The sequence below is a fragment of the Chanodichthys erythropterus genome, chromosome 16 (genome assembly GCF_024489055.1).
Source record: "Chanodichthys erythropterus isolate Z2021 chromosome 16, ASM2448905v1, whole genome shotgun sequence".
Classification (NCBI taxonomy): domain Eukaryota; kingdom Metazoa; phylum Chordata; class Actinopteri; order Cypriniformes; family Xenocyprididae; genus Chanodichthys; species Chanodichthys erythropterus.
The window spans coordinates 9,712,501-9,922,500 of record NC_090236.1 but is presented as its reverse complement, the minus strand read 5'-3'; the positions used below and the strand labels follow the sequence as shown (position 1 = coordinate 9,922,500).

Below are 210,000 nucleotides of genomic sequence, written 5' to 3'. Positions count from 1 at the left end.
AAAGAGAGGTGAAAGGATTTCATATGTTCTGCCGCAGGGCAAATATCATGTTAACAAGAGCATGTTCAAAAGAATCGGAATAACAGCAGAAGTATGGCATTAGTGTTGGAGGTGAAACATCTGCTTCTTACATTTTTACATAACTTCATACATTTCTACAAAATGTTTCATTCATTAACATGAAAGATGTTTATTGCATGGCAGATATATCACTGAAATGATAGATTTTACCAGTAGATGTTCATTTTTGTGTTTACAAATATGTAAAGGTCATGTGATAACTGATTGTGTTCAGTTTAAGAGCTCTCAATGAAATTTAATCAAATTGCTACTTATGTTTTTTTTTTCAATTTGTTTTAAAAATAAAAAAGAAACATTAAGAAATATTTGACATATGGTATTAATTTTTATGTATGCATTTATTTTCATTTGTTCTATTTTTTGAAAATAATAACTGAGCAATTTTTTTTTTAATTTTGCTTATATTAACTAAATGAAATATTTAATTTTTATATTTTAATTTTATATTAAATAATATTACAAAATTATGTATTTACAATTTGATTTAAATAAACAATAAAATAAAGGCATGCATTAAGCATTTGACATGGTTTTTAATTTCCTTAATTTTATGTATGTATTAATGTATTTATTTATTTTCTTCTAGTTTTTAAAACAAAAACAATCAGCAATATAACAATATTGCTTATTATTATTTTTTAAATAGTTTAACAAAATCATGCATAATACATTTGATTTAAAATAAAAAATAAAGGTATGCATGCATTGATTTCTTCTAGCTTTTAAAATAATACAGATAAGCAATGCAATATTATAATATTGATTATAATTCAAATAAAATACATGAAATATAAAACTTTTATATTAAATATGTAATCATGTTCTCATTATGTATTATATATTTTAAATACGTGTCATTTGTCATCATAAAAAAAATGTATATATATATTTTATTCATTATTATTTTAAAATATCATTATTTAATATCCACATTTTATGAGTATTTCCATCTTCTTAGGATGAAGCGGGTGTGATAACTGTACAGAGTGACAGTGATGACTGTATAATGTGTTTCAGGGTTAAATGTTCCGGTCTCCCCGTGCTGAGAACTCTGGGCTGCTCTCAGCAGCTCAATAATCCACCCCTTCTTATCAGGTCGTGTGTATTGGCATACTCTGCCTCTCTCTCAGCTTCTCTCTCTGACTCACTGCCAGTAAATTATGGCACTCATGTACTTGTAGTCGCTCCAGTGCTGGTTTGGAACAGGAAATGCTGTTTCATCATTGGTTGGGTTGGATCCAGCCGCTGACATCAGCTGTCAGTCATACGAGAATGTTTGTATGAGAGTATTTCTGTTTGCTGATTCCAGTCAAAATGTGTATGGATCTCTTGAGGATGTGCTTCATTTGACAGGAATGTGAGTGAGTGAGTGAGTGAGTAAGTGAGTGAGTGAGTGACAGAGTGAAATGAGTGAGTTAGTTGAATGAGTGAGTTAGGTGAGTTGAGTGAGGTGAGTGTGCTGAGTGAATGAGTGTGTGTGTGTGTGTGTGTGTGTGTGTGTGTGTGTGTGTGTGTGTGTGTGTGTGTGTGTGTGTGTGTGTGTGTGTGTGTGTGTGTGTGTGTGTGAGTGAGTGAGTGAGTTGAATGAGTGAGGTGAGTTGAATGACGAGTGAGTTAATTGAGCTGAGTGAGTTGAGTGAGTGAGTGAGTTAAGTGAGTTGAATGAGTGAGTGAATTGAATGAGTGAGTTAAGTGAGTTGAGCAAGTGAGGTGAGTGAGTTGAATGAGTGAGTTAGGTGAGTTGAGTGAGGTGAGTGTGCTGAGTGAATGAGTGTGTGTGTGTGTGTGTGTGTGTGTGTGTGTGTGTGTGTGTGTGTGTGTGTGTGTGTGTGTGTGTGTGTGTGAGTGAGTGAGTTGAATGAGTGAGGTGAGTTGAATGACGAGTGAGTTAATTGAGCTGAGTGAGTTGAGTGAGTGAGTGAGTTAAGTGAGTTGAATGAGTGAGTGAATTGAATGAGTGAGTTAAGTGAGTTGAGCAAGTGAGGTGAGTGAGTTGAATGAGTGAGTGAGTTGAATGACGAGTGAGTTAAGTGAGTTGAGCGAGTGAGTGAGTGAGTTAAGTGAGTTGAGCGAGTGAGGTGAGTGAGTGAGTGAGTGAGTGAGTGAGTGAGTGAGTGAGTGAGTGAGTGAGTGAGTTGAGTGAGTGAGTGAGTGAGTGAGTGAGTGAGTGAGTGAGTGAGTGAGTTGAGCGAGTGAGTGAGTGAGTGAGTGAGTGAGTGAGTGAGTGAGTGAGTGAGTGAGTGAGTGAGTGAGTGAGTTAAGTGAGTTGAGCGAGTGAGGTGAGTGAGTGAGTGAGTGAGTGAGTGAGTTGAGTGAGTGAGTGAGTGAGTGAGTGAGTGAGTGAGTTAAGTGAGTTGAGCGAGTGAGGTGAGTGAGTGAGTGAGTGAGTGAGTGAGTGAGTGAGTGAGTGAGTGAGTGAGTGAGTGAGTTGAGCGAGTGAGTGAGTGAGTTAAGTGAGTTGAGCGAGTGAGGTGAGTGAGTGAGTGAGTGAGTGAGTGAGTGAGTGAGTGAGTGAGTTGAGTGAGTTGAATGACGAGTGAGTTAAAGTTGCCCTAGAACTTTTTTTAAAAAGATGTAATATAAGTCTAAGGTGTCCCCTGAATGTGTCTGTGAAGTTTCAGCTCAAAATACCCCATAGATTTTTTTAAATAAATTTTTTTAACTGCCTATTTTGGGGCATAATTAGAAACGAGCCGATTTCAGGTTGTGGCCCCTTTAAATTGCGCGCTCTCCGCCCCCAGAGCTCGCACTTGCCTTAAACAGTGCATAAACAAAGTTTACACAGCAAATATAACCCTCAAAATGGATCTTTACAAAGTGTTCATCATGCATACTGCATGCATGCGTCGGATTATGTGAGTATTGTATTTATTTGGATGTTTACATTTGATTCTGAATGAGTTTGAGGCTGTGATCCGTGGCTAACGGCTAATGCTACACTGCTGGAGAGATTTATAAAGAATGAAGTTGTGTTTATGAATTATACAGACTGCAAGTGTTTAATAATGAAAATAACGACAGTCTTGTCTCCGTGAATACAGTAAGAAACGATGGTAACTTTAACCGCATTTAACAGTACATTAACAACATGCTAACCAAACATTTAGAAAGACAATTTAAAAATATCACTAAAAATATCATGTTATCATGGATCATGTCAGTTATTATTGCTCCATCTGCCATTTTTCGCTATTGTTCTTGCTTGCTTACCTAGTCTGATTATTCTAGCCTGACGTGGTCATACTCAATTCTAGTTCGAATATGAGTCTGATACTGCTCCATTGGGCTTTGATTATGGGGAGGTATTTCAACCGATCCAGGAAAAACCTCAATTGGATAGACCTACAACCAATCAGAGCTACAGAGTAAGTGATGTATGTTGAGCGACGCATAGTTGTCAACAGAACTCAACTGCACACATGTTGGAACTAGTAGAAGATGAGCGTAAACAATCTTTGCCGGTGTTGTAAAAAGAATAAGTATACACAGAGTACTTGCAAATTAATGCGCTGTCGATATCTTCTATAACGGACGCGATGGCGGAATCTACACATCTCAGTTCTTCAACAACAGCCATCATTGTTGTAAACTAATTCAACCCAAGCGCTCTTTGATGACGTGGCTGATTACGTTTTTGGTGATAATCTGTCAATCATCGCCCTGACAAATGTGATTGGTCCGAACAGTTTCTGTTCGGGCATAATAACTCCTCTATGGATCGAGTCCAGACCGAACTAAATTCGGCTGGCATCCAGGCTATGATTATTCAGCAGTGCACATCCAGACGTTCTGCCCTTGTGTAATGCCTCGATCATGGGCTGGCATCTGCAAATATTGGGGGCGTACACCCCAACAGTTACGTAACAGTCGGTGTTATGTTGAGATTCGCCTGTTCTTCGGAGGTCTTTTAAACAAATGAGATTTATATAAGAAGGAGGAAACAATGGAGTTTGAAACTCAGCATATGTCTTTTCCATGTACTGAACTCTTGTTATTTAACTATGCCAATATAAATTAAATTTTTAATTCTAGGGCACCTTTAAGTGAGTTGAGTTATTTGAATGAGTGAGTGAGTTAAATGAGTTGAATGAGTGAGTTAAGTGAGTTGAGCGAGTGAGGTGAGTGAGGTGAATGAATGAGTGAATTAAGTGAGCTGAATGAGTGAGTGAATTGAATGAGTGTAAAGGTGTAAAATGTAAAGGTGATCAGGCGTTTTCTGTTGCAGCTCCTAGGCTTTGGAATGACCTTCCTTTGTCTCTAAAAACTTGTCCTTGTGTTTTTCAGAGTGCGCTTAAAACTTATTTGTTTTCTTTAGCTTTTGACAATGCTTTGTAAGTGTGTATGTCATATGTCTTTTTTTGTTTTTTATGTTTCTCTTTTATACCTTCTGTACAGCACTTTGGTTCCACTTGTGGTGTTGAAAGTGCTTTATAAATAAAGTTGAGTTGAGTGAGTGAGGTGAGGGAGTGAGTAAAGTGAGTTGAATGAGGGAGTGAATTGAATGAGTGAGTCAAGTGAGTTGAGCGAGTGAGGTGAGTGAGTTGAGCGAGTGAGTTAAGTGAGTTGAGTGAGTGAGGTGAGTTGAATGAGTGAGTGAATTAAGTGAGCTGAATGAGTGAGTGAGTGAATTGAATGAGTGAGTTAAGTGAGTTGAGTGAGTGAGGTAAGGGAGTGGGTAAAGTGAGTTAAATGAGTGAGTGAATTGAATGAGTGAGTCAAGTGAGTTGAGCAAGTGAGGTGAGTGAGTTGAGCGAGTGAGGTGAGTGAGTTGAATGAGTGAGTGAGTTAAGTGAGTTGAATGAGTGAGTGAGTGAATTGAATGAATGCGTTAAGTGAGTTGAGCGAGTGAGTGAAGTGAACGAGTGAGTTAAGTGAGTTGAGCGAGTGAGGTGAGTGAGTTGAATGAGCGAGTTAAGTGAGTTGAACGAGTGAAGTGAGTAAGTTGAATGAGTGAGTTAAGTGAGTTGAACGAGTGAGTGAAATGAGTTGAGCGAGTGAAGTGAGTAAGTTGAATGAGTGAGTGAAGTGAATGAGTGAGTTAAGTGAGTTGAGCGAGTGAGTGGAGCGAGTTGAATGACTGAGTGAGTGAGGTGAGTGAGTTGAATGATTAAGTTAAGTGAGTTGAGCGAGTGAGGTGAGTGAATTAGGTGAGTTGAATGAGTGAGGAGAGTGAGTGAGATGAGTGAGTGATGCTCTTTGTGTTTGCATACTCAACTCACTCACTGTCTGCCTGTGTACAAATTATGTTTGTAACTGTAGTAAATGTTAAATGCTAACGACAAATCAATTTATTTAAAGGAATGTGTGGATTCAATACAAGTATTGGAAGTCTGCGGAGCAAGACATTGGAATAGGATAAAGGTTACACTTTATTTCGATACTCCACTTTAGACCTTCTACTAACTGTTTCCACCTGGTATTAAGATGCATTTGGTCGATCAGATCACAAGTGGACGAGGGAGACACATTTCTGTTTACACCTTGTGTTTTAATCTGTCTCTTTTGTCCACTTTCAACCACTTCCGTCCTGATTTCTTCCAGGGGAGGGTCTATGGGTTGGCGATTGTATGGTTTTTTTTTTTCAGATCTTTTGATCTAATGGACAAAATAAGCTTGTGTGATTTACACATGACAATTTACATTTACACTGAGATGATGGAAAAATATATGGAGAGCATCAGCTTTCATTTCTGAACTGACAGCCTGCTTCCCATAATGTTTACACGTAGGAGGAGAGTATCCAAAGTCACTTTGGATAAAAGCGTCTGCTAAATGCATGAATGTAAATGCAAATATTACTATAAATTAAAAAAAAAAAAAAAAAAAAAAAAAGAAAGTTGTCATCTGTGGTAACTGATAGCAGTCCACAGATGCAGCTGTTCTGAACCCCAAAAAGTTGTTTTTTGAATTAATGCGCAAGTAAGATTTTTTCAATCTCACAACAAAATATTTGCATTTATTATTCATTTAATTGATAAATGCGATTTAATGCAAGAAAAAAAAAATAACACACATCACTCGAACCTTCCGGGCAACACTTACTCCGACACCCTCCCTTACTGCAATATTCTTCAGATAACACAGCATATGGCCTGTTGCTACGGCGACTCCATCTTAATTATAATATTCCTCTTTGAAAAGTCGCTTTCGATGCACTGACCTTTAGGAAACAAGAGAGACTGTGAAACACCGAAGGTCTAAACTAAGATCCCACTTTCAGCTCACAATATGCTCAGCAAAAGCTGTTAATTCTTAATTAAGAGAGAATAGTTGTGCTAATCTGCATATGTGTATAGTGTAGGATACAAATATACATAACTGTAACATATATGAAATAAATATGGTAAACACAAGACTTACACCATGTATGTCATGTACATCACTTACCATAAAAACTATATATATTCATAATACAGAGGTGGATGGGGACCCTTCAACACAGATGTATGCGCACACATGAGCATCTGCTTTGATGCCCTGATGATCACTTTCACTTCAACATGTTTGCTGTGTGAAAATTGAATATGGTGTAAGCGAGGTGTTATGCTGCTGTGTTTTTTTCTGTCAGGCCCAGGGATGCTACAAAACCACTCTCATAAACTCAATATTTTTGATGGGCTATAGTCTTACTAAAGAACTTGATAAGTGCATAAGAAGCACTTGTACACTTATGTGAGGACATTATGTCTCATATTTCTGGTGACAGATGCTGTATAATGAGGACAGGAGTGCAGCGCAGGGAAGGAAACAGTTAAACACTGTGACCCCAAAATACTCAGATCACACTTATGGAAATATTTGACTTCAAATAAACATAAAATGAAGCCAAATATTAAGTACTTGACATGTTGTTTTAGTTTCTTTCATTTTATTTATTTAGTTAACTTAAATGTTTAAAATAATAATTAAAGAGCGATATAATACCATTGCTCATTATTATTAAAGGTGCAATATGCAAGAATTTGGCAGTAAAATATCCAGAAACCACTAGGCCAGTGTTATATATTTTGTTCACTTGAGTACCTACAATATACCAAATGTTTCCAACTAAATCTTGAGAAAATTACAATTTTGACCAAGGCTCCTGGACGAGTGAGGAGTCGCCTGTCAAATGTGTCATACCCGCGTTACCCTCGGTTTCCGGTTTTATTTTGTAGAAACCATGGAAACACCAAAGATGCTTTAATATTTACATGTTTTAAGAGACAAGGAAACAACTGTTTTGATATATTTATAGACAGAAAACTAATTATTGTTATATAGCTCAACATGTTTAGTCTTATTGTTTAAATCTAATTTTCCATGCTTTGGAAATGCCTCAGAGATGCCTCAGAGAAAAAAGTAGCTAACATAGCATAATCAGATGTAGCTTTATTTTTAGTAACAATAATACAGAATTTTCCCCATCATACAATATGTTTTAAAATGAATTGCATGCCATTTATCAACACAAGCCATCCAGCATTTAATATGATATTCTAAAATCGATCTATCTTACTGCAGTGTGTAACAATGTCTCACAACAGCCGCCGAGCGAACGCACAGAGTAACGTTATAACATCATTTTAAACACACTCAAATGTATCTAATATGTTAAACAGAGCTGCGTTACCTCATACACGACCGGAAAAGCGGAAGCGGCGCCGGCGACTGTGGCATAATAATAGTTTCGCAATCGCTCCAGCGGCCTCGTTCAGCTCCCACAACACTCACTCCTGCTCTGCTTCATACTACAATAACGTTAATAATCGTATCAATGAACATTATTTCTTCCCGAGTCCTATCCTGATCCTTTTCAACCGGCTGTGAGGTGAAGACCACATGTTCCAAGATTCTGCGCTCAAACTTGGCGTCATCAAGCTACGCCTTTGTTTTGAATAGGCCTCTAGCGACCTCTAGCGGACAGAAAATTCTACGCATTGCACCTTTAATTAGATATTTTACAATGAATATAAAATAAATGAACTTCAATTTATATTTTGGGGTAATTTTTCACTATTATTGTGTGATATATATAATTTCTTCTAGTTTTTTAAATAATAATTAATACATATTAAAGTATTTCCATCTTCCTATGAAGCAGTTGTGATGACTGTAGAGTAAAGCAGCACTCATATCCCTGTCACTGCATTAAATAATAATAGTGGCATTTTATTTGAAAGATGGAATAAATGCATTTGACAAAAAAAGGTTTTTGGTTTCAAACGATTAATCAATAGATACTGTTCAAAATGAACAAAACATCAATGCTGATGACACTTGATTTTACTATCCATCTAATGCAAAGAAATGTCTAAGTGTCTGAATGCTCACAGTGTTTGGGATTGTATATTAGTGAGAAAGGTGCTTCTGCGCAGGTTTGTGCACTACATGCAAACACTTTCCACTTTTTCAGTAAAGCACAGTCAGTGCTAGTGACATGCAAATGGTTTTGGATATTGTCCACAGTATAGTATGCAGTACTTTTTAATATGCAGCACAGAAAATCAGTTCCCTCATAATAACAGTGACACCTAGTGGTAGAATTTGTTGCAATCATCACTTACAGACACACTAGTTACACTGTAAAAGGAATAGCTCGCCCCGAAATTTAAACGTGTTATCTTATGACTTTGCTCCCTCAGTTTAACACAAACAGAGGAAATTTAGCATAAGGTACAAGCTTCTCTTGTCTATACAATACAAGCATCTAGTGACAATGACTGTCAAGATCCAAAAATGACAAAAACAAACCATAGGTAGCCTATTTTAAAGGGGCTATAAGCAGTGGTGTGGTCTACGTGATACGCATGACATATACCCACTATGAAAGGTCAAGGATTTCCATATACCCACTTAAAAAAGCCTGAGGATAACAATCCAATAAATCTCAATAAGCTTTATGCTCTGTTGCTTTTGACATGAAACAAATTCTGCCCATTTTACTACAAAATAAATAAACATAACGTTTTGGCGCTCTTTATGTGGTGTAGCTGTAGCCTAAAAGTAAGAATCTGCATGCATTAGGCTAATTGCTTTTTGTATTGCCAATGTGTGAACAGCTTGTGAAGAAACTTAAACAAGATTAAACTAGGTTGTCTATGAAAGATTTATGTTTATGTGAAGGACTCAAGGATGTGACGTTTACCCGTGCTCCCGATAACCTCTCTTCCGTTCTACGCCACATGAAATGAATACAATATAATAGAATGCTATTCTGTAGCCTACAATGTAATCATGTACACTTCACTGTCAATGTCATGCAAAGAAAACGGATTAAAGGTGCAATATGTAAGATTTTCTGTCCACTAGAGGTTGCTAGAGGCCTATTCAAAACAAAGGCGTAGCTTGATGACGCCAAGTTTGAGCAAGGAATCTTGGGACATGTGGTCTTCACCTCAACGGACGGTGCAAAAGAATAGGGATAGGACTCGGGAAGAAGTCATGTTAATGGATGCGATTATTAACGTTACTGTAGTATGAAGCAGAGCAGGACTGAGTGTTGCGGGAGCTGAACGAGGCCGCTGGAGCGACTGCTCAACACACGCCTCACGAGCAGCGGGACTTTTATTATGACACAGTCACCGGCGCCGCTTCCGCTTTCCCGGTCGTGAGTATGAGGTAACGCAGCTCTGTTTAACATATTAGATACATCTGAGAGTGTTGAAAATTATGTTATAACGTTACTCTGTGCGTTCGCTCGGTGGCTGCTGTGAGACACTTGTAAGCTAGATTGATTTTAGAATATCATATTAAATGCTGGATGGCTTGTGTTGATAAATGGCATGCAATTCATTTTAAAACGTATTGTATGATGGAGAAAATTCTGCATTACTGTTACTAAAAATAAAGCTGCATCTGATTATGCTATCTTAGCTACTTCACAAAATAGTGTTTTTCTCTGAGGCTTGGTAAAGCATGGAAAATTAGATGTAAACAATAAGACTAAACATGTTGAGCTATATAACAATAATTTGTTTTAAACAGTTGTTCCCTTGTGTATTAAAACATGTAAATATTAAAGCATCTTTGGTGTTTCCATGGTTTCTACAAAATAAAACCGGAAACCGAGGGTAACGCGGGTATGATGCAATCTCACACGTCCCGGAACCTTGGTTAAAATTGCAATTTTCTCATGATTTACAAATGGTTCGAAACATTTGGGATATTGTAAGTACTCAAGTGAACAAAATATATAACACTGGCCTAGTGGTTTTTGGATATTTTACTGCAAAAATATTACATTGCACCTTTAATTAAAATTATAGTCTGACACAGCCAGATCTATATAGTGTCTAGTCTAAAATAGCCTACTTTATAATCAAAGTCTCATAACGGTGTAATTTTAATTACCTCATCATCTGTCGACATGTTGCCGATGAATTGCAAAGAATTGTTTTCACCGCTGTCTTTTTTGTTGTGTGTTTATTTTGCTATTGAGAGAAAAGCGCGCAGCACATTTACATATTTATCTAAACGTAAGCAAAGGTAGGCTATTTCCAAAGTTTTACATAAGGTGAAGTTCTTTTTAGTTTTTCCTTTTCGGAGTACCCTATATTGGGGCATTGAATCACGTTCAGTCTCTTGTACGTTAAGTGTGCACAAGTGCGAGTTGCTGGCTGCAGTTCACTTAACAGCCACCAGTGTCGCTAATAACAAGGGTTTCTGAAATCTACATCGGTGGATCTCAAACTTTTTGACTTCAAACGATTGCCCATAACCATATTTGAAGCCCCAAAATAAAGTTGTTGTTCACTGAATATCTTGCATTTTGTAAAACACAATAGAAAGTCATATGGGTTTGGAAATTAAATGAGGGTGAATAAATGATAATTTTATTTATGGGTGGACTATACCTCCTCAATCACAGACACACACACACACACACACACACACACACACACACACTTCAGTTCCAAAAACAGCAGCACGTTTGTTCTGAGCCCTTTAAGTTGATGTTTATTGTGAATCACGCGTGTGCAGACACAGATGTTTTTTTTTTCTCTTTCTCTGCGTCCTGCTCAAAAACAGACATCATGAAGACAGCTAGACACTAAAGATCACAGTGTCAACTTTTACAAATTGAACATGATCAGCTCACACACACAGTCTCTTACTCACACACACACACACATGCTGTAGCATAATTTCAGCACATGCCATCACATTCATCTGCCCGATGATCTGAAACCAACACTAGTAATAGTCTGAATCTACAGGAAGCTTTACAGTAAACCACAAGAAGGCAAACTGAATCATGTGACCCATGTAATAAAGTGACAATCTGCTTCATTTCAGGAGAAATGCATATCCATTATCTGATCTCATTTTGTCAGGGCAGATAACAATGCTATTCATTTTGCTCTGTAAAAATATTGGGGAGAGAGAGAAGACTTGTACACTAATAACTCTGGTAAATAATGTACATAAATTAGATACAGTGAGGAAGAATAATTTTACAGGTTTTGTATAAATAAAAAAAAATAATTCAAAGATTAACTTTACTCACGTCACATGCCAGAATCGCTTCAAACACATGAGTTTATCCTGTCTCACTCACTCATTCAAAGAAACAGCTCAGTGAAACCATATTTACAACAACAGATGAAACAAGTAGAAGAAAAGAACAGAGTTAAATGTTTCAATTAACAGAGCACTTCCTGAATGCTGAACTTAATAATGGATGAACTTCACAAAACCAAGAACATGTCCATGTCACATTTAACCCTGAAATCCAAAGGAAAATAAATGATATTTAATTCAATAAAATATATTAAGTTATAATTTGCATAATAAAAATGCATATTTTATGTTTATATAATTTTATCATTTATGGTAAGCACATTTCCCCCTAATTCATACTGCCGTTAAGCAAAAATAAAATAAAAACACCAAATATCATTAGTACTGGAATGTAAAAAAAAAACAGAAAAAAAAAAAAAACAATATATAATTTAAAATGCAAATTTTTGTGTGTGTGTGTGTGTGTGTATATATATATATATATATATATATATATATATATACATACACACACACACAAAAACATTAATGATAGTACACTACAGTTTAAAAGTTTTAAAATAAATGAATACTTTTATTTACTTTTTATAATGTTATAAAAAGTTATTTTTTTATTTTAAATAAAAGCTGTTCTTTTCAACTTTCTATTTATCAAAGAATCCTGAAAAATAGTTGTATCATGCTTCCCACATTTTTTTTTTTTTTTTTTTACTGTATTTTTGATCAAATAAGTGGAGTGTTGACATAAGATTTCTTTCAAAACGTCAAAAAAATCTTACGGACCACAAACGTTCCCATGGTAATGTATTTGTTAGAGCGCCTTTAAAGGGTTAGTTCACCCAAAAATTACTCATCCTCATATCGTTCCACACCCGTAAGACCTTCGTTCATCTTCAGAACACAAATTAAGATGTTTTTGATAAAATTCGATGGCTCAGTGAGGCCTCCATTGACAGAATACTTTTTGTGCAACAAAAAAAAAACTAAATAAAGGCGATTTCAAAACACTGCTTCATGAAGCTTCGAAGCTTTACAAATCTTTTGTTTCAAATCAGTGGTTCGTTGCGTGTATCAAACTGCCAAATTCACGTGATTTCAGTAAACGACGCTTCGTTACATCATAAGTGCTTTGAAATTTCAATGGTTTACGTGACTCTGGCAGTTTGATACACACTCCGAACCACTGATTTGAAACAAAAAGCTTGAAAGCTTGAAAGCTTCATGAAGCAGTGTTATGAAATCGCCCATCACTAGATATTGTTGAATAAAGTCGTTATTTTTTTTTTTTGGTGCACAAAAAGTATTCTCTATCACTATCACTTCATAACATTATGGTTGTAGTCACATGAACTGTTTTAAATATGTCTTTAGTAGCTTTCTGGGCATCTGAAAGTGTTAATTATCTCACTGAGCCATTGGATTTTATCAAAAATATCTTAATTTGTGTTCCAAAGATGATTGAAGGTGTGGAACAACCTGAGGGTGAGTAATTAATGACAGAATTTTCATTTTTGGGTGAACTAACCCTTTCATTTATGCTGATTTATATATTGTGATCATTATATCTCAGTCACTGTTGACCATCTAATGAGGATCAGATCCACACATCTTCCACAGAATCTAATAGGAATCACCTTGAAGACTAAACATGGGTGAAATGTGACGGACATGTTCTCCACGGGTTTTATGAGAATACCTGCTCAAAAAAACAGAGAAACGCTTGTCACAAAACCCCCAGGACATCAGTAAAAATGACGTACGGCAAATATCTAGGTATTGCAGAGCGAGCACAGTGATATGGTTATGACTTACACACTACTACGTTCAGTTATAAGACTTACATCGTCTATGGTGACTGCTAGTTTGTGCGTGAGCGTTTCCTGTAGAAGATGTTTCAGTTCGGTTCGCTTTCAGAAAGACTACATGAAGAAAGGCATCTGAAGGTAAGCGAGAGAGGGAAAAATCTTAGGTTGAATCAGGCGTTTTCTACTCCACAGCTGCACACAGACGTGCTCGAATAAGAAATACTGCCACTTCGTACGGCTTTTCTCAATTATAAAAGCTCTGATCTAAATGCTGACAGTCATTTACAATAATAATACATATAGACATTCAAGGTTTCATATACGCGACCTCTATTAGCTGATGAGGCATTGCGAACAAATGCGAGTCGGAGGCAGACGTTGCATCAGAGCACGTTTGCTGAAACGAATCAGTCCATTTTGAGTAAAGCGTGTTTAAAATAACTGAACACAATGTCATTTTGCCGCAAAAGCAGATCTGGGCGAATATTGATCACGGGTGCAACTGCTAAGATTAGTTATTTACAGTTTAACGCAGGCCGCATATTATATATATAGATATAAATCACAGACACATGGCAAGTCATCCGACTGCAAGGCTGTTCGAATGCATAAAGACATAAAAAGCATTTGTGTGTGTGTGTAATTACAAATGAAGCAGGTTTTAATAAGAATTCTTATGTACTATAGTTTCAGCTGTTGCATGCTTTTCTTAGCAGGTGCACCCATCGCACTCTAAAGGTTTGGGAGGGAAATGAGATCTGCCAGACAAAAGCAGCTGTTGTCCCGTCGTCCTTCATCATTCAGAGAGATCAGTCTTATGAAAGTCTGGAGATAATCGCAACAAAGGCTTTGGAGGGGATAGAGGCCACACAAAATGTGATGTAAGCATTAGCCGTGTCCTCTAGAGGGCGCCGTTGACCTTCAGAACCGATGGCAAGTTCACCGCTCTGTGTCTGACACTGAACCGCATGACGCCACTGGAAATCACTCTAGGCATTCGCAGTTTCTGTTCAAATCAGAGTGAGGAAATTGATATCAGAAAAGACAGCCTCAGACGTGAGAACAGCAAAAAAGTGTTTACGTTCATAGACACAAGAGCATACCAGCTGTTGTCAGACTCCTTGTGCATACAAAAATCTCACTGGATTACAATTAATGGCAAAAGGAATGTGTGGAAATCTAAACTGATATTTACTACTGACAAACTACAGCAAAAGATATAAATAACTGGATTAAAACCATTTTTCTTTGGTGAAAATACTAAAGTGCCTAAGACTTTATTTCTTATTTTCCACTTTAGACATTCTATTAGTAACTTTGCATCTACATGTCAACAAACTCTCAAGCTTAATTTTGTGAAAGGTTTTGCTTTCTTTCTTTTAAACAATTCGTCTTGGTATTTTATTATATGATGCAATAACATTCAAACACTAGAGCTGCAGTCCGTAAGTTTCGCCTCTTTGTCGCCATCTCTGTTTGAAACCTGCAATTGCAGTTATTTGCGGAATTATCATCTTTACGTGGGTTGTGCATGGCTCTTCAGCGCGGATGAATCTAATATTTGCTGTCAGTCACCACATCGGTGTGAATACTGTACTTCGGAAACACAAATTCTACGTCTTGGAAGTATGACCAAAATAAGGGAAAATGTCATATGAACAAGTATCTGCCACTTATGTTCTGACCAACTGAGAAAATATAATTTACAATAAATTGCACTGCTAATAGGTGCGTTTACATAGAGCATTGTATTGTTTACAAGTCCAATCCGAATGAAAATGCTCCATATAAACACCCCAGTTGGAATAAAAATGCCCATACCAAATGAAATTGTAATCGTTTTGAGAGGGGTGTGGACTATTTACATGAGACGTTATCTTATCTGAAATGGCGTTTACATGTGCCGGCACTTTCAATCAGAATGACTTCGTGACATTAGCCTATGTCCTATGGCAAGCCGTTTTGACTTTTATTCACATCTCAGGATATGAATTCTTGATATCAACAATTCAATTGTTGATATCAACAAATCAGTTATTGATATCAGGAATTACATTTCCACTAGTAACAATGTTAATTCTTGATATCAACATTTGAATTTCCACTAGTAAAAACTAGCATTCTTGATATCTGTAATTGTATTTTCACTAGTGAAATGTCACCATAGGCTGCCATTTAAATTCAATTGTTGATATCAAGAATTGATTTCTTACTAGTTGAAATTCCAATTTCACATATCAGAAATACAATTCTTACTATTAAAAATCATAATTTTTGATATCAATAATTCAGTTGTCATAAGTTGAAATGTATGGCAAGCCGTTTTGACTTTTATGCACATCTCAGGATATGAATTCTTAATATCAACAATTCAATTGTTGATATCAAGAATTACATTTCCATTAGTAACAATGTTAATTCTTGATATCAACATTTGAATTTCCACTAGTAAAAACTAGCATTCTTGATATCTGTAATTGTATTTTCACTAGTGAAATGTCACCATAGGCTGCCATTCAAATTCAATTGTTGATATCAAGAACTGATTTCTTACTAGTTGAAATTGCAATTTCACATATCAGAAATACAATTCTTACTAGTAAAAATCGTAATTTTTGATATCAAGAATTCAATTGTCACTAGTTGAAATGTCAGTTCTTGATATCAACAATTGAATTGCTAGTAAAAATGCTCATTTTTGATATCTGAAAATGTATTTCTGATATCAATATAATTTTTAGATATCTAAAATGGCTTTCTTACTAGTAACAATCACATTCATGATATCAGAAACTAACATTGTCACTAGTGAAAATCAAATTATTGATATCAAAAATGATCATTTTTACTAGTACCAATTCAATTTTTGATATCAAGAACTAACATTTCAACTAGTGACAACTGAATTATTGATATCAAAAATATGATTTTTAATAGTAAGAATTGTATTTCTGATATGTGAAATTGGAATTTCAACTAGTAAGAAATCAATTCTTGATATCAACAATTGAATTTGAATGGCAGCCTATGGTGACATTTCACTAGTGAAAATACAATTACAGATATCAAGAATGCTAGTTTTTACTAGTGGAAATTCAAATGTTGATATCAAGAATTAACATTGTTACTAGTGGAAATGTAATTCCTGATATCAATAACTGATTTGTTGATATCAATAATTGAATTGTTGATATCAAGAATTCATAACCTGAGATGTGAATAAAAGTCAAAACGGCTTGCCATAGGACATAGGCTAATGTCATGAAGTCATTCTGATTGAAAGTGCCGGCACATGTAAACGCCATTTCAGATAAGATAACGTCTCATGTAAATAGTCCACCAAATCTTTCAATCGGAATGATTTTATTCGGAATGACAAAAAAAAGTGTACATGTAAACGTGGCTAATGCTGATTAAATCTAACGATCGCTTAGCTCAGATCACGTAAAAACTATAATGCAAATTATTATTATTGTTATACTTTGTTCTCAAATTGTTAATGTTAACAACATCAGCGTTGCGTGTTTATGTCTATTTTGTGTGTATTAGCGTTACCTGTAGATTTCAATTTCTGTAGCCACTCCACAGTCCGAAGTCTTTTGCTTTTGACTACGGGTGAATCTCCAGTTGTCACTGATGATTGTCATTTTGACCTTTCGGGATTACAATCCGTCATCAAAATGATAAGTTTAATTATTATTAATTATTATAAATGATTTGTCACCTGCAGCATCCTCAGATACCATATAGCCTACTAGCTGTGACTCCTTCTTTATGTAAACAGATGTGACATAATGACGCATAATGACAAATGACTGCATGCTTGAATTTCCTGCAGAAACCTACCAGTTCGCTCTTATTAGAAAACATTATTACTAGCTTACTGTTGTGAATCGGGCTAAGGTAAGGGGATAGTTCTGAACATTCTGGTTATGCACTTGATTTTGATTGATTTAAAGGAAAAAAAAGTTACGGACTGCAGCTTTAAGTGTACAAATATGTTTTTGGTGTCACTATAGGTAGTTACAGAATGTATTAAAGCAACACAAGTCTCTGTTACAGAATAAACATGCATGTTTACCACTGAGCGTTCTCGTATCTTCATCTGCTGGTGATTCTGCCTCTTCAGACACTTCTCCTGTTTACAGACATCAGATAATCATAGATTCAGCAGAACAGACAAAGACAAAAATTCGGTCAGCAAAAGTAGATAGATATAAATAGATTATGACTTATTACTTAGATTATATTTATAGACTATGGTTTTAAATAGCATGCTGTATCATGTATATAATGCACAGTATGCAGTAACAAGGTATTATTTCATTTTACACAGTGTTAGTTACTCTTCTGATTATCCACCAGAGGGCAGTCATTGATAAATCTTGAAATTGAGCAACATAAACAGAGCTGACAGTAACAGTCATATCATTTGATCACAATACCGTTCTGTAATTTACGATGTTCCCCTTCTTTTTTTGATCTGTCATGAGGACTTTCTTCAGGGGGTCCATTTACCCCCCCAGGCTCCGGGTTGTCTTCTCCCTCCCTGTCTTTCTTTGGTCCCGACAGCTCTGGGTCTTTTTTTTGCTCCTGATTTTCTGCCGTTGCCTCATGCTGTTCCTCCAGCTCTCGTCTGGCCTTCTCCTCCGTCTCTGGTATGAGACACAGCGGGAGGCGCATTATTTACTATTCTCTTACTCAGAATGCATCAAATGTGAAAAATGCTATAAAAATTTGGATGTACCAATTCAGTACTAATTTTCCCATTTTTAAAGTGATAGTTCACCCAAAAATGAAAATTCTGTCATCATTTACTCACCCTCAAGTTGTTCCAAACCTGTACGAGTTTCTTTCTTCTGTTGAACACAAAAGAAGATATTTTGAAAAATGTTGGTAACCAGACAGTTGACGAATACTATGGAAGTCAATGGCTACCGTCAACTGTCTGGTTAAAAACATTCTTCAAAATATCTTCTTTTGTGTTCAACAGAAGAAAGAAACTCATACAGGTTTGGAGCAACATAAGGGTGATTTAATGATGACAGAATTTTCATTTTTGGGTGAACTATCAAACTTTGACACATACAGTATATATAAACTTGACCCCAAACTTTTGAACTGTATAATATATTTAGTGTATATTTAGATACATTTTACCAAAGTAATCGCTTTGTTTTTCTCCAAAATAAAGCATAAAAATATCTTAATTTGACACTAAATTTGTGCAGCTGCTGAGTTCCAGTGTTATTTTGCATGACGCCACATGACAATATAGTTCTCGAACATATGCATTCTCACAGGGATCGATCTGCTCACACCTTTATCTGCCTGCGTCTTCCACCGCTCTCGGTTCAGAAAAACCTCCTCATTCCAGATGGCCTTGAAGTTGTTCAGGTCCACAGTGAGCAGTGAGCAGTTATGGGATGCGCTGCCATCAGAACCAGAGCTGTTCACGCTGCCCCTCTTCACATCTCCGGCAGTAATACTGCTTGAGATGATGGGGATAGGACTCATCATATATCACAATATTGCAGAGACATCGGCAGCAATCACGTCCACTAAGCTTCTGTAACATCTCCATATCTACCTAAATTTCCTGCTCTGTTGATCATTAATATGCTGCTACTGCTTTATGTCCTTTCTGTGAACCTTCAGGCTGTTTTAGTTTACCATTTATTCTAGGGGAAGGGATATAATTCAGTCCTTTATATGCAGAAGATGTAATTTGTTACAAAAAGAATGTGCTCTTAAGCTTAGTCAGCAGTGGCAATTCAACTCCTACTTAGAAAATCCTAAGAAACTTTCAAACTAAAGTACAGTGACTGCTGATGGAACGCTTTAAACTGAATTACAAGAGTCAGAAGCTTCAGTGGATTTATTCACATTTGCTGTTTTTCTAAATTATCCAACTGAGGTATCTGAATTGGATTTGCAGTAATGAGCGCAATAGAACCAGCGGGGTTTGATACTAAGGAAAGCTATGCCACGAGGCACTATTATTGCGGCCTCAGCACTAATTTGTCTGTTTGTCTTAATGACCATTTGTTATCTCTATTCCTGTACTGCACAAGCAAAAGACGGAAGTCAGACTTCCAGACTCTGACCTGCGAAATCCAGCCAGGCCTGAACTCGTGGCCTCTTCAATGAGCGGCGTGACAATCTTTTCAGTCATGTCCGTCAGAACCGTAAACGTTGGAACAACGATAAAGTCAATGAAACCTACAGGAAATGACAAAGAAATGGTTTATTTTTGTGCACAATATTTAAAGAAAATATTTAAATTAGGGCTGTCAAAAATAGCGCGTTAACGACATTAATTAGTTGTTTGTTGTTAATTACGTCAATTTTTTAACGCATTTCACGCATGCGCAGTGTGACAAATTATTCAGGTCAGGAAAGTCAGGGAAGTGGTTGGGAGCTACAGGCCAGATGGAGCAAGGTGAGCAAAGTAGGCCTATTGACGGATTCAAATTTAAAAAGAATGATGATGGTACAGTTAACAAGTACAAGGTTAAACCAAGTCAAATATCAATAACATGTATGCATGTATGTAGTGTTAATTTCGTCAGACAAGACGAAATATGTTCGTCAACGACCTTTTTTTTCATGACTAAAACGAGACGATGGCAAGACTGCACCACTGTCCAAAAACGCTCACTAAGACTAATTTAACATGAATTTGACGAAAAAAGACGAGACGAAAATGTTTTGCATAAAATAAAAACTAAGATAAAATCTCTCTTAATTTTCATCTACAATCGTCTCTGCTTTTTCATCAGCTGTTAAACCTTTAAAATATTCAGAACGAGTTCGGATCCCGCTTATTACATTACTACCTACCAAATAAATCAATAATTTGACACAAAATTATGATTTAAAAAGGAGTTTATTGATTTAAAAACGATTGTATTGCTTCCGCTAAAGAAAATAGTGCGCTCCGTCTCTACGGTTAGAATCCTGTGTGTTCATGGCAACGCTCTGTTTTTCATGGCGACGGTGTGTTATAGTTAGCAGCGGTCAAGAAACTAACAAAAAAAGATATGTGAATGACTAAATATGACTAAAACTAACAAGGACATTTGGCACAAGACTAAGACTTAAGACTAAATTAAAAATAGGTGGCGAAATTAACACTATATGTATGTAAAAAAAAAATAAAAATAATAATAATAATGATAATAATAATAGTGATTAATCCTGATTAATCCACTGAAAATTCTGATTAATTTGATTAAAAATTTTAATCATTTGACAGCCCTAATTTAAATAAATTATCCTCATATGCATGTTCTTCAAAAATAGCCACGTGTTTCGGCTAGTTCAGAGTTTATGTTTCTGTCCATGTTTAGTTTCTGAATTTTAATTGAACCAATCTTTTATTTCAGAGAGAGATTTTATCAGTTTGGGTAGATAGAGCAGGTGTACAGATAGTGTATATTTGGATGTCATCAGTGTAGAAGTGATAATTGAAACCATGACGATGTAAGATCTGACCCAGAGGTAGTATGTAAATTATGAATAATAGTGGCCCAAGAATGAAACCCTTGACTTCAGGGGGACAGTAATCCTGTACTGTAATGTAAAATTGTCTGTCAAAGTAAAGAGCTTAGGTCAAGTAGCAGAAGCATAGACAGAGAACCAGAGTCACCAGAAAGTAGTAAATCATTCACTACCTTTGTGAAAATGCAGTTTCAGTACTATGAAATGGGTAAAAAAACTAGATTGAAATGAATCAAAGAGATTATCAACTAGAAAAGGCTGAAGCTGGGAGGCAACAGTACAGTACTTTCCAGTAATTTAGCAACGAAGGGTAAATTTGAAATAGGATGAAAATTAGATAGAACTGAGGGCTCAAGGTTGGGTTTCTTGAGATTTTTCATTTGCAATATTGCAATATTGAAATTTTATCGCAAGCATTTGTGCCAATGTATGATAAAGTCAATGAAGCCTACAGGAAATGAAAAATAAATGGTTTGTGCATTGAGTTCAATTTAAAAAAAAAAAAGCTACTTGAATACATTATCCTCATATGCATGATTTTCAAAAGTAGCCATGTGTTTCAGATGTTAAGTTTAAAGCTGAAATGTCTAAGTTTTTCCCCTTTTCCAGCTTAATATGAGTATTGCAATTTAGCATAGTTCATAAATTTGCAATTGCAGCATTGAAATTTAATTGCAAGCATGTGTCTGCATACTTTGTGTGTGTTTGTGTCACTCACCGATCTGGGATTGGGCCACCATCGTGGACTTGCGGTCACACAGAGGTGAGAAAGGTAGACCAAGCTCTGCCTCCTTATCACCCTGCCAACACAAACACTTCATTTAACTGCATTGCAATAATAATACATAACAGTATTGCATCAGGGAAAATTTTTCAAATAGCACAATTAATAACCACCGCAGGTACAAAATATGTGGCACTTTTCACAAACTGTAAAAATAGGGCGTCAAACTGACTATTATTTTTTTTGTCAACAAATAGTTAAAGGTGCTGTATGTAATTTTTTTGACTATATACTAAAGCATCAAAAATACCATGTTTCAGATATTTAGGAAACATGCTAAGTTCACATGAATGTTTCTCCAAAAAACAAAGCTAAAGCCTGTTATTCCACTTTGAAAAGTTGCATTACATGTCAGATTGTCTGTTTTTTCCCAGTATTCGACACCCTGGGTTGCCATTTGGCACAGATTCTACCTGACCCAAAAAGCCTTGGCATCCATCTAAAAAGCTCTATGACCAGAGGCATAATGAAATACGGATAAATCAGCTCATCAACATAGAGCATCAGGCTCGATGTCTTCTATTGGTAATTGCGCTGGTTTCTGTTGCATGTCCTTAATCTGGCAACCCGTGTGAACATAGACTGTATTTTGAAGTTGAACTGCAGTACCCATTTCAACCACTAGCTGTCAATATTACATACTGCACCTTTAAAAGAAGTGTTTAACTTTCATAAAATGATGATTAAAAAGCACAAAAGGGAAAAATTAAATAGTTTATGAGCGGTTTTATTGTCTATTGATTATTGCAGGGTTTGTTACTAAAATGTAAGACATAAATATAGTTCAAAACCCTGATCTATTTGATCTAGATTTAACTAGCAAAATATATTTTGTTAACTAGTAATTTATTAACATCAATCATTCTACTAATAAAGAACCTGTTATTTGAGCCTCTGATGCTTATAAAGCAGTGCCAAAGTGTAGAATATTTATGGAAAGGGACACGTGAAGCACTACAGCCTCTTACATCTTGAAACCAGAGTTAAATTAAATGTTTCTGCACTGCTATGCCAAGAGTCTGAGCCAACTTAACCGTACTCAATATAAGCAATGTCAGCAGTTTGTGGCCTGATACTAGCCTGTCTGAAAGTTAAATGCTTATGAAATGACACTATGGACAGTTGCAGCACTGGGTCTGGTTCAGAAAGAATTTCATATATGAAATATTTGTAAACATTTCTTTATGGCAGACTAAAATAAACTGTCAAGCTGTTATGTTCAGCCTGTCACGATTGATCTGCCTCCTGGTGTGTACAGCTGCTGGAACAATACTAAACACACACACACACACACACACACACACACACACATGAATAGCTCCCATCCTCTGATCTGTCAATCAATCAAAGCATATTTATGAAGCCCACTCTATGGAGAATAGAGCTGTGAATGTGCTTTATAACAGTCCCTTTAGTAGCAGATAAACAGACACATGACGGGTAAGATCAGGAGGTAATACAGAGAAAGCAATTCACTTATATTGTTCACTTTACAAAGCAACAGAGACATACGGAGTACATTCGTGCGTTGGGCCTATTTTGACAGTCAATTATATATAATTATATAATATGATAATTAATATATATGTGACCCTGGACCACAAAACCAAAATTGAGATTTATATATAATCTGAAAGCTGAATAAATAAGCTTTCCATTGTTTATTGTTTATTGTTTGTTAGGATAGGACAATATTTGGCCGAGATACAACTATTTGAAAATCTGAAATCTGAGGGTGCAATCCAAATCAAAATATTGAGAAAATCGCCTTTAAAGTTGTCCATATAAAGTCTTCAGCAATGCATATGCACTCACTTAAGTACATTTTTGACATATTTACAATAGGAAATTTACAAAATATCTTCATGGAACATGATCTTTACTTAATATCCTAATGATTTTTGGCATAAAAGAAAAATCGATAATTTTGACCCATACAAAGTACTTAGTTATTATTAGTTATTGCTACAAATATACCCATGGGACTTATGACTGCTTTTGTGGTCCAGGGTCACATATCATGGATAAAATACATATAATTTTTTTTTTTTTGTAATATTTATATAAAATTGTTATTATTAAATGTATTTGTAATTTGTTTAAGAAATATCTAAAAGTCTAAATTAAATTAAAATTTCTACATGTTTGATAAAATGCAATTTAAGACACAAAGACATTTTTTAATGCTATATATAAAAAATACTTTATGACCAATTTTGTACCAAAACATATTTAGTGATCAAATAGTATGGTAACATCAATAATTAGTTTCTTAAGAATTGTGATTAGGCCTGAGAAATAAAAACAAATCCTGATATTTTTAAACTTTTGAATATTCTAAGATGGTTTAAAGGGTGATTTTTTTTCCTGCTGGCATATACAGTGTCCTCCCCAAATATTGGCACTCTTAGTAAATATGAGCAAAGGCGGCTGTGAAAATAAATTGCATTGTTTATCTTTTTGATCTTTCATTCAACAAATTCACAAAATTCTAACCTTTCATTGAAGGAAAAGAATTGAAAATGGGTGGAAAAGCTCATTATGAAATAAATGTTTTTTCTCTAGTTCATGTTGGCCACAATGCCATGTATCTGAACAAGATGTCCAGGACCTCCAGCAGAAAAATAGGCTCACAGCATTAAAGATCCAGCAGCATATTTAACCGTGGACATGTGGTACTTTTTATCCATGTGTGCACCAAACCCATCTGGTGGGTTTGCTGCCAGAAAGCGCTTTTTTTAGTTTCATCTTACCACAGAAGCCGGTCCCATTTGAAATTCAAGTCTTGTCTGACAACTGAATATGCTGGAGTTTGTTTTTGGATGAGCAAAGGATTTTTCTTGAAACCCTCCCAAACAACTTGTGGGGATGTAGGTGCTGTTTGATATATATATATATATTTTTTTTTTTTTTCGCTTTCTGAGACTCAAGACTCAACTAATTTCTGCAAATCTCCAGCTGTGATCCTTGAAGAGTCTTTGTCCACTCAGACTTTCTTCCAGGCAGATTTGTAACATCTTTAGTTGATTGAAACTTCTTAATTAATTCCCTGATGGTGGAAATGGGGATTTTCAAGCATTAGCTTTTTTCTTATACCCATTTTCTATTTTGTGAAGCTGAACGATCTTTTGCTGCACATCAGAACTATATTCTTTGTTTTTCTCATTGTGATGAATGATTACGGGAATTTGGCAATTGTGTTTCCTCATGTTTATATTCCTGTGGAACAGGAAGTCATGGCTGCACTTCGGAGATATTTTACTAAGAAGAATTTCTAGGGATGCCAATAATTGTGGCAAACATGTATTGGAGAAAAACATTTATTTCATAATGAGCTTTTTCCACCCATTTTCAATTCTTTTCCTTCAATGAAAGGTTAGAATTTTGTGAATTTCTTGAATGAAAGATCAAAAAGATAAACAATGCAGATTTTTTTTTCACAGCCACCTTTGCTCATATTTACTGAGGGTGCCATATTTGTGGAGGGCACTGTAACTACACAAGACATTTCTGATCTACCAAAGATACATAAAGACTGTTTTATGGCCTTATATTTTAAAAAGTGTATTTACATTTCGGCAGTTCAGAACCAATTCTTTCTTTTAGGAGACAATTACTTTATTTGTTGTGCACTTTGATCTTTCAGACCTTTTACATTCACAAACAGCTATATTACACACTGTATGAAAGGTAATATTCGAAAAAGCATAATAGGTACACTTTATGCATATATCAGACAAAATTTGAGTAGTATTACAGAATACATGTATATGACATTGCTGTGATGTTTAAAAGATGAGCCAAGCGCTGTTCACATGATTGTGCCAAAGTTTAATTTGGGGACCTGGATTCGATATGGCCATGAAAGCCAGTTATTTTCAGAGGTTTATGTTCAGGTGTAAACAATCTCAAATGACACACTTCTCCAAATGCTCTCGTTTCTGCAGCCTATGATAATCCTCACGCAGGCTTATGTGTGATTGGATGAAAGGGCAATCAGAAGAGAACAGGAAGCAAACCGAGAGAGGATTAAAATACATAGAACAAGATGAGATTTTTCTTGCTGTGGTTTGCTCTTCTCACACATACGTATACCCGCAAACAACCATGAACACATCTTAAGAACAAACATAAGTCAAACCTGTCTGAAAAACTCCTCCAGCAGTGACGTAGTCCAGCGATGGTGTAGATCCCAGTTCTTGGCTGGATGACTGATGTCAGCCGTGTGTAACAGCAAAGACAGAGCCTTGGGTTTGTCAATTCTGGGTGAAGAAAACACACCGATCCGAATGGTAAATATGAGTTTGAGACAATGCGATTAAATGGAGAGTAAAATTTTGCTTTTCAGATGTTTCTCCTGAGAAAAAGTCCCTGGTAAATCTCTAGTTTCAGAAGATACCTCAAAAACACAGCTAACTGCTCAGATATGCCAAAATTAATCAATCTCAATAAGAACTCAAACATTTTACATCAAATTCCCCCAAAACCAAATGATCTGATCTAAGTTGCATTCATTTTAAAGCTCTATATTTTACTCGATGTACCATTTGTCTATTTTTATTTCTCCTATGGAATAGTAGGAGAAACATCTTGAGAAACATCAATGTTATTGAAGTCTCTTCTGCTATGAAAAAGCAAACTCTATCCAATAACATCTTGCTCTGGGGAGACACAGACAAAGCAAAAGGTGACAGACAACAGTGAAGCATGTCAGATGTCTGTTTGTAAAGGTTTCTCACCCCTCAGGCTGCTGGAGGAAATTCTTCATGGCTTTGACCTGCTGGAAGTGGCAGGACATGTCAGTGGCCAGAACCATCTCGACCACGAGCGCCCTGAGCTCTCTAAAAACACAAACACACAAAACAACTGCACTGAATCTCCTCACCGAAGAAAGTAATTGAGTTCCACTTCAAAGTGTGAAGATAACAGTGTTCTTTCTGAATGAGAAATAAATCACTTCACAGAACTTCATCAGATTTTCTTTCTCTGTTGTGTTTAGTTTAAAATAGTGACAGTGAGAATGTAAAAAACACTTCCAGCACTTTTTGTTGGGTGTTTCTTCAATTATGAGAAAATATGTAATATTTTCACAAATATTTCAAAATATTCTGTTGTGATATTTTTTCTTACAACTGAGGGACAGTTGTGATTTGCATAAGAAATTTATATATATATATTTAAATATATTTATATATATTATATAAATTGATTGGTATAATTAATTAAATAATTAATAATTAAATTATAAATCATTTTTAAATATATATATTTTTTATATAATTTATATATATACAGTATAACATTGGCCAGATCTGTGCCTTGCCACAATTCTGTCTCTGAGCTCTTCAGGCAGTTCCTTTGACCTCATGAATCTCATTTGCTCTGACATGCACTGTGAGCTGTAAGGTCTTATATAGACAGGCGTGTGGCTTTCCTAATCAAGTCCAATCTGTATAATCAAACACAGCTGGACTCAAATGAAGGTGTAGAACCATCTCAAGGATGATCAGAAGAAATGGACAGCACCTGAGTTAAATATATGAGTGTCACAGCAAAGGGTCTGAATACTGAATACTTATGTGATATTTCAGTTTTTCTTTTTAAATAAATCTGCAAAAATGTCAACAATTCTGTGTTTTTCTGTCAATATGGGGTGCTTTATGTACATTAATGAGGAACAAAAAATAACTTAAATGATTTTAGCAAATGGCTGCAATATAACAAAGAGTGAAAAATTTAAGGGGGTCTGAATACTTTCCGTACCCACTGTATATATTATATAATATATATATATATATATATATATATTTTATATATTAGTATATATTTTGAAAGTCTGGCTTTGGCACATGAATGAATTAATGTTCAAATATTTTCAATGTGACCTTTATTTAACAAAAAAAACAAAAAACAAATACTGAAATCTGTTAGTTTTAATAAAAATCAACCCCATATACAATACAGAAATGTCATAGTTGAAGAAACACCCAATCATATCATGATATTGCAGTTACAGAGGTGATTTTGTCAGTTTGTCTGTTCTTGGAGACAAAAAGAAGTGAGATGATGAAAATGAAAAGAATGATGGATGTGAAATCCTGCTGTACCTCCAGTCATCTTTGGAGAGGTTGTAGAGGATGTTCATCTCGTCGTCGTCCTGAAGTAGTCTATACGCCGCGCTGACATGATGACTCTCCAGCACAGAGCGGTCGTTGTACAGGATGGCTGTGTCTGACCTGTAGGAAAAAGTGTAAACTCACTACACACAGTTTTACTTTTTCTATTTAAAAAAAAAAAAAAAAAAAAACTAAAAAAATGTATTATGGTTTCATCAAAAATATGAAGCAGCACAACTTTTATCAACATTGATAATAATAAGAAATGTTTCTTGAGCATCAAATCAGCATATTAGAATGATTTCTGAAGGATCATGTGAGACTGAAGACTGGAGTAATAATGCTGAAAATTCTAAATATATTTACATAGATAACAGTTATTTTAAATATGAATAATATTTTACAATATTACTGTTTTACTTTATGCCGCCTTGGTGAGCACAAGAGACTTTCATAGTCTTACCAACCCCAAACTTTTTACAACAGTAGTGCATACAAATAGATTCACAAACCAATTCATTGACACAAATATTTATACGTAATTACGTATATAAAAAAAGGGGAAAAACACTCCTTATCAAAACTGTGCTTTTGCTTTATTCCTATTTCCTTCGTTCTTCTAATTTGTCCCAGGTCAGGTTTTGGTCAGAAAGGCCATCTTTCTCCATCTTTTATGCTAGTTTCATTTAGCCAGCTCATGCTGAGGTATTGTGACTGCAGGCTGTGTGTATGTCAGCGTAGGAGTCTGATGGATGACTCACCAGCGGCCCTCAGCGCTCTCATGCGTTACCTGGTCTGGATGTGGAAGTTGTTTGTGGTCCCGGTGTGTTCGTAGTCGTGGACAGCAGCAGCGAAAAGCATCGCAAAAATCTCCAACTCAGTCAGCCAGTGCTGGAGAGCAAAGAAACATCACGCATGAGAACTCTTCAACATCTCATTTATTTATGGGAATGAGGTTAAATAAAGAGCAAATTGAGACCTCTGCTATAATTACCACCTCCGAAGATGTTTTTCCTGACAAAAATGCCTAGTAATCACAGAAAAGATCTCAAAAATGCCTCAAACTATGCTTAGATTTGAAAGGACTATCTTGGGCATTTCTTTGTCCCTACATACAAATATTTAAACTTTTTATATTTGCATTTATTTAACATTTATATTTGCTATTTCAGAAAACCAAAACCATCCAACCAATTCCCGATGGGTAAAATCAATTCTTGACCTATATTTTTTCTTGTTTGAGAAGCCATTTCACTTGGATATACATCACAATAGGGAAGACTATCGCAGCATCTGTTTCATGCCAAATTTAAATAATCCACAACTAAGAATTCCATTGGTTGACCAATCACAACAAACTGGCCAGCAGACCAATCAGAGCAGCAAACTGGGCTTTTCGGAAAGGCGGGTTTTAAAGAGACAGGAAAAGAAAAGAGGTGCTGCAGCAATGTACAGTATGAGAATTTTTTTTTTAATTTAAAGGTGCCGTATAACATCTTTTTAAAAGATGTAATATAAGTTTAAGGTGTCCCCTGAATGTGTCTGTGAAGTTTCAGCTCAAAATACCCCATAGATTTTTTTTTTTATTAATTTTTTTAACTGCCTATTTTGGGGCATCATTAAATATGAGCCGATTCAGGCTGCGGCCCCTTTAAATGCTCACGCTCCCCGCCCACGGAGCTCGCGCTTGCCTTAAACAGTGCATAAACAAAGTTTACACAGCTAATATAACCCTCAAAATGGATCTTTACAAAGTGTTCGTCATGCAAAATGTCTAATCGCGTAAGTATAGTATTTATTTGGATGTTTACATTTGATTCTGAATGAGTTTGATAGTGCTCCGTGGCTAAAGCTAACATTACACAGTGTTGGAGAGATTTATAAAGAATGAAGTTGTGTTTATGAATTATACAGACTGCAAGTGTTTAAAAAATTAAAATAACGACAGTCTTGTCTATGTGAATACAGTAAGAAACGATGGTAACTTTAACCACACTTAACAGTACATTAGCAACATGCTAACGAAATATTTAGAATGACAGTTTACAAATATCACTAAAAAAATATCATGATATCATGGATCATGTCAGTTATTATTGCTCCATCTGCCATTTTTCGCTATTGTTCTTGCTTGCTTACCTAGTCTGATGATTCAGCTGTGCACAGATCCAGACATTAATACTGGCTGCCCTTGTCTAATGCTTGAACATGGGCTGGCATATGCAAATATTGGGGCGTACACCCCGACTGTTACGTAACAGTAGGTGTATGTTGAGATTCGCCTGTTCGTCGGAGGTCTTTTAAACAAATGAGATTTATATAAGAAGGAGAAAACAATGGAGTTTGACTCACTGTATGTCATTTCCATGTACTGAACTCTTGTTATTTAACTATGCCAAGATAAATTCAATTTTTAATTCTAGGGCACCTTTAAATCATGCAAATGTATTCGAGCAGACCCCCAAAATAAATGACTATAATATGGACACTTAAAAATTAAAACCAAAAGCAGAGTCAATAGCTGTAAAATAATGGCCATGTGATGTTGAAACACCGATCAATCTTGAATATAAAGCTCTGAAGGACCTTGAGCTCTCAGCTGCATGCTGCTTCCCACAGGACTTCATCTTAATATTTAATCATTTAATAGAGAGACTCAAGTTCACAGTGCAAAATGAAACCATCACACCGCATTTGTATTGCAGAAGTGCATTCTGATGAGAGACGGGCCTCTTTGTGAGCAAGCAATTTGTGTCAATGACATGTTAAGACCCTCATATGAGTAAACAGCATGAGTATTTGTTTCTCTTCAGGAACTGCTGCTTTATGACTGGCCTGATGATAGTTCATTAAAAAGCTTAAGGCGTGTGTATGTGTGTTTGCCAGCACAAACGTGTCAGCAGAATTAATGATTATGCCACTGGGTTTCTGCGCAGTTACTCTTGAGTTCGTGCCCACAGACTTTGACATGTTGTCACGGTAACATTATCAAGATGATTAACACCGTATCTGAATTGAGAGCGAGTGGAACAACGCAACATTAGATCATTATAATCAACAAACCAGTCTATGCTGCAAGAGCGTGCCGTGCAGTGTTGATAATGAAGGGTACAGGGATGTCATTGCATTTCGCAGCTGTAAACACGAGGTAAGAGATTCGACAAGCCTGAAGCAGTTTTTGTTATTGTTAATGAAAAATACAACTATTAAAAATAGTTTTTGGTCATTTAAAGTGTAACTTCACTAATTTTCAACCTGCTTCGTGTTGTTACAATACTGAGAAATATATGTTTATTTGTCAGCAAAAGTTTGCTGGAGGACGTAAAATGCGTGAGACCAGGCTTTTCAAACCTGCAATAAATCATTCAAATTGTCAGCTAAATGTTGATTCTCCACAGTGCTGGGGTCTTGTAGCTGGTGATGGCTTTCATGCAGGGTCATTGATCGAAACATTTTTTTCAGCTTCTTAGAATAGCTCCTCTTATCGCCCAATTCAGTAGGCTATGTTTTTGGCCTGTTTGTACAAGGCCATGTCTTTGTCCCCACTCATGTAGGCATCCTCTTTGGCCTGGCGAAGCTGTTTGAGTTTTACAGTGAACCAAGATTTGTCATTGTTACAGTATATGTTAAATAAGTTCTGGTGGGAACACACATGTCCTCACAGAAACTGATGTGAGATGTCACAGTGTCAGTGAGCTGATCCATATCAGTGGCTGTAGCCTCAAAAACACTCCAATCAGTGCAGTCGATATACTGTGGGTACGGAAAGTATTCAGACCCCCTTAAATTTTTCACTCTTTGTTATATTGCAGCCATTTGCTAAAATCATTTAAGTTCATTTTTTCCCCTCGTTAATGTACACACAGCACCCCATATTGACAGAAAAACACAGAATTGTTGACGTTTTTGCAGATTTATTAAAAAAGAAAAACTGAAATATCACATGGTCCTAAGTATTCAGACCCTTTGCTGTGACACTCATATATTTAACTCAGGTGCTGCCCATTTCTTTTAATCATCCTTGAGATGGTTCTACACCTTCATTTGAGTCCAGCTGTGTTTGATTATACTGATTGGACTTGATTAGGAAAGCCACACACCTGTCTATGTAAGACCTCACAGCTCACAGTGCATGTCAGAGCAAATGAGAATCATGAGGTCAAAGGAACTGCCTGAAGAGCTCAGAGACAGAATTGTGGCAAGGCACAGATCTGGCCAAGGTTACAAAAAAAAAGAGCCTTGGTGAGAGAGGTAAAGAAGAACCCAAAGATCACTGTGGCTGAGCTCCAGAGATGCAGTCGGGAGATGGGAGAAAGTTGTAGAAAATCAACCATCACTGCAGCCCTCCACCAATCAGGGTTTTATGGCAGAGTGGCCCGACGGAAGCCTCTCCTCAGTGACACATGAAAGCCCGCATGGAGTTTTCTAAAAAACACCTGAAGGACTCCAAGATGGTGAGAAATAAGATTCTCTGGTCTGATGAGACCAAGATAGAACTTTTTGGCCTTAATTCTAAGCGGTATGTGTGGAGAAAACCAGGCACTGCTCATCACCTGTCCAATACAGTCCCAACAGTGAAGCGTGGTGGTGGCAGCATCATGCTGTGGGGGTGTTTTCCAGCTGCAGGGACAGGACGACTGGTTGCAGGGAAAGATGAGGGAAAGATGAATGCGGCCAAGTACAGGGATATCCTGGATGAAAACTGGCCAAAGGTTTTCCTTCCAACAAGACAATGACCCTAAGCACACAGCTAAAATAATGAAGGAGTGGCTTCACAACAACTCCGTGACTGTTCTTGAATGGCCCAGCCAGAGCCCTGACTTAAACCCAACTGAGCATCTCTGGAGAGACCTAAACATGGCCGTCCACCAACATTTACCATCCAACCTGACAGAACTGGAGAGGATCTGCAAGGAGGAATGGCAGAGGATCCCCAAATCCAGGTGTGAAAAACTTGTTGCATCTTTCCCAAAAAGACTCATGGCTGTATTAGATCAGAAGGGTGCTTCTACTAAATACTGAGCAAAGGGTCTGAATACTTAGGACCATGTGAAATAAAAAAATGTCAACAATTCTGTGTTTTTCTGCCAATATGGGGTGCTGTGTACACATTAATGAGGAAAAAAAATGATTATATTAATATAACATTTCTCTAATTTCATCTGCCATCTTGATGGATTATTTCAATGAGCTTGAGTCTCTTCCATCAAGGGAGCACAATCATTATTATAATAGATCTGTCCTGACCTCTTGACCTAATGACCTAATTCATTACAGTCATAGACCTCTGATGTGATCTTTCTGTGTGTGTATTTCAGCTTACCACCATCCCCGTCTTCAGAAGCAGGTAGTGTACCGTCTGTGTGACGTCAGCTGCGTGTATCAGGTTATGGTAGGGGTTTTTATGTTTGCTGTAACCCACTTCCAGAGCCTCCACAAATGAGACCAGCGCTGAGACAGGGATCTGTCAGAAATATGGTGTTAATAACTCTAAAAAAAGAGCATTACACCCCTCTACTCTCACTTCTTTAAGAGTTGTTTTCACCTTGAAGCGACTGATGAGGTCATAGCGGGTGAGAAGGTCATAGAAGATGAATTTGAGTGCGTGGTCACCGCTCGACTCGTTCAGAGCAAATACATCAAAAGACCACTTATCCACATTCTGGGAAGAAAAAACAGAGAAACAAACTCAGCTCACAGATATTCTTCCGCTCTGCTGCAACTCTCTAATCTCCTGTCCACATGTGCATATTCAAACTTAGCATTGTCATGCCAGGTTTGATGCTTAACACTATTGGTTCTCATGTGTAAATAAATGCAATGCACCAAGTTTGAGTACATGCACGTGCAAACAAGATTTGAGTGAAATATTCCTTGAAGAGAAAAGAATATTTTGTGCATTTTTATGTCCCTACATTTCTTTTTTTATTGCATTAAAGCTGCCTTGCATATGCTTGCAATTAATATTTGCTACTTTTCAAGTGCCTTTTAGAAAGAAAAAGAAAATCCACCATAAAACATTTATCAATTTTACACAAATTATGACCATCTCTCAGAGCTGGTGTGAAAGCATAATTTTGCTACTAATAAGGTTTTATGAAAGTTTGATATGAAATGAGATGTGTGAAAAATGGTATAATAAATAAATAAATAAAAATTAATATTAATATGATAAAATTATATAAAATTATTAAAATACAAAATGAAATCAAACTAAGAACATAATAAAAAAAAAAAAAAAAAAAAAAAAAAAAAAAACATATTATTGAAAAATTATACATAAATTATATATACAGTAGTGGCCAAAAGGGATGTCAGGCCTAACACCTTCACTCTTTATTTAAAGATTTTGTAATCATATCTTGTAGTTGTGTTTGTAGTCAATTTTTAAATTTGTGATTACACAATGAAACCTGCCAAATTGTGCAGACATAATTTTTGGTCAAGTCAAAACAAGAGAGAACCAATGAAATATTAGCAACTGATTATGGTGTAGTCGATATATGCTTTTTCCTTTGATCTTGTGATCTTTTTTTTTTTTTTTTTTTTTTGCATAGTAAAATAAAACCTGTAGCTGTAGTTTGCCTTTTTTACCAAAATACTTTAACCAAGTTTAATGTTTTGTTTTTTCTTCATATTTATATATTTAAAAAAATATAAAACATTTTCCTCATATTTTGATATGATATCATTTAAGTTGTAGGTTCATAAAAAGTTGTAGGGTCATGCCCTCTGGACATCACTGAATGACCAAATTCTACTGTGATGCATGTATATCTCCTGTTCGGAATTTTAATTGTGGACAAATTAAAAAGTGAAAAGGTACAATCGAAAACGTATGTTTTAAAAGTTTATTTATAAGTCCACAGGGCCAGTGGTGTCCAGAGTTTATGAAAAACGCATTTTTTGTATAATAATTGGAGAGCAAAACAAAGAGAAAGAAGCTAAGAGATAAAACAATGGCTGTTCATAAGAATGGAAGAGTGTGTGAGTGTTTTACCTTAAGCACTGCTATGACAGAGGGAGGGTAACTCAGTCCCACCATGTTAGAGGTTCGACGGTACATTCTGTTAGAACGAGATAAACACATCAAGTGAAAGCGCAGCACAGACCGCAGGCACTCCACACACAATGCCATAATCTTCACCTTCAAAATGACAAAACATAAAATGTAAAGGACAACCTGCGCTTTCTTTAAGTAAATGCTTTGTCACAGCAATTTATTTGTGCAGTGTTGCCTGAAGTGCATTAGAATTTAATGAAAGGATGCTAACGGATGAGAGAGAGGCAGAGTGACTGTAGTTATTCAGACTTGTCAAGAAGATGATATATATGCATACGCTGATTCACAATGAGCTCAATGCATGGATTTATAATCATTTCAAAGAAGACTTTAATGATGCCTGGAGAGGAAAAAAAATGTCTTGAAGAGGATGCAGACTGATTTATGAGCACTGAAAAAAAAAAACACTAAAAAGTGTTTATGTTCCAGTATCAATATTATTAACTTAAACTATTAAAATAAAGCTGAAAAGAGTATTAAAAAATCTTACAAATTTTGCCTTGGCAACTAAATAAAGTACTATAATGACTAAAACTGAAATAAAAATAAAACTCAATTAAACCTAAATATAAATAAAAACTACTAAAAACAACAAAAGCACATAACAAAACTATGGAAGCTTATTTCCACCATGAAATAAAAAATAAAAAAGGTAATTGCAACATTTTATCTCACAATTCTGACTGTTTTTCTAACAATTGTGAGTAATAAAGTCAAAATTGCGTGATATAAAGTCAGAATTTTGTGATATAAAGTCAGAATTTCGTGATATAAAGTCAGAATTGTGTGATATAAAATCAGAATTTTGTGATATAAAGTCAGAATTGCGTGATATAAAGTCAGAATTGCATGATATAAAGTCAGAATTTTGTGATATAAAGTCAGAATTGCGTGATATAAAGTCAGAATTGCGAGATTTAAAGTCAGAATTGAGAGATCTAAAGTCAGAATTGCGAGATTTAAAGTCAGAATTGTGTGATATAAAGTCAGAATTGCGAGATTTAAAGTCAGAATTGAGAGATCTAAAGTCAGAATTGCGAGATTTAAAGTCAGAATTGTGTGATATAAAGTCAGAATTGCGAGATTTAAAGTCAGAATTGAGAGATCTAAAGTCAGAATTGCGAGATTTAAAGTCAGAATTGTGTGATATAAAGTCAGAATTGCGAGATTTAAAGTCAGAATTGCGTGATATAAAGTCAGAATTGCAAGATTTAAAGTCAGAATTGCCTGATATAAAGTCAGAATTGTGTGATATAAAATCAGAATTTGCGAGTTATAAAGGCAGAATTGCATTATATATAGTCAGAATTTCCTGATATAAAGTCAGAATTTCGTGATATAAAGTCAGAATTGCGAGATTTAAAGTCAGAATTGTGTGATATACAGTCCGAATTGCATGATATAAAGTCAGAATTTCATGATATAAAGTCAGAATTTCGTGATATAAAGTCAGAATGTTGTGATATAAAATCAGAATTTGCAAGTTATAAAGGCAGAATTGCATTATATATAGTCAGAATTGTGTGATATAAAGTCAGAATTGCGTGATATAAAGTCAGAATTGCGAGATTTAAAGTCAGAATTGTGTGATATACAGTCAGAATTTCATGATATAAAGTCAGAATTTCGTGATATAAAGTCAGAATTTCGTGATTTAAAGTCAGAATTTCATGATATAAAGTCAGAATTTCGTGATATAAAGTCAGAATTGCGTGATATAAAATCAGAATTTTGTGATATAAAGTCAGAATTGCGTGATATAAAATCAGAATTTTGTGATATAAAGTCAGAATTGTGTGATATAAAGTCAGAATTTCGTGATATAAAGTCAGAATTGTGTATTATAAAGTCAGAATTGCGTGATATAAAATCAGAATTTCGTGATATAAAGTCAGAATTGCGTGATATAAAGTCAGAATTTCGTGATATAAAGTCAGAATTGCGTGATATAAAGTCAGAATTGCGTGATATAAAGTCAGAATTTTGTGATATAAAGTCAGAATTGCGTGATATAAAGTCAGAATTGTGTGATATAAAGTCAGAATTGTGAGTTATAAAGTCAGAATTGTGAGATTTAAAGTCAGAATTGCGAGATTTAAAGTCAGAATTTTGTGATATAAAGTCAGAATTGCGAGATTTAAAGTCAGAATTGCGTGATATAAAGTCAGAATTGCGAGATTTAAAGTCAGAATTGTGAGATATAAAGTCAGAATTGTGTGATATAAAATCAGAATTTGCAAGTTATAAAGGCAGAATTGCATTATATATAGTCAGAATTGCGTGATATAAAGTCAGAATTGCGTGATATAAAGTCAGAATTGCATGATATAAAGTCAGAATCTCGTGATATAAAGTCAGAATTGCGTGATATAAAGTCAGAATTGCATGATATAAAGTCAGAATCTCGTGATATAAAGTCAGAATTGCGAGATTTAAAGTCAGAATTGTGTGATATACAGTTCGAATTGCATGATATAAAGTCCGAATTTCATGATATAAAGTCAGAATTTCGTGATATAAAGTCAGAATTTTGTGATATAAAGTCAGAATTGCGTGATATAAAGTCAGAATTTCATGATATAAAGTCAGAATTTCGTGATATAAAGTCAGAATTGCGAGTTATAAAATGAATTGCATGATATAAAGTCAGAATTGTAAGATATAAAGTCAAAATTTTGTGATATAAAGTCAGTATTGTGAGATATAAAGTCAGAATTGTGAGATATAAAGTCACAATTGTGAGATAAAAAGTCAAAATTTTGTGATATAAAGTGAGAATTGCAAAGTCAGAATTGTGAGACAATTGTGTGTTATAATGTCCAATTGTGGGGCGAAAAAGACTGCTGTTTTTTCTCAGAATTGCGAGTTTACATCTGACAATTCTGACTTTAACTTGTAAGTTTATATATTGCAAATGTGAGAAAAAAAGAATTGTGAGAGAAAAAGTTGCAATTACCCTTTTAATTTTTTATGCCCGGAAACAAGCTTCCATACAAAACTAATAAAATTAAAATTAAAATAAAGACTAAAATATAAAATTAAAAATCTAATTGTAAATTTAAAAAGCTAATTAAAAAAATATTAATAAATAGCATAATTGTATGTAATTTGATCATTAGAAATGAAAGAGACATTCAAAATAAGAGTTCAAAATGTGACATTACAACACTCATGTATGCTGTTTACATAGAAGTTTTAAAGGTAGAATTGTAAATTAAACTGCAAAGGTCAAAGAAAAAGAAAACTAAAGTAGATTTTTTCATTTAAAAATATGTGCTTCCACAATCCTAGGATATTTTTTAGCACACTGCTTTGTGGTTAACCCCACCTCTCCACAAATATCCCAGCCTGCACTGCGTGTACGATGCTGCGGAATCGCGGCTTCTCCTCCGTCCGTCGCAGCATCAGCCCCATCTGTCGCGTGAAGGTGGAGGCCAGCCAATCACGCACTTCTGATGGCACAGAATCTGATTGGATATCGCTGAGCTCATCCTCGGTATCGACCAATCGCCTTAGAAAAAGAGGGCGAGAGACAGGGAGGAAGGAAGGAAAAGATACTTTAAATGTCATCACCACTCACACTTAAAATATCAGCTGTGACAGGTAATTGTTGCGCATATAAGAAGGATGAACGACTATTTATACTTAATCTAAACTGTGAGTGAAGCCCGAGCCAACACCCACTGCTTTAAGACTAATCCATCACTCATCCGCATAATTATGGTAACACCACAGTATGTTCCATATATGCAGCAGAACAACGCATCTTGTAATTAAGGAAGGTTTAAGGTATAAATATTTGCATTGGAATGGCACTGGATTGACATTTAACGTCTGATTTTACAGCACTAAAAACATCTTCTCAGTAACTGTGCCATTAACATCTGTGTATCCAGACATAAGCTCCTATGATGGATTTAAAGTCCACAACGGTCATAAATCACACAGCAAATATGAATCTGATCAGACCGGACTGGTGGTCTCTGTGGCTTGGCAAGCGAGAGGGTGTGTCGTAATCCCGGGCCGCAATGACGTCCCAGTTACATAATTCTATAAGCTTTTATTATGTCTTTTCTGGCATCTAGATGTTCGCAGCTGTTATTCTTCACTCTGCTCATCAAAATAAAAAGATAGCAGTGGTACTTCAGTGGCGTGATGAAGCGCCGCATCTCCCCGCAGAGACAATAAATACGATCACTGAGTGGGAATGAAATGGCATTGATAAGGATGGAGTTTTTCAGCTCGTTTCAAACGGCAGGTGTTCAGTTATGTGCTCTCAATAAAGCTATCAGCATGTTCTCATATCCACACATCATGATGAAAACATATCTGGGTGCCATTTCAACCCAAAAGAAAGAAATGATATTTTCTGTAATGTGCCTTGTGGCATTATTTTGATTAAAACACTCTTTCCTGCCAAAATCTCTTGGAATGCTTTTGTTTTTTTCAGATGGTTTTTGTAATTCCATTATTCCTAATGTGACTCATTACTGGAAAATGTTTTTACGTACTAAAAGTGTTAAATTAAAGCCAGCATAAATGAAAAGCAGTACAACAAAAGCAGTATATATTACCATTTTAATAATGTTAAAAATAGTTAAATAATTGTCCAAGCAAGTTTTTACACATTTTTTTTTTTTAAAGGTCTTGCTAAAGGACAAAGCTGTAGTGTTGACCCCTGTGACCCCTTCAAATGACCACTCACTCAATCTAAGAATCTTGGGACTGAAGCACACAGATCTTTAACTGCTAATAGAATTGACTTCTATCAGCATGAGTGAATTGCTTTAGGCTCCATTAGATTGATCCTAGACCAATTTTAATATCTTCCCTTTACAATGATTCCACTTAGGGATTGTGTGGAAAAGCTGGATCAGCATCTGACATGGAAGGACTGAATAATGTGTTATTACGGCTTTGTGAGCAATGCAGTGGAGTCAAATTTTTTTGACGAGAATAGAACATAGCCTGGAGATGATTATTCATTATAAATGGACCATGTAATCCAGGCAGTTAGTTTGCAACTGATGATGGATTTTATGAAACGGCATGAGAATAGGAATGTTATTTTTCCATTCCTAGCTAATTTTAAATATTTGAGTTTCAACTAAAATTTGTGGTTAACTGACAGTGGTTATATTTCAAATTTTGCCAACAGAGAATGGTGGAGTAAAATAACAGTGTAAACTCCATACTTTACCTTGTTTCCTCAATATAGACTGATTCTAAAACAGTCGCAGCATATTCCAGGTTTTTCTTTAGGTCTACGAGAGACGCCTCTCCCCTCTCCAACTGTTTTATCAAACATCGTAATCTGGAAAACAAGAACATGCACATACATTAATTCTAAAAACACAACTGAACGGCTGTGTATTTTGCAAAGCAAAATATTTTAGTTTTTCAAAGAAAGTGTTTTGTTTGTTTTATTTCTCCATATATTTTTAGATAACTGGTATCAATCTCAGACAGGTTTGATCAATAGTTTGCCAGGTCTTCTTAGGTAAATGAACGTATAAGAGTTTAAAAAATAAATAAATAAATAAATAAATAAATACTTTGATTCAGCAAGGATGCAGCAAATTGATCAAAAGTGACAGTAAAGACATTTATAATATATAATTTTTATAAGTATTTTTATTTAAAAATGTTATTCAAAGAATCCTGATTTATACATTATAAAAAATATTAAGCAGCACAACTGTTATATAATAATTATAATAAAGTATAATAATCATAAATGTTTCTTGAGCAGCAATTCAGCATATTAAAATAATTTTAAAAAAGATTATGTGACACTGAAGACTGGAGTAATTGATTCTGAAAAATTCAGCTTTGATCACAAGTATAAATTACATTTTAAAATATATTCACATAGAAAACAGTTATTTTGAATTATAATAATATTTTGCAATATTACTGTTTTTACTGTATTTTGATCAAATAAATGCAGCCATAGTGAGCAAAAGAGACTTCTCTCAAAAATATTATAAAAATCTTCCCGACCCCAAACTTTTGAATAGTGGTGTATACACAAACTCTAGATTATGGTATAATGACTGAATTCTTTATCTGTTAGATATTCAAAAGTATCTTCAGAAGCTTGTCTTTGTAAGTCTAAGCTTGATTAATTGAGCTTTTAAGGACGATTGATTAACTGAAGCTGTTAGTCTTATCAAATCCATCTTCAATATCCCTCTTCCAGGAAAGACTTTCAAACCAAACCACTCAAATGCTCTCCGATCCTTGATGTATCTGTTAAAACAATTAGACTGTCTGAGGAAATTATTTTAATTGGGGGAAATCATTAAATAATGGTGAAATTATTGGTAACACTTTATTTTGATGGTCCTCTTTAGACATTCTGTTGACTATAAGTAACATTACACCTAACTAACTCTCATTAAAGTATTAGAAGCGCATTAGTGGACTGTCTGCTTAATATCTGCTAACACTTTATTTTGATGTCCCCCAACAGACATTCTACTGACTATAAGAAACTTTTCAAATACATGTCAACTTATTCTACTAAACCTATACCTACCCCTAACAATCTGTACTGAGAGTTAGTTGAGGTAGGTGAAACGTTACTCATAGTCAACAGAATGTCTAAAGGGGACCATCAAAATAAAGTGTTACCAATAATGAGAGTTAGTTGACATGTAGTTGACCAATAATGAGAGTTAGCTGACATATAGTTGACCAAAAATGAGACTTACAGTAGTTGACATGTAGGTGCAATGCAACTTATAGTCAACAGAATGTTTAAAGGAGACCATCAAAATAAAGCGTTACCAATAATGAGGGTTAGTTGACATGCAGTTGACCAATAATGAGAGTTAGTTGACATGTAGGTGCAACGTTATAGTCAACAGAATGTCTAAAGGGGACCATCAAAATAAAGTGTTACCAATAAGGAGAGTTAGTTAATATGTAGTTGACCAATAATGAGTTACAGTAGTTGACATACAGTAGGTGCAACGCTACTTATAGTCAACAGAATGTCTAAAGAGGCCATCAAAATAAAGCGTTACCAATAATGAGAGTTAGCTGACATGCAGTTGTCCAATAATGAGTTAGTTGACATGTAGTTAACCAATAATGAGAGTTAGCTGACATGTAGTTGACCAATAATGAGAGTTAGCTGACATGTAGTTAACCAATAATGAGAGTTAGCTGACATGTAGTTAACCAATAATGAGAGTTAGCTGACATGTAGTTGACCAATAATGAGAGTTAGCTGACATGTAGTTAACCAATAATGAGAGTTAGTTGACATGTAGTTAACCAATAATGAGAGTTAGCTGACATGTAGTTGACCAATAATGAGAGTTAGTTGACATGTAGTTGACCAATAATGAGTTAGTTGACATGTAATTAACCAATAATGAGAGTTAGCTGACATGTAGTTGACCAATAATGAGAGTTAGCTGACATGTAGTTGACCAATAATGAGAGTTAGTTGACATGTAGTTGACCAATAATGAGAGTTAGTTGACATGTAGTTGACCAATAATGAGAGTTAGTTGACATGTAGTTGACCAATAATGAGTTAGTTGACATGTAGTTGACCAATAATGAGAGTTAGCTGACATGTAGTTAACCAATAATGAGAGTTAGCTGACATGTAGTTAACCAATAATGAGAGTTAGCTGACATGTAGTTGACCAATAATGAGAGTTAGTTGACATGTAGTTGACCAATAATGAGTTAGTTGACATGTAGTTGACCAATAATGAGAGTTAGCTGACATGTAGTTGACCAATAATGAGAGTTAGCTGACATGTAGTTAACCAATAATGAGAGTTAGCTGACATGTAGTTAACCAATAATGAGAGTTAGTTGACATGTAGTTAACCAATAATGAGAGTTAGCTGACATGTAGTTGACCAATAATGAGAGTTAGTTGACATGTAGTTGACCAATAATGAGTTAGTTGACATGTAATTAACCAATAATGAGAGTTAGCTGACATGTAGTTGACCAATAATGAGTTAGCTGACATGTAGTTGACCAATAATGAGAGTTAGTTGACATGTAGTTGACCAATAATGAGAGTTAGTTGACATGTAGTTGACCAATAATGAGAGTTAGTTGACATGTAGTTGACCAATAATGAGTTAGTTGACATGTAGTTGACCAATAATGAGAGTTAGCTGACATGTAGTTAACCAATAATGAGAGTTAGCTGACATGTAGTTAACCAATAATGAGAGTTAGCTGACATGTAGTTGACCAATAATGAGAGTTAGTTGACATGTAGTTGACCAATAATGAGTTAGTTGACATGTAGTTGACCAATAATGAGAGTTAGCTGACATGTAGTTGACCAATAATGAGAGTTAGCTGACATGTAGTTAACCAATAATGAGAGTTAGCTGACATGTAGTTGACCAATAATGAGAGTTAGTTGACATGTAGTTAACCAATAATGAGAGTTAGTTGACATGTAGTTGACCAATAATGAGAGTTAGCTGACATGTAGTTGACCAATAATGAGAGTTAGCTGACATGTAGTTAACCAATAATGAGAGTTAGCTGACATGTAGTTAACCAATAATGAGAGTTAGCTGACATGTAGTTGACCAATAATGAGAGTTAGTTGACATGTAGTTGACCAATAATGAGTTAGTTAACATGTAGTTGACCAATAATAAGAGTTAGCTGACATGTAGTTGACCAATAATGAGAGTTAGCTGACATGTAGTTGACCAATAATGAGAGTTAGCTGACATGTAGTTAACCAATAATGAGAGTTAGCTGACATGTAGTTGACCAATAATGAGAGTTAGTTGACATGTAGTTAACCAATAATGAGAGTTAGCTGACATGTAGTTGACCAATAATGAGAGTTAGCTGACATGTAGTTGACCAATAATGAGAGTTAGTTGACATGTAGTTGACCAATAATGAGTTAGTTAACATGTAGTTGACCAATAATGAGAGTTAGCTGACATGTAGTTGACCAATAATGAGAGTTAGCTGACATGTAGTTGACCAATAATGAGTTAGTTAACATGTAGTTGACCAATAATAAGAGTTAGCTGACATGTAGTTGACCAATAATGAGAGTTAGCTGACATGTAGTTGACCAATAATGAGAGTTAGCTGACATGTAGTTAACCAATAATGAGAGTTAGCTGACATGTAGTTGACCAATAATGAGAGTTAGTTGACATGTAGTTAACCAATAATGAGAGTTAGCTGACATGTAGTTGACCAATAATGAGAGTTAGCTGACATGTAGTTGACCAATAATGAGAGTTAGCTGACATGTAGTTGACCAATAATTAGTTAGCTGACATGTAGTTGACCAATAATGAGAGTTACAGTAGTTGACATGTAGGTGCAATGCTATTTATAGTCAACAGAATGTTTAAAGAGGACCATCAAAATAAAGCGTTACCAATAATGAGGGTTAGTTGACATGCAGGTGCAATGTTATAGTCAACAGAATGTCTAAAGGTGACCATCAAAATAAAGTGTTACTAATAAGGAGAGTTAGTTGACTAATAATGAGTTAGTTGACATGTAGTTGACTAGTAATGAGAGTTACAGTAGTTGACGTAGTTGACCAATAATGAGAGTTAGTTGACATGTAATTAATGAAACAAATGGATATCTTTTTAATAACAGTTCTTGAGTCACAACGTGACAGATCAGATTATTGAAATGACACAATGCTATTTTTTAATGGGTGCTAAAAGGTTACAGATTCAATCAATTCAATGGTTTCAGATTTGTGCACATTGCTCACAGATATCTAGCTGACTTGCCACTATGCAGTTGAAACATTACCTCAGTGATTTGGTCCATCATTGGTCCTATATAGGGACTGCTAGGTAAACATCATGCTTACTAGTAATTTCCCACACAATAACTGCCAGATATTTGCATGCATTTATCTGATATTCATTTGTTAAATTTGTCTTAATGTGACAGTTGTGGACATTACAGCAGCACAAAATCCAGCTGGGTCCCAACCGTGTCCAAGGACACAGGTAGTGTTTTTTATCAGGAAAGCGATTTCACACCAGTAAGGGGGTGGGCGGCTGTCACCATGACAATCACACAGTGTTGGTGTGCCATTGATGCTTTGGGGTCAATGCAATCACACAGGAAGATTAACATTTTCCACTCAACATTTTGACAGCTGCCTGCAGATAAAAAGGAAACCCAAACCCCAACAGCCCTGTTCATCCCAGCACCTGATCTCAAATCACACTCATAAGTCTCAATCAAACACAAGACGACACTAGTTTAGTATGTAATGCAAAAAAACCCCACTAACATTTCCACTTGTGTCAAACCAGAAGACAACTTTATTGCTCAGCGGTTCCTTGAATGAGGTCCTTTTCTGCGAAGTCTCTTTATTTAATTTGATTGTGACCTATGAAATACAGTTGCAATATTAAATAAATTTAATTTAGTTTATTTTATACAGTCAGTTACTTGCATGCATGCAAACTGTTTTAGAAAGATTTAAGATGAACGTAACAGGCTTGTGTTCGAGATCCAGAGATAATGCTGTCCATCAGAAGCACGGCAACAATAGCCGTCTTTAACGCTCCCCACACAAAGCTCGTTTCTGCCGGGATTGACAGATGTCTCAAGACGTGTGGGTGGAACATGACGTTTGATTGGATGAACACAGCTGTCCATGTCAGCGGCTGCCAATCAAGTTCAGCAAAGCAAAATCATTTCATGAAAGATGTCAGCTGATTATTTTTGCCATGGGAGAATAACTGCAGCTTCACCTCAGATACACGCTGCAGGACGTGCCAAAAAACTGTACAGATAAAATCCATTTCATTCCTATCCATTTAATGATTCGTTTATTCAACCTTACAAAGTCAGTCCTGCTGGAACAAAAGTCTGAGATTCAGGCATCAAATTTTATTCAGGCTTCTCTTGCACCACAAAAAAATGTTTTGTCAGGGAAACAATAATGTGGAAACATCTAAATGAAAAGATTTTGTTAAAATCAAAAACATTACAGAATACACTGACTACAGAATACATTTCTACAAATAAGAAACAGTCGAAGACACGCTCCTTCTGCAAGGTACTACATAAATCAAAGAAAAGTAAATTCAATAAAACGAAATTTAGCATTAGAACTTCCCTGAATTGAACTTGCTGAGATAACTCAAATATCCAAGTTAGTTAATAAAACTTCCCATTTCAAGTATTAAAATAACTTTCCCAGAATTATCTTGAGAACTCAAATATTTAACTTTGTCACCTACTACAACTTCACATTTCAAGTTGACTAAACTTAAATTAAGGCAGCATGAACAACTTTTAAATTGAAACAACTTTTTTTTTTTTTTTTTTACATCATAGAGGCTACTAACAAAGCTATTTACATTTATTTAGCAGATGCTGTAATCGAAAACAATTTACAGCACAAATGAGGCAATTTGTCATTTGAGCGAACAATTTTCAAAGTGCACAATGCCAAAATGATTTAAAGGTGCCCTAGAATTAAAAATTGAATTTATCTTGGCATAGTTAAATAACAAGAGTTTATGACATACAGCGAGTCTCAAACGCCAACTGTTTTTCTAAATGTTTCATTAGCATGTTGCTAATGTACTGTTAAATGTGGTTAAAGTTACCATCGTTTCTTACTGTATTCACGGAGACAAGAGTCGTTGTTATTTTCATTATTAAACACTTGCAGTCTGTATAATTCATAAACACAACTTCATTCTTTATAAATCTCTCCAACAGCGTAGCATTAGCCGTTAGCCACGGAGCACTATCAAACTCATTCAGAATCAAATGTAAACATCCAAATAAATACAATACTCACATAATCCGACGTATGCATGACGATCCATTTTGAGGGTTATATTAGTTGTGTTAACTTTGTTTATGCAATGATAGAGTCGAGAGCTCGGGAGGGGGCGGAGAGCACGAGCAATTAAAGGGGCCGCAGCCTGAATTGGCGCATTTCTAATTATGCCCCAAAATTTTAAAAAAATAATAATAATAATAATAATTTAAAAAAATCTTTGGGGTATTTTGAGCTGAAACTTCACAGACACATTCAGGGGACACCTTAGACTTATATTACATCTTTTAAAAAAACGTTCGATGGCACAATTAAAGTATAGGAGAGAAAAGGTAAAATGTTCAAAAAATGTTCTTTTAAATGTTTAAATGTTCTTTTAAATGTTCTTTTAAATGTGAATAGCTTAAAATATCAGGCTCAGCTTAAATTTGACCAAATTTAATTTTAACAGATAAGTTTACACTAAATAAGTCTAGAAGAGTTCACCGCATCACTGCCTAAAACATCAGTTGTAGACATGCGCAATACAATGTGACATAAAAACAAGCAATGTTGAGTTTCATACTTAGACAATTCTTGTTAGACAGAAAGTATAGTTTGTGTCTGGAAAAGCTAGTCACCCTAGTGAAAAGTCTCACTCCTAACTAAAACACATTGTGTTGCAAAATGTGTTATACCAACAAAACAATTTTTAATGGTCAAATCATGTAGTTGTGTAAGGTCACAATAGCACTTTTTTGTAAAGACATGTTGATAAAAACAGATATTCGGATGCTAAAGTCCGCTGGGATGCTCAACATGGCTAAAGTTCACTGGCTAGAGCTAACAGTCAGCATGAGAATTATTATTTTAAACATTCATCCCCATTCATCCATCATACAAGCTTTTATGGCTGTGGAAAAGAGGTTTCTGCCAGAGAGAGGTTAGTCCATAATGTGGCTTCCATTTTGAACATGGAATGATTCAGCAGGCTATAAATTCAGTCTCCCAATGCATAGCCACCATTCACACTGTCTGCTTGTTAGATATTCATGCAGAAGTGCTCAAGTGCTTTGAGGCAGGCAATGTTTTCTGGCTAATGAATCTCCAATTGAATTTGCATCAATGGGAAAGAGAAATTCACAGATGCTTCAGGTTTAGGCTGTTGTGAATACTGAGTGTTTTTCAGAAATTTCTGAAGATATTGTCAATGGTTTGTTCATGTGAATAGCTCACCTGTTAGATATTGCATGTGCACGCATAACCGTCTATGTTCAACCTGTGAACTGTCACCTCCCTTTTTGAGCATCAATCTGAACTTAAATGGTCCTAATTCATGAATCTTTTAGAATAAAGATCAAGGTTGGTCTCTTTTTAAAGATACTCAGCAGATTATTGCAGAAGTCAGAGTTAGAGAAGTTTAAGTTTATAAAGCAAATGTACTGAACTAAACATTTTGTATTTGACATAACATAGTTTACAAAATAATATGCACTCTGTTTCAGAAACTGCTGATCTACTGGGATTTTCACACATATCCGTCTCTAGGGTTTACATAGAATGGTCTGAAAAAGAGAAAACATCCAGTGAGCGGCAGTTCTGTGGCCAAAAATGGCTTGTTGATGCCAGAGGTGAGAGGAGAATAGCCAGAGTGGTTAGAACTGATAGAAAGGCAACAGAAACTCAAATAACCACTTGTTACATCCAAGGTCTGCAGAAGAGCATCTCTGAACACACAACACAACTTAAAGCAGATGAGCTACAGCATCAGAAGACACACCGGTGCCAACTCAGGCTACAATTCACACAGGCTCACCAAAACTGGACAATATATTGATGAGTCTCGATTTCTGCAGCTCCATTCAGCTGGTAGGGTCAGAATTTGGCATAAACGACATGAAAGCATGGATCCATGCTGCCTTGTATCAGCAGTTCAGCGGATTTGCATCACTGATGTTCAGCCAAAAAATCTGCAGAAACTGCGTGATGCTATATGTCAATATGGACCAAAATCTGTGAGGAATGTTTCCAGCACATTGTTGAATCTATGCCATGAAGAATTAAGGCAGTTCTGAAGGCAAAAGGGGGTCAAACCCAGCACTAGTAAGATGTACCTAAAAAATGGTATATGTGATAGGGAAAAGGGCAATAAAAAAAAGCATGCCAAGCATCAGGCTACCGGGATACTGAAGGTGATGATACATGGGGTAACTTTTTGAGCAATGTTGCCAGGCGAGGCAATGTTGCCAAGCGATGTTGCTTAGGCAATTTCCCTTTGAGAATGGGCAACAAATTTCAATCTAAAGTATCCAGATAGAAATCTGTTGCTCATTCTCAGTGGGAAAGTGCCCATGCAACATCGCCCAGCAACATTGCTCAAAAAGTTGCTCCGTGTCTCATCACCTTGAGAATTAACAAGCTAGGAAACCCATTTAACTACATTTTTATCAACTGTTAGGTAAAAATCATGAGTCTGACCGCTTAGAAAAGTAGTATCACACCATTACCACAACCGTATCATTCAATGGTGCAAATCAAGTCACATGCTAAAGTTGAATATTTACTGCTATGGGTTTGTTCAAATGCCCACGCCTAAATACTGTATAAGCAATACTAATAGCAAGCTGCGCGAACAACTAAACTGAGATTTCGGTTTGATTCAAACCCCAGGCATTATAAGACCCCTTTCAAGCTTTGTTTAATCCTTGGCCCGTTATTTTTCTTCCTGGAAACAGTTTGAAATGCAGAGAAAATGTGCTGGCCAAACAGTCCAACAGCTTATTAGAGCGTCCCTGATCTCTGAGCGGGGCATCAGAGGGCAGAGCGACAGACACTACGCAGAGATTAAAAACACGCAGACGCACGGAGATATACCGCTCACGCTAATGCTCATTTCTAGGCAGATGTGCGCGCTGCGCTCGATCCATGAAATCACATGTGGCATTATCGCAGTTTATAATCATGCATGATTTAAAGCATCAATCTATGATGAGTGATACAAACATGGCAAAAAAAAAAAAAAAAACACTAACAACATAGATGCATTTGGTTACTTCTTTTAGATTACACAACAGGGAAAAAAAAAAAAAAAAAATATATATATATATATATATATATATATATATATATATATATATATATATATATATATATATAATAAATGTAATGTAAAAAAATAAAATGTATTTATTTGTTACAAAACAAAATATATAATAAATATTTAGTCAATATTTGAATTTTAAGGATGTAAACACTGAAAAAGAAAACATTTAAAGTATTGTTTAATAAGTTTCCTGAGTATGTATAATGTATAATAAAATGGCTGTATAATGTGTTCAATGTCTGTGGCATTCAAAATAAATGAGGAATATGAATATGAATGTTTGAAGAGATTAAACAAATTGCGAGGAATTGCAAAAGTATTAGAGTGTAACCCCCTAACCCTAACTACTAAAAATTTTTAAGTTGAGATTCCATGATAATTTTGAATTAAATGTACGAGTTAGCTTACTCAGATACTTTATGTTAAGAGCAATTAACATGTATAGCCTACAAAATAAAAATCTGCTAGTTCTGTACTTAAATTTTGAATTTCTTAACTTAATTATTTTTTTTTTTTTTGAGTTTTGCCAACTTATTCAGGTTTACAGTGAAGAGTGAACAAACCACTAAATTATGTGTTAAATATTAATTATGGTAACACCTTACACAATAACACTATGGCATTTGTTTTGCAACACTCTGGTGTCCCAACATATTAGTTACTTCACAAAACTGTACCATATAACCAAACAATGATCAAATCATTAAAGCTCTGAAATTTATTGAAGAATAATGGCAAAGTGCTGCCAAATGTTGTACAAATTGAACCCACATCTCAATATCTAAATGTATCTTTCCTTGTACGTATTAAGACTTTTTACAACTCACAGGTTTATGAGTGGCTCAAGAAGAGTTCATAAACACATTACTGAAACAACGCGCTTTTAATTTACTTTCTCTATCTCAGCGGCAGCCAATCAGTGCGTTATGGGTCAGACTGGGCAGGAAATCAATTAATGACGAACGATCTGAAATAATGATGGAACACTGTGTTGCTGGGGTCTGTAGAAATGTCAGTGCATTGTTTTACTGTGTAATTAGACAGTTAATGAGAGCCTTAATGAACAACATGCTCTCCATCTCCATGGGTAAAAGTATTGAAGAACGAAGCCACACTGTGGGGTAAATACTTCACTTTCATAATCAGTAAAAATGCGGGTGCCTTGTAGCTAAAAAACATAATTTCTGATCAAATGTGTTCCCGTTAGAATAAGAAGAGTTGTGATGTAGCAGCTGATTTTAAATGAATTTTCCGATTAGCTCTGTACTCTCTCTAACTAAAACAGAGTTGTTCAAAGAAAGCATTCAATTAGAATCTTAATGGGTGACTGTGGCACTATTCCAATCCTTAGTGGACCTAAATAGGTTGCTACCTAGAGAGCATACTAACTAAAATAAAACACATACTGTAAGTGACTGATTTAAAGTGCTCTATGGAGGCAGCAAAATGCATAGCACACAAACAAAACGTTTTTTTTTTTTTTTTTTTTTTTTTAAAAACAACTGTTTATTTTAATTATCTGTAATAACTATCTGTATCAATACTGTAATACAGGATTAAATATTTATAATCAACATTTTTCTCGACTAGACCGAATTGACCAGAGATGGATAGCTATTTATATTTCACTTCCGAAAGCACAACACTTTTTCTTAGACATGCCTACAGCAAATAAATAAGCACAGTCCCTTATTCTCAAACACACAGGCACAAAATGAAAGGAAAAAGAAGATATTAGGGCATCTGCACACTTCCTCCCTTGAGTACCTGCACAAGTTTGAAGTAAATGACACAAGCACATCATATAAACAAACACCGTAGGAAATCAGCAGATGCTGATAGGTTGTGCTGACATGTGCATTAAAAGAAAAACAGAGGAGTAATCTGGATTAAATAGATGAGGACGGTTACTGAGGGATCCAGATGGTACGCAGGAGACGTTAGGGAAGGAAAAATGGCAGAAGACACTTGAGTGTAACTTGACTATATCTTGCTGGCACTGTCACTATCTATACCTATTGGGTAAAAAAAAAATCACAAAAGACATTTTATATCTCAGTTCTTTTTCCTAGACAGCAGTGAGATTACTTGAGAGCAAATGGAGACTTTAAGTCTCCTGCTTCTTAGATGCTTCTGAGAAAAAACACTGCAGTAAATGTCACATGACTGTGTTTACATGGACAAATCGATTTTGATATGAATCAAAATATTGTCATACAAGTAAAAAACGGTCATGTATTAACCAGACTTGTAATACACTCTAAAAAATGCTGGGATAAAAAATGTCTGTGATTGGCTACACTCTAAAAAATGATGGGTTAAAAACAACCCAAGTTGGGTTGAAAATGGACAAACCCAGCAATTGGGTTGTTTTAATTTAAACAATTTAATACATTTAATAATATTTAATACATGTTTATTATTTAATTATTATTAAGTAAACATATTAATAAATGTTAATTTCCAACCTATTTTGGGTTCATTTTAAAAGGTACAATTTGTGATATTTTTTTTCCGCTAGAGGTCGCTAGAAGCCTATTCAAAACAAAGGCGTAGTTTGATGACGCCAAGTTTTAGAGCGGAAACTTGGGACATGTGGTCTCCATTTCAACGGACGGTGCAAAAGAATAGGGATTGGAGTCTGGAAGAACTCATGTTCGTGGATGCGATTATTAACGTTACTGTAGTATGAAGTAGAGCAGGACCGAGTGTTGCGGGAGCTGAACGAGGAGCTGGAGCGATTGATCAACACACGCCTCACGAGCAGCGGGACTTTTATTATGACACAGTCGTCGGCGCCGCTTCCGCTTTTCCGGTCATGAGTTTACGGGAGCTGTCCTTGTCGACAGAACCAGCGGCAGATGGCAAACAGTAATTATGTTCCATAAATAAGTAACAATCCACCATAAAACGTGCAAGAAGTAAATGAGGAACTGCTTGAAGCAAGCTAGTGGCTTGCTGGACGCTAGACACTACTTCCGCATTTGTCCACGGCACTGTTGTCATGTGGTTTCTACGTCAGTAAAGGCGGTATCAAAGGGTAACTGACGTCATTGACAGGCGACTGCACTGCCCCGTGTCACTGTTTAGAATGGGAATTTTCTCATGATTTACAAGTAGTTGAAAACGTTAGAGATATTGTTTGTAATCAGCTGGACAAAATATATAACACTAGCCTAGTGGTTTTTGGATATTTTACTGCAAAAATTTTACATATTGTACCTTTAAGTGATCAATAAAGTAATTTTTAAACATTAGTTGAGTTAAATAAATCTACCCAGCAGGTTGGGTTTAAGATTCAACCCAACAGCTGGGTCAAAACAACCCAATCACTGGGTTTGTCCATTTTTAACTCAACTTGGGTTGTTTTTAACCAAGCATTATTTAGAGTGTATGTGACCATTATTAATCAACATCAGAGAAACATGAACACACAACTGCATTATTAAATTGCTGAAATTAACGTAAAATCTCAGGGGGTTCTTCAAGTAAAAATTTTAGGTCAAAAGGGTTCGAAAATCAAAAAAGTTTTAAAATCCCTGATATAGAATAAAACAACTTTTTCTAAAAGTCTAGAGTTTCTCTTATTAATTACTGTATACTTCTCGTGTACTGTTCATGTCACTGTGTACAAATTTAATTGGCAAAAACACAAACGTGCAAAAAAAAAAAAGTGCATCTTTAAATAAGAGATCAATTAAATGAAAGCAAAAACAATTTCCTTTGGATACTGCAAAAATCATTTTTAATCTTGTGGAGCTCATTTTGTACAGGTCTAGAGTTGTATTATAAAGTATAAAACGCATCATCAATAGATATTACGCATATGTAATTTGAGGTTACAAAACATACTTGGATTTATGCAAATCCATAATAATTAAACTGCATTTTTGAGTGTCTTATAGCTTGGTGATAGCTGCAGACCAGCACTCAGGCTATAAAGATTTCTGTCCTTATTTTCAGAACAAAAGGTCAGTTAGTCACACTGTTGCCCGCTGTAATTCAATAAAAGCAATCCAATTTCTGAAAGGTCACTAAATCTACATATTACTCTATCAGATAAAAACATCATGAGTTTCTTTGGCAGATTGACCTGGTACACACACACACACACACACACACACACACACACACAACCAACAGCTAGTGTTTATGGACACAATGGCTCTGTTCCAAAACCTAGTGAGCTGCTTATACACAGAAATACAAATAAAGGCTTTATTGGCATCAATAATTCCATGAAGAACTTTTAAATCTTTCCATTGCACAAAAGTTTCTTTATAGTGGAAAAAGGTTATTTAGATTTTTAATATGCTCTTCACACTAAGAAAAAAACTATTCTTTTAAGAACTGTTAACTGAAATGGTTTTTCTATTGCACCACTGTGAAAACCCCCTTTTGGAACCTGTGTAGGCATTTCAAGGATGCCATGTTGAATCTAAACACATGCATTTATACATATTGTTCTTATATTGTAATAAGTATGAGCACAAATTATAATTGCTGTGTTACATTAGACCGAGTGCTAAAGGTAATCACAACCATGCTGATATAGAGCCATATCGCACAACTACGAGTGTGATATTGTGTTTATACAACAGTTAGACGGCACAAGCATGTAAATAAATAAGGAACAACAACAGTGTGTCTTACAAACTACTTCCTTCCGCCGCAGATTCAAATCTCAAGTTGACAGTTTAACAGTTGAGCCCAAGTCCAAATTCTAAAACTCCCTTTTAAAGGTAAAAGTTTGCTGAGCAAAGCGATATATATAAGCGATATATTTGTCATAGTATCTTTTCAATGGTTATGGGGATTTCCAATTACAACGCTGGTCAATTTGGTTGCATCTTACAAGGTGTTGTTGAAAGTAGGCTAAAAATAATGTGCTTATTTACAAATTTGTTTCAGTCCCTTACAATATAAAAGTCTTTGCTACTGACTGACCCAGCAGACAGTCTCTTGTTGCCATCTAATGGTGAAACAATGTTACTTTTACAGAAGTCAAAATCACTAACACATTGGGCCCTATAATACACCCGGCGCAATGCGACGCAAGGCACAGCGCAAATGTGTTTGCTAGTTTGCGTCCGGCGCCGTTCGTGTTTTCCCGTTCAGCACCACGTCCTTAAATTAGTAAATGCATTTGCGCCAGTTAGTGCGCCCATGGGTGTGCTGGTCTAAAAAAGAGGTGTGTTCAGGCGCATTGCCGGCGCATTGCTATTTTAAGGAACTGAAAATAGACTGCTCCATAGATCAACTCAAACCTGGTCTAAAGTCTAAAGTCAATGGCGCAATATTTTTTTGTTAGAGCGCGTTGGTAGAAACTGCGCCTCTGGGTGCGTCCACAGTGCGCGCTGACTTTGCTTATTACACACAATGCGCATCACACAAACATGCCTAATATTAAAAACAAAAGGATTACAGTGTAAAAGAATATTATTGTGTAGGCTACATAAATATAAAAATGTAACTTCGTTTAACTTCTAACTAAACGTTTAACTTAACGTGCACGAGCAGATCGGTTCAGCTTTTCCGCCAACAAATTCCGGCATGTAAATAGCAATCCGCCATGGCGCGAGCGCATCTCGCTCTTAAAGGGAATGGCAGGAGACACTCTGATTGGTTTATTGAACATTACGCCCATTACTCATTAAGAGAATAGGGACAACCCAATTCAAAAATGCGCCCCGGCGCACGGACCGTTTTTCCGTCGTTAAAATAGCAAAAGTGGATTTGGACACGCCCTGAGTGCACATGCGCCGTGCGCTTTTCACTTTGCGTTTAGATCATTAAAATAGGGCCCATAGACAGTTTCTCAATACCAAATACTACACAACTATTATCTATATAAAATATTGTACCTTTAGCACTAATACCAATAAGTATTGGTATTAGTTTTTAAGTCGCTGAATGGGTTAGCACCACCTTACCTTTCAAATTTGCTGATAATCCATCAGCCTACACGTGCTCTCAGGTCTGCCAACCTGAGGCTTTTAGTGGTTCCTAGATCGCGGCTCAAGACCAGGGGAGATCGAGCCTTTTCAATAGCAGCACCAAAACTCTGGAACAGTTTGCCCACGGATATTAGAACTGCCTCAACTCTGTCCATTTTAAGTTAAAAAATGTTTTATTCGATCTGTCCTATTCTATATGATGGGTGATGTTGATGTCCTGTTTCGATGTTCTGTCGTTTATTTTGTGATTCAGTCGTTTTTTATTTTGTACAGCACATTGGTCAACAGCAGTTGTGTTTAATTGTGCTTTATAAATAAATTAAAAAAATATATATATTATTGAACAATAATATTTTAAAAAAACAACAACAATAGCCTTTATAAAAGTTACTAAGCAAGGCAGTGCTCTGATACAGCATTACATTCATATAAATATAAAGTTATGAAATTTTGCTTTCAGCCAAAACTATTTGCTCTGGAACAAATAAATGAATGAGACTAAAAATTGCCCGTTATATATACCCAAATAAATTATATCTCATGTTTAACCACTATAGAGACATCACAGCCAGCAGCAAATACCAGAAGAACTGGCCGAGGTAAGGCTGTTATCTTTATAAATTTAAACAACTACAATTTTGCCTTAAAAACTCTTAAAACTACATTCTGTGACACAATAACAGTACTATTTGTAAAATCATGGTGATTGCATGTCCTCCATCGCTCTGAGAAATGCTGCAAGCGGAGTGATACTGAAGGTGAAACGGTTTCTGTGTTGATACTGGTAGAATATCGCATGGCTGGAAAGACCTTTCAGCCAATCAGATTTAAGGACCAGAAGTAACTGTTGTATTTACACTACCGTTCAAAAGTTTGGGATCGGTAAGATTTTTAATATTTTTAAAATAAGTTTTGTCTGCTCACCAAGATTGCATTTATTTAATTGAAAATACAGTAAAAACAGTAATATTGTGAAATATTATTACAATTGGAATATAATATAAAATTTAATTTATTTCTGTGTTGGAAAAGCTGCATTTTCATCATCATTTCTCCAGTCTTCAATGTCACATGATCCTTCAGAAATCATTTTAATATGATGAAGAAACATTTATTATTATTATTATCAATGTTAAAAACAGTTGTATACTTTTTTTCAGGATTCCTTGATGAATACAAAAAGTTCAAAAGAGCAACATTTATCTGAAATACAAAGCTTTTGTAGCATTATACACTACCGTTCAAAAGAATTTTTATTTTTAGAAGAATTTAAAGAAATAATTTTTTTTTTCAGCAAGGATGCATTAAATCGATCAAAAGTGACAGTAAAGACATTTAAAATGTAACAAAAGATTATATTTCAAATAAATGCTGTTCTTTTGAACTTTCTATTTCATCAAAGAATCCTGTACACAAATATTTTGTACATCTCAACACAATAAATGTTTCTTGAGCAGCAAATCAGCATATTAGAATGATTTCTGAAGGATCATGTGACACTGAAGACTGGAGTAATGAAAAAATTCAGCTTTGCCAACACAAGAATAAATTACATTTTCAAATAGAAAACAGTTCTTTTAAATTGTAATAATATTTCACAATATTACTGATTTTACTGTATTTTTAATTAAATAAATGCACCCTTGGTGAGCAGACGAAACTTCTTTTAAAGACATTAAAAATCTTACCGATCCCAAACTTTTGAACGGTAGTGTATATATAATTTATATTGTTATTGTAGTGCTTGCTTTTCAATTTACATTTATCTTATAAAGATCTAGGTTTCTCAAAGAGTTTCTGATTTGTGTAGTTTACTTCACACCTCTGTGTCATACTGATAAAATCTCTATTGTAGCTGCATGACATCTGATTCTGTCAAGGGAAGCAAAACTGACCTGTGGCCTGTAAGGTGACTCAATCTTAATAGAGTTTCTGTGTTTTTGACCCAAGAGTGGAAGGACCGAATCACTCAACCGAAGCAATGAACACAGATGACAGGTGAGTGTAAAACACTAGAAAAATATCAGTTGCTTGTGTTGTTCTCCTCACATTTCACCTTCTAGTTGCTATTCATCTTCATCAAATGTGAGTGGTGCTTGTCTGTGCCAAACACGCCACCACAGTGCTGGGGTGATGTGGGTGGTTGCCAGGGTTTTGCTATGTGGTTGTTTACTTGCCCAAGTCAAAAGCCCACCCCCAAGTCTCTATTCTGGTCTTCTCAATGCACGTCCAAGAAGAAAAGAAACAGCACACCTCTCTTCAACATGCCGCATGATTTGACTTATCATTCATATCTGTAGAACAAATTTTGGGGTATGAATTACATGCAAAAATGTAATATTTAAGCATGCACGGGCAATTGAAATAGAGATGGCAACTGCCTCAGCATGCACCATTAATCACTTATTGTTGAAGATAAATAGACAATTATGTTTGTCATATTTCGCTCGAGAACAAACATCATGTATTAGAGCATAAAATATTCATAAGCCAAAGTAAACAATCAAGCTGTGCAGAGACCATGCATGAGAAGCTACAGACCATACAAATAACTCTTCTTTTTTGATAAACATGTACTTTTGCTCTTCTACCAAATTAAAGTCCACTATTTGTCCTATGCTTAAGAAAAACAAAGTTGAGTCCTCAGTTCACTTTACCATTAAGAGCAGTTCTGCTCTAACCAGACTCTAATATGCATACTAATGTCTTAAGGACAGACGAGATTTGCTACTTTAACGTTCACTTCCAATTTAATACTCCAATTAATTGCATGAAGGTCTGTTCTGAGCATTTTAAAGATTGGTTTCTCTGTGAAACACAGGCTGTCCAGCACTGATTAATATTCCATTAACAGCTCAATTAAGCCTGATTCATTAGGTGAAGAATAGCAGACCCTGCACTAATGCAGAAGTCCAGCAGTGACGGTAAAATGTGGAGGACTTTAAAGTGTCCTACACAGGTTACAATGTCAAAAACCTCATTAAAGACATGTATTTTCATTTGTCAGTTTAATTCTTTGCTTGCTAAACACTGACCTTTTTCAGTATAGCCTAAATGTTCTGAAAAAAATGAATAGGAAATAATGACATATTTTGATCTTGTCCTCATAAAGATGTGGACCCTTTTCAGTTTTCACATTTTAAGCATTTCCATGACTTTCCAAGAGAGGGAAAAATCTAGAGAGATTGATTACAGCAGTCAGAAGACAGACAGATGTCAAATTTGCCACCAATCCCTCAACCTTTGTGCAAACACCCTCACAGAATTTTTTTAATTTACTGCCAGTGTAATACAACACAAAGTACAGCATTAAAAATGTATATTAATTTAAAAAAATAAAATAAAATATGAAAAACTTTACTACATTTACAATGCTGATTACTGTGGAAATGCATCATCACAGTCTGTAAAAAGAGTCCATATGACTTATGAAGACTTTATACAGCATTATACTGTATGGACTGTATGGTAGGCTATTTATGTTTATCAAAATATGCAATGTAAATTAGCGTGAGCATCGCATACAGTAGCGAAAACTACCTTTACAGTCAAAAAAAATTGTAAAATGGTGGCGGTCTGAGTGAAAAGCTATATAGGTATACAAAAGAATATAGGTTAACCTGTCAAGTGTGTGTGTATTGTTTCAATGTGCGTGAGAAGTGTTTTTTTCCCAGCGTACATTTGACGTATATTTTTTCAGATGCAGCCTTCAGATTTCCTAAATAAGAGCGCACGCATGCGCATCAAACAGATGCCGCAATAGAGAAAGAATATTAAATAAAACATTTATTCATAAAAATATTTATTATTATTAGTGCTGTCAAACAATTAATCGCATCCAAAATAAGTTTGTGTTTACATAATATGTATGTACTGTGTATATGTATTATTTATAAAAATAATATTTATTATTTTTATGTGACATATTTTACCCAAAAATTCTTCATACAGTGGACTACCAGTAAAATTTATAAAAAATTTGGGACCAAAAACACTTTGACCTGACCATGTTTTGCTGACATAATTAAGATTATTTTTTTTCTGACACAGTTTAACTCTGAGATCTTGTCATATTTTATTACCATTTTTTTTAACTATAGTGAATAAACTGTAATAATGAATGAAATGTTCAAGGTGTCTGAATAAATTTTGGTTTGACTGTATAAATACACACACATACATGTATATATATTTATATAATTTTTATTATATATATAAATATTTTATTATTTGTATTATTTTGTTAAATATAAACATGCATGTGTGTGTATTTATATATACACATAATAAATATACACAGTAGACACATATATTATGTAAACAAACTTTTATTTTGGATGCGATTACTCAAGATTAATGGTTTGACAGCGCTAATTGTTATTAAATATTTGTTGTTGGGCATTACATTTAGCTTTGAAATTACCATATTCAATTGAAATTCTACATGTAACACAATGATAATGATGAGAATAGTAACTTGGGATTAATGGAATATAAAATAAGAAAAATGTTACTTACTATGATCAGAGTAAATTTTTGTGTTCTACTTTAGCTGGTCACACTGAGTTTGTGCTTTTGTATTTTAATCATCATTTATAGACCTAATTGTGACCTTATTTTTTATTTTATAATCTTTTTTTCCATACAAAACGTATACAATAACCTACATTCATTCGTTTATATTCCGTACATCAATTCACAATAAATAAGTGGAATAACATTTTTTAATGTGTAGGCCTATTGAAAATAAAATTTGAATTTTTTTTATCAGATTAATCATAAAATACTCAACAGGCTTATTAGAGTGTTAGTAAATGATGACAGAATGTTTATTTCAGGGCAACTATTATTCCTTTATAAATGTTCTGCCACTAGCCACACACACACACACACACACACACACACACACACACACACACACACACACACACACACACACCCAAAGACAAACATCAGCCAGAGTAAATAATTAATAGTTCTCCACAGTCGGTTCGATATCAATCCTGTTAGGCCGGGCCAGCCGTGCCCAGGCAGCTGATGGATTGGCAATGCCTGGCACCTTGTCGCAGGAGGGCAGAGGTAATAAAGTGGCATGAGTGGTTCATTAAACTCAGGAGAGATATTCAGCAGTGAATTAAGTAAACATCTGTGTAAATCTGAGTGCTGACAGGATAAAAAGTCTGCTGCAAACTTGATATGAGTGAAGAGTTTACGACTTTGTTGGTGTTTGATCAACAGTGCCAATGTGCCGCTGCAGATGATATGGAGCTTTGAAATTACTAGTGCGAGGAACAGCCTGGACTGCTTTTAATTTTGTTTACAGAGAGGAAAAAATCCATTTACAGCTGCCAAAACAAAATAACATGAAAGTCAGGGGACCATGGAAAAAAGGAGCAGTCTTGTTCCTCTGAAAAGTTCAAAATACTAAAACACAAATGTTCACAACTCACAAAAAACACCCTGCTCTTTCTAAAAACCATTCAGTGAGCCTAGTTTCACACTGAGTGTTGTGCAAAACTCATCATCGTAATGACAAGGTGTTTTCTATGTGTATGTGGTTGTTTACTGGTCAAATGAGCGAGCCCATACCCAAAGTGATATTCTGGTCCCTATGTGGCTCAGGTCAGCTATGTCATTTTCATGCTACACCATTAATAAAGCTGCAAAAAATCTGTGATGAAGTCACATGAGTATATTAGCACTTGACCATCCATATTTACCTATCAATGAAGTTTACACTCTAAAAAATGCTGGGTTGTTTCAACCCAAATTTGGGTCAAATATGGACAAACCCAACCATTGGGTTACATTTTTAAATGCATTTTTTAACCCAACGGTTGGGTTTGTCCATATTTGACCCAAATTTGGGTTGAAACAACCCAGCATTTTTTAGAGTGTAATCTGTTCAGAAACTTGCTCCATCCAGTCACAGTGAAGTAGGATAGAAACATTATTCCTATACACCAGGATAGGATTCATATACACCGTCTGCTGGAAGCTAGTTATTTTAAAGTTTTAAACTTTTTTCTTTAAATTTTTTCTTATGAAAAAACCCATTGCTTCACAGAAGGCCTTATAGATTATTTTTATGATGGATGGATGCATATTTTGGAGGGGCAGGAGCTTCAAAATCTCGCCCCCTATTCAATACCATTATTTTAAGCTTGGAAGAGTCAGGATATTTTTAAATGGGTCATTGACGAATAAAAACATAATGGAGATATAATTAATTCTGAAGTTTTTTTTTTTTTTTTTTCTTCCCTTTTTTCCAAGTTGGTCACCAAAAAAGTCATTCGATTTAACCAAAATTTTGGTTTTACAGAATGACACTTTTGGTTATACCGAATGATGACCTTTTCAAACAATGCTAATAGGCTGATACCTAGCTAGCTAGCTTGGTAGCTAGCTAACAAAAGTATAATCAAACATTTTATACTTAGTACAAGTTTTAAAAAATATTACAACATTTTCCACGTTTTACAGCGGTTGTACCAAATGACCTCATGTTTCGGCACATGCATATGAGCGAGTGACAACATGAACTTTTCAAATAGTTAAAAGAGAGTGTTACTTTGCTTCATGACCATGTGGACCTTAATGATGTCACAACCTGTCAAATGATATTGAGCGCATCTAAAATATTGGTTACACCTTTATATTGGTTACACCGAATGACATCAATGAAATTCATTTTTCCGGACATTCTTTCTCATAACAAAGCAATGACTTCTACACATAATTTTAATACCATTTTGCACTATGTTGATATATAATGTTATAAAATCATGCCAGAATAAAAAATATAAATAAAATAAAATTATTTATTTTTTTTTAAAGATATTTCAAACACAAATGAAATGGTTGTATTGGCCTTTGGACAGTTAAACCGAATGACCTTTTGACACATCAAAATTTTTAAAATACCTTTATATGTATCAAAATATAATTAAAAACTTTTGGATTCAATACATAATTTGGATGTCATATCTTTGTTTTTTATTATTATTATAAAAAAAAAAAAAAAGGCCCGTCATGTCATTGACCTAAATATATCTCCGATTATGTTCGTCTGAAAGAAGATAGTCATATACACCTGGATTGAGGGTCAGTAAATCATGAGATATTTTTCATTTTTGGGTGAACTATCCCTTTATACTGTTAAAAAAATTTTGTCAATTAGATACTTTTATTTTTTATCGTAGTAAAAATGGAACTGTTACTACATGTAAAGAACCTTTACAGAACCATCTTTTTTTTCAAGTGTATTATTATTACTGCAGTTGGTATCTAGAGGCGAAGTTTGGTAAAGTTTACTGAATAAATTTGTGACTTACATAGTATAGTAGACATATTTTCTAGTCAATAAAATGCTGAAAATAATCCCTAAAAGGGGTCGTTTTCTTTAGCATTTTTGCATATTTTTAAAAATGCAATGAGCTTTATAACCAAATGCACATGTATGTTTTTCACAATGTCAGTGTCCTGTCTGTAGGTGGCGCTCTGAAGTAGATGGCCAGAGAGAAGAAGTTCATTTTTGAGGGGGTGGTCTTGCACCTGCTCCCACAAAGCAACCATGACAATTACACAGAGCCAGCCCCAGAGGACACACAAATCTACTTTAAAAAAGCACATGACAGGCCAAACAGAAACAGGGAGAGAGACAGAGAGGTGTACACATGTAGAGAAAAAAGCTCATACCACTTTTTTGTGTACAGAAAACCCAGATGATCTACTATATTAGTCAAAATGTGCAGTACACAACCAGATTACTCTTCACGGGACAGTGTATTCCACAATGCAATGCGCTCAACTTGATGAAATGAACTGAAAGCTATATCAGACCCCAAAAAATCTGAATTGGAGTTTTGTAGCTGTTCATTTTAAGGCCATCTTCAAATTGATCTTTAGCATACACACTGAAAATAAACAATCTTTCTCTTTCAGGAAAAATGGACAAACAATACTGATGCCACATCTTATCCTCAACATTTCGTCGAATAAAATTCTCTCTAGCACTAGAATGTCCAAAGACTGCTGTAGCATTCATTTAGCAGGAAATCATGGTTTTGTTCAGGGTCATAACCACTATAGACATTGAGGGGGACAAGTCCCCGCTAATAATGAATATTTCATATTCGTAATGCTGCTCTGCTGAACTCCATTACACTCCAATAAATGTGAAATTTTTAGCCACAGTGGTCTAACAGCACTTGTCAATATAAAAATAACTGAGATGGCCAATCAAATCAAAGAAGGCGGGGCTTACTGTTCACAGAAGATGAGTGCGAATTGCTTTAGGGAATGTTTATATGACAATAATGTACTAAAAACAGAAAAGTTTTTCCTTTGGGGTTTTCACATACAGACGACAACATTGTCAAAATGATCTCTGTTTACACAGATCCACAAAAACTACTAAAAACATTGTATTCTGCTGCCAGGCCAGTAGTTGGCGATGTAAAGAACACTATACATGCCTATAGACTGAACACGTAATACACATGTGCTTGCTTGACATCATCGTTTTCACAAATTCACGTTTTTGTTGTTTAAACAGAGATAATAACAGTATAATTTTCAAAAACTTGCACTTTGAAACCCATTTTCAAAAGTTTGCATTTTCAGGCCCCCAAAATGCCATTTTTGCGTAAATGAACAGTTAAAATGCATAAATTGTTTTCCATTTTTAGTTGAAAATGGTGTAGTGTAAATGGCCCTTCAGTTGTTAACAGTGAAAGAGTTCATGGTAAAATGTAAGTAGCTAAACAATGAATATTTGATGTTTTATGATGTTCAACAACCAACAACAAATGTAAACTACTCAACTTTTTTATTAAATTTTGCCGTTATAAATTGAAAATATACTATAATTTACGATTAATGTAATTCATAACTGAATGTTTTGAAACGTTTTGCGTTTGTCACAAACAAATAAGAGTGAATATGTGCATATTTTAAAATAAAATAGTATTTGAAAATTAAAGTTTAAATTGATTACTTTATAACTCTAATTAGACATATTTTACTATTCTCATTTTTATTCCCTTAAAGGTGCAATATGTAATATTTTCTGTCCGCTAGAGGTCAGTAGAGGCCTATTCAAAAGGCGTAGCTTTACGCCAAGTTTGAGCGCGGAATCTTGGGACATGTGGTCTTCACCTCACAGCCGGTGGAAAATAATCGGGATAGGACTCGAGAAGAAATCATGGATGCGATTATTAACGTTACTGTAGTATGAAGCACAGCAGGACCGAGTGTTGTGGAAGCTGAACGAGGCCGCTGGAGCGACTACACAACACAAGCAGCGGGACTTTTATTATTCAGCAGTCGCCGGTGCTGCTCTTGCTCTTCCGGTCATGAGTATGAGGTAACGCAGCTCTGTTTATCATATTAGATACATTTGAGAGTGTTGAAAATGATGTTATAACGTTACTCTGTGCGTTCACTCGCCGGCTGCTGTGAGACACTTGTTTGAGACAAGTGAAGAGAAAATAGTGCTATGTGACAAAATAGTGTTTTTCTCTGAGGCATGGTAAAGCATAATACTCGCAAAAAATAGATTTAAGCAATAAGTCTAAACGTGTTGAGCTATATAACAATACTTAGTTTTCTGTCTATAAATATATCAAAACAGTTGTTCTCTTGTCTATTAAAACATGTAAATATTAAAGCGTCTTTGGCGTTTCCATAGTTTCTACAAAATAAAACCGGAAACCGAGGGTAACGCGGGTATGACGCAATTGACAGTCGACTCCTCACACGTCCCGGAGCCTTGGTTAAAATTGCAATTTTCTCATGATTTACAAATAGTTGGAAACATTTGGGATATTGTAAGTACTCAAGTGAACAAAATATATGGCCTAGTGGTTTTTGGATATTTTACTGAAAAATTCTTACATATTGCACCTTTAGTTGCCTTCTAATGATTTAATTCCTTTAAATTAAAAGACAATTTACTGTAATTAACTGTATTTCTTTCTGAAATAATACTAACTGGGTGCCACTTTCTAAATGAAACAAGCAATATGAGCTCATGTGACGTGATTTACCATTGTATTGTATACCTTTTTATTATTATACAGTGTACATTACAGTATCCTATCAATTCACTTCACAACACAACAGTATTTTAATTACAGATAAATTGCATATCAATATATTTTAAAAGATATCTGCCCGTTTGTCTCTCTCTCTCTCTCACACACACACACACACACAGACAGTCAACATTCAAAACTCACTCTTATCATCAATGGGGATGTCGAGTGGTTTTTTAAGAGCTCATGTGAAGTGTGTGTGATTGCTAGTGTCATTTACATGCAGGTGTTTCAGTACCGAATTAGCCCAACGCTCTTCTCTTTACCTTCTATGAGTGTTTGCAGCCACCACTCCAACATTCTGCAGCAATTATTCCTGCATTTATTATCATCCTGTATTTACAGCCTACTTACTCAAGGGAGCGATCTCCAGGTGCAAGAGCTCTTAGACCTTCTGCCACTGAAGGTCTAAAAAAAGTAAATTCTGTCAATTTATTCACCCTCATGTTGTTCCTTGGAACACAAAAGTTGTTTCAGGAAATATTCAAACTGCTCTTTCCCAGTCAACAAAAGCATACAGTGACCAAGCTCCAAACAGGCACCATAAAATGACCATTTTATCATCTCGTTTATCATTTCAGCTAGTTACAAAGAGTATATATATGTGTGATTATTTATTTATTTGATCAAAAATACAGTAATATCGTGAAATATTATTACAATTTAAAATAAAAGGGGTGGAGCAAAACAAAATCCAGGGATCTGAACTGTCCTTGGCTAGATGTGAACTTTGAATTGCAACAGTACTTGGGCAGCCACTGATCACAAGTCCACAAGAACACAAATACAGAAAAGAATGCATATTAAGAAACGGCTAAAAATTAGTAATCTAATAATTCAGTATAGAAATCTATATAGGAAATTGACTAAATAATAATAAAAGTGTAGTAAATAATAATAAATGTTAAAGATAGCAAAAGTCACATTGAGAATAACTGCTCAGCTCATTTAATATGAAAACTGAGGAAAGATCTTCATGTGTTTGTGTGTCCATGCACATAATGCTCTCACACACGTGTGTTTGTAACTGTCCTGTTGCTTCTGTAATGACAGAGTCCCAGAATGCTCTGCAGCCAATTAGCCTGCCATAATTACCCAGACTCCCATTGAGCTGTCAATCAGAGAGGAGCTGCACAGGAAGTCATCCCTCCCTCTGTTAGCGGAGGAAAGTCTCTGCTGAGCCCTCCCCAATTAAACCCACTCTCGCTCTAATATTAGACCTGACTTAACCATCTCTCTGTGTGTGTGTGTTTCTCTCATTCGGTCACTTTTACGTTATGTTTCAGCATTGGCTTTCCTGACATCTTTCTTTCTCTGTTATTGTCTCTCCACCTCTTCTCACTCATAATTGCAGAGTGCCGAAGCGCATTTGTTTCAACAGATGTTTTCGGTGATGCAAAAGAGCCACATTCATACAAACGCAGCACGCTGTCATCGCCTTTCTTTGTGGATTGTGTTGCCATGTAATTCTGATAAATGCACGAGGTAACTCTACTCCATTGCAAGCTTACTCCACAATCAGGTCCCAGCATTTCTAATGGGATTTATCAGGAATTCTGAGAAATCTTTTATATCAGCGCCTGCTGGACAATCCAGCTTAAACTCTCTCAAAACTCAACAGAAATTCAAAAATGACCTCGCAAATCGTTACTTGTTCTTTCAAAAAAAAAAAATAAAATAAAAAAAAAAATTTATAATCTAGCTGGTCCGAGTTGGTTGATGTGGTCTGCTGGTCTACTAATTGATCTAGTCTGGTACACTAAATATAAAGGTTCCAAAACAGGAGTTTCACAGCAATGCCAAAGAAGAACCATTTGGTCTTAGGGGTGTGATCTAAAAGTGTAAAAGTACAGAAAAGTCACAGTTCGGTACGTACCTCCGTTTTGGGGTCACGGTTCAATACGAGTTTGGTACGACAGGAAAAAGCAACAAATCCCCAATGCTGGGTTTCTGTTCATTCATTTTGAACAGACAGTAGTGCAAATTCCAGTTGTTGGTATTGTACAGCTTCTTTAGTGTATTAAAGGAAAAGTTCACCCAAAAAATAAATAAATAAATAAATATATATATATATATATATTTTATATATATATATATATATATATATATATATATATATATATATATATATATATTTTTTTTTTTTTTTTTTTTTTATTTAATAAAAATTGTATAACATTTTTATTATAACTCTGACTGTGTTTGGCTGAAAGAAAAAAAGTCATAAACACCATATACATATGGCTTGAGGGTGAGTAAATTATGGGGTAATTTTCATTTTGGGGTGAACTTTAAGCACTAAGCAGTAAACAGAATGCACTCTTGCATATGTCATTTTTTTTTTGTAGGGCTGATAAGCGCGCGGCCCCTTTAAAACTCCCGCTCCCCGCCCACGTGAGCTCTTGACAGCCTTAAACAGCAAACACAAAGTTCACACAGCTAATATAACCCTCAAAATGGATCTTTACAAAGTGTTCGTCATGCATACATCGATTCCTGTGAGTATAGTATTTATTTGGATGTTTACATTTGATTCTGAATGAGTTTAATAGTGCTAAAACTAACATTACACACTGTTGGAGAGATTTATAAAGAATGAAGTTGTGTTTATGAATTATACAGATTGCAAGTGTTTAAAAATGAAAATAACGACGGCTCTTGTCTCCGTGAATACAGTAAGAAATGATGGTAACTTTAACCACATTTAACAGTACATTAGCAACATGATAACGAAACATTTAGAAAGATAATTTACAAATATCACTAAAAAATATCATGATATCATGGATCATGTCAGTTATTATTGCTCCATCTGCCATTTTTTGCTATTGTTCTTGCTTGCTTACCTAGTCTGATGATTCAGCTGTGCACAGATCCAAACATTCTGCCCTTGTCTAATGCCTTTCATAATGTTGGGAACATGGGCTGGCATATGCAAATATTGGGGGCGTACATATTAATGATCTTGACTGTTACGTAACAGTCGGTGTTATGTTGAGATTCGTCTGTTCTTCTGAGGTCTTTTAAACAAATGGGATTTACATAAGAAGGAGGAAACAATGGTGTTCGAGACTCACTGTATGTCATTTCCATGTACTGAACTCTTGTTATTCATCTATGCCAAGGTAAACTAAATTTTTCATTCAATGGCACCTTTAACATGCGGTGAAAATGGTGAATGCACAAAGTTCAATATGATGCTTTTTCAAGAAATCACAGAAAGATAAGTGAGAAGGAGAAAAAGTGCAATCTACATCTGAGCCTACTTCACCTTCCAACAAGACAGCAAGAGAAACCGCACCTGCTTCCCTTTTCCAGGACAGACATACTTCATCACTGGACTGTAGTAGTGAGACTTCCACGAGTCACGACACAAATCGGCACAATGCCAAATGATTTTGTCTCATTATAATAGCAGAAACAACTTAAAATACTCTGTCATTTATGGTCATGCAGATAAGAATAAGATATTATTCGGTCTAATTTTATTTGTGTACACTAACAGTAATAAACAAAACATTGTGCTTTGTAAAATAAAGAAAACTAACAGGATGCTGCTTTCTGCCGTCTCGGTTTTCTTTCCGTGAAGTTAGTGGAGCGCGTCACAAAAATTGATTGAAAACTCAGCGTATAGGCTACTAGCAAGCACTTGCGTGACATCTGAACTCTAGTTTTGAGTTGGCGCATAGATCGTCTCTTCTTCTTCTGCTCTTTTTCCTGTTGTGGCAGTTAGCAAACAGCGATGCATTACTGTGAACGCACCCTTCTGGATTGGAGCCTGGATCGTCTGTGACTGACTGTATTCGTCGTCTGACTGTATGCGCCGAACCGTGATGTCCATATTGTGATGGTTCGGGAAGAATACATGTACCATTACACCCCTAGTGTATTCACACTTGTAGTTCAGTTCTCTTGGTTCTTTTGATCCGGACCAAAAAAAGAAAACAATGCATTTATTCCTGGTTCATCTGGCTCAGTTTTAACACCAAACCAAAAAAAAAAAAAAAAGGCTTTTATGATGATTATTCCAAAACAATGCTTTGTGCAGGGATAAATGTGCTTGCTGTATACATATGATGGTATATGATGTCAACTCGTGAAGTGTGCAAAGGAGTCAAAACAGCAGCAGGAATTCCTCCGTCACACACACAAACGAAGATCTGCTGCGAGGAGACGCGGTTCTGATGTATGTACCGAGCTATGATGGGCAACACTGCGACTATGACGAAAAAAAATCATTCTCTCCTTTTTATGTGCCATCACGTCCTGTTTTAGTTCATTTAGATGTCTTTGGTCCGCGCTGTGCTCTTTTCATTCGAACTGCACCAGAGTTTGTGTGGAAGCGAACCGAGACCCATCTTTTCAGCTGTCTCTGTCCGCTTGATTGGTTCGGATTGTAGTGTTCACACTTATTCCAATGAACTGTACTAAAAGAGCAATCACACCAGGGTTCGTTTTAATTGAACCAAACATGCCAAGTGTGACCACACCCTAAATAATTTTTTTTTTCTTCTTAGTGTGATAAATATTTAAATAATCTAAAGAACCTTTTATGGAATGTAAAATGTCCATGGATGTTAAAGGTTCTTCATAGATGCCAGTTAAGAACCTATAATTTTAAAGAGTGTAGACCACTTTAGAACAGCAAAAAACAAAACAAAAAAAACAGCATTAACATTTTAAAAAAGCTATGAGAGATTTTTCTACCAATTTTCCATCAGGTAAAGGTTTCCATGCTTGAGTGAATGTAATTGAATCTGGCTTATGCATACAGTACATGAAGCACAAATATTGGAGAAATCACATTTATTGCTGAAAGTGTTTGTTCACAGTGGACAGTGATGAGTTCAGCACACCTCAGATCTTCACTGCCTTACCTCTGTGATGTTTTCTTGTACTTTCTCCTGAAACAAAACAAACACAATGTTAAAAACCTGCATTTGGCTACTATTCACATTAATATTTTAATAATTTCTTTATTAATAAACATACTCTCACAGTCTACATTTAAACCCTGCTGTTTCCCCAATTAACAGGGAACGTTCTCAGAACTTTAGCTAACGTTCTCTCAAAGTTATAAACAAATGTTCTTCCAGTAACAGAATGTTTGTTCAATGTTATTTGGTCTTTAATAAAGCTATCATATTAGCACGAAAAAGTTATTTATACATTGTTCATGGAGCGTTTTATCTGAAATTTTTTAGTTGAATGTTCGTCTAACATTTTAAAAATGTTTTTTTAATTTGTTCCAGAAAGTTCAGAGAACATTCAAAAGTAACTGTTATAATGTTTAAGAATGCTAAAAATGGAACGTTACCTTAACGCAAAACATTTTACAACTGGACGTTTTGAATGTTCAGATAACATTCAGAAATAATGTTTTCTTAATGGAAACTTAATGGGAACGTTAGCAAAAAGTTCTTAGAACATATTTTTGAGATTAAGATCACGTTTTAATAGTACGGAGACCCTAAAGGGACATGGTGATGGGCGGGGATAATAATTCAAAGCTTTTGTGTTCTCTCGCAAATGTTTTGCATTCTCCTGCTAATGTTTTGCATTCCCTGAGAAACTTTACGTTCTCTCGCATATGTTTTGTGTTCCCCCACGACACTTTGCATTTGCTTGCAAAACTTTTTGAGCTCTTTGCGAGCGAACGCAAAGTTTCTCGGGGGAACACAAAAGCATTGACATATAATTTTTCCTTCATGTCATATTTTTTCCCTTCACCATGTCCCTCTAGGGGCTCCGAATAATAGTGGTCTAATGTATTTATAAATGTATTACATTCCATAAAGAGCAAACCTTGTTATATTATATTTTTCAAATTACATAAAATGAAAAAGTTATATTATATTTTTCAAATTACATAAAATGAAAAAGTCTCCACATATAATACATGCAAACTCATGCCCTTTCTGATTTACATGTATTGAAAAAATTCTCAATAACTAATTGATACAGTAAAATCAAATCTTTTCCATTTTTGAGACTACACAAATTTTGTTTCAAAACCCATTAAGCATCCTAGCATTAAGACTTTGAATGCAGGCTGTTTGTGTCGTTAACAGTCCAGATATGCGTTTTCATAAAGTCCATTAACAACACAAGGACGGTGAAGCAATTAGTCAGCGCACAGGAAAAATCTGAGCTGCCCAATCATTACTCATTCCTGTCATGAGCCACTATCACTGGTGCCTGAAATTGCACCGTAAAAGAAGGAAACTCCTTACTGTCTCCCTGTTCTTTCTGAAGTCACCAAACACAATTACGAGTATTGCTTCGCACCATTAAGAGGTTGTATGCATACAAGGGCACATGCATAGCCATGTCCACGTATACATGACAGCTGTGCATGTTTGAGGCTTTCTGTGAGATTAAATGCTGATGCAGTCAGATTTAGCCACTGCAGTAACCTTTAACATCCACATACACAGCTGCTTCTACATGCCCAACACACTGCAAAACAGCTTAACACCCCATGAACTGGCCTGACGTCCTGTGACGGGCAAAAATCCAAACCCAGTAAAGGGACTGACGCAATTTTGGCAAAAAGAGCACTTGTTTTGCCCTCCGTTACACAGAACAGCAAAAGTAGTTAAAACAAATTCACAATTTTATTTGTGCACATGCATATTCAAACTTCAAGACATGCTGCACCAGGTGTGATGTCAATTACCTTATATGCACTTTTATGGTGCTTTTTGATGTTTTTGAGCTTGACAGCCATAGGTTACTATCTGCTGTCATTGCAAAGAAAAGCTTGGATATTCAGCAAAATTCTCATTATTCGGCTTTTGTGTTACAGAAGACAGAAAACATGTTTGGATTGACTACACTGTAAACCCGAATAAGTTGGCAAAACTCAAAAAAATTGAGGCAATCAAATTTTTGACTCTCCGTGAAATCCCACATTAACAGAAACTCATTAACAAAACATTAATCACTACTAAATCTCCCACTTAACATTAATCTTGCACAAAAAACATAATATAACACTTAATTTTAGCATTTACTCTCCCTTTTTGAGGTTCATGGGCAAAGCATGCTGGGAAATACAAATCCCAGCCCAATTTCAGTTAAACTTATGTTCGTCTTAATTAAAAGAAATAAGTTCATAAAACTCAAAACAATGAAACAGTTCAGTTTACTTGAAATATACCAGTTCTGTGAACTTGAAAGAAAAAGAAAGAGCTATATACTCATAAAAGTTCATTCGACTGAACTAATTTCTTAAATTTAAGTTTGTCCTACTCAAACCAATTAATTATTTTAAGCGTTAGGGTTTGCAGTGTATTTGAATTGATAGTGTAGGCTATGACTGTTTAAATTTTTAGGCAAACTATTGCTCATATATAGCCTGTAATATGACTCTGATGTATGTTCAATGATATTTAATGAGAAAAAAATGATGGGAAGGACATGATTTTATCCATAAGGATTGATTGGATTATGAAAAGTGTCTCTGTATGACAGGTGGTTGGAGGGGAGGAGTTGAAATATACGTCAGCCGAAAAGGAAAGACATTTCAGAGATGGAACAAGTTAATGTGCTCAAATGAAAGATTATGAAGACAGAAATCTTTGGATTAACGCACATTTATATCAATAAGACATGTATTAAGAAACTAAACGGGGTCAATTTGATTTCATGTTGACTTTGACGGACCCAATACAGACAAACACACACAAAACTCTTCAAACATAACATTAACAGAGGAAACTTACTATTCTACTGCATGAAAGGTGAAAATATGAGAGGATACAACCAAGCCCTCTCCTCATTCATCCCCTTTCATTCGCTTTTTCTTTCTCCTTCTCTCATTCATTCTTCCTTCTTCACACATAGTGAGGAAATTGCATTTCATTCACTGAGTTCTGGGACAATAAGACTTTTTCTCCAGCTGCCCAATAACAGCCAGAGAGAAAAATTGACTTGATTGACATTGAAGAGATTAGTTTTTCTACAGATGATGGAGTTGTTTAATATATTTTTTGAGAAGTATCTGAAACATATTAATAAAAAGTCACCAACTCTCAGTGAAGTCTGAAATGACCTCATTGATGTCTGAATAAAATCACAATAAAACACCTTTATATGCTGTAATTTAAAGAATAATACTTGTGAATGCATATATTTTGCTCATTTAAAAAATATATATACATTTTTCTTCTTGGGTGAATCTGTCCAGAAACTGTACAAGTCATATTACAATGGGAGAAGAAGAAGAAGAAAAAGGAATTGGAACCATCAAGACATTTTGCATGGTGACAAGTTCATGACAATTAAGAAATAACTTAAAATATCCTTATTATTATAACGAAAAAACATTAATTATCTTTTAAAAATGTTAATATATTATTATTAGTTTTTTTTTTTTTTTTTTACAGTACCTGCCCATCCAAATCCAGCATGTCCAAGAATGCTTTTTGATTTTATTTATTTTATTAATCATTATTTTTATTGTTTAAAAATATTTGTCCATCATGAGAGTATTTGTTGTACTGCGTCTGCATTTCATTTATGCTGTTTTAAACAAAAAGTGTTTTCAGTAATGGGAATCAACAAAAAAATTGCTTAATTGTCGTTAAAAAAATAATGTCTCCATGCAAAAACAGTCCTAAGGCTTTATACAGATTATAATTTCTTATTTTTTTCCTTTTGATTTTGCAGTGCAAAGTGACCTGGGCATGTTTACATGAGATTCAGCCTCTTGGATAACCTCTTAGATAGACACACACAAAACACAAGAAAACCTGTTGAAAAACTCATACTCACAGTCCCCGCAGTCGGAGCCAGATTTTCTCAATCTGGTCGGGCTGTAGGTACTTGAGCGACGTGCTTTCAAACTCCTCGATCTCTCTGGTGGGAGACTCCATGATGTCAAGACAAGAAAAAAACTTAATCCCAGAGCTGGAGCAGAGGAGAGACAGATTCCCCTCTTCAGATGAGCTGTGGTCGGGACGCTGCAGTCATCAAACCCTGTTCTCGCCTCCTCCTCCTCTTCCTGTCCCTTGTGCTCAACTCCGGGTCTGAGCACAAGGAGTGTGTGACGGTACTGCAGTACGCTCACTCGCTCTCTCTCTCTCTCTCTCACACTCTCTCAAAAATACAGCGCAGTTCAGATTAACCCAGACTCCTGATTTCACGACACGAGTGTTGGTGGGAGGAGTTGAGCATGGCTGAAGCCTCCAGCGGTGATGACAGTATGATCAATAATGACAAACTAGGTCTCTTCCCATAGGACAAATCACAAATAACATCTCTTTAATATCTCAATTGTTTCTCCTAGGCAGCAATGAGATTAAACGGAAGCTTTTGTTTGAGTCTGTTGAGAGAAAAACACCTAGTGATCTTACATACGTCTCCAAAGTGTCAGAAGAGGTCTCAATGTGCTCAGATTCACCAAGATATCATTCAAATTCTTCCAAGACTTAATTAGCTGAAATAAACTAGTACACATAAATGTATACACTCTTAAGAAAATGTGTCATTTGTTTCTAGTTTTACTTTGAGATACTAAAAAAAAAAAAGACATGTTGCAATGGTCAAAGATGTTCATCTTGCATATTTACTTAAAAACTGTTTAAAAAATTCTCGTTTGTATCTAGTTTTGCTTAAAGGGGACCTATTATGCCCCTTTTAACAAAGTGTAACATAAATCTCTGGTGTGTCTAGAATGTGTCTGTGAAGTTTCAGCTCAAAATAGCCACAGATCATTTATTATAGCTTGTCAAATTTGCCTCTATTTGGGTGTGAGCAAAAACGTGCCATTTTTGTGTGTGTCCCTTTAAATGCAAATGAGCTGCTGCTCCCGGCCCCCTTTCAAGAAGAGGGTGGAGCTTTAACAGCTCGTGCTTTGGTTGCTCAACAACAACAAAGCTGGAGAATCTCACGCAGCCAAAATGACGATTGTTAAAAACCGGATTCGGACACTGATGGAGAGAATCAGGAAGAAGTTACAACTTTTAGAATGCATCTGGAAGTTCCTTAATGGTTATTGGATAAAGTTATGTTATGTTGTTATGTAAGTTGATTAAACTCATCGACTAGCATGTGCCGTCATGTTAATCTTTTGTGCAAATCCAGCGTTGAATTGACCCTTGTTTGTGAAGCAGTCCGGCGTAAAATGACAGCATGACAACAACACTCTACTACAACAACTCTTCCTCTTCTCTAAAGCAGCCCAACATGGCCTCCCCCCCTTTATTGTGTGTTCTCGGGGGCGGGGCTTATGTCACCAACTCGGGTTTGTGATGTCACCAACCCGGGAAGAAGCTTGTTGTAGTCACTACCAGATGTTTGTTGTAGTCCTTTCTGTAAAAGAAAATATCTCCCTTTGCATTGAACTTTGAGCATCATAACTTTGCAGATGTTGTTTAAAAAATATAGACGAAACGCAAAAGAATGGACATGCATGTGTCTGGAGAGGCATTTTTTTTAAACTAAATGTTTAAGGGTGTGAGATGCTAAAAAAACATCAAGACATGTTGCAATGGTCAAAGATGTTAGTCTAGCATGTTTCTTATATACGATATAAAAAAAAAAAAAAAACGATTGTCTCGTTTGTTTCTAGTTCTGTCTTGATAACTCTCGAAGAGTTTGACTTGGTAATGGATATGATAATACTGACATGTTTGGTCTTCGATAGATCTGCTACATTGCCACTGCTGTTGGTTAATGCTGCTGCTGCAGAGCAAGTATAGGACTTGCTACTGTTAATACATATATGACACGCTGCTGTGAGCAAGTTATTCAAGCTACCGATGTACAAAATATGAATTGCCCGTAGCAGATCTATACAGATGGAGTTGAGTAAGGTGGAGGGTTTCTGACAGCACACTGCAACTGCTACAGAAAATGCTGAACAATATTTAAAGTATTTAAAGGTTGAGTAACAAGCTCATTGGCTACTGATACAGCAGGAACCAATCAGCTGTGCCCTATAGAGAATGATGTGACACCAGGCAGGTTGAGTTAATGACCTATCAGCCTGTGCCATCTAGAGTTTCATGACAGAACTTTGTATTTTTAGGTTGTTTTTTTTTTAAACATCTGCTTAACGTTTTTTTGATGAAACATTGAGACAAAACAATTTAGACTTTTACACTACTACAAACCCGATTCCAAAAAAGTTGGGACACTGTACAAATTGTGAATAAAAACATAATGCAATGATGTGGAAGTTTCAAATTTCAATATTTTATTTAGAATACAACATAGATGACATATCAAATGTTTAAACTGAGAAAATGTATCATTTTAAGGGAACAATAAGTTGATTTTAAATTTCATGGCATCAAAAAAGTTGGGACAAGGCCATGTTTACCACTGTGTGGCATCCCCTCTTCTTTTTATAACAGTCTGCAAATGTCTGGGGACTGAGGAGACAAGTTGCTCAAGTTTAGGAATAGAAGCCTGTATTAGACAAGAATGGGACAACATTCCTATTTGCTCAGCTGTCTTAGGTCTTCTTTGTCGCATCTTCCTCTTTATGATGCGCCAAATGTTTTCTATGGGTGAAAGATCTGGACTGCAGGCTGGCCATTTCAGTACCCGGATCCTTCTTCTACGCAGCCATGATGTTGTAATTGATGCAGTATGTGGTCTGGCACTGTCATGTTGGAAAATGCAAGGTATTCCCTGTAAGAGACGACGTCTGGATGGGAGCATATGTTGTTCTAGAACTTGGATATACCTTTCAGCATTGATGGTGCCTTTCCAGATGTGTAAGCTGCCCATGCCACACGCACTCATGCAACCCCATACCATCAGAGATGCAGGCTTCTGAACTGAGCGCTGATAACAACTTGGGTTGTTCTTGTCCTCTTTAGTCCGGATGACATGACATCACAGTTTTCCAAAAAGAACTTCAAATTTTGATTCGTCTGACCACAGAACAGTTTTCCACTTTGCCACAGTCCATTTTAAATGAGGCTTGGCCCAGAGAAAATGCATGCGCTTCTGGATCATGTTTAGATATGGCTTCTTTTCTGACCTATAGAGTTTTAGCCGGCAACGGCGAATGGCACGGGCGATTGTGTTCTCCGTTTTCTGGAAGTATTCCTGAGCCCATGTTGTGATTTCCATTACAGTAGCATTCCTGTATGTGATGCAGTGCCGTCTAAGGGCCCGAAGATCACGGGCATCCAGTATGGTTTTCCGGCCTTGACCCTTGCGCACAGAGATATTTCCAAATTCTCTGAACCTTTGGATGATATTATGTACTGTAGATGATGATAACTCCAAACTCTTTGCAATTTGTCTCTGAGAAACTCCTTTCTGATATTGCTCCACTATTTTTGGCCGCAGCATTGGGGGAATTGGTGATCCTCTGCCCATCTTGACTTCTGAGAGACACTGCCACTCTGAGAGGCTCTTTTTATACCCAATCATGTTGCCAATTGATCTAATAAGTTGCAAATTGGTCCTCCAGCTGCTCCTTATATGTACATTTAACTTTTCCAGCCTCTTATTGCTACCTGTCCCAACTTTTTTGGAATGTGTAGCTCTCATGAAATCCAAAATGAGCCAATATTTGGCATGACATTTCAAAATGTCTCACTTTCAACATTTGATATGTTATCTATATTCTATTGTGAATAAAATATAAGTTTATGAGATTTGTAAATTATTGCATTCCTTTTTTATTCACAATTTGTACAGTGTCCCAACTTTTTTGGAATCAAGTTTGTACTTTTGGATTGTTTGCCATCAGAGTTTGGTTAATTTGACTGGTGTGAAAGTCATTGTTTTTGCATTAAAAGAATAGACCAAATGCAAAACAATGGACCACCATGAACTGTCTTTAACTTGAGAGAGCATCTTAAAAATGTGATGCTTATGGTGTGAGCTGCTGATAAGACATTCTGCAACAGTCAAAGATGTTCATCTAGCATGTTTACTTAAAATCAATTAAAAAACAATTAGTAAAACAATTAACAATAGAGCAAATGGATGCAAAAACACGCCCCTTGGCTATGAAATGGCAACGCAATAACGTTTAGGCATCTTATTATGCTGGAGAGAGACAGAGGAGGTGAGGAGGAAAAAGAGAAATAAAAAAAGCAGTTAATGACACAAACTGTGACTGGAGAGATGAAGAGGCCAATCAGCCTGCAGTTGAAGAGCGGCGCATCAGTGGAGTGAGATTATATGCCTGTTAGATGAATGTGCCGCCCCACTGTCAGATACACATTAACACAAACATTCACACACTCTGAAGCACTATTCACCCATTCCATTTACTAAATGACCCAATGATTGCTCAATTTTTCAGGAATTGTTTATAAGTCATCTTGACGATCAGGAGACTTCATAGCGAACAAATTCATAAATGTATAGAATAAAGGAGCATTATAAATTCATTCTATATTGGAGCTGATCTTTATGGAAGTTTAAGATCTCAACCGGCTCTCCAAGAGAGCAGTGATGGAGAACAAATGGAGAATCTCACTTCTTAGATTTAAATTACAGATATATACTATTGTTACATGACTGGATATACACTATTGTTCAAAAGTTTGGGGTCAGTCCAAATATTTATTTATTTTTATTTTATTTTTGAAAGAAATGAATAAATACTCAGCAAGGATGCATTCAATTGATCAAAAGTGACAGCAAAGACATTTATAATGTTACAAAAGTTTTCTATTTCAAATTCAAATTCAAATTTGTTCATCAAAAAATCCTAGAAAAATCTGTCATGGTTTCCACAAAAATAAAAAGCAGCACAGAGCTGTTTTCTAACACTGATAATAATAAGAAATCTCTTTCTTAAGCAGCAAATGAAGAATAATGTAACACTAAAGCCTGGAGTAATGATGCTGAAAATTCAGCTTTGCCATAATTTTAAAATGTAATAATTTTACATTACTGTATTTTTGATCAAATAAATGCCGCCTTGGTGAGTCTAAGGCTCAAAATCATTAAAAAATGTTAATGACTAGTGGTTCAACGTTACACTCACCCCCCTAAACCTCATTCCCATCCGGGTCACGGCACCAGTGTAACCCTTCGTGTTTGAACCGGACACTCTAAGCGGGACTCAAACCCGTGTCCGCCACCATGGGAGTCGGGTGCTCTAACAAGGAAGTTAAAGACCTCAGTCTCTAGTGTCAGTCGCAGGAGCATATCTTGAGACAGGGGAGTGAGGTTTACATGCAGAGCTCTTACCAGTCTACGTCCATTACACATAACGGCCTGTGTTTACGAGAACACTTGCCTAGACTGGTATTTTGACCTAATTTTGTGGAATCAATTCAGAGTTCGCTAAAATCAATTTCATCTCTTCTAACAATGGTTTAAAATCTATTGAATATGTAAACTAGCAAGACAAAATGAGCAAATTATAAACTTTCAGTCTATGGTGGTCAAACTTGAAATTAATCTGCGAATCACATGCGTGCTGAACCATGGGGCCTGTTCCATACGGATAATAGATCAACAACAATTTAGCCGTTTAGTCCCTATTAATGACCCAAACCTTTTGAGCTGTAGTGTACAAAAAAAATCTAAATCTGCATTTAAACGTCTTAATATGAAGTCAAATTTCTCAAATTCATTCAAAACGAATTCTTCTGAACTGCTAAGAACATAAAAATGATAATAATGTACTTAGGGTTGCTTTCCGACAGTTTAGCTTAAATGTTTCTTGCAAAAGCATCCAGTACTCTATACAGTAAATGTTGTTTTTATTGGGATATTCATCTGAATAAAAACATATTGAACTCCAATAGAGTCGTAAAACCACGATGTGGTTCACTTATGTTGTCTTACTCTGCTCTTTCAGGGTAAAAAAACAACAAAAACAATTGATTACGTTTTTCCCTCTTTTTGTTTCTTGTGCTTTTGTATTTTTCCATTTGCTTCACACAATGGGGCCATTATATAATGGAGTTTCCTGAACATCCCGAAAATCCAATAAGGCTGAGAGCAGGGCTGACCGGCCTGAGACTAATGCAGAGATCTAATTCCTCACGCTGGAAATGTTTTTTCTCCAGGGAGACATTCAGGGCCAGCTGTGATTGAAAGCCGAGACGCAGCAGCAGGTTAGTGCGGCAGATTTCTCAAAACATTCTGCTGTTTGTTGGTAATTTTCAGAACAAAATCAGTTATGCAATAATGAGAATAAGAATATAATTGTAATATTTAAGATGTCAATCTTAATACCAAAAGTGTATCTGTTTATTAAAAGTAGTAATTTTACAAATATTATATGAATTCACAGAGAGAGTTCTGTGCAAGGCGCTCTAAAACTATTAGCATTTCCATTAATTTCAAGGGCACATTTTAAACTCAATTTGAGCATTAAATGTCATGTGACTAATCATCGCAGAACGTCGTGACAACACTGATTGGCTGATGGCAAACCTTTCATTAGTGATGTGTACAGAAAGGGGAAAATAAGTCTATTACATACTTATTATGAGCCCTCAAAATAAGATCAGTGACTACAATATAATGAAATTATATTACCCCTTACCCCTAATCTGGGGGGAAATTGAGCCACAGGAACACTTTTTTTTATAAGAAACCATATATTTAGAGTCCTTTGTCATAGATCTATTCTGATCATGTAAAGGCCCAATCCCAATTCTACCCCTTCCCCTTTCCCCTTCCCCTTTGTTTCGCGCGTTCACGTGAAGGGGTAGGGGTGTCCCAATTCTCATTTGGTTGGAGGGGAAGGGGTAGGGGGAAGGGCCAGGTAGCCCTTCAAACGAAGATTTTTCGGGACCACACTTCAGACGAAGGGGTAAAAATAGAATTGGGATTGGGCCAAAATGACAGGAAACATCCTGAAATTGCTTTAGATACTTTCATTGTACTTCTGCCACATTTTCCCTATGTTTACTTTCTTAAATAAAAAATGTTCTTGGGGGAGCATGCCCCCAGATCCCCTAGCTCAAATTTGGGACCTCTGTGATTATAAAACCCTGCCTACGGCCATGCACACAACCACAAAACAGTAGGTAATTCACCATGGAATTTTATCTTGAGTGGAGGGAGAGAAACACTAATATTTCAGTTCAGCTGCAATAAAAATCACATTTAAATAATAAAATTAACTTAAATCTCTTTGTAAAACAATTAAAATAAGAACTGTCCTGTCCGTTTATCTCTCTCCCTGATATTCTCTCACTTTTTGTCTTTCGATGCACAGCTCTACCTGCGTCTCCCTCCCTGCCGTTCATTCTTGATGATGATTTCTCTTTCAGAGGCCTTTCAATTACTTGATGCAGGAGGCAGGAGATAATGCCAGGCCAAAGTCTCAAAGACACATCACCGCTGGCCTGCTTTCATCTATGGAGAAGCTCCCTGTGCTGCACATGCGAACGGTTCCCTCCGTCTACTCTGAGCTCTTCAAAGGTCTTGTTTGAAGGTGCTTTGCTCTTTCTGTGCCTCTACTCAGTTCTTTTCTTTTAAGTGAGGTTTATAGTGTGCATGTGTGTGCACCAGAAGGCTGAGAGCTTCTATCGTGAATGACGTCACCTACTGTGACATATCACATCATCACCAGACACACGAAACTTGACCAGGGGCATCTCACAACACTACAAATCTTGCTTGGCTCATGAATATTAATTAGCTGATGTCATGCTCACTCAGTAGTCCGCTTACAGTGTTCAAGTTCATTTGGGACACTGACTATTTTCAGTCAGCGTTTTTTGTGCAGCAGTCTAAAACCTTAAAATATCCACCTTTTTTCTATGTCCCATGACGCTTTGTGCAAATTATAGGAGTACCTTCTGTTAAACTGTAAATAATCAGTGAAAGATTCGCTCTATGAATGCGGTAAGCATTTTAAAAAACTGGGTACAGTGAGATAACATTATTCTACTCCCCCTTCAACCATCAAACATTGAAAGGACATTTAAAAGTGTAAATCATTAGCAAATTAATAACAGACCATGAATAACCCTCAGTTATTTCGGCAGCAATATTACGGACGTGTTAAATATCACTGTAGTAATACATGTGTGTATATGTAACACATTGCCTTAATCAAAAATGTTCATTAACTGAAAGATTGATTGATTATATTTCAATATGACTTCCGTCATTTTGACAGACAATAAATATTGCATTTACCTGCTTTAGAAACATTCCAGTAAACACTGCTAATAGGGATTAGAAGTGAGAGACGTGAGGATTTGGGGAGAAAAACAGATTCTGCATTCCAGTAAATTATGGGATAAATTAAATCAGAAGAGCAGACCGTAAGTACGCAGTATATGTTGTCCTTTTTCATACTGTTACAGCGCAATATAAAGAAAAAATAGAATAATCAGGAAAAAGAGCTCTTCCATAGATATTCATCACATTAAAATACCAAGCGTTACATTATTCTCCGGACGTCTGAAAATAGAACATGAAGGAAATTTTACAGCTCCTTCAGTCAAACTGATGGATAAGGATTATAGGTTGTGCAATCTTATGATTTTAAATTATTTTTTTCAGTCTTTTTAAATGAAACTTCCATACGTGCCTCCCATAATCTAAAATGAGGTAGGATCATTAGGAAAAAAGTGGATTGACGAATGAAGAAATATTTGAGGGGATATATTTCACAAGTAATCACTACTATTGTTTGTTTTGTTTTTTTCTTGAGACACAGTAGGCATACTGAAAATTAGGGGTCGGTAAGTTTTTTTTTTTTTTTTTTTTTTTTTAAAGAAATTAATACTTTTATTCATTAAGGATGCATTCAATTGATCAAAATTGACAATAAAGACATTTACAAGTTAACAAAAGATTTCTTTTGTTAAAAAATCCTGAAGGAAAATGTAGCACGGTTTCCACGAAAGTATAAAGCAGCACAACTGTTTTCAACATCTATAATAATCATAAATGTTTCTTGAGCAGCAGATCAGCATATTAGAATGATTTCTGAAGGATCATGTGACAATGAAGACTGGAGTAATGATGCTGAAAATTCAGCTTTGATCACAGGAATAAATTACATTTTAAAATATATTCAAATAGAAAACTTATTAAATTGTAATAATACTGTTTTTACTGTAGTTTTGAAGCAAAAATGACTTCTTTCAAAAACATTTAAAATTTCTTACCAATCCAAACTTCTGAACGGTAGTGTATCTGTAGAAATGTGTATTACTACTATTATCAAAAGGGTTAATATCTATTATTAATATCCAACAGACATCTGCAGCCAGAGTCTTAAACTCCAACGAAGAGAGATGAGCTCAGACAACAACACAATTTTATGGTAAATTAACCTCAGATGAGAACAAAGTATTTCTCTCATTTCTAAACATTTAGCCCGTTTGCCTGACAAGGCTTGAATAAGCATTTATAGTGTTCCCATTTATTTCTGCTATCATTGTTTCTGAATAATGTTACTTAAAAGGGTTTCAGACACTCAAACTGTGACACTAATATGCATAAATATTTAGGTAAAATAGTCCATTTTAAATGAGTTTGAACTGTTTTAAATCAATACTTTTCAGTGAATGAAACTATTATATTTGTAGCAGATTTTTTTATATTGTACCTGCTCTTTAAAGGGTTAGTTCATCCAAAAATGAAAATTCTGTCAATGAATTACTCACCCTAATATCGTTCCACAGCCATAAGACCTTCATTCATCTTTGGAACACAAATTAAGATATTTCTGATAAAATCAGATGGCTTAGTGAGGCCTCCATTGCCAGCAAGATAATTAACATTTTCAAAATGCCCAGAAAGCTACTAATGGCATATTTAAAAGAGTTCATGTAACTGCAGTGGTTCAATCTTAATGTTATGAAGTGACGAGAATACTTTTTGTTTGCCAAAAAAAAAAAAAAAAAAAGACTTTATTCAACAATATCTACAGATGGGTGTTTTAATCAGTGGTTCGTTGCATGCATCAAATTGCCAAAGTCACGTGATTTCAGTAAACGAGGCTTCGTTACGTCATAAGTGTTCTGAAATTTCAATGGTTCACGTGACTTTGGCAGTTTGATACATGCTCCAAACTACTGATTCAAAACAAAAGTTTTGTAAAGCTTCGAAGCTTCATGAAGATTGAATGATTTTTGGGTGAACTAACCCTTTAAATGCAACCTCTTTAAATGATACATCTGCTGCTTACAATTTGGCCAGAATGAGATGTCCTGAAAGTCATAATTATAGTTTAAAGCACCTACAAAGTCTTAAGTTTTAAAATAAACTAAAATCAATCAGCCATTCGCCATGGTTTACATACATAACATATTTGGATCAGACCGATAACCCAAATATTAATGCAACAAAAATGAAATTCCCAAAATTCAGACACTAATGAGCAACATCTAGACTTTGCCCCTAAAGGAATGGTCTGTAGATGCTCACCACCAACAAGTGGTTCTTTAAACAGTTTTAAAAGTCTTTGGAGTTCAACAGAATCCAGCAGACATCACAGCCTACAAAGGTAAAAGTCTCTCAAATGTCACAGGTCATTCCCAGCAGCCGTGTTGACAGAAGAAAGGTCTCACAGGAGGACATTAGAAGGTCTGTCTCCAATGCAACACAACTCACATGAATTTGAAAACACCAAACCATTCATGGACTCTCTGCTGCATATTGCACACACACAAAAAAAGATAAACTTTCTCCAAAAATATACAAGACTGTGGCAAAGCATGTTATGGATAGCGAAGCTCTGAGATACCAAATGAGTCCCGGGTGAGTTTAGAATGTGTCAGAGATCTGAAAAGTCTCATTCAGTTCAAGTGAATGATTTAAAGTTTGATATTTTCCCAAAAGTTTCCTGACATTTTGTCCTTCAGGGGGCACACACACAGATGAATGGCTCATTTAGGTGAGCTTTATCAGCCGTTTTTAGGTTTTGATTTAAGGTCTGACAGAAGAATGGCAGTATTATTCTTTCAATCATCTGCTGGCATCCGGAGGTTTTAATGAGAATATAACAATGTTAATATAACAGTGACCAATATTAAGAACACGCCGTGTGACACGCTGAACAAATTGAGACACCTCGCCTGTGAATGTTACAAATCACTTGTGTCACAGTAAATGAGTCTATGAAGTCATATTGTCAAAAGAGAAGTGAGTGATCACTATTAAGAGCAAACTTGCTAATGAGTGCCGTCTGAAGGAGTGATTTTAGCAACTTGTGTGAAAGCCATTCTGAAGTGCTAAATGATGGAAATCTGATTTGCCCATTTAATTACCAAAAATCAAATTAAAAATTTAACAGTAGGGCTAACTGGAAGGGAAAAAAAACATAATTTTTACTTGTCCAAGATGGTCTATATTCCAGCTCTAACCAGATTTACCAAAAATACATGGCAATAAATCGATAAATAAAATGGATAAAAAATAAATAAATAACTGGACATGCAGATGGACATGTGTGTGTTTGTGTTATTGATTGCGCTAATGCATAAACACTAACACTGACTGAGATCAATACGACAGTTTCACATTGACTGTAATTTATCAATTATCTCCTGACATGCTGACCTTGGCTAAACTACTGTATTTTAAGTTATAAATCAAGTCAACTAGCACTGGTTTTCAATTATTACTTTGGCTTATTTTGAGCTGCTGTACTCTGATAGACTGTAAACATAGATTCCCAATGCAGCGCTCTCGGAATATTACATACAGTTCATGTTCTCAGATTTGAGCCATCAGTGATCAAAGATGACAGTATATGCTAATGAGGCCTTTCCTCTTGACCTCTTTATGACCTTCGGCATGAAATGGCAAACTTCATATCCATCAACGGGTTGCTGCCTAAATCGATACACTGGGATATTAGAGCTTTGATGAAGAGACCAGATCCGCAGCCCCCATCAGGCCACCAGCTGTGTAAAATATTACACGCTTAACAAGAATGAATGAATTATTATAATTATAATGATTATTGCCAATAGGCTTTAGTTTACAGTTAGTTATTTGTCAGCTTGTACTAATTAATTAAAGCAATAAAGAAACTCAAAATAAATTCAATCAAAATGAATATATTCTATAGCTGGCCACTTTCTTTGCAACCAACTGATGGTTAAAAAAGGAAAAGTATGAACATTAGCAAAATCGAAGCCATGCTGACAATGATTTGCTACTCGCTATTACTTATTAAAATAGGTACCATTTATTAGGGGGAGAGGACGTTTTCATTTTACAAAGCATTTTTTAAAAATGGTTAATGGTGCAAGATGTGTCAGCAATATTTTTTGGTCTGTTTTACTGAAGCAGAAAGGTCAGACCAGACCAGAATTGAAATTTCCCATTTCTGAGCTCAAGAGCATTTCATTTTCTTATGCCAAAGATGGCAAAAACAAAAGTCATGAACACTATAATTGCTTGATTTTGCTTTTAAAAAATAAAGTTATATTTATATTTGCATTATAAATTTGAGCCGTTTATCAGAATTCCTCTTTTCTATGAACTCCTAGTCAATTCTGATTGCCATATTAGTATCATTTTAAAAATAATTGTGATTAAGCACTATGCCATTTGTAGCTAACATCTTTAAAATTATGTCCAAATTAGGGTTTTCAAAGAGCTCTGGGATGATTCATCTTTCCTATTTACGAGTAAAATCTCTGACTTTGAGTGTCTTTCCAGTAAGAAAAATTTATATAGTCTGGAAAACATTCAAGCATGTATGATCTCATCGCTAACACGCATGGATTAAAAGCTGCTAAACTCCACTTTTCTTTTCATGGAGACAACTGTCCTAGAACTTCATTTCAGATTGCAATGAAAAAGAACACTTAAAGGGATAGTTCTCCAAAAATTAAAATTTTACCATGATTTACTCACCCTCAAGCCATCCTAGGTGTATATGACTATCTTCTTTCAGACGAATGCAATCGGAGATATAAAAATATCCTGGCTCTTCCAAGCTTTATAAGTGACCCCCCCCCCCCCACGCCCGCATCCATCAATCCATCAATCCATCAATAAATCATAAAAATAATCCATACGGCTCCAGGGGGTTAATAAAGGAATATTTGAAACTTTATTAAATATTAACTAGCTTCCGGCAGACGGACGTACGCAGCGATTTGCGGCGAAAAAGTCTCGAACACGGAAGCACAGAGGATAGAGCAAAACAAAACACCATTTCATGTCACGATTTTCTTATTTCTTTCACAACGAGTCGAAGTAAATTGCTATGCTAATAGAGTTTCACAAATGCGCACACCAACAGACAAATTATACATTCAATTTCATTGTTTTTTACCCTATGGTATAGCTCCAGAACACTTGGAATATACAACATGTGTAACATCAGACCATTCTATGAAACTTTTGCATGTTTTTTTTTTTTTTTTTTTTTAAAGCTTGATGCAGGTCGCTATTCATTGCCATTAAATGGATGAGTGCAAGTGGGGCATTTTTTACATTTCTCCTTTTGTGGTCCGAAAAAGAAAGGGTATACGGCATTAGCGCAACACCAAGGTCAGTAAATGGTGACATAATTTTCATTTTAATGTGGACTAACACTTTAAGGGCTCATTCACACAGAATGCATTTTTCAAAGTAAAAAAAAACGTGTTTTTAGAATGCCGTGTTATGCACAAGATACTGCAAAAGACACAAGAGGCATGTTTACATAGAAAAACAATAGAAAAGTAGCGCATTGGAATGGAAAAAACACGTTCTGAATGGCCCCTAAAGCCGGGCACACATTTAACGACTAGCTAAAACATTCTAAGATTGTGCTCAACATACAGCGATTGTTTCCTGCGACTGAAGCGTAATACTTATACGTTAAATTTGAACACCGACTGTAATCGCAGACTGAACGCAACTGGCTCTGACTGGACGCATTTGAGCACGATCAGTCATAAGTATCAATTTACATTCATAATCGGCCTTACAATCATTAATGTGCAGCTTCACATTAAAGCACAGTGACATGCATGATTTCAATCACAACAAAATTGTTAGATATTAGCATTGTGCTTATACTTTGACTGATTGATTTTATCTTTTGCATGGAAACCACTTCAACACCAAACAATGTGATCTCATGTGATTGGGGTGAGACAAAAGTGCACAAGACTGATCCAAGCTCTTAAATATGACCTCATCAGAATGAGGCTAAAGAAAAGAAGTCAATGGAAAAACTACAGACTACAAAAATAGTTCCTTGCTTTTCTGGAGTCAAGAAGGTCATACGGATCTTCAAACATTTGCAACAGCATCATTCAGGCACAAGGTTAGCATGATTAAATACTTTATAATTTACAACATTTTAATTAATTTTACCCAATTAGCATGCTAAATCGACAGCCTTATCACATGCACATGTATCTAACGCCCAGTCTGTTTTCTCGATGTGTGCAGTTCTTTTCTCCCATTTCAGGGTATTGTAATATCGACAGCGGTAAGGCAGGTGCTTGCTAATGAGTCTGAGCAATATTTCTCTTATCAATTAAACCTCCGATACCAAATACAACATGTTATGCTAACAATTCCGCTAATGAGCATAACTACATTATGACAACAGGCTCGGGAACAAACACACCATTAATAACAATCATTTTAAGGGTGGCAACTCTCTATTGGAGTGCGTCATAATGAATACTTCATGAAAATAATCAAATGCCACTCACTCTAATGAGCAAATACTTAAAGCAGCATCATTAAAACAAGTTATTTAAGACATGCTCAAGTCAATGAGGGATATTTCTTCTGATATGACATTTAATTTAAAGTGTTTTGTCAGCAGACAATGTATTGTAAAGACTTTTTTGCACTCGTGCATGCATTTTTTTGCATGTTTAGAGGATCAAAAAGCACTAAATTATGATTAGTCACATGACATGACATCATACCCAATCCTGCAATTAACTCAGCATGCAGAACTCAACAACACACATTTCTCTCACACTCAAATGCATCTTTCTTCTCTAGTGGCACACATCTTTCTTCTTCAGTGACATGCAACACCTGCCTCCATTAATTATCCTAACCCAAATCGAATTGCTCATTAGTGTGCTGAGCCCTAACGCTCATGCTCTATCTGTCAAATAAAAAGGCAAAACCCAAAAATACAACTTTTTGAATCGTCTCAGTAGAGTCAAACAGGCAGAAAGCAAGAGCTTAAAAGTTCTAGCGATATTTAAACTCTTCAGTGATCCATCAACCAAGTAAGATTTTCAATTGTCTCTGACTGCTACAAAAATTAAAAATCTAAAATTGTAACCGCGCATACTTGTACGCACAGGTCGCGCATGTACATTTCATTTTTTTTTTTTTTTTGCAGTAATTAGTTTATCCACAAGGTTGATTCACAAGGTAGTTGAAGAAAACCTGCATGAACAGAACAGACCGGAACGCATGCAAGCTACAGCGACAATAGAGCCCTACATAGACGAGAGATTGTGCGAAGAGGTTAGAAAGTGCCCTCATTTGTACAACTCTAGTATGAAAGAATGCATGGGTTGTAACTCTTGGTATGAGTACAAATCAAAGTATACTTTGCAAGGCTGTGCGTTCCACTGTGCGCGTACACTAGTAAAAAATGAAGTATACCCAGGGCTTTAGAAGGCAGCTGTCTGACTCGGAGGTGGTGAATGGGAACATGGTTTGTTACATTAGTAACACATTATTAGCTTGTTTGATAACATAGTCAAGCAAAAGACTATTCATATTAATTACCATTATGCGACCGACGTGGTAAAAAGTAAACTAAACTAAATGAAGCAAGGGTGTAGAGTTATATTCAAGCTATTTTAAGGCAGTACTTTTTTTCACAGAAAAAAAAATAAAAAATGTAATTTTGGTGAGTTTTAAGGGATAAAATGATTGACTACAGGGGGACTTTAACAATAAGGTTGATATTCTTCCCTTCACATTATATTTAGTTTTGCACGGAAGGGCATTTGTGTAATTAATGCGATCATGAGTATTATGGGCAGATGTTTACCACCACAGCTAAGCCTCAGGAGAAGACTGCAGAATGTACGCATGTTTACTTCAGTTTTTCCATTCCTGTTTTTACTACTACAATCTAACATGCAGCCATTCTGTGCATGTTAGGATTTAGAAGTGTAACCATATAGGGAACACAATATGAATGGGGGGAAAGCATAAAACATGCATTCATTTTCCAGAAATTAGTTAATGCTAGCTGAAAGCAATTTCAGCAGGAATTAAAAATAATTAGCCTTTTATGAAAAATGCATGTCCCCAATAAAGTTTCATATCTACAAATTAGGCCAGATTGAATTTAATATCATTTATGAACTATAAACCATTCTGTAGCCCACTTGAATGTATCCCAGACCTTCTCAAGTGGGCTGCAGCCGGTTTATTGGTGCTGCAGTTTGCAAACACCCTAAAAGAAGAAGAATTCTTGATATCAGCCATAAAAATGTTCAGGGAATTGCAGGTCTGCTTGATGCACTCATCATATGCTCAATAGTGCTAAAGCATTCAAGTGTTCTCAGTCCAGTCAACTAATGCTCTGACACAACTCCATCTGTAGAGTAAGCAATGAAAACTAGCAACGAACTGTCGAAGTAAAGTTGACCTCAGAAATTCAGATAATTAACTTAACATGACAGCCATGTTCTCATCTACTATGACTTCAAAATCTAAATCTTTAAAAGCTAAATCTTTATAGAGATGTCCTATTTATCAAACATCTTACAAGAAGACAATTCCCACTTCACACAATGAACCAGCAATCTAGGGCCCTGTCCGAAATGGCACACTTCATGAGCACTTTCGGTCTTGTGGACTTTAGGCTTAAAGAAGGGTGCTCGTGAGCGCCCCCTTTTTGGCTGCTATGTGCTCTCGATGCACACTTCTGCTGATCCCGCAAGACTGTGAGCTACACAGAGGACTTTACCTAGCAGTCAAAGCGGCATTACGTCGTGACGTGCGGACTCAGAGGAAGACCGTGAGGGTTTAAGGTGCCATTTGGGACAGGGCCTAGATGTACCAGCAAAGGCAAATGCATAAACTATTCTGAGTTTAGTTTTTACAGCAGGTGGTACTGCGTCCTTAAGAAACAACTGTACTCTGCTTCCTTCCAATTCCTTACACACTCCACCTGAACCTTCTATAAAATAATCGTTCAATAAGGTTGAACCGAATTACATGGGTGTTTGCAGTGGACTGTTTACATAAATCTTGCATCATAAAAGCATTCTGAGGTACAAGTAGGTTACATAGCCGAATGCACGAGCGCTCTTCTTCATCAGCATTTGAGCATGTAGTTAAAAACTAGCCTAGAGCGCCATCTGCTGTTAAAAACTAAGCACAGAATCTATTCAAATGAGAATTACGATGCATTCAGAAAATCTCAGAAGCGATCCACGAATCGAGATAAATCGATTTATTCTCTCAGCCCTACTCAATATGAACTAAAACATTTCTCATCAAATTCTTCCAATGACAAATGCACCTGCTATCCACATTCATTCAAACTTCAGAGACAAAGTTGATAATCGAAACATAACTAAGAGAAAACATTTGCTGTTCCCAGATCAGTCCGTCCTGATCGCATGACCTGTAAAGCAACTGTTAACCCCCCAAAAAAAAAAAAGGAGTGAGATGAACCTGACAGCAGTTTTTTCTGTTGCTTCTGGGACGTCTGTAGCCGGAAGTTCATCCGCCAGGATCTCTTCTAATCTTTGTGGATCGTCTGGAATGTCCCTGTGAACTTTGACCTTTTCCTTCTTCCCTGTCCCAGCTGTGAGTGTGTTCCATAGTGCACTCTGAGACTTTGAGCCTGGAAATAAGATGAATGAGAGTAAAGACTTTTATAAACAATGAAACACCTCCCCTTCTTAAACTGCTTTCTACAAGCAACACACTATGTGCCAAAATATCACAAATCTGTGATCCGCCTTGCTTCAATGATACTGACAACACTATTGATAATGCAATCACTGTTGGTACATTTAGCCTCCGTTTATTGCTTTTCTTCTTCTTTTTACATTATAACATTTCATTTATTACTAGTTTTACTATTTTTGTACTCACTATATATTATATATATATATATATATATATATATATATATATATATATATATATATATATATATATATATATGGTGAGTACAAAAATAGTAAAACGAGAACACTGAAAATACTCATAAAGCCTCCTCTAGAGATCTTAATGGCCTAGTTGTTGATTCATGGTATTGATTTGCTCCCACCAATGCTGTTCACATCATTACCATCACAAGATCATGTATTCATAATGTCATTCAGATGCAATCTGTGTGCCTCCTCTAAGAAGCTCTGAGATTCTCAGGATCAAGTACGAAGCCTGATTAACTCATCTATTAATAGATGCTGCCATCTAGTGACATGCCCATGTAAAGTGTTATGCCTCTTAAAATACCATCAGCCGTATGACTGTAAAGTAGCCATTGAACATTGAACATTGAACATGCAGAGCAAGACTGCATACCACTAAATTTATTGCAGCATTCATTTATATTAGCCATGTGGAATATGTTTATGATGGATAGATGTGGATGGAAGCACTTTCTTCAGCTCATACTCTTTGGGATCACTTACTGCCATTACGAAGCTCGGATGCATCAGGATATTTATATTTCTCGGATTGTATTCATCCGAAAGAAAGTCATATACACCGAGGATTAAGTAAAGCTTGGGGTCATTTTAATTTGAAAGTGAACTAATCCTTTAAGTTTTCACCTCATTTAAATTTTCCAAAAAGCATTAAAATCACAAATAAAAAAAATAAAATAAAAAATAAGATCACAAAAGTCTCATAAGTTTCATAGAAACTCTACTGTGTGGGGTCATAAAGACTGGATGAGATTATTGACCAACTTTTGTAAGTCCATAAGCTGAGTTGCAGACCAAGGTCACATTTATATGGTCTAAAGCTCTGTTTCTCAACTGGTGGGTGGTAAGACCATTTTGACTGGGTCGCATACCTGTCAACACAGGAGTGTTGACAGGTATGCGGGTAATACATTTAGAGGTAACCCACTGTAAATGTTTCTCTTTGTGAGGTTTGGTTTGGAGTGGCTGAAATGCATCTTTACGCACAACTGCCAGCCTGCATGGAGAGCTTCTTGAGACTCCAGAGACACCAGGAGCTTCAAATACATTTTTTGCTGCCCTTTTAATACAATACATTTTTTTGACAGGAACTTTCATTAATAAGCCTTTATCTGACCGAGTTCTGCTGTGCTCTAAATCACTCACAAATCTTACGATAATTCGATAATCTCCATTCCGTTTCACACAATATTAGTTGTTTTCATGCCTTTTGCACAACATTGCACCATTTCATGCTTTTCATCTTCAGAAAGATCTTTCTTCCTCCCCATATTGCATGAAAACTGTGACTTGCTTAATAATGTGGAACAACCTCTAAGTAGGGTTTCCATAGACCTGGCAAATTATTTTGTCGGAGACTGATACCAGTTATCTAAAAAGACATGGATAAATAAACAAACAAACATTTTCTTAGAAAAACTAAAATCTGAATGTTTATTGTACAGAAATCTTACTGATTTGTCTCTTGCAGAATAATTTGGAACGCAGTGTATATATTATATATATATATATATATATATATATATATTATATTTTATATATATATATATTATATTTTATATATATATATATATATATATATATATATATATATTATATTTTATATATATATATATATATATATATATATACACATTATATATTATATATATATATATATATATATATATATATATATATATATATATATATATACACTGTGTGCAGAATTATTAGGCAAGTTGATTTTCTGATCATATTTTTTTTCCAAGCACATTTTACCAATTCCAATCCACATCAATCTTAATAACTACTATTAATATTGTTTTTAATCATTTATAAGTGATATATAATTGTTCATGAAGGCTGGAAATGAAAAATGCCCTATATTCAGGTGTGCAGAATTATTAGGCAGGTTTTCTTTTACAGGCAAAATGAGCCAAAAAAGAGATTTAACTCAGACTGAAAAATCAAAAATGATTAAATACTCATGAGAAGGACGCTATACTAATGTAATACTAGAAATTGCAAAGTTAAAGCATGACCAATGGACAGTGAAATGCTCATTGGGTCAGCGGGGTCATACAAAAACAGCTGGAGAAGAAAAGACACGTTAACTGCAAAATAATTAAGAATTAAGGTGAAGAATTAAGTGTGAAACCATCAGGAACCCTTTAGTCTCCAGCGCCACCATTTCCCAGTACTGAAACCTACCTGGAGTCTTCAGAAGTGTGAGGTGTCAGGATCTCAGAGACTTAGGTTAGGTGAAGAATCCTAAAAAATGACCCGCTCTTAATAAGAATCACAAGCTGAGGTGTTATAAAGTACATGAAGACTGGGTTTTTATAGGCCTTATAGACAGACAGCTTGAGAGTGACTCCTGAAGGACCAGCACCACATCCTCTTGTACCACTGTTTGAAGAATTTATCTTCCAGAATCTGGCAGTAAGTTTTGGAAGATCATTTAGTCCATCTCTGCAAGATGGACATTTCAGGATAAGAGATGGACTAAAAGTGAACTCCCACACCTTACTGCCAGATTCTGGAAGATGAATTCTTCAAACAGTGGTACAAGAGGATGTGGTGCTGGTCCTTCAGGAGTCACTCTCAAGCTGTCTGTCTATAAGGCCTATAAAAACCCAGTCTTCATGTACTTTATAACACTTCAGCTTGTGATTCTTATTAAGAACGGGTCATTTTTTAGGATTCTTCACCTAACCTAAGTCTCTGAGATCCTGACACCTCACACTTCTGAAGACTCCAGGTAGGTTTCAGTACTGGGAAATGGTGGCGCTGGAGACTAAAGGGTTCCTGATGGTTTCACACTTAATTCTTCACCTTAATTCTTTTCTTCTCCAGCTGTTTTTGTATGACCCCGCTGACCCAATGAGCATTTCACTGTCCAATGGTCATGCTTTAACTTTGCAATTTCTAGTATTACATTAGTATTGCGTCCTTCTCATGAGTATTTAATAATTTTTGACTTTTCAGTCTGAGTTAAATCTCTTTTTTTGGCTCATTTTATCTGTAAAAGAAACCCTGCCTAATTATTCTGCACACCTAAATATAGGGCATTCTTCATTTCCAGCCTTCATGAACAATTATATATCACTTATAAATTTAACAACAGCTGGACGGAAGAATTTAATTTCATATCTCGAAGCCATAATCGACAATACCCACACCTTTTGCAAAGTTTGTAGCACTGATTTTAATATCAGACATGGTGAGAAAAAATTACGTAACTCAACGTTACACAACGGGTCACGAAGTGTGTAGTCAAAGAAAGAACAACAACAACAACAACAAAAAAATTCTAAATATTTTTTGGTGTGAGGCTTTTATTTTGAAATGCGTGCGCGAAAACCGTTGACTCTTCTGTCAAACGCAGTATAAGTAAAGAATGCCTGAGAAAAACATTGTCCTGATTCTGTATCTGCTGTCAGATGAGATGTTGTCAGGCTGTATGTCAGTGTCATTATTCTAACGTTTTGTATCTTGCTATGAAATAAAAAGTCTCTCACCTCAGAAAAACTAACTGTTCTGTTGTCGTCAAACATTTATACATGTTCGTGGCGAGCAAATGCGGAAGCGCATGCTGTAACGAGCTATTCAAATACGAGCAGGCAATGTCATAATTACGTTGTCAATTAATAATTCACAACCTTAACAAAAAATGACCAATAAATTACGTAATTGGACATCATGTGCTTGCTGGGAATTATGCAGGTATGGTGTTCATTCTCTTCATCAGGATTAGTATCCATATGTTTTATTAACAGTTCATGTTAGTATTGTGTATTTATTTGTCATATAACTGTAGTTTCCAAAAGAGGCCTACCACTTTATTTTCACTTATTTTGTTATTTTCCATGATTTCAATGACTGGTGGAACATTATTATTATTATTATTATTTTTTATTTGTTGGGTCACAGCTTAATTGCCATGGGAAAATGTGGGTCCCATAGCCAAACCAGTAGAGAATCACTGGTCTAGAGAGATCCCAAGACCACAAGATCAAGACTCCAACTCTGGTAACAAAATTTCCATGCTTTTTTGACGAATGAACCTTCATGCTTTTACCATAACTTTTCCAGTCATTTGTGATTTGTGATTGCTGGATAAGGGTTTTTAGGAATGGAAATGTCAATGCTGTTTTTAGACGTTTTTTATATCCCTGGAAATCACTTTTAACATTCCCTGATATTTCCAGGTCTTCCATGACTGTGAAAACCCTGTGGTGAAGACATGCTGTGAGTGGTGATGTTTCCGCAGAATTTTGACAGCACTTTGTCGGATAAAAGCCTCTGCTATATGAATAAATATAGTTGCAAATATGTCCCTTCTACTTCATTTCAGCCAATCCCTATTGAATATGAAACAAGATGTTGAATTTGTACAAAATAAAAATGTAGGAAGGGCAGAGCAAATTGTTGCTTTCTTAAAAACACATACTTACGCGCAAATCTCGCCAGTGGCCTGCTGTTGGTCTCACCATCCTCATTAGCCACTACAGAGAAAAGGAGAGAGAGAGAAACAGGAATTCAGTGGCATTTTCTCTGTGTGTATGTGCACCAAAAAAAAAAAAAAACATTAAAAACCTATTTCGAAAGCTTTTTCAGAGGCTAAGTAAAATACATCATTAAAAAGCTTTTTTTCTTGCTCCTGTTTTAATGTGTCTTTTTGCATAATGTGAATATAATGAACCAAGTTGCTGGAAAAGCTTGGAAGGCTGCTTTAATACGACTTCAGCCGCTGTTATATAAGCCTTTCATTAGTATTTCGAATGGGTCTTGGTCAGTAGGGGACTGGCAAGGTGTTGTTAGTGTACTGTGAGTCACTTGCAATAAAAAAAGCACAAGAACAAAGAAAGAAGGCAGAGAAAATCAGCACATTCCTCTAAAAAGACTTATGTGATGCTTGTTTACTGAAAAGCGCAATCAGAGAAGCTCATTTCTATTGATTATTTTTTCATTTATAATAAACAACATTTCTTTACAGCACCATGATACTGGGTTGTTGTGGGTGTTCTTTGCATGTTACTATGCAGTTGCTAGGTTGTTCTAGGAAGTTACTGCAAGTCAAAAGAGCCTCTCTCTGATAATTTGGACCCTAGATGTGAATCGGGTTTCTCCATATGCAAGTCAATGGACTTTTCAGTCATTTTATCATCCACAAGGCAAAAATCCAATTCAATCATTTACATTATACGTGGGCTGAACTCTGCGGGATGAGTTGCAAGGCAATGTTTAATACTTGGAGCAGTTTTGTTATTGCTAATTGAAATTTTTTAACATTAGTTAACTACATTAGATGACATTAACCAACAATGACAAATACTTCTAAATATTAATATTAATTTCAACATTTTCAGAAGATGTATATGTTAAAGGGTTAGTTCACCCAAAAATGAAAATTCTGTCATTAATGACTCACCCTCATGCCGTTCCAAACCCGTAAGACCTCCGTTCATCTTCGGAACACAGTTTAAGATATTTTAGATTTAGTCTGAGAGCTTTCTGTCCCTCCATTGAAAATGTATGTGCAGTATACTGTCCATGTCCAGAAAGGTAATAAAAACATCATCAAAGTAGTCCATGTGACATCAGTGGGTTAGTTAGAAGTTTTGGAAGCATCGAATTTATTCAGCATTGTATTCTCTTCCGGAATCCTTTCCATTGAATTGATTCCATTGAATCCTTTCATCTGTCGGCGTTGGTAATGCACTTTTACGTCGCCATGGTTGTTTTTGGCGATTAGGACATATCTTAAACTGTGTTCCGAAGATGAACGGAGGTCTTACGGGTTTGGAATGACATGAGGGTGAGTCATTAATGACATCATTTTCATTTTTGGGTGAACTAACCCTTTAATATAATTTAATGGACTTGAGCTAACATGAACTAACAATGAACAATTATATTTTTATTAACTAACGTTAACAACCTTTAATACATACTGTAACAAATTGCTCATTCATTGTTAGTTAGTATTAGTATGCATTAATGTGACCTTATTGTAAAGCATTACCCATATAAACATTAGATGAATAACTAATATTAAATAATAAATAAACTGGCAACAAAAAGTTGCCTTTGCAAATAAGTACTAAAATTAAAAAAAAAAAAAAAAAAAAAAAAAAAAGCTAGGCTAAAAGCTAAATTGAAATAGTTTTAAAAAGCTAATAAATATGACAAACGCACATAACAAAATAACTAAAACGTAAAGGGGACCTATTATGCCCCTTTTTACAAGTAATATAAGTCTCTGGTGTCCCCAGAATGTGTCTGTGAAGTTTCAGCTCAAAATACCCCACAGATCATTTATTATAGCATGTTGTAAATGCCCATTTTTGAGTGGAAGGAAAACTGCTGTTTTCATGGATGCATCTTTAAATGCAAATGAGCTGCTTCTCCATACCCCGCTTTCTAGAAGAGGGCAGAGACTGTACAGTTTGTGCCTCAGATACTCTGCTAAAAACATCTGTTTGTCTTTTGATCATCTCTGTCACGGTAGCGCTCACGTGACATTACAGTTCTTTATCATCATTAAAGTTTATTATCTGCATGCGTTTTAAAGCCATCAGTTCTGATATATACAGTTTTCTGAGCGCACACATCCGAAACACGCACACAGAAAGCTGGCTGTCAGACAGTGCGTCCTGTGAGTATTAAACTAAGGGCCTGTTTACACCTCACTTCATGCGTTTTCTCTGATCGGATAGCTATCCGATCATGAAAAGACCAGGGTCTAAATGCCCTCCCAAACGCATTCGAGACGGATTTAAATCCGATCACTCAAACCACTTCAGGAGGTGGTCCGGGACGCAACCCAGTCAAAACTGAACAGGTCTAAATGCAGCGCTACTGCAGCACGCATGGTCGCATTAGAGAAGCCGATATATCTATTCAGCAAGACAACGTGCAAACATGCCGCAAATCAAAATGAAAGTAAGTCGCAGGCACTCAAAACACAATCACCTTCATTAAAAGTAATGAGACTAATGATCTTACCTGTGCTGTTGCCACGCTCTCTCCTATTGCCATCATTGATTTTTAAATTAGCTGATGATCAATAAAATGCAGCTCATATTTGTTGCTTTTTGGTGACGTGAACTCCATGAAATCTGCATATGGCGCAGGAATTGAAGGTCGGATTTATATCCGTTTTGCGGAGAAACATTTATGTGGCCAAGTGTAAATGCAATCGTTTTTATAAATCAGATAACTATCTGATCAGAGAAAACGTTCTCTTTCACATCTTATTGCGCTTAAACAGTCAAATACACACAGAGTTCATATAAACAGTCGGTTATGTCTGTACAGCTCACTCAGGGCGGGGTCTATGCTAATAGGGCAGAGTCTGTCAGCACTCATGGGCGAGGCCTAAGCATTTGTGACATCACAAAAGCTACAATCTGCAAACGGCTTGTTCTGAGACACTACTTATGATTTATGGAGATTAAAAATAGAGGAGTGGGTGGATTTCAACTATTATAGGGTGGTTGTGTGCACACACTGCAGACACACATTTATGTTTAAATACCATGTAAAAGTGAATTTTGCATAATAGTGATTTGAATAAATGTCTAACCCCAAGTATAAGCAATACCAGTAATGCATGCCTTTGCATCCTTTTATTACAACAACAAGAAAACACTCAGTTCAGTGCTTTACTATGTGGGTGTAAATCTAGTGCATAGGTAAGTTCAAAATTCAAGAGATTCTTTACGATGGGTTGTGTGAGTTGCTTCTCTGCATTAATGTAAGCTACACTAACAGTAACAGTCAGGAAAACAAACCCAGCCTGGCTGATGCACCGGTCAATGAGATTGGATTTTGAGTACATATACGTTGTTCGAGCTGAGAAAAATTATAACATGCATTAGTGAAGTACAACACCATACACCTCATATTAAGTGTCATGACATTCTGTATCGAGAATTAAGTAGACCAAAATACATGCGGGCTATGTTTCCCCAGCAGGCAAACCATTAAAAGCCCACAGAGTGACACTGAGGGCAGAGAGGAAGTAGTCATGTTGCTTTAGCCAATCATCATTAAGTTAACAGCGGCTAGTCATCATGCTCCACTGGACCTGATTGACAACACGTCACACAAAATGAGCTTAAAGCACACTGAGGAATTGATTGCTGGGCTGTGTAACCATGACGACAGGCAGATGTTTGAAAAATGCTACGGAGTGTTATGATGAAATGTTGATATAAGATTCCCTGCTGCGTTCTTGTGCGATGCTCAGCTTGTTTATCTACAGTATTAAAAGTGCAATAGTTAAAGGGATCTAGTAGTTCACCAAAAAATGAAAATTCTGTCATCATTTACTCACCCTCAAGTTGTTCCAATCCTGTATGAATTTCATTCCTCAGCTGAACACAAAAGAAGATATTTTGAAGAATACTGGTAAACAAACAGTTGATGGAGAAAAAAATACTATGGAAGTCAATGGGGCAAATCAAATGTTTGGTTACAGGCATTCTTCAAAATATCTTCTTTTGTGTTCAGCAGAAAAAAAAGAAACTCAAACAGGTTTGGAACAAATAATGACAGAATTTTCATTTTTGGGTGAACTATCCCTTTAAATAAACAGTTTTGCAAGTAGGGAGCTTTTTTTAAATGTCCTATAAATGCATCAGGACAGACACTAAAAAAACATCTCACACCTCTGATGTTTCCATCATAACACCTTTCCTGTAAATCTCCCTCTAACCGCTGTCCTCCCATGTGGGTGGGTGTTTCTCTGAAACTGATAAACAGGACGGTGTGTCTATGGAACAAATGTACAGTTCGTTATCTCAAAATAGACCCCGACAAGGTGATCAGGACCAAGACGTGACGTGTTTATTTTGAGATAATGAGCAGCTCATGGACATGAAATACTGATTTAGGCTGAAATCTTCAGTATGTGAGAAGAAAGACATGAAACTAGCACAGCTATGCTGGAAACAAGTTGCATTGGTCAAATGGGAATTATATGATTTAGTGATTATCATACCAAAATATCTGACCAATCGGAATCAAGTATTCTAATAAGCTGTGTAATAGTGTAGTTCCCGGCCCCTTTTGCAGTAGCGCTGGTTCCGTAAGTATTATTTCCATTCATTTCTCCTATTGGGATTTCAAAAAAGTCTTCGTTAAAGTGTTATAAGCCATGAGCCAAGCCAATAAGGAACATTGATTTGAAGCAAAAAAAGTTTTTGAAAATCGGACAAAACATCAAAGGTACAAGACTGTGTACTTAGCAGCTTTAGTCAGGGAAAGCATTGCGAACAGCATAATCAAATTAAAAACGGAAAAATATAAAACTTCTCATGTACAAATGTTGAGTGGGCAGAGCTAAAGAGCTATTTTGGCATGTGTTTCTTTTTTTTTGATTCACTGATTGGTGTCATTTTCTGTACAGCATCATGGGTAATGTAGTTTTTCACTAGGAATTCTGCTGTTAAACATGATTATTTATAAAAAAAATAAATAAAAAAAAAGCTGAAATAACATGGACTGGTGGCTTTAACAGAAGCAAATACCATGGATTAATAACCTCACAGCTCACAGTAGGTCTGTCTTTAAAGGTTTATAAGTTATCGTTAAAAATCAGTTTCCCTATGGAGAAAATGAATGGAGTTTTTACTTCCAGAACCCGAATGTTGCACTCTATGGCTGCGTCTGAAAACTGAAGACAGACTTTCAATCCTTAGGAAATAGGGGGGAAAAAAGTAGGAAATGACTTTGCAGGCAGCATTTTCGCATGAAGGTACCTCACGAAACTGATTTAGGACAGACTTCTAAAAGTTTAATCATTTACAGCAAAATAGTGAGAGCTTTTGTGATAACTAAGTGAATATTAGTTAATACAATAGTGATCTCTCTCTATAATGACATCATAAGTGGGAAACGGTCAAAAACATATACTTACACACAAACTGACCAGCAAACACAACTTTGAAGGCTCCGAAGGCTGCATTTTTAAGCTTTCGGGCGCAGCCTATAAGAGACGATAGATCCCTATTTTCCTTTAATTATTATCTAGTATTATCTAGTTTGTTTAGTTAGTTTGCACTTTAATATCTCGGCTGTTTCTCAGACAGCAATGAGATTAAATGGAGAACAAATTGAGACTCCTGCTGCTTTTCAGATTTTCATTGAAACTCCAGGATTCTCTCATCTCTTCTAAAAAAGATCGCAGCAACATTTTAAACTGCTCCAAAGTCTTTAAAAAAAGTCAGCTGTAAAGCTGAAATAAATAAATACAAATTTAAATAAACTTAAAATTGAAAAACTGGCAACAAAAAGTTGCCTTGGCAACACTGTAAAAAAATTGTTGGTTTAACTTAAAAAAAAGTATGTTTTGGTTCACTGAAATTAAACATTTGAGTTAATACAATGAAGGCAATCGACAGAAATTCAAAATATTATGTTATCTGAACTACATTGAAGTTGATTTGACAAAACAAAAAATGTGATAAATCATGAAAATAATTTTTTAGAGTGTAACTGAAATAAGTTGAAGCACTAAAATTACTAAAAATAAAAATGAAATAAAAACAAATTAAGGCTGAATAGAAATATAAAAAATAATAAAAATGGCAAAACTACTAAAACTTACAATTAAAGTGAAAAATGAAAATATAAAATAATATTATATATATATATATATATATATATATAAATATATATATAAAATATTATTTTATATTTCCATTTTTAACATTATTTTCATATATAACATTGACATAAATAAAAGTCAAGTATAATCAATAGTACAGTAATGCATGCAGTTGAATCTTTGTAAGATAATATGCAGTGAACAAAAGTCAGAGATTTTGATATGAACTCATTTTTCTCATCAAATTAATCAATGTTCGAATTACATGAGTTAAATAATTCACATGTGAATCCATTTATTGTATCGCTCCGCACTCTTACTGTAAATCAACAATTGTCTGTTTGTATTTCTCCAAAGGAACTGCAGAAGACACACACACCGACAAAACTGATTAAATAAGAGCTCATTAAATTTCATGTGCCGTGCAAGAACAATATAGTTTTCCTCCGAGTAGGCTTGTGTATGTGTTTGATTGTGTATTGTGTGTGTGTACATGTGTGTGTGGTCAGGTGCATTTTACTCTGGTTGCTATGGCACCCTGGAGTTGTGTTCACCTGAAAGAGTCTTTTCAGAAATCAGACACTCTCACATCACATCCTGAAATCAACAGATCTGTTTGTATAAGGACTGTAACATCTAATCAAGAGTGATCCCTGGAGAACCAAACAAATCACTGTACTGTACAATTGCTGAGACTGCAGTCGTGATGGATTTCTTAAAGTAAAGAAGGGAATGTCCAAATAATGAGCAAATAAATCCTTATTCTGGCATCTTTTTCACACTACATCTGATTTAATTCACAGTTTCTTACCAATGGTGAAGCTGAATCCATCGATGCTGAAAGTGGCACTTCTGCCTTTGGTGAATCCCTTTTTCCTGGAGTCCGTTTCTGACATGTTTTCTGTATTTTGTGAGCTCCCTCTCCGATTCGGAGCTCTTGTTGAGTAAATTCCCAAGTTTTGTGCGAGTCGTTTGGTTCTTTTGTCTCTCGGATCTCTTTATCCTGACCTGTTCTCAGAGGGGAGACACTATTTTCTCTTTTCTATCATTGTCGTCCTCTGTCGCTCTCAGTGTCTCATTATTGTCTCTCTGGCTGAATGTGAGTCCCCTCTCAACAGAGCACTTAGTGTACCAATGCATAACATAACACTCTCTGCCCCTCTCATCTGCACTACAACTCTGTGTCTGTTCGATGTTCTGCGATGCACATTCGAAGGGAAAAAAAGCAGCTTCCTCTTCCTTGCGTATGTGTGTGTGCGATTTTATCATCGGAATGGAATCAAACCTATTTGGAATTGCTGCAGATTTGTTGAACACACTCCCAGAAATGTGTTTAGCTGGGCCAAGGCCGTGAGGTTTATGTTATGTATTTTTGTAAAGCATGAATCATTCATTTCTATTCAAAGAATGTCTTTTTTTAAAGATTGAAAACTATTGAGACGAATAGGCAGGTGGAGGCCGAGATGCTGCTATTGTGCTGAAATAATAGCTGAGTTTATGAGCTTTGATCTTTTTGTCTCTCTATAAATACAGTGGGTTCGGTGGCCTCAAACCCCGGAGGATTCAGTGATGGGTTAATATGTGACTGTCTCACATCTGAGTGAATGATTACAGAGCAGAAGACAATCTGAAAGCTCCAAGTCACAGATTAATTAATGATAATAATAAAAAAAAGAATTAAACAACCATACCTGTTAATTGGTTAACTGTACATTATCTTAAAAGGTAAAAAATATATATTAGGTATATAAAAATAGGTATATATTACAGTAATTGACAATGACTTTAATTACATAATACAATATTATATTTAAAAAAAATGGCAAATATAAAATTTTTAGACTATATACATATAAATTAAATTGATATGCCTATATAAATATCATATCATATATATATATATATATATATATATATATATATATATATATATATATATATATATATATATATATATATATATACAGTACAGTCCAAAAGTTTGGAACCACTAAGATTTTTAATGTTTTTAAAAAAAGTTTCGTCTGCTCACCAAGGCTACATTTATTTAATTAAAAATACAGTTAAAAACAGTAATATTGTGAAATATTATTACAATTTAAAATAACTGTTTACTATTTAAATATATTTGACAAAGTAATTTATTCCTGTGATGCAAAGCTGAATTTTCAGCATCATTACTCCAGTCTTCAGTGTCACATGATCCTTCAGAAATCATTCTAATATGCTGATTTGCTGCTCAATAAACATTTATGATTATTTTCAATGTTGAAAACAGTTGTGTACTTTTTTTTTCAGGATTCCTTGATGAAAAAACAGCATTTATCTGAAATACAAAGCTTCTATAGCATTATACACTACCGTTCAAAAGTTTGGGGTCAGTAAGAATTTTTATTTTTATTTTTTAGAAAAGAAATTAATACTTTTATTCAGCAAGGATGCATTAAATCAATCAAAAGTGGTTTTAATGTTACAAAAGATTAGATTTCAGATAAACACTGTTCTTTTGAACTTTCTATTCATCAAATAATCCTGAAAAAAAATATTGTACACAAATATTTTGTACAATTGTACACATTAAATGTTTATTGAGCAGCAAATCAGCATATTACAATGATTTCTGAAGGATCATGTGACACTGAAGACTGGAGTAATGATGCTGAAAATTCAGAAAACATTAATGAAACATTACAATTTTTTGATGCTCACAAGTGCCTGCTCACAAGTCTACATTTATTTAATCAAAAATACAGTAAAGACAGTAATATTGTAAAATATTATTATAATATTGAATATATTTTAAAATTTAATTTATTCCTGTGATCAAAGCTGAATTTACAGCATCATTACTCCAGTCTTCAGTGTCACATGATCCTTCAGAAATCATTCTAATATGCTGATTTGCTGCTCAAGAAACATTTATGATTATTATCAATGTTGAAAAAAGTTGTGCTGCTTCATATTTTTGTGGAAATAGTGATACTTTTTTAGGATTCTTTGATGAATAGAAAGTTCAATGAATAGCAATTATTTGCATTTATTATATTTTTTAAAACATTATTAAATAGAAATCTTTTGTAACATGTTCAATACCTATACTGTCACTTTTGATCAATTTAATGCATCCTTGATGAATAAAAGTATTAATTTCTCTTTTTTTTAATTCTACCACAAGGGTTTGAATGGTATTGTTTTAAAGGTCCCGTTCTACGTGATCCCATGTTTCAAACTTTAGTTAGTGTGTAATGTTGTTGTTAGAGTATAAATAAAATCTGTAAAATTTTAAAGCTCAAAGTTCAATGCCAAGCGAGATATTTTATTTAACAGAAGTCGCCTACATCGAACGGCCAGTTTGGACTACATCCCTCTACTTACTTCTTTAATGACGTCACTAAAACAGTTTTTTGACAAACCTCCGCCCACAGGAAAACACAAGAGTTGCGTTTGTAGAGTGTGTTTGTCGCCATGTCGTCGAAACGCTGTTATTTTCATCCCGCAGTCCAATCACCTTTGTTTGGCCTTCCCAGGGACGCTGTACTTAGAGATCAATGGTTACAATTTATGTTTAACTCGGTTCCCGAAAATTACAATTGTGGTATCCTTACTGCAATAGTTAATGTTGGACTGCAGTGCACATAATGGCCACAAGAGGGGACTATGTTTATGTGGCTGTTTTCCGTATGAGGTACTCCTCTGAGTGAGTGCTAACGTTGTACATTTTCTGTCGCTGCTTGTGGAGATTAAAGAGTTCAGTCTCTCTGGAATTATTGTCTTTTGTGTTCATTCGGCACAACACCACAATAATCCACATGTTAAACTATGAGCAGCACATGTTATGGTAAGAGGCGTGACCTTTCCGCGCAAGGAGCGCTAAGCTGCTGTCGAATCACAACACAGGAACCGCTGGCACAATCAGAATTCGTTACGTATTTCTGAAGGAGGGACAGTGGAAACAGCGGTATACAGATAAAAAGTAAATTGTGTGAAAAATACTGTGTTTTTTTACACGCGAAACATGAACACATGTTATATTGCACACTTAAAAACACAATCAAAGCTTCAAAAAAAAACACGAAAAACGGGACCTTTAAGAAAAATGTTAAGCAGTTTTGCTGCTTAATTGTTTTTCAGTGTTTTTCAATGTTTTCAACATTGATAATAATCATAAATGTTTCTTGAGCAGCAAATCATCATATTAGAATGACTTCTGAAGGATCATGTGACACTGAAGACTGGAGTAATAATGCTGAAATTTCACAGGAATAAATTACATTTATTTTAAATAATTTTAAATTGAAATAATGTTTCAATAATAATAATGTTGAAATATTATTACTATTTAAAATAGCTGTTTTAATATAATTTATTGTAATTATATATATAAATATATATATATATATATATATATATATATATATATATATATTACTGTATTTTTGATTAAGTATCTTGATGTTAAAGAAATTGTAATGTTTACTAACTTTTCACAGGTACTGTATACATACTTATACATTTTTAAATGGGTCATTGGCGAATAAGGTTTTTATAAGTGTCAAAAAATATAATGGAGACATAATTAATTTTTATTTTAAGTTTTATTAAGTGTTAACAATGAGATTATGTGGTTTTTATAATCAGTTAACACTACTTTTGTCATTTATTACCAGATGAACAAAATTTGTCACCAAAAAAATGACACTTTTGGTTATACCGAATGACTCTAGCTTCAGCTTTGCATCACAGGAATAAATTACGTTTAAAATATAATAAAAAAGCTATTTAAAATTGTAATAATTTCACAATATACTATTTTTTATTAATGCAGCCTTGGTGAGCATAAGAGACTTCTTTTAAAATATAAAATTTTGAATGGTAATGTATACATGCTGTAGAATAGAATAGAATAGAATAGAATAGAATAGAATAGAATAGAATAGAATAGAATAGAATAGAATAGAATAGAATAGAATAGAATAGTGCTGGTAGAATTTATTTCCTTGACTTTTTCCATCCCCCAGGGCATTTTAGGGTCAGTCAGTGTCTCCCTCAAGGCTATCTTGACACATCTTCTATGGGATCAAACCCTCTGAACATTAACCAGCATGCAACACCACCCACCAAAAAAAACAAACAAAAAAAAAAAAAACAAAAAAAAAACAGTGGAGAGTATGAATTCGCTTCTGCCATTTCATGAGAGAAAAACACATGTGGGAAACGGTGACATTTGGGGAACTGTCCATCGTCTCAAGGCAAAATAAGATTATTCATAGCTTTAATTAATGAATATGAAGATGATTGTAGATCGGGTGTACTAACATTCTCTGTTTAGTAACTGAGATTCTTATAGTGGCAAGTAAACGTCGTCTGGTCTTTCCTCAAAGAGCTTTAATGAGCTCCCAGTCATTACAGAAGCACTGTGGTTGTTTGTGTGCTTGTGCGTAAGGTCAGCTCATGTATATGATGTCTCTATTGTGAATGCTGGTCACTAGGCAACCAACCAAGGCTTTTTCCCACTGCATTAAAGAGATCCAGAGGTTAATGTAATGCAACAACCTGGACAAAAGCTGGAGCTCATGTTCATTGTCACACGGCTCTGAGGGGACATATACTGTTCATTTCGGCTGTACAGCAACTATAGAAGAAAATACTACTGTGTCATTGTTCAGCTAAAGTCAGTTCAGTGTCGATTCAGTTCTGTTGTAAAGATCATCAATTATTCAATGTATTTATTTAATTTTTAAAGCAGTTCTGCAGTCCAGCTCAGTTCAGTTCTCATCCAATAGTGTCAGTGCAGTCAAATCAATAATATTGTTTAATATTAAGTTTAAGAAGTGTAAAAAGTAATCTGAATCTGAAAATAAGCGGTTAAATATCCAATTTCAGCCAATACATCAAGCATCTCTAATAACCCAATAACTCATAACTTATTGTTAACATAACATATCTATCTGTGATTCAAACCTTTTTAGTTAATTTCTTTCAGTGTTTTGTGGTCAAATAATTTGCTAAATAAAAAGTAAAATAGTAAAAATAAAAGGTTATTGCATTGTTCTTCAGTTTAGAGGCTCTCATTGGTTTTGCGTCAAGATTTCTAACATATATTGAGTGTGTGTGTGGGGGGGGGGGGGATCTGATCTATGAATGATTGTATGGTTAGTTTGCACTTTGTCACTTTCATTTAACATCGTATTTTCACCTACAACAATATTGCTTCTAACTGGAACAATGTTTAAGAGCGTATGTCATTACATTGAAGTGTACTTGGGTTGCTTTTGCAGTTTCCTCATCTGACCACAAGAGGTCGACAGCGCCCTTAATTATGGATATTTATGGCTTGTCGTCAGTCGACAAATATTGACACACTAGCACCTCTCTGCTTATGATACATAATCAGTACATGTTCACTATTAGTCCATTAATGTGAACATCAATCTGAACAGAACGATCAGAGACAGCGCGTGCTCGCCGGAACGAGCTGTTCCCGCGCCTGTTGCCGTGGAGACACACAGCGCGTGCTCTCTGTGTGATTCCCCGCGCTCGAGGATGCTGAGGTCGGTGATGTCACAGGCAGAGCGGAAATGCGCTGTTAATTACTACCATTTATGTTCTTTTACAGATGGATACTACTGTCATTAAACTGCTAACGGGATTTGTTTGCAGCCTGTTTATTTTTCAATTCAGGAAAATCCTTTAGGATAGCAAATTGCAATAAGATGAATAAGGATTATTTGCAAATACTACATTGACATATTTGTATTTTGACAAAATTGCTGCCTAACCCATAATTAGAGTCAACCCTCTTTTTATGTCTCATTCTGCTCCATATGCTGTGAATCACTGAACATGAATCAGCCACGAGCAGGGGCCTTGATTCGCTAAACAGCCAAACTCTACAGGAAAGTGGATCTCTAGAAGCAGGAATGAGGAACACTAAAACATTGGGACATGTTACTGATTACTCGACTTTATTTGACATGATATTTATCAGCAACATCAGGATTTTATTAATGTGACAACCCTAGAAATGCCTCTTGTAGTGCACTACAGAATTAGGGAGCGGAATGAGACACACTTCATCTGTCTGCTTCATATTCAATGTTTGACTCCCATAGTGTAATAAAAACAATGTATGCTAAAATATACTAAATCTTGAGCCTTACTAGGTCTAATGGGGTATATATTAGTTTTTCTATTTATTCCGAGGTTTACCGTAATCAACCGGATCCGGGCCGTATCCAGTTGAGACCGAGGACCGGTGCCCTGACACGACCACAACGCAGCCTGAAGTATCAACATAAATCGAGTCAACTAGATCATCCACTGTGAAGGCCTCATCGACACGACAGCCAGAGTTCCTCAACAGACCGTCCATACCGGCGTGATGAATACGATGATAGCAACCTGATTCATAACAAAGGACTGTTCGCAAGAAGAGAACTGGCCCCCCAACTAAGCCTGGTTTCTCCCAAGGTTTTTTTCTCCATTTAACACCTGTTTGCCACCTGATTCCTTGCCGCTGTTGCCTTTGGCTTGCTCAGTTGGGGACACTTGACATTTGACTTGACATTTGATATTCAACAGTATTCCTGACATTTATTCAACAGTGCTTCGATCTGCCTGCATTGACACTATTCTTTAAGAAAAATGTTATACCAGTTATCACTGTAAAGCTGCTTTGACACAATCTGCATTGTAAAAAGCGCTATATAAATAAAGGTGACTTGACTATTATATATATATAATATATATAATAGTATATATTATATATATAATAGGGCTCTGTGGTTTCAAGGGGTGCATGTGTATGCAAAGACTACAAAATAGTATCAATTGACAAACTAAAATATAACAAGTTGTGAAAGCCCTCTGCTATGAACAATAAAATGCTGATCAAAATCATTCTATAGATGCTGGTAGTGTGCAAAGCTGCATCTGATGCCAAAACATCTCTCTGTAGGCCTGTGCTGTGCCTTCTCCTTTGTGTCAGTATCAAATATAGGAGTGATGCTACCATTAAAGGAGAGAATATAAATACAAAATACAGAGTTCGACATTAAGCCTTGTTTTGTGCTTGTCCTTTGGACAACTAAACTGGTCATTTACTTGTCAGAGTAAAAAAGTAGCTTGTCTGGAAAAAATAGGATTATTTTGTGTGTTGTAATTTATTCTGAAACAAGCAACATTCTCATCAGTGTTTCATCAGCAGTGACATATTTAAATCTGCATATTTATGTTATTTATCCTGGGGTATTTTATCAATCTTTATAAAGGGCAATAAAGTTTAATCTTTTATTTCATATTCTTAAATTTGATAAATTAAAATAGTAAGACACTATAGGGCTGTTACCAAATTAAATAATGTACGCTGAAAAAGTACAACTACATTTTTGAATATAAAAATAAGAAATGTTGGTGGGAAATTTATACTTATAAACATGAAATTACCACTGAGCCACTGAGTCATTTATTCAAACGATTCATTCAAAAGGCTGAATCAAGAATGAAGCTATAAAAACCCCACATATTGAATTTTTATTGCAACATGATAACTGTGTTTCTTTGTGTGTGCAGAGCTCATTTGTTTTGAATTCTCCTCAAGAGGTGACGTGTGCCTCAACGACACAATTTCACCGCCAATATAGGCTACATTACATATAGGCTACTGTCCACTTCCACTATCGCAACTTAAGCTAAATGAATCATTTTCGCGTTTTGGTTTTTATTGACATTTTAATCAAGCTACTTATCTGGTCAGGCAAGTAAAATTCTCTTTCACATCAAAAAAATCCACTTGTCCCGCATTCCTGGACAAGCGTATGTCGAGCCCTGCAAGCCCGGCCCAATTTAACCCCTGTATATTATATCAGGGGCGTTTCCTCCGAGGAGGCAAGGGAGGCAAAAAAAATTTGGATGAGAAAATAATCCATATTACATATAAAACAACACAAATATTACAAATTATGACATTAAAAAGAGTGCAAGTCACGTGTATTTCTAAAGGAACACTGCCCAACATCGACACCCGCAGGTAAAGTTTCAGCAGGAGTCATGCCTCTCTCATGCCTCCCTTTGCTCTCATAGAAAACCATTAGACCCCTGGCGTGCGGTGGGTTTTGTGGGGGGTAATTGAGAATGAATGGGGGAAAGTCACGTGAGAGGAGGCAATGTCTCCATCGCGTTATGATTGGATGTAATTGGTTATGATTGGATATAATTGGTAATGATTGGATATGATTGGTTTGTGCAATAAATACCGCGTCTTGTTGACGTGCATCAAATGTTTATTTGACTGAACAAATGATGGCGTCAATGGGAAGACTAATTAAAAAGTAAATAATCATCCAGTTAGATATCACCGCTTTATGTCACATCAAAATCAAACTTGAAATGGACTGAAAGCATGATGACTGCGGGGCTTTTTAGAGCAATCAGCTTGGTGAAATTAAAAATACAATTCATGTCTGTGACAGACGGTGTTTACGCAGCATGACTGATGATCCAAAATAGCCTAAGTTGACAATAAAAAAAAAAACCATCAATACACAAATAAAACATATTGTTTAAATTATTATTGCCTTTAGTTATTATTTTGGAATGAATGTAGAAATGCTTAAAACACTAACTTGATGAGATTGACTTGATTTTGATAAATAGAGCATTACATTGTTAATGTAAAATTACAAAATAGAATTGTATTTGGTTTCTTTTTTTATTTTTTGATGTAATAATAATATATTAAATTATATATATATATATATATATATATATATATATATATATATATATATATATATATATATAGTACAGTCCAAAAGTTTGGAACCAGTAAGATTTTTAATGTTTTTAAAAAAAGTTTCGTTTGCTAACCAAGGCTACATTTATTTAATTAAAAATACAGTAAAAACAGTAATATTGTGAAATATTATTACAATTTAAAATGACTGTTTTCTATTTGAATATATTTCACAAAGTAATTTATTCCTGTGATGGCAAAGCTGAATTTTCAGCATCAGTCTTCAGTGTCACATGATTCTTCAGAAATCATTCTAATATGCTGATCTGCTGCTCAAGAAACATTTAATGTGTACAGATGTACAAAATATTTGTGTACAGTATTTTTTTTTTTTCAGGATTATTTGATGAATAGAAAGTTCAAAAGAACAGTGTTTATCTGAAATCTAATCTTTTGTAACATTAAAACCACTTTTGATTCATTTAATGCATTCTTGCAGAATAAAAGTATTAATTTCTTTAATTTCTTCTCAAAAAAATAAAAATAAAAATTCTTACTGACCCCAAACTTTTGAACAGTAGTGTATAATGCTACAGAAGCTTTGTATTTCAGATAAATGCTTTTCTTTTGAACTTTTTATTCATCAAGGAATCCTGAAAAAAAAAAGTACACAACTGTTTTCAACATTGATAATAATCAGAAATGTTTCTTGTGCAGCAGATCATCATATTAGAATGATTTCTGAAGGATCATGTGACACTGAAGACTGGAGTAATGATGCTGAAAATTCAGCTTTGCATCACAGGAATGAATTACTTTGTCAAATATATTTAAATAGTAAACAGTTATTTTAAATTGTAATAATATTTCACAATATTACTGTTTTTAACTGTATTTTTAATTAAATAAATAAATCTTAGTGGTTCCAAACTTTTGGACTGTACTGTATATATATATATATATATATATATATATATATATATATATATATATATATATATATATATATATATATATATATATATATATATATATATATATAACAAAAACAGTTGGAGAAACACTGACTAAGGGGGCCACAGGATAACTTAAAATTATTTAAAATAAGGCAAAAGTGTAAAAATATGCCAAAATAGCTAAAAAGTCAAATCTAAGCTGACATTTCTTATTTTAATTCATGCTCTCAACAACTGTCAACTGGTTTATGAACCAGGCGAGGTCTTGCGAAACATGGATATATGAGGGAATTTGAAAAGTGTGCTTTCTAGACCTACAAAAGTCATCGTAAGAGCCATATTTCATACTTCAGAATTTATGTTGTCATATTTTTATTATGTAAATTTGATGTAATAATGATTGTGGAATTTATTTCTTTGGTTTATATTTGTTCTTACTGTGCATGTGTAAGCGGTTCTACTCGACCCGCTCCGAGCGTGACTCGAACTGTGGTCTCCGGCTAAAAATATCAGAGAAATGAGGTTTACACACATTGCTCTTACTGGCCTACGATAGTTACACTCACTCCTCTAGACCTCACTCCCATTCGGGTCACGGCACCAAATGTAACAGGTTCTACTGACTCACTCCGAGCGGGAATCGAAACGTGGTCTCCGGTGTGGGAGTGACACTCAAACAAAGAGGCTAAGGGTGCGTTCACACTTGTCATGTTTGGTTCGATTAAAACGAACCCTGGTGCGATTGCTCGGATAGTGCGGTTCATTTGAACATATGTGAACGCTGCCATCCGAACCCTGGTGCGCACCAAACAAGCGGACCGAGACCGCTGAAAAGATGGGTCTCGGTCCGCTTCCAAACGAACTCTGTTGCGGTTCGAATGATATATGAACGCAACCCGGACCAAAGACATGTAACCGAACCAAAAACAGGAAGACGAGACCCTAAAAAGGACAGAATCCTCACGCATGTCGGTTTTTCTTGTCATAGTCGCGAGTTTGCCCATCACAGGCATCAGATGCGCGTCTCCACGCAGCAGATCATTTGTGTGTGTGACGGAGGGATTCCCGCCGGTGTTTTGACTACTTTACACATTTTATAAGCTCTTCACGAGTTCCCAGCTGGCCAAAATACCATCACATGCAGGCTATGCACCGCTACGCACACACAACGAGCGCATTTACCTCAGAAAACAGCATTGTTTTGGATGTTCGGTAAGTTCCGTCTGAAAATAGGCGATACGTCATAAAATCCGACCAATCACGTTGTGAATGTATCCCTATGCCTGAAGGTTCGGTATCTTTTGGTTCGGTGATAAAATTACCAATGTGAACGCTAACCGGACCAGGACTAAATTTTTTTTTTTCTTCTTTGGTCCGGACCAAATGAACCAAACGAACCGAACTACAAGTGTGAACGCACCCTAAAATCCACAGCCTCAAGCACCTGTCAAGGTTTACACACACAGCTCTTACTGGACAGTTAAGCCTGGGACAAACCAAGCCGACAATCGGCCGTCGGGCAATGTCGGACCGTGTTTAGGCGTCGGCCTCGGCCAACTAAGTTTTCCCAGGATGTTCTGCACCATTGGCTCTAGTCAGACGGGTTTTTTGGGCCGATTCAACATGTAGAATTGGCACTCACAGTTTTTGTAAATAAACAACTAGGAAATAAGAAGCTTTGTCATTATAGCAGATGTACTAGAAATATCTTCAAGGGCTTTCCAGTATTGAAAAATGTTATATTAAAAAAGTTTGTCAAAAAACCACAAACCTAAGTTGTCTCCAGTACTACTAAATCACAATCTACTCCATCTCACACAAATCACTCAATATTTAAATAACAAAGCCCTAATTATTCATAGCAGGTGCCTGTCTCGTCCTCAGACATGCAGGGATGACTCACTTTGACAGGCTATACATAATTCAGCTACCATAAAAATTGTACTCTGGACACCTTACAACACTCTGTACACCAAACTGCACATCTACCCGAACTCTTACCATACAACCTAGAGCTGATTGTGTTTTGTTTTGATCTAAACGTAACATTCAGTCACTGTGTTGGTTGGTGTCTCCCAACCTGTGTCTCTCTAGAGATGCAACGCTGCTAGAGGGAGAAAAACCTGAACAACCAACAGGGACCTCAGCAGGAGACTTTACTGTCACCGCTTCACGGTAACCATGAAACATAGAGCTACTGGAGATATTTTAGTCACCCTCGAGGGCTGCTTCTTCCGTTAACGGTCAGGTGAAAAGGGGACAGAGAAGTGGCTATTCAAAAAGGAATCCTTTAAACATGGAACAGGGCAGAAAAGTCACTTATGAGGGATTTTAAAGACATTATTTTCTTTATGTATCATACCCATTTTCATATTCTGTTAGGATGATGTCTTCAGCTTTGTATATACTGTACACTACCATTCAGTTCATGGTAAGATTTTCATTAAATGGGTCATGACATGTATTTTTTAAAATTAATGTTTTCTTAAAGTTGTTTGCACAAAAGAAATGTATGAGAACAGAGTATGTGTGTATGTGGAAAAATTATTATTTTTCAACCCTCATTCTGACCCTCTGTCTGAAATTATCTGTTTTTAAGGGGCGGCTCCTTTAAGGCTTGTCAGTAAATGGCTGCTGTTGTGATTGGCAAACGTCACTGCATAGGAAACTGTATGGATGGCCACTCGCTATTGCATGTGAGTAAGTATTTTGAAACCATTATCCATATAAAATTGTAATTTAAGACAAAGTCTCATTACACTGTGCCTCGTTTACAAAACAAAATGGTCAAATTTTCCGAACAAACATTTAATCCTCCAACACGATCCATGATGCCATTACAAATAAACCATCCACTTTTTCCTGAGGATGGAATCCTTCTAAAATCTCTACAGAAATGAGCAAATGAGCTGTTTAAACAGCACCTTTACACTTCCATTTGCTCTTCTATTTGTCCTGTTGTCAATAGACTCAAATCTATTGAGTATGTCAGAAGCTGAACACGCATCTGTATACTGTATCCAGTGTAGACAGCGTCGATGTGACGCTCGCATCCAGTGTAGGCAAACGTCAGCCATTAAAGGATTAGTTCACTTCAGCATTAAAATTTCCTGATAATTTACTCATAATTTTTTCCTGATAATTTATGTCTTTCTTTCTTCAGTCAAAAAGAAATTAAGGTTTTTGAAGAAAACATTCCAAGATTTTTCTACATATCGTGGACTTCAACAGTTAACAACGGGTTGAAGGTCCAAATTGCAGTTTCAGTGCAGCTTCAAAGGACACGATCCCAGCCGAGGAATAAGAGTCTTGTCTAGCGAAATGATCGGTTATTTTGTAAAAAAAAAATAAAATAAATAAATAAATAGGAAAGTTCACGTGTGACGTAGGCGGAAGTACCACGGTAGGGCAAAAAAAATCTCATTTTCTCTTCCAACTTTAAAATCATCCGACATAGTGTTTTACCTTTTTTTTTTTTTGTAAAGGGCATTTTGACTGTCTTTGCTCATTTGCTTTGTAGACACTGGATTGGTACTTCCACCTACGTCAAACGTGATCTTTCCAACGTGATTACGTAATGAGTTTTTTTTTTTTTTTGAAAATGTCAGATTGTTTCGCTAGATAAGACCCTTATTCCTCGTCTGGGATCATTTAGAGCCATTTGAAGCTGCACTGAAACTGCAATTTGGACCTTCAACCCGTTGAACCCCAGTGAAGTCCACTATATAGAGAAAAATCCTGGAATGTTTTCCTCAAAAACCTTCATTTCTTTTCGACTGAAGAAAGAAAGACAAACATCTTGGATGAAATGGGGGTGAGTAAATTATCAGGAAATTTTATTTCTGAAGTGAACTAATCCTTTAACCGATTGAACGCTAGTGGACAGGGGCTATTGTAATGCCTATTGTGGCAGTTGTAATGTTGTAACACTGTTCTTTAAACTTTTGAACTTTCTATTCTATACATAAAAATCCTGAAAAAAAAGTATCAGAATTTCCACAAAAATATTAAGCAGCTGTTTTTAACTTTGATAATAATCATGTGGCAGCTGAAAATTTGGCTTTGCCATTACAAGCATAATTTTCATTTTAAAATATATTAAAATAGAAAATGGTTATTTTAAACTGTAATAATATTTCCCAATATGTTTTACTGTAATTCACTATGTTTTTATGAACTAAAATCTAACTGACCCCAAACATTATAATGATAGTGTTTCTAATAAATCTATTAAATCAAAGTTTATCTGGCATTTTCAATAGTAGACAGCAATCATAAAAATAAAGCTTGAATGTCCATTTTAGATTTGTGTAAAAATCCATCTCTGAAAAACACGTGTGCTATATAAAGCATCAGGAGGTGCTGTTATTCTAACATCAAAGAGTTCAAACATAAAAAACACGGATCTGCACCCTTCAAAAGAAGTGCAGCGGCACATCATTGATCATCCCATTATGGAGCGTTTTTCTCATCTGTTCCACAGAAGTGCCTGAACTCTCTAATGTGCAGATAAATGGTTGCTATCACCCGTGTTTTTGACCCAAAATGAGCAGACACCTGTTTCCCACCCGTCTCATAAAGGCATGTGCTGAAATTCCACAATTACCTAATAGAGACAGATGAAAAAAGAGGCTCCAAAAAGAGAATTTGGACACTTCAGCTACATTAAAAATAAAATATCAAAACATAACTATTAATAATTATTTATTTTTTTACAAACATGAATCAGGACGTATTTTGCCATGAATATCAACACATTTTAATAGGATTAGATTACCCTATTTGGTCAAATCAAAAAGGTCAAAGTTATTCCTGTTTTGTAAGTTGCTTTGTAAGTCTGCTAAATACATAAATGTTAATGTCAAAAAGACACTTGTGTCTGAAATTGTGTACTATAGCTGAAGAACTTATTTCTCATCGGTTAATAAAGTTTTGCAAGTATGCACTTGTGTAGTATGAATACAATCAGGACATACTAGATACACTATGTTTAACTTGTCACGTGCCTTATTGTTTCAGCGATGTTGCCATTTAGGCTACATCCACACGAAGCCAGAGCTTTCCCTATCAGATCTTTTTTTCCTCATTCTAAAAACAAATTCCGTAAACACGGCGTCGTCTCAAGAAATATCTGCGTACACACGAAACCACTGAAACCGACTCAAAACGATGTAGTATACATGCCAGACCAGTATGTGGTGCTGTAATTCTGCCACAGAGATATACTAAAAATGGAGAAGATGACTTTGGAGCATGTGCATAAACCGCAATTTCACATTTATTCACTTTAAAAAATAAAAAAAAAGCGGTTTCAGGCTCCTAAAACGCCATATCCATCAGGACGAAGCACCGATACGATACAACATTTTTACATATACAGCTAAAGGCGTTTCTGTGTGTACAGGGTCTCAGACATGCTACTGATATGACATGACTAATGCATCTAAAGTAGTGTCAAAAGTACCGACTTCGGTACCTATCGGTACTGAAATTTTAAAAACGTGACGCTTGAGCGCTGTTGAGCGGATTCATAAACATCTCTGATTGGCTATTGTGTTGACGCACTCATCGGATATGCCTGTGATTGGCAACAATGATCAACGCGTGGGAGCATTTGAAAGCACACGGAAGTGTTTGAATTTGAAAGCGTTTTGAAAGTGGGAGCGCGAGCGATTGAAAGCAGGCGTCTAACAGTGGACCGATCCGCGATAGACGCCTGCTTTCAAACGCTCCCGTGTGTATCTGTGTAAGCGCTTAGCGAAGAGTTTAATTGATGACTATTTACAACGTTTTTACAGCGTTGATCATTGAAGCCTATCACAGACATATCCGATGAGCCGTGAAAACAACGGCCAATCAGAGATGTTTACGCATCCGCACAACAGCGCTCAAAGCGTCACGTTTTTAAAATTTCAGTACCGACTAGGTACCGAAGTCGGTACTTTTGACAACACTAGTAGGTAGTAGGGGTGTAACAGTACACAGAAGTATGTGCGGTTTTGGGGTCAAAGTTCGATACGAGTTTGGTACAACAGGAAAAAGCATCAAGTCCCCAATGTTAGGTTTCTTTTAATTTATTTTGAAAAGACAAAAGTGCAAATTACAGCAGCATTTGGTCCCCCCTGAGGTAGTTGGTACAGTACAGCCTCCTTTAGTGTATTAAACACTAAAAATAAAAAAGGAATTGTTGACATGTTAATCCAATTGATAGATTTACCAATGCAAAATGCAACAGCTGTTTTCAAACTTATTGGATTGAATAACGTGTTGTGCATAGCCTACGCTGTCATTTTCTGTGCGCGTGAGAGTTCATTAACATGCGGTGACAATGGCGAATGCACAAAGTTTAATATTACGCTTTTTCAAGAAATCATGGAAAGATAAGCAAGAAGGAGAAAAACGGCCTACTCCACGAGGAGACAGCAAGTGAAGCGGCACCTGAGGTGGGCACCTGCCCATTTCCAGGACATGCATATTTCATCACTTGACTGTAGTTGTGAGACTTACAACACACAAATCAGCACAGTCCCAAATTATTTCTCTCATTTATTTCTCTCATTTGTATTGTCTCATTAGAACACCTTAAAATACTTACATTTATGGTCATACAGATAAGAGTAAGATATTATTCGAAACTATTTTTATTTGTGTACACTCACAATAAAAACAAAACATTGTGCTTCTGTAAAATAAAGAAAACAACTTGCTATCCCAATTTTCTTTCTGTGAAACTTGTGGAGCGTGTTACAAAAATGAATCGAAACTGCTAGCAAGCTCTTGCGTGTCATCTGAACTCTTGAATTCAGCGTGCATCGGCTGTGCGTTCGTTATTGCGGTGCATTGTGGGATTGAATGATTGCACTCAACATCGTCCACTATGGTTTCGGACACCACTACAAATTTCTGTCCCCTCAAATAGTGCCATATTTAAGGGTATAGGGGGCGATTTCGGACACAGCCTAGTTTTGGGTTGCTGCACAAATCATCTCTTCTTCTGCTCTTTTTCCCATTGTGGAAATTAGCAAATAGCGTTGTATTGCACTGCGCGCCCCCTTCTGGATTGGAATGTGGATCACCTGTGACTGACTGTATTCATTGTCTGACTGTATGTACCGAACCGTGACGTCTGTACTGTGACAGTTCGGGACGAATATATGTACCGCTACACCCCTAGTAGGTAGTACAATTAGTTTGAAACTTACAGTACTTCACGACCATTAAAAAAGTATGTGCTGTATAGTATGAAGATGTATAGTATGAATGAAATGTAGACCATGTCTGTAGGCCATTGTACGTCCACAAGACTGAAAGTGCACATGAAGTGTGCCATCGGGGCCATGGTCTTAAACATACTACATCCGCCATGTTGTCATACTGTTTACATACTGAGTTTTGTCCACTATATAGCATAGAAGTAGGCATATTTGGATGCAGGAAGTGAATTTTATTGTGAATTTTTTAGCAGAGGTTTTTAACATTAGTAATATTTTAAAACTATTTTCTCAATTCCTATTTTTAAATATATTTTTAAATCAATTTCAGCCTTTAAGCTTATATATTTACCAATGTCCAAAAAAGTTACACCTCCTAGCTATTTTTGACAAAGCACCACAAAAATATAATTTAAATTCAGAAATTGAAAACATTTATTAGTGTAAGAGTGCATTTAAGTCATTTTGGTATAATTGTAATTCAGAAATGTAAAACATGTTAATCAAAGAAGAACACTAGTCATTTTGATATGAACGGTATTCTGAATAACTCCAAGGATTAGTTCACTTTCAAATTAAAATTTCCTGATAATTTACTCACCCCCATGTCATCCAAGATGTCCATGTCCTTCACTCTTAAGTGGAAAAGAAATGAAGGTTTTTAATGAAAACATTCCAGGATTTTTCTCCATATAGTGGACTTCAGTGGACTCCAAACGGTTGTCAAAATTACAGTTTCAGTGCAGCTTAAAGGGCTTTAAACAATACCAGATGAGGAATAAGGGTCTTATCTAGAGAAACCATTGCTCATTTTCTAAAAAAAAAAGAACATTATATACGATTTAACCATAAATGCTCATCTTGAACTAGCTCTCTTCTTCTTTTTCTCTATTAGAATTCCGGCAGTGTAGACACTGCTAAGCGTATTACTGCCCTCCACAGGTTTGAACCAATTGTTATATACTTGCACTAGCATATTCTATATGACAATTTAGTTCAAACTTTGACCAGTGGAGGGCAGTAATACACTTAGCAGTGTCTACACTGCCGGAATTCTAATAGAGAAAAAGAAGAAGAGAGCTAGTTCAAGATGAGCATTTATGGTTAAAATGTATAAAATAATTATAAAAATATATATTTTTAGAAAATGAGTGATGGTTTCTCTAGATAAGACCTTTATTTCTCGTCTGGGATCACGTAGAACGCTTTGAAGCTGCAATGAAACTGTAATTTTGACCTTCAAACGTTTGAAGGACACTGAAGTCCACTACATGCAGAAAAATCTTGGAATGTTTTCATCAAAAACCTTAATTTATTTTCGACTGAAGAAAGAAAGACATGAACATCTTGGATGACATGGGGGTGAGTAAATTATCAGGAAATTTTAATTTGAAAGTGAACTAATCCTTTAATGGACAACAAAAAATGACTGTCACATGACCCAAAAAGTAATTGCAAAATATGAAGGGAAAAAAAGTCGTGGAAGGATGCCACTTTGTTTTGGTTGATATTTTGGTATTTAATGTAATGACTTTTAGCTATTGTTAAGAGCGTACAACTCCAAATGCAACTTTTGAGACTACTGTGTAAACAAAACAAAAATAATTCTACCGAATAGAAATCCAGCAATTTCAGCCTTATATGCTTTAATCCACTCCCTAGATCGTCCTCCACAAGAATATGAAACATGACCAAACTTAAACTCACCTGTAGCAGATGCAATAACTTGTGGTGCGTTTGCTCTGGATGTGCCGGTTGTTCTCTGCACCAGCGGTTCTTTGCTAGTCTGCTTTGCAGTCACACGAGACCCGGTCCGCGGCTTCCCGTCCGGCTCTTTCTGCGGCTCCGAACCCACTTTGACCAAAGTGTTGCGCGACTTGGTGAAGACTGAGGTCACTGAGCCCATCTCTGTCGAACAACCTGACTGAATGTCTGCTTTGGAAAGACAGTTACACGCTCCATGACTTTGATTCAGGCACTGTCATTGCTGTCTCGTCCTCATAAAACTATGATACAAAGCATACTGTGTCCTCTGAGCGCGGATAATGTGCTGAACCACCTTCTTGTATTCGGTTCAGACTATGTGCGAGTCATTTTGTCAAACAGAAGCGATGGAGCCAGCGGAAATCTCCAGTGCGCTTTCCCGAGAGAAGCGCGCGGTCGTCACACGAATAAAGTTAGTTTGGCAAACACGAGTCTCTGGGGTCACGAGCGTTAAAAACAAGCATCTGTAATTAGTCTGTCAAGTGTATTACATTAATGAAATATGACACTGTCTAGCTACGAATATGCAATTACGTTCACAATTAAAATAAGAAATATAATATAAATCAACCTTGGTAAGCAACATAATTTTTTATGGAAAACAGAATCATCACTCTAAAAACGCAGTTTCTATCTGTTTACTGTGTTTACTACAGGCTAATACTATTTTTTTTTTTTTTTTTTTTCCCTTCATACATGAATTAATGTTTATGGGTTAATTTAAATCCTTTTTTAAATAATCCACACAACCTCTGGTTTGCATGATAATTCCTTTATTGATCATATTTTATAGTATAGCATGTTTTATATAATTTTTAATAAATATTGCCTACATTTAACATCGTTTAAGAAATATTAGAAGTAAAATTTAAACATTTAGAAGTAATTCAAGTGTAATTGACCAGTCTCTGTTGTCCTGTTTCCACCGTAACGCGCTGGATCTTGTGCCGGAGATTCTCATATCCCTGATGCAAAATCCAGCTTGCTAGCCGGTTTAGCTAGTCAAAGCTGGTCATTTACTGGTCAGTAGCTGGTTGACCAACATGTTCCAAACCAAGATGACCACCTTAAACTGGTGTGACCAACTAGCTTGTTTGTTTCTAGCCCTAAGATACAACATGAATTTTTTTTTTTTAATAATCCATGTAATCCTTATATAGCAATTTGTTAGCAACATAAACATTTAAGAATGCTTGTAAGTGTAAAATTCTCTCTGTTGACCATAGAATCATCAGATCATAATTTACTCATAAACTGAAAACCGTCATTCTAAAACATATTTCCAAGGTAATTAACTGGGAAAATGGCCTATAAATTTACTTTTTACTATTTAAGCTTGTTCCAATTGGCCAGAGGATGCATGAGTAGGAATTCTGTTAAAAAAGTGACTTTAAATGTGCCATCCAACGTTTTACAAGATGTTATATAAGTCTAAGGTGTCCCCTGAATGTGTTTGTGAAGTTTCAGCTCAAAATACCCCATAGATTTTTTTTAATTAATTTTTTTAACCGCCTATTTTGGGGCATAATTAGAAATGCGCCGATTCAGGCTGTGGCCCCTTTAATTGCTCGTGCTCTCCGCCCCCTCCTGAACAAAGTTCACACAGCTAATATAACCCTCAAAATGGATCTTTACAAAGTGTTCGTCATGCATGCTGCATGTATACATCGGATTATGTGAATATTGTATTTATTTGGATGTTTACATTTGATTCTGAATGAGTTTGAGGCTGTGCTCCGTGGCTAATGCTACACTGTTGGAGAGATTTATAAAGAATGAAGTTGTGTTTATGAATTATACAGACTGCAAGTGTTTAAAAATGAAAATAATGACGACTCTTGTCTCCGTGAATACAGTAATAAACAATGGTAACTTTAACCACATTTAACAGTACATTAGCAACACGCATTAGACTCTTCGCATGTGTTGCACCCTGAGTATACGCTGATGAACTCTGGTCGGAGATATAGGGTTACATTATGCAAGTATAACCGATATAAATATTCTTTTTTACCATTGTCTATTAAATTAATCAATGAGCAAATGCAGGAAGATAAATAATGGTAATAGAGGGTATAAGAGGTAGGAAATGAGGACTGTGTTGTGTATTGATATATGATATATGTACTGTTTTTATGATGTAGGTTTTTGGAATTGAAATGTGTTTTTATTTTTTTTTATTTTTTTATTTTTTTTTTTTTTCATTTTATATGTTGTATGTTATATGTGTTATGTCTTGATGTGGCAGCAGTTTCCCTAATCTAAAACAAATTTCTCCTAAGGGAGACAATAAATGCTACCTTGACCTTGACCTAACGAAACATTTAGAATGACAATTTACAAATATCACTAAAAATATCATGATATCATGGATAATGTCAGTTATTATTGCTCCATCTGCCATTTTTCACTATTGTTCTTGCTTGCTTACCTAGTCTGTTGATTCAGCTGTGCACAGATCCAGACATTAATACTGGCTGCCCTTGTCTAATGCCTTGAACATGGGCTGGCATATGCAAATATTGCGGTGTACACCCCGACTGTTACGTAACAGTCAGTGTTATGTTGAGATTCACCTGTTCTTCTGAGGTCTTTTAAACAAATGAGATTTATATAAGAAGGAGGAAACAATGAAGTTTGAGACTCACTGTATGTCTTTTCCATGTACTGAACTCAATTTTTATTTCTAGGGCACCTTTAAACCTAGACCCCTGGATATTTTAAGGAGATTTGAACAGATTTGTATCTAATAGCAACTTAAATTTCAGTTTGTTTGTTTTTTCATCGTACAGAGCAATCATATGGCTTTGGGGAAAAAATATAGTGCACAAATCATATGACTACTTTTATGATATGTTTCTTGTTCCTTATAGAGCTTGACAGCCCTTTGGTCACTGCCATCTGTCCATGAAATAAAAAGAAGCAATTCTTCAAAATTCCTTATTTTGTATTCCATGGAAGAAAGAAAATCATTTGGGTTTGGATTGGAATGACATGGGAGTAAATGATTTTGCTTTCAAGGTGAACTATTCCTATAAGAAATGATGTTCAGTTATGACACCATCCACATGAGCTTGATGTGCCTCCCTGGGAGCGAACAGGAACTTGAACACTTTTGTCCAGGGAGTACAAGTCTCCATCACTGGAACAAACAGATCAGAACACACATCCTATCCCACATGAACCGCTAAAAGAGAACACTGAGGCTCCTCAGTGAGAGAAACACCCTGTTTTGAAAAGGTGCATTAAAAACTGAGACTTCAGACTGAGAAGACTTCTATTTTCTGTTCTTACAAATGTCCACACGATGGCAGTGATGGGCTTCAGATCCTGAACCAATTCAGGAACAATCAAAACACTGTAATAGAGTAATTATAAGAGGCCTTTTTATTTATTTATATCAACTTTAATAATAATTTAAAATATGCTGTAATAATTTACACAATTATATTTTCAGCTATTTTATTTTGTCTGCTCTCTAATCCAAAATGAATTCCTGTCATTTTGAATCAATCCAACATGAGCCTAATAGGATTAGGATCAAATAAAAATCCCATTTGGAATCTTGTAAACAGTCTTTTTGGATTTTTTTGTTATTAAGGTTGTGTCTTTAGCTCTTTTACTTTCAAAAATGTTATTTCCATGGAAAGAAAAACAGACAAAGAATGAAGTTCTTAAGAATACAAACACTTCTTTGATTATTTTTATTGAAGCATGTTGGCTCAGAAATGCTGTGGGGAAGATAAATGCAGGTTCAGACAATGAAAAGATTCACAGTACGCTAAAGGTCATGTGTTCTCACTCTGAGCGAAACTACAGGTCCTCTACTGGCTCAAATACTTAAGGTATATTTTTGGCAGATAAAAAGGCACTTTGAAGCAGGTTAATGTGGGTTGTTCACATTAGATTAGGTTGGTAGTTGGGATACAAAAAGGTGCTGCAGCTGGTGGTTTGCAGTGGATGATAATGGTAGGAGATTTCCCTCCATCACTCCAGATCATCATGGTTCTGAGTGGACTCATTGATCACCTTAATGGAAGAGAAGAGCGGAAAAGTTCATGAGATAGAGAAAATTCATATCACTGACTTGAAATCAGATTAAACTCATTTCAGGTGTATTTTAAGTACAGAAATGTAATATTGTAAATTATAGAGATTATTAGAGGTTAATCTGAATTACAAAACATTAATAAAAATAATGACATTTTTGAGGAAAAGTGCTAAATTATTAATAAAATAATGTCTATTATATGGTTAATTTACTGAATGAAAAAAAAACTAAATATTTAACATATTTAAATAAATAAATAGAAGCATATTTTAGGACAATTGACTTGATAATGCAGTGATAAGTTAAGCATGTACCTGGCCATCTCTGGTCTCAATGGTCTTAATAAGAACTTTCTTAGTAATTATATTTTCAGTAGGCTTGGACTCGACCATCGCTTCTGTGAAAATGCAGTCTTCAATTAAACTGCGCAAGCACATTTTTGTATGTTTCATTATGTTATTTATTGGTGACTTGATGTCTTACCTCTCAGACTGAAGGAGGGGAAATTTGGAAGAGGAGTTGTAATTCTACATCCAAGAGAATAAAATGTACATTTATTTTTAAAAAACACAATAACGTGTTGTTTCAACCCACATCTGTATCTCATTAAAGAAGTGAAGCAGTAATGCACTAAAAAAGGTTGGAAGTGTTCACCTGCTCTCCTCCCCCTCTAGAAGTTTCCTGTAGGTGGCGATCTCGATGTCCAGGGCCATCTTGACATTGAGCAAATCCTGATACTCACGCAGGTGTCTTGACATCTCGTCCTTCATGTTCCGTATGTCCTCCTCCAGCCGAGAGATATTATCCTGGGAACTAGAAGACTCCATTCCAAAGTTCTCCTCCATCTCCCTCATCTGACGCTCCAGAGATTCATTCTGCATTATTTACATTAATTAAAAAGATTTATTGACTATGGACTTAATGTTATGGTAGTCATGGAATAACAGGTTTTTCTACACCAAGGTTCAATGTTGGTGGTGATACACGCTCCGAACCACTGATTCGAAACAAAAGATTCGTTAAGCTTCATGAAGCAGTGTTATGAAATCGCTTATCAATATTGTTGAATAAAGTCGATATTTGTTTTTTTGACGCACAAAAAGTATTCTCATCACTTCATAACATTAAGGTTGAACCACTGTAGTCACATAAACTGTTTTAAATATGTCTTTAGTAGCTTTCTGGGCATCTGAAAGTGTTAATTATTTAATTATATTATTAATTAAATGTCTCACTGAGCCATCAGATTTTATCAAAAATATCTTAATTTGTGTTACAAAGATGAATGAAGGTCTTACGGGTGTGGGTGTGGATGAGGGTGAGTAATTAATGACAGAATTTTCATTTTTGGGTGAACTAACCCTTTAATACCTAAATATTTGTGTTGTAACTGGTTTTTGTAAAGACTGCATGCATTCTCAGCATTGCCACAAGAGGCTCTATAGCAGACATCAGTGCAAACTTTTTCTACAGTCTGTTTTCTCTTTCAAATTTACTACAGTCATGGCAAAGCATCAGTTTAAAGAGAAAAGTTAAGTGTTAGTTAGTAAAACTCATGTTTATAGCTAGCTGAGTAAATAGTAAAACATCTGGTTTAAAGGATTAGTCCACTTTTAAACTTTTCCTGATAATTTACTCACCCCCATGTCATCCAAGATGTCCATGTCTTTCTTTCTCCATTTGAAAAGAAATTAAAGTTTTTGATGAAAGCATTGCAGGATTTTTTTCCATATGTTAGACTTCAATGGGCACCAAACAGTTGAAGGTCAAAATTAGTTTCATTGCAGATTCAAACTGATCTACACGATCCCAGACGAGAAATAAGGGTCTTATCTAGAGAAACCATCACTCATTTTCTAAAAAAAAAAATAATAATTTTATACATTTTAACCAGAAATGCTCATCTTGAACTACCTCTCTTCTTCTTCTCTATTAGAATTCCAGCAGTGTAGACACTTCTAAGTGTATTACTGCCCTCCACAGGTCAAAGTTTGAACTAATTGTTATATACTATTGAACTAGCGTATTGCATATAAAAATTAGTTCAAAACTTTGACCTCTCTAGATAAGACCATTATTTCTCGTCTGGGATCGTGTAGAACAATTTGAAGCTGCAGTGAAACTAATTTTGACCTTCAACTGTTTGGTGCCCATTGAAGTCCACTATATGGAAAAAAATTCTGGAATGCTTTCATCAAAAACTTTAATTTCTTTTCCACTGAAGAAAGAAAGACATGGACAACTTGGATGACATGGGGTGAGTAAATTAGTGAACTAATCCTTTAATGGCCCCTTGAGTACTGAGGTTTGTTGTTACAGTCACAATCATCAGATTTCGAGTGAAAGAATATGTGTAAATGTAATATGCTTACTGTTCCCTTGAGTGCTTCCACCTCGCAGGTGAGCGCCTGCACCTGTCGGCGGTATTCATTGGCCTCCTGCTTGGCCAATCGTAGAGCTTCATTATTCTTGTTAGCCGCTTCAGTCAGGTCAGCAAACTGACAGTGAATGAAGACGCGTTAGTAAAGGTAGGCAGAGTTTGGAAACAGAAGTAAAACTTAAATGCTGAAAAGGTGAAAAGACTGAAAAATGAGTTTAAAAAGAAAGGCGACTAAAATAATATATTTTAGTGAACGTGGGCTCTTTTTTTTTATGAGTGTTAAAGGTGCCCTAGAATTAAAAATTTAATTTATATTGACATAGTTAAATAACAAGAGTTCAGTACATGGAAATGACATACAGTGAGTCTCAAACTCTTTTGTTTCCTCCTTCTTATATAAATCTCATTTGTTTAAAAGACCTCAGAAGAACAGGCGAATCTCAACATAACACTGACTGTTACGTAACAGTTGGGATCATTAATATGTACGCCCCCAATATTTGCATATGCCAGCTCATGTTCAAGGCATTAGACAAGGGCAGCCAGTATTAACGTCTGGATCTGTGCACAGCTGAATCATCAGACTAGGTAAGCAAGCAAGAACAATAGCGAAAAATGGCAGATGGAGCAATAATAACTGACATGATCCATGATATCATGATATTTTTTTAGTGATATTTGTAAACTGTCATTCTAAATATTTCGTTAGCATGTTGCTAATGTACTGTTAAATGTGGTTAAAGTTACCATTGTTTCTTACTGTATTTACGGAGACAAGAGCCGTCACTATTTTCATTTTTAAACACTTGCAGTCTGTATAATTCATAAGCACAACTTCATTCTTTATAAATCTCCCCAACAGCATGTATTGTTAGCTTTAGCCATGGAGCACTATCAAACTCATTCAGAATCAAATGTAAACATCCAAATAAATACCATACTTACACGATTAGACATGCTGCATCACGAACACTTTGTAAAGATCCATTTTGAGGGTTATATTAGCTGTGTGAACTTTGTTTATGTTGGTTAAGGCAAGCGCGAGCTCCAGGGGAGGGGAGCACGAGATTTAAAGGGGCCGCGCAGCCTGAATCGTCGCATATTTAATGATGCCCCAAAATAGGCAATTAAAAAAATGAATAAAAAAAAATCTATGGGGTATTTTGAGCTGAAACTTCACAGACGCATTCAGGGGACACCTTAGACTTATATTACATCTTTTAAAAAGACGTTCTACGGCACCTTTAAAACCAGAAGAAGCTCATCTGACAGTTATGACTTGCAGAAAAAAGTAGAAGCAAGATAGAGATTGCAAAGAACCCAAAGAAGAGGCTAAGATGTTGAAACCCCCATTAATAGTGGAAAAGTTCATGTTAAATACCTTGGATTTGTACCAATCCTCTGACTCCTGGATGTTTTTGGATGCCAGGTTCTCATACTGCAGTCTGACGTCTCTCAGAGCAGCTGTCAGATCAGGTTTAGCCATGTCCATATCCACCTGCACCTGCTGGCCCTGGATCTGTGCCTGCAGCTCAGCCAGTTCCTACACAGAGAGAGATGTAGTGTGTTCTACATCTGTCATACCTCCTTTTCTTGTGTGACCACAAACAGAGCCAGATTTTGACATTCTGAGTAACTTTTGCTTGTTGCCATAATGCTAGGGTGTTGCTATGTAGTGAAAACAGCACACATATTGTATATGGTTTTGTCATGTGGTACTTGTAACCTTTTTACTGCTCATTCAAACACAAACATTTTATTATTTATGTAATTTTATATATAGAATGCTGGAATGGATTTATAGATTAAAACAACATTTTAGTACACAAAAGTCAACAAGGCAAAAAACAAAAACAAAGTGCTGCATCCAGAAATTTGAATGTGACAATGTAAATCCCTAGACTTTTTGTTAGAAATACAAATTATAATATAATATAATATAATATAATATAATATAATATAATATAATATAATATAATATAATATAATATAATATAATATAATATAATAGTAATGAAGCGGGACTCAAGGTAAGATCCATTTGAAAGCTTTATTACAGAAGTAAGCATGGTCGTACAGGCAGGGTCAAACAAGCAAGGGACAGGCAGAATCGTAGTCAGGGTACAGGCAGTGGATCGAGGCAGGCAGATAGCATTCACAGAACAGCAGACAAGGCAAGGGTCAGGACAGGCAGCAACGGGTCAGTAAAGGGTAACAGACAGGAACGGTAACTACAGGCAGACAGGATATAAACGCTCGGAATTGCACACAAGGTAAAAAAGACTTCGCCGTGAGGTGGTGTGTGTGACAGTCCTTTATAGTCCAAGTGATGTGCAAAGCTGTATATGGTGATAGGTGATTGGTGTGGAGTGTGAGCATGTGACTGGCTGAGGGGGATGATGGGAATTAGAGTCCGGGAAGTGACAGGAACTGACGGTGATCATGACATAACGCCCCCCTTCCGGAAGGCACGTCCTCGCGACGTAAATGGCATGAATAGGGAGGGGGGGTGGGTGCATTGGAGCTCAGGTGGGAACACGGTCTCCAATGCAAGTTCTAGGGCAGCCATGGCGGGTCGGGTGGCTCGGGCAGCCAGGGCAGGTCAGGAGTGTCAGGAAGCCACGGCGGGTCAGGAGTGTCAGGAAGCCAGGGCGGGTCAGGTGGCTCAGGCAGCCATGGCAGGTCATATGGTTCGGGCAACCACGGCAGGTCAGGTGGTTTGGGCAGCCACGGCGAGACAGAGTGCATGAATGACCACGGCGGGTCAGAGTCCATTAATGGCCATAGTGGGCCACAGTCCTAGAGTGGCCATGACAGTACAAAGGCTGATGACGGCAGTGGCCGGGCAGGGTCCCCACCCACAAGCTCCCCACTCTCAGGTATACTGCAAGGAGCTTGGGTGGCGCTGGCAGAGCAAGGAGCTTGGGCGGTGCAGGAGAGACCTCTGGAGTAGTCTCCGGACCCACAGCGGGCTCTTGAAAGTCTTCTGAGCCTTGGAGAACAGGAGAAGCCTTCTTCCTCCTCCTAGGATGAGGCGATGGTTCACCGGTTGGAGTGGGTTCTGGAACAGACTCACTGACTGAAGTGGGTCCTGGAGCGTACTCAATGGCTGGAACACCCCCTACATCCATAAGCACCGAGGGGACCGCCATCTTGCCCGTGGGCACTGGCAAAGCAGCCATCTTGTCCATCGCGTCCAGGGCGCCTGAGTGCGTTGCAACCGGCAAACTTGAATGCGTTGCTATTGGCGACTTTGCGTGCGTTGCAACTGGTGAATTTGAGTGCGTTGCAAACGGAGAACTTGAATGTGTTGCAAACTGAGAACTTGAGTGCATAGCAACCGGCGAGCTTGAGTGCGTAGCAACCGACGAGCTTGAGTGCATAGCAACCGGCGAGCTTGAGTGAGTAGCAACTGACAAAATTGCGTGTGAAGTGTCCAATGGACTTGAGTGCGACGAGACCGATTGGCTTGAGAACGGAGAGAGTCCGTTCTCGGACAGATCCAGAAAGATGACATGACTCTGGGCGATCAGCGGAGACATGACGTGGCTCTGGAAGATCGGCAGATGCGTGGCGTGGGTCAGGAAGATCAGCAGAGACATGAACTGTTGTTGTGATGGTAGCCGCTATGTTGTGCGTGTTCCTTGGTGCGGCAGCCATTACGTGATTAACCATGGTGTCGCATTTCTCCGCGACACCAACAGTAAACGGTGTGCCAACAGTCAATAAAGCGTAATCCATGAAATGACTTAGAGATGAACGGGGTCCCTCACGGATGAGTTGTGATTTGAGTGGTTGATTCACGCCATCACAGAAGAAGTCTGTGAGTGCGCAGTCAGGCAAATTTAAATACTGTGCAATGTCCAAATATTCCGCCACATATTCCTCCAATGATCGTGTGCCCTGCGTACTACACAACAACAATTGAGCAGTGTCCATACCATACAAATGCTCTCCATGAAAGCTGCTGGATTGTGGTGGTGGCGAAGTCTTCTGTAACGAAGCGGGACTCAAGGTAAGATCCATTTGCAAGCTTTATTACAGAAGTGAGCGTGGTCGTACAGGCAGGGTCAAACAGGAGCAAACAGGAATAGCAAGGGACAGGCAGAATCGTAGTCAGGGTACAGGCAGTGGATCGAGGCAGGCAGATAGCATTCACAGAACAGCAGACAAGGCAAGGGTCAGGACAGGCAGCAACGGGTCAATAACGGGTAACAGACAGGAACGGTAACTACGGGCAGACAGGATGATGCATGGCATGGGTCAGGAAGATCAGCGGAGACATGAACTGTTTTTGTTGTGATGGTAGCCGCCATGTTGTGCGTGTTCCTTGGTGCGGCAGCCATTACGCGATTCACCATGGTGTCGCATTTCTCCGCGACACCCACAGTAAACGGAGAGCCAACAGTCAGTAAAGCGTAATCCATGAAATGACTTAGAGATGAACGGGGTCCCTCACGGATGAGTTGTGATTTGAGTGGTTGATTCACGCCATCACAGAAGAAGTCTATGAGTGCGCAGTCAGGCAAATTTGAATACTGTGCAATGTCCAAATATTCCTCCACATATTCCTCCAATGATCGTGTGCCCTGCGTACTACACAACAACAATTGAGCAGTGTCCATACCATACAAATGCTCTCCAGGAAAGCTGCTGGATAGTGGTGGTGGCGAAGTCTTCTGTAACGAAGCGGGACTCAAGGTAAGATCCATTTGCGAGCTTTATTACAGAAGTAAGCGTGGTCGTACAGGCAGGGTCAAACAGGAGCAAACAGGAATAGCAAGGGACAGGCAGAATCGTAGTCAGGGTGCAGGCAGTGGATCGAGGCAGGCAGATAGCATTCACAGAACAGCAGACAAGGCAAGGGTCAGGACAGGCAGCAACGGGTCAATAACGGGTAACAGACAGGAACGGTAACTACAGGCAGACAGGATATAAACGCTCGGAATTGCACACAAGGTAAACAAGACTTCGCCATGAGGTGGTGTGTGTGACAGTCCTTTATAGTCCAAGTGATGTGCAAAGCTGTATGTGGCGATAGGTGATTGGTGTGGAGTGTGAGCATGTGACTGGCTGAGGGGGATGATGGGAATTAGAGTCCGAGAAGTGACAGGAACAATAATGACAATAATATAATATAGGCAAGTTTATTTATATAGCACATTTCAAACACATTGGTAAATCAAAGTGCTTTACATAAAAAGGATTTAAAAAAAAAAAGAATCATAAAATAATACTCAATTCCTAACTGCCTGATCACTAAGTTTATAATATAATATAATATAATATAATATAATATAATATAATATAATATAATATAATATAATATAATATAATATAATATAATATAATATAATATAATATAATAATTATATTAATTTTGGGTGAACTATCCTTTTAATGCCCTTTACTGTGAGTTAAAGCAGAAGTTTGCCCCAATCTGAGGAAATAAGAACTGTGACAGTGTATCTCACCTCATCGTGGAGCTTTTTCAGGAAGGCGATTTCATCCTGGAGAGACTCCACCTTCCTCTCCAGATCCACTCGAGCAAGAGCAGCGCTGTCCACATCCTGCACAACATCAACAACATTATATGACACAGCAGCACTACTGTATTGAGCACAGATGCACAGCAAGCACACAGTGAAGAGGTCTTTGTGTTTTAATGAGTATCTGGGTTGGGCACAATGCCCTGCAGTCTGTGTGGCACCATTCGGATGTCTGCTGACGGGACTACCATATCCCAAATTAAAACCATGAATAAACAGGGCTTTAACACACTCACACCATTTTTATGCTTGACACATGCTCTCTCTCTCTCACACACACACACATATCCAGACATTCCTGCCCTTGGCAGCCAGATCAGCCACAACAGTTTGCTTTGTCAGGGTCTGCTGGTCTGCTGGAAGAGCAATCAGCAGCGATGGAGATTTCCCAGCGCTAATGCCAGAGACAAAGACATTCAGCTCAGAGCCTGACATCCCACACAGAGCCATTCCTCAAACACAGACCCAAACCAGAATCTCTATCCCAGTTCCAAATTAATCCCAGACTTGTTTGTTTCTGTGATTAAATAGAGAAAATTTCCTGCAAGCAGCAATAGTGTACATTAGATGTTCATAGCGCACCTTGTGGTGAAATTTAGCTTAAAGATTATGAGAAAATTTATTTATTTAAATTTATTATTTATTACTTTATACGTTTGTTCTCCTATACATTGTTCCTTGAGCCTCTTCTGCTCACCAAGACTGCATGTATTTGATCAAAATAAAGTAAAAACACTAATATTGTGAAATATAATTACAAACAATCTTATTTGTATTTTAATATATTTTCAAAAGTAATTTATTCCTGTGATCAAAACTGATTACTCCAGTCTTCAGTGTCACATGATCCTTCAGAAATCATTCTAATATGATGATTTGCTGCTCAATAAACATTTCTTATTATTATTAATGCTGAAAACACTTGTGCTGCTTAATATTTTTGTGGAAACCATGTCATTTCGCCAGGATTTTTTGATGAATACAAAGTTCCAAAGAACAGAGTTTATTTGAAATTCAATTATTTGTAACATTATAAATGCCTTTATTGTCATTTTTCGTAAATTCAATGCATCCTCGCTAAATAAATGTATAAATTTGTTCAAAAATTAAAATAATAATAACCATACTGACCCCAAACTTTTGAATAGAATTGTAGATTATTGTTAATATAGTGTCTGTGAACTGTCATCCACCCATGCAGAAATTACACAATTTTATCAATTCATCTCATCCTGTGTTGCTCAATTTTTTTTTACATCTATGTAATGAAAACTTGCTGTGTCTTGCTACCCTTAAAGGAATAGTTCAGCTAAAAATTAAAATTCACATCATATTATGAACAAAAAAAATACTATGGAAGTCAATAGGGTCCACTGTTTGGTTACGACATTCTTCAAAATAACTTCTTTTGTGTTCAATGGAAGAGAGAAATTCATACAACTTGAGGGTGAGTAAATGATTACAGAATTTTCATTTTTGGGTGAACTATCCCTTTAAAAGTATTGCCATACTTCTGAAACTCTAACAGCAGTAATGATAAGATCTTTATCTATATATATCAGCAAAAGCCTCATGAATTAATTTCCTGCACAATTGCAGATTCTTCTTAGAACAAATATTGCATATACACTGCTCTTTGAAATAATATATGTAGCAATAGTTATGTTTCTCAAAACCTTTAGTTTTAAACACAATCATGTTTTACCTGTCTGAAACTCCTCATGCTGTTCTCTGCATCTTCTCGCTGAAGAATCTCATTCTGCAGTCTGTAAATGACAGACATCAATAAGAAATCACCTTGGTTTATTTAAAAATATTTACCATTGCAAAATATTTTCTGCCTGATTAGACATTTTAAAGAGGTGGTTCATTGCGATTTCACTTTTTTAACTTTAGTTAGTGTGTAATGTTGCTGCTTGAGCATAAACAGTATCTGCAAAGTTACAGCTCTGAAAGTTCAATGCAAATGGAGATATTGTCTTTTAAAGTTATGCCTACAAAAACGACAATGTATTCCGGACAGCGAATCACAATACACAGCACCAGCTAACCAATCTCAGTCCATTGCGTATTTCTGAGGAAGGGGCTTCATAGAACCAGGAACTCAACAGAGCGTTTTAGGAGAAGGGAAACAGCACTGTAGAATTAAGGAAAAATATATAAAAAATACAGCGTTTTTTTTTTTTTTAAACAAAGCATTAAGACATGTTAAACTGTGCCCCATAAACACAATCAAGCCTAGAAAAAAGAAAAAAAAACAGTAAACCACCCCTTTGAAATTAGTTTCACTCACTATTCAGTTTATTTATTTTATTTATTACACAGCTTATTGGTCAATCACAGCATTTAGTAGTCATATGCTTCTCAATTATGACTGTTCAACTATGAATGTTCTCATAAACAATTATATTCTGGCTCAAAAAAGTATTTACACACTACTCACTTGAAATGATTTTCATTGCATTAGACCACCAAATAATATAAACAGTGGCATATGCAAACAAATGATGCTAGAGCTAGATGCTTTGACAAACTGCAAATTTTCCAAATAGGTTTTGTCTTCATTCTGCACAGGGTACAGCAAGGCTAAAGGCCCTCCGAGGTAAAAGTCACAATTGATTTTAAATTTTCCAAAACACTAAAACACAAACATCACCACAGCACTTTCCTGAACACTGTCTGTCAATATTCACTGCACAATGTCCCTGATGCATGAGGTCACTTACTGTGTGCAATTACAAATGATATCTAATTGATTTAATATTTAAAGGGTTAGTTCACCCAAAAATGAAAATTCTGTCATTACTCACCCTCATGTCGTTCCAAACCCATAAGACCTTTGTTCATTTTCAAACACAATTTAAGATATTTTTGATAAAATCCAATGGCTCAGTGAGGCCTGCATTGACAGCAAAATAATTTACACTTTCAAACAGCCAGAACGCTACTAAAGACATATTTAAAACAGTTCATGTGACTACAGTGGTTCAACCTTAACCTCAAGAATACTTTTCGTGCACCAAAAAAACAAAATTATGACTTAATTCAACAATATCTAGTGATGGGCGATTTCAAAACACTGCTTCATGAAGATTTTAAGCTTTACGAATCTTTTGTTTCGAATCAGTGGTTCGTTGCGTGTATCAAACCTCCAAAGTCACGTGAACCATTGAAATTTCGAAACGTTTCCAAACACTTACGACGTAACAAAGCCTTGTTTACTGAAATCACGTGACTCTGGCAGTTTGATACATGCTCTGAAACACTGATTCGAAACAAAAGATTCGTAAAGCTTAAAATCTTCATGAAGCAGTGTTTTGAACTCGCCCATCATTAGATATTGTTAAATAAAGTTGTCATTTTGACTTTTTTGGCACTCAAAAAGTATTCTCATCACTTCATAACATTAAGGTTGAACCACATGAACTGTTTTAAACATGTCTTTAGTAGCTTTCTGAGCATCTGAAAGTGTACATTTTCTTACTGTCAATGGAGGCCTCACTGAGCCATCTGATTTAATCAAAAATATCTTAATTTGTTTTCTGAAGATGAATGAAGATCTTGAACGACATGAGGGTGAGTAATTAATGACAGAATTTTCATCTTTGGGTGAACTAACCCTTTAATCATTTTTAAATGTTGATTTGTTGCAAAGGATTGCACACTTGCTTAAAAAAAAGAAGGGGTTTGTTATAGTACACAAACTCCTTTATGTCAATATTATGTAATTTTGTTATTTTGAATGAGAATTTCCTTAATTTGCTACCCAAAAAAAGCATCTTGCTGTCTATCAATGATATTTTGCATATTATAATCAGGGTAAAAAAACTTAGAATGGGATGTTTTAACCAAATAGTGGTTAATAAAGTGATTTATATTATATTATATATATATATATATATATATATATATATATATATATATATATATATATATATATATATTATTAAATATATATTTTATTAAATATATTTAACATTTAATTACTGCAAGTTTGCATGATTTTCTGAGTTTGCATTTCATTGTTTTTATTCATTTTGAGGAATACTGAATCTGTTTTTGTGCAAGTGAAATGAGTAAATGCATGCTCACATTTATTCTAGATTAGAACAATACACCTCTACTCCTGATTTCTCTCAACATGGGGACAGATGTCAGTCAATAAATGGGGAAAACGTAGTCTAACTTTCATTACTTATTTGAAATGTAACTGATATTTTTTTGTAAATTTATCACATTACTAGTCTTTACAGGTCTTTTTCTGTAGAGTTAGGTACGTTCTCTTCATCGTCTGCTCATATTATTAGTGGAGTACCTCAGGGCTCTATTTTGGGTCCGCTTCTTTTTAACTTACATATACGTCCACTGGGGAATATTATTAAGAAGCACAATGTTTCATTTCATTTTTATGCCGATGATACACAGCTGTACCTGCCGTTGACAGCTTGTGATTCCGTTCAACCTTTGTTGAAATGCATCTGGGACATTAAGAAATAGTTATCAAATAATTTCTCCAACTTGAGGACAAAATGAAGTAGTCTCATTTAGGAGCTGGGTAATCATTTCCCCCCAGGTTAGGAACCTTGGTGTCATCCTGGACTAAGAATTATATTTATCCAAAACAAATAATTCTGTTGTTAATAATAGTTTTTATCAATTGCGGATTATTTCCAAACTTAAATCATTTTTGTCATTACAAGACTTGGAGAAGGTTATTCATGCTTATATTACCTCACGCTTAGACGCTTTTATTACCTCAAGCTTATCTCATTGTATCTGGGTCTTCCTCAGTCATCGCTTTACTACTTACTTGAAAAATGTAATCTGATTACATTACTCGCGTTACTTGTAATGCGTTACACTACTGTAGGTATTCTTTCTGTATGATCTAATGCAATGGCATTCACACATTAACGTGCCGAAACATTTTGTGCAGTTTTGTGAATGTTTGTCATACTTCTCTCTGAGTCGCTCTATATCTTCTGCCATGTTGTCTCGCGACACTTCCACGCGTGCTTTCTCCGTGGTGAGCTGGTCCACCTGTCGCCTCAAGTCTCGCATCTCCTCCTCATAGAGATCAGCGATGCTGGAAGATCTCTGACCCCGCAGCTGCTCCAGCTCCGCGCACAGGATCTTGTTCTGCTGCTCCAGGAAACGCACCTTCTCGATGTAACTGGCGAAGCGGTCGTTTAGTGACTGCATCTGCGCCTTTTCATTGAGACGATTCACCTTGAATTCCTTATTTAAGGCATCCGAGAGATTAAAGTCAACCGTGTCAGAGCTCAGTCGTGGCATCGCCGCGCTACTTCGGACTCTGGAGCTCTTCGCCGCGTAAATAACCGGAGCCGAGGAGACGCCGAAAGACACCTGCGAGCGCATGAGACTGGACGTCTGGCGGCTGGAGAACGCGCTGCTCCGGCTCGCATCTCCAAATCGCTTTCTGTACGAGGACGTAGACATCGTGAACTTTAATATCTGTTGTAGCTCTGCGTTTCTGTCTTCAGGAACTGTCCAAAACGGGGAGCGACAGTTTGAGAGGAAGCTTCATTTATAGTCAAGTCATTATGCAAATCGCATAACGCTGCTGGAGGATTTGAGTGACACAAACAGAACCCTATTGAGTTCCTGGCCGAGAGAATTTCAAGAGTTATTTTACTTTTCTCCGCCTACTGAGGAAATAAACTAATAGAATTAAAGGCCAGCAGATACAACATGTGGCGTTTTATTACGGATTTGAAACTAGCACTTATAGTTATTTCACCAAAGCCAAATATGTAGGCTATGTATAGGGCTATTTTATCCTAATTGTTATTTAATTCTTTTAATATAATTTGATTTGTATTTATTATTCTATTGTTATTAATTTATTATAACAATATAACTGTTAATTTTGTTTTCGATGTGACTGGATTTAGTTTTAATTAATTAATTTTGTTTTGATCCATTAAAGATGTAAATAACCCGTTGAACCTAAAAGTATCACGCCATCATTTAAAGGCTTTGTTCACCCAAAAATTAAACTTCTGTCATATTTTACTCACCCTCAGGTCGTTCCAATTGGTCAAAACAAAATTAATTCATTAAAACTAAATCCAGTTAGCCCTACATCGCAAACTAAATAAATGAATAAACAAAATTAAAATGTAATAATGAAGAAAATAATTATAATTTATCATTCCATTAATAACAATACGAACAGTTTGAAAATACGAAATAAATAAATACATTTGGCTTTGGTGAAGTAAGTGTGATCGTTTCGAATCCATAATAAAATGCCACAGTACAAAGGACATGTGGTTACTTGTTCCAAACCCGATTTTCGGAACACAAATGAAGATATTTTCAATAAAATCTCATCGATTTCTGTCCCTCCATTGACAGCTACTCAACTACCACTTTGACACTTCAGAAAGTTTATAAAGAGATCTTAAAACTAATTCATTTGAATCAGGCGGTTTAGTCCAAACGTGCTGCGTAACACGAGAATGAACCTCATTGGTTCTCACACATCAAGCGAACATGCTTGAGCTTCCGTTTACCATATCTGATGTGCGAGTTGATGAATGTGAATAAAAGCCTAAATTAAATGTGTTATTAAATCCTAAATCAAAGCGATCGAGTTTTTTCAGAAAATGTTGACTAAACCGCTCAATTCATACAGTATGGATTAGTTTTTCGATCTCTTTATGAACTTTTTGAAGCATCAAAGTCTTAGTTGTGTAAGAGCTGTGTGTGAACCTCACTCCTTTGATCTCAAGAGGTGCTCTAGTGACTGACTCTAGAGACTGCGGGCTTTAGCCTCCTTTTTAGAGTGCCCACCTCCCATGCGGACGGGCCAGGGTTTGCGTCCTGCTTGGAGCTGGCGGTGCAAGTTGCGTAGAGTGTCAATGGAGGGACAGAAATCCCTCAGATTTCATGAAAATATCTTCATTTTTATTTTAAAGATGAATGAAAGTCTTACAGGTTTGGAATGACATGATGGTGAGTAAATGATGACAGAATTTTCATTTTTGGTGAACTAACCCTTTAATGCATTTCTCCATATAACCTTTTTGGTTTCTTTGAGTCAAGAACCCATAAGGTTCTATAGCACCCCATAAAACCTTTTTATGTAGTGTCATCCATTATGCATACGCCTAAAGCTTGATGTCAAATCAAGAGATGATCTTTTCCAAAATCCTCTGGATGATGATTCACAAACACATAGAATTATGTACATAGAACATGTTCTCAAACAAAGCTGTGGTTTTGTTTGGTAATTGAGTTTACTTACCCTGTTTTACCATAGACACATATTCAGAACAGCACATCTTTTTTTTTTTTTTTTTTTTTGGTATTACCTTGAATGTAATCGAGAGGATTGTTGAACTTCATTTTATTGTTATCCAGTGCATGACTCTGACTCATTATCTTATATTTAGTTTTGTCATGTCTAAACTATCCAAGCTCCAGTTGAAGGTCAGGGTCCATTAGTTTTTGTGCACTAAACACTAACAGCTTAAAAAGTTGTTTCACAAATTACACACCCATCTGTAAAACACATAATGTAAATATGCTGTGTCAGTATATTCAACTGTGATCACCATTCAAACAAATCTTTATATGCTGAGCTGATCTAGATCAAATGCCACCAGAGATCTGTTTCACAAACCATCGACCTACTAAATTTCACAAGTCATTTCACACAAAACCAAAACAGGCCATTTGGTGAGTCATTGGAATTTTTTTCCTGCCATTTCAAGAAATATTTTAACCTGTAAAGTGAGGCTGCAGCAGAAGACAAGAGAGATCACGGCAGTTGTTTACTTCATCCTAGACTAATCACGTAAAGAGATGAAAAGACCCTTGAGTCGCACAAACATCATTCTTGAGCTTTTTTTGGAAGCTGAAATTCCTTCATTTGGAGAGTTAATTCAATATTGCTTTTCAGGGAACATGCTTGTCTGTTAACACTGGTCTTTTCTCAAGTCTTAAACTTCCATATTGAATTACTTTATTTTATACTTCATATACTGTATTAGTAAGATATTCAGTTTGTAGCCAGACTGAGAGACAGATGCATACAGCGGGTGTTATTTTTTGATGAACCCTTGGTTCTTTACCTCCAGCCTATCTAGACTGAAAAGCTTGTTTGTTTTACTTCTTGTGATTTTGAGCTAGGCCTACTGATCATCATGTCCTGTTGCTATAGAAACTCAAGTAAACATGTCTCAAGTAAACAGTTTTTTTTCCTGTTAAAAGAGTGCAAATTGCTAATTCAGTGAGTCAGAAACACAGCAGTGTAGTCCGATTCACAAACAAATGACTCTTACTGAGGGACTCAGTGAATCAAAAACACACCAGTGTAGTCCGATTCACAAACAAATGACTATTATGGACCGATTCAGTGAGTCAGAAACACAGCTGTGTAGTCTGATTCACAAACAAATGACTATTATGGACCGATTCAGTGAGTCAGAAACACAGCTGTGTAGTCTGATTCACGAACAAATGACTTTTATGGACCGATTCAGGGAGTCAAAAACACAGCAGTGTAGCCTAGTCCGATTCACAAACAAATGACTATTATGGACCGATACAGTGAGTCGAAAACACAGCAGTTTAGTCCGATTCACGAACAAATGACTTTTATGGACTGATTCAGTAAGTCAAAAACACAGCAATGTAGTCCGATTCACAAACAAATCACTTAAATGGTCCGATACAGTGAGTCGAAAACACAGCTGTGTAGTCCGATTCACAAACAAATGACTTTTATGGACCGATTCAGGGAGTCAAAAACACAGCAGTGTAGTCAGATTCACAAACAAATTACTTAAATGGTCCGATACAGTGAGTCGAAAACACAGCAGTGTAGTCCGATTCACAAACAAATGACTATTATGGACCGATTCAGTGAGTCAAAATCACACAAGTGTAGTCTGATTCATGAACAAATGACTATTATGGACCGATTCAGTGAGTCAGAAACACAGCAGTGTAGTCCGATTCACGAACAAATGACTTTTACGGACCAATTCAGTGAGTCAAAAACACACCAGTGTAGTCCGATTCACGAACAAATGACTATTATGGACCGATTCAGTGAGTCAGAAACACAGCAGTGTAGTCTGATTCACAAACAAATGACTTTTACGGACCAATTCAGTGAGTGAAAAACTCACTGGTGTAGTCCGATTCACGAACAAATTACTTTTATGGACCGATTCAGGGAGTCAAAAACACAGCAGTGTAGCCTAGTCCAATTCACAAACAAATGACTATTATGGACCGATTCAGTGAGTCAAAAACACAGCAGTGTAGTCTGATTCATGAACAAATGACTATTATGGACCGATTCAGTAAGTCAGAAACACAGCAGTGTAGTCCGATTCACGAACAAATGACTATTATGAACCGATTCAGTGAGTCAAAAACACAGCAGTGTAGTCCGATTCACAAACAAATGACTATTATGGACCGATTCAGTGAGTCAAAAACACACAAGTGTAGTCTGATTCATGAACAAATGACTATTATGGACCGATTCAGTGAGTCAGAAACACAGCAGTGTAGTCCGATTCACGAACAAATGACTTTTACGGACCAATTCAGTGAGTCAAAAACACACCGGTGTAGTCCGATTCACGAACAAATGACTTTTACGGACCAATTCAGTGAGTGAAAAACTCACCGGTGTAGTCCGATTCACGAACAAATTACTTTTATGGACCGATTCAGTGAGTCAAAAACACAGCTGTGTAGTCCAATTCATGAACAAATGACTTTTATGGACCAATTCAGGGAGTCAAAAACACAGCAGTGTAGTCAGATTCACAAACAAATGACTATTATGGACCGATTCAGTGAGTCAAAAAGACAGCAGTGTAGTCCGATTCACAAACAAATGACTATTATGGACCGATTCAGTGAGTCAAAAACACAGCAGTGTAGTCCGATTCACAAACAAATGACTATTATGGACCGATTCAATGAGTCAAAAACACAGCAGTGTAGTCCGATTCACGAACAAATGACTCTTATGGACCGACTCAGTGAATCAAAAACACACCAGGACTGTGTTTCCCAATAGCATTGTAAGCCTAAGTTGATCGTAGAGACCATTGGTGGTAAGTGTTCTACGATCAACTTAGGCTTACGATGCTTTTCCGAAACACAGCCCTGTGTAGTCTGATTCACAAACAAATGACTCTTATGGACCGACTCAGTGAATCAAAAACACACAGTGAATCAGTGTAGTCTGATTCTTGAACAAATGACTGAGGCTGCGTCCGAAATCGCATACTACATGAGTAGGTACTACATTTGAATTTGAACGTACTTCCCGACCGTTAAAACAGTACGTTCTATATAGTATGAATATGGGTAGTATGAATGGAATTCGGACGTACTACATCCGCCATGTTAATGTTGTCACTTGTCATGCGTCGTCACAACAGCGCGCAAATTTAAATATGTCAAAGTATAATCACCTATTTAGCTAGGAAATTTTACCTCAGAATAAAAATACATCTGTGAATATCACGACAGAGGCTGATTTGAAGCAACGAAATTAAGCAATTTAATGTTAAAATGAATGCATATAAAAATACACGAGAAACAAAAGACATGAATCAATAAACAAACTTGAATACATTATATATAAATAGTGTGTAGATAGACAGAGAGGGCGAGAGAAATGCACAACATGGCCTAAATATTATATACAATATATACAAATAAATACAATGATAATAATATACATATTCTAAAAAAAAAAAAAAAAACTACAAACTGTGAGCCCTATAAACTACTGCTGCCCGTTAAGTTTTCTAATCCCATTAAACTGCTTAACAACGAACGTCTCCGTTAAATAAAACAGTGTTAACAAGCGGATGTAACGTTATCTCGACCTGTTGGTTAGCTTGATGTGCTGTCAGTAATAATGAATAAACATCTTTTTACAACCGACTCTTAATCTTCTCATTACATTGTTTAAACTTTCAATAAGTCAGCCGTTTACTTACATTATGTTAAACAAGTGCAATTTAACCACAATAAAGAGTTTTTCCCTGAGGTACTGAAAGACTTGAATGAGCTGCATATCGCCGCTTTCCGCCATTTTTGAATTATGAAGAATCCTCTCTCCTGTGGCATCACGGGATAGCGCAGCGTCCATCGAATGCCTACTACAGAATTCGGGCGGAAGCAGTATGTCATCCGGGTACTTCTCGCCTACTGTTTTTCGAATACTATGAATTCGGACATACTACTCGCCTCGCATACTGTTTTTCGCATACTATATAGTAGGGAAGTATGCGAAGGCACACGAGGAACCATTTTAAAACGTTCAGCTCCATCAAAACAGTTTGAATTAAAACATATCGCAGAGGAATCTAGGCTACTGGACATCCCCCACCAAAATTATATACATTTCAAAATAAATTTTGTGAAATGATTAAGTCATTTTCTCAGGCAGAAAAAGACTTTACTGAGCATGTGCTGATGAAGTGTCATCACTGGGTTATTTTGTGTACTGTAAAATGTGTTCATATTTGTAGACATTTTTATGTTTTATTTAAATTTTTGTGTTTATTTCTGTATTTTGATATATTTTTTTCCGTTTATCCTAATGTACCACTGGCTGTGGTAAATCATTTAAAAAAGAAGAAAAAAATCAGCAAAATTATGTTATATATTTTAATAATGTCGATGGTTATTAGGAACATGATTGATAGGACTGGTACTGCATTTTTCCAGAGAACAAAGGGCTTAGAAAACATGTCTGAGATGTGGGTGTTTCCTGAGTTTGTTAGGGAGCTGAGAGAAGTGTTAGTTCCAGTAAAACCTTCTTACAGTGTTCTCATACGTTCTATGTAGAGAAAGAGTTTGGCACACTGTCCTTTACTCTCAAAAGCACCACTGAGGAATAATGAGGCTGAGAGGTCTTTGTTCAGGTCGCCATGGCGACCCAGGAGGGCAATGGAAGGGTTCCAGGACCGCAGAGGGCTAAACCGGGGTTGACTAACCTATAAAAGTGCAGGAGATTTGTGTCTGCATGTGTGTGTTTATTGTAAAAAGCAACCTTAAACTTACAACACCAGAAATCACTCCATTCTGTCCGCCTCTATCCTTCGTGTTTTTGCTCCAATTTGCACCTTTTCTCTAGCTGCCCGTGTGTAACAGAGTTAGAATTCTATTTAGTTTTATTGTGAATTCTTATAAATTCAGCAGCGTTAATTTCATGTTTTACTGGCGCCCTCATGTGGGTTGTTTGAGAACTGCAGGCAAAAATGTTCAATAAGACGGGAGATGACGCAACACAGCAGTTGCAATGTGTACTGCACGCTGTGGGTGGGTAAGCTTATGCTCCGTCTCAATTTAGTTAAATATATTTGATTATAATGCAAAATAAGTTGAGTTTTTAAGCATTTTATGTTTATGATTTAGTTAGGGTAATATTTTGATCATTTAATTTGACTATTAACATATATTTTATAAGTTAATTGGCCTTTTGTCAACAATAGTAAGGCCAAGGTTAATGTTATTTTACATTTTATTTAGGTCATTTTTCAGCCTGCAGCAATACATCCACTAAAGGGTGATTTATTTCATTTTTCAGGTATGTCTTTTGTATGTTTTTGTTTATCATTACTATTGTAATATGTAAAGTGTGATCGTGTGTTGCGATGCAAATTTTTGTTAATGTTGTTATGACGCAACACAGCAGTTGCAATGTGTACTGCACGCTGTGGGTCATTTTTCAGCCTGCAGCAATACATCCACTAAAGGGTGATTTATTTCATTTTTCAGCCTGCAGTAAAGAGGAAAAATACACCAAACCAGCATTTGCGTTTGTGCATTTATTCTTCGACCAGAGACTGAGCCATTGTAGTGTTAGGGCAAATCACATCGCAGAGTGGAGGAGAAAGACCACATCCGTCACATTGGTGCCGTGACCTGTTGGATCACCTGATCTTCTTGAAGAGGATCGCTGAGAGGTTGCTGTTCATACCTGTGGTTAATGTGGTATGATGTTTTGAAGACTTTTCTTTGAATGCTGATTTTTGTTGTTGAATAGACTCTTTTTGGTGTTGTTGTTTCTTTTTTTTTTTTTTTTTTTTGAACGCCAATTTTTGCATAAAGACTTATTTTTGAATGCCATTTTTTTTTTCTTCTCTCTGAAAGGAGACTTTTTGAATGCAGAACTTTTTTGAATAGAGACTTTTTGGTTGCAGACTTTATGAATGAAGACAGTTTTTTTTTTTTTTGAATGGACAGATCTTTACTGATAGGTCACTACTGTTTTGGGACTGTTACTGATTAACAAGTTATGCACTGTTGAGTAACTTTTAAAGCAACATTGTCTCATTAATTTTCATTCATGGGTGAAAAATTTGTTCAGCGATTTGATGTTAGCAGTCCCGTAAGCCCTTTTGTTCCACGTGGAAGGGGCGTCATGACCGATAGCCTTTGTGCCGGTGAACCTACATCTGTTGTCAGTGGAGGTCGTTCTCGCATAGTGCTTGATAGTGCACAGGGTGTTGGTCGTGGTCTGCTTTTTCGAGACCCGCCTGTGGAGCGCCATGTTGGGAACACATCTCCTTTACATAATGTGAGTAGTGATAATCAAATGCTGGATTGCTTAACCGATATGTTTGGGAGACTGGGCGAACAAATTAGTGATGCTGTTGCTGCCAAATTGATGGAAAATGGAGTGATGAATGCATGTCATGATTTGCAAATCAACAGGGAGCTAAACCCTGACAGTTTCACCAAACGAGATGTTTCTCAAATGACAGTACATGTTACTACTGACAGGGAACCTGTGATTTTCAGAGGTGACAGTAGTGATACATTTCCAGTACACGAATGGATTGAGATGACCAGAGCTCTTTTGTCAAAACAGAAATGTGCGGTTGAGAATCAAGCAGATGAGATAATGTCACGATTAATGGGCAAAGCAGGGGATATTGTGAGAATTAGTCTAAGAAGTGATGCATCTCTTGATGTTAAGAATGACCCTGACATAATCTACTCTATTCTCCTGAAGTATTTCAGTGTTGCACCATCGTGCCTTCCTTTGGCTGACTTTTATTCGACTCTGCCGAAGCCCGGTGAGACTGCAGTAGATTACTGGATCAGAGTCAATAAGGCAGCGGATCTAGCGGATGAAGGCCTGCGTAGACAAGGGCGGGCCATGGATAAATTCAGTGAAGAAGTGGCTCACATGTTTGTAAAATATTGCCCTGATCCTGTTCTGTCTGCTCTGTTTAAGCACAAGCCGATCGGTGAATGGTCTGCGAAAGAGGTTCAGGGGAGGCTGGATGAGTATCAGAGAGAGCAGCGCTCTTCTCTTGCCTCTGCCAGCTCTCTTGGAGTGAGAAATGTAGATGTTGCGCAAAAAGATAAGCGGTTGCCGATGTCTCACTTTCAGGAACCTGGTGCTGGCTTTGCAAACTATATGAATCCTCCTCCTGTGCCCGATTGCGTACAGGACCGTTTGCGCAGTGCTTACTGTCCGGCTCAAACTGTTCCTACATCTCGGGATATGGGACAATCGGATGAGAAAATCCTGAACCGTATGATGGGTATGTTGGAGCAGGTTATGGACAGAATACAGCAGGGTAACAATGTTCAGCCTGAGAGGAATGTGAACTTCAGGTACAGAGGCAGAGCAAGAGGCTGTGAAGTATGCGGTAATAATACACATTCCACTAGGTCTCACTGCCTCAAAGACAGGTTGTGTTTTGGTTGTTTTTCTCCGGGGCATGCTCATTCTGCCTGTTCACAGCCTCAGTCGGGAAACTAACCAACCTGTATATGGTGGGAGGCTGTACAGGTTTGGATGGCAACTCCCAAAATGATGTCAATGTTGCGAATGTTGAAAACATGTTCATGTCGGCCAAACAATCTTGTTGTAGTGAGAATGTTGTGTTCCAGAACACGAATGTCATCTGCAGAAGTGACAGTCTGTTCTACGCTCCAGTCATAGTGGCTGATAAAGTGGTCCTAGATGGAATGCTCGACAGTGGATCCATGGCTTGTACCATGAGTGAGAGCGCAGAACAGAAATTGTTAGATGCTGGAATAATCAGTGATCAATGTAGAGGCAGCCCAGATGTTATGCTAATTGGCTGCGGGGGCAGCCGAGTAAAACCAAAAAATACTCACACACTTGAGCTGGAGATTTATGGATGCAAAATGTTGGTACCTACCTTGGTTGTTAGTGGGCAGCATGATGAATTCATTGTTGGCACGAATGTCATCAAACACATCATACGATGTTCAAAGCAATGTGAATTGTTTTGGAAGGCAGTTTCGACTCCTCATGTTTGTAATGATCCAATGTCTGAGGCTTTCCTGTCTATGCTTGCGGGCTTGAATCGCTGGAGGGGTGATGGGGTGCCTGACAAGATTGGCACTGTGAGATGTAATTCAGCAATCTGTCTGGAGCCTGGTTGTGAGTACCTTGTGTGGGGTAGGTTGCCTAAACATACGGAAGTGTCTCCAGGTAGTGCTGTATTGACAGAGCCTACAAGTTCGCGGTCGGCACCTAAAGGCATTCTAGTGGCCAGGCTCGTCACACACCTATGGGGGGACAGGTGGGTTCCGTTGAAGTTAATTAATACCTGGGACAAACCTGTTATGCTGAGACGTAATGCCAAGATAGCAGATTTGTTTCCAGGTATTGCTCTCGAAGACATGGATGATGGGAACCTGCTTTCTCAGACACAACAAACTCCGCCAGAGGATAGTAGCTCCACTGATCTGAGGTCTGTTGCTGAGAAGCTCAGGTCAGTTGGTCTAGAAGGGCTTGATTTGGATTCCTGTGACGTGTCTGAACATTGTAGACTGAAATTGGCCGATACAATCTTGCAGTACAATGATGTCTTTTCACGTCATCATTTGGATTGTGGTAATGCTACTGGATTTGTCCACAGAATCCATCTTTCAGACACAAAACCTTTCCGACTTCCGTACCGGCGTGTGCCACCCAGTCAGTATCAGGTGTTGCGTCGTGTTTTGAATGAAATGGAGGAGAAGGAGATTATTCGCAAATCGACTAGCGAGTTTGCGTCTCCTTTAGTCCTTGTTTGGAAAAAGAATGGTGATTTACGCGTGTGTACGGATTTCCGGTGGTTAAACAAAAGGACACTGAAAGATGCACATCCGTTACCTCACCAGGCCGACTGTTTGGCTGCGTTAGGCGGGAATTCACTATTCAGCACGATGGACTTGACTTCCGGCTTTTACAATATGCCTTTACACGAGGATGATCGAAAGTACTCAGCCTTTACGACACCTATGGGCTTATATGAGTACAATCGTCTTCCTCAGGGGCTTTGTAATAGTCCGGGGAGTTTTATGCGCATGATGACAAGTATTTTTGGGGACCAGAACTTCCTAAGCTTGTTATGTTATTTGGATGACTTGATTGTATTTGGACCAGACGAAACAACAGCATTGACCCGTCTTGAGATGGTATTCAGTCGGTTGAGAATGCACAATCTAAAACTTGCTCCCAAGAAATGTAATTTCCTTAAGAAATCTGTACAATTTCTTGGACATGTGATTGATGAGTCTGGGGTATCCACAGATCCAAGTAAGGTTGAGAGTATATCCAGAATGACCAGCTTGGATCTGATGGAGGCTGATGGAGTTACACCGTCTCAGAGGCGTATAAGATCCTTCCTTGGGATGGTTAACTATTATCAGCATTTTGTACCCAACTACTCAACAGTGGCCAAACCTCTTTTCGATCTATTGAAAGGTCAGAAAAAGAGAACCAAAAGAGGTCGTGCAAATAAAGGAAATTGTGCACTAAGAAAATTGACTGTAGCTGACTGGACTCCTGAGGCACAGCTAGCATTCGACAACCTTAAGACGGCCATGATAGAAGCAGTTGTCTTAGCTCATCCAGACTTCAGCCGCCCCTTCGTGCTGTCGACTGATGCTTCCTTAGATGGCATTGGAGCTGTTCTGTCTCAAGTTCAGGCTGGTGACACTATAGCCAGACCAATAGCGTTTGCCAGTAAATCGCTTTCTCCATCTCAGCGAAACTATCCGGCACATCGCTTGGAGTTTTTAGCGTTAAAATGGGCAGTTTGTGAAAAGTTCAGCCATTGGCTGAAAGGTCATGTATTTACGGTATGGACCGATAACAACCCGCTCACCCACATTCTGTCTAAACCTAAGCTCGATTGTTGTGAGCAGCGGTGGGTGGCCAAACTTGCGGCGTACAATTTTGACATCAAGTATGTACCAGGTTCGCAGAATGTGGTGGCTGATGCTTTGAGTAGGGTTCCATTCGTGAGAACTAACATTGGCTCTAGACTGCTACGTGAGAAATATGACAAACTTCTGTCTGAAGTACGGGAAGTTTCTGCTGGCTCAGTTCAGGATGCTTTTCGGTGGTCTTGTGGGTCTGAAGGAAAACCGTGTGTTTCTAGCAGTGGTCCCTTGCACAGTAATTTGGCGAGCATTGCATGGTCTTCCTTAGAGAAGGAGGATGTAATGGCCGTGCTTGACTCACAAAGGATGTGGGAAGAGGGTGCAAGACATCGTGCTTTGTCTGTTGTGAAACACCTTCCCCAGATGGTTTCTGAATCAGAAATGCAGCCTGCATATTCCGAGCGTGACCTGCGTGAAAAGCAGCTCTCTGATAAGGTGCTGTCAAGGGTTATTTATTATGTGGAAAGACATCGCAGACCAAGTAGGCGTGAAAGAGCAAAGGAATCTGTTGGGGTCCTTAGATACATTAAACACTGGGAGAAATTTGTTGTGAGAAACGGGATTCTCTACCGGATTTCCCATGATCATTTGTCTAAGGGTAAGCGGTTCCAGTACGTTGTCCCTGAGTCACTTCAGTTAGAGGTTTTGAGAGGTATTCATGATTACGCGGGTCATCAGGGGCAGTCTAGGAGTTTGGGACTAGCAAGACGTTGTTTCTTTTGGCTGAGCCTTGACAGAGATGTTAGAGAATATGTACGACACTGTCAGAGGTGTGTTGTCAGTAAAACTGCTGAGCCTGAGGGTCGAGCACCCCTAGAAAATATTGTGACCAGCAGACCACTGCAGTTGGTATGCATTGATTTTTGGTCTGCTGAGGATCACAATAACAAGTCAATCGATGTCTTAGTGATCACTGATCACTTTACCAGGTTGGCACAAGCGTTTCAATGCAAAGATCAGTCTGCTAAACAGGTGGCACGTGTCTTGTGGGACAAATACTTTTGTGTGTTTGGGTTTCCTGAACGTGTACACAGTGATCAAGGGGCTAGCTTCGAGGGCCAGCTGATTACTGAGCTTCTTCGGGTGTCTGGAGTACAAAAATCGCATACAACTCCCTACCATCCTATGGGGAATGGTAGTGTGGAGCGATTTAATAGGACCCTGGGGAACATGATCCGCGCATTGGCTCCAGATGCAAAGCGTAATTGGCCAAGACAACTGCAATCATTGACTTTCTTGTACAATTGTACCGTTCATGAGACGACGGGCTATGCTCCGTTTTATCTCATGTTCGGTCGAGTTCCTCGCCTTCCGGTAGACATAATTTTTTGCTCTGTTCTGGAGGATAACACTGTGACTTGCTATGACAAGTATGTGGCTTCTCTTTTGAAAGATTTGGAGGAAGCCTTGTCAATAGCTCAGGCGCATGCTTCAAAGGAACAGTCCAGGCATGCAGTGCTCTACAATAGGAGAGTAAAAGGTCAGGACATTGATGTTGGTGATCGTGTTCTTCTAGCAAACAAGGCTGGAAGAGGCAAGCGGAAGCTAGCTGATAGGTGGATGTCCACTGTCTTTGTTGTGGTGGATAGAAATGTCGACACACACATTTTCAAGATAAGGGATACGAGCACTGGTAAGGAAAAGGTTGTGCATCGCAACCTTTTGCTACCTGTGAACTTTTTGCCACTGGACAATGCAGAGTGTACAGTATCTGACACAGTTTCATCTTCAGCTGTGAATGATTCATGTGACAAAACCAATGGTTCAGAGTCTATGGCTAGTATGGGTGTTGATGTTTCGAAATGTAGGCCAAGTGTCGGTGATGGTGGGTTGGCAGAGACTCATGAGGATTCAGTGTCTTTTAGACCTGATGATGGGTTATCTCTTTATGCCAATGTCTCGTGTGCGACAACTGACAGTTGTGCTAGAACCTCTGACTGGGTTTCGGGGTTGCCTGATAAATGTTCACAGCCGGGATCAGTTGTGTCTTTGAGCAATGTGTCTGTGGAGCCACAGAATGAACTGTCTGATAGTTCAAGTGTTGCTGGGAGTTTGAATTCTAGAGTCGAATCTGTGAGTCTTGAACATTCTGTGATTCCAAATCCTTCAGCTGATCTTTCTAAAGTTGATGCTGATGATGTACCAGTTTCTGACACTGGGACCTTTATGGTGCGCAGGTCTCGTTTTGGACGTTACATTAAGCCTGTGAATAGACTGTTGTGCACTATGTCTGGACAAAATGTTGTGTCAGTGCAGAATCACAGAATTCAAACTGTTTGAATCTTTTTTTTTTTCTTTTTCTTTTTTTTTTTTGTTTGTTTGAATGTTTTGTTCAATTTGTTGTAAACAAATAAGTCAGATTTATGCATAAGAATACACAAGAAACAATGTTTTTATTTTGTAATTTATTTTTTTATTTAATTTTTTTTTGTATGACATACCTTGTTCTGTGTAAAATTTATTTGTTTACTATACACCCTGGTATAGAGTTTTGTGAGATGTATATGGGCATCTTACTGCCAGAAGTTGGTCTGAGAGATTGGCGCTCCTCTCTTTCTACTTCATCTTTTGAGATAACTTTTGTGTTTGGCTTACCTGTAGGTATCTCTATGTGTGTACTGTGTATGCAGATGTACTGATGGGTGTTTTGTTTTGGAGTACTAACCGCTGCTTTAATTCAGCAGAATTCAGTGGGGGTGAGTGTAACAGAGTTAGAATTCTATTTAGTTTTATTGTGAATTCTTATAAATTCAGCAGCGTTAATTTCATGTTTTACTGGCGCCCTCATGTGGGTTGTTTGAGAACTGCAGGCAAAAATGTTCAATAAGACGGGAGATGACGCAACACAGCAGTTGCAATGTGTACTGCACGCTGTGGGTGGGTAAGCTTATGCTCCGTCTCAATTTAGTTAAATATATTTGATTATAATGCAAAATAAGTTGAGTTTTTAAGCATTTTATGTTTATGATTTAGTTAGGGTAATATTTTGATCATTTAATTTGACTATTAACATATATTTTATAAGTTAATTGGCCTTTTGTCAACAATAGTAAGGCCAAGGTTAATGTTATTTTACATTTTATTTAGGTCATTTTTCAGCCTGCAGCAATACATCCACTAAAGGGTGATTTATTTCATTTTTCAGGTATGTCTTTTGTATGTTTTTGTTTATCATTACTATTGTAATATGTAAAGTGTGATCGTGTGTTGCGATGCAAATTTTTGTTAATGTTGTTATGACGCAACACAGCAGTTGCAATGTGTACTGCACGCTGTGGGTCATTTTTCAGCCTGCAGCAATACATCCACTAAAGGGTGATTTATTTCATTTTTCAGCCTGCAGTAAAGAGGAAAAATACACCAAACCAGCATTTGCGTTTGTGCATTTATTCTTCGACCAGAGACTGAGCCATTGTAGTGTTAGGGCAAATCACATCGCAGAGTGGAGGAGAAAGACCACATCCGTCACACGTAGTCCTTTTTGTTTAGCACTGTGTTTGTGTAAATCTGTTGCCAAGCAGAGGGTGGATATTTTAAAGCTCAAGTTACAGTTGAATAAAAGGTCTAAAAATTACAAGACCTAAATCTACATTTTTTTAGTCCCATATAGTGTTTTTTTTTTTTTCTTTTTTTTTTTTTTTTTGGATGTTTAGCATTATAATACCAAAGTATGCTTTGATTTGTAAATGTTTCGTCATATGTGATTATGCACTGTATTTACATGATGATTATAAAAATATGCCATATACATTTGAAAAATGACAATCTGTATCAATATATTTTGGCTGTATCCTTATGACCCTGATTTGCACAATGATTGAATATCTGTCAGTGACAGCTGTGTTTTATGCTTTCACATGCCAGGAGCAGATGGTTTTCTCATACGTCTAACCTGAACACATATGATGAGATAAATGCTCTCGGTTTGTTTTTTATATGTTTTCAATAGTGATTTGTATTTATTTTCATGAAGGCTATTCATTCTGAGTACATTGTTGTTGAGGGTGAAGCCTCGTCCTTCTCTGTTGTTCAAAACAATGCATTCTTAAAAATAAAGTTTCTTTATTGGCATTTATGGTTCCGAGAACCTTTAACTTAAAGGGATAGTTCACCCAAAAATGAAAATTTGATGTTTATCTGCTTACCCCCAGGGCATCCAAGATGTAGGTGACTTTTTTTCTTCAGTCGAACGCAAATTATGATTTTTAACTGCAACCGCTGCCGTCTGTCAGTCAAATAATAGCAGTAGATGGGAACTTCATCTATAAGAGTGAATAAAACTTGCTTAGATAAATCAAAATTAAACCCTGCGGCTCGTGACGACACATTAATGTCCTAAGACACGAAACGATCGGTTTGTGCGAGAAACCGAACATTATTTATATAATTTTTACCTCTAATACACCACTATGTCCAACTTCGTTCAGCTTCCTGTTAGTGAGGTCAAAAAACGCGTTGTGAGGACAGAAGTGATGTCTCGCCCATATACTTCAATGAGCGCAAGACATCACTTCTGTTGTCAGAGCGCGATCAGACCTCACTAGCCGGAAGCTGAACGAAGTTGGACATAGTGGTGTATTAGAGGTAAAAATTGATATAAATACTGTTCGGTTTCTCGCACAAACCGATCGTTTCGTGTCTTAGGACATTAATGTTTCGTCACGAGCCGCAGGGTTTAATTTGGATTTGTCTATGGAAGTTTTATTTACTGTTATAGTTGAAGTTCCCATCTACTGCTATTATTTGACTGACAGACGGCAGCGGTTGCAGTTCAAAATCATAATTTGCGTTCGACTGAAGAAAAAAAGTCATCTACATCTTGGATGCCCTGGGGGTAAGCAGATAAACATCAAATTTTCATTTTTGGGTGAACTATCCCTTTAACTAAAGGTTCTTTACAGTGGAAACAGGTTCTTTAGACTATTAAAATGTTCTTACACCAAAAAAAGGTTCTTTTTAAGAACTGTACACTCAAAACCCCCTTTTTGAATCCTTCATTATTAAAGGGGACCTATTATGGCTATTTTTAAAAGATGTAATATAAGTATATGCAAATGCAAATGAGATGCTGCTCCCCGCCCCACTTTCCAGAAGAGGGCGGAGCCTTTACAGCTCTTGCCTCCGATACTCTGCCAAAGGATGGCTTGAGAGTGAGTAAAGCTTGGGGTAATTTTCAAGTGAAAGTGAACTAATCCTTTAAAAAAATAAGACAATTAAGCAAAAACAGATGTTAACAGATATAACCATTTGTTTTACATTAAACAGAGTTTGAATTGTTTTATAGTTTTGCAGATAAGCTGTACGACATCATCTGATTAACCCCAGACACAAACGTCTATCTGTTTTGGGGTCAGTAGATCACTCAATTTACGTTTTCTAAGGAGAGGTCATTGCATGAGAGGTGGAAGTGTCTTCGGCTGTGGCTGTGAAATGCTGACATACACTGCAGGGCTGAATGGGGTTATCCAGGCAGAATAGACTTAGAATTCACTGGCTTTAGCATACTACAGGACGAGGCAGACACTGCACCCCACAAATACACACTCAGACAAGCAGCTTGCATGCCAAACATGGATCACCTATAGCTTTCCTGTTTTGCATTCCACTTAAGATGTGGTCAAACATCTTAAACGCACATGCCTTCACTGTATATTACTGTAAATTAGATTAGCCTCAATTGTTTTCCATGCATTTACAGCTCAAATAACAGAGTGGAATGTGGAAAACTTTTTAGCTCGACTCCAGAAGGCTTTTATGTCTGTTGTTGTGTTATGATTATATTTTATTGAATCTGTGCAGCCCTTTTGTTTTGTTTAATAGCAAAACATTGTTTTTACATTAAAAAGCAATGGGCATGATTTGTATCCACCTCAGACAGTGATGCAAAAATATAGAGCTTGCTTGCTGCATGTTTTTACTAGATGGTGTTTTGTCGCCCCTTAGTGGTTACTCTTTTATTTCTGTTGATTAAAGCATGCATGACAGAGAACAAAACATAAAACAATCAGCTTTTTACATCAGGTCTTTAGATTGGTGTCATATCAAGCCCTTTTGACTCATATTGCAGGTGTTTAATCAAATTCTCTTGTTTTGGAAGCAGCTGCTTTCTGAAGACATTTTAAGGGAAAGGCTGAACTGTAGCACGTCACACTAGTAGACACCATTTGTTTCATCATTAGCTACTTGGAAACAGTTTTGTTCTTGATTACCAAAGGCCTCCGCTAATTGCCCCAGGGTATAATTATTCTTCAATGAAATCATGCAGATTTCCCATTTATATTGAAGCTGTTATTTTTTAGTTCACTTTATAAAAATGATTTTAAAAAATGATGTATTCTAATAAAGCATTTCTCTTTTTTATTTATTTTTATTTCATTTGATGAATGCCTTTTCTTAAAGGTGCTAAAGAGAATGTTTTGTTTTATACATTTTTGCAATATTACTTGAAACTGTCTTTACTAACTGATAAAAGACTATTTATTAGGTGCACTGAAATGAATAATATTAATATTCATCATCTGTGCACGAGGTAGGGCCTTATAAACATCAGCCAATCGTTTACGCGATCATCGCGTAAACGATTGGACCTCTGGTTTGTCAGTCACTGCCATTACGTTCCTTGTGAGAGACGTGCTTACGCATGCACGTGCTTACGTGTTCTTACGCATGTGCTCATTTCAAAAACTCACTAACAGTCTTTGGTTTCTCGGTCGACGAAAAGATCCTCTTTAGCACCTTTAAAGGGTTTATTCATATATATGTATTGCAATATATATTCATATATATATATATATGATGCAAAAGCCTCTAAGTGCCATCTGAAATTTTCTTCTAAAATGAGCATTTTTATCAAGCTTGTATGTTTAGGTTCAGTAATTTCACTTTAATGTCAGTTAATAGGTCATTTTCATTGCCATTAAAGTGAATTAACTGAACATAAACATGCAAGCTTGATAAAAATGCAAATTTTAGAAGATTAGAAAATTTCAGATGGCACTTAGAGGCTTTTGCATCTGAACTCTTCATATATACAATGCGTTCCAAAATTATTATGCAAGTGACATATCAGTAAGATTTCAGTACAATAAACATTCAGATTTTAGTTTTTCTAAGAAAATGTTTGTTTGTTTATTTATCCATCTCTTTTTAGATAACTGGTATCAGTCTCAGACAAAATAATTTGCCAGGTCAATGGAAACCCTACTTAGAGGTTGTTCCACATTATTAAGCAAGTCACAGTTCTCATGCAATATGGGGAGGAAGAAAGATCTTTCTGAAGATGAAAAGCATGAAATGGTGCAATGTTGTGCAAAAGGCATGAAAACAACTTATAATGTGTGAAACGGAATGGAGATTATCGAATTATCGTAAGATTTGTGAGTGATTTAGAGCACAGCAGAACTCGGTCAGATAAAGGCTATATATATATATATATATATATATATATATATATATATATATATATATATATATATATATATATATATATATATATATATAGTCCTTCCATTGAAAGTCCACGTTTGACACTTTGAAAAGTTCATAAAGAGATTGTAAAACTAATCCATATGCATTGAGCGTTTTAGTTCAAATATTCTGAAGAGACACGATCATTTTATATGATGAACAGATTAAATTTATGCTTTTATTCACATATAAACATTCATCAACTCACACATCAGTTGTTCAGTTGTGGTAAACGGAAGCTCAAGCACGTTTGCTTGATTCGCAAGAAACAAGGAAGTTCATTCTCGTGTCACGCAACATGTTTGAGCTTCTGCAAGAAACAAATTAGGTTTGTTCTTGTACGTCAAGCATGTACGATTGAGCTTCTGTTTATGTTGGCTGATCAATGTTTATATGCGAAGAAAAGCCTGTTCATCATATAAAACGATCGAGTCTCTTCAGAAAATTTGGAATAATCTGTTCAGTTCATATGAATATGGTTTATCCTTTTGAATCGCCAAATTGGTAGTTGCGTGGACCATCACTGGAGGGACAGAAATCTCTGAGATATCATTCAAAATATGTTAATTTGTGTTTCGAAGATGAATGAAAGTCTTTCGGGTTTGAAACAACATGAGGGTGATTAAATTATGACTTTTTAAAAAAATTAACAAATTGTATGGCAGATTGACAGTTTCTGACAGCGATTGAAACCAATCAACATTTTCACCACAACAGGAGTTATGCAGAACATCCAAACTGCACTTTTAAATACAAACCCGATTCCAAAAAAGTTGGGACACTGTACAAATTGTGAATAAAAACAGAATGCAGTTATGTGGAAGTTTAAAATTTCAATATTTTATTCAGAATACAACATAGATGACATATCAAATGTTTAAACTGAGAAAATGTATAATTTTAAGGGGAAAATAAGTTTTAAGATTTTACATTTCATGGCATCAACACATCTCAAAAAAGTTGGGACAAGGACATGTTTACCACTGTGTGGCATCCCCTCTTCTTTTTATAACAGTCTGCAAACATCTGGGGACTGAGGAGACAAGTTGCTCAAGTTTAGGAATAGGAATGTTGTCCCATTCTTGTCTAATACAGGCTTCTAGTTGTTCAACTGTCTTAGGTCTTCTTTGTTGCATCTTCCTCTTTATGATGTGCCAAATGTTTTCTATGGGTGAAAGATCTGGACTGCAGTCTGGCCATTTCAGTACCCGGATCCTTCTTCTACACAGCCATGATGTTGTAATTGATGCAGTATGTGGTCTGGCATTGTCATGATGGAAAATGTAAGGTCTTCCATGAAAGAGACGACGTCTGGATGGGAGCATATGTTGTTCTAGAACTTGGATATACCTTTCAGCATTGATGGTGCCTTTCCAGATGTGTAAGCTGCCCATGCCACACGCACTCATGCAACCCCATACCATCAGAGATGCAGGCTTCTGAACTGAGCGCTGATAACAACTTGGGTTGTTCTTGTCCTCTTTAGCCTGGATGACATGCTGTCCCACTTTCCCAAAAAGAACTACAAATTTTGATTTGTCTTTGAACAGTTTTCCACTTTGCCACAGTCAGTTTTAAATGAGGCTTGGCCCAGAGAAAACGCCTGCGCTTCTGGATCATGTTTAGATATGGCTTCTTTTTTGACCTATAGAGTTTTAGCCGGCAACGGCGAATGGCATGGTGGATTGTGTTCACCGACACTGTTTTCTGGAAGTATTCCTGAGCCCATGTTGTGATTTCCATTACAGTAGCATTCCTGTATGTGATGCAGTGCCGTCTAAGGGCCCGAAGATCACGGGCATCCAGTATGGTTTTCCGGCCTTGACCCTTACGCACAGAGATTGTTCCAGATTCTCTAAATCTTTGGATGATATTATGTACTGTAGATGATGATAACTTCAAACTCTTTGCAATTTTTCTCTGAGAAATTCCTTTTTGATATTGCTCCACTATTTTTCACCGCAGCATTGGGGGAATTGGTGATCCTCTGCCCATCTTGACTTCTGAGAGACACTGCCACTCTGAGAGGCTCTTTTTATACCCAATCATGTTGCCAATTGACCTAATAAGTTGCAAATTAGTCCTCCAGCTGTTCCTTATATGTACATTTAACTTTTCCTGCCTCTTATTGCTACCTGTCCCAACTTTTTTGGAATGTGTAGCTCTCATGAAATCCAAAATGAGCCGATATTTGGCATGACATTTCAGAATGTCTCACTTTCAACATTTGATATGTTATCTATATTCTATTGTGAATAAAATATATGTTTGTGAGATTTGTAAATTATTGCATTCCTTTTTTATTCATAATTTGTACATTGATCCAACATTTTTGGAATCAGGTTTGTACATTGAAAGCATATGGTGACACAATTAGTATTGCTAAATTAATAAAACGTAAATATATCTTACCAAGGGCTCCAAAAGGCAAGTCTTTTAATTCTAAATCCACCTGATGGCATTTGTGAGGAACAGACCGTCCCTCCAATAGCTCTCACATTTGAGTGGAGTGCACAAGTCATGTGCACTATATTTATGACACCATTCACAGCATGAACACTCTTCAAAACCTCTTGTTTTGTGTTCCGTTCAAGAATAATAATAAAAGTATACCTTGATAAAGGCTTCTGCCGAAACGTTGGCTAATAAATTATTCGCAAGTTGAGTGTGCGGTCATATATCCCTTTTTTATACACATTTGAATTCATCTCTTTTTACTGGCACCTCAGCCGGTAGTGCGTTTGTTTTCTTTTTTCTAAAACCCGTTCAAGAATAAAACATTCATGTTTGGAACCACATGACGGTAAGTAGTATCATAAATGCTGACAGATTTTCATTTTTGCTTGCACTAGCCCTTTAAGAACCGTCCACCCCTCTCTTCATATCTTTCAGCGGCTCATTGAGCCTTACTGCGCAGGTGGACTGTACCACTTTCACCTGCAGAGGGGGGAAAGCGAGACCTCATTAACTTCAGCACCTGGACAGCGACCGTCCCGGAAACCCTCCTCTGGTGTAACAATGCGAGCATTCAGTGGAACGATATTCCTCCAAGACATGCTTTGACAAACAATGCGATTTCCGAGACCTTTTCTTGCTGGGATAAACAGAAAGCTGGCTGTATTGCGCACGTATATCTCGCAGAAACAGCGCCAGTCCTAAGGCTTCCCTTCCGCGCAGGGAGGGTGCGAGTGAAGGAAGGACAAAACGCCGCGGTTCTCTTTGTTTACATCGGAAAAAAAGTGAGAATGCGACGGATTGTCGGACTGGAGGTGCCGCTGATATTGTGGATATTGAGTGTTTATGTGAAGCTCAGCGCAGGAGCCCGTAAGTACATGAATGTGTGCGTGTGTATATGTGTGTGTTCTATGATCTTATTATGCGTCAGCATGTGACTCTTCATCTATTCAACATCAACACTTTAGTAGGTTGCACTTTTAAATGCCTGGTTGAAACAGAGTAAAATGATACCATTTAAATCATGCGCACAGGTTTATTAATAAAAAAGACCTCAGAAGTTGATTTATGCATGCCATATGGTCGTATGAGATTTCATGCATTAATGCTCTTCTGGTTGCATGGGAGCATCTTGGGAATATCAGCGTTTTGCTGTTTAGTTATCCGTCTATGTGGGTGTTTCATAAGCTTTGTTTATGATTATGAAATATGGTGCTCAGTTGCTGTAGTAGGTGGCTCTCAAAAAGTTTTGGATTAAAAAAAATAGATAAGAGCATATGCATCTTTTTAAATGCACCATGATTGCATCACTTTAAAAAAATGCAAATAATTATTTTAAATTTAAATTACTGTTCTTCTTGTGTAATCTCTGTATTTAAGTTGATTCAGATTAAAAATTGTTGATTTGATTCAGATTTATTTAGGTTAGCTGGCAGTGTTTACCCAGTGCTCTGATGTTAACTGTAGTGTTTTTCAAGTATTGATGCTGTAGTTGATGCTGTCAGTTTTCCTCTGGCTATTATAGATCAGTGTCATATGCTAATGGAAAATACAGGTCAAAGCTCTCTGAAGAAATTGTTCTGCAGCAATTACATGTAGCCTCATTTTCCACATGGGGTAACACATGAATAAATAATACTTAAAAGAGATATGTGGACATGTTGGCGCCCTTTAATATAGTACCTACAAAAGAAACACACACAAAACAAAAAAAGAAAGAAAGATAAAGGGGTGATTGAGAGGATAACAAAAACCCAAAGCTGCATCACAGAAACCTAAGATGCACTAGGAGAAAATGTGGAGCTGCACGTGTGGTGTGCCACCTATGGTGGATTAGTTTACTGTTAATTCATTCATCTCAGATTATTATGTCAAATTTACACTGCCCGGCCCAAAAAAAGTCGTTGTTTGGATTTAAATAGGCAAATACTTAAGAGTCTGTGACTAGATCATTATTGCAGTGATTATTATGTTTCTAGCATGTTATATGTTTGGGAACAGTTTTTTAACCCTAATAGATGGAGCGTGTAGATTTTTATTTTTTAAACAACCATGCAGGAAGATGTATGACAAAGCAAAGATTCATCAGGCTCAAATTGTGAAAGTATGTTTGGGAATTGGCACATGAATTGGCACCTCTGAGTCTAGACCTTAAATTCAGACCTTAAGTCTTTGGGATGTGCTGAAGGAGACTTTACAGAGTGCTCACCTCTTGCATTGACAACACAATTCTGATTATACAAGATTTATCTGCAGACATTGTAAGGCTCTGGGGGGAAAAAATGGTGTACTTTGAAACAATTTTCACTTAGAAATTTTTAGAGAAATCAAGTGAAAATTGTTTCTAGTAAAAGAAATGGCAAGAAACACATTAAACATGAATATTTTGAAGTAGAAAGACTGAAATAGTGTTAAGTAGTGTTGTCAAAAGTACCGACTTCGGTACTGAAATTTAAAAAAATGTGATGCTTTTAGCGCTGTTGAGCCTATTCATAATCATCTCTGATTGGCCATTGTGTTCACGAGTTCAACAGATATGTCTGTGATTGGCTACAATGATCAATGCTTCAAAAACATGTTGTAAATAGAGATCAATGATGCTCTGAGCACTTACATAGATACACACAGGAGCGTTTGAAAGCAGGTGTCTATCTGCGGACCCGTCCGCTGATAGACGCCTGCTTTCAAATCTCCCACTTTCAAAACACTTTCAAATTCAAACACTTCCATGTGCTTTCAAACGCTCCCATACGTTGATCATTGTAGCCAGTCACAGACATATATGTTGAGCGCATGAACACAACGACCAATCAGAGGTGGTTACGAATTCACTCAACAGCAGTCAAAGCGTCACATTTTTAACATTTCAGTACCGACTTGGAATAAAAGTCGGTACTTTTGACAACACTTGTGTTAAGTAGTATTAACATACAGTACTCCAATCATTTTTGTTTCATTTACAACGTTATTTTACAGTGTTGTTAATAAAGTGTAATGGAATAAACCGGTTTTTAACCACTGTGGCAACATTTTCATGAGAAATGAGAGTGATCACTTACTCATAGACTACTTATAGAAGCCGAACATAAAACTTTTGAACATGGAAATCCATTAAACTAAAGACTCAGCATGAGACAGGACTTTTAGACATCAAACAGTGTATTAGAGGGTGAGTTTTTGATTTTGGGCCAAGTCTTTCCCCATTCTTGTGGGGAATATAGTGTACTCTAATATAATATTTTTTTATTTTCTGATGGCAAGTTAAAAAGTCTATCTGTAAAAATATGTTATTGGGAAAATTAAACCAAATCTTCATTTACTCACCATCATGTTGTTCCTAATCCGTATGACTTTCTTTCATCTTCAGGAATCAAAAGAAGATATTTTAAACATTGTGGTCCAAACAATATTGGACCCCACTGACTTTTATTGTATGGACACAATTTTATCTTTTATGTTTTTTTTTATGTTCCACAGAAGAGAAAGTCACACAGGTTTGCAACAACAGTTATATTTGCAATTAAAACATGGCTGTTTCTGATATAATTTCTCCCTATTCTGACTGTGGCAATAAAACATTTATGAAATAGCCTGATTCTGATCTGCAACACAGACAGAGATGAATATGATCCGATTCAGCTCTCCTATTGGTTGTTGCAGCGACTCTAGATCAGTACCGCTGTGTTTTGTGATGCTAATGAGGAAGCTCATTTAGATTCGGCACCTGCCATCTTGATTTGTCGTAGCGCGTGCCGCCCCCATCATATCACCCCTCCCCCATTCACCAGGCACCTCCCTTTGTCCACCAGAGGTGGACACGAGTGAACAAAAGCCTCAGCATGTTCCAAGCAATGAGGATAAAAAGCACACACTCCCTAAGCACTTCACACTCCGTCTCTGTACTGACACACCTGCAGGGGTTGGTGGTTATTTTGGTTAGCTGGTCGTTCATAAACAAGGTGGACATTTAGTCAGTGGTTCATCGTGGGCGCTGTAGAGCAGTTTCTAAGACAGTAGAAGTGTTTAAAACAACTATGGATAGATGGATTGTGCTTACAGATATCATATATGATACCCTCACAGAAAACCTCAGGCATTTTTACATGTTCAAAAAACATAATTTAGTGTGAATTATAAGCTGTTTTCCTCATGGTGACCAAAAAAAACATCCTGGTATTACTATCCTTGTGGGGACATTCTATGCTGATTTAAATACAACAGTTGTATTATTGTAATTTTTCTACTGCAATACAGTAAAGAATATGGAAATTACAGTAATAGAATCTAGCAAGTGATTTAAAAAAAAAAATCTAAATTAAAACTATTTTTTTATGGCAAAATGTGCTGAATTGTCATAAAAATAATATAATATAAAAAAAATAAAAAAAAAACCTTTACTGGTCCTGTTAATTTTCTTCATACCAAATGTAATTTTCTTTTTAATTTTTGGAGGAAATGTTAGGCGTGGGCGTGTCTTTGTGAGATTCCCCTATTATGCCTCTAGGCCTTCATTTACTCCCCCTCTCTGATTATCACCAACAGTCCCAACATGCTCCATGAATCTGAATCACAGATTCACAGAGGGAGACGCGGGAGACGCGAATGACACAAAGCCTTCCGGCAGGCCCTCCTCCCCATCCAAGCTTTAAGAGCTCATGTTTTCAATCAAATCCCAATTTATGAACAATCCCCCATGAACAGATGTGGTTTGGAGAGCAAGAGGAGGCAAACAAAGGCCAATTGCGATGACCTGTCAACTCATTAATTCAAGATGTGGCTGTTGACTGTAGCTTCATAATTGACATCTACACCACAAAGGTAATTAAACATTTTGACTTAGAGCAGATGCTGGCTCACATGAGCAGGATTCAGCCATGAGTAAAACAGATTTTAGTGTTTTAATACTCACTTTATGGAGTTTCAATGGGATTTATCATTCCAGGGAATTGTTGACTCTTTTTTTATGACCATGAATTCCAAGCAAAATTTCCATAAGACTTTTATTAAAGAGGCTTTTAATACTTTATTATATATTTTTGAATCTGACTTGAGCCTATTTTTGAAAAGAGTTTTTGTATACAGTATGTTGTTTTCACTTAAATACATAGCGCAACTGCTCAGATTGAATTCTTATACAAATCAAAACTTTTTTGTCATCTTAGTGATGTTTCTCAAGTAAACTTATCCTGTTTTCAGATATTTTAACTGGAAAATGAAACAAAAATGCATTTAAGAATATGATTTTTGCAGTGCATAATATGGCCTACTTTTAAATCTTAAAGGTAGGGTAGGCAATTTCGGAGAGGCTAGCAATAGCAAGCTAGCTTTGAAAGCATGAGATCCCACACTATGTTCAGAGCATTTCGAAAGCCACGCCTTCTCCAAAACACATGAATGCGCACAGCAGAGCCTGCAAAGCTTTAAATGACCAAAGCACATAACATTACAATAACAATGAAAGTAAACAACTTGGAGAGCTCTTACTTGTACCACCTGTCTGCTGCATATTAATTTCGACGTTGATAGTGTTGCTATACACATAAATCTGAGTCTGAGGACGTGAACAGCCCTGGGTAGAACGTTACAGGTTGCCATCTCATAATTACGGTTACAACATAGTGTGAACACAGCATAAACTTGTTGTTTTGGTTCTGGAGGAGCTGTAAAAGGTGGCTGCTGTTTGTTTGTGGTGCTCAGTGACTGTCTGTCTACAACTCTGCATAGCCTTACAGACCGCGCTGATGACGTGTGATGTCTGCACGAGCAGGTGCGTAAAGGTATGGAAATGCATACAGTACAGTCCAAAAGTTTGGAACCACTAAGATTTTTTATGTTTTTAAAAGAAGTTTCGTCTGCTCCCCAAGGCTACATTTATTTAATTAAAAATACAGTAAAATATTATTACAATTTAAAATAACTGTGTACTATTTCAATATATTTGACAAAGTAATTTATTCCTGTGATCAAAGCTGAATTTTCAGCATCATTACTCCAGTCTTCAGTGTCACATGATCCTTCAGAAATCATTCTAATATGCTGATTTGCTGCTCAATAAACATTTATGATTATTTTCAATGTTGAAAACAGTTGTGTACTTTTTTTTTTCAGGATTCCTTGATGAATAGAAAGTTCAAAAGAACAGCATTTATCTGAAATACAAAGCTTCTGTAGCATTATACACTACCGTTCAAAAGTTTGGGGTCAGTAAGAAATTTAATTTTTTATTTTTTTGAAAAGAAATTAAAGAAATGAATACTTTTATTCAGCAAGGATGCATTAAATCAATCAAAAGTGGCAGTGAAGACATTTATAATGTTACAAAAGATTAGATTTCAGATAAACACTGTTCTTTTGAACTTTCTATTCATCAAATAATCCTGAAAAAAAATATTTTGTACAATTGTACACATTAAATGTTTCTTGAGCAGCAGATCAGCATATTAGAATGATTTCTGAAGGATCATGTGACACTGAAGACTGGAGTAACGATGCTGAAAATTCAGCTTTGCCATCACAGGAATAAATTACTTTGTGAAATATATTCAAATAGAAAACAGTTATTTTAAATTGTAATAATATTTCACAATATTACTGTTTTTACTGTATTTTTTATTAAATAAATGTAGCCTTGGTGAGCAGACAAAACTTCTTTTAAAAACATTAAAAATCTTAGTGGTTCCAATTAGGGCTGCACGATTAATCGCATGCTATTCTCACGCGCATTTCGTCAGTAAAGCCGGTTCCCTGATTACCGCTAAATCGCCATCACCTGCTTTCAAATGAAGCGGCATTTAATAGACAGAGCCGTAGATCACTGAAAAGCCACGCAATATCGCGTTCATATCGCAGATGAATCGCCTGCGATAATGAACGCGATATTGCGTGGCTTGTCTGTGAACTACGGCTCTGTCTATTAAAAGGCGCTCCGTTTAAAAGCAGGTGATGGCGATTTAGCGGTAATCAGGGAACCGGCTTTACTGACGAAATGCGCGTGAGAATAGCATGCGATTAATCGTGCAGCCCTAGTTCCAAACTTTTGGACTGTACTGTATATTGACAGACAGGTAGGACATCCTATCATCACATCATTGTTATTTTTTGGTCCTGAGACTTCCACAGAACATATATGTTCATTTTTTTAATATTTAGACCACTACTATTATTGATTGCGATCAGGATGTGAAGTAAAACAAAAAATTGCCTACCCTACTTTAAATGTAGAAGCTATAGGTTAGATTAAACATACTCAACCAACTAATTTTCAAGTTCATTCACAAGATGCTGCAGTATCCTAGCGCATCCACAGGCTGCCTACGGACTGTCTCATTCATACTGCTCACAAAAATGGTGAGAGCTTTCCAAAATCACAAGCTTTTTATATGTCCTCTGAGATGGAAAGTTGAGTTTGAAGGTAACAGGCTGGAACAGAGCGCTTCAGAGGAACTACTAGCCTGGCAAAGTTTGCAAAAGTCTCTGCAAGACTATAGTAGAGTCAATCATGAAATATTAGAGGTTCTTTAATAATTTGATCATTTTGCATTCTTGTTGACTGTCTTACTCTCATGGGTGTTAAGTTACTGAAAACTTATGCTGCATGGCTTTAAAATAAGGCAGGAATTATGCATTTTGCAATTCGCTGATATGTAAACTCTACTTTTGCCACTTTCTTGCATTTTTGGAGATGATGAGCAGTAAGTGAGGATCAGGAAGTTATAATGTTGTTCCAACATCCATCCCCACCACAGTCAAGGTGGATGTTGATAATATAATGCCATAGGTTCTCAAGTATCTTTTAATCAAACATCATGACTTCAAACCTTCTCCGTATTTGATCTGAGAGCTGCAGCGCTGACACCTGAACAATCAGTAGCGTGACAAATATCTCTCTTATGTTGCAATTTCCATGTATTCAACTCATAATTCCTTTTACTTTGGTGGATTTTCATTAATGTGGCTAATACATGAATAGATATGTCAGCAGAATAGACATGCAGCATTTGTCTCCTGAATTTTATCTCCTTTGACATTGATCGGTTCCTCCAAGTAATTTCATAATTAAATTTCCTCTGTTTGCGTCTGTTACTGCAGGTATACAGCAAGCAGAGGAAATCATTGAAATATGATATTGTTTTTAAGATTATCAATATGGAATTATATAACTGTACATGAGACAAATAGTGTCTCATTGCTGATTACTAATAGTGTTTGGTAGCAGATACTGTTTGTTCAGGATTTGTCAACATACATGTTTGAAGGCATGGCCATATTGTTTTTTCAGCTGGTTTGACAGATAATTAGATATTGATAAATGGGAACCTCACTAATGTATTCACCAATAGGAAAAGGACACATTTTCATTAAGGTGACCTTAACTCACCACTGTGACTGGTAGGTCATTGCTATTCAGTTGCTATAATAAAAGCATAAAGCTTTTGTGATGGTTGCGGCTGAGTGAGAAAAAAAATTTATGTAATTCGAAAGTAGTAGTCATTGAATGTATTTTGTCCCAAAGCAATGATATCCATAGTTTAGCACACATAGCCTGCTTTGGTGCTCAAAGTGGGAAGAGTTTTCAAAAAGTGACCTAAGTATTGAGAAATGGTGATCTAGTTATCATGAAAAAACAACTGTAAGCACTACTGCCTGGATTGCTGCATCTTGAAGCACATGAAGGCCACAGAAGCAGAAAGAGAACCATAAACACAACAACAGAAGCTCTTTGAGAGATGTATGCATCATTTTAAGTCATTTACAGACGAGAAAGCTATTTTGTCTAGGCCGCTGTGCCTCTAAACATTATTGATTTCTCCTTGAGCCTATAGTTTAAAGGGTTAGTTCACCCAAAAATGAAATTTATGTCATTAAGTATTCACCCTCATGTCGTTCCACACCCGTAAGACCTTCGTTCATCTTCGGAACACAAATTAATTTTTGATGAAATCCGAGGGTATCTGATCCACACATAGGCAGCAAAGTCATTGCACCTTTTGACATCCAGAAAGGTAGTTGAAAACATGGTTAAAATAGTCAACGTGACTACAGTGGTTCAACCTTAATGTTATGAAGCGATGAAAATACTTTTTGTGTGCAAAATAAAAAAAAATAATGACTTTATTCAACAATTTGAACCATTGTCATACGTAGTGAACTCAGTTCAGGCTTCCTTGTTATCCTTCCTGGTATTGGCCGAAGCTGAACACATGAGTAGCACGACGCATGCATGTGATGCTGACACAGGATCAGATACCCTCGGATTTCATCAAAAAATATCTTAATTTGTGTTCCGAAGATGAACGAAGGTCTTACGGTTTTGGAATGACATAAGGGTGAGTAATTAATGACAGAAATTTCATTTTTGGGTGAACTAACCCTTTAAACTGTAGGCTCAAGGAGAAATCAATAATGTTTAGAGGCACAGCGGCCTAGACAAAATAGCTTTCTCATCTGTAAATGACTTAAAATGATGCGTACATCTCTCAAAGAGCTTCTGTTGTTGTGTTTATGGTTCTCTTTCTGCTTCTGTGGCCTTCATGTGCTTCAAGATGCAGCAATCCAGGCAGTAGTGCTTACAGTTGTTTTTTTATGATCACTAGATCACCATTTCTCAATACTTAGGTCTATTTTTTTAAAACCCACTTTGAGCATCAAAGCAGGCTATGTGTGCTAAACTATGGATCATTTGTCATTGCTTTGGGACAAAATACATTCAATGACTACTACTTTTGAATTACATTAATTTCCTATCTACCTACCTACTGTATCTGTCTGTCTGTCTGTCCGTCTGTCCGTTCGTCCATCTGTCCATCTTTCATTTTATGTTTGCTAAATTATCATCAAATTTCATCTTGACAGTTTCTTTCTAGGTACTTACTAATTTTGGCTGCACAGAAATTCTGGTCACACACACTTTTTTCCACTGATTTCTTCAGTGTTCTCTGTACAGCATTTTGATTGAGCTCACACCATGTTGCAGGCTGCTGTATTATTGTGGTATCATCGATTTCAGATTCACCCGCTCCTAAAGCATGTCATTCAGACAGCCCCTTCAAGTCTAAGTGGGTGTTTCTTGGCCAGATTTATGCCGATAGTCAAAAGTCCTGCTTTGCGAGACTCGTTTTTTGGGCATTGACTGTACATTGCTGGCTCAGTGAGAGAGATGTTTGTCTGGCAGGCTAATGGGCTGTTTGTTCACTACACACTGTGAAGGATCCATACAAACGCTGATTCAGAGCCAAAATATTTGGCAACTGAGGTATCTGTATTTCATTGAGACCAATATGTCTTTATGTTTTTCTTGTCTTATTCGCACTCTGTTTATCTATCTTTCCTTTAGACCGCTGCATAAATATTGGAGAACACAAATTAACTGGTGAGCTGCCTTGTCTCTCTAAGTTGGAACCTGTGCCAAACTAGAGTGGGAAAGTGAATCTGTGGTATCAGTTTCAATCTCTCATGTGGTTCGCTTCACTCTTGTCTAGTGCTGCAACTCATTTTCAAGCACTAGAAGGACTGCACAAGTTTGTTTTTGTTTTCTCTTCTTTTTTTCTCTCTTTTTTAAAAAGTAGAAATTAAATTTTGTGTAATCAACATTACGCCTTAAAATGGCAGCACACTAGGTTTTGGAACAGGGTGACTAACCCTAAAAAAAAGTACATTTCATGGCTGTGAAGCATGGACTGATTTCATTACCCAGCATTCTTAGCTTTTTCACGTCTTCCCCAAACACACACAGAAAAAAAAGGATGAATGTGTATGAGTATGAGTATGAGGATGAGTGTGTATCTCCTAGAACAGGAGCCTGAGAATATCATTATCTTTTTTTAGAGGACACAAGGGTTATTTTTGACACAACCTCGACTCAGCAGACTCAAAGTCAATTTAAACCTGTTGTTTTAGAGCTGTGTGTAATGAGGTGAGAGGCAGAATAAGGACAGATCTCAGAGTGTGGAACAGACTGCTGGGAAATGTTTTGCTTTGGTGGATCATAGACGGGTGATTGGTACTTTTAGAAGGTAGATAGCTCAGTATAGTGTTCGAAACATTTTTCAGCAACTCTGTTTGGTGATTCTAGTGGTATAGAAATTAAAATTCCTGTGGATAAATAAACATAGACATAAATGACTCAATAGTTGACATACAGTAAAAAGTATAGAGCTATAAAATGAATCTGGAGCCGTTCAGATCATTTTGATCAATTTAATGAGAAATGTTAGAGTTCAAATTGAGATCTCTGACATTTGATTATTAGACTTTGGTATCATGGCAAATCTGAGCACAATTTTAGACCTTGTTGAGATTAATGGGATCTTTTAGGGCCTAACAGTTTTTAATGTTTTTTTCATGTTTTTGACCAAGGCTGCATTTATTTGAATACAAATACAGGAAAAACAATAAAATAACTGCTTTCTATTTGAATATATTTTAAGCCATATATATATATATATATATATATATATATATATATATATATATATATATATATATATATATATATGTCTTCTCCAAAGTTCTCAAAAATGTTCTCATTGGCTGTAAATTTGTAAGTTCTCATTTACCTGCTGTAGAGCTGATCTCAGTAATCTGAGTCATATTAAACAGCACCAGCGTTGAATCCATGAGATTCATGGGCTCTCTGGGTAAATGAAAGGTTTATCCCAGGAGAAGATCACGATCAATATATGAGCACTCTGGTGTTCGATCAAAGAATATCCTCTGAGCAATCGCCCTCTCGCTCTAATTCTAGAGCTCAAAGGAATTCACAGTCACTGTACTGAAGTGTTTAGGTGTACGTGGAAGGGTGTTTCTTGGAGCCGATAGCCTCATGAGCAGTGCTCCGAAATGAGACATGGTTGTGCTTTGGCCGACTCCAGTTGGTGGCGCTAAAGAGATCGAGTTCGAGATTCTAAATTTGCTAGGTTAATGTTGGGACTGTCCTCTATCTGTGTGCCAAATTTCACAACTTTTAACTATACTCTTTGCCATCTATGGGCTGCCTATAGGCTCGAGCGGAAGAAAAAGAAGAGGAAAAAAATAATAAGAACAGGATACAAAACAAAACGGATGCAACGCATCTTTGGTGTTTGACCCCTAAAAAGAAGAAAAAAGTTTATATACATGCATCAAAGGAGAATTCTGCAATGTTTAATTTTTCTAAAATTTCTGTCATTTCTACCAAATCTCAAATGATGTGATTGATAACATTCTGTGGCAAAAACAACATTTTAAGCATTTATTTTTTGGAATAAAATGATCAACTCCTTTTTATTGGTTACATTTTATTTCAATGGTCCACTTTAAACATTATTACTAAGTAACTGTGCAACTACATGTCAACTAACTAACAAGAATAACGTATGACTGGATTTCATCCTCAGCATATAAGCTTAATAAAGCCTGAACCCTCATATTTTATAAACTCCATTGTTGATTCAAATAGCAAATAACTCTCACTGCACAGCACACACCGCAACAGAGTTTTAAAAATGGTGGTTGAAATAAAATGCTGAATGAACTCAACCAATTAGCATGTTCAGCGCCCAAATCCCACCCCTGAAAGTTCCTGAACTTTGAAAAGTACTACTGTGAGCAAGGACTTTCTGAGGGGAAAATTTAGTCTCTAGTTCCTGGGGAACACTGATGTCTACTTCGTAACTGGTACATTAGCTTTTGAGAAAACATTATTAGTGGTAAAATTATGTTTTCGAGATGGAAATGACTCCATAAAATTTCTTATTGACATGAGCACAGTGTACAACTTAGTAAGCATGTCGTATGATGGGAAATAGCCATCTTTGAGGACTCAACCTCATCACATCTGGTTGAAGGTCAACACTGCAAATGTGCTTGCTGACATTTATGCGATCTCTGAAGGGTTCACTAGATGCAGAACATGTCAGAGAAAATGCATCCATGTTATAAGAACATCGGCACATCCTCTCACAGCGTGAAATAATCATATTGACTCATTGAAAGGTTTTGTTCATGCAGCATTCTCCATGTAGACATCCATGTGTGTAACTGATTTATTTGTTGTGCCTTACCTCTGAAACTACACTCTAAAAGGTAATACAGGGAACCTGATACACAGCTTAAATAAATGTATGGTTGCAAGTTAAAAATTCTAATTTATTGATTTAGTTAAACCTTTTAAGGTGCAAACATTATTTTATTGAGTCCTGTTGACATAATATTTGTTGATCATTAGTTAACTTAATATTGTGTATAATTTAAACTCAAATTGAATTAAAAAAAAAAAAAAAACTTAAGTTGTAGTAACTTAATGAAATTGTTTGATAACTTTGAAATTTTGGTAGTAGATTTTTAGTTCCCAGCATGCTTTGCATAGGACTGGATAAAGAGAATAAATCAATTATGTTGAAGGGATAATTAAAGGGATGGTTCACCCAAAAATGAAAATTCTGTCATCATTTACTCACCCTCAAGTTGTTCCAAACCTGTATGGATTTCTTTCCTCTGCTGAAGACAAATTTGTTTATGTTACAAATTATTAAGTTCATTTAACTCAATATAATTTGTTGGTTGAACATAATTTCATTTGAAGCTGTCATAACTGCAAACTGTTGGGATAATTATTGTCGTTGAGTCAACACATTATTTTTTAGAGTGTAGTTAACATATATGCTGGTTGAATAATTTGCACATTTATAACAGTTCACCCAACATGATCAGCATGAGAATATATATAAATTTCTTTCTTCTGATCTTTTTTTGCCATACAAAGAAATTCATTGAAATTCAACTTACAAAAGAGGCATAGGGCAATATTTTCATGTAATTTTTATATTTTATTTTATTTCGGCTTTATTTCAACTACTGAAAATGATTGAATAGTTTTATTTTTTTATAATAAAAAAAAAATACAAAAAAAATAGTTTTATTGTTTTTTTCTTGGTATCTCTGTACATGTTGCTTTTTTTTTTTTGTAATCTTTTTGTATTCATCACCATTACTTTTCCCCACTGATGGCCAAAAATATGGTGAATAATCTAAAAAATACATGTGACTAAGTTTAATGGTTATATTTTGTTCTGTTTTGGTTTAGTTTCAATGTGTTTTGGTTCTGTTTTCCCTGTTCCTGTTTGCCTGTGTGCCCTGTCATTTGACCCAGTGTGTGTCAATTTGTTTCATTTGATTAATTATCCTGATCACCTGCTTTCCAATTAATTAATGTATTAGTTCCTCTGTGTATTTAAGTCCTGTCTTCATTCAGTTCATTGTGCGGTGTTGTCGATATTAAGTGGTTGTTAAATCTGTTTCCTGAGTTTTCCTGGGTTTTTGTATAAAAGACTGTTTCCTTGAATTATTCTTGTCGTATGCTTCATTGTAGCAACCATCTCATGACAATAAGATGAATTGAATACATTTGAAAAGAAGTTTGAATTTATCTGGTAAAGTTTTAAGATGTCTTTTTACTGCGCTGTCTTAAAAATGATGTGTATTAACACTGTAAATCATGAGGCACATAAATAGAGACTCATGTTGGTGAGAGAGGAGTACTCAGACTCTGGCCTTGAATCTGTCCTCCTCTGGTCAGAGAAATTGGGTTACGAGGAGCCTATTTAAACTCTGCAGACTGACCGCACCCACAGCGGCCAGAAACATCAAGGAACTTTCAGTGAAACACATGTTCCACTTCTGAAAGCTTTCTGAATTTTGTGTTGACTTTCTAACAAACCTTGACTTTGCTAAGCTGAGGGGTGTTGAGTTACTTTCGGATGGTGTTTTCATGTATAATGCACAAGGATAGAAATCATTACAAGATTAATTCTGACTGTTCTAAATGAGGAAACAAGGCATCAGTAATGTATCAGAACACCACATAAAAAATGCACAATCTGTTTAGAGATATTTCAAACATATGTTTTTCTGTTTCTGTTTTTTTTCAGAGAGGTGTGATGAGGTGTTGGCTTCACCCCTTCCCTACAGCGCCTTCACCAGCTCCTCCGTGTTGGCAGCTGATTTTGGCGCTGGCTATGCAAAACTCAACAGGAGAGTAGGTGAGGATGAGCTTTACGGCTGTGTTCAAAATGGAATACTAGCGTACTGCATAGTATAAACACTACGTTCAAAAGTTTGGGGTCGTAAGATTTTTTAATGCTTTTTTAAATAAGAAGTCTCATGCTCAACAAGGCTGCATTTATTTGATTATAATTATTACCATTTGAAATAACTTTTCTATATGAAAATCTATTAAAATGTAATTTATTTCTGATGACAAAGTTGAATTTTCAGCATCATTACTTCAGTCTTCAGTGTCACATGATCCTTCAGAAATCATTCTAATATGCTGATTTGCTGCTCAAGAAACATTTCTGATTATTATCAATGTTGAAAACAGTTGTGCTGCTTAATCTTTTTCAAATTATTTTGTGTTTTTTTTAGGATTCTTTGATGTATTGAAAGATCAAATGATCAGGATTTGTATGAAATAGAAATCTTTTGTAACATTAAGGCATCTTTACACAGAAAAAGCGGCACAGAAACCAACTCTGAAGCGGCATAATACCACAAAAATGTGCATTTACACAGAACGTTTAATGCTGTTCTGAAGCGGCATAAACGCATTTACACAGGAATTAAAATCGCGGGAAACAATGCTTTGAACATAAGTATTTCAAAACTAACAGTTTTAACAAAATTAATTTAAAAATAATTAAATAATAAACAATTAAATATAACTCGAAATAAAAAAAAGAAAATTTAAAGTAACAAGTTAGTAAACTGCGTGCTATATCTCACGCTTTGATGTTTGTCATAAAATAAAATTGAACGATGCAACAAAATTATTCATTATTACACCGGGTAGTTCACAACAGGATTAAAATAGGTCGAACATTTTTTTTTTTTTTTTTTCAAAGAGACAGAAACAACAAATGATGCTAGCATTTGCGTGTATCAGGCAGCAGCAGATCACCAGACAGACCGTCGTGTGTGGGTGAAATATCGTCCTCAAGGAGATGATTTTTGGAATGTAATATAACAGTACACAATCAAAGTGACGCCGATTGTGTTAAGCATTTACCTTATCTGAGAGAAATGTAGCAGCGCGTTGACCCGACAGTCTCTTAATAGGAAGATTACAAACGGCGAAAGCCAATTGATGACACACGACGATTCTCTGCTGTTATTTTGGTGGTTTGCTTCACGATGTGAGTACAGGACTCTTTTACTTTAATGCCCCTTGTTGGAAGACATTATTTTTATTATTTGCCCTAAGTTATATGTTTCGTTTCATGCTTCTTGAATCTCGCGCCGCCTGAGCTGACTGGAATGCTTTTGGTTGTCATGGCAATGACGTAGTTTAGAGCGGCTATATTTCGCGTTCATTTACACTGAACCAGAACAGAATCAGACTCGCCTTTGATACTAGGGGCTGAGGTGGGTCAGACCCGGCGTATTTTAGGTCTTCTTTAACACGGCATTGCGTCTTTACACTGAATTCTGAGCAGGTACAGACCCGCTTCAGAACAGCTATAAATCGTATGTGTAAAGATGCCTTAATTCATGCAGTGATGTATGAGTATGCTAAATTGTTAGCACATTACCTTATTTGGCTGTAAGAGGTGTCCATTTATAATGCCAATTAAATACAGCTATTCTGCATGCAAAATGTTGGCATACATTTGCATTTTTAACCAAATTTGTATAAATGTGTCGGTATAAATAATGAGGCACAATGTTAAAAACCATGGCTGCGATCACCTCCAGGTTCATTCATCACACTGGAAATGTAAGATCTAGTCAATAGCATTGCATTGTATAGTAGTAGGTCATCAGGGTCACCTATGCAAAGAAAATTTGCATACTGCAGAAAATGTAAGAGTAGTATGGCTGTTCACAGCATGAATGTCACTCATGTCCGCTGTGTCTCTCTCCTCATTAGTTGACATTTAGACAGAGATGTGGTGCAATTCATTGCAGATAAAGTATGCTTTAGGATTTGCTTAGATTGCATAAAAGAGAAAACATCTCCGTAGGTCATAATAATTTTTAATGCACATTCTGGCTACCGTTAAGGAAGTATAGTGCTAATGGAGCATTAAGGAGCTGCGATGTGGATCGTAATTCAAACTTGGCTGCATGTGCTGTTTTCTCTCATCCGATTTGACTTGTACTTTGTCTTTGATAGGCAATGGAGGATGGTCACCGTTAGACTCCGACAGGTACCAGTGGCTACAGGTGGACCTAAGGGCCAGGAAACAGATCACTGCCATAGCAACACAGGGCAGATACAGCAGCTCTGATTGGACGAAACACTACAGGCTTCTCTACAGTGACACGGGAAGCAACTGGAAGCCGTATCGGCAGGACAGCAACATATGGGTGAGTTTACAGGGAAAACTGTGATTTATAGCTCAGGGAGTAAATATTGTTTTTGGGTTACCAAATCTGAGAATAACAGCTGCTGCTGTGTCGTGCAAAATTCACATGACCCACAAAGATTTAGTAAAAAAGTGAAACTTTTCCTCTATATATTTTGGACAGTAAATCCTTTTCTTTTAAAATGAGAAAGTTATATATTGAAATCATTCAATTTATTGCTAACTATCTGAGCACAATTTAAATCATTTTTGGGATTTCTTCTGAAACTCTGAGACGTATAACTGCATTTTTCTATAGAAATCTGATAAGCTGAAGACTTTTGCAAAAGTCTCTTTTTTTTAATCTGAGAAAACGTGCATAAGAATTAATTAAGGAGTCAATATTTGCTCTCTGTTTACTATTATTGCTCTCTAGGAGAAGCATTTGAGATATTAAGGAGATCATATTTATTTTTATTTCTGATTTTCAAATGCTAACATGCATATTTTTGTCTCAAGATTGCAAATGCAACTACACTGATTTCTATGGAAGCTTGTTTCCACCCCTAAATATAAAAAAAAAAAAAAAGGTATTTACAATTTTGACGAGTTATAAAGTCAGAATTGTGTGATATAAAGTCAAAATTCTGACTTTTTTTTGTCACAATTGCAAGTTATCACACAATTCTGACTTTATAATTTGCAATTTTGATTTTATATTACGCAATTCTGACTTTATACAGCAATTGTACGTTTAGATCTTGCAGTTCTGAGAAAAAGTCAGAATTGAAAGATATAAACTTGCAATTGCGTGAAAAAAAAAGAATTGTAAGGTAAAAAGTCGCAATTACCTTTTTTTTTATTTTTATTTCATGGCAGAAACAAGCTTCCATAAATTCCCCTCATGACACATTACAGCACACATAATTCCCTCCTTGCTAAAATACTCAATAACAGTGCTTATAAAACTAAATTAAGATGCAAAGCCAGTTCTCCTGGAAATATGTGCCGAGAGCCTGTCGTATTGATCTGTGTACACAGAACGAGCAGTAATGGAGTATCTCACTCACAGAAGGAGGTTTTCTCAATGCCTTTATAAAGTGTTTCACTCTTTTCTGCCTCAGACATTTTCAGGTAACTGGAACTCAGAACGGGCCGTGCGGCATGAACTGCAGCACCCTTTCGTGGCTCGATACGTGCGTTTCATCCCGCTGGACTGGAGTGAGGAGGGGAAAATTGGTCTGAGAGTGGAGATCTATGGCTGTGCTTACTGTGAGTAGATGTTAAAGTGGTCTTTTTAAACTTTTTAATCATTTTTTAACCCTTTCATTACCTAACCTCTTTGTGCAATTCTTACTTTATGCATTGCTTGCTCACTTTGTTGTCAGGACCAGTATAGTTGCATCATTCTTCAATAATAGGCTTTTTAGCATATTGTGTTTGGTCTTCTTGGGCTGTGGACGGAGTGTCGAGTTTTCAAATATATAAAGTATATATAATACAATGTTTATTTGAAGATCAAGGAATATTCTGCATAATCATTCATGATATGGTTCCTTTAAAAGCAAATATGTTCAGTTTCACCACTGTTGCATCATCAATTGGTTTGATTTAAGAAAACATGAGAAAATACTTCAAATGTTTGTTTGAGACTGACCCATATTCTTGCGTTCAGGGGCGGACGTGATCAGCTTTGATGGCCAGGGAGTGATTTCCTATCGGTTCAGACAGAAAAAGATGAAGATCTTGAAGGATGTGATATCACTGAAGTTTAAGACCACTAAAGGAGAGGGCATTTTGCTGCATGGAGAGGGACAACAGGGTGATTATATCACTCTAGAGCTACAGCGAGCCAAACTACTGCTGCAGATCAACCTGGGTAATGTATTTAACTCTATAATATACTCAAATGAACAGGTGTGGCTGTAAAAATATGGTAAAATTGAGCCAAAAGACTCAAATAAGAGGTTGAAATCAGATCAAACCCAGATTTATTAAGCTGTGATAAAACATACCTGTTCATTTTTGTTAAATTTTTATTTAATTTTGATGTTATGTGTAACAAAATGTCCTCCTCTATGTTCCGGTTTGACTGTAGTAAAATTAATGCAAAAACGGACACTTCAAATCAACATTTCAAACAAACAAACAAACAAAAAAATCTAAACCTTGACAAAAAGTTGTTTCTGAGAATGTCTAAGTATAAATCCAAAACCACTTTATATAGAACTATATAGGAATCTAGTGGTTACACCATGACATTACATACGTTTTTTTTTTTACTCCCACTAATCTACCTTCAAAAGATTGGATTTTAAATGCCATGTCTCTTTTTTAACATGGAATACTGCTTTAATTGAAAATATATTAGAGAAAAATGTGCATTATATTCAATGGGGGAAAATAGCTAATTAAAATTGTATAAATACCCTAGAAATTTTAAATAATAATCAAAAAATATTATTGAACAAAAATAATCCAAACCTGTATAAATTTCTTTCTTCTGCTGAACACAGAAGAAGATATTTTGAAGAATATGGGTATCCAAACAGTTGATGGGCTCCATTGGCTTTCATAGTATGGAAAAAAAATACTATTGAAGTCAATGGGGGGTAAATAATAACAGAATGACAGAATTTTCATTTTTGAATGAACTATCCCTTTAAATGAATCAAAAGTGAAACTAAAGACATCGTGTTACAAAAGATTTCTATACATGCTGTTCTTTTGAAAGTTTTATTCATCAAAGAATCCTGAAAAAATGTATCACGGTTTCCACAAAAATGTTAAGCAGCACAACTGTTTTCAACATTGATAATAGAGATAAATGTTTCTTGAGCAACAAATTATTAGAATGATTTCTGAAGAAATAAATCACATATTAAAATTTTGAAATAGAAAATGTATTTAAAATTGCAATAATATTTCACAATATTACTGTTTTTACTGTATTTTCGATCAAATAAATGCAGGCTTGACTTCTTTCAAAAACATTAACATACTGTTTTTTTTTTTTTTTTGTCTGTTTGTTTGTTTGTTTGTTTGTTTTGTTCTATGTCCTGCTTTTTTCAATATTATCATAAATATATATATATTTTGTCTCCTTAGCCTTTTTGGGTGGATCCTGGTTTGACCCATCTGACCTGTTTCACTAATGGATTTTGATGCTTGTGTCTATTTCAGGCAGTAATCAGTACGGCTCCATTCAGGGTCACACATCAGTGTCTAGCGGCAGCCTTTTGGATGACGACCACTGGCACTCAGTTCTGATCGAACGATACAGACGCAGCGTCAACTTCACACTCGACCAGCACACACAGAGCTTCCGCACAAATGGAGAGTTTGACCACCTGGATCTGGACTACGAAGTAAATGACCGATTTCAAATAAATCTGTTTTATGTTATGTGTTAAAATATGGCATCTGATTAAAGATAAAGAGGGTGAATTTAACAAAAAAATAATGATGTGCATAGATAAACCATTTAAAATGAATACTGCAATATTCCATAAAAAACAAGAATTGTCAATGTCAGTTTTGATTTCATGGTGACTTTAAGGCAGAATTTCTGAATTGAAAACATGCAATGTCAATTTTTGCAGTAAACTATCCCTTTAATATCACATAAAAGCCATTAACACAGTTATATATTTGCATATTATGTAATAATGCCTTAGTCCTCTCTCATTTTCTCTCTCATGTTCCATTTACGCCTCTCCCCCGCTCTGTTTAATCATCTTACCCCAATGCTACCGGGAACTGGGTCTTTAGCACACATATGATTTCGCTCACTGGGTGGCATTTATTCAAACAGATAGATAGTGTAGATAAGATTAGATAAGATTAATGTTTTGCTGTCGGTATTATAGATGGTAAATGTTTCTATCACTTCGGTGTCTATTCCCAGATTACATTTGGAGGGATGCCAGTGTCTGCCAAGCCCAGCTCAGGTGCCAGAGAGAACTACATCGGCTGCATGGAGGCCATTCATTACAACGGGGACAATATCACTAACCTCGCACGCAGGAGAAAAGTAGACACCTCCAGCTTTGTACGTGCCAAATTTACATGTCTATTTTTATCAAATGAACACTGCAGGGCTCTCCAATGCCTTGTGGAGTTAATTCAGTATCTGTACAGAGGAATTGCTGTTGTTGGGTATTACGTTACTCTAAAACAGCAATCCTCAACCTTTTTTCCCCTATTGTAAAAATTTACTTTTATTTATATAAACCAGAACTGTCAATATATTAATTAATTTATTAATAAATAAATATGTTTTGATAATTAAATAATTAAAATAATTATATAAAAACATATTAAATTATATTAAAATTAGTGTTGTCAATCGATTAAAAAAGAACTAATTAATTGCAAATTTTTCTGTAATTAATCACACCTAACATTAAAGTTTTTAATATATTTTTATATTGTATTAATTTCACATCTAATCTTCAAATTAATGTAGAAACAACATAAAGACAGTATATTTTAAATATTTGATCTAACCGGTAGGAAATATCTAGAAATTGAATAAAGTTATCAAAAACTTCACAGTCTTTACTGCATAATTTAGATTGAAATAGAGATTAATTTTTATTAAAGCCACTCACTTAAGAGCAGTGAGTGAATTTATATGACATATGGGATAGAGTTTTTTTTTTTTTAAATTATTATTAACTCACAAATGGAAATTCTTAAATTAAAATGAAATATTTAGAGTTTGACATCCACTCTTAAAGGATTAGTTTACTTCAGAATTAAAATTTCCTGATAGTTTACTCACCCCCTTGTCATCCAAGATGTTGATGTCTTTCTTTCTTCAGTTGAAAAGAAATTAAGGTTTTTAAGGAAAACATTCCAGGATTTTTCTCCATATAGTGGACTTCAACAGGGTGGACTTCAGTGCAGCTTCAAAAGGCTCAACACGATCCCAGATGAGGAATAGGGTTCTTATCTAGCGAAACGATCTGTCATTTAAAAAAATAAAATAAAATACATTTCGCTAGATAAAACCTTTGTTCCTCGGCTGGGATCGTGTAGAGCCCTTTGACGCTACACTGAAACTGCCATTTGGACCTTCAACCCTCAAAAACCTTAAAGGTGCCCTAGAATTAAAAATTTAATTTATCTTGGCATAGTTAAATAACAAGAGTTCAGTACAAGGAAAAGACATACAGTGAGTCTCAAACTCCATTGTTTCCTCCTTCTTATATAAATCTCATTTGTTTAAAAGATCCCCGAAGAACAGGCGAATCTCAACACAACACTGACTGTTACGTAACAGTCGGGATCATTAATATGCATGACCCCAATATTTGCATATGCCAGCTTATATTCAAGGCATTAGACAAGGGCAGCCAGTATTATCATCTGAATCTGTGCACAGCTGAATCATCAGACTAGGTAAGCAAGCAAGAACAATAGTGAAAAATTGCAGATGGAGCAATAATAACTGACATGATCCATGATAACATGATATTTTTAGTGATATTTGTAAACTGTCTTTCTAAATGTTTCGTTAGCATGTTGCTAATGTACTGTTAAATGTGGTTAAAGTTACCATCGTTTATTACTGTATTCACGGAGACAAGAGCCGTCGTTATTTTCATTATTTAATCACTTGCAATCTGTATAATTCATAAACACAACTTCATTCTTTATAAATCTCTCCAACAGTGTAGCATTAGCCCGTTAGCCACGGAGCACAGCCTCAAATTCATTCAGAATGAAATGTAAACATCCAAATAAATACAATACTCACATAATCCGATGTATGCATGCAGTATGAATGACGAACCCTTTTTAAAGATCCATTTTGAGGGTTATATTTGCTGTGTGAACTTTGTTTATGCAATGATAGAGTCGAGAGCTCGGGAGGGGGCGGAGAGCGCGAGCAATTAAAGGGGCCCCCTAATTATGCCCCAAAATAGGCAGTTAAAAAAATTAATTAAAAAAAATCTATAGGGTATTTTGAGCTGAAACTTCACAGACACATTCAGGGGACACCTTAGACTTATATTACATCTTGTAAAAAAACCTTCAATGGCACCTTTAATTTCTTTTTGACTGAAGAAAGAAAGACATAAACATCTTGGATGACATGGAGGTGAGTAAATTATCATGAAATTTTAATTGTGAAGTGAACTAATCCTTTAAAAAAGGTTCTTTATTGGCATCTATGATTCTGTGAAGAAACTGTAACATTCATGGAACCTTTCTATTGCTCAAAAGGTTCTTTATAAAAAAGATTTTAAAATAACAAATGTTCTTAACACTAATACATTTTTTTTTTTTTTTTTTTTAAGAAATGTTCTCTGAAAGGTTCTTAAACTTTAGCTGTTTTGTTTTAGCTGTTTAAATCATTTTAAACCCAAGCCCCTGAGAACCACTGCTCTAAAAGATTGAATTACTTCATGTTACAAGAAATAAGAAACGACCCCATTTGCTTTCTTAATACAGATTTGAGGCATTCTGTTGTTTTTTCAGTGATTGTTCTAATTTGATTTTTTGTATTGTTTACAGTAATCTCAGCTCCCAAAGGTTTGCGACTTTTATATCTCACATTAAATATTCAATAGATACAGTTCCTCTCCCTGCACTAACCTCAGTCATAAACAGAGATCTCCTTCCCTTTCCCACAATGCTCTGTGTGTGAGGACGAACATGAAGTGAGAAGTGCTGTCACTGTGTGTGTTCTGTGATTATTCACAATGACTACATAATGACTGCCGGTTATTGTCCACAGTCCCTTTCTATGCTGGAAAATCCATGCCAATTTAAGGTGATTGAGTGGATATTTGAAACATGGGAGCTGCTTTTCCTGGTTCAAGGTGGTCTGTCAATCTTAAACGGCTTGACTTGACCAACCAGGTCCGCTGGCTGGTATTTCAGCTGATCCACCATCTAGACCACTGTGGACTAGCTAGAAACATCACAAAACCAGCTACCACCTTAAGCTGGTTTTAGCTGGATCTTCCAGTATGGTCCTGATGTGAACTATCCAGGTTTCCTGAATAAAACTCCCTCTTACTATGACCAAATGAATCTATCCTCTGAAATTCTGCTGTAAAGTTTGTGATCATTCCTGCAGTGCTGTGTGTTTAACCCCTTAATTTTCATTGTTATTAGAAATGTTCATTTTTATGTGTGCTGTTCCCATTCCAGCATAACCTGACGTTCACTTGCACGGAATCACGCACGTACCCTGCCTTCTTTAACTCCACCGGCTCCTTGCAGCTTCCGGGTCGAACTGACGCAGACACAGTGTCAGTCAGACTTCAGTTTCGGACATGGAATCCCAGCGGTCTGCTGTTCTTTACTCCACTCATGCCTGGAGGGGTGGAGGTCAGCCTGGTGGAGGGTAAAGTTACTGTCCACATCTACGTCGCACTGGGCAAGAATACACGTGTGGACATATCCTCAGGTAACATTACACCTGAAAACAATCTGAGAGCTCTCTCAGTTTTTAGAATTTCTTTAGTTTCAGCTTCCACTGGTATTTTATTTCTGTTTTTATTAGAATAAATAAATCTAAAACGTTTTTTGCATAAAGATTTTTTTTGAAATCCTGATAGATTCTCATACCTCATAGCAACACCATGGCAACCATCCAAAACACCCTAGCAACAACATAGAAACATATTTAAAACATTCAGACATTCAAACAAACATTCACTGCCATTTAGAACACCTTAGCATCCACAAATCAACACCATGGCAACCTCACAAAACAATCTAGAAACTGCATGAGCAACATGACAGCAACCACACAGAACACACATTAAAATAGAACTCTTTAGCATCCCTGTAGCAACACCCTAGCAACCATCCAGAACATTATAGCAACCACATAACAGTGCATTTAAAACACTAAGAACACCTCAGCATTCCTGTAGCAACACCCTAGCAGCCATTTAGAACATCTTAGCATCCTTATAGCAACACCTTGGCAACCACCTAGAATACCCTAGAGATTGCAGAGCAACATGATAGCAACCACTCAGAACCCAATAGCAACACACTAAAACACTCAGAACCTCTTGCATCCCTGTAGCAACACCATAACAGCCATTTAAAACAACATAGCATCTGCAAAGCAACACCTTGGCAGCCACACAAAAAACCATAGAATCTGCATAGCAGCATGATAGCATCCATTCAAAACATAATGTCAACACACTAAAAACACTCGGCACTTCTGGCATCTTTGTAGCAACACCATAGCAGCCATATAAAACACCTTAGCATCTGCATAGCAACACCTTAACAACCACCCAGAACATCCTAGAAACTGCAAAGCAGGATCATTCAAAACAACGTAGCAACAGACAAAAAACACTCAGAATCTCTGGAGCAACATCCCTGTAGCAACAACCTAGCAGCCAACACCTTAGCATCCGCATAGAAACACCTTGACAACCACCAAAACACCCTAGAAACGGTATAGAAACATGATAGCAACCATTCAAAACAACATAGCAACACACTAAAACACTCAGAACCTCTGGCATCCCCGTAGCAACACCCTAGCAGCCTTTTAAAACACCTTAGCATATCAGCATAGCAACACCTTGGCAACCACCCAAAACAATCAGAACATCTTAGTATCCCTGTAGCAACACCCATATAGCAATACATTTAAAGCAATATATATATATATATATATATATATATATATATATATATATATATATATATATATATATATATATATATATATATTTTGTCTCCTTAGCCATTTTGGGTGGATCCTGGTTTGAACTCCTTAAAATCATTATAGCAACACCCTAGCAGCCATTTAGAACTCATTACCACATATAAACATCTTACCAACCCCTTCAGTGTATTTACCAGTGAAACATGGACAAAAACACACATACATACAAACACACACACACATACAAAAAACCTAAAATACATCTAGAAGAGCATGATTTCCCTTTTGCTCATGGAGGTAATCCATTTTGCTGTGCAGGTTCTGGTCTTAATGATGGACAATGGCACAGCGTTCACTTCCTGGCACTGGAAAGCATTGCCATGTTGACCATTAATGGAGACGAGATGTCCACAGTGAGAGCTGCCCTCCCTATTCAGATCAGGACTGGAGGAGATTATTTTTTCGCAGGTAAATGTAGGAACCACCTCTCTTAAGAGGTTAAAAGTTTGTAATAATTAAGATTTTTAATGTTGTTGAAAAAAGTCTCTTATGTGATCAAAAATACAAGAAGTATTGTGGCAATATTGAGAAAAAAATTCTATTTGAATAGATTTTAAAGTTTGATTTATTCCTGAGATGGCAAAGCTGAATTTTCAGCATCATTACTCCAATTTTCAGTGTCATATGATCCTTCAGAAATCATTCTAATCATATATTATTACATTTAATTATGATGGATACTTATTGTCAGCACCTTATTGAGCACACTTGATCTGCTTTGCATGACTGCACATCTGAGATTACAGGTTTTAATTTCCTTGTTGCCATGTGCAGGATACTTCCCGCGGACAGACCTTTCTCCATCTCAGCGCTCCTTTCAGGGCTGCATGCAGCTCATACATGTCGATGACCAGTTGGTTGACTTGCAATCTGTGGAGCAAGGCATGCTGGGTAGCTTTGAGAACGTCAGCCTGGATATGTGTGCCATCATAGACAGGTAATTCATTCTTACTTGCACTGATGGAGAGACCCGATGTAAATTTGCATACAACCACTCAAATTATTTTACAGATTTATGCATATTCTGCTTTGTAAAAGTCAACATGCTCTCTCCTTTCAGCTTTGCTTTTCATATGGTAACGTCCCTTTGAGTTAAAGTCAATCCCCCGTACCATCCATATTCATTCATGAACATGCTGCACTGCACTCTCACAGATGACTCTGCAAACTAATGAAGAACAGATGTTTGCCTTTGATCGCAATGTTCTTATCAAAGCCTCTGCTGTATTTTGATTGTCTTTTTTTTTGTTTTGTTCAACCTCTCCAAAAGCAATCAGACATTTCTCAAGCTGTACCACTGATTGCTTTATTAGAGTCATGAGGACTTTCAGAGCTGTGAAGCCGCTTCGAGAAGCTTATGTAAGCCATATCTGACTCACTTCAGCAGAAGTTCCTCAAAGTTCTGTCATGTGTCCTGCCCCATTTGATCAGGCCGACTGTGTTAACATGCAGGATCAGGATCTTCTGCAGACAGGACTTAAAGACTGTGAAAATTAGGTTTTATAGAGCTACAAAGAACAGAGACTGACTGTGAGATTGCAGTACCTTTCAACTAGTATTGCTTCAGGAAGTGGCAACCCAAAATTGTTTTATCATACAAAAGTAAATAAATGTCTATATTAAATTGTCAAAACTCATTTTTCATTGTTTTTTGAATCACTGTTTATATATATATATATATATATATATATATATATATATATATATATATATATATATATATATATATATATACATACATACATACAAGGCCAGTAACTTAAGAAAATTTACTGGCCATAAATATTTTGTACCGGTACAGAAATTTAATAAAGTAAGCAAATGTAAAATAACACTGCATAGTCTTCACTGTATAAATTAAACATCCTTATTAATTAATATGTTAATATAATATAAGTTACAAAAGTTATTGATTAAAATTTTAAAACACAGACAGCAGGAGGAATATTAGGCTGCTGTCACTTTAAGAGCAAATGCACAGATCTAATATACTGATACTGTACACATGCGTTTGTAGCCCCTCCGGTTCAAACTGCCTACTCTAAGTGGGACTCGAACCCCGGGCCCGTCCGCATGAGAGTGAGGCGCTCTAACAAGGAGACTGAAGACCGCAGTCTCTAGCATCAGTCACTAGAGCGCCTCTTGAGTTCAGGGGAGTGAGGTTTACACGCACAGCACTTACTAGCCTACGTCTGTTACACGTTGTCTTTCTTGACTTGTTACATCCACTTAAGGCATAACTGACTATGTTTACTAGGTTACTTGCTTTTTTGTGACATCATTTTGTCTGAGTTGGTCTGCTAAGTGCAAGAAGACTTGAGACGCCCTTTGGATGTGTGCGCACAAAACTTTCCACACAGATATAAATATTCTTATTTATATCACAATATATATATTCCTTTCAAGTGAATGGCTTGAAGTGTCCTTTCCAGTGGCTTTAATCTTTCTCTCTCTCTTTTTCTCAAGGTGTGTGCCAAACCACTGTGAACATGGAGGCAAGTGCTCTCAAACTGGAAACACGTTTAAATGTGCCTGTGAAGGCACTGGATACTCTGGTGCCACCTGCCACAACTGTAAGCCATCTAAAATCATATTGCCCACTTTTATTTGAGCTGCTATGTTGTACACAGGACAAAATAGTGTTAGATCAAGCATATTATAAAGTGTTATAAAAACAGTGTCTGATAGTGTAGGAGACCATTTTGAGCTCCACAAAGAACTTTGTGTTCTGTAGTTCCTTAGAAAACCATCAGTGTACTGATCTGAAAAACCTGTAATGAATCATCAAGATCTTTTATAATCTCCAAAAAAAAAAAAAACATATGGCAACTCTGAGACTTTGCATGCAAAGAACCTTTAGAGAATAGACATTTTTGCTTTGGAATTGTCAGATGCTAGGATATATATTTTATTTGTATTTATTTAGCTGACTGGTTCTTAGAAATGAAGCATTGTAGATTTTCTTGCAGTGGTGGCTGTTTTGATGCTTACACTGTGTGTTTCTGCAGCTGTGTATGAGCAGTCATGTGAGGAGTACAAACACTTGGGCCGAAGCTCAGACAATTACTGGATCGATCCAGACGGCAGCGGACCCCTTGAGCCATTCAGAGTCACCTGCAGTATGATGGGTCAGAACCAACAGACACATATGAAATTCACTGTGTAAACACAAGCTAACGGGTGGCTAGACTAGCATTTTTGTTTGTCTGTATTCAACTGGATTAGGCTCTCCCAGACAAACAGCATCTAAAAGGGTCATATGATAGATAGATAGATAGATAGATAGATAGATAGATAGATAGATAGATAGATAGATAGATAGATAGATAGATAGATAGATAGATAGATAGATAGATAGATAGATAGATCCCCTCACATTTTTGTAAATATTTTGTTATATCTTTTCATGTGACAACACTGAAGAAATGACACTTTGCTACAATGTAAAGTAGTGATATAACAGTGTAAATTTGCTGTCCCCTCATAATAACTCAACACACAGCCATTAATGTCTAAACCGCTGGCCACAAAAGTGAGTACACCCCTAAGTGAAAATGTACAAATTGGGCCCAATTAGCCATTTTCTCTCCCCGGTGTCATGTGACTCACTAGTGTTACAAGTTCTCAGGTGTGAATGGGGAGCAGGTGTGTTAAATTTGGTGTTATCGCTCTCATTCTCTCATACTGGTCACTGGAAGTTCAGCATGGCACCTCATGGCAAAGAACTCTCTGAGGATCTGAAAAAAAGAATTGTTGCTCTATATAAAGATGGCGTAGGCTATAAGAATTTTGCCAAGACCCTGAAACTGAGCTGCAGCACGGTGGCCAAGACCATACAGTGGTTTAACAGGACAGGTTCCACTCAGAACAGGTCTCGCCATGGTCGACCAAAGAAGTTGATAGCACATGCTCAGCGTCATATCCAGAGGTTGTGTTTGGGAAATTGACGGATGAGTGCTGCCTGCATTGCTGCAGAGGTTGAAGGGGTGTGAGGTCAGCCTGTCAGTGCTCAGACCACACACCGCACACTGCATCAAATTGGTCTGCATGGCTGTCCTCCCTGAAGGAAGCATCTTCTAAAGATGATGCACAAGAAAGCCCACAAACAGTTTGCTGAAGACAAGCAGACTAAGGACATGGATTACTGGAACCATGTCCTGTGGTCTGATGAGACCAAGATAAACTTATTTGGTTCAGATGGTGTCAAGCGTGTGTGGTGGCAACCAGGTGAGGAGTACAAAGACAAGTGTGTCTTGCCTACAGTCAAGCATGGTGATGGGAGTGTCATGATCTGGGGCTGCATGAGTGCTGCCGGCACTAGGGAGCTACAGTTCATAGAGGGAACCATGAATGAGCAGAGCATGATCCCCTCCCTTTGGAGACTGGGCCGAGGGGCAGTATTCCAACATGATAACGACCCCAAACACACCTCCAAGATGACCACTGCCTTGCTAAAGAAGCTGAGGGTAAAGGTGATAGACTGGCCAAGCATGTCTCCAGACCTAAACCCTATTGAGCATCTGTGGTCAAACAGAAGGTTGAGGAGCGCAAGGTCTCTAACATCCACCAGCTCTGTGATGTTGTCACGGAGGAGTGGAAGAGGACTCCAGTGGCAACCCGTGAAGCTCTGGTGAACTCCATGCCCAAGAGGGTTAAGGCAGTGCTGGAAAATAATGGTGGCCACACAAAATATTGACACTTTGGGCCCAATTTGGACATTTTCACTTAGGTGTAATGGCTGTGTGTTGAGTTATTTTGAGGGGACAGCAAATTTACACTGTTATACAAGCTGTACACTCACTACTTTACATAGTAGCAAAGTGTCATTTCTTAAGTGTTGTCACAAAAAAAAAAAAAAAAAGATATAATAAAATATTTACAAAAATGTGAGGAGTGTACTCACTTATGTGAGATACTGTATATATATATATATATATATATATATATATATATATATATATATATATATATAAAATATATGTATGTATGTATGTATGTGTGTGTGTGTGTGGGTGTGTGTGTAAACATATCAAAGTGTATATATTGTGTATATATAATACATTTGAATACAAATATATTTAACTACATTTAAAACAAGACAGAGAATACCAGCAGGATCATGTGAAGCACGCTCATCTTAAGTTCAGTTAATATATTTATATCATGTGTTAATTATTCATTGTCATAACAATGAATAAATTAACACAATCACCCACATTTACACATCAATGACCCCTTTGGTACCAAAAAAATGACTAATGACTGAATTATGAATGTTTTTGGTGCAAGAAATCTTAACTAACATTATAAAATATGATATTACTCATTTTAGCATTAAATTCATCCAGTTAGTTCTCCTAACACATTTATTTTAAATTAACAAGCATAAAAATATAACCATAATTGAATACTCACTGAGCGGTACACCTGTGTATGTGTGTATTTCAGAAGACAAAGTGTGGACCACCATTGTGAACGACCTTCCTGCTCAAAGTTCTGTGGCAGCAGGATCCGGACCTGAAGACAAGACTGTGCTCACACTCAATTACAGCATGTCTGCTGAACAGGTGACACTTAAAACAGTGTGAATTTAACAATTAACTCTGTTATATCTGAACAACAGATGCTGAATATGGTGCTCACCTGCAGAACTGCTCATGTTTTTGTGGTTCAGGTGAATGCCATCACCAGCAGCGCTGAGCTCTGTGAGCAGCATGTGGTGTACATGTGCTACAAATCACACCTGCTCAACTCGCCAGGTAAATGGATGTGGTAAAAAATCTCCAAGAAGAAAGTTTAATTGCTCAAAGTTTGAGGCATTAAGATATTTTCCCTTTGTTTTAGACGGTTCTCCGTCCACATGGTGGGTCGGCAGGGGGAACGAGAAGCACTTCTACTGGGGCGGCTCAGGACCAGGCGTGCAGAAATGTGCCTGTGGCATTGAACGCAACTGCACAGATCCCAGATACTACTGCAACTGTGATGCAGATCTGAGGCAATGGTGAGATCTCAGTCTCTTCTTGTTTTGGTCAAGGGAACTATAGTAGGACTAGTAGAAGAAGCAGCAGGCATAGAACACATAGAGACAAGCTAGCTGTACACAAACCTGGTGGCCTTTTACTGTTAAATTGGATGGTTTGATCATCCAAAGTTTGTTGAAAATGCATACTACCATACAACATTTTTTTTTTTTATTTGTCACTATAAAATTCCAGTTTGAACATATCCCATGTCTTCTGTATTGTACAATGCTACATTGCCCCCTTGTGGTCCATAATTCTTCCTCTGCATCGTGTTTTTTTCTCCAGGAAAGAGGATGCTGGTGTGTTGATGTATAAAGACCATCTGCCTGTCAGTCAGGTAGTGGTTGGCGATATACACCGCTCTGGATCCGAAGCCAAACTCACTGTTGGGCCGCTCCGCTGCCAAGGAGATCGTAAGTGCGGTCATGCTCTCAAAACTACAACATGCAGCATAGTTTAGCCAAGTAGGACATGTTCTTAGATCAATACCTATTCTTGGTCCGATCACAGAAACAATCACAGGCCTATCCACAAAACTAACTATGAAGTACCTTTAAAATCAGTAGGTTAGAGGTGCCGTAGAACGTCTTTTTAAAAGATGTAATATAAGTCTAAGGTGTCCCCTGAATGTGTCTTTGAAGTTTCAGCTCAAAATACCCCATATATTTTTTTTTATTCATTTTTTTAATTGATTTTTTTTGGGGCATCATTACATATGCGCCGATTCAGGCTGCGCGGCCCCTTTAAATCTCATGCTCCCCTCATGCTTGTGCTTGCCTTAACCAGCATAAACAAAGTTCACACAGCTAATATAACTCTCAAAATGGATCTTTACAAAGTGTTCGTCATGCAGCATGTCTAATCGTGTAAGTATGGTATTTATTTGGATGTTTACATTTGATTCTGAATGACTTTGATAGTGCTCCGTGGCTAAAGCTAACATTACACACTGGTGGAGAGATTTATGAGAACATGTGAACATACACTTCACAATATTCCTCATTTAAATAACTCCCGCCCAAGGCATATGCAAAAAAGGGGTGAGGTCTGTTTAAGTTGCATTAGTAGTGTGCTGAAACTCGTGGTTATGGTAAGGTTCATGACACTTCCGAAACATGCTCAAAACAGTTGACCAATCACAACACACTGGTCCAGCTGGCCAATCAGAGCACATTGTGCTTTTCAGAAGGAGGGGCTTCATAGAGACCAGAACTAAACAGGGGTGCATTTCCCAAAAGTATCGTTAGCCAACTAACATCGCAAGTTCCGTCATTACTAACATAGTTCAACGATTTGGCGATAACATAGTTCAACATTTGCAAACTGCATTGCAAGCTTGTGTGGTTGGAACGACAGCTAGCGACCTTTGGTTAGAAGCATAGTTTCTTGTTTTTATGACATGTGAACTTGATAAATCATTATCTGGAGCAAAATAAACAAGCTGACATTAAAGGTATAGTTCACCCAAAAATGAAAATTCTATCATCATTTACTCAGAAAAGATATTTTGAAGAATGTGTTAAACTGAACAGTTTTGGGGCATCTTTGACTTCCATAGTAGTTTTTTTCCTACGATGGAAGTCAATGGTGCCCCAAAGTGGCCTGGTTACAAACTTTCTTCAAAATATCTTCCTTTGTGTTCAACAGAACAAAGAAAATTATATAGCTTTTGAACAACTTGAGGGTGAGTAAATGATGATAGAATTTTCATTTTTGGGTGAATTATCCCTTTAAGTACAATGTAGATCTTTTATTTTGAGTATATACAAATGTCATTTACATATTTTAGTTTGTCAAGAGATTTGAAGCACCGTTTTTAAAGAGTGTGCGTGTGCATACGTACTCTGGTACGTAAGAACAAGCCTATGATTGAATCTGGAATTAAAGCAAAATAACTAAAAAAAAAAGATCCTCAGATACCATGTCCATAATTTATAGCAAAAAATCTAGCATTAAGTCAATCTCAAACGGATTCATTTAAAGAAGTTATTACTCACCAGCTGCGTGACGTCATTCACCAACATGGCTGAACGACAGGTTTGCGACAATACGGTTTCTGAAACAGTCATGACTAGCTAGTTGATTTCTTCAACGATACATTGTAGCATGGTAGTGAAGCAGCGAGTTACGTAGTTGTACGGGAAACGCACCCCAGAACGTTACTGACAGACTGGGAAGAGAGGAGCTGAAACAATGTAAAAAATATGAAACATAATGTGTATTTTGAATATTCAAGCATGAAAAACTATTCAGTAGAGCCCAAAAACAAAATCAAGAGTTTGAAAATAGGGCATAATATGTCCCCTTTAAGTTTTACCAAAACAAATGTCTACTGAGTTGTCAGTGTGTTTCTTTTATAGGTCACTACTGGAACGCAGCGTCCTTCAACACACCTGCATCTTATCTTCATTTTCCCACCTTCCAAGCCGAGACCAGCGCAGACGTTTCCTTCTATTTTAAGACTTCAGCCTCACATGGTGTCTTTCTGGAAAACCTGGGCAATCCAGATTTCATTCGCTTAGAACTCAAATGTAAGCTTACATTTAGACTACCAGATATTTTTTGCACCTCATCTTGAGGTAAATCACTATTATCTTCCCTCCAGAGAAAAGATATTATACTTTTATAGTATGTATTAATATTTTGAATTAGCTTTTATTTTTATATTTTCATTTTCCATTTTAATATTGGTTTAAGTTTTAGTAATTTTTTTTGAGCTTTTGTCATTTTTATCATTTTTATTAATTGATTTTTTTTTTTTTTTTTTAGTGATTTTAGTACTTCAACTTAAATGTATTTCAGTTAGCTGCCAACACAACATTTCTAACAATAAACTGTGGTTTTAAGATTGTTCTTCATCTAAAATTCATATTTTATTTTATTACAATTACCAAAAAACATTTTTAATAGCTTTAGTTTAGTTAACGAAAACAACTCTGCTTTCCACAGCTGCTACAGTGGTGTCATTCTCATTTGATGTGGGCAACGGGCCTGTTGAGTTAATGGTGAGCTCATCTACACCCCTCAATGATGACCAGTGGCACAAGGTGGAGGCGGAACGGAATATTAAGGAGGCTGTTTTGCGATTGGACAAGCTGCATAGGGAGGTGCGGTCAGCCCCGCATCAAGGCCACACCCGCCTGCAGCTCTTCAGTCAGCTGTTTGTAGGTAAGATCTCAATAAATTAGGCTTCCAAGATTAATTTCACACACAGCCTATCGATTTCATCAGTTGTAAAACATTTCTGTATTTGCATGTGTCTTTTATGTATGTTGTTATTGTTTGATGAGCTCACGAGGAAACATTCCAGACAACCAGGTTGCTATGACAATCAATCAATCAATCAATCAATCAAAAACAATTTTCTATTAGAACATTATAAAAATTACGGAGCCCCGCACAAAAAAACGTACAAAACATGGTGTACAAAAAATTAATCTTAAAGTTATGTGGGCAAATAGAAATAAAGATTTAGAAACTGATACTCAAACTAATGCCAAATACGAAAAAATGAAGAGAAAAAACAATAATATTAAAAAATATTTTAATAATAATAATACGTTTGTCTCCAGGTAATAAGATAATTAATTATTATAAATAAATTAAGAAAATAATAATAATATTTAAAAATAATAATAATAATAATGAAAGTAAATTTGGTTCCATAATATCTCATAATAACAATTTAAAAATGTCTTGTAGTTATTGGTTATTTTAATTGAAATTATCAAATCTTTATACATTTTTTAATTAAAAAAGTTGTTTTATTATTAAGGCCAATATCTTGTTATGTGTTACTCTTTAGGAGCCTCAGGGGGGCAGAGAGGATTTCTGGGTTGCATTCGTTCCCTGAAGGTCAACGGGGTGACACTTGACCTTGAGGGCAGGGCAAAGGTCACACCAGGGGTGAAGCCTGGATGCTCGGGTCATTGCAGCAGCTATGGAATGCATTGCCAAAATGGAGGGAAATGTATTGAGAAATACAACGGATACTCGTGCGACTGCAGTATGACCGCCTTCGATGGGCCTTTCTGCAATGATGGTATGGGCATATTTTAGTAAATAGTCAATTCAGTTTTGTTTTGACTGTAACATAATGAGTGACAAAAATATTTAAATCCACAAATCTCTGTGTACTGACATCAAAGCTAACAGACATGGACTACAAGCCGATTTGAATCAGTTTTGCTTTGTTCTTATTGTCATCTGCTTCCATTCTAGATGTTGGTGGGTACTTTGAGAGTGGGACCCTGGTGCGGTACGACCTCATGTCAGAGAGCAGCTCTTCTCCTGCAGTTAAAGAAGGTGACTCTGGATTCCTAAGCTCAGTGGGTAATCTGACCCGTGAGGAACTGAGCTTTAGTTTCAGCACTTCCCACACGCCCGCCGTTCTCATTTACATTAGCTCCAAGACGCAGGACTACCTGGCTGTGGTGCTGCGGCAAAATGGTGAGACTGTTTGCTTGTTTAGAGCTCAGATTTAATGCTTAAAGGGTTAGAAAATGAAAAAATGAAATTGATCCCATAATTTACTTGCCCTCAAGCCATCCTAGGTGTATAGGACTTTTTTCAGCCAAACACAATCAGACTTTTATTAAAAATATCCTGGCTCCTCCAAGCTTTATAATGGGAGTGAATGGTACGCTATATTTTGAAGCCCAAAAACCCAGGATTTTTTATATTTTATTTAATTTTTAGTTATTGTTTATTTCAAGTAAAGAAGATTTTTTAATGATTTTTAGTTTTAGTTAAAGGGTTAGTTCACCCAAAAATGAAAATTCTGTCATACTGTTATGATCACCATCTGTTCCTGTCAGTTCCCGGACTACATTACCCATAATCCTCTCTGCCAATCACCTGCACTCTGCCATCAATCACTATCACTAATCACCACACCCAGCTGCAGTACATTAACAGGACTATAAAGGACTCATACACACACCACCTCACCGCGAAGTCTTGATTCCTTGTGACAATTCTGAGCGTTTCCTTGTATCTGGTCTGCCTGTGATTGATCTTGTCTGTTACCCGTTCTTGACCCGTTGCTGCCTGTCCTGACTCTTGCCTGTTATACTGTTCTGTGAATGATATCCGCCTGCCTCGATCTACTGCCTGTGCCCTGACTACGACTCTGTCTGTTCCTTACTGTTCCTGTTTTGACCCTGCCTGTATGACCACTCTACTTTATTAAAATGCTGCATTTGGATCTCTGCCTCAGTCCCGCATCGTTACACATACTTACCCTCATGCCGTTCCACACCCGTAAGACCTTCGCTAATCTTCAGAACACAAATTAAGATATTTTAGTTGAAATCCGATGGCTCTGTGAGGCCTCCATATAGGGATCAATGACACTTCCTCTTTCAAGATCCATAAAGGTACTAAAAACATATTTAAATCGGTTCATGTGAGTACAGTGGTCAATATTAATATTATAAAGCCACAAGAATATTTTTGGAGTGCCAAAAAAACTAAATAACGACTTATTTAGTGATGGCCGATTTCAAAACACTGCTTCAGGATGCATTGGAGCACAATGAATCAGTGTGTCGAATCTGCTGTTCGGAGCGCCAAAGTCACGTGATTTCAGCCGTTGGTAGTTTGACACGCGATCTGAATCATGATTCGATACACTGATTCATTTGTGCTCCGATGCTTCATGAAGCAGTGTTTTGAAATCGGCCATCACTAAATAAGTCATTATTTTGTTATATTTGGCGCTCCAAAAATATTCTCGTCGCTTTATAATATTAATATTGAACCACTGTACTCACATGAACTGATTTAAATATGTTTTAGTACCTTTATGGATCTTGATAGAGGAAATGTCATTGCTCCCTATGGAGGCCTCACAGAGATATATGATTTCAACTAAAATATCTTAATTTGTGTTCTGAAGATGAACAAAGGTCTTACGGGTGTGGAACGGCATGAGGGTGAGTAATAAATGACAGAATTTTCATTTTTGGGTGAACTAACTCTTTAATGATAATAACCCAACTTAGAAGCACTTGACATTGATGAAACATTGATTGTGTTTTCCCTCAGGTACTCTACAGATCCGCTATAACCTGGGGGGATTGAGGGAGCCGTTCACCATCAGCCTGAATCATCGTAACATGGCGAACGGTCAGCCCCATAACATCAACATCACCCGACAGGACAGACTCATTCAGCTGCAGGTACTGTATCGTCTCAGTGGAGCCAATCGACAAAGATGGTTTACAGTTCAGATGAATGACTGTTAAAATTCACTGGATTTATGAGTCTTAATATGTGTTGAAGGTGGATCATTATCCCACAGTAGGCTACACTCTTCCTGAAGCCTCAGATGCTGAATTTAACCTCGTGAAGACAATATTCCTAGGAAAAGTTTTTGGTAAGCATTATTTAAATTGAGTTATTTGTTGTTTTAAGTGTGCATTTGGAATGTATGCATGTGTGCCTGTAACTCACAAATCAGTGCAATGCCAAGGTCATAGCTTTGTTTCCCAGGAAATGCATGAACTGATAAAATGTATACCTTGAATCCAATGTTAGTCACTTTGGATAAAAGTGTCTTCCAAATGCATAAATGTAACATGTACGTTAAGTCAGTAAGATTTTTAAAAATATTTGTTTTTTTAATAAATGAATAACAAAACAAGGCGTCTGTGAATGAGAGTATGAAGCAAAGACTGATGGGAATTTGTCCTTTTCCACTTCACAGACAATGAGCGGAAGGAGAATTTTAGAATGACACAACACTATATTCAACAACAACATCTCATTCCCCGTGCTATACATGCCATTTCTACATCACAGCACATGCGCAGTACTTTCTAGTTTCGGTTTTAAATCCGATCAAGTGTTTACATGTCCTCTCGATCGGATTAGAAAAGGTTTAAAACACCCTTTACAATCCGAATGAAATTTTAATTCATTCCAATTGATGTGGGTACATGTGATATTTTAAGTCCAACTGTGCTAGTAGTCCGATTACAGTCGGATTATTAGGGTCCATGTGAAGGACAACTCTGCAGCTCAAACTAATTCAACAAAGATTTTGATTTTCTGGGAAGCAAAGTCTTCAACGCTGGTCCATAAAATGAAAGTATAACATAATTAAATATATATACTCTAGAAATGGCATTTCAAAGAGACCTACCTATTTTTCAGTCTATATTGAGAAATTAATTAATTTATTCATTTAGGATTTAGTATATTTGATTAGGAATAAAATTTGATTTCAAATGAACACAGCTGAACTCTTGTCACAAAACAATGTCATAACCCACAGAGTCTATGAATGCATGTCTCAGTTTTCTGTTTTTCCGTTCATTTGATCATCATGTGAAGCTCCAGGTTTCACTCCTGATCTCAATCCAGTCTCCAGGTTTCCCTTCAGACATTTCTAGCAGAAATGAGCTGTAACTCTGAGCTGCATTACACAGAGAGAGAGAGAGAGAGAGAGAGAGCAGCTGAAAGTGTGATGGGTTGATATCTACAGATAGCTCTTGGACAGATAGCTATTTGTCACATTCACGTTAAACAGAAGGAAATCTACAATTTTCTAGTCAAGATTTCACATAGGTAGATTGAGAAAGAGACGAACAGAAAGGAGAAATCAGGCATTTAGCTTAGAGTTGCAAGACCTGCTATAGGCTGGGAAGATATACGCAGTTCCGCATCTGTGATCGCAGACAGGTACCATGCTGATAAAATGCGTTATATTCAAAATCTTAGCATATGTTTTTTTCATTTATCTGCATTGTAATAACATTGTGTTTACTTACTAAGACTTCAGGTGGGATGTTTTTTTTTCTTTCTATAGCTGGATGTTTGGTTGTGATGTGTAGTAATAGTGGAAGAAAAGCTGAGGATAATAAAGGACAGAACAGCTTTTTTCTCTTCACATATATAAAAATGCTGCTGTTTTCTTTCAGAAACGGGTCAGATTGATCCGGTGTTGATAGAGCGATATAACACCCCAGGATTCGTGGGCTGTCTCTCCAGAGTGCAGTTCAACCGCATCGCCCCGCTGAAGGCCGCCCTGAGGACCGTACTGCCCTCCACAGCCTCCATACAGGGAGTCCTGGTGGAGTCCAACTGCGGGGCGTCTCCACTCACAGTGCCGCCCATGTCTGCAGCCTTTGACCCCTGGCACCCAGATTCAGGTAACCGAATGATGATGAAAAACAACTCTTTATTGGTGGTATTTTGCTCTTACATCTTTTTAACATTACAATGAAATATTGTACTGGCAGGGGAGTTATTGTGGAAAAAGTTCCACATCATGTTTTACTCTTGAGCAGGAAAAGAATATCTATAGAATTTCTCTGTTATAAAGAGATCTTTCCTGGTTGCCTGGAAGAAATATATAATGACATGGGTATTACAGCGGTATTATCATTAGCTCAGTATAAAAACAATAAAGATAATGGAAAGTGTCCTCTATAATATGTGTGTTTCCCTGAGGATGTGTGTGGATTACTTTATTTTAGTCTTTAGTGGTATTTTTCATTCATCTTGAGTTCATAATTCTGATATTTTTGTATAATCGGTGTTACATCCCAAATGCATTCCTTTTTATAACATTTGTTTATTATTTTCTTTGTTTATTATAGTTAATGTAGTTTTTAGTTATAATTGCATTATTTTTATTATTAGTACCCCTATGCTGTAAAAAAGAATTGTTGGTTTAACTTAAAAAAAAGTAAGTTATCTGGTTGCCTTAAAATTTTGAGTTCATTGAAATTAAAAATTTGAGTTAATATAATGAAGGCGATTGGTTTAATCAACAGAAACTCGAAATATTATGTTATCTGAACTACATTAATTATTGAAGTTGAGTTGACAAAAGAAAAGAATTTGTGATAACAAATCATGAAAATATTTGTTTTTACAGTGTAGTTAAAATTTTAGAAATAATAAAATAAATTATTATAATAAATACATTATAGTAAATTATTAGTATTATTACATTGAAATAATAAATATATACTTAAACTGTAAACAATTTAAATTAATCAGTTTATAACTTTAATTTTAATATTAATAATGTAATATTAATAATTTTATCAGGTGATATAATATAATATTAAAATAATAAATTGTGTAAATATTAGTAAAATATTAGAAATTAATTATTTCAATAAAATCTAATAACATATTTTTAATTCTCATTTTGTTTTAATTATGCAAATATTTTGTATTCAATTGGCACTATTTTACTTGATTTATTTAGCATTTTATACCTCAGTACACCGCTAATCCTCAAATCCATGGCAATATGAATTCACAAGTTTTGTAAAGACAGAACTAAACTAAGATTGCAAATGGTGATGTATTTGCAATCTTGTATTTTTAAAGTAATAATTAGTTTTAGATAGAGCATTATTTTTTGGTGTTTGTACTCTTACAGCCATGACATTGAGTAGCTTGAGCTTTCATGGATATTTGTGGAATATGTAGTTTGGAGCCTGTGGAGACGGCAGATGAAAAGAGCAGACGGTTCGTCTCAGATCCGCTCCCCTGCCAACACCAGCCCCCTGACTCCTCCTGAGTGTGTGCAAAGATTCACTCATCTGCCCACCAGATTAACACACTGGCCTTCTGTACTTCATGTATGCCAAGAAATAATTTGAAAGGGATTGTAAACGTTTAGAGTCAGAAAACTGCTCTTTTCACAAAAGTTTTTCTCTTTCTTTCAAGCCGGTGCCCAGTTCCCATTCAACGAGGAACAGGTCAGCCGTGAAGGTGTCAACAGAGACTCTGCAATAATTGGAGGTGATATATACTGTTGTAGTGTAATACTCTCACACACTTTTAATATGCTTACATTAAGTATGCACAACAATACAGGGCACTTGCAATGTGTATTCCAATTTCACAATGTTTGCAAAATTGAAAGTTCTCTTAATGTTCACATAACCAAGAACTGGACATTGAGAAGGTTCAGTGAACATTCAGAAATAATGTTTTGGTAACTTAAAGGGATAGTTCACCCAAAAATGAAAATTGAAAATTCTATCATTAACTATACCTAAATACCCTAATGTCGTTCCAAACCCATAAGCCTTTCGTTCATCTTCAGAACACAAATGAAGATCTTTTTTATTGAAATCTGAGAGCTTCTGTCCGTCAGTTAACAGCCTATGCAACTACCACTTTCAAGATCCAGAAATGTAGTAAAGAAGTACTCCATGTGACTACAGTGGTTTAACCTTGATTTTATGAAGTGACACAAGTGTTTTCTTTGCACAAAAAACATAATTTACCACTTTATTTACCACTTCTTACACATCTCCAACGCACATTCACAAGAGGACCATGACGCATGTGTGTTGTGTTAATGCGAGAGCAGGGGCCCGTTTCAATAAGGAGGTTCAACCAACTCTGAGTTAAAACTTGAACTCTGAGTTGACTTACCCTGAAATGGGAAACTTTGAGTTTTCTGTTTCAGAACAGTTGAATCGAGTTAGTTCAGTCGACTCTGACTCTGAGTTAAGCGCATGCACCATGACTATGAAAAGCCATCATCAATGCAGCTCCGATATTACGATTCACCATGGCAACAGTATGTGACGTCCGGATACTTGAGTCAATGCAAGTTTTAATTCTTATCACATATTTATAATATCAAAGGTGAAAACTGCAGAACGGTAAGTTATTGAACTAATATTCATTTTCATGGTTTCCCACATGCAAAAAAAAATAATAATTTAACAAGATGCAATAATAAAAGTGTAAATTATTTCATTATTATTAAACACTCGTTAGGCAATTTACTTCCACTTTTAGAACATTTTCTTCATTTTTATTGAAAATAAATGCCTTTCTGATGTGATATGTGATGGTAAAATGGAGAATAGCGAGCTCGGCAGAAGGCGGATTCGAACCCAATCAATCGCATCACAAATAAATTCTCTGAATCGAACACACTGCCTACACCACTGCAACCACAGGAACGTGTACCAATTTTAACCTGGTCTGACGTTAGTGGGCGGAACTACTATAAATTTGTACTTAGTAATAGACACTCCGAATAATCTTGTTTTCCGTTTGCATTAAGATTATTTTTATTACCAAACTGGCAGATATTGATCTTTTTACTTATGTAAAATGTACTTAATTTAGACCCCCCCCCAGGAAACAAGACTAAATATCTTATATAATTTTCGTATATGCAAAATCCATCTTGATTTAAGAATTTTTAGATATTTGTACTTGAAATAGGACAAAAATACTCCGTACGAAAAGCATTTTTGCAGAATGCTCAAATTAATGAACTATTTTAACATCAATTGCACTTTAAAAAGGGGGAGGAGACCGAAACAAACTCTGGGTTTACCGAAGAAAACCTGCTCCTGACCAGGTTAGGTTCACAGAGTAAGTTACCATGGTAACTGGCTCTGAGTAAGAGTTACCTCCCTTTTAGAAACGGGCTTGACTTAACCTGCTTTCTTGGGTTTGACATGCCTCCCATTCTGAAACGGAAAACCCAGAGTTTTCCTCATTTCAGGGTTAACATACTCATAACCTCCTTTCTGAAATGGGCCTCAGGTGTTGGAGATTAATATTTGTAAATAAAGTGATACATTTTTTTTTTCTTTTGCAAACAAAGCACTTGTTTTGCTTCATAAAATTGATGTCTTAATGTGTGTTCCGAAGATGAACAAAAGTCTTACGGATTTGTAACCACATGAGGTTGAGTAATTAATGACCGATTTTTCATTTTTGGGTGAACTAACCATTTAATGGGAACATTCTTAGAACATATTTTTATTAGCTGGATACTTGCTGAGTCTGTAAAACATTTTTTTGGTCTGTCTAGTAATTCTAATCTCATGAGACAACAATTTTTATCAGGACAAACTTTGAAAGGCTTATTTTGTAATATGGACCAGTACATTCAAAAAAATCTTTTATAGAAAAGTATAAACAGAATTGCTTGGTGTTTATTTATTTATTTTTGGATATTATAAAATGTTTGTATTTATTGTATTGTATTGTATTGCTAGCCTGTGAAGATGATGGCAATAAATTTAAATACAACTAACCATCCAACCAATGTGTATTATCCAATGTGACTGTATTTGCATACATGTGTAGATTATATTTCTTAGACATCTTATCATTGGTGTAAAATATTTCTAAATATATTTTAATGACGATTTATTAAAGAATTAGTTCACTTTCAAATGAAAATGACCCCAAGCTTTACTCACCCTCAAGCCATCCGAGGTGTATATGACTTCCTTCTTTCTGATGAACACAATCTGAGATATATTAATAAACATCCTGACGCATCCGAGCTTTATAATGGCAGTGAACAGGACCAACGAGTATACGCTGAAGAAAGTGCATCCATCCACATCCGTCCATCATAAACATATTCCACACGGCTCCGGGGGGTTAATAAAGGCCTTCTGAAGCAAATTGATGTGTTTGTTGTAAGAAAAATATCCATATTTAACAAGTTATAAAGTAAATATCTAGCTTCCACCAGACCGCCTTCCGTATTCAAGTGTAAAACTCTTGCAGTTTAAAACGCTTAGGTTATGTCCTATGACTTCCGTATTCATATTACGAAACAAGCAAGTTAAATACATATGTTTTTTCGTAAATTGAATACAGAAGGTGGTCTGGTGGAAGCTAGATATTTTACTTTATAACTTGGATATTCTTCTTACACAAATGCATCGCTTCTCTTCAGAAGGCCTTTATTAACCCCCCGGAGCCACGTGAAAGACATTTATGATGGATTGATTTGGATGGAAGCACTTTCTTCAGCTCATACTCGTGACCCCAGGCCATTATAAAGCTCAGATGCGTCAGGATATTTATTAATCGAACTCCGATTGCGTTCATCAGAAAGAAGAAAGACATATACACCTAGGATGGCTTGAGATAATTTTCATTTGAAAGAGAACTAATCCTTTTATCATAACAATCATGAGTTTAATAGCATTCTCTCTCACGTAGGCATCATCGCAGTGGTGATTTTCTCCATCCTCTGCACACTGGTGTTTCTGGTGCGTCACATGTTCCGTCACAAGGGCTCCTACCACACAAACGAGGCCAAGGGGGCGGAGTCTGCCGACTGCGCCGATGCAGCAATCATCGTGAATGACCCCGCCTTCACAGAGACAATCGACGAGAGCAAAAAGGAGTGGTTTATTTAGCCATGCCCCTTGGGAGGGGCTTCATTCTCTGACATGGATACCCTGAGGGATACGTAAAGGGCAAGAGGTTTTTTGAGTAGCCGATGTGAAATGGACACTTGGCAGGTCCTGTTCTGTGCACTGACTGGCATGTCTGTTCTGTAATTATTTTGTATGTAAGCGAGTACAGCACAAGGACTTCTGTAAGATCATATTCATCTCATACACACATGACAGGAATATTCAATGGACGATGGTAAAAAAAAAACAAACAAAAAAACCTGATGCATTTTTATCATTGCAATACTGGTCTGTTAACAAATGCATTTGATGTGTGTTCAGCAAACATGAATGCACCAAATACTCCAATAGCACAACGGAATGTGTACAGAATGCACAATTATGTTTCCGATTATGACATTTGATTGTATTTAACATTTTGTTGTCAGCATCTTCAGGACAATAATATATTGTAGCATGGTAATCAGCCAATTGCATTTCTGAATCATTCACCAATGTTAATGCAGCACTTTTGTATCTCATGGTAAATGTTCTTTACAGTTATCAGAATTCAGTGTTATTTATCTGTTTCTCCATAAGTGCTTGTTCAACCTCTCTGGAAAACATGATAGGCAGTTTGGAGGGTTTTTATAAGGAGAATGCTCTTTAAAATACGAAAACTCTAGATAGAGATTTTAGTTGAGATGTGTTCAGTAGTACAAGATCATGAACGGTCCATTTGCTCCAATCTCTTTTAATGTGCCTCAAAGGTTCAAGATTTCTTCTGGCCAAGCATGGATTTTGTGATAGATTTGATGGCCCTTACATGTTAATATAGAAGAAAGATTACTTTTGTGTGTGTGTGTGTGTGTGTGTTTTCGCAGTTTAATGCACTGCTTATTTGAAATCAGCCGCAGCAGCACAAATTTATGTACAAACCATTTTTACTATTGTCTTGATTGTGCTTGGTTAAGTCATTTTTATTTCTTAACTATGTCTGAATTACGCAAAGGAGCATTTCTGTATTTCTGGCAGTTTATTAACATGGTCTCATAAGAGTTTGCCCTCTCTGCTCATGAGAATCCACTAACAAAAGTATTATTCAAACATCAGATAGATTACAAAACCTGGTTTATAATAAAGCACTACAATAAAGTTGCTTTCTGTATGTTTTGAGTTGTTTCGGTAATTAAGGGATTCATTCAAATTTCCTGATAATTTACTCACCCCCATGTCATCCTAGATGTTTATGTCTTTCTTTCTGCAAATTAAGGTTTTTTTATGAAAATATTCCAGGATTTTTCTGCATATATTGTACTTCAATATTTACCAATGAGTTGAAGGTCCAAACTGAAGTTTCAAAGGGCTCTACATGATCCCAGCCAAGGAATAAGGGTCTTTTCTTGCGAAACGATCGGTCATTTTCTAAAAAAAATAAAATAAAATTATATACTTTTTAACCACACTGTAAAAAAAATTGTTTCAACTTAAAGTTTAGTCAACTCAAATATCCATGTTTTCACATAGTACAACTTCACATTTCAAGTTGACTAAACTTAAAATTTTAAGGCAGCACGAACACTTACTTTTTTAAGTTGAACAACAGTTTTTTTACAGTGCACAAATGTTCATCATTGCGCCACGCATTACGCAATCACGTTGGAAAGGTCATGTGTGACGTAGGCTGAAGTACCGCGGTAAGGCAAAAAACTCCATCTCAAAATCTTTCGACATTGTTTTTTTTACTTTTTTTTTTTGTAAGGGCCGTTTGACTTAGTCTTTGCACATTCACTTTTTAAACACTTGCTCGATACTTCCGCCTACGTCACTCGTGACCTTTCCAATATGATTACGTAATGCGTGGCACATCGCAGAGCAGTGCAAGATGAGCATTTGTGGTTAAACACTATATATATATATATATAAATATATATATATATATATTTTTTTTTTTTAGAAAATGACTGATCGTTTCGCTAGATAAGACCCTTATTCCTCATATGGAATCATGTAGAGCTCTTTGAAGCTGCACTGAAACTGTAATTTAGGCCTTCAACCCATTGAACCCTGTTGAAGTCCACTATATGTAGAAAAATCCTGGAATGTTTTCCTCAAAAACCTTAAAGTCTTTTCAACTGAAAAAAGAAAGACATAAACATCTTGAATGACATGGGGGTGACTAAATTATCAGGAAATTTGAATTCTGAACTAATCCTTTAATATGTTTGAAATTGTCTCTATGCATTACCAGTACATTGTTTCATTTAAATGATCAAAATGTTATATTTATTAAGGTTTGTCACTGTCACATCAGAATTACTTTATGTAATTATAATGTAATGCAATCATTTGTTCTGTTGTTCTTTTCTGAAAATGCTCATAAGATGATAAGATGATGCTCTTAAGATGTAATGTCATTTCATGTTGAGAGTTATAAAGAAACTGACTCTTCAATAATGAACACATTGCAAATCTCAATAAACTACTGGATTGTTTTTGTAACAAAAAAAGTATTTTAGGGAATGAGTGACTTTTTAATACATTCCTCTCCTTATGACTTTATTGTGTTGTTAATGATTCTAATCATTATAGTTCATGTTAATCTT

At 36.3% G+C, this 210,000-nt stretch overlaps 3 protein-coding genes across 3 annotated transcripts; 1 reads left to right on the top strand and 2 right to left on the bottom strand.

Moving 5' to 3' along the window:
* Positions 1 to 13,348: 13,348 nt before the first annotated feature.
* Positions 13,349 to 123,213, bottom strand: pde1cb (phosphodiesterase 1C, calmodulin-dependent b). The gene is made up of 18 exons (XM_067362843.1): positions 123,015 to 123,213; positions 97,247 to 97,297; positions 92,323 to 92,494; positions 40,055 to 40,168; positions 38,183 to 38,365; positions 34,792 to 34,858; positions 33,337 to 33,453; positions 33,115 to 33,255; positions 28,582 to 28,682; positions 27,783 to 27,911; positions 26,415 to 26,516; positions 25,817 to 25,937; positions 21,610 to 21,691; positions 19,496 to 19,610; positions 18,710 to 18,876; positions 17,834 to 18,043; positions 17,470 to 17,526; positions 13,349 to 14,394 (listed from the first exon to the last, which is right to left on the bottom strand). The coding sequence occupies exons 1-18, from the start codon at positions 123,211 to 123,213 to the stop codon at positions 14,378 to 14,380; spliced, it is 2,145 nt and encodes a 714-aa protein (XP_067218944.1). The 3' UTR covers positions 13,349 to 14,377.
* Positions 123,214 to 126,770: 3,557 nt separating this feature from the next.
* viml (vimentin like) lies at positions 126,771 to 140,643 on the bottom strand. The gene is made up of 9 exons (XM_067363243.1): positions 140,009 to 140,643; positions 136,757 to 136,817; positions 134,977 to 135,072; positions 130,884 to 131,045; positions 129,495 to 129,620; positions 127,777 to 127,997; positions 127,606 to 127,649; positions 127,437 to 127,519; positions 126,771 to 127,100 (listed from the first exon to the last, which is right to left on the bottom strand). The coding sequence occupies exons 1-9, from the start codon at positions 140,509 to 140,511 to the stop codon at positions 127,059 to 127,061; spliced, it is 1,338 nt and encodes a 445-aa protein (XP_067219344.1). The 5' UTR covers positions 140,512 to 140,643; the 3' UTR covers positions 126,771 to 127,058.
* Positions 140,644 to 162,977: 22,334 nt separating this feature from the next.
* Positions 162,978 to 208,543, top strand: cntnap2b (contactin associated protein 2b). The gene is made up of 25 exons (XM_067362154.1): positions 162,978 to 163,056; positions 177,093 to 177,203; positions 179,336 to 179,529; positions 180,632 to 180,779; positions 181,183 to 181,386; positions 182,691 to 182,875; positions 183,415 to 183,558; positions 186,675 to 186,933; positions 188,485 to 188,634; positions 189,001 to 189,163; positions 190,693 to 190,799; positions 191,235 to 191,354; positions 193,675 to 193,793; positions 193,901 to 193,985; positions 194,071 to 194,227; positions 194,535 to 194,662; positions 196,610 to 196,780; positions 197,199 to 197,417; positions 198,055 to 198,291; positions 198,471 to 198,698; positions 200,298 to 200,431; positions 200,535 to 200,628; positions 202,175 to 202,405; positions 203,943 to 204,017; positions 207,216 to 208,543. The coding sequence occupies exons 1-25, from the start codon at positions 162,978 to 162,980 to the stop codon at positions 207,413 to 207,415; spliced, it is 3,942 nt and encodes a 1,313-aa protein (XP_067218255.1). The 3' UTR covers positions 207,416 to 208,543.
* Positions 208,544 to 210,000: the final 1,457 nt, after the last annotated feature.

Bases quoted from the DNA above. Each gene is read 5' to 3' on its own strand.
- pde1cb (XM_067362843.1), bottom strand. From the start codon at position 123,213: ATGGGCTCAGTGACCTCAGTCTTCACCAAGTCGCGCAACACTTTGGTC. The intron at 40,169-92,322 runs GTTCATCTCACT...CTTGTTTTCCAG, and splicing joins ACAGAAAAAACTGCTGTCAG to ATTACGATGTTTGATAAAAC. The intron at 27,912-28,581 runs GTAACGCATGAG...TTTTTCCTACAG, and splicing joins AACTTCCACATCCAGACCAG to GTCAGACACAGCCATCCTGT.
- viml (XM_067363243.1), bottom strand. From the start codon at position 140,511: ATGTCTACGTCCTCGTACAGAAAGCGATTTGGAGATGCGAGCCGGAGC. The intron at 135,073-136,756 runs GTAAAACATGAT...GATGTTGTGCAG, and splicing joins GCATGAGGAGTTTCAGACAG to GATGTGGACAGCGCTGCTCT. The intron at 131,046-134,976 runs GTGAGATACACT...CTCTCTGTGTAG, and splicing joins TGAAAAAGCTCCACGATGAG to GAACTGGCTGAGCTGCAGGC.
- cntnap2b (XM_067362154.1), top strand. From the start codon at position 162,978: ATGCGACGGATTGTCGGACTGGAGGTGCCGCTGATATTGTGGATATTG. The intron at 198,699-200,297 runs GTGAGACTGTTT...GTTTTCCCTCAG, and splicing joins TGTGGTGCTGCGGCAAAATG to GTACTCTACAGATCCGCTAT. The intron at 200,432-200,534 runs GTACTGTATCGT...TATGTGTTGAAG, and splicing joins ACAGACTCATTCAGCTGCAG to GTGGATCATTATCCCACAGT.